This window comes from Podarcis erhardii (genome assembly GCF_964252035.2).
Source record: "Podarcis erhardii genome assembly, chromosome: 10".
NCBI classification, from domain to species: Eukaryota; Metazoa; Chordata; class Lepidosauria; order Squamata; family Lacertidae; genus Podarcis; species Podarcis erhardii.
This window is the reverse complement of record NC_138500.1, coordinates 56,374,820-56,663,177: the sequence shown is the minus strand read 5'-3', so window position 1 is coordinate 56,663,177 and position 288,358 is coordinate 56,374,820. Positions and strand designations below refer to the sequence as shown.

The window sequence follows — 288,358 nt, the reverse complement described above, 5'->3', positions numbered from 1 at the left end:
TGGGTGGCGCTGTGGGTTAAACCACAGAGCCTAGGGCTTGCCAATCAGAAGGTCAGCAGTTCAAATCCCTGCAATGGGGTGATCTCCCATTGCTCAGTCCGTGCTCCTGCCAACCTAGCAGTTCAAAAGCACGTCAAAGTGCAAGTAGATAAATAGGTACCGCTCCAGCGGGAAGGTAAACGGCGTTTCCGTGCACTGCTCTGGTTCACCAGAAGCGGCTTAGTCATGCTGGCCACATGACCCGGAAGCTGTATGCCGCCCCTCTCGGCCAATAAAGCGAGATGAGTGCCGCAACCCCAGAGTCGGCCATGACTGGACCTAATGGTCAGGGGTCCCTTTACCCTTTATCTTTAAGAAGGCAAGAAGAAAGGGGCTTGAAGGCAGAATGAGGTTGGTGGGGCAATGTCCTATTTGCCCTGATGGAACAACCTCCACACGATGTAGTTACATGCTAAGAAATAAGTGTCAGGGAACTGCCATCAGTGCCGGAGGGAGAGAGCGGGCTCCAGAGGGATTCCAGAGAGCGTCCCGGGATGGGGAGAGGCAGCCCATCTTCTGGGGAAGAGAATGGAGTGGAGAAGGGGGGCAGATGGGGGAATCAGCGAGGCGGTCCTATGACTCCTTGCCGGGGACTAGTGGGGAGAGTAAGGGTCCTCCGCTGCCTACACCCTCCTTGCGCAGAAGGCTTCCGCGCTGGGAGAGTAGGAGGAGACTAGGCGTCAAAGAGCTTCTTTGCTGGAAGAAGTTCAAGAAACGCCCACTGATGGATTCTGCCAGTGATTGAGACAGCCACGGGTGAGTGGCTGTCCGGACAGAAAAGGTTCATTCAGGCAACCCAGCCAGGTGTTGGCACCGGCTTACGCACGAGCAACCCCTAGAACCATTACAATAAGCATAAAACAAAACTTGATCCTAAGTAGGAAGACGAATTCTGGAACCCTGCATGGGTCACTTTTCGTCAAGGTAGGCTGGATGACTAGTGGGAAGTTGCTGGTTGACAACTCTGAGGTGAACAAAGCTTTCAATGTACAAGAGCTAGTTGGTGCCCTTTGACTGACTTTGTTTTATTTTACAGTTCCCATTTATTCGAAACTTTTGGTTCTCAAATGCTGCTTTTCATGTACAGCTATTCCATCTTCATTTTCTTTTGTCCAAATTAATCTCCCGCTGGCATCATGCTGTCTTTTGCTGTTAAGAAGCATGCTAATTGAAAAAAAATAAGCTCTGATTAAATTATCAAAGACCTCATTCTCCCCCTCTCTAACTGCTTTATAATTTCAATAAAACTTTTGGAAAAAAGTTAATTGAAATAGTAAAACATCCTAAACATTAAAAGCATAAATACATAACCATCATTCCCAAAAGGTGGTAGATTAGAAAATAGTTAGAGCAGTTTATGAAAACGCAGGATTATCTCTCAACAAGTGGATTAATATAAAATGTGAATTTGGGGAAACTGTTGATCAATCTTCATCTCAATTGCACTTCATTATTCTCTTTGTTATCTGGGGTAACAAAGAGAATATATATTTAAATTACAGTCCTATACACATGGAACATGTGTACTGAATGCAATTGAATTTACACCTGGGTATGGATCGCATAGCTATGGTTTTCCCAGTAGTGATGTATGGAAGTGAGAGCTGCACCATAAAGAAGGCTGATCGCCGAAGAATTGATGCTTTTGAATTATGGTGCTGGAGGAGATTCTTGAGAGTCCCATGGACTGAAAGAAGATCAGACCTATCCATTCTGTAGGAAATCAGCCCTGAGTGCTCACTGAAAGGACAGATCGTGAAGCTGAGGCTCCAATACTTTGGCCACCTCATGAGAAGAGAAGACTCCCTGGAAAAGACCCTGATGTTGGGAAAGATGGAGGGCGCAAGGAGAAGGGGACGACAGAGGACGAGATGGTTGAATAGTGTTCTCGAAGCTACCAGCATGAATTTGACCAAACTGCGGGAGGCAGTGGAAGACAGGAGTGCCTGGCATGCTCTGGTCCAGGGGGTCACGAAGAGTCAGACACGACTAAACGATTAAACAACAACAAATGGATCGCATGGCCTTCATTGAACATCCTCTTTCTGTTTGTTGAATTTCATATCATTTTAGGCTAGGTTTTCAAGGAGCTTAATTTACTTTAGTGTTTTCTCTGCTATACAGAAGCTTTTGATGTCTTCCTCACCTGCAGTTCCATTTTCTAGGGTGCTTTTGGAGCCCTTACTTAGCATGGTGGTGGGGGGTGTCATTGTAGAGGAAGACCGGTTTCTGGATTCTAGTTATACGACTTGTTAGATATCATTCCACCAGCAGGTGCCCACTTCAAACCTTGTGGGCGGTAATTAAATAGTTTTCTTTAACAGCAACAATCTCTTTGGCTCACTGCTCCAGAGGGGGGCAGAAAAACAGAGTTCTTCCTCCAGCTTCTGGGGCAATTCAGCTTTGAGAGTTCGTCACTGCTGTCTCAAATGATCACGTAGTGATTGGCGTTTGTGAAGGGGTGAGACCAGTTGCTACAGACATGACTTCCATGTTGCTATGCATCATCTCCATCGCAATACTTTTCAGCAGAATCAACTGGCATTCATATGTCAGCCAGGAAATTCTGAGCACTTGGTAAAGTCATTTATGTGAACCTAATTCATCTATATCTGTTATACTGCTCCCTTCTGCTCTAGTAGGGCTCTTTTCTTCCTGCTCAAGGTTTACCCCATTAATTTTTTCAAATTTGATTTTTGAGAATTCCGATATACAATCTCTAGATTTTGCAATGCAGTTCTCAGATCAAACAACTATCAAAGTGCATTTTTAAAACGTTTGATTTTAGATAAAACACACTTAGAAATCTCTATTTTGTGGTAAGTTGCATATGAATTTTCATGCAGATTTTTTAAAAAAAACCAACAGAGAAAAATGAGGAAAAAGCAGAACAACCTTATGAATGAACACATGACAGTGACACAGACCAGAAATAAACCTGCCCACCCATTCCTAATCATCCTTTAATTTGGAAATCATATCATTGCCGTGCTTTTTTGGCCCCAACGCTGTTCAATATCAGCTCAGGTTATTTGTTTTTGCTAGGAGAAAAATTGTTCTTCTGTTGCAACCCAGCCTGCAGGTAAACAATGGAAAGTATCCTCTGATAATAGGTCATGAGGTGACCATTTGGGCTATCCAATGATCGTTTACTAGGCAAACAGCTGGAAAAAAATGAGTTCTGAAATTGCACATCACACCAGCCTTCAGGCTAGGCATGGCAGACAGGAGATCCTTGCCACTTACCCTGACTCACCAGACCAAATCAAGCATCAAATCCATTTATGTTCACTTTCTCAAGAATGGTGCCTACAGGCTTTGACATGGGCACCTGCTGGTGGAGCGATGTCCAATATCTAATATAAATAGAAACCAAAGAGATGGAAACAATTTGATAATGTAGCTTATTCACCCAGGAATCTTTGGACAGTATTTTTCATCTGCCCTTCAGGAAGAATTGCAAAACACTCCTTACAATATTTTATCTCCAACTCTTTGTATCGGAGTTTGGGAACCTTGGTCCCAGGGACTGGATGTTTCTGGCCCTCTAGAATCTCACTAGATTCCATCTCAATGGCGCTGTTCCATACCTTTTTATCTTGTTAGAGTGTTTCCTTAACTCTGTTAATGCCTCTTGACTGCCTGGATGGACGATGGAGAGGCATGAGTCGGTGGGGTGTGTCAAACCTCTGACTTTTACATGCCTGGAATGTAACCTACTGTATAAATATAAAGGTCACATCCATTTATCTGCCCACTCTTGTCTCTTGTCCCATTCATCACTGCCAAGTGGCCCCTACAAGGCTGTCCACAAGGTACAGTGGTACCTCAGGTTACATACACTTCAGGTTACAGACGCTTCAGGTTACAGACTCCGCTAACCCAGAAATATTACCTCAGGTTAAGAACTTTGCTTCAGGATGAGAACAGAAATCGGGCTCCGGTGGCAGCGGGAGGCCCCATTAGCTACAGTGGTGCATCAGGTTAAGAACAGTTTCAGGTTAAGAACAGACCTCCAGAACGAATTAAGTTCTTAACCCAAGGTACCACTGTAATGTGACCCTTGGGCTGAAAATTATTTCCCATCCATTTTTTTAAATGTCCATTGCTACATTGTTTTTAATAACTTGTATAGATTTAGCCCTAAGTACGGGTGGCGCTGTGGGTAAAACCTCAGTGCCTAGGACTTGCTGATCATATGGTCGGCGGTTCGAATCCCCGCGGCAGGGTGAGCTCCCATCATTCGGTCCCAGCTCCTGCCCACCTAGCAGTTCAAAAGCACTCTTAAGTGCAAGTAGATAAATAGGGACCGCTTTATAGCGGGAAGGTAAACGGCATTTCAGTGTGCTGCACTGGTGCTGGCTCGCCAACTGCAGCTTCGTCACGCTGGCCACGTGACCCGGAAGTGTCCTCGGACGGCGCCGGCTCCCGGCCTCTAGAGCGAGACGACCATGCAACCCTAGATTCGGACACGACTGGCCCGTACGGGCAGGGGTACCTTTACCTTTACCTTACAAAGTGCTTTACCATTCTTAATTCCATTTATACTCATAACCAGGGCTTTTCCCCAGCCAGAATATGCTGGAACTCAGTCCCACACCATTACCATTCTAAGAGAATGAGGGAGGTATTAGTGGTGAGTTCCGGGTCCTCTCTTTCTAGAAAAATAGCACTGCTCACAACAACCCTGTGAGGTTGCGAAATCACGACTCCCCCCCCTCCCAAGACTTTTTGAATAAGTGTAAGGGCTGAGCGGAGATTTTTATGCAAGTTTCCCATAGTCAAACTGTTGCATTGCCCTGAATGTAGCAAGGCCCATAAAAGGTTTAAAATATTCTCAATGTTAAGTGCTATGATACAAGCTCTCCTGGGTAAGCTTATTGTCAATATCCACAGATGGTGGGCACTAAAGCAGCTGGTACTGAAAAATACTGCCTGCCTTTACTTTGGTGCAAATAGCAATGCAGGGACTAGAATATTTTAAATTCAAAGGCTAAGAAATATTGCTCCCCTTGTTCTTTCCTACCCCATGATAAAAACTTAATCCTAATTATCCACTTAAAAGTAATTGTAGTCTATAACGATCTCCCCCCCCCCCCCGGAGTCTCTCAAGCTCTTTATCCTGCTTACAACAATTGTATCACCTGATTTCTTAAGGATGGGAAATGGTCAAAATAACCAAGCAGTGTGACTTGTTTGTATGGGGGAAAGAGGTTCTTGGGTCAGGTTAGCCATATTGATTTATAAACTGTTGGGGGGGAATAGGCAGGGCATTCTGAGGGGGGGGGCGATCCGCCCCAGGTACCATTCAAAAGGGGGGTGACAAAATCCTGCCCCCTTTTGGCAGCAACCCCGGAGCACATGCCACGCCCCCAGGATATGTGCCACACACGCCACAGGTGGCACACCATGTCCCCCATGGGGGGCATAGTATGCCCCCCATGGGCAGAGCGCCACGCCCCCTGGGACACACACCACGCCCCCAGGGATGAGCACCGCTCTGGGTACCGGAGCAAGTTGCTTCGCCTCTGGGGATAGGTCATTGTCCTGTTGTGCTGCATATGTGATAAAGGGGAACCACACCAGGGTAAAGGCGTCCTCCTTTGCTTGTCCCCATGCTAGTTTAAGTGTGTTGGTTAACTTTTCAAATAGGGCTGTTTCCCATATATTTTGGTACCAGTGGTCTATGTTAACTCCTGCTAGGTCCTTCCAGTGTCTAATTGCTATATTTCTAGCTGTTGCAAATAATAATAATAATACTAATAATACTAATACTACTACTACTACTAATACTAATAATACTAATACTAATACTAATAATAATAATAATAATTTATTATTTGTACCCCGCCTATCTGGCTGGGTTTCCCCAGCCACTCTGGGCAGCTTCCACCAAAGATTAAAATGCATCAAAATGTCACACATTAAAAACTTCCCTCAGATGTTTTCTAAATGTCAGGTAGTTTTTTATCTCTTTGACATCTGATGGGAGGGAGTTCTACAGGGCGGGCGTCATGTGCTTGTGTGTTGCTCTCCTGGAAAATATTTAATAGGGCTAGTTCTAGAGTTGCTTCTATTACCTGTTTTGTTATTTTGCAACCAACTGAACACAACCAAGCAAGCTCTGGAACCCCTCTCTTGCAATACCTCTCTCTCTCTCTCTCAACTAAGGACCTACCCACATGATGCTGACACAAACCCCTACACTAACACTAGGCAACAGAACAAAAGAACAATTCCCCCACATCTGTCTCCTCTCTCTTCCCCCGACCACAAGATGTCTATGACAAGTCTCTCTCGCTAAATGAAACGAACTGTGAAAATGACTCTGATTTGAAAGCGGAGACAATAGATGTACCTTTCCCTGTTTATCTGTTTGTTTTGCACCACCCAAAAAAAGTTTCATATAAACTACTGTTTGAAAAGCAGGCCTGCCAAGGAGGATTGAGCTAATGAAATTCATCTAATTTGTCAATCAACTCTCAACTCCATCCTTGGCTATTGTCAGAGGTCGTTAGAAAGTTGGTTCAGCCGTTGAGACTCCAGTGAGTCCCAGAGCCTCATCTTGCACCTTAGGCTGAAACTCGGGACCAGAGACAAATCTTATCACACTTGCCCCATGTTGATGCTGATTTGTACATGATGGTTTTTAGAAACAATAATGGTTGCTCCAACAATCAGGGTTGCAAAGCAGTCTACACTGGTCAAACAGTGATTTGACCATACATTTGTGAAATTAACCCAGATATGGTCTCATGAAATTGCCCGCTCGATTTCTCCTCTCCCATCCAGAAGGCTGAAAGCCAGCCAGCCTTGGAACTTTAGATTGAGACTATGTCATTTCCGAGACCTAGTTTCTGAGTGCTAATATTAAAGGACTTGGGGGTTTCAGATCCAATCAATGTCAGATGACACAACAGCAACACTGGTGCCACATCTTGTTCTTCTGTGCACCTTACAGCCCTCCGTGAATAGCACTGCTGGAAATTTGGGGTGGGGTTCTTCATCAGAAAAAAAATACTATTAAAGTTAATAAAAAGTAGCACAACCTTTTCCAGACCCCAATACTACTATTTTTAATGTTAAAGATAGTGTCAAAGAGCAGCACTTTTTCCACTTTTGAGGTGACACTCTTTGGTTTTTTAAAAAATAATGCTCAGAGGTATCTGCCCACATGGACAATTGCTTCACAGAAAGAGTCAAGACACATGTATTCCTTTCCCATAAGTCCTTATATCTGCTCTGCCTTTCCCAAAAAAAATTCTGCATGAATAAAAAAGGTAAAAAGCTACACTAATGTTTCTGAGTGCAAAAATGCCTGATTGAAATGTACGTTTTCATTGCACAGTAATTATTTGAACAAATCAGTCTTTCATTGCGTTCTGCCATAGCAAACTTTGCATTGGGTGTATAGCAACATGTAAAAAGGGAATTGGAAGCAATGGCCACATTTATTACCAAAAGATAACTGCGGTGCCCAGAATTATTTGAAAATCATCTGAAGCATGATTTTCTCCGTCAACAAATTCTGGGCACTCTACTTTACCACTCACTGTGTTACAATTCCCAGCAATGCTTAACAAAGTGAAGCACCCAGAATTATTTGAGAAGGGAAGTGTACTTTGAATGTGCTTCAAAGGTATTGTTTGTACTCGGTATAAGAAACCTAGAGAAACTACGATTCTCAGATTTGTCTACCCCTACTCAGAAGCACTGCCAATGTCTTCAGTTGAACTTACCATTGCTTAGGACTGCAGCCTACATTATGACAATTCAGCTAAGTGTAATAGACTGGCTGGATACAGAGGAGTGGTGGGAGACACCAGCTGAGGAACCCCCAGGAGAACCCCTAAGGGAAGAAGGCTCAGAGCCAGGGGATTAGTGGTGGGATGACCATGAGCGGTCAGAGGGAGAAGACTGGGAGAAGATGGTGCCGGAAGCTGAAAAGGTAACAGTCTAGTGAGCAGGAAGAGTCTATGGCAGATAGCTGTCCAGAATCAGTGGCAGAAGTGAAGGCTGGAGAGTAGGGAGCAAGAGGCAGCGATGAGTCAGGCTGGGGAGGAATCCTGGCTGTCTCCCCCTCCTGCTGTGACAAGCTCCCTCCCCCTCCCCCAGTTTCCCAGAACCCAAAGAGGTATGCAGAGCGTGGAGCAAAGATAGGCAAGAAGAAGGCACCCCCGATTGCTTGGGAAAGGAACTAGGGTAGGGAGGAGACCTACGAGAGATGTGGGGACCATCAGTCCTTGCAACTGCCTCACTGGGGCAAGAGCGACCCAGAAGAGTTGCTGTGCTCTATAGCAGGCTTCCTCAACCTCGGCCCTCTAGCTGTTTTGAGACTACAATTCTCATCATCCCTGACCACTGGTCCTGCTAGCTAGGGATCATGGGGGTTGTAGGCCAAAAAAATCCAGAGGGCTGAGGTTGAGGAATCCTGCTCTATAGACTTAGCCTCCTGAGCTGTTTGCTGCTTTGAATAAAGAGTTAACTTCCCTAACGTGGTGTGACTTACTACTGGCCTGCTCCTGGCTCCCACCTCTGACACTAAGTTTGCTAAGGGGAAAGGAAGCAAGGGCAGCAAGAGACTCTTGAAGCAGCACTCTGCTAATGCATTGCACAATAAACTCTGCACCTCTGCGCCTCCATTGCTTATTCTGCATTGTAGAGGTGTCTTGTTGTATAAGTAGCACTTGACAACACTGCACTGCTTATTTCTTTTATTACATCGTGGGATAATTAATCACTTCTGCATATGAGAGTGTGTGGTATATTTCTCTAAGAGAACCTGCAGTTTTAGGCCAGCAGTAAAAATATTTTCTAATAACGGAGGTTAAATCACTAGTCTACAACTGGGGTTGTATGCTTTCTACTACCTTTTATTTTAAAGCCATATTTCTCCTATAAGTGGTTTTTATTCCAGTGGAACCACCTACATGGCCTTTTCTGTATGTTGCTTTGCCTCACCATCAGCATTAAGTGGATTTACATAATTCACTTGTAGCAGAAAGCGTGTGGTCAGCCACTCTTCACCCACGAACCCCCCCCCCCCAAAGAAAGGTGGTGTGACAAGTGACCCTGAATGTCTTCCAGAGCTGTCTGTAGGAAAGGGAACTGGCCCTAACCCAGCTGTCAGACTTTGATTCAGGGGGAAAGGCTTGCCAAGGCAGGAGTTATCTATCAAAAAGGCAGCCATAGGCTAGGGGAAATATATCTGATCTAAAGCTGATAGTGTGTGAAATCAAAGGTTGTGAATGGCTACTCAAGGGAGACCAAATACATTTCTATGGTGTTGCAGTACAAATGGTGTTTGTAATGGATTGTGGCAGGACAGAGGCCTAAAGAATTGAACACAAAGCTCCAATGCATGTTTGCAATATTGGAGGAACACCTTGTAAGATGGCAAACTTGGCAATGATAAACATGACCAAAACATATATGTGCTTAATCACTGATTAGCAATTCTTTGTACTCACTTATCAAGTTGCTTGATGAAAAATTGAATACATTCAAAACCGGCTTGCAAATTTTTGTTGTTTACCATCTAGAACAGCTTGGGAGGCTATTTTTTTGGGAGGCTATTTTCAGGCTCAGTTTTTGAACAGACATTTGACAACATCTAATAAGGTTTTGGGTGTTAGGACACCTTCCAAGACCAGGTTGGATCTGCCAGAGGTTCCAGGCAGCATTTCCTCTCCAAAATTTGCAGATGTTCCATTCAGGCAGAATTCTACAATCCAGATTGAAATATATTCTACTAAAGAGTATAATTCTATCATATCAAAGCATCTTTCAATCAAGAACAGCAATTGGTGGATCTAGAGGGCAAAATGCCCCCTCCAAGTCCAGTTCTCGCAATGAATTGATCTTAATGAGATCAACTGTGCTAACTTGTTAATCCTCATACCCAAAACCAAGTTTAACTATTTGTTTTGTAAGCATATTTATCATATTTGTTTCAGTCCAATCTTGTCTTTCCTTTGTTGCCTCCCCACATTATGAAGTTCAACTCCCAGGGGGCAGTGGTCCTTTCTACTGATGATTTATGAAACATGGTAAAATGCCATGTACACTGATGGTGCTGTGTAATGTTGTGAGTCAGGGCATCTTTAATTCCGTGAAGTGAGTGGCCTATCATTGTGACTTGCTTAATATCACATCTGTTGGGTTGTTAATGGCTCTCGCAGACTATGTGTGGGTTGTGGGGTTTCCCCTCTTTGAATAACAGACATTTTACCTTCTGTGCATGTGGAAACCACAGTTTATACAAAGAAAAGATTGAGCTTAGAGTTTAACTGCAGGTAGCTAAGCATGGATTCAGGATCTCTCTCTCTCTCTTTCTCTCTCAGCATTTTATTCAGAATTAGTGGGTATAATATCTGTACAGTGTATTTGCTTCCATTACAATCTGCTTGTACATTTGTAACAGCACTAAGAAATCCCAAGCTTCCAGTGATTTCTCATCCAAAGAAAACCGAATCCTCTAGCACAGTCCTTAGAGATCTGGGGATATATTGACAACCATATAATGACAACCAGGATGTTAACAGTGGCATGCAAATGGATTCTGGGAGTCATGTGAATTTCTTTCCTGGAAGTGTCAGCTTCCTGACTGGATTAGATTATGCAGAATACAATCCCCTGACCAGCTGCTAGAGTAGCACATGGAAAGAGCCAGTAGATATGAGGTTGAGATCCATGATATTTATACAACTATTAAAAAATAAGTAGTCACGCAGCAAGGATATTCTACATTCTCTTAATGATTTGATTTTATCAAGTTATAAAAATTGGGCCCAGAGTATCCACATAATAAATGGAAATGCTGTCCCCTGGCCTATTGTATATTGGTGCTATCTTTATTTCTAATTAGTGATTTGTCGTCTTACTAGATTCATCCCATCCAGCCATATTGACTATTAAAGGTAAGGGTACTCCTGACTGTCCAGTTGTGAACAACTCTGGGGTTGCAGCGCTCATCTCGCTCTATAAGCCAAGGGAGCTGGCGTTTGTCCGCAGATAGCTTCCAGGTCATGTGGCCAGCATGACTAAGCCACTTCTGGCGAACCAGAGCAGCACATGGAAATGCCATTTACCTTCCCGCTGGAGTGGTACCTATTTATCTACTTGCACTTTGACGTGCTTTCAAACTGCTAAGTGGGCAGGAGCTGGGACCAAACAATGGGAGCTCACCCCATCATGGGGATTTGAACAGCCGACCTTCTGATCGGCAAGCCCTAGGCTCTGTGGTTTAGACCACAGCGCCACCTGTGACCATAGTGATATTGACTATTATGGCAGTATAATTGACCATTATGACAGTATAAAACAACAGACGGTCAAATTTGGTTATGTGCTAATGTCACTGATGGAATATAAAGGGTGATGCTTATTGGACCTGATATAACCTAACCAATCAGAAATAATATAATATTACTAAAGGAAAATGAAGCCTTTTCCGGATAATGCTTCCTGAAAAGTCAGTTCCATTCCCTTGCACAACAACACACCAAAAAGTTTCATTCTAATGAAAACACTGATGAAAATTGCTCTCCCATTGACTCAACCTTGTTTATAAACTCCTGAAATTTGTGTGTTTTTTTTAAATAGCAAAGGTCATGGGTTAAATGGGATCTATATATTACGTTTATAATATCATGCTAGATCTTCAGGGTAAAGTGATTTCACGGAACAATTTTTCATAAACAGTGTTTGGAAATTAGATTCGAAATTACAGTTCAGATATTATGAACAGTTAATAATATTTACATGTGGGGGAAAAATGATTTTGCAATCCTCAAAGGCACTTGCTCATCTTGAAAAAAAGAACTGCAATTGGGTTTCATGTCATTCTTGGCCTCTAAACATATTCTGTATGAGCAATGCTTAAACAGTTATTGAACCATTTTATTCTCCAGCTTGATGGGAGAAATGAGTTGTGTTGGGCTAACAGCAAAACACATCAGGAGGAAACATGCCTCTCAAATGTAACTGCCCTTTATTGTCCTTTAATGCTACATAACAAGAATGGAAAGAGAAAGTAACTCTGGAGCTCTGCAGCATGCAAACTATAGGAGCTAAAGAGGTCCAAAAAGTACTACATTGAAGCATAGCGCCCCCTGAATACATAACACTCCTCCCCACTTAGTGAAGATAATCATTTAACCAACCGAGAGGTACCCATTCATGGTGTAGTCTGTGTATCACTGATGGGAGTAGAAACCCCAGGTGACTCTGCTTCAGCAGCTCCTGTGGACAGAGGGGTATTGTTACTTCTGTCACTTAGTGGCTCCAGTAAGTCCGCAGGAGTTGTAGCAGGAACATCTGCTCCAGATTGCTCTAGGTGATAAGCTTCTGATGGTTCTGCTGTTGTAGCATCACTTTAGGCAGAACGCCTTCTCAGCTGATCAACATGGTGAAGCTACACCAGCCCATCTGTGCTCTGGACCATATATGACACAGGTCCTGTGACTTCAATCACAGTTGCAAGAGCTCACTTGGGTCCAGATCCATAGTTCCTAGCAAGAACTAGGTCTTGTGGCGCAAATGAATAGTGATTAGGAGCTGAGAAAGCATCCTCAAAAGTACTTCCTTAACTATCTTGTAAAGTCCTCTGATAAGACTGGATGGAGATGGCTGGGGCAAGCCTTGAGCTGTTGCCCCATTAGTAATTAAGCAGGATTTGGCTCCTACTGTTGACCGTGGAGTAACATGTTGAGCAATGAGGAGCCTGGCAAGTCTTGTTGGCCAGTCACCCCCAATAATCTGCTTCAGGGCATCCTTTGTTGTCTGCATCATCCATTATGTTTGAACATTTGCTAGAGGATGATGGGGTGCAGCGGTGACTGCTCATATAAGGTTTCTGTGCACGAATTCCTTAAATTCAATTGATGCAAATGTGGACCCATTGTCAGAGACTATAGTGTCAGGCAATGCATGTGTTGCAACTGATTGTCATTGGGTATGAATGTTGTTTAAGTGCCTTATTCACAGTGTATTTGTAATCTCCATAAACTGGCCTTTCTCTGCGGTGGCTCCACAACTTTGGAAATGCTTGCTTTCTGAGGTGTGGCATGCTCCAACATTGCTTTCATGTTGACAACCAGCAAAGATACAATTCTTTGACCAAGCATTTAAAGTGGGATAGTGAACTGAGCATGCATTTTGCTTTCTACAGTCTGTGAAATTTCTCTTTGCGATTGTGACCGAGTTTTATTGTTCGTTCTTCTTTTGGTTTCCTTTATTGTTAATTACATTGCTTACTGTGTGCTAGCTTGGAGCCTTGGAGCGAAGACCAGATCACAAATATCTAAAGAAATAAAAGAAACAAGCCAATCATTGCAGCACAAATTAATGAAGCTAAAAGCAGCAGCAGAAAGCACCAACATGAAGATCAGCAGTGACATGCATCAGAGTGGGAAAGCTTGCATAAAAGGAACATTTTCAATTGCTGTCAGAAAGCAGATGAAATGGATGATGGCCTAACCTCTTTGGGCATGGAGTTCTGCATATATAGAGGGCCACTACAGAAAATGCCTTATTGCTGGTTGCTGCTGAGAAGCACACCAGCCAATGTAAGAGGGGCACACCAGCCAATCTTAACAGATAAGCAGATTCCCATACAAGGTAGCAGTTCTTCGAGTAGCTTGGTTTAGAGCTTTATAGATAATATCAAGCACCTTGATTTGCACTTGGAAATGGATGGGGGGTTTGTGTACCCGATAGAATGAATAAGTCACGCAATCCTAGCACCTTGTCTCAGTCAAGATTGAGCCAAACCTTTCTGCACAAACCTAAGAGAAGCGGACACGGAGCAATGGTTCCAAACTACAAGAAAGAAGATTCCACCTAAACATTAGGAAGAACTTCCTGACAGTAAGAGCTGTTCGACAGTGGAATTTGCTGCCAAGGAGTGTGGTGGAGTCTCCTTCTTTGGAGGTCTTTAAGCAGAGGCTTGACAACCATATGTCAGGAGTGCTCTGATGGTGTTTCCTGCTTGGCAGGGGGTTGGACTCGATGGCCCTTGTGGTCTCTTCCAACTCTATGATTCTATGATTCTAAGTAACTGAATTTATGGCTGAATTATATAAGGTTCAAAGTGAACTAGCTATGCATCCTGTCTGATTAAAATATCTGCATAAATTGAAGATTGGCGCACTCCATTATCAGCATACAGTAAACAATATCAGGTTATCAATCTTGTATGAATTATTGTTTGAGAGAAGCATCCATGGCCACATTCGGAATGTCATAACACAGTGAGGCATCTTCGTTAAGAAGCAGCAAAGTCTGAAGTCGGAGACTAATGCCCATTTTTTTGCATCTCTATGAAAAGTGCATTCCTTGTGCGATGTTGCATTATCATTCATGAACATATGGTTTCTGGAATGAATTATAATATTAGAAATTAGATTTTAGCCATCAAGACATTGATTTGCACTGCTCTGAAATAGGTTTCCAGGAACCATCACCTTCCAGATGCAGTAGTTCTGGGAATTAAGTCAGAAGACATTAGGTCAAGCAGGTAAATGTCGAAGGCGGAGGATTAAATGCTCAAGGGCAGCGGACATCCTTTACTGATTTTAGACTCTATTCCAAATGCATCATGTGCAGAAATGTTCCAAGTCCACTTACAAATGAACCCAGTCTGTGTGTCTTCAAACCAACTTGAAAAGTATAAGCTGTAATTTATTGGGGATCAGGAAGAGAAAACACGGTACTTTGGGTGGAGGATTTGCAAATGAATCTCTGAAAGCCTTATAAGCCACTGGCCCAAAGACACCAAGACACCAAGACCTCTCTTTCTAATCACTAATGTGTTCATCCATTTCCACAGGCATTTCCCTGTGCCATCCATTAACTGAGAAAATGAATTCAGAGCGTTCATGACTTGTGGAAAAACCTCTGGGGTTTAGCAGTTGTCAGCTAAAGCTGAGTACGTCAAAGGAACTTGGTTGCCATTCCTCCTGTTTCATTTCCCCTTACGTTTGCATCATTCTTTCTGCCCCCACCCATGGGATTAATAACCCGCTTTCTCAATTTTTGACAAATGGATTCCATTCTCCCCAATGTAATTGCATTCAATATTTAGTATTTTGCAAATATCCTTTTGAGTGTTCTTTGCACACAGCTTCTCCCTCACCCCACCCACCCCAATTTTTCATGCTATTATTTCTGGGTCGCTATAAGTGGTGTTGCAGCATTCCTGTATTTCTCCTCCTCGCTGTGCTGTATTCCAGAGGAAGGGGCACATCAGAAAAACGGTGCTCCATATTTTCCAGGGGCCCACAGCTGAGTATGGGAGAGATGAAGAATTATTTGATGTTATTCTATTGCCACAATTCACTTACTCCAGAGCCTTTCACTCTGAAGCAAATGGGCTTCCAGACTAAGGCTTCCAGGACACTGCTAAAATATGCTCCATAGGAGATTCTCTACAAGAGCATTTAACATGGAGTCATTATGCCTTACAAGATTTAACTACCTTCTCTCTCCTCCCCGCCTCCCGATAATCAGAGCAAAGTGAAAACGTGCCTCTTTTCCTGAAGGGTTTTGAGAAGCTGGATTTTAAACATGTGAGTAACTGTGAGGACAGGAACGCGGGTGGTGCTGTGGTCTAAACCAGAGAGCCTAGGGCTTGCCGATCAGAAAGTTGGTGGTTCGAATCCCCGCGAATCCCGTTGTTCGGTCCCTGCTCCTGCCAACCTAGCAATTCGAAAGCACGTCAAAGTGCAAGTAAATAAATAGGTCCCACTCCAGCGGGAAGGTAAATTGTGTTTCCATGCACTGCTCTGGTTCACCAGAAGTGGCTTAGTCATGCTGGCCACATGACCCAGCAGCTGTCTGTGGACAAACACTGGCTCCCTCGGCCAGTAAAGTGAGATGAGTGCCGCAACCCCAGAGTTGTCAGCGACTTGACTTAACGGTCAGGGGTCCCTTTACCTTTTAACTGTGAGGACACTACAGTTAATTAAACCAAATGACATTGATCAACATGGCTTTGTGTTGCTACTTCCCAGGAATAGCGAAAGAGTATCACAATATCGTATTTTAGTGGAACTATAAGAGGATAATGTTGACCCTAACCACCACCCCTCCCATAAAGCAGATTGCAATATACTTTTAAAATACAGAGTAATTAATAATCAAACCATAAAAACAATATCCATTATATGAACCATTCAAACAACAAATAAGTTAGCAGAGGAGATAAAGCCCCAGTTAAAAGCTCACTGCTCAAAAACTAACTAAACACAGGCTGGAGGGTTTTCTTTTTCTATTTTTAATCTTTAAAATCCTTCTAAAGGCTAGTAAAGAGTAAGACTTGCATACTTCTCAGGGGAGGTTGTTTCAAATGCACCATGGTGGAAACAGTAGGTTTCTACATCATGTAGGTTCAGGGTCCAGTTGTAATGTGAGACTTGCAGCGGCAGTTTCACCAACCGTAATTTGCAGCTGTATAGCTGAGTCCATAGACTACCTTCCTCGACTTCCAGATGAATGTTGCAGGAGATCTACATGGCACAATTGCATTACCATGATTTCATTTCTATAGCCAGGAAGAAATGATTCGGGTAATTATGCTTTTATAATGTGTAGTTAGATTAATTCAGATCAACTACAGTTGCATTCATGCATGCGAATGCACCAGGGAATATTAATTACAGCAGTAATAAAAGAGAAAGTATTCTGTTTTTAGATACTTGATTAAGTTTCAAATCAGCTGGGTCACTGCTGTAAATTCCACCCCAAGCCCTAAGCTGTGCTAATGGGGACAAGAGTGGCCAGTGTCCCCCAGTCTAGGGTTACTGGTTTTATGTTTAAAATGACCTAGCAATTAGTCTTTCTGTATGTGATAGACATCAGTCTGAATAGGAAGGAGAAAAGGCATTGAATGATCTGGGGATTTTATTTTATTTTATTTATGACATTGCTATCCCACTCTTTTCTCCAAGGAGCTCGAGGTAGCAAACATGATTCTCCCCCTCTTCATTCATTCCTCACAAACCACCTTGTGAGGTTGGCTAGGCTGAGAGACCCAAGGTCACCCAGTGAGTTTCATTGCTGAGTGAGGATTTCACCCCCAGTCTCCCAGGTCCTTTTTATGCAATCAAGTAAGGGCAAGAGGGAACAAGAGAGAAATCAAAAGTTAAGCTTTGTGAAGTCTGCTGCTTTTCTCAACTATCAGAATAGTTAGCCTCACTAATCTGTCAAGTGGCTGTTGGCTCTCGCAGGAGACTTCAGTCCGTGGAAAAACACATGCCCAGGCAGACTACTGAACCCAGTGCTTGGATTGCCAGTTGACTGACTTTGTTGAACTTTCCTTGTCATGAGGTAGCCAACAACCTGAACTGGCAGTGAACCACTCAGACTGACCCATCACCTACAGCAGCCTTTCTCAACCTGTGGGTCCCCAGATGTTGTTGAACTACAACTCCCATCACCCCTAGCTAGCAAGGCCAGAGCTCAGGGATGATGGGAGTTGTAGTCCAACAACATCTGGGGACCCACAGGTTGAGAACCGCTGCTACAGGAATCAACTTGGGTTCATTTCAGCTTGAATTCCACTTTGTTGCAAGTTGCAGACATTGACCCTTAATTTGATTGATTTATAATAAGGAAAATAGACCAAAGATGTTGACATTATTAATTGCATCACGTTTTGGATAGGCAATACTATAGAATTAAGGCTGCAATCTTCCCCTTGCTTTCTGAAATTCCATAAGACTTACTATTCAGTAGACATCAAGATTCCCCCAAACATGTTAAGGCACTAGTTCCAATTTAACAGGTGGGGAACAGAGGCTAGCAAGTAATACCTGTGATTGCCTAGTGATCATAGCCATGGTAAGACATGAGCACAGGCCTTTCAATTCTATGCACAACACTTCATTACTGAACTACACCTGTATTCCTGTAACTAGAATGTGATGCAACAAAATATGGTAACCTGCTAAGTATTTCCTTATTATTAGGTAAATTGCAGGTGGGGAGTGAGAGCTCCAATGACCCAAGGAGTCCCAGATGAAAGGAAGAGATAATGCCCTCCTTCTCTTTCCTTTAGCCAAAATGAGGAGGCGAGGAGTAGAAGAAGAAAGCAGAAGAGTCTGAGAGGTAGATTATGAGCTCTGACAGGCAGCAGCATCTTGGTGTGCTGGCTATGTCTCCGGAAATCAGATGCAAAGACAGTGGATTTTGGGTGCCGGTGGAGTGCTTAAGCTATACCTCCATCCATGTGTCATGGACTGTATGTATGGACACAGAGGAATGGTGGGAGGAACCAGCTGGGGAACCACTAAGGGAAGAAGGATCAGAGTCCGGGGAGTGGTAGTAGGACAATGATGAGTGGTCAGAAGGAAAACAGGGAGAAGACTGGAAAGAGGAGGTATTGGAAGCTGAAGAAGTAACAGGTCGAAATGAGCTGGGAGAGTCGATGGTAGAGGGAAGTCCAGAAGCTGAGGCAGAAGCTGAAGGAACAGAGTGGGATGTGGGAGATCAAGAAGCAGAGATGAGTCAGACTGATGAAGAGTCACGGGTGTCTCCCCCTCCTGCCTAGACAATCTTTCCTCCCCCTCTTGTTTCCCAGAACCAGAAGAGGCATGAAAAGGGCAGATAAGAGGTTGGCTGGACACAGGTACAGTCTCCAGTTGCTTGGGGAAAGCCTTGGAGAGCAGGGGACCTTCAGTCTCAGCAACTGATTTTCATGGAGGAAGACTGCCAGGAATGATCTGCTCTGCTCCTTAGGCCTGACACTCAACCAAGTCTGTGGAGATCTTGTTTTTGCTAATAAAGAGTTAATTCCATCTTGGAATTGTGTGAATACTGAATGGCATGCTCCCCGTGACACCCTGCTTAGATACTTGCAAATAAATGAAGTTGGCATGTCCTATCGGTCCCTTATATTGTCTACTTTGACAATATTCTCAGCCCAATCTGAAGATGCCAAGGATTGAATTTAGGACCAATTGAGCACAAAGCATGTGGCCTGCTACTGAGCCATGGCCCTCCCAACTCCCAACATCTCCAGCGATTGCCTTCCAAAAGCTGTCTAAGCACTCTACATCTAAGCCACATACTGCTTAGAGCAGCCTTTCTCAACCTTGGGCTCCCAGATGTTGTTGGACTACCACTCCAATCATCCCTGACTGCTGCCCCTCCTGTTTATGGAAGGTGAGATTTGTAGTTTAGCAACATCTGGGGACCCAAGGTTGAGAAAGCCTGGCTCAGAGAGTTGGGGAGAGGGTAGCAATATAATCAGAAGTCTTTGAGTCACATGGGTGTTCCAACTCAGGCCGACGTCATTGTTGCAAGGCATCAACAGAGGCAGTGACAGAATCTGATCTATCCTTTTCTTTGTTGAGAGTGACAAAATTAATTTTTGATGTTAGTAGCTTGCAATAGATTGCAACAAATATGCTGCAGCTGGCAAAATAACCAAGAGGGGGGAAAGCTGCTAATATATTAAATGTCATGCTGGTAATGAACTGTCAAAATTTTGTTACCGACAGCTGAAGTTTGCAGCTTGAGTCAAGAACAAAAATAATTTTAAAAATATTTCCGAGCTTCCCCTTTCTTTAGGCAAAATTATAATTGATTTTTTTTTTAAAGTCTGGGGTATAAACAAAAACAAATCTCATTGTGCGTGTTTTTCACATAGCTTGTTTAAAAAGGAATATACTTTCAAATAAGAAACCCTTGCTTATTCATTCAGCTTGCACCAAATGTATTAGTCATGCTTCAGTAGAATCTACATGTTTGATACTAATTATTTCCCTTGTAATACATCCAGTTCACTTTGGGATCTTAATGACATTTTCTTGGGATATAGCTTTTTCTTGGGGTTTGAATTCATTCTGAAATACAAATGGATTTCAGGCAATGCAGACATAATGGCTTTGCAAGCCATTAAATCATCAACTTTTAGCATTTTAAAATAGTCCCCAGATGGGACTGCTCATAATTTGGTGTAAAAAATGAAAAACCTAACTGTGGGCACATTCCACCAAGTAATCCTGCTTTAAAAAATCCTGATTTTATACTATTGGGAAGTAATTCCCAAATAGCGCAGTGTGGCAGTATGCCTTAAAAAAAATAAATTTTTTAAATGGACCTACAACTTTGTGTCTGTTGGAGTGGAGAGATCATGTGCAGCACTGAATCCCACATATCTTTGCCAGTATGTGGATAGTGACACCTAGAAGAAGCTGCAATATCTTCCTAGCTTCCCAGCAGATGGGTCATGGCTGTCTATCAAAAGGAACGGAGGAGGTAGGAGGGACGTCAGCATGGTGGAAATGCATCAGCAGGAGTGTTGATAGGCTCTGTCTGTGAGTTTGCACCATGATGACCTCCCTGCTATCTCCCCACTCTCCCTCCCGTTACGTAACAGTAACCTACCTACCAGGAAGTTAGCATAATGGCTTTGCTCCACCTGGTGACATAATTCAGAAGAACTATTTACTGGGCTTTAGTTGACAGTTGCATGGGACAATGAGAGGTATTTAGTACGACCTGCAACAAAACTGTCCAGTGTGGGCCATGGCTGTTCATGGCTCCAGCCACTCCACTCAATTCTTTCTGCTGCTAGTTTCCATCCCCACCTCCAACAGTCAGCCATTATTCTTCAGCCACTGAGCATGCTCATCCTCATAGGGCTGTTTCTTTGGGAAGGAGCCCCTAGAGTTGTTTTTTGGGGGGAACACTTCTGCAAACCTTGGGGTTTCCCCAAGTGAGATGATACACTCCTCCTTTTGTGTGTATGTGTGGTGCCATTTTGGCTATGTAATAGTAAAAAGGAGAAGCAATGCCCCATGAACACACGTATATTCTAGTGACCTGAGTGATTGCAGGAAGGAAGGAAATTGTGGCATGGCCTCTCCTCCTCCTGGAGGGGAGGGGTTGTGATCAGGAGCCATTCCCACGCTTTGCAGGGGGCGTTCCGGCCCCTGCTTGCCACCACTGCTGCCGCGCTGCGCTCCTGGGCAGCCTACCAATTGAGGGGAAGCTTGGGGGTGGGGTTTAGCCACTCAGATGTGGCCGCGGCAGCTCCTTCCCCTCATTGTGCTGCTGGGAAAAACCCAGGAAACTCTTAAATTGTTTGGTAGCGCATAAATTGCGTTATATGAATGGCCAGGTTATTCCGCATGCTGACATCCGGATCGGCAAGGAGACTTTGTTCCAGGATGACGGTGTTCATCTTTCGGATCTTGGCAATGATATGTGGCTGGCCGACATCATCCGAAGCCTTAGGGATTGCTTGCAGCTGTGAGGGTATTGGCGGCGAGCCTCTTTGGCTCTGGTGGTGGTTAGGCATTGGAATATGTTGTTGGTGTATGGAAGGGCAGGGTGTGGCCATCGCCTACCCCTTCACTTTATGGGTATTCCGTTAAAGGAATCCGGCGGTTGTGGATCCTGTCCAATGCCCTGCTGGTGTCTAGGGCCATGGCATGACCCCCGGTGACATCAGGGGTGAGCTTACAGTTGTATTTGCATCAACAGGCTCCTCCTACTGGTGGTTAACCCTTGTTAGACTCACCCCTTCCTGAGGGGATGGAGTCAAGCTCTGCTGACTAGGAATATGGTTCAGATAAATATTGTTTAGTTTTAAGTGTGGGATTTGCTTCCCATTCTAATTGAAAACTGTGTTGCAGGTATCAAAAGTTTAGGAAATACTGCTATAGGAATTGCCCAGAAATAACACTCCAGCCTTATCAATGGTGAATGGCATCTTGCTACGTATGGAATATGATGGCTCAAGTGAATGCAGATCAATCCATAAGAACAGCTCCTGTTAGCAAGTGAAATGGCAAATGAAACTCGTTGCATCCACCCGAAAGAAAGAAATGACGGAGCTTGTCTACCAGTCCAGGTGGGGCTGTAGAACACTTGTAGTTTTTTGACACAGTGTAAAACTTGTTCTGTTGATAAATAGCTGCCACGAAAAGGGAGCTGACCAGTTTTGGATTGCTATTATGTGTTGCTCCTATTTGTTGTTTCTTTTACAAAACAAACACATGTAAATCTGTACATACTTATAGGGCATGATGTTTCCCTGTACATGGACAGTAGAAATATCCCCGCAGAGTAGACAGGTTCAACTTATAGACACCAGGCAGCCCCAATTGCTGGGGATGATGGGAGTTGTAGTCTAACAGAATCTGGAGATGCCCCACTCCTGCCATAGAGCAGAACAAATTCCTCCTCGCCCTAGAGCATGAACATAGGCCCTGTACATAACAGAGGACAGTATGTCTGGGCCCATCTCCTGCATTCCCATTCAACCGTTTCTCTGCTTCATAAAGGAACACAAGCTAATGTTCCTTGACAAGGATAAGGGAAGTGAGCACAGGCCTCTTATTTGTGATAATCCTATTGCCCTATCTGGATATTTAAAGAACATGTGAGGGGTGGCAAAGTATATAGATAATGTGACCGTATGCACCAGACCTGTTCCAATATGTTTGATTTTAGTGTAGTGCAATTTTTTTTAATTTTAATCTTAATCTTAAACTTTTCTTATGAATGGCTAATATTTGTCCTTGTGAGTTGTGAACTGTGTTATACTACTTGTGGCTTGTACGAGTCCGCTGTTTTATTTGATTTGTTTTGTTGTGTTGTGTTTCATGATGGGCGTAAAGCCGAATAAACATTTTGATTTGTTCCAATATGTCCACATGCACCAGCCTTGTTGGTTCCAACTCTTCATCCTAAACCAAGGGGGAGCAGTTTACCACCCCCTGCACCTGATGTCTGAGGCAATTACCTCAGTTTGCTTTATTTAAGAGCCATCTCTGGCTCTCAGACTACAGCTAGCAGGATGGGAATGTTGTTGCCTGTTCAATATAGGTGACTCTGTTCCCCCCCTAACACCTTTTTCAGAAAAAAAATGTTAAATAAGGCTTAAGTGTTGTGTTGTGTGTGTAGCTAGGAGAATGAGGAGGGTGGGACCTGTTTTCTGTTGCATCTTTTGGAGCTCCAGCCCTACATAGGTCCTGTGCTGACTTGGGGAAGGATAGTACTCCTTATCTGTTACTGAAAATGTGACACACTACATTTATAGAACTCAACTGGCCATTACAGGAGCCTGCTATTAGGTTTATAGCTTGATGAGAAATAATGGTGACAGGGTGTCTATTTCTATATTTTCCTGCAGGCATTGTGTGCCAGTCTCCAGAACTGGGTGAAAGTAGGGGGGGGGGGCTATGCCGATATTCAGGGTGGGGGAGGGAAAGCTGGCTTTTCGAAGCAAAGAGCATCAATCATGATCAAAAGCAAACTTTTACACAGGTCCTATGGGTGACGGATAATTAGTGGATTCTAGTTCTGATTCCCCTTACTATCTTCCAGTAAAACCATAATTTTTTCCCACCTTGAAACCTATAACACTCCCATGCATGGGATCTGTTGTCTGTTCTGGAGACCCTACCCATTACATGCTTGGCCCATATTGGATATTATTTCTAGACCACACTTTCATAAAAATACAAAAAGGTGGTATGCAACATACAAAACGACAACAAAATTAATAAAGCCATCAATGAAATCTTGTTGGGAAAACAAATTTGGGTTTCAGAGGCCTACGTGAATCGAACAGTGTTTAGAAGACTGGGACAATTCATGCCCACTCTCTTCTGGCAGGGAGTTCCATAGGACAGGACCACCCCTGCATGCATGTTTCTAACCCTGTTAGGCTGGGAGACAGAGACAGCAACAGATCCATGATCTACTGGTGAACTTTGTGGCTGAGTGAAGATTTCACCTTGGATCTCCCTGGCCTAGTCTAAGCTTCACCTCACAACTCTGATCTCTTCATCACTCCCAGATGCATCCAATCTAAAAATGTGTTCAAATAACATGTGCTTAACGAAAGCGTTGGTTGCATTAGTGTCACGCCACATCATATCTTGGTGGGACAGACCCAGGGACAGCCTGACCTTGTCTTCCCACCCAGTGCCAGATTTACGTATAACTAAACAAGCTACAGTTTAGGGCCCCACTCTCTTGCCCCCCCCCCAAAAAAAAATTAAAGGAAACAAAAACCTGGATGTACATTTCCAAAATATAAGATAAAAAAATAAAACCCACACACAACAACAGTGTTTTGTGTTGTGTAGGCTCCTATGATGGGTCTAGCCTGCTCTGGATAAACAAGAAGAAAAAAGCCTCACTCCAGGATTGCCTTGTCCTCTAAGCTAATACTGCTGTGTGTTGCTGGCCACATGGGCAGAGGGCCTGATGCTTCTATTAAGAAGGTCAAAATGATCAGCTGAATTACTGTGGCATCACCTTGCCCTGGCTCTCTACAGTTCGCATGCCTGCACACAGCAAACCTTCCATTAGCCCCACCCACAGGTGGGCAGGAACATCACTGCCAGAGCATGCCAGTTTCTGATTTGAGTCATCCCAGCAGAATGTGCTGTGTCGTCTTAATAGAATAATAATAATAATAATAAATTTTATTTATATCCTGCCCTCCCCAGCCGAAGCCGGGCTCAGGGCAGCTAACAACAACAAAACAGTACAAAAGTACAGCACAAACAACACTCTAAAATCATTCATTATAAAATTAATTATATTCAAGCCACTGGCTACCATTGGGCCAGAGCTCCGCGAAGATTGCCGAAGGAGGGAGTCAGGCTGTGCCCTGGCCAAAGGCCTGGTGGAACAGCTCTGTCTTGCAGGCCCTGCGGAAAGATGTCAAGTCCCGCAGGGCCCTGGTCTCTTGTGAGAGAGTGTTCCACCAGGTTGGAGCCACAGCCGAAAAAGCCCTGGCTCTAGTTGAGGCCAGCCTAACTTGTTGAGATAACAATCTTTGGACCCCGATCTTTGAGCCGTGGCCTCTGATAGGTTTACGATCCCAATCAGTCTTTTACTGCGTCCGGCACACTTCCTTCCTAGCTGCGCAACAAATTCTGCTGTCTCTTTAGCCACGGCTTAGCAGAGTAGCATACAGCGGTGTAAAGCAGTCTTTTTCTCCTTTGCTCCATGCAAGCATACACAGACAGGTTTGTCTATTTACAGCTCTTTATTGAAACATTTCAGCCCATCGCTGCTTGCAGCCATCTCTCTCTCAAACACAGAGAGAAAAACAAGAAAGTACAGTCTCCTCCCAGACTCCTCCCAGCTTCCAAGCTGACGTCAGAAAGTGACGCACATCTCAGAACACTTAACCAGTTAAGTTCTGAACTCTCACACACCCCCTTGCGTTGCTTTCTGACAATACCTGTGTAACATCTTCAGCAACACCCTGTGAGATCAATCCCTTCCCCAATGCCTTGCGCCCTACCTTGGCGTACCTGTTAGGCATCTGTGGAATCACCTCACAACTCTCAGAAACGCACTGTGCGAAACTTACCCACGCACCTGTGGCCTGGTACCTCTCAGGTGGAATACCCTTGGTTGTGCGACTGGAACGCCTGGGCACAAACTCTGGTGTTCCCTCTGGCTCACTGTCACCAGCAGATGTGTCCTCTGCATCACAGGATTCCCCCTCTGACTTAAAGCGTCTTCGAATCCTTTCCATTACACTCACAGGAGAACTAGGCTCACTCTTGGGCTGTCCTTTTCTAACAACTCGTGGAGACGCCCCATCCTGCTCCTGACTCTGGTCAGTGACCTGATCGTCATCAGCAGACTCAGCCTCTCCTTCCTCCTCAACAGAACTGTCCTCTGGATCAGAGAGACATTCTGAAAGAACATCACGCTGTGCAGAAATCTTTGGCCTTTCATCCTGCTCAAAGAACTCAGCGTGTTTACTGATCAGCACCTTACTCTGATCACCTGACGGGTAAGCAAATCTCCATGCACGGGCATCTGGCTCATACCCACAGAAGATCATTTTCTGGACTTTGGCTCCATCTGGCCCTTGCAAAGCCTTAGGCACAGGGACAACCGCAGGAGATCCAAATTTGCGCAGAAAGTGAACCTGGGGTTTTCTGCCATTCAACAAAGAGTACGGTGTGTCACCTACCAGTGAGTTGTAGACACGATTCCAGGTGAAAGACACACATCGGACTGCCTCCAGCCAAAACTTCGGAGGTAACCTAGCTTCCGTTAGCATCACCTGCGCAGCCTTAACCAGAGCTTCACTCCTCAGCTCTGCCACCCCCCTCTTACTGGGTGAAGTAACTGTGTAACTTATCCCTCTTTTGTGAAAGAACTGGTGCAAAGCAGAACCAGTGTACCTAGCATTTCTGTCACTGACGATTGCTTTCACCTTGGTGGAGAACCTTAGTTCCACCCCCTCAATCCAGCTCTTGATCAGCTGTGCTGCATCCTCCCTGGATTTGAGACCGTGGGTCCAGGTGTTCTGCGAAAAATCATCCTGAAACGTTAGCAGATACCTGGCCCCCCCTAGACTCTGTTTCCTGACAGGATCGAACAGATCTATGTGTACCAGCTGAAAAGGTTTAGTGGTTACCCGTTCCACCTTTGGGTAACTGCACCCTTTCACCTTCGCCTGCTTGCAAGTGGCGCAATTAACGGCACGTCCACAATCTCTAATTTTACACCCTCTGGTAACCTCAGGAAGCACTTGCAGTTCTTCTAGAGAACCATGAAAAGTCCTCTGATGCCATACACAAGCACATCGAACATGAGTGGGAACTGTAGCACGCTGCGCCTGTGCTCTCTCAACCTTCCCCTCACCCCCAAGAGACGTTTTAAGAATGAAAAGATCATTCTGCCCCTTCTTAACCTTGGCAAGTACCCTCTCCCCTTTGGAGATTGTGCAGACATCATCCTGGAAACAAACCTGAAACCCTTTTTTCAACAAATAAGGCACAGATAACAAACAGTGATGCACCTCTGGGACAATACAAAACTCCATCCTTTCCTGCAAAACAGAAAGATAGGCATTAGCAAACTTATAAACTTTAGCTCTTTGTCCATTTGCAAACTTAACAGTCTGTCCCTGTCCTTTTGGAACTGCCGTGCAATTCCACATCTCGACTGCAGGGGTCTCTGGAACCATGTTGCGGTTAGCTGCAGAGTCGATGACAAAGCTAAGTTCGGAATTTTCCACACAGCTGTTCTCAAACAAGGCCATGCAGGCAGTTGTTTGAAAAGACTCTTCCTGTTGTTTACCACGACGCCCACCTGCACGTCTTCCTGCCTGGCCAGTCTTGTTGCCATGGAAACCCGCCTGATTCCCATGAGAAGTGTCCTTCACAACATCCTGCCTCGGCTCTGTGCTCCGGTGGGGGCAACTGCCACGCAGACGTTGAACTCCAGTGGAAAAACACTGCCCGGGGCCTTCCTTCTCCTGGCCTTCCTTCTCCTGGAACGGCGCCTCCCACCAGCCTCGCCCCTCCTGAAGCTGCCTCTGAAGCTCCTCTCCGCTCCAGCACTTCCTGTGGAAAGTTTCTTAAACTTGCCTTTGGAACTCTTCGCCCCCCCGATCTGCTCACCAGCGCTCCTTGAGGCCGATACATCGGGAAATGGGCCTGCCAGTCCAGCGTCTCCAGGGCTCTGGCCTTCCGCTGAAGCTTCACACAAGCCCTTCAGCACATCCCAGGCAGCCCTTGCTGACTGTACACCCTCCAAATGGGGCCTCAGCGATGCATGTACGCATGCTCTGAGCATATTCAGCTCTTGTTGCTTTTTCTGCTGGCCATCTTCCCAGCTGAGGGGTGGTGCTTTTGGCTCCCTCTGGCTTCCTTCCCAAAGCCCATGGACCAGGAACCAGCCCCTTATTCTTTTGCTCCAGGTTGCCCAACTTTTTAAAGTGAGCTTTTCCACCGGCATATCCTGGCTCTCTGCCATTTTCTCCCGTTCTCCCAAGGTGCCCCACAAGCTGTACTTACTCAGTACCAGCTGATTCCGGCTCCTGTACGTGGAGAAACGGCCCAGCTGCTCCGGCTCTCCCTTCCGTGGAGGAACGATTTCAGCTGCTCCCAGCGTTTAGCTCTGTCTCTCAGCAGCTCTCTTGCCTCTCAGAAGCAGGCAAAAACTTCCTCTGCTTTCCGGCATCAGGCTAGACTCACGGAATGCAGCTTCCAACCTCCGGCTAGCTTCAAAGCATTCCAGTAGCTCAAAGCCGACTGTTTTACGAGCGTTTACTGACCTTCCATAACCTGTCAGATAACGATCTTTGGACCCCGATCTTTGAGCCGTGGCCTCTGATAGGTTTACGATCCCAATCAGTCTTTTACTGCGTCCGGCACACTTCCTTCCTAGCTGCGCAACAAATTCTGCTGTCTCTTTAGCCACGGCTTAGCAGAGTAGCATACAGCGGTGTAAAGCAGTCTTTTTCTCCTTTGCTCCATGCAAGCATACACAGACAGGTTTGTCTATTTACAGCTCTTTATTGAAACATTTCAGCCCATCGCTGCTTGCAGCCATCTCTCTCTCAAACACAGAGAGAAAAACAAGAAAGTACAGTCTCCTCCCAGACTCCTCCCAGCTTCCAAGCTGACGTCAGAAAGTGACGCACATCTCAGAACACTTAACCAGTTAAGTTCTGAACTCTCACATAACTTCTCTGTGGCCTGGGACCTTCAAGATGTTTTTATTTGAAGGCCTGAGTTTCTGTGACCAGCCCGGAATAACAGCTAATTGAAATTGTGCAGAGTACTGCAGAAATGAGAATTCTGCTGAAGTGTCATCTGAAGCATATATCTCTCCTGTTGCTGTTCTGACCATTCCACTACTTTTCCCTAATGTGTTCTACCTCTGAATTTAAATCTGAATCCTCAATGGAAATCGTCAGCTGGGAAGCATTTCCCTTTAACAGTTTCTACTAATGTTTCTATTCTACTGATCCATATATAGTGGTACCTCAAGTTACAAACACCTCAGGTTACAAACACCTCAGGTTAAAAATTCCACTAACCTGGAAGAGTTACCTCTAGTTGAGAACTTTGTCCCAGGATGAGAACAGAAATTGTGTGGCGGCAACGCAGTGGCAGCAAGAGGCCCCATTAGCGAAAACACACCTCTAGTTAAGAACAGTTTCATGTTAAGAACGGACCTCCGGAACGAATTAAGTTCATAACTAGAGGTACCACTGTATTGGACAGTCATACTGGGGGCTGGCTGTGAGTAAACAGAAATGGTCTCATTTTTCAAAGAATGTTGCATATTCCATTCCTCTAGGCAACCAAATGATTACTTTTTGAATATGAAAAGAGACAGGAAAACGATTAATGTTTCCACACTTGGGCACTTTTGCTTGTCAATCTACTTTGTGTACAACTTCCCTTGAACTCATTTATTTTTTTCATTTTTTGGGGGGGGGTCTGTGTGGGTTTCAAATGCTCTCTGGTAGAGGTGCTCCTGATTCTACATGTTGGGTCAGGGCTGGATGAATTGATCTGACTGAACTGAAGGTGTCATGCGGGGCTTGCAAGGAGCCCCTGTATGATGCTTTGAAGCATTGTTGACCAGCAGGCTAGAAGTCACCACCTATCAGCTCAAGTAGAGTCCTGGTGCAATATAGAACCCTGTTCTTCTCAGGTTCATAATGATGTGGGTAGCTGAATGAGAGCAGGCTTTCTGCTGCAGAATTTCAGCCCCTCAACATGCATGAGCTTCAGGAATAGTAAGGATTGGCAAGATGGGTAGGGCCAATCATATTGAAATAATTGGGAGTAGGAGTGCATGAATAAGGCTATAGTTGTGGGTCAGCACCCTTGACCCACAGCCATACTGGAGGGGAAATGCACTCAGAAGAAACTAATATTCTATTTAGGCCAGCCTGAGAGGGAGATTGGCAGTGAAAGTAAACCATGATGTATTATGAGGGATGCACAAATCTGACTGGTTTTGATCCATGTCACTACTGCACATTTTAACCTTTAATTCTGTTCCATTCCAGATCTGTATTATTCTTTTCTTTTTTAAAAAAAACCTCAAACTATTTAAATATGTATTTTAAATACTTAAATGCATATTTTATCTCAAAATACATACTTAGCTGTGTGTATCCTTTCAACGGAGTGGAGGAAGTAGTTCCCTCAGTGGCATGAGATAAGAAACTACCGTACTTCAGGTCTCATTTGCAAAACCACACAGGCTTACATGATACCAACAAATATGGGGGTCACATCTACTTTTCTTCCTGGTGTGAAGGCAGATCCTAGCAGAAGATCAGTAGCTTCAGTTGATACAGTGCAGAATCAAAGTACTTTTCTGCTGAGGCTGATGTGGGAACAAAATGCTGCTTTTGAAAAGTTATGTGGCAGTAAATCATCAATAGAGCCACTTTTATGCTTCTTTCAAAGGAAGTTCAGAATTCAATATTGATGAGGTGGAGAACTAGCGAAAGGGATTTGGCACGAAAGGTAATCTCTTAGATGTCCAACTTGCTTTGCTAATCGTCTGGCAACCGCTTTACATTGCTGGCTTTCTGCTTAACTAATGGATAAACACTATATTTTAGTATATGCTGTTTTTAATATATTCCACTAAGGCCCCATACTGTTACCATTGTCAAAGGTTTAGCCTAGAAAGCCACGGAGCGTTGTGTTGCTATATAAGGTAGCTGTCAAAAAGTTGCATAAATGTGCGACTGATACAATAAATCAGGGTCTCTTAATGAACATTTTTGTACAATACAGACAAAGAAGAAGCAATGTTACTGTAAAATAGCCAGTGCATAGGCCTGCAAATGGATTGATAAATCTGTATTTCTCTGTTTTTTTCTACACGTGTTAGCTCCAAACTTAGTCATGCTTAGTCAGTGGGGTTCTTCTGCCTTCTCAAGGCTGGATATTACCCATAGCTCTATTCCTTTGGATTTCCATATTAATCTGGCTTTGTTAGCATTAAAATTGTCTTAAACATATCTGTTTTAGTATGCATTTAAATGCATATTGTATCTCAAAAGATATATATAAATAGTATTCTCTGAATAAGATAATCTATTTATTTAAATTTATTCAGTGCACATTTTGATGTGTTTAAATGGCCAAGAACAGTATCCAAACATCTGGAGAACTGTGAGATCTGTTTAGATAGCCAAATTTCGAACTGTATATTGGTCTGAGAGGTACGGATCACGACATTCCATATTGGAATTTGCAAAGATCAATTTCTCCCAAGTATGCCTAGACCTGTGGATCCCCTTTCAGGTATGTAGTTGTAAATGCCTGCCTGCTGTTATAACACTACTGAGATTGGTGATGCTCAGAAATGCAAGTATTGAGCTAACAATGTAGGGTATACCACTGCTACAGAATTCAATGAAGCTGTAAACTAAGCATTTTTTGGAAAGTCCATAGGGTCCCTCGAAAATGTGCCCTTCTTCACTACTATTATAATTGCTACCACTGCACCCCACCTTCATGACTCATCTTGTTTCGGTTCTCCTATTTTTGTAAAGACAGGCACAACTTCACTGAAATGAAGAGTTTGGTGCTGTTCAACTCCATTTCTGAACTAGGTAGAAAATGCATAATTCCCACTGCTAATGTAGTGGTTTGTCTTCCTCCCCAGAGGCGCACTCCGTTGTTTATCAAGACAGGTGGATGCGAACAACAACTGTATGTGGGGATCACATTGTTTTAGTGCTCAACCTATGAAAACAATGTCATTTTATGCTCTTTATATAGCAATTCATGGATATGTGATAAATGTTGCTCCTCTTATTGCTGTAGTTATGGTTTTACTCAAAATCCCACTCCCTTGGGCCACACCTTTTGGTCACAACCAGAAGGGAGGTGAGATACAGCAACACAACAGGCATGTGTTTGCCCATCCAGCTTGTCAGCATCCATTCTGAATTGTGGTGCCCATAACTGGACACTGTATTCCAGGTGTGGTCTGACCAAGGCAGAATAGTGTGATACTACTAATTCCCTTAATCTAGACACTATACTTCTGTTGAGGCAGCCTAGAATAGCATTAGCTTTTTTGCTGCTGCATCACACTGTTGACTCATGTTAAGCTTGTGGCCCACCAAGACCCCTAGATCCTTTTCACATGTACTGCTAGTAAGCCAGGTGTCCACCATCCTATATTTGTGCATCTGATTCTTCCTGCCTAAGTGCAGAACCTTACTTTTGTCCCTACTGAAATTCATTTTGTTAAGCTTGCGCCCAGTTCTCCAATCTGTTAAGGTCATTTTGAATTCTGATTCTGTCTTCTGTGGCACTAGCTACCCCTCCCAATTTGGTGTCATCTGGAAATTTGATGAGTACCCCCTCAATTCCTTCTTCCAAGACGCTGAACAATAACAGGCCTGATCTCTTTATTTCTGGGTCCTGTCACAATTCTTCAGGTGTTTCATCTAAGCAAGAAGATACATCAGTACAGATTTTGCATTACTTGCTCTTTTAATGGCAACACTAGACAGAATTCTATCTTGCTTGTGCATTATGCTCCTGATACAGATAACCATAGTTTTCCCGAGTTACACTGTTGCTGTGATTTTCTTAGCATTTTCTCATTGCCATTCCAAAGTGTCTGTCATAAAACCAAGTAAAACAAACTACTTAATCCTCTTTTGAGTTATTCATTATTGTAGCCATTCAGTGCATAGAAAACACCAATTTCTATAATGCGCGAGGCTTGGAGTTAGCAATGTTTTCCGTGAATAAAAAGCAAACAGTTGAGTGTTCGTTAATTATAATTTGGCTACACAAATCAATACCATTTCTAATTCAAGTGCTCTCCAGAGGCTATGTGCAGAGCGCTGAAGGAATGTCATGTTAAACAATATGAAACACTGCATGTTTACTGACACATGTGCTTTATGCAATTTTTAAATAACGTTCCCTGAGAATGAACATGTTTGTTCTGCAATTAGCCGTGACAGAAAACATGTTCTTTGCTAATCTGCATATATGCCTTCAGTCTTTGCATAAAGTATGGGAAATCAAGGTATGCTTTGAAATGCAACAAACCTCCAATAATATAATACATGCCCAGAGCAGTTTACCACTATAGCTGCTATAGAAATGTATATCCATAAAAACAACAGGTTCCCAGGAGATTTACATGGTGCTGCTTTCATATCCCATTTGTAAAATTTACCTAGTTATGCCCTGCTTCTGAGAGAGATTTGTTTAGTTGCATAGGAGAATAAATTTACATTAAAAAGTATCCAGGAGCCTGGGCACTCAAAACATCAAAAAAACAAATAATGTCTTTAAAAGGTTCATGAAAAAAAATTAAAATTCATTGAGGGGGGCGGCTACAATCTCTCTGGCAGCAATACCTGCTAGTCCTTCCCCTGTAGGAGGATGGAACAGTAAATTATGGGGCTCTCTCTAACCCACTATGATACTGTTTCTTATCTAATTGTATGGTGTTTTTTTCTTATAGTGAATCAGGCTGCTTACCAGTTTGATAGTGAAATAGACTGCCCAAAAATAACACTGTGGTTTCTACGTCCCCAGGGGAGGAGGGCCTATTACTTTAAGTGGGTTGTGGCAAAGTGAATCAGAGGAGACTGGAAGGGACATCTGGGGAGGAGAATGATTCAGCAACAGAGAAACCATAGCTTCCTTTAACAAGGTACTATTTGGTTAATAAGTTTATATCATGTTAGGGTTGGAGTCAGGCATAGGTCAGCAACAAAACAAAAATTCAACCAAGGCCAGTGAGTTCTTTATTCAAGGAAACAAACTGCAGCTCTGGCCTCAGCAACTCATTCTAGGAGGTCTTGCAGTTGCAAAGACTGGTGGTCTCCACCTTCCCAGTGACCCCTAGGATTGCTCCTCTCCAGGGTCTTTCTCGTGCAGTCTCTGTGCACAACTCCCCTCCCCTCCGCTCTGTTCATTTGATTTCTCTCTGTGTTCTAGGAGACCAGGGGAGAAGGGAACAAGTTGCAGCAACAGGGGGAGACCCCCTGGCTTCTTCAGTTGCCTACCTCTCTGTCTCATCGCTCCACCCCTTTCCTGCCTCCACTTCTGCAGGAGTCTGAACAATGCTCAGGCATAGCCCCTTCCTGTTCACTAAACCCTGTCCGCTTTTCTGCTTCTGACACCTCCCAGTTTGCTCCTTGTCCACTCCTTGTCATCCCACCACCACTCCCCTGGCTCTGAGCCTTCTTCCCCTGAGGGTTCTCCAGGGGGTGCCCTGTTTTTTGTGCCTCCCACCACTCCTTTGCACCCAGCCAGTCCATGACAATCTTACATTATGTTTATGGACATCCTGGATTCTGCAAATTATTAAGCTAAGAATAACACATGAAGTTTGTGAATTAAAAGGGGGGGGGGGAATCCATGTTAACTACCAAGGGCACCTCCCCTGGCCCTGCAAAATATGGCCTGAACTTCTAGGAATACACCATGTTGCCGTGTTGTTTTGGGATGCTGGTGGAGTTGAAACTGGAGGTGGTGGGAAATATAGGAGTGATGATTTGGGGAAATGGGAGCCATGAGGTAGTACTGTTCTTTGAGGAGGAACATCCACTCAGAGCGCGGGCCTGTCATCTGAAGGAACATTTTGATCAATACAATATAATTCAATGTCTGCAGTGACAAAGTGAGAGGGAAATTTTATATTCAGTTTCGTTTATAGACCTAGATGGTAGTCTTCTGTGATGTATGCATGTAAGATTGTATCTAATTGAGTAATGCTCGCAACTTAAGAGAAGACTCATTGGCGTCTATGGACTTGACCAGTGCTATTTTTCTATACAAAGAGGTGCTAGGGCTCACCATGAACACCTCTTAGAATGGCAATGGTGTCCACCTGAGAGATGCCAGAACTGAGTTCCAGCAAGTTAAGACTGAAAAAGAGCCCTGGACTTTACTTAGCTATTGCTACCTTAGGTCCATTGGTATCAAAAAGTCTTTTCTGAGTATGACTTAGTGAGATCATATATATATGCACACACCCAAGGGAGTGCCAGTTCTAAAGCATAGCTCAAAATAGCTTTGAACTAAGCAGTACAATTCTAAATCATAGTATATAGCCTTTTTGATACTTGTGTAATAATCAAAGCTATAGAACCTAGGTTCCAGTACAGCTGCATGTCCCAATAACCCAAAGTGTAGTTAGGAAACCTGTGTCCTAATCTGCATTGTGAATTCAATGAAAAGGTGTGCTCCATCTGCACTGTGCCTCATATCAAGGAGCCCATCCAGCAAGGGAAACATTGGGGAAAGGACCAGGAATTGAGTATGTGCTGCCCCAATACCTGTAGGCCATGAATGGAAGTAGGTAAGCAGGGGAGACAAATATGTACAAATGGAGAGGAAAGCTCTTTTACTGCCTCGGTAGTTCAGTGCCTGTGATTCCCCATATATATGTGAAAGAAAGAACTGTGGCAGAGAGAACCAGGGAATGTAACATACATAAAAAGTCAAAAGAGGACACAGCTTTCCATGAAAGTAGCATATGCTAACAGAGGAAAATCTAGAAATGATTACAGTGGTGCTCCACAAGACGAACGCCTCGGAAGACGAAAAACTTGCTAGACGAATGAGTTTTTTGTTTTCTTAGCCGCTTCGCAAGACGCATCTCCCTATGGGCTTGCTTCGCAAAACGAAGCTTGCCCCGCAAGCTCCGGGGATAGCGGGGAAGCACAACGTGTCTTCCCCGCTGTCCCCGGACCCCTTTTGAACCAAGGGGCAGCAACGGGGAGAAGCGATTCTCCCCGCTGCCCCTTCCCATGCTTTAAAACAGGTCCGGGGACAGAGGGGAAGGCGCGCGGCGCTTCCCCTCTGTCCCCGGACGGTCTCCATAGGAATGCATTGATTGATTTTCAATGCATTCCTATGGGAAACCGTGCTTCGCAAGACGAAAAACTTGCAAGAAGAAAAAACTTGCGGAACGAATTAATTTCGTCTTGCGAGGCACCACTGTACTGGAGGTTACAAGCACCTCACCATAGCAGGGAAGATTGGGGCCAGGTGATCTGTATGCCTGCTCAGTCCATAGCAGGGATGGGAGATAAATTTGTTTCAGTTTAGATTCAAAGTCGAACCTACCTACTCGTGATTTGTGCTTCCGGAAACAATACGTGAACCAACAAAAATCCATTCTTTGAAATTCTCAGTTCTCTGAATTTTGCAGCAGATTTCTTCAACTTACCAATGTGTGCAAAAAAGCATATGCTAGGGTAAAAGTGTGCATAAAAATGCATATATTAGTGAAAAGTAGCATGCAGAAATGTGTTAAATTGGGGAGGGATGGCTTTGCAAAAATTATACATAGATGTGCTCGCTAGGAAACGTGCACTAAAATCTTGGTGAATTTTCATGAGTACATTTTAGGGAAGGGGACGCAAACTGGTGTGGAAATGTGGAGACCTGAATTTAAGATTTGAAAAATGAGAAATGGAAGGAAACCAAAAATGACATAATCACCCATCCCTAGTCCCTACTCACAAGGAAGCACTGTGGGAATTTGTCTGGCCAGTGGTAGCACTGGTTCAAGACTCTTGAAAAGGTATATACCAGCACTTTGTTTCCTAATACAAGTGTAACCAAATGATTTTTATTCAAGCATTGTGTGTGTGTGTGTGTGTGTGTGTGTGTGTACTAAAGATGGAAACACATAATTAAATTTGCAGGGGAGGGTATCAAATAATACCTATAGTACCTGAGATATGGTTGAGGAGGTTGTAATACTTACAGTAATGAAGTTCATTCCAGTCTTTCAGAGTATATGTTCTGAGAAAAATACAGATGTGCCTAGCACTTCCACATTTCAATGTAAACAGATCTATATTGGAACATATCACCAAGTTGTCACATTTCGATGAGAATATTACTGACATTTCTGATGATTGCAGCATCTGTAGAACATAGATTTTCCCAGCTGAACCTGATAGAAGCCTACCTCTATTCATCCATGTCAGATGAACATCTGTCAGCATTAGCACTCTCCAGTTCAAGAGTAATGGTGCCAGTTTATCGGAGTACGTCTGTTTTATTGATGACTCAATTTCAGAAAGACACGTATGTTTGTTTGTGTTCTTATTTTGGGCAGAGACGTATCGTTCCACACTTTAGTTGTGTCAGATTTACAGAACAAAAGGACACTCCAGTGTTGCTTTCATTCAGCAATGTGAAATTACTACAATCTGTTTAAACTTCTGCATGTTGCTATTGCAGCTGTGATTTTAATTTTTCATCGAGGGTCTGCATATAAATTTTATTTTCTTGTTTCAAGGCTGGGTAACAAGCCCTGGCAATGAAAATGATTTGTGCAGTTCATGTTGATGCCCTTGTTTGCTGGTGACCATCCTACAAGGACACAATGAGCTGGAAATACTGAAAGAGGATCCTTGTCAGTAAACTGAGCTGCTTTCAATATTTAAGAAAAGGATATAAGCTTTTTTGAAAGCTGACCAAAACCTTTCATCCAGGTCTGAAAAGAACAATAACAACATTCACTGAAAACTGAAGTTTTGCATGTTGTTGAAAAACATTCTAACTTCTAAAATGTTAACCGAGGGGGCAAACCCCTGCCTATGAATTTGACACATATGATGTACTCTACACTTAGGAAATTTTTTTTTTTTTTTTTACCTTTTAAATTTTTATTTCATAGAAGTAAAGAATATGTACACACCCACACATATAAACATACAGAAGTAAAAGTGTTGCACAGACAAGTAGAAATAAAGAAAGAAATAAAAGTAAGAGAAATATATAGAAACTTAATTTTCACTTTGGTTACATTTCTTAATCTTCGTTTTCAAAACTTCCTTTAGCTTTCCCGAAAATCATTCGAAGTAACACTTTAAATTACACATTTCTTAGTATATATTGTCATTGTACCTTTTTATATACGTTTCTTAATGTATATTAACCTTACATATTATTTGGTCTCCTATTCTCTTTAAACAATAACTCACAATCTTTCACAGTGCGTCTCTAAATCCCTTTAGCGTTATGGAAAAAAAAAATATTTTTGAATGTTTATTCATTTCCTTTCATCTTACTAAATAGCTCACCTAGATTTTAAAATATTGAAATGAGTCCTTATATTAATCACTATGCAGCATCCGTGTTTACATATCGGCATTAAGGTTTAAACTCTTATATTTGAGAGCACTAAAATGATAAAATATTGCTGAACTTTTCATGCAAGCTCAGACACACTGGGATTTAATTTTGTAACTTGGAACCCTATTAATTCATTTTTGTTACCTCCAAAAATTGCCGCACTCTAGCTGTTTTTCCATTATTCCTGCTCCGTTCCCAACAGGATTATTTGACTACAAAGTAATTTACCCTAGCTCCATAACCTCAGAACCTGAACTAGCATGCATTTACCTCCCAAAGAAATAAACTAGATACACAGTTCTGCCTGCTTACGTGTTTGAAGCTTTCAACCACATTTTTCTGTCCTCCCTAAGGTATCAATTATATTGAAATTAAAACTATCCACCTGTCAGATTTGATGCTCGTTTGCAGTATGCTCAAATTCATCTTTCCAAAAACACACTCATAAATCTAGATTTTATTACTCAACATTGTGTTGACAATTACCTGTGTTACACTAACTTCACATAAAGCAAAATGAGAAGAACCTCACGGGTCAAATCCAAATCTAAACATGCTAGCCTCTAGGAGTCCTTGGATCAGAGGTGTTTGCTGTAATGTTCTCTGCTAAACCCCCAACATCACTGTTTCAATCAATGAGTTTCTGGCATGATTCCAAAGCACTCCTGCAGAATGATTTTGGTTAAGAAGATGGAAACAGCTTACAAACATTATAGCCTAAGGTTGAGAACACTTGCTGCATTATACCTGCAGGCCTTATGCCTCTAAACCTGAATACAGATTTTGCTATACATGGATAACTAAGGGGGTATAGTGGCAGCCATTTCTTTAGGGTGAATTCTGGCGTTACATTTTCAACAAGAGAATTACTCCTATCAGAGAATCTTACATGCATGAGAATCTTACATGCATATCTCTGATCCACTATGAGTCATGCACTCCATAAACAGCCTTGAGAAACTAGAGTTTGTGTGGCACATTCACATGTTTACATTGCTGTGATTATCCCAAGTTCAACTAATGAGAACACACATGAACTGAGAAGTTAATTAAGCTCTTACAGTCCAAGCTGAAAACCTATCTTACCCTTCAGCATCTTCTGAGAGCAGCAGAACATCATTCAGAAAGTTCATCAAGAGTATGCCAATACTGATTTTAAGAGAAATCCCCACAAATGAACATATGCATGTATATTTGAATTTGTGTGTGTTGTTTGCATAAATTGTTTTGGACCAAAATGTGTGATTTCTTATCACACGCACAAATCCTTTGTGTCATTGTTGCAGCTGTTTCACTAATGGTGCAATCCAATGTTTGTCTATTCAAAAGTATGTCTGACTGGGTAAAAAAAAGGCTTTACTCCCATGTAAGTTTGTATATGGTTGAGTCCTTAGTATATAGGTAATTCTGCTCATTACTGGGACAAAAACAGAACCATTTGTTCTAAGGAATGTGGACGGGCCAAATATAAATTTTCTTTTCACCTCTTTATTTCCTGCTGATACCTGCAGATTTTTTAAGATTTAGCCCCAAAGCAGAAAACCTTTTTGTAGTCCTTTTTTTAGGGCTGTGTGATTATTTGTTTAAAGAGCACCCTCTACCAATACTTAGTGGGTGTTTCTCTTTACGTTTTCAGAGGTGCTGGCATCAAATGTGAACAACAGAGGATGAAAGGTTTGTTTGAAATGTACTGATATGGCTCCTTCATTAATTAGAGCCGCCTATCAGTTCCTTAAAAAAGAAGAAGTTATGTTAACACTTTAACCATTTAGAAATATAATTCTGATTTCACAGATACCAATGCCTTGTTAAAAGATACAATTTACCCAAGGAACAGGAAAGGGGGAAATGAGAGAGCATGTGCATCTTTCCCCAAATCTCCATGTGCAGGCTAATATTTCAATGTACCTTGAAGTTATTAATAAGGAAAATTCATTAGTGCTTAAAAAAAAAAAAATCCCTCATCATTCCTGCTATAAATTTAGAAATGTAAGAGCTGCATGTTAATAATAATTTGCATGGCCATCTGCCTGGAAGTGAACTTAAGGAGGATGGAGAAAATGAGTGGTCTAGCATTTTACCTCATGGAACAGTAAATCCCTATTGACTTGCCTAGGCCTAACCCCAAGGAATAGTAGAAGCTAAGGTGAAATACGTAACCTCGGGTCCCTGGCTTAAAGAATATGATACCCTTAAACTAGGGCTACCATACATCCAGATTTTCCCAGACATTACTGGGATTTCAAAGGCGGAATTGACATCCGGGGGGAATTTCTGAAAGGCGCCACTTTCAGGGTGTCCTGGTTTTTACTTTTTGAAATACAGCAACCCTACTTTAACTTATGCTTGGTTGGTTTCAATTCCATGAGAAGAACCTAAGCCAAAGGTCTGATTTTAGCCACCAATCATTGATGTTGGTATCTAAAGTCTCCACTGTTGGGGCAAAAGTGATGGTCATCAACAGTTGTTAACACTAGTCCAATCTGGTGTTGTTGTTATTTTGCCTTGCCTTCACAGGAAGTATAGAAACCCCCTGAGTGAATAGTGGTAGGTCTGCTTGTCAATAAAAAATAAAGGGTGATGGCTGGTTCAGTGACTCTCTGCTAAATATAATGTTTGGCCTCAGGGATATGTTTCATCTCCAATTTCATGTATGGCAATCCACATCTACACCCACTCTAGGGATTCTGGGGTCTGAAGATCAAAAGATACTAGAGAATGGCATGATCTTGTTTTGAATCTTTCTTCACCACGTCAACATTCCCTAACGGGTATTCGCTAAACTATGGGAACAATGGGAGTTATTGTCTGAAAGGTACCACATTGGGTATCATTGTACTAAGATGTGACATTGCAAGGTATAGGGAAGGGTAGAATAGTATCTGCTTTGAATGGATCAGGTCCGATCCATGGTGTGTCCAAGCAGAGCAGCTTGGCTGGCACCATCATTACATGTCTTTAGAGGCCAGGCAAAAAGATTCTTCTTTACTGAGGCCTATGGCTATTAAATAATCTATGGCCTGTAAAAGTGTAGGGGAAATAACTGCTATTATTATGATTATTTTACTATTAGGCTGCCTGTCAGTATGCTTTTTACCATGTTTTTATCACTGATGTTTTGTAATGTGTTTTTAATGTTGTACACCACCCTGAGATCTTTTGATGAAGGGCTGTATATAAATTGAACAGATAATATAAGAATAATAAATAACAGGAGAGAACCTTTTCTCATATCCCAGAGTCAACATAGACAAGTCATGACAGGGCAATTTCCCAGATTCCTGTTTGCGACTTCACTGGGGCATCGAAAAGTTGACGTGTTAACAAAAAGATCATACTGAGACCAGGCCCTCCCCTGAAATAAATTGACAAGCTAATAATGCCGACTGATTTCAGTGGGTCTATTCTGAGAAATCGTGTCCTCCTCACAGAGAGCACGTGCTGCAGTAAGATCATCAGGACTGGCCTCACTGCTTGTGTGGGTGGGAGCGATTGGATAGCCACAACAACCCGATTGGTGGTCCCTTGGTTGCTGGGGTAATTCTGGCCATTGGGATTGTTCATCCATAACAGAGGGACCTATATATACCACTGCACATTGCGTTGAGCTTCCTCTTTTTGCCTCATGCCTCGGATCACCTTCTCTATATTTAGGGTCCATTATGACCTTGCTATGCCGCCGTGGGTCATCTGTTTTTGGGACAGGGGCCTGGTAGCCATTTTCCCATTTGGCGGATTGGCTGGTGCCACTTGGGTTTCACCTGCCCTGTAGCAAATTGTCACAACTTTGTAAGGTTTGGTGGTTAGGCATTGGTTCAACGTGGAGTTGAGGGGAGGTTGTCACACTTGCCCCTCCAATGTACAAAAGGGTATTCTGTTAAAGGAATCCAGGGGCTTGCCTTGCTTTTGTCCGATCCTCTTCCAGGGGTTAGGGCCACGCCAGAGTCCCTGGGAGCATTTGGGGTGAGCTTGAGACCTCTGCCACTGTCCAGTCGTCAGTGCTGCCTTGCCAAGGTCAGGTGCAGCTAGTCGGGAACCAATGCCTAAGCCAACCACTCACGATCTGTAATCAAGAACGTTGTGGCCAAAATTATGCCAATAATCTTAAAGTAAATTCTGTGTCAATTGTGTCTTTATTTATTGGGGGAGGTCTTGGGATCTTAACACGCAATAGCTTATTACATACAATCTGTACTAACCTGCAGGTCCAGCACCAGCATTCTTAAGCACCCAACAGAGCATGAACAACCTAGTTGGGTCCACTGGTATTGATATCTCCCTCAAGCCCTCTCGCTTGGCAGCCATGAGTCACTGTGCTAAAAACTCCCCACTATGTCCTGGAGCACTCAGCACAGCACCACTCTGTGGCACTAGGGGATTTTAAATGGCATTATAAAACTCATCAACACTGTTGTCAAGTAAGCCTGCAGTCAGGGAACTGAAGAACAAGGCATTCCGCCACCTCCACCCTACAGGCAGACCATGGCAGCCAAGAATGGAAATGCCTTGCTGAGGAAAGTTTGGCCTCTTCCTCCAGCCAAGTTGCTCGAGTGCTATTCATTTCCCTTTGGCCTATGAACATTAAAGCCGAGGGTGAGCTACACCTAGTTATTAAAAAGATGTGTCCAAGTGTGACTGAACAGCTGTATGCGATAATGCCCTTTTCTTGCTGTTGAAAAATAAATAAATAAGTGGCCGCCGTTCTGGGAACATAGCCTATCAGGGTGTGCTAAAATAGTTTACAGCTTAGCTGTTCATTGCTGGATTTGGATTGCCATGAAGCAGAGTGCTAAAAGCTCTCTGAGGAAAATGACTATACCTCCCTTATCATTTGCTCCCTGTCCAGCAGTACTGCCATGATACTAGGTAATATATATGTGAGTGTGTGTGCGCACACACTGTTTTACTCTTTAAAAACATTAAAGCTCCAAAGTGAAAGAAATGCCCATTATGTTTACTTCACAATGTAGTGTGAGAGTATGAAATAATGTAATCTAGCGTAGAAACACGGACACTAATAACAGAGAAAGTGAGTCACAGGATTGCTTCCTTCATTTCCCCATCTTAACATTTGCAACAGCCCATAAGGCAAACCATGAAAGCCTATTCTTCATTGGCTGAATGAGTCACTACAGAGCATTGGCTCTATCTGTGGGGAAATGGGTCTTCTGCAGCTTGTCTATATTGGGAGGGAAATGCCTCTGAATTCATGCAGGCCTCTTACCCTGTAGAGGAGCCAGGAGAGTATTTTGGGGTTTTTTTAAGTGGATGGTTTTTCAGAGCTGCTCTATGCTCAGGTGAGGTGCAATAGTCTCTCATTCCAAGCTTGTTATCTGCAATGTTAGGGTAAAAGCTATAGGGCAGTTGTAAACACTGTAGAATTATTTGAGGAATGCTGAATGGTTTTCTTGTTCAAATATATAAAAGGATGTCATATAGAGGAGGGAGAAAGGTTGTTTTCTGCTGCTCCAGAGAAGCGGACATGGAGCAATGGATCCAAACTACAAGAAAGAAGATTCCACCTAAACATTAGGAAGAACTTCCTGACAGTAAGAGCTGTTCGACAGCGGAATTTGCTGCCAAGGAGTGTGGTGGAGTCTCCTTCTTTGGAGGTCTTTAAGCAGAGGCTTGACAACCATATGTCAGGAGTGCTCTGATGGTGTTTCCTGCTTGGCAGGGGGTTGGACTCGATGGCCCTTGTCGTCTATTCCAACTCTATGATTCTATTCTATGATTCTATGATTCTTTCTACAATTCTAAAATGAATTTATGAGATTTGCTCATCCCAGACGAATGTATGGATCATGAGATCATTCCCTTTTAGATTTGACACTTCTCTAAATTATGTATTGCAGTTCTCAGCTTTTAAATGTTACTTTTTGTGGGGAAATATGCCTTTAATTAGCAGGTAAATGTGATTTTCATTTTGTTTTTATATTGTTCACAGATTAATGAGGAAACAGGATGAAATGAATTTACTAGTGAATGTATGCGAAAGTTACACCAAATGGAAACTGTCCATTACTATAAGGTAAAATACATATATAAGGTATATAATTTATAAAGTATATAAATTGCTTTGAACACCTGGAACACACTATATATGTACAGAGTAATACTATTTTGCTAATTTTAGTATTTTTCTGTGAAATATCTGCCCTATCTGTCAGAGATAGAACACTGAACAACAAATAATTTCTTGAACCAGTATGACAATTCCTTTGACATTTGACATTTCTGAAGTGTAACTGACTATGCCGGTTTGACAAATGACATTTAGTCATGTTAAAGTAACGAGGTAAAGAACATCTAATAATGTAAATGTAATCTGATGTGATTTCTCAAACTGAAGGCTGCAACCTTGTATCAGCTTCCTGATGCTAATGTTTATGAAGAATGAAAGCACTGAGAGACATTCTGTGCACTAGTTTTAGTGTGGAAATCCATAAATCAATAATGGGGTTCCATTTCCTTATTATTCTAATGTTTGCTACATTTAGAAGCGTGAGATACTGTTTAGCTGTAACACTCTTCGAAATAATAAGTACTGACAAAACAGATTGTTATCTGTGGACATGCATTAGAATGGTTCTGGCTGTAGTTAAATATAGGTTTTTAATTGTTTGATTATCTGTTTAGGAAACATTTGTATCAAGGCAATGGATCACAGGCCATCATGTGCAGCAGCAAAGTTCTTCACACAGCACATAGTTAAATTAGGAAATCGTTACCACAGAAGAAGTAGTGATGGCCCCTAACTTACATGGCTCTGAAGGGGAACAATGGAGTACACCTCTGGGGTGAAGTCAAGCTATTGGAGAATCACACAGACCAGTAATTCATAACTGCTACTGACCATTAGCAACAGCGAAGTGACCGCTCTGGAGTGCAAGGTCCTGGGCTAACCATACAACAAGACCCCTTCTCGGCTTTGCTGATGTGGTCCAAAGGAAAGCAGAGCAATACATTTGGCATCAACTTGGCTGCAGGAGTTACTGGAAAGAGGCGTACAAGACATCATCCTTTAAGGACTCCACTCCGGATTTGTGTAGGATTTAATGATTAGTCTTTTCTTCAACTGAAGATATCCCGCAAGGCAGTGAGTACAGATTTTTCCTTGGGGTTTTCTCTCAAAGCCTTTCTCATGAATGAGCATAGCCACAAGACAGCAGAGGTTTAGGATCAGAGGTTTCCATTTCCTAGATGGGCTGCCTTCCTAGGTTGATGAGCCGTGGTTGTCCCTGATTGCCCTCTACAGCACATGCAGAAACCGCCTTCTTGACCATTGAATCCACAATTAGTCTCATCCACTCAATCCGCCAGAGCCTGTCTTCACATTCAGGGGGAGCTCCTAACTCACTGAGGGTTGGAAACCCATCAACTACCCTCACTTAGTTAAGCCAGCCAGTGAAAGCCGTTCCCAGGCTGTGGTCCCTGTCTCAGTCTGGCAGCTTCTAGCAGCCACAGGTGATAGCTGAGTGCAGAGTGGGGACCAAAGGCAGGCAAACTACCCCAGAAGGTTAATGATGTGACCCCCTTCCCATACAGTATGCAAAGAGTAAAACAAAAATTAAATGTCAGGGATTGAAATATCAGAGCGGCATTTATGGTTCAAAGGCCTCCTGGAATAAAATACTTTCAACTAGGTGTCTACACCTTTGCAAGAACAGCCCCTGCCTGATTTCGACTGGGAGGGAGTTTTCCATAAAGGAATGCGGGTGGCGCTGTGGTCTAAACCACAGAGCCTAGGGCTTGCCGATCAGAAGGTTGGCAGTTCGAATCCCTGCAACGGGGTGAGCGCCCGTTGCTCAGTCCCAGCTCCTGCCAACCTAGCAGTTCAGAAGCACGTCAAAGTGCAAGTAGATAAACAGGTACTGCTCCAGCAGGAAGGTAAACAGCGTTTCAGTGCGCTGCTCTGGTTCGCCAGAAGCAGCTTAGTCATGCTGGCCACATGACCCGGAAGCTGTACGCCGGATCCTTCGGCCAGTAAAGCGAGATGAGCGCTGCAACCCCAGAGTTGTCCACGACTGGACCTAATGGTCAGGGGTCCCTTTACCTTTAGATGACTGCACCTTTGCAAGAACTGGGAGGGAGTTCCATAAAACTGGGCCTGCTAAACTGAAATCATGACTCCTCATTGACATAAGTTGTGCTTCTGGTCCATCAGGAACAGCTAACATTGCTTCCCCCGATGATCCCAGTAAATGGCTTTAAACACATGGGGATAAGGCAGCCCATAAGATGTACTTGGCTTAAGTTGTTCAGGGCTGGGCACACTAGTACAAGAACTTTGAACCTGGCCCAGAAGCCACTGCAAGTCTTTTAACACTGGCGCCATGCAGTGGTCTTCTCACACCACCAGTCTAGCTGCTGTGTTTGCTAGCTGAAGCTCTCAGACATAGCTGATCAGAATAGCCACTAAAACATAGCATGGAAAACCTCCCTAAGAGCTGCACATATATACTTTGATGGTTCTTATGTTTGTTGTGGTGCACAGCTATGTATCTCCAGAATAGGGTCCAGATGGTAGGGAGCACCATATAGAGAAAGCTAAGCCCCGATGCACACGTACAAAGTTGCTCTGTTCCAGGGATCAGAGGGAAATTGCTAATCTCACCCAAAGTACCTATGTCATCATGACAATCTTTCTTCACAGGCTACGCAAAATGGAGTTGTATTACTATAAGGAATGCATTCCATCATCCTCAATTATGGAAGGAGTTTCATATGGTAAGTGCCGTCATGAGTATGTTTTTCATTTAACACAATGTCTAAATGGTTTTAATTTTTACTGAGGACATCGCTAAGAATTTTTTTTAAAACATAGAAGAAGAATGCTAGAGCACGGACGTGCTGTGAGAAATAATGAGATAGCATCCCTGGGGTTGTGTCACGTTAATAGTTTGAAATATTTGGTGGTCCAATTTCAGATCCAAGCAACAGATCATCTGCTGTAATTAAAGAGAGGAAGTAATAGATAAAATAGAACAGAAGAGAAAGAAGCTGTCTGGATTTATAAGTTGAAATCAATGTCTCAGCTGGAACTAAGGAAGAAATTGATTTATATGCTTATTTGGAAAGGCGATGAAAAAAGCAATACTAAGCCAGAAGGCATGGCCACATCCAAGTAGATCTATTAGACATTTATTGTGTGTTTTTTAATTTTGAAAAAGTGTGAGACTTAATTGTATTTAATCTTTGCTAACATTTTGCTGAACCATTATTGAGCTATGCACACATGCAACCTTCCCCTCAAAATGGAAGGTTCAGAACTACTTTTTAGCAGGAAGAACTACAGAGGAATTTTCCATGTGCAAACTTGAATGAGATGCATATCCTCCCCCATCTATGGCAAGCTTTGCAAAGGGGAAAGGAAGAGGAAGTAGCTAAATATTGCACAGATGTGTGCCAAGCAGTTAATTAAACTCCACAGTAGTTCAAATAGGTCTAAACCAGCCCAACAAACCAAGGTTTTCAGTTTGGGTGGGAGGGAAATAAGATTTTGAGAAAGTATTTCTGTACAATGGAAGTAGAATAATAAGCTAGGTTTACCAATACTGAGCTAGATAACCAATGGTCTATTTAGCATAATAAACACACAAGACGTAACTGGCTGTAATTTTGAATAAATAAGGTATACTATTCATGGTATCAATTTGTAGATTTCAACAGAAGTCTCATACAGTTCAACAAAAAAGCAGAAGACCCAGTGGATCAGTTCATTCTCTAGTCAGTTCATGCATAAGGTCCATTCATGTATTCCACCTGTCTGTTCAAATGGTCCAATAATCCACATGAAAGGTTGTTACAGGGTTGTTACAATCCTTTCACAGTCTAAGACAAGGATTTCTGGAATATTAGCCTTGTTTCGCCATCCTAGGCTTCATCAGTAGAACAGGCTCTAAGTAATGCAAATAAATACAATATTGTAATCTCACACATTTTTACAGCAAAATTAATGTAAAAAAACCATAAACAACTGTACATACCATATGTAATATTACAGGATAGTGGGTCTTATAGCATAGTAGTGGTTGCAGTAAGCAGTGAGATGAGAAAGACATGAAAGAGTGTGGAAGAGTGGCTGGGGCAACCAGATGGGTGGTGGTGTTTGTTGTTGTTGTTAAAACTAAGAAAACGCCTTTTGAGAAATATTGTTGATCTTATAGAAACATTCTGGGCTTCTGTTGAAATCCTTTGTTGTTTTGGCTCAGGAAGAACCCACAAATTCACTTTTGGCAACGTTTAGTGGTAACTTGAATTGAAACAGTTGAGTAGTGTTCTTCAGTCTTGGGTCCCCAGGTGGTGTTGGGCTCCAACACCCATCATTCCTGACAATTGTCTAAGCTGGTGGAAATGATGGAAGTTGTAGTCTGTCGACATGTGGGGACCTAATTTTGAAGTTTGAACAGTGACTATAGGGAAGTGCAGCTTTCGAACTTTTTCATAGCAGGAGCAGTGATGTCATCTGCTGGAACGGCATTCGCCAGGTCAGTGGAGGAGAGGGTTGACCAGGCACATGGCCTCTTTGTAGGAATAGGCAAGGCTTCCTCAACCTCGGCCCCCCAGATGTTTTTGGCCTACAACTCCCATGATCCCTAGCTAGCAGGACCAGTGGTCAGGAATGATGGGAATCGTAGTATCAAAACATCTGGAGGGCCAAGGTTGACGAAGCCTGGAATAGGCTAATCATTCAGTTTCAGTATCTCTTTGTTTCTCATTTTTCCACTCTTAAATTCAGTTGTCCACATTTTTCAGTTCACTTATTTTTTTTCATCTACATTTTAGTGCAAATTTTCCTGAGCATACAAGTTTCCATGCAATTTTGCCTAATACAGTGGAATGTTGGTTTTTGAACTGCTCAGCTGCCGAATGTTTTGTTTTTAGTTTTTTTCCAAAAATTTTTTATTGATTTTTCACAAAATTATAAACACTCAAACAAATAAACAAACAAACAAAAATCATAACCTCATTAAAACTAATCTTATTAACATTGTTAAGTCACTTCCTCGTATCCCCCTAGTTGAATTTCAATACATATCATTTTAACGGTTTTCCAAATCAAAGTTCTTATAAACTTAACTTAATCACTTAACATCTTTCTTTCTTATCAATTCAGCTTTAAACATATTAATTCATCTCATTACATATTTAAATCCTAAGCCTATCTGATAATTGCTGCCGAACATTTTGGAAGCCAAACGCTGGAAACCTGGAAGTAACCACTTGCATTTTTGAACGTGCCTCAGAAGTCGAACAGCTTCGGAGGAGCGTTTCTATTTTTCCCCCATTGAACTTGCCGACAGCACTTTGCGCCTTGGTTGTCAAACAGTCTTCCAGAATGGATTACATTCGACAACCAAGGTTCCACTGTATACACATCTGTGCAAAATATTTTCCCTAAATATATTGCATTTATGTATGCTATTTTAATGAATATATGCATTTTAATGCACACTTTACCCTACTGCATGGGTAGGCAAACTAAGGCCCGGGGGCCGGATCTGGCCCAATTGCCTTCTAAATCTGGCCCTCAGATGGCCTGCGAATCAGCGTGTTTTTACATGAGTAGAATGTGTGCTTTTATTTAAAATGCATCTCTGGGTTATTTGTGGGGCACAGGAATTCATTCGTTTTTTTGTTACCCCCCCCCCTCAAAAAATATAGGATGGCCCCCCACAAGGTCTGAGGAACAGTAGACTGGCCCCTTGCTGAAAAAGCTTGCTGACCCCTGCCCTAGCATTTTTGTATACATGGCTTGGCTGAAAAACTGCACTGCAAAATTAGAAGGATGGTTGTGTTTTGGTTCATGTACTGTTTGGAAGGTGTGACTTTTAATCAAATTTCTCCCTGGCCCCTAGTCCTTTGTGAAGTTGGTTAGGCTAAGGCTCAGTCAGGGTAACCCAGGAAACAACATGGCTGATCAGAGATGTGAAACCTGCTCTTCCCACCCCAAGTCCAACATGCTAATCAATATTCTACTATTGCCAGCTCACTATTCTCTCACTGTCAGCTGGTCTTAATAAATTAGATTCTTCTTGGGGGGGTTGGCTGTGAGAATCTGTCATGATGAACTCCTGCACTAAACATTCACCAATACACTGATTAATTGGGCTTAAGTGAAAGATTGGACCCCTTTTAGAAGATGGAGCCATGAAATGGATAAAGGTGGAAGATAAATTTATGGTGCTTGTATACAATCCCTCTGCCCCAGTGTGGTTCAGAATATTACTCTGACTCCAGTTATTTAAACTTTGTAAGTTCTGGCCTCAAATGAGCAGCAACTAAAAAGCATTATCAGAGTTAAATGATGCCAGTTTGACAAATTGGATATGAAGAGCAATATCCTGCCAGTAACATTATTTGACTTTTAGGAAGGAGCATCTCCACCCCCGTTGTTCTGCCCAGACGCTGAGGTCCAGCACCGAGGGCCTTCTGGCGGTTCCCTCACTGTGAGAAGCCAAGTTACAGGGAAGCAGGCAGAGGGCCTTCTCGGTAGTGGCACTCGCCCTGTGGAACGCATAATAATAATTAATACCTGGCTCAGGGTGGCTAACACCAGATAAAAACAATTGATTAAAATACAACTTAAAAACAAGATTAAGTACAACATTAAAATGCAGCCTCATTTCAGTAGAAATGAGAACAACAACTACCAGACTTTTAGAAGACATCTGAAGGCAGCCCTGTTTAGGGAAGCTTTTAATGTTTGATGCATTACTGTATTTTAATATTTTGTTGGAAGCCGCCCAGAGTGGGCGAGGTATAATAATAATAATAATAATAATAATAATAATAATAATAATGTGTCTTTAACTGGATCTCATTCCTTTTTTCCAACAAATAATTGGACTGAAGTACACCGTATTTTTCGCTTTATAGGACGCACCGGACAATAGGACGCACCTTGTTTTAGAGGGGGGAAAACAAGGGGGGGGAATCTCCCCCTCTCTGCCCAGCACCCCTTCAGCAAAGCGGCAGGAGGCGCTGTGCAGAGAGGGGGAGAATTTCCCCCCCCTCTTGTTTCCCCCCTCTAAAACAAGGTGCCGCTTAAGGTGCGTTCAGTCGCCTTCAGGCGGCTACCTTGGAAGCCTGTAGAGCGAGAGGGGTCGGTGCACACCAACCCCTCTCGCTCTCCAGGCTTCAGGTTCCTTTCGACCTGCTCTTTGGGGCTGGCGGGGGGAAGCCCACCACCAGCCCAAAAGAGCAGGTCGGGGAACAGCGGAAAGGCACGCAGCGGAAAGGCTCCTGCCATAGCCGCACGTCACCTCTCCAGCCAGGAGAGGGTCGTGGGGCAATGGCTTTTTCGCTCCATAGGACGCACACACATTTCCCCTTCATTTTTGAAGGGGAAAAAGTGCGTCCTATAGAGCAAAAAATACGGTACAAGTTGTCCTTTCTCATTCAGACTACTGGCAATAGTCATGCAGCGGTGACAAAAAGAATCAGTTGAGATCACAGCTCTGTGGGATTTTAGAGGGAAATATTAATGAGTATGAAAATAATTGTGCTTAACAAGAGAGGGAAATACTTGTCAGGCACTCGTTCCTGCAAACCGCTACTTCCATCATAGAACTATAGAGTTGGAAGGAAACCCAAGGCTTCTCTCATCCAACTGCAATGCAGGAATCTCAGCTAAAGCATCTATGAGAGGCGGCCATTCAACCTCTGCTTAACAACCTCCAATTTCAGCTCTCATCTAATCAAATTTCAGTACTTTGCCCACTCAGTTCAAGGACCTTTTCATGGTTCACGTCCAGAAATTGTTGGGTGCAATGCACAAGACTCACAACTTGCATTGTGTGAATATATATATATATTCAAAAAATCATATCACATACTTTCCATAGCTGTCAACGTTTCCCTTTTTTTAAGGGAAATTCCCTTATTCCTAATAGGATTCCTTGCAAGAAAAGGAAAAAGTTGACAGCTATGCATACTTTCTTATCTTATACAATGTTTTAGACTTCCATCAACCATATTTGAAGATTTTTCAATCTTTATCACTTAATCTACATTTCTTAATTTCTCTCTTGCTTTTAATTATCCTTAGCTAATAACTCTCTTCATAATCTTCTCTGCAATACTTCGCGTAGTCCTCCTTACAAAACTTCTTGAAGTCCTACTAGCGTAATCTGTTTATTACAATTGCTTTTCAAATAGTTCAAATATTTACTCCAGTCCTCTGAGAATCTCCAGTCCTGCAGCTTTTGGATCCTTCCTGTCATCTTATCTAATTCTGCATAGTCCATTAATTTTTTCTGCCAACGACTTGCATTGCTAAGGGGTTTTGAAAAGCATGCACAGTAAATGGTACACAAATATATAAAATCCAGCAATATCTACATTGCACAGGAGTAGTCATAGGACTTCAGGAGCCATGTGAATGAATGCAATTTGCATTTAAGGGCATATGGCAAAGTGCCTGCCCATGTAGCCCTTACAAATTTCCATGAACATCTGTGTGCTTCAGGTTGTATCCAGCTAAGTTCTACCCATTGAAATTAATGACCCCAAGTTGGCCATGCCCATCATTTTTAATGTTTCTACTTTGACTAGGACTAATGCTGAATACAACCTACAGGTTGGCTTATCTGCATGTAGCTTCTTCCAGACTTTACTTATGTATATGAAATTTGAATGTCTCAATCTGCCTTGTTTCCTGTACACAGCAGAGTCTGGGCATGTTTCTACACATGGAACAGATGTTTTGTATGTGTAAGGTTTTAAATGCTCCAGGTGGATGTAGCACATAAGATCATTAGCATATATACTATGAAATGACACAATTATTCATATTTGTAATGTATAGGGGACTTGTGAACCACCACTGATTTTGATTCCTCCAGACTCTATGCAATACCACGGAGACGAATGTTCCCTGTGTCACCGTCAATTCCGTTCAGCAGGGGGGTTTTGAGTTTCTACCAGCCCCATTATGTGAGTGTTTCTCTGAATGGAACCTATTATATAATCACTGTTAGTTAGCTAAATAAATTTAGCTAACCAACTATGTCCATCTAGTGAAAGGGCAGATTGCCAAGGAATGGGTGAGATTCCTCTCTAGTGAGTGACATCTAAACAGGTCCTCTGCATATGTAAACGAATGGACTGTTTTTTATGGACACAGACCAATAAAGTTAGGTGCAAAATAAAACATACAATTCATTAAAACAATTAGAATAAATATACGTTTCTCCTCCCACCCTATTCTTAAGGCAACAGAAAATTTATCCTGATCTGCATGGAAATCAGAAATCTGTTTGCAACCCTTTCAGTAACATGTAAGGAAGCAGAGTGCCATACCCTCCAACATTTCTGCAATGAAACTAGGGAAGTCATTATTATTACTATTACTATTACTACTATTATTATTAATACCCCACCCATCTGACTGGGTTGCCCCAGCCACTCTTGACATAAAACATGATAAAACATTGAAAAAAACCCTTTCCTATACAGGGCTGCCTTCAGATATCTTGTACAGTTAGGTCGTATACTTACTTATCTCCTTGGCTCGGGGGTCGTATAACTCCATACCCTCCAGCATTTCTCCGATGAAAATTGGGAAGTTCTAAGGAAAAGCAGGACATTTCAGAATCAAATCAGAACCAGGATGGCTTCTATAAATCCAGAACTGTCCCTGGAAAATAGGGACACTTGGAAAGTCTGGAATGCTCTCAAATCTTTGGGAAATCTTCCCAGGAAAGTTCTTAGTAAAGGGAAAGTAAACTTTCTCTACATACACTACAGTGTAGAAGAACATGGTTAGCAGATTCCATTGCCCCATTTCCACCCAAACATAACTGTTCATTAACTGTCTTGTGGAGGCCCTTTCTGTGATTTCCCTTTAGTCTGTCAAACTACTATTCCTAAGCCAGCCTTCGCCAACTGGTGCTTTCCAGATGTTTTGGACCACAACACTCAACAGCCTCAGTCAGCACAGCTGTATGATGGGAGCGTGCTTATGCAGTTTGGGACTGTTAGGAGTTTAGTTCAAAAAAATGCAAATGAAGTACAGTGGTACCTCAGGTTACAGACACTTCAGGTTACAGACGCCACTAACCCAGAAATAATACCTCAGGTTAAGAACTTTGCTTCAGGATGAGTACAGAAATTGTGAGGAGGCGGTGCAGTGGCAGTGGGAGGCCCCATTAGCTAAAGTGGTACCTCAGGTTAAGAACAGTTTCAGGTTAAGAACGGACCTCCAGAATGAATTAAGTTCTTAACCTGAGGTACCACTGTATTGGAATTGCTGTGAAAGTAGCATGGCAACTCTTTAAAGGTAGCTTGGATATCTAGAGTCTCAAACACAAACCCAAGGCAATTCACTATATTTATACCACAGAGCAAGGATGTTTCATTCTTGGCTCTTTCTGTCACTGCCAGTGACACATTAGAATATCTGCCACTTTCTAGAAACCTAGTGTTACCTCATTAAGTCTGAGGAGCTAAAAATGGTTTGAAAAACCAAGGAGAAAAAAATAACCTCTCCTCCCCACGACCATATACTGATGCTCCTCCAGCAAAGTCAGGCTTCTCCATATAAACTGAACACACTGAAATATTTTATGGGGTACAATGTATTAATTAAACAAGGTTTTATGGATTTGACAACTTGCATTGGTTTATAAAGAAACTGAAATGTGATGCTTTCGCACTGTGGCCTGTAGTAGGACATGGGAAAGAATGTAGGGAGCTGCTCCATACTGAGTCAGACCATTGGTCAAAGTAGCTCAGCACTGTCTACACCAGTGGTTTTCAACCTAGCCAGCCAGTCCAACAGCACTTGTTGTTGGGAATGGTCAGACAAGTGGAATCTCCAGGCAGTGGCGTAGTGTGGGTTACCAGTGCCTGGGGCTGCTTGGAGGACAGTGGGTGTGAGGGAGGGAAACAGATGGAGTACGCATGCACATTCAATTGCCTAATGGCATCCACATCATCCAGGAGATTACAATTCCATTCTCTGGAGAGGTCACTTTCTGGTTTGCATGGAGAAGCTGTTTTTCAACTGATGAAAGTGTGCAGCTGTATTGAGGCAGCACCGGTTGTTGAATGTTTGCACCCCTAATAATTTTGCACCCGGGGCAACCGCCTCTGTGGCCCCCACTATGCCACTGTCTCCAGGTAGGGTTTGGAAAGAAACTGTCATTCAGTGTAGAAAATAGTGATGAACCAATTATTATTATTATTATTATTATTATTATTATTATTATTATTATTATTAATATTAATTATTATTATTCCCTAGCCACTCTGGGCGGCTTCCAAAAAAATATTAAAATACTATAATACATCAAACATTAAACGCTTCCCTAAACAGGGCTGCCTTCAGATGTCTTCTAAAAGTCTGGTAGTTGTTGTTCTCTTTGACATCTGGTGGGAGGGTGTTCCACAGGGAAGGCGCCACTACCGAGAAGGCCCTCTGCCTGGTTCCCTGTAACTTGGCTTCTCACAGTGAGGGAACCGCCAGAAGGCCCTCGGTGCTGCACCTCAGTGTCCGGGTAGAACGATGGGGGTGGAGACGCTTTATGGTCCCATAAAGCAGCTTTTTATTTCACTGTGCAACATGGAAGTAAAGTGAGGTGTCCATGGAGAAAGAGATCACTCTCTTCCACCAATGGCATTCTCTGAGTTTCTGCGTTGAGAAGTCCTAATAATCAAACCATCACTCTATTTCTCCTTCTTCATGTGTTTCCGTTCTTATCCCTTTCTCTTCCCTCAAAACTGGCTTTCTTGGCTATGGGTATACAAAGAGAAAACCCAATTACTTCCACCATTGATCTTGGTAGTTCAGTGTTAATTAGCTTCTGTAACCCCAGCCATTAACAAAATGATTCAGAGTTTCTTCTCTGCGTCACAGTGAATGAGGTCTGAAGGTCATACAGAAGATGGCTTGAGCTGTTTTCTTCCATAGCTCCCTTGGTTTCGCCTTCAGCACACACTGGAATGTGCCACAATGGCAGGGGAACAAACTTGAATCAGGAACAAAGGTCAAGGGCATTTTTTTTGCTGGCAGAAATGCGATTCGATTCTTCAATGCAGTTCTATCCTTCATAAAGACATGGGGTTTTTTTTATATCACCGTTTGTCTTTTGATAGCCCTCTGTCTTCAACAGCTTGGTAACTTTTATTTTCGTGGCTGGGAGAAATCCTTGAATTCCATGATGGGAGAAAGATGGCAGATAAATTGGCAGCTGGGGGAGTATGGGCAGGAATGCCTCAGCTCTTGTAAATCTCACTTATGCTTAAATCAACAGATCCATTTTCTTTGGGGATGTCCCAGTTATAACACAGAATATGGTTAGACTTTTAAGTGCCCCTTACCTCCCTTGCACATATTTACATAGAGTAGACCCCGTACTTCAGACCTTTCCCCTCCAAAGCATGGAGAACAATGGGGTCCAGATAACTGGGATGCTTTAGAGCAGTAGTTTTCAACCTGTGGGTCCCCAGATGTTGTTGGACTACAACTCCCATCACCCCTGAGCTCTGGCCTTGCTAGCTAGGGGTGATGGGAGTTGTAGTCCAACAACATCTGGGGACCCACAGGTTGAGAACCACTGCTTTAGAGGGAGTGGAGCCACTGAGTGTAGCTCCATTCTGCCCCTCAACTGTATTGCTCAGTGCTGGTGTGATGACTATTATGGCTCAGTGGTACAGCACCAGTGCAGTCCTGGGCATCTCTAGCACACAAAGCTCAGGCAGCTAGAAAGTGATGGGAGAAGCACTGGCTACAGAGCCACTTACTGAAGTAGGCAATACCTGATTAGAATAAACTATCTTCCTAGGTTCCCTTTTGAGTATTCACACTACGTATGCTGCTGAACAAAACAAAGCCACCAATGTACAGTGGTACCTCAGGTTAAGTACTTAATTCGTTCCAGAGGTCCGTTCTTGACCTGAAACTGTTCTTAACCTGAAGCACCACTTTAGCTAATGGGGCCTCCTGCTGCCGCCACACCGCCGGAGCACGATTTCTGTTCTCATCCTGAAGCAAAGTTCTTAACCCGAGGTACTATTTCTGGGTTAGCGGCATCTGTAACCTGAAGTGTCTGTAACCTGAAGCGTCTATAACCCGAGGTACCACTGTAAACTCCTTCAAAAAGACAGCACAGGCTAGTTGGCAATTATGACATCATCTGGCCACAAGAGACCTTCCTCCCTAAACCAATTTGTTAGCTGACTTTATGCTCCGAGGCACGTCTAATGTAGCGATGGATGTTCTCATTATTCCTTAAAAGCCGACTCTAATAGGTTGGAATTTTACTAAATTATTTGGCCTTAATGGTGTTTTGCGGTAATGAGTTCTCCAAGTTAATTAAGGGTTAATTAGTAATCTAGTAATTAATAATTCAGGGCTACCTAAGCTGTGCTTACCAATAGTTTTGACTTTCCTGTCATTTGCACATCGAGGAGGCTAATTCGGCGCCCGATTCTTCTTTTGCCTTTTTTGTTTTTGATGTTAAAGGTGTGTTTCTTTTCGATTTGAAGACACTTACAAAACATCTTACTTCCAAAGCATCACACGATATAAATTACCAATATTATCACCCCATTATAATTAATACATTTGGCAGAATGTTTAAGAAACTCATATGCACTTTTGCACAAAGGGGATTCAATGCAGTAAGAACTAGTTTATAATCTAATACTCTAAGCACACTTATTAGGGAAGAGGTCAGATCTGCACCATCCATTTAAAGCACTCTTATACCACTTTTACAGCCATGGCTTCCATGAAAGAATCCTAGGAACTGTAGGATGATCTGAAGAGCTAAAAGTTTTTTAATTAGTTCAGGATGATGACACTGGGTTGCAGCTGCTAAGATTGCTGTGATCCTTTGGTTGGTGAAATGAAATCATGTATAATCTGGAAATGTTTAAGAAACATTGTGTTTGACGCAGTTCTTTGCAGCCTCCTTATTTCTGAGGCTGTTCCTATGTACATTTGCATTTCAATAAAGGGAATTTCTTGCATTTATTTTCCCTGGGAGCCTGCATCCTTTTCTTTTGGTTTTCTGGGCAGAATAACTCCAGTCTAGGAGCCCCATTTAAATTTAACAGACTGGCATTGGTTTTGCACACGAATCATAGTTGATGCAAGTCATTGCGAACTGCTTGTTTTCCAAACACTTGTTTAATTAACTTTGCTAATGTCTTTACAATCACAGGGTTGCAATGAAACAGGCTGTTGTTGTTGTTTAGTCATTTAGTTGTGTCCGACTCTTCATGACCCCATGGACCAGAGCACGCCAGGCACTCTTGTCTTCCACTGCCTCCTGCAGTTTGGTCAAACTCATGCTGGTAGCTTCGAGAACACTGTCCAACCTTCTCGTCCTCTGTCGTCCTCTTCTCCTTGTGCCCTCCATCTTTCCCAACATCAGGGTCTTTTCCAGGGAGTCTTCTCTTCTCATGAGGTGGCCAATGTATTGGAACCTCAGCTTCAGGATCTGTCCTTCCAGTGAGCACTCAGGGCTGATGTCCTTAGGAATGGATAGGTTTGATTTTCTTGCAGTCCATGGGACTCTCAAAGTCTCCTCCAGCACCAGAATTCAAAAGCATCAATTCTTCGGCGATCAGCCTTTATGGTCCAGCTCTCACTTCCATACATCATTACTGGGAAAACCATAGCTTTAACTATATGGACCTTTGTCGGCAAGGTGATGTCTCTGCTTTTTAAGATGCTGTCTAGGTTTGTCATTGCTCTTCTCCCAAGAAGCAGACATCTTTTAATTTCGTGACTTGCAGTGATCATGGAGCCCAAGAAAGTAAAATCTCTCACTGCCTCCATTTCTTCCGAATTAAACAGGTAGGTAGCAGCAAAGAAAACTAAGCTCACTGGCCACAAAACTGTGGTTACACAGTGACAACTGCATTCCAGTTAGGGAAACAGAGTGTGCAATCTGCCATTCTAGGAGGAGCAGAAAGCGTCAAAGCCCAGCAAGATTGAAACAGACAATACCAGTTGCTGCTCAAGAAACGTTGGAGTCCCACAAATTTGTTGCAACCCTCATGCCTTTTCTGGAACTGAAGCGGGGGAAAAGGTCAGTTTGCAAAGGCATCAGTAGTGAACTTTAAGTATTGAATGGAGAAAATTGCAAAGGAGTTGTGGGACACATAACTGCCATCAGGTTGTGATTTAATGGCCGCCGACACACTTTTATCATCTGAAATGCCTTGCAATGTTCTAGAGAGTTGCCAGCCCCAAGGCCAGGCTTTGAGAAAAGGAGCATAGGGAAAGCATGTTCCGTGTCTTCGCTTTTGTGCCCTCCCAAAGGCAGGCAGAATGGCACTAACATTGTACTCTTTTTGGCTAAGACATTTTTTATTTGCTCAAGCTGTTAAAATTGATGTGCATTATGTTGTTTTATTGCAGAGTAGGGAACTTTCTTCAGCCCGTCTTGCATGGTCTTAATCATACACTCCCCTCCCCCTATTTAACATGTTAAAATAATCATACATGTTTATTATAGGATATTATTTGGCTCTTAATTTTACTATGCATTAAATGTAATGGGTTGTTGGGACCTGAATGGTAAATGGTGAACCTGTGAAGTAATTATTAAAAAGCAATGCATTATACTGAATGAATCAACAATTTAGTAATTCAGCAAACTTCAGCATCGTTTTCCTTAATCAATGACTCTATAATGTGGCAGAGTTGGGTTACCTTCTCTGTTCCCAGAGCTCACGTGAACTTTTTTACCAAGTGGAACACTTGCACGGCGTAGATTTAAACCAATCGGTTGTGAGTAGCTAAGTACACATCAGGTTAAAAACATCCCACTCATTTGGAATTCTGTATTGCAGTTAATTAGAGCCAAAGAAAGACCAAAAGCAGAATCTTAAATTGGTCTCTGTTGCATTCTACTGTGAGAAGGATGGCAATGAATCCTTGGACCTGCTCAGACTCCTCCAGGGCACAATGTGTACAAAAATAAATAAATAAATAAATAAATAAATCCCATAAGAACAAATCTTGAGAGTCTAAACCCACTGAACCCTCACTAATTAAATCTTCAGGCTACATTCTCGACCAAACCAAATCGCCACTCAAATGCACTTTTTCAACCATTTTTTTTTTTAAAGTACAAAGTCAATGTTTAGTGAAAATCTAAGAATGCTGTGATCCCAACAAGGCAAAAAAAGCTGTCTCCCTGTTTCCATAAACTGCTAAGCTAAGCAAAAAAAAAAAAAAAAAAAAAAAACGCCAGAAATTAAAATGCATGTCTATTAATTTACAGACAGGAAAGCAAGCCACACAGAAAGTGATATAATGATGGAAAGGAACCTGCATAGGAAATCAAGATGCCTGTTTCAAGAGTCATCTCGCTGATCCTGCTTGAAAGAGAATGCTGGACTATACAGTCTCGGTGTACCGTAATTATTATTTTCTTAACATGAACATTTGATAAAGCAGAAACTACAAAATGGAATCGAGTTCTACAGTCTGCTGGCTATAATTGCAGTGTGTATGACCAAATACATAATTACTAATTTCAATAGGAGGTGAGCGTGATCAGTTTTTCATTTAGAAAACTTCACTGTGAAGGTATGGTTTCTACAGACTTATCCCGCAACCACTGCATATGTCAATATTTTCACTAAGTACTACATTTCCAATATTCCATGCTGGTAGCAGCGTTGACACTCTTGTCAACTGCAGTAATCTTAAGATATCCTAGTAGGATAAGTCAAGATACTGAAATGTCTTCCCACATGCTTGAGTTTTAGGTGTGAGTCCATAAAACTGAGGTGCAAAACTTGCAGTCCTAATTTCACGAGCCCTCAAGTCACTTTCCGCTCCAGGCCTACCTGCCATTGGAATGTGGCCTCTCATAGATTACCTTCAAGGAAATGTGGCTCCATAACCGAAAACAGATTCTCCAGTGCTCCCATAACAGCTTGAAATAAGATTCTTTCCAAATGGCAAAAATTTAATGTCCATAATAATGGGGACCTTGCCCTGAAGCACATGTCCCATAAAACTAGCGGTCTTCACTGGATAGGACTTGTTGCAGACCACCGTAGTTTGGTTGGTTGGTTATTTGTTTGTTTGTTTCCCACCCTTCTCCTGGAAGGAGCCCAGGGTGGCAAATGGACCCATAATTTCAAAACAAAAGCAAGATATATACAGTGGTACCTTAGGTTAAGTACTTAATTCGTTCTGGAGGTCCGTTCTTAACATGAAACTGTTCTTAACCTAAAGCACCACTTTAGCTAATGGGGCCTCCTGCTGCTGCTGTGCTGCGGCCACGCAATTTCTGTTCTCATCCTGAAGCAAAGTTCTTAACCTGAGGTACTATTTCTGGGTTAGCGGAGTCTGTAACCTGAAGCATCCGTAACCTGAAGCGTCTGTAACGTGAGGTACCACTGTATTCTAAAAAAGAACTTCCAGTTCAAAACATTATTCCATCCAGTGATCTCAGGGTTGCCAGGAACAGCAATTTTCGGCCGCCTGAGTAAACAGGGATGTTTTCAAATTCCTCCTAAAAGTTAATATTGATGAAAAAAGGTGTACCTCACTAGGGAAAGCATTTCATAACCACCACTGGAAATGACCTGTCACAAGGGAACGCCAACTGTTCTCTGAGCAAATATACATATTCCTATCACAATCAATTGTATTATAACTAGTGCCATGAAGAATTAGGGTCTTCATCTGCTTCAAGGTATAATCACTGGTTTCAAGCAGACCTGCTTAGAAGTTGGGGGCAGCTGTGTACACTTGCCCTGGGCCTTGGAGGGCTAAGCCAGTCAGGGGGTCCCGCTAGGGACCAGCTGCCTTTTTGTTTGAGTTTATAACTTTTTTCTAACAAGACTCCTACCCTGAGCATCAGACAAGCTCTGCAAGGGCTGGGTTTCAAGGCACTTCCACCTGCAAAACCCTGCCTACAGATCTCCCATGAATGGTTAGGTGATTCCTAACCATTTTCTCATTCCACACACTGAAAATCTGGGCCAGAACCAGACGTAGTTTCAAGAACATGTACTTTCAGTGAGGGTGTTTCAGAATCTCTTGCACTTCCAGAAATGTCTTTGAAGATTCCGAACAGCTGAAAAGACTCTTGAGAGCCTGAAATGAATTTTTAAAAAGCACCAAATGGCATAGTGCAAATGGCTTTTAAAGGGAAACAATCCACAAGGCACACACTTTGCAGCAGTGTTGTGTCATATTTCTACCTCCAGATCAAAACACAGGAGAGATTGCCATACTTGCGTCTGCCATTCATATTCCTAAGCGCCGCCAATAAGCCCTTAAGACAAGCAACTCACTTGTAATGTACCAATTTCTATGCTTGTGGAACACAAACTGTTTCTTGGTGATAACATTTTATTTAATTATGTCTGCGAGCATCATAACTTATATTGATGAACATGGATTGGTGTAGTTGTTTAAGCCTATAATGAACTAAATGTTACACAGAATACAATTTTCCTCTTCATTTACTTTAATTTATTCTGGTTGTAAATGCTGTCGCTTCCATGATTATGGAATAAATCTCACTGTAGGATCAATTACTACAGTTTAAAAATTAGACTTAAGAGGTGTTTAGTAATTATGGACTGGTTTTGTGCCATTAGATTTCAGCATTATTCTTCATAAACTATTTTTTAGCCCTAATGACACACATCATTAAAGTTAACACTTTTAATGTGGAATCTTGTCAGAATACAAGTAGTGTCTAAATTTGTTGTTATTATTATTTTTCAAATGTACATGTTAAATCATATTCATTTGGCCACTTCAAAGAAAAAGAACCATGTTTAAGACTAATTGAAGTCCAAGCATAGTGAAACAGGTTCATTTTGTTACTTAAGTGCATCTAACTTTGGTCATAAGCTACTGAATCTAGCCAATGCTAAGAGCTTTTAAGGTCCAGTGATTTCAAGCAGAATTTTAAGCATGTCCTCAAATTACCAATTGAAAATAACAGGACTTCAACTCTTGTAGTAATGCACCAGTTGTGTGGGATGTTTATTTACTTAGAAGATTTATAGCCCACCTTTTATCAGTACTAATATCAGGGTATTATAACAAACTCTGTTTTTTTTAAAAAAAAACAGTTTTGGGAGGTAAAACAACCAGTCAAGAATGAAATGATTTCTCATTAAAAACTCCAAAAGCCCAAGGAAACAGAAAAAGTGGCTTAAGCATGGAATCTTTTGTGTTTCTGTACAAATAATTTAGAACGATTTACCACTTTTACTCCTTGTGTTTTCTTACTACTGTATGGGAAAGCCCATTAATCTGACCTTTGAACAGTTTGTAAGTAAACCATTTTTAATTTACCAAATGTGTAGTCTCTTTCCATGATAAGGAAAGTGGGGAACTTTGGAAGCAACTTAGAAAGGGATATTTTAAAGATCTAACAGCCTATATTTCCATTCGTTGAATATTTTGTGATTTTAAATCTCTGCCAGGGTTCTCTCACCAAATAATACTTGTCCCAAACCTTGATCTTAATCATCCAGGGTATTCTCCTTCTTATATACCTACTATATTTATATTTAACCTAATCAAATTATCCATCAGAATCCATACACATTCCTTTCATTCATACCTTCCCTTCTCAGATACACACTTTTCCTCACATTGCTGTCCATATGCTGTGGTTAATAATGTCATTAAATATATTAACTGCTGAAAACATGCCATGTCCTTTTGTTGCAAATGTACACTGAACATTAATACACATTTGAATAAACTTGCTGTCATATTTAATATAAATAAGCCTGCCCTCTTGAAACTTCACAGCTCTACAGAAGAAATAAAATAAAATTATGCCCCATATATTAAATTTATAGTACCCAACCTTTCAGCATTCCAAGAAAAATGATTTAAATGTCCCTGAAACCAGCTGACAAAGGCAAATCTTTAATTCCTGCTGATGTCTACTTGATTTTTCAGTAAAGTTCTCCGACTTTAAAAGCTAAGATCCACTTGTAAAGAACTTGATGTTTGTCAAATGGATAGTTTCTACCAAAAAGCCAAAGGACAACTGTGACCTTTCACTAACAGCTCAAATCCCAAATAAAATACACAGGAGAAAATGAACTGAGGGAACTACCTAATCTATGTCTAAATTGCCCTACACCAAGTTAGACCATTCCTAAGTACTGTCTACACTAAAGACCACACACAATTTGATGACTGTATGGTACATGGTTATTCTATACACAGGAAAGCACAGTGTTGCCATTAAGACACTTAATGGATAAAATCAACTCTAAACTATTGTACAAAACTGCTTAATGTTGACTGTATCATTTACATTGTATATACATGAGATGTTTCTTCCAGATTGGGGGTATATAAGGCTTGTTTGTTATAAGGGTTTTCAGAAGCTGAAAAAGAAGGGTTTTTGTTTTTTTAAAAAAGTATTGTCTACCATGACAGGCAGAATCTCTACAGATTTTCAGGCAGGATTTTCTCCTAGCCTGGGATTGAACCTGGCGCCTTGTGAGAGGTTTATCACCCATATGAATTTGAATATGATGTAATATGACATCAAAACCACTTCCAGAGCCAACAGAAAACTAATAGTACTACATCCTCCTGGCTCAACTGGAAAGCCTATATAGGCCGGTCTCAAGCTGGTTCCCTCCAGACACTTTGGACTACAACTCCCATGAGGCCCAGCCAGCGTAGCTGTCATGGCTGCACCTGATAGGAGTTATAGTCCAAAACATTTGAATGGAATCATCTGTAAAATCCAAGGCAGGGCGAAAAGCCTGTTAAACAACAACAACAACAACAACAACAACAACAACAACAACACCACTGTGAATACAATTATTTTTAGCTGTATGTGTATATGGCATCACTATCATTTGAAGTTGTTCTCTTTTCAGCCGGTATAGTGCTAATGAGTGAACAGTTTATATCTACTCCATTTAATTGCACTCCTTCCTTTTCTTTCTTTTTTCTCTTTCGACGGGGGGATGTCAACTAAGGATAATTGAAAAAAGTAGCAAAGAAGGGAGCTGAAGCTAAAAGGCACAGCAAGGGAGAAGAGTTGAGGAGAAAAGCAGTAAGTGGTTGTAGAAGGGGGAAAGCCAAACTCCTGAATTCAACAGTTCTCATTCACGAGCTAGTGAGTTCAGAATCATTCCCTAGATGTTTAAGCCACAAGATCTATGCAAAGCAATGAATGCACCTCATTGTCTTCAGAAGACATGCTTTTCGATGAGGCTGCTCTCAAGAAGGGGAAAGAAATCTGTAAAATGGCCTGATTGTGATGCAGAAAGAGAACTGCTACTTAAAATGCACCTCAGCACCTTATATTGGTCATTCAGAAAAATGTGGCTTCTTGCTCCCTTTATTTATAGCTGTGGTGCAATCTGAAGGAGAGCAATAATTTAGCTACAGGAGGCAACCAGTTTGGAGCTCCTGCAATTTATTCTGTGGAAGGGCAGCTTTTTCCGGTGTAGGAAGCTGTTGGTGCAACGCTAAAAGCTACCAGGAAAGGGCTTCTGACTATTATCCAAATCAAATCGGGAAGTTCCCTGATTTCTCTTAAGTGACTGGAGTGGCCAGAAGATATTATCGCAAATTGATTTCCCCTTATTCTAGAATATTGCATCCCAAATCATTATCATCATCAGCAACATCATAATCCTTCTCCTCCTCATTCATTCATTCATTCATTCCTATTATTTGCCTACCTTGTGTGATTTCTTTTCCAATTCAGAAATAAAGCTCTTTGTTGAGATTAATCCATAGAATCTCACCATGTCACAGAATATAATGGATGTCTCTCATTGCACACCCTACACAGCTATACTGGAATGCAGGGCCAGTGAGGGTCAAGACTATAGTTTCAAACATAGCCACAACTTCCTGGTTGACACAGCATGGATCCATCTAATGAACAACAATGGGTACTGGCCAATATAAGCCAGCCCATCTGCTGGGTAACCAGAAGGAGTTGCAAACAGGTAGGACCCACCATAATGAAGGTTGCTTCTGGAGGTCCTACTGACAACCAGGTGTGTATGGTAACAAATCCTGGTCTCCTAAGCTATCTTTACAGTAAATCAGCTCTGCCCCTTATGACGATCTCCATGTAAACTACAGGTCCTGCCAAGGGACGTCATGACAAATTTGCTGCAACATCCAAACCAATGCACACACAGTCTTGCTTAGGGGATGGCAAGCCCACCAGGCCAACTATGACAATGAGTAAAATTATTTCCCAATCTCTTTGACCCAACCTTTGTCCACAGCAAGGGTGATTCTCTCCAAGGGAGGATGAGTGAGAAGCTTACTGCCAGAAACCACCCTGCTGTGGCCAAAGCCTGGACAGGTAGAGTCAGTCCAGTCTATGCTTGCAGTCCCCACCCTCAGGGAGCCAGCCATGGCTGCTGATTGGCTCCCATGACAATAACAACAGCCAACTAGGGAGCCAGCCAGCTCCCACCTGCCATTCCAGAAGCACAATGCTGGTCTGAAGTGGAAAAGTGGCTAGCCAAGCATTCCTGTACTCACCCATTTCTTTGTTGAAAGCTAAGAAAGCTAAGAATGGGGTGTCCAGGGGACAGCATCTAGATCTTGAGGTGGCCCTACTGCCATCAGCTTGACTGGCCTGGACGTGACTCACACTCAGTTGCTACACCAACCTTTGCCTGCTGTCTTGCTTCCCATCCTGGTCAGCATGAGCGATGGGGCTGTAGATGCAGAACTGACTCTGCGGCTCCATCATGCTCTGCCACTGCCGAGCTGCCACTGGGATTGCTCTGCCAAAGCATCAAACAGGTTTGGCTAGGTCAACTATTTCTAGGCATTGAAGTATCTGCAATGATTTAGAAGGGAAACTTGCACAGATAACCAATCCAGAGCTTCTCCTATTTCCCAGAATGGAATTACACATACACACACACACACACCCCCGCAGTTAATCATTCTTACAATATGAATTTTGAAAATGAAATTGGTGTGGGGTGTTTGTTTCTCTTTGTTCTAAAACTACCCCATGAATTCTCTGCTTTTACTTCTTGCAGGGCTGACAGCAGTAGCTAGGGCTGTTGTTTTGCAGTGCTGCGAAGGATTAATGTATCTCCATCTGACAGGATTCCTCCAGTGCAACATATATTTGAACAACAAGACAGGCCACTTCATATAGAGATTTTTCTTTTCCAGAAATGTGAGTTGCTGACAAGATCAGGGATTTTGGCCTCTTCCAAGCAGAAGTTTCGAAGCAGCACCAAATCAGAAAAGAAAGGAACGTTGGACTTCCCTTTGTTAATCAGATAGAAGCACATTGTTCTTTTGCTGCACAAAAGTTACATGCCCTCTAGTGCAGGTAGTGACAAAAATCTTGAATTAATTAGCTGAAAAACCATACAGAGGGTGAATAATTCTAGACTGTTTATGCTCCAGTGAGATGCTATCAGGAACTACGATGAACACCAGCCTTGGCCTTTCAGAAAGGAAGTGCTGCCTGTCAGTTTGAATGGTCTCTCTAAAAATAGAGATGGAGTGAGTCACAGAATAATATAAATCTGTTAAAGGTATTCCATTTTGGAATATCATCATAGGATAGAGGTGACAGGCATCAAATGGTATCAATGAGGAGCAAGAGAGCAGCTATCTACCTAGTGCTTGTTAAAAAATATATCACTAGTGATATTTATTTCCTGGGCATTTCATCACAACAGAACAGAACCATTTCATTTTCATGGTATTCTGACCTAGTTCCAAGCCACACACACAAAAATCTGTGCATTTTATAGGATCTGGGGATATAGACCTCCTGAACCAAAGATGACTGCTGCTGTCAGTTTTGACAGTGCTGGCCACAGGAACTAGATGAGTTTGTTTCGTAAAGGCATGAACATGAACTGGAATTAGTTCCTTTTGGGACATGCTGAACCGTTGAACTAGAACTAGCTCCTTTTAAAAATGAACTTTTCCGTGCTCTGATTTACACTTTAAGATACACCAGAGGACATCCTTAGAATACCTCACTGTTCAAGTTTAGTGCAAAGGAACTTGGTGGCGTTGCCCTCACATTTGTGGCAAGCTAAAAACTCTGCCCAACTTCTGTAAACTTCTACCCTTCAGAACACTTGCCCTATGTTTCTTGTGCATGACGGCTTCTACCTACTGGAAGTTGGAATCTAGTGATATTGATGAAAATCTGCTGGTTGGGTCTGTGTAGTCAGTTTAGTTATTCCACAATAGTTTTTTTAAAACTGCTTATTGATTTTATTAAATTTTGTATTTTTGTGTGTGTGTATTGTTGTAAACTGCTGCAAGGATCTTTTGGTCTAATCAGCAGAATATTCCACTGTAAAAATGAATGGATTAGCATAGATTACCACACATAGATCCCCAGGTGCCTGATATATTGCTTTTATACCATACTGCACCATTATGTATACATGGCTGGAGATAATCTGCACAGAGAATCCTGCTTTCGCATGCAGATTAGCTGGGACACTTGAATACAATTATTTGTAGTTTCACACTGGAAGCTACATAAGGTACTTTGCAAAAACACAAAATCCGTCTACCAGTTCAGGCAAATCTTATGCAGAATTACATACAAAATGGATGGCAGCCTTCTGACTCATAACAATGTTGCCTTATAGCTAAAATGAGATGGTTATTTCTGAAATTGAAGCTGCAGTTCCAATATATTCAAATCTGGAGCAGAAATGGGAAATGTGGACAATCAGCAGCATTAAAAGATATGCTATAAAAGGCTGATTAAGAATCATATCTGCAGCGACATCTTGTGCACTGGTTTATTTATTCTGCCAATGGGAAATCAAACACTTCAGAAAGTAAGAGTCTGGCTGGTGTTGTGCATAAGGCCCAGACTTAAACAACAGCAAAAAAAAATTATAGTGGGGGATGAGGCAAAATCCTGTACTTACTGATACAATTGGTACAGCGGGGGAGGGGGGGAGAGAAAAATAGCCAAGAGCAACCATCCACATGCATCTTAATGCATACACACCTTAGCAGAGGTGCACACACCTTTACAAACACATACACATTTGCACACTAACAAATGCAGGAGGATAGTTACTAGGGATAAGGACTTAAACTGGTAGATGGCCAGTCTGGGGCTGAATCTACACATATATTTAAAAATGCTGTGAAAATGCCTTAAAAACAACCCAACGATTTAAAATATATATAGAATCTGCCATTAGCTCACCAGTGCCATCTCCTGTCACATTTCTATAATGCACTTAATGCACACATAAAATGTCATATTTGCAGCTGTATAGCTGAGTCCTGGGTCAGCTAGAGGGAGGAGGAAGAAAGAGGACTAGAGATGAGGCTGGGGTATCAGAGTTTTTTGCTCCCAGTCTTACCACCACCACCAAACCCTGATGCTCCGGGGATCAGCTGCTTAAGTTGCCTTCTTTGTTACCTTGATTATAGGCTGTCAGTGTGTGATCAGAGAGGTATAACAGTAATCAGGTATGTGCTGTTCTAGTATTATACTAATACTTGTTACAAAACTATCATCATGGCCCTGGAAAAAGAGACGCAAGGGCTCTGGGAGAGTCCAAGGGCCTTGTACAAGCAAAGGACTGCTTATGGGCCACTGGGAAAGAGGCGTAAAGACTCATGAGACCTTCCTAGAGCCCCGGAAGTGAAGCAGAGGCAAGGCCCACTCGCGGCAGGTAGGGGTGGTCATGGGACAGGCGGTTCTGGGGGTTCCTGGCTTTAGAAGATTTTGCTTTGTGCATGGACCCCTGGAACTGAAGACTTGCTGTCAGAGCTGCCTCTAGGTCCCAGCTCACAGAGGACCAACGCTAGGCTGTCTTAATGTACAAAAGTCTTTATTGAAGTTCAGTTTCCATTTCAAAGCCACAGCGTGCAGCCCTACGTCTTAAACCCTAGATCGGCGAAGTCCCGTCTGAGTCTCCTCCCCTCTGACACCAGTTTAAGATCCTAGCCCTGCTCCACCTTTTCCTCTGCTCTCTCCTCCTCTGGGTCCTCCTGCCCACTGGGGCATTGCCCTTTCTGGACTCTTCCGACGCTGAGTCGCTTAGCTCCTCCCCCTGCCTCCGGCGGGCTTTAGGACCCGGTTCCCAATCCTCATTCTCTGCTGTCCCGCGCTCCTGTACATTTGAACTTGCCTCTTGCGCCAACCCAGTGACCTTTCTCCTAACCGTTACACTACTTCTGTCACTGCTTCCCTCTTCCGGGATACTGGCCGGATCTGACCTCCCCTCCGTTGTCCGACTCTCCGATGGAGGCGTGGTCAGCTCTGCCTCGTCTTCTCTCCCTGGTGGGGAATGCACTGGCCCCGATACTTGGGGCTCTTCCCCCCCACTCTGCTCTGGTGGGGAAGCTGGTCCTGATTTCCAACTACTGCTCTGGGAGTCCCTGCTGCCCCCTTGCTCCTGGGGCGTTCCCCTTGGGAACCCCCTACCCCTGGCCACTGGCGCCCCCTTCTGTGAATCTTCCGATTCGCTGGAGAGGCTCATGGAATCCCTCGGGCCACTGTCATCTCCTACGCTCCCCTCGGATTCCTCCCCCTCGCTCTCCATTTCCTCCCCCTCCTGTGCCTCTGCTCCTGAGCCCCTGACACTTGTGTAAGTGGCATTTTCATTAAACTATCCACCATGACCCCCAAAACCTCTTTCACCAGCTCAGATGCCATTAACGAATAAGTGAAGCTTTAGATTTATTTGCCAATGTGCACTAGCATTCTTTGTGGTTATTTGATGATTCCTAACCAATACTGTTCAGAAATGTTGGTTCACATTTAGAATGGCTAGTGTTTAGAGGAGAACTGTGTGACTCTTTGCATGCACCCCAATCTCTGAGCAGTGGGAGACTCCAGAGATGCCTGTTCTTACCTAGGATTCAGTTTCCATGGAGTAAAGGTCAGTGGCGAATCTGCTCTCTTTGGAATATATAGTTTTATGTGCACATATATCCCCTTCATGGATCACTGCCTTGTCGTGGCGAAGGGGCTTGAATAACTCAGAGAAGCTATGAGCTATGCCTTGTAAGGCCACCCAAGATGGACAGGTCATAGCCAAGAGTTTATACTAAATGTGATCTACCTGGAGAAGGAACTGGCAAACCACTCCAGTATTCTGCCAAGAAAACTCCATGGACATAAAAAAGGAGAAGCTTTGAGAAGAAAGAGAGAGTTTCCAAGGCATGCTCTGGTTCATGGGGTCACGGAGAGTCGAACACGACTAAGACGACTAAACAAAACAAACAAGTGCACATATATATTACCTGAGCACAGGGTGGAAGGGCTCACAGCATTAACACTCCAACAGATATTGCTTTCCCATTAGGTTTCCAGAGGAAGGCTCCAAAGTCATAGTTTGGAGCTCAGAAAAAGTGAAGCTTCTCTCTCTTGTTTCTAGTCCAGCTAAATGCATACACACCCTAGCCAACCTGGTCTAATGTTCTCCTTCCCAGGATAAAATGGTACCCAGCCAGGTGAAGGCACACCCACCTGCCTCTGTTGCAGCAAACTCTTCAGTTGGTGGTACTTAACAGGGCCATCATATTGACAAAGAAACTGGTTTGATCAGTAAAGAAGATTCCCTCTTCTACCGGCCATCAAAGGCTTTGTTTGGACCTATGGGCATAATCTAAACCAAACTCCAATCCTACAACAGCATGAGCAGCAGCAGCAACAACAACAACAACAGCAACAACAACAACAACAGCAACATAGATTTTTCAACATGGCCCAAAGAAATTTAAGAACACAACGCTGGTATGCTAGATTTAAGGATTCCCATTTTCTTCACTTCATTCTGTTAAGTACTTACCAATAAGGCTGTGAATTATTCCTCTCCCACACTATTTAGCAGCTTATGCAATAGTTTTAGATTCATCACCTTGGGGATTTTGAACAGCAAACACACAATGATCAGCATTATGTTTCAGTGCTATGAAAATAAAATACTAACTACCACCGCAAACCAACCCCCCACCTTTATTGACTTTTAACTTTTAGAAGTTTCTGAGCCAAGAACTACAGTGGTACCTTGGGTTAAGAACTTAATTCGTTCTGCAGGTCTGTTGGTAACCTGAAACTGTTCTTAACCTGAGGTACCACTTTAGCTAATGGAGCCTCCTGCTGCTGCCACACAATTTCTGTTCTCATCCTGAAGCAAAGTTCTTAACCCAAGGTACTATTTCTGGGTTAGCGGAGTCTGTAACCTGAAGCGTCTGTAACCTGAAGCGTATGTAACCCGAGGTACCACTGTATATGCCAGTTATTCTATTAAGTATTGTTAAGAAACCAGGATGGCTTTTTGGTTAAAATTATAATAAGCACTTTACCAAAGAAGGTTACTTCCCAGCCTTGGTTTCTTCTGTATTTGTTGTAATAATAATAATAATAATAATAATAATAATAATAATATATTTCTACCCTGCACATCTGGCTGGGTTTTTATTATGCAATATATATTTAGACTGTAATAAGGAATATAATTTTTTGAAAATTTATATTAGTAGCTAGTACAGAATAAGTTTTCTTATTTTTTTTGGCAGGTAATTAAATTTCTCTGTTCTGCTACTTAATATTGCTTCAATATTAAGTGTTGGATTTTATATACTTCTTTTATTTAAAATACTTTCAACCTACTTTTCATCACAGGGTGATACCATGTCTGTAGTGCAATAAAATAAACTTAACTGGGCATGTGTCATTAAAAACATATGCTTAAAAAATCCACTTCTTTGTGTTACTTCATTCTCTATGACAATAATACATCAAAACCTGGCAGTTTTTGTTTTTTGTTTTTAGAAAACGGTGTTTATCCAAAAGCAAAAAGCGTGTATTCTATTTTTAGATTTATTTTACCATCAGAACTTCACAGACGGGGCCAGGAAATGCTGCTTCAGCGTAGACATGTCATAGTTAGCACAATATGAATGCCACAATGCGATGCAGATTTGTGAAACAAATTCCTTGCGGGGATTGCACAGTGAGTAACCTCTAACGTGTTTCAAATTGTAAGGGAAGGGGCTTGTAATTGAGGCAACAAGCTTCATCTTGTCCCTCCCTTGTGCCTCTTTGTCTTCCAGGCTGTTGATGAATTTTGGAGGAAGGAAGGAGGACGGAAGAAATGGGTTGTTTATTGGAACCAAAGAACAGATGTGTATGATGAGCATCTGGGGTGAAATAGAAATGTGTGCACCGATATATTACACAAGAATTTCTACCCCTATCACTCTCAATTAGCTTTTGGAAAGCACTGACTACAATGTCACCAGCTGCTCTCCCAAGCAACTGGGTACTGTCTGCAGAGGGAAATAGACCTTGCATAATGGCTGCTGCCTGACATTTCATTCTTGCACCTTCAGATGAAGGGCTATTAATCCTGCCTCCCTTTGAAAGCAGTGGCAATGGCCGTGCACTTCCCAGCTCCTTGTCTACATTATCCTGATTCATGTCAAACCCAAAAAGTGGCATCAGCTTACACCTTACAGCTCTGCCTTGTTCACGAGTAGGTGGACGAGATGCCAGAGTTCCTGTACCTTTTAAGGAATTTTCAGCGGTGTGTGCAAATCAGGGATGAGAAGTCTGTACCCCTCCAGTTGCTAAGAAACTACAACTCCCATCATCCTTGATCATTGACCCTGCTGACTTGGACTGATGGGAGCTGAAATCCAATATCTGGATGGCTGCAGGTTCCCCATCCCTCATGTATATTCAGTGCCGGATTTACATATAAGCTAAACAACCTATAGCTCCACTCTCTTGGGGGCCCCCCAACAAATTTCACTATTAATATACTTCTTAATTGTATTTCAGTTCAACAATTACTTTGATAAAATACATATTTTGTTATGTGCAAATGGCTTTAGATACCTATTGGGTCCATAAATTACCATATAACATATATTCAAGACAAAGAAAACAGTGATAATTTGTTGTTGACAAAGGACAGCTGGGCATATAAAGGGCCCCTTTACCTTCAGTAGCTTAGAGCCTCATCAAACCTAAATCCGGCCCTGTGTATATTGCTGCATGCCTCCGAATCTCTGGTGATAGACTCCTGGGGTTTCACTGGAAGAAGAGTCACTGTAGACTACAGTAGTGCCCCGCAAGACGAATGCCTCGCAAGACAAAAAACTCGCTAGACGAAAGGTTTTTTCGTCCGCGATTTGCCTCGCAAGACGAATTCCCCTATGGGCTTGCTTCGCAAAACGAAAACGTCTCGCGACTTTGTTTCCTTTGTGTAAAAACCGTTAAAACCAAGGGTGCTTAGCTTGATCAGCTGCAGTTGCGACTTGACTTCGAGGAGCAACTGTTAGCGCGTGGTTTGGTAGCCTTTTCTCAGACTTTGCTCACTTTTGAAGATTTTCCAAAACTTTTCCAGAACTTTTCCAGAACTTCTCTTTCATCCATTTGGTAAGTTAAACTTTTAAAACTTTTTTGGGGGGGTTTGGATTTTGGGTTGGGGTGTTTGGGATTCAAGGACTTGGTGTTGGGAAGGGGTTTGCGATAATCTGGGGTCTTGTGGGCCTTTTTTGGGAATTTTTATGATTTTCTGTGACCACTGGGCCAGGTTGGTTTTTTTTTGAAAATTTTTCTGAGTTTGAATTTCTGAGTGCTGGCTGGCTAGGGGAACAGTTGGGGAGGTTTCTGCAGAAATCTGGGACCATGTGGGGTTTTTTGGGGAATTTTTATGATTTTCTGTGACCACTAGGCATGGTTGTTTATTTTCAATTTTTTTTTTCTGAGTTTGAATTTCTGAGTGCTGGCTGGCTAGGGGAACAGTTGGGGAGGTTTCTGCAGAAATCTGGGACCATGTGGGGTTTTTGGGGGAATTTTTATGATTTTCTGTGACCACGAGGCATGGTTGTTTATTTTCAAATTTTTTTTTTCTGAGTTTGAATTTCTGAGTGCTGGCTGGCTAGGGGAACAGTTGGGGAGGTTTCTGCAGAAATCTGGGACCATGTGGGGTTTTGGGGGGAATTTTTATGATTTTCTGTGACCACGAGGCATGGTTGTTTATTTTCAATTTTTTTTTTCTGAGTTTGAATTTCTGAGTGCTGGCTGGCTAGGGGAACAGTTGGGGAGGTTTCTGCAGAAATCTGGGACCATGTGGGGTTTTTTGGGGAATTTTTATGATTTTCTGTGACCACGAGGCATGGTTGTTTATTTTCAATTTTTTTTTTCTGAGTTTGAATTTCTGAGTGCTGGCTGGCTAGGGGAACAGTTGGGGAGGTTTCTGCAGAAATCTGGGACCATGTGGGGTTTTTTGGGGAATTTTTATGATTTTCTGTGACCACTGGGCCAGGTTGTTTTTTTTTGAAAAATTTTCTGAGTTTGAATTTCTGAGTGCTGGCCATTGTTATGTACTGAGTCGAATAGGATCCAAACTGCAGCAGTCTGATTGGTCCTAGAACAATAGGATCCAAAAGGCAGCAGTCTGATTGGTCCTAGAACAATAGGATTCAGAATGCAGCAGTCTGATTGGTCCTAGAACAATGCAGCAGTATGATTGGTTGGCAGGAACCACCCAATCATGCTCCAGATTGAAGTGAATCCACAACCTGATTGGTTTACAGTACAATTCCGGAATTAGCCAATCATGTGCAGCCCATTGTGTAAATAATGTATATAAGGCAGATACTTTGAGGGGACTTTCATTCATTCCTCCTCACCACTATGAGCTGAATAAAGAGCATGAAATCACTTTGCGACTCCGAGTATATTTCACTAGCGACGAAGGTGGGATCCCGCTGAGCTGACTGCCACACACAGCACCGCAGCACCGCCACCTGCCGCACCGCTGCCTCGCACCGTGTATCCAGGCTTCAGCTCCGGGACACAAGGAACTCAGAATGGCAACTGACAGCAACTTCTCGCCGTTCAACCCAGCATCTGGAGACTGGGAAGCGTACGCCTCCCGTTTCACCTTCCTCCTAGAAGCCAAAGGGGTCACCGATGATGAAGACGCCAAGAAGAGGGCAATATTCTTCAGCGTCTGCGGAGAGGAGACATTTGAAATCGCCCGGGCTCTCCTTGCGCCTGAAGACGTTGCTACTGTTCCATACAAAACAATAATGGAACAGCTGAAGGGGCACTTTTCGCCACAGCCCTCAGTGGTGGCTCGTCGAAATGCCTTCTACGCAAAGCGGCAAGCCCCTGGGGAAACCATAACTGGGTTTGTGACCTCTCTCCGCCAAGCCGCCCGGTTCTGCAACTTCTCAGAGCTGGAGAACATGCTTCGTGACCGCCTCGTCGGTGGCCTGAGGGATGAGAAGCTGCAACGACGCCTCTACGCTAAGAAGAACCTAACGTTCCAGGTCGCTCTGGAGGAGGCCCTGGCAACGGAAGCTGCCGAGAGGTCGACACAAGAGGCACGGCCGAGCCAGCCGTCCCAACCGAGGGTCCACCATGAAGACCTCACCGACGACTCAGGATCTGACAGGGAGGAGGTGCACCGAGTACAGCAGCGCACTCAAGCAGCCCACATACCACAGCTGCCTCGACGAGAAGGAGGGAACTGCGCAAGCTGTGGAGAAAGTCATGAGAGGAGGACCTGCCGTTTCCGCAATGCAGAGTGCAGACAGTGCAGAAAATCGGGACACATCGCCCGGGTGTGTCGGGCTCGGCCCACCCGACACCAGGCATCAGACGACCAATCCAAGAACCCCAGGTCCCGGGGCCCAACGCACCAAGGCAACTCGACAGAGCTCACGGACTTCCAGGTATACCAGTTGCCCCACCCCAACATAGAGAAAATTTATGTAGAGGTACAGATAGAGGGGGCCCCATGCCGCATGGAGCTTGACACGGGTTCAACTCTATCCATAATCTCGGCAAGGACCTTAAGGAAACTGTGTCCTACTGGGGGTCCCAAACTCAGGCCGGCCCCATTCACCCTCCGGGACTTCCAGAAACGTAAGGTCCCCACAATGGGGGTGGGGACCTTCAGGGTGCAATACCGAGGGCGGACGCGGCAACTGGACTTGCTTGTGGTCAAGGGCCCCTACATTAGCTTACTGGGATTGGCATGGTTTGGACCACTGGGGCTAGCTGTCACCGGGGTGAACCACACTAGCTTACAAGTGGACGTGGACGCCATATGCAAGGAATTTCCGGGGGTTTTCGATGGGAAATTGGGACAGTATACGGGCCCCCCCATTGCTCTACAGCTTGACCCCGCAGTACGACCAGTCAGGCTCAAGGCCCGCCGGGTCCCGTTCGCTCTGAAACCCCGTATAGACGAGGAATTGGACCGGCTCGTGGAGCAAGGAGTGCTGGAACCGGTACCTAATGCCCCCTGGGAAACCCCAATCGTCACACCTGTCAAGCCTAATGGCTCAGTCCGCATCTGCGCAGACTACAAATGTACCATAAACAAGGCCCTCACGGCCCATGCATACCCAGTGCCAGTGGTCAGCCATGTCCTTGCCACCCTGGCTGGGTCGAAAATTTTTGGCAAGCTGGACTTGGCCCAAGCATATCAACAGCTGCCAGTAGATGAGGCAACAGCAGAGGCACAGACGATTGTGACGCACAGAGGAGCATTCAGGGTAAAGCGGCTGCAATTCGGTGTCAGCGTGGCACCAGGCATATTCCAGAATCTAATGGACTCTCTCCTTAAAGGGATTCCTGGCGTCACCCCCTTCTTCGATGATGTGTTGATTGCCGGGCCCACACCAGAGGAGTTTGAGGACCGCCTCCGCACCGTTCTGCACCGTTTCCAGACAGCGGGTCTCAAGGTAAAGCGGGAAAAATGTCTACTAGGAGTGCCCCAGGTGGACTTTCTGGGATTCATGGTGGACGCAGAAGGGGTCCACCCGACTGGGGACAAGGTACGGGCCATTTGTGATGCCCCAGCGCCCAGGAACAAGACTGAACTTCAGGCCTTCTTGGGACTATTGAACTTTTACCATTCCTTCCTTCCCCACAAGCCGGCGGTAGCGGAGCCCCTACACAGACTCCTGGACAAGCGGGCCCCTTGGGTGTGGGGCCATTGCCAGGAGGCCGCATTCCAGGCAGTCAAGGACTTGCTTGTCTCAAACTCGGTCTTGGCACACTTCGACGAGAGGCTGCCGGTGGTGCTAGCATGCGACGCCTCACCCTATGGCATTGGCGCTGTCCTGGGACACCAACTCCCAGATGGAAGAGAGGTACCGGTGGCATACTTTTCCCAGACACTCAACGCAACCGAGCGGAACTACTCACAAATCGACAAGGAGGGCCTGGCAATCGTGAAGGGAGTAAAAAAATTCCATGATTTCTTGTATGGGCGGCCCTTCACCGTGGTGACTGACCACAAACCGTTGCTTGGCTTGTTTGCCCCCGAAAAGCAGACCCCCCAAGTGCTGTCTCCTCGTGTCCTCAGGTGGTCAATTTTCCTTGCCAGCTACCAGTATGCACTGATTCACCGCCCTGGGAAGGCGATGGGCCATGCGGACGCCCTCAGCAGGCTACCACTACCAGAAACAGGCCCCGACCCGGCACCTGCACAAGAGGTTATGAGCCTGGAGCTGCTTCCCGACCGCCCCATTCAGGCACAAGAAGTTGCACACCATTCCAAGAAAGATAGGGTCATCTCCCGGGTCCTGGACTGGGTGTGGAGGGGATGGCCCAGCAGCAGCCCCGGGCCAGAATTCGCCAGCTACACAACCCGCAAACATGAACTGTCGGCCCACAAGGGGTGCCTGTTATGGGGAAGCAGGGTCGTTGTTCCCCAGCCCCTCCGCAAAAGGGTCCTCACAGCCCTACACGAGACACACCCAGGGGTAGTAAGAATGAAGGCCCTTGCCAGGAGTTATGTGTGGTGGCCGGGGATCGACGGAGAGATAGAGGCCTGGGTCAAACACTGCCAGGCCTGCCAAGAATCCCGCCCAGATCCCCCAAGGGCCCCAGTCCAGTCCTGGGAGTCTGCCCGAGCACCATGGTCACGCCTGCATGTGGACTTCGCTGGCCCCTTTCAGGGGAAAACATTCTTCATAGTGGTGGACTCCTACACCAAATGGCTGGAAGTCGCACTGGTACCATCCACTTCTACATCCGCAGCCATCCGGGTACTACGCAGGCTGTTTGCAACGCACGGGCTCCCTGACACTCTCGTCTCAGACAACGGGACTGCATTTACGTCAGGAGAATTCCAAACCTTCACAGCGCAGAACGCCATCCGCCACATCCGTTCGGCGCCATTCCACCCTGCCACCAATGGCCAAGCAGAACGCATGGTGCGGACCACCAAGGACACCCTTCGCCGCATGACGCAAGGGGATTGGGAGTACCGCCTTGCCACATTCCTTCTAGCACAGCACAGCACCCCCAGCTCAACGACTGGCCGGAGCCCCGCTGAACTACTAATGGGTCGGCGCCTTGCAATCAGATTGGACCGCCTTCACCCCGATAGAGCTCAGGATGAGGTAGGGGTGGGGGAAGGCAGGAACCCCCGGACCTTCGAGGCCCAGGACCCAGTGTACGCAAAGAATTTTGGGGCAGGCCCTGCATGGGTACCCGCCACAGTCACCAGGGTCACTGGCCCCGTGTCGTACGAGGTGCTAACGGATGGGGGGCAATGCTGGCGCCGCCACTGTGACCAGATACGGCGACGATTCCCGGGAGAAAACCAGGAGGAGGAGGACAGGTCAGAGGAGTCCCAGGGGAACAGTGGGGCAGTGAGGCCCATAGAGCAGCAGGGGCCAGCAGGAGAGGCAGAACCAGTAAATACAGAGAGGTCCCGGGAGGCCGAAAGGACACCGGAACCAGAACCACGACTGAGCGAGCCGGTTGCGCCAGACCAAACAGCCCCATCACAGCCAGCATCCTTGGAACACGAGCCAGAACCAGAACCCCGGACCAGGGAACACCCCAGGCCGCAACGCACACGTAGGCCGCCAGCGTACCTTGAGGACTATGAATGCGACCTCCCGGGCAGGACTGGAACTTAGAGGGGAGGGGTGTTATGTACTGAGTCGAATAGGATCCAAACTGCAGCAGTCTGATTGGTCCTAGAACAATAGGATCCAAAAGGCAGCAGTCTGATTGGTCCTAGAACAATAGGATTCAGAATGCAGCAGTCTGATTGGTCCTAGAACAATGCAGCAGTATGATTGGTTGGCAGGAACCACCCAATCATGCTCCAGATTGAAGTGAATCCACAACCTGATTGGTTTACAGTACAATTCCGGAATTAGCCAATCATGTGCAGCCCATTGTGTAAATAATGTATATAAGGCAGATACTTTGAGGGGACTTTCATTCATTCCTCCTCACCACTATGAGCTGAATAAAGAGCATGAAATCACTTTGCGACTCCGAGTATATTTCAGCCATGTTGTTATTTTTTGAAATTTTTTTTTGTCTGGGTGGGGAAGCAGTTGGGGAGGGGTTTGCAGCAGTTGGGGAGGGGCTGGGGGAGCAGTTGGGGAGGGGTTTGCAATTTCTGTGTTGTGGGTGGGTTGGTGCGTGTCTGTGGGAGCAGTTGAGGTTTTTGAAGACATTGGTGATTTTTGAAGCTTTTCCTAAACTTATTTTGCAGCCATTTGAGGTTTCTGAGGACTTCGGTGGTTGATTGTTGAAGCTTTTCCAGAACTTCTCTTTCATCCATTTGGTAAGCTAAACTTTTAAAACTTTTTTGGGGGTTTTTGGATTTTGGATTTGGGGTTGGGGTGCTTGGGATTCAAGGCCTTGGTTCTGGGTTTTAATTTCTGTGTGGTGGGTGGCTGGCTGCTTTTGTATTTTTTGGGTTTGAAGCACATCACTGATTTTTTTTTTCTTTCTGAGTTTACGAAGGTAGGAGCTGTGCTGCCATGGGACCCAAGAAGACTGCTGCTGCGGTGGCCGGCGAGAGGAAGAAGGAGAAGGTGACGCTGGAAATGAAGAAGGAGATCATCTGGAAGCACGACGGCGGAATGCGTGTGACGGACATCGCCAGGGAGTACGGCAGGAACCCATCGACCATCGGGACCATCCTGAAGATGAGGGAGAAGATCCTGGCGACTGATGCAGCCAAGAGAGTCACCAGGATCGTGAAGAACCGCCCAGCTGTCCTGGAGGAGGTCGAGAAGTTGCTGCTCATCTGGATAGAAGAGAAGCAGCGTGCAGGGGACACAGTGTCTGAGGCCGTCATTTGTGAGAAGGCCAAGGCCTTGCACGCTGACCTCATCCGGGAACAGCCAGGAACCTCAGCCGAGCCAGAAGTCTTCAAGGCTAGCAGAGGTTGGTTTGACCGGTTCAAGACAAGATCTGGCATCCACAGCGTGGTCAGGCATGGAGAGGCTGCCAGTTCTGATGTTCCTGCGGCTGAAGACTTTGCAGCGGAGTTCCTGGAGGTTGTGACGACGGAGGGCTACGTTCCGCAGCAGGTCTTCAACTGCGACGAGACCGGGCTGTTTTGGAAGAGGATGCCCAAAAGGACTTTCATCACTCAGGAGGAGTCCAGGCTGCCTGGCCACAAGCCCATGAAGGACCGCCTGACCCTGCTCTTCTGTGCCAACGCAAGCGGCGACCTGAAGATCAAGCCCCTGCTGGTGTACCACTCGGAGAACCCACGGGCCTTCAAGAGACACAAGATCGACAAGGAGCGGCTGAGTGTCATGTGGCAATCCAACAGCAAGGCTTGGGTCACACGTGTGCTGTTTGTGGACTGGGTCAATCTTGCTTTTGGCCCTGCTGTCAAGCAGTACCTGCTGGACAACGACCTGCCGCTGAAGGCTTTGCTTCTGATGGACAATGCTCCTGCCCATCCTAAAGGCCTTGAGGTGGACTTGTTGGAGGAGTTCAGCTTCATCAACATCATGTTCCTGCCGCCTAACACCACGCCACTGCTCCAGCCGATGGATCAGCAGGTCATCGCCAATTTCAAAAAACTCTACACCAAGGAGCTTTTCAGGCGATGCTTCGAGGTGACTGACTGCACCACCATCACCCTGCGGGAATTCTGGAAGGACCACTTCGACATCGTCACCTGCTTGAAGATGGTCAACACGGCCTGGAAAGGGATCAGCCAGAGAAATTTGAATTGCGCTTGGCGCAGCCTGTGGCCGGACTGTGTGGCACCAAGTGACTCTGATGCACCAGAGTCAACAGTGGTGCAGGACATTGTTGCCTTGGGGAGGACCATGGGCCTGGAGGTCACGGAGGAGGACGTCTGCGAGCTGGTGGAGGGGCACGACGACGAGCTGACCACCGTGGAGCTGGTCGAACTGCAGGCAGAGGCTGCGCAGGAGCAGGCCTCACTGGAAGAGGAGGAAGCAACTGAGGAACGGCTGTCCTCTGAAAGACTGAGGGACATTTGCCAGAAGTGGAAGGAGGTGCAGACTTTTGCAGATCTACACCACCATGAGAAGCACGTGGCACATGACGCTGGGAACTTTTATGATACGAGGGTCATGTCGTCTTTCAGGGAGCTACTGAAAAGGCGGATAAAGCAGCAGACTATGGACAGGTTCTTGACCAAGAAGCAAAGAGTGGAAGAGGAGCCTTCTTCGAGTGGTCCCCCAGAGTCTTAGAAAATGTACTGTACACTTTGTTGATTTTTAAATGTTTTTCTGTCATGTTTATAAAGTTAATTTATTTTCCCTTCAATTTTTGAACTGCTCTTTACAGTATGTGTGACTTTAAAGAGCAGTTAATAAACTGTTGTTGTACCAAATTTGGCTTTGTTTGGACTTTTTTTGACCATAGGAACGCATTAATTGATTTTCAATGCATTCCTATGGGATTTCGTGCTTCGCAAGACGAAAAATTCGCTAGACGACAAAAATTGCGGAACGAATTAATTTCGTCTTGCGGGGCACCACTGTATATAGGTATAGTTTTCTTTTCACATACATACAATTTGAGCATAAGATGGTAGGGCTTCCAGCATTAACATTCCAGCAGAACTTGCTTCTTCATTAGGTTCTTAGGGAGGCTGTCCCCCAAAGCCATAGCTTTGGATTCAGCACAGACACAAGTCAAGTCTCTGTGTCTCTTTTCCAGTACCCTACACCAGACCAGACTACTGCAGGACTAGCTCTCAAACCTATAGTTGACCAGTTCAACAGTTACTTCTACTTATAAGTGGTAGCCATGTTGGTCTGCCGTAGTTGAAACAATTAAAAAAAATCCTTCCAGTAGCACTTTAGAGACCAACAAAGTTTGTTATTGGTATGAGCTTTCGTGTGCAATGAATTTTTTTTTATTTTGTTTCAGTTTCAGTTACTTCTGCTGTTGACAACAGTCTTACAGATATAAAAAAGAGGCATGGTTGAAACCACCAACCCTGCAGTGCTATAACAATACAATGGTAGAGCTTTTTTGCAGCTGTGGGCAGTGGCTGTGTCATTAACTGTAGTATTGTGTACAGGACTTTGTTTTAAAGATCTGCCAAACTTTTGCCACAAGAGGTGGTCTTGACCACTAGAAGGAGGAAGCTGCATATTCCCACTGCTCCATTCCTATCTTGATCTTCCACTTCTTAGGGCCCAGATGCCCTACCCGATACTTTTCTGGACCTATTTCTTCTGTTGCTTCTATACTCCCTGTTGCCTTCGTGGTGTAGTGATTAAGAGCGGTGGACTCGTAATCTGGTGAACCGGGTTCACTTCCCCGCTCCTCCACATGCAGCTGCTGGGTGACCTTGGGCTAGTCACACTTCTCTGAAGTCTCTCAGCCTCACAGAGTGTTTGCTGTGGGGGAGGAAGGGAAAAGGAGACTGTGAGCTGCTTTGAGACTCCTTAGGGTAGTGATAAAGCAGGTTATCAAATCCAAACTACTCCTCCTCTTCTTCTTCTTCTTCTTCTTCTTCTTCTTCTTCTTCTTCTTCTTCTTCTTCTTCTAACTAGCTGCAGTCTGGGACCCAGGCAGACTTTACAGCAAGAAGCCCAACTGTTTCTGCAGTGTTACTGTTGGTTTAAGGTTTGAGGCCTGCCTCTGAAGTTCCCTCCCTCCTTGCTCTATGGGACTCTATCCCCTTGGACTACATGACCCACCAGGTCCCAACTGCTTCCCAGACCTGTACAGCTAGAAGACTGTCAACTAGACATCCTTGCAGGTAGTTGCAAAGGCATAGGAGAGGTTTGGGGGTATTTCAAGGAAGTTATGCAAAGCCCAGTTTCTTTTTTTAAGCTGCTTCAAATGTATTAATCAACATAGGTCTAATAGATCTCACAGTATGAAATGGATGTTGGGAGGGGATACAGCTTAGAGAAGAGCACATGTCTTGCATGAGTTATCCTAGATGTAATTGCTGACGTCTCTATTTAAAGGATCACAGGCTTGCAAAGCTCGGAAAGCCTTTTGCTCAAAACTCTAGAGACAGGCGTGTCAGTCAAAAGAGGCAGACCTTGCTAAATGAGTTATTGATTTGAATCAGTATAGGGAAGTAGTTCTTCATATTATGTTATCCATAAGATCCTCTGCTTTTACGGAATGCCTAACAGTATCTCACATGAGGTGACCACTTGATTATGGTGGGTAGCATTGGAAGCCCCCCAAATGTTCCTCCTGAACTCACCAGCCATTCCACTCTGTGGGGGGAGCAGAGCTGTGTGTGTCACATGACCTGTCTTGCACCTGCTAAACTAGCCTGCTTCCCTGAGGTGTCATGGAGGACACTTTTCTATTGCCAATGTTGAAGCTAGATACAATTGTCCTCTGTGCATTTATTTTGCCCCAGGAGGCAAAATGTCTTGAGCGAGTCATGTTTGTGTGATCTGCAGATTTCCATTTTGGGTGATACAGTATGAGATGAATAGGTCAAATCATGTGTGTTTCTGCTTTCTCTGCTTGTTATGCACATCCAAATCAGTTCTGACAGGATATTTCATATTTCATTTTCTTCCAAAGAGCAACGTGACAAATCCTTTGATAGGGCCAGCTTTTGTGGCAGCACATTAATAGTCAATTACTTGCCATTTTTAGAAGTGTCTTCTGTGATGTGATCAATAGATTTCCCCCTCATCCCAATCCTATGTTAAGGTGCCATCTGTGTGATGAAAATCTGTCTTTGATATGGACACAACTTGCCCACAGGTCACCCAACATAATGAGTGTTTTTCACTAAATTAGCATTTCATTACTCATCCCTAACTCATTGAATATACAGGGCAGCAAAAACCATGGCAGAAGTGAGAGCGTGTGCTTATTTCACCTACAGCTAAAACTTTAATTCTATTAAAGACATGGTTGGTTAAATTTCTGTACTCCATTATTGCTACATTTAATGTGATGCATTATTAAAGTTTAATTCTTCTAAATATTACAGACCACCTAACTCTCCAGGATCAGAATGACAAAGTGAAGGAACTCTGCCAGAAGTTGGGTAAACTTGAGTGGGTTGGGGAGGGTGGAGAGAGAAACATATAAACTAAGCACATCTTCCTTTGCCATATTCTGAAATGCAAGGAAGAGTACTAGCAATCTGATTATGGGCATTGGGTTCTGTATATTTCAATAGTAAATTATTCACTTCGAACTACAGACCATTTTCTGCTTCAACCAAAATTTAATGAAACTTAACAGCAGTAGCAACACTGCTGTTAAGGTAAAATGAATGGCTTTGTTTCACATTACTGTGTTTGGGAAACCGTGTAAGTAGGCTTCGAAGCTGGACTCATTAATACTGCAGAGTTTTCATTTAACACAGGTCTAACACTTTTTAAGTTTGGGCCTAAGGTTTCAACTGTTGGTTGCACCAAAGGAATATAATGATAGATGATAGATAGATAGATAGATAGATAGATAGATAGATAGATAGATAGATGACAGATAGAGATCTATCTATCTATCTATCTATCTATCTATCTATCTATCTATCATCTATCTATCTATCTATCTATCTATCTATCTATCTATCTATCATCTATCTATCTATCATCTATCTATCTATCTATCTATCTATCTATCTATCTATCTATCTATCATCTATCCAATCTATCTATCATCTACCATCTACCATCTACCATCTACCATATTCCTTTGGTGTAACCAACAGTTGAAACCTTAGGCCCATACTCTGTCATCTGTCTATCATCTATCTATCTATCTATCTATCTATCTATCTATCTATCTATCTATCATCTATATTTCCTGCCTGCCTTTCTTCTACCAGGAACCCAAAGTGGCACACTTGTGGCTCCCAGAAAATCTCGAGTCCAAATGCTGGAACAGACCTAGACCTGATTAGCTTCAACCAGGTGATGGCCTCTAGTAACAACAACAACAACAACAACAACAACAACAACAACAACAACAACAACAACATAACAACAACAATAACAATAATAATTTATAATTTATATGCTGCCCCAAAAATAGTAAAAGCAAAATACAACATCATACACTAAAAACTTCCCTGAACAGGACTGCCTTCAGATGTCTTTTAAAAATTGGATAGCTGTCTTATCTTTTTGACACATACTGGGAGGGCATTCCACAGGGCCAGCAGCATTGCGTGAGCCCATAGCGCCTGGGGCGGGCAGGTGAGAGCACCAGGGGGTGTGGTGTGCTGGATGCAGGGCACAGTGGGAAAAGAAGCCGAGGGAGAAACAACCTTCCTTAGCCACAGCACCTTGCAGGGTCGGGGCTGATGGAGCTCGTCCCTCTGCACTCTGGGTGCCAGCTACACACACGCACAGGGCGGATGTGTCTTCCAAAAAGGACCTCTGCTTGGTTCCCTGTTAACCTCACCTCTCGCAATGAGGGAACCGTCAGGAGGCCCTCGGAGCTGGATCTCAGTGTATACAGGGCCGGAGCTGTTTAGGGCTTTAAAGATCAGCACAAACACTTGGATTTGCGCTTGGAAACATACTGGGAGCCAATGCAGTTCTTTCAGGACCAGCGTTATATGGTCTCGGTGGCCACTCCCAGTCACCAGTCTAGCTACTGCATTCTGGATTAGTTGTAGTTTCTGAGTAACCTTCAAAGGTAGCCCCACACAGAGCGCATTGCAGTAATCCAAGCGGCAGGTAACCAGAACATGTACCACCCTGGCGAGAGGTAGGGTCTCAGCCTGCATACCAGATGGAGCTGGTAGACAGCTGCCCTGGACATAGAACTGACCTGTGCCTCCATGGACAGCTGTGAGTCCAGAGTGACACCTGGTCTTCCAGGCACACAGTTACCCCATTCAGAACCAGGGAGTCCTCCACACCTGCCCTCTCCCTGTCCCCCAGAAACAATTCTTCTGTTTTGTCAGGATTCAGCCTCAACCATCCATCTTCCAACCACCTCCAGACACCCACACAGGACGTTCACTGCCTCCACCGGCTCCTAGAGCTGGGTATCATCTGCATACTAGTGAACACCCAGCCCAAACCTCCTGTGGCATTTGTCAAATTTCATGTGGTTCCTAGTTTATGAGTCTTAATTATTTTACTTTATCATTCCTGCATGAAACATTTTTAATTTCCCCTTCCCTTCACAATGGATGAAACTGAAGGTTTGAAATTCTTTGTAAAATGTGTTATTGAAAACTGCATGGTGGAACTGTTTGAGCATTCCAGTAAGGCCTAAGGAATGAAATTATTTCCTGATCTCTCTTTAGGGGAAGGGAGCTCAAGTTATTTTTATGATAAATTTTACATTCAGTGGTTTGAAAAGTCCTGTTATTAATCCTTTCCATGTAGGCCAGCCACTCCAGATTGCCTTTCTAGGAAGTACATCTCGGCCTCTTAATTAATATGAATCTGTTTGACTTACACAAAGCGGATCGTCTACCTATTGAGAATCACCTCAGCACACACTTCGGGTTCCTTATGTGGCATTAACAACCAGCAATTTTTTAAATTAAATTTTAAACACCTAATCTCATAAGAGTTCGCTACAGGGACAGATATAACTACAGAAAAATTGGCAGTCCTTTTCAAAGGCTGGTATAGGGACAGTTTATTTACCTAGATGCTCTGAGAAGACTAGCTTCCTTCAGACCCCCTTTGATCATGTGACTTGTAAACATGTCCCTTATACTGAATGCATTGTAAATTTATGCTCACTGGAAGGACAGATCGTGAAGCTGAGGCTTCAATACTTTGGCCACCTCATGAGAAGAGAAGGCTCCCTTGAAAAGACCCTGATGTTGGGAAAGATTGAGGGCACAAGGAGAAGGGGATGACAGAGGACAAGATGGTTGGACAGTGTTCTCGAAGCTACCAACATGAGTTTGACCAAACTGCGGGAGGCAGTGGAAGACAGGAGTGCCTGGTGTGCTCTGGTCCATGGGGTCACGAAGAGGCGGTCACGACTAAACAACTAAACGCTAAACAACAACAACATTATCAGAATTGTAGAGACTGATGCTGTATTATATTTGAAGAACTTTGAGCTATTAGGAAACTGCTGCAAAATGCTGCATTTGAGTGCCTTTCGACTGTGGCTGTTTTGTGAGAAGGATTAAAACACATGCTGGAAATGTACTGCTAGGAGTTTGAGGTTGGGGGAGGTAAGCAGTGGTGGCAGCTGCCCAGAGGACTCCCAAGAAGAAGGGAAGAGGAGAGGAGGCCAAGGGAACACTCCCCCAAGGGAGGGTGTTTGAAAAGGAGTGAGGGGCTGCCAGCTCTGCTTGCAAGGGCTGGCATAACTGAGCTTCTGAGGCTTGGAGCACATCTCCCTACAGGGGAGCCGCAGAAAGAATGTAGTTGGTCAAGGGAGCCATGGACTCAAAAAGGTTGAAAACCTCTGGCTTAGACCCTTCTAATCATTGCATCCAGCAAGTGTCAAAATATGAGCCAGGCTAGCTTTCTGATGAAGTGATTCCTCACATGATGAGCCATTAAGGGAAACAAAGGAAAGAGGCTCTGTGTGAGATGGCAAATGGGTGGGGGACTCCAGCTCGCGATTAGTTAGAAGGAGAAAGCCAGAGTTTAGATGAAAGTTTCAGTAATGGAAAACCAGCAAGCTGGAGAGAGAGTCAGAGCAACTTGAATCTAAGTCTTGCAGCTTTCTTGGAGTGTCAATTGGAGTGTCTCCATTGTAGACTCAGGTTGTATATATGTGTAAATAAACCATGTATCATGTAAACACTGCAGTCTCTGCTGTGCCTCATTCCCGAAAGGAAACACAAATTCTGGGTAAACGCCTCAAACCCCTGGAATCTCACACTACTCAGAAATTCGGATGGTGTGCAACAGTATGCTTGTGTGATTAAAGTGTTCTTTTGCCCTAGAACAACAAATCCACCTTTTTTTTAAAAAAAGGACTTGTGAGTTAAGGAAAGTTAAAGCCCTAAATGGCCTCGGTCCAGTATACCTGAAGGAGGGACTCCGCCCCCATCGTTCTGCCCAGACACGGAGGTCCAGCGCTGAGGGCCTTCTGGTGGTTTCCTCACTGCAATAAGCCAAGTTACAGGGAACCAGGCAGAGGGTCTTCTTGGTAGTGGTGCCCGCCCTGTGGAATGCCCTCCCACCAGATGTCAAAGAGAAAAATAACTACCAAACTTTTAGAAGACATCTAAAGGCAGACCTGTTTAGAGAAGTGTTTAATGTTTGATGTTTTATCGTGTTTTTAATATGCTGTTGGGAGCTGCCCAGAGTGGCTGGGGAAATCCAGCCAGATGGGCGGGGTATAAATAAATTATTATTATTATTATTATTATTATTATTATTATTATTATTATGTGAGTGTACGGAAAAGTGAGGGGTTGAAAAGTGAATGATTAATGGGAAGATGTGCAAACACCCTGCAAGCAAACTGGAATGAATGCTCAGCTTGGTGTGACCACCCCGTAAACAAATCAGAATGAATACTCAGTGAAGCCCAGACATAATCTCACCACCATGTAAACTTTGTGCAAACAAGTGAGGAGGAATCTTGAATGAACAGGCTATTTGGAGGAGTTCTTTAATCATTACTACTACAATGGGGAAGAGCAAACATTGCAATAATTGGTGCATGGAGGAGGGGTACACCCACGAAATTTGTTTCCAAGAAATGTTGAATTGCAGATGATAAATCCTTTATTCTGACTACAGTCAAGTTTATTCAAGCGGCCAAGGTAAATCAATTTAGATTGCTTTTAGCAAATGGATTTTTATGTTCATCTACTTCATGATGTATTCTCATTGCTCTCAGTGTCAAAGTATCTAATGTAGCCATCAGAAAAGTGAATGTCTGCCATGCTGCGTTATCTACTAATCTTTGCCCTAATCTGGACAGCTGCAAAGTCCAGGAAACTCCTCCACCAACATGGAAATCTCCATTCTTTTAACTGGGTAGAGCTCAGTGCAAGTAAAAGGAATATGCGTATACAACCTGTTCTCCACTGAAATTAATGGGGAAGAAGGACCCGTGTGCCTCAAAATTCCTGTAGACACAAGCGATTGCTTCACGGGTTGCTATCCTTTTTGAACCAATGGGCAATTCAAATTTTGAGAGTGCTAAGGGTCACAATCACAAAATAACTGCAGTGGGCAAGGGGATGGCGTAACAGAGAGGGCATGGTGCAAAACCAAATTAGTCAGCCACCTCCGGCAACCTTCTGCTTAGCATGGTAAGTCAGCTATGTCCTGCTGGTCCTGACTGCGTGTCGAGGTCCCCAAGCCACCCCAATAAAACACAATTCACACAGAATTTTTGTTTAAGGTTTTTGGCAGAGTTTGGGCCACAACTTTATTAAAATACAGTGGCGTAGCGTGGGGGGTGCAGGGGGGGCCGGCCGCACCGGGTGCAACACCCGGGGTTAGGGGGCGCAAATCCACGGGTTAGGGGGCACAAATCCATGGGTTAGGGGGCGCAAATTACTTGCCTTGCCCCGGGTGCTGACAACCCACGCTACGCCACTGTTAAAATACAAAAAATGTGAGTGGTTGCTTAGGCATTGGTTGCAACTATCTGTCCCAGCCTGGGGACAGACTGACATTCGCACGCCCACGAAAGTCAGAAAGGGAAAACACTTTGGGGAGAAAGATGGAGCTGGGTACCATGCCCTCACATCTCCCCAAATGCTCTCAGGGGCTCTTGTGTGGCCCTAGCCCCTTGACAGGGGTTAGGGCAAAAGCATGGCGAGCCCCTGGATTCCTTTAACGGAGTTCCCTTGCAGCAGCAACATTGGAGGGGCAGGCACAGCCAATCCATACCACTCCACCAACCAATTCATAAAACCAATGCCTAACCTCAACCTTGCAAGTTGTGACGATTTGCTACGCAGTAGGCAAAAACCAAATGGCACCAGCCAATCAGCCAAATGGACAAAATTCCTACAGGCCCCTGCCCCAAATGCAGATGACCCCAGGACAGGCATAGCAAGGTCAAAGTGAACAAATCTAACTATAGGAAGGGTGGGCGGGTAATCTGATGCACACAGCGAAAAGAGGAAGCTCAAGGTTGAGTGCAGGGAATATAAAACTTCTTGGCTGTCAATCAAAAAATGGCAACATCAAATTCTGCCCAACGACAAACAGAGCCCAATCGCAATGGTGGCCAACTACCTTTCCCGCCCAGCAACAGTTGGATGTCTTGTCCATGAAGGAGAACACGCTTTGTGGAGATCATGCAATATTCTCTCTCTCTCTCTCTCTCTCTCTCTCTCTCTCTCTCTCACACACACACACACACACACACACACACAATCTTACAGCAACAGGGAGCATTCCTTAGTGCTGTTCCAGAAAAAATACACAAGGTGTTCACATCACACTCACTCTCATTTTACAGAAATCCCATAGCTTCCTTTCTAGGAGGGCAATTGACTTACTTTATTGAAAAAACAATTGTCTATTTCAAATGCCAGAAAGAGATCATATAGGTTGGTGTGAGGGAAGTGTGCTTGTCCAAGTACTGTTCCCAGAACTGGTTTGTGTCCATAAATCCACCAAAGGGGTTGGGGTGGTTTAGGATTTGGCGAAAGACCATCACTCAGTTAGTCCAGGTTTGGACAAAACAGCAAGCTGGAGTTTGTCAGAAATGGAAGTCTGCAAACACTACTTTGTGTCCACACTGTTGTACTGTTTTATTGTTGTTAGCCGCCCTGAGCCCGGCTTTGGCTGGGGAGGGCGGGATATAAATAAAATTTATTATTATTATTATTCGCACTAGAGAAAGAGGCAGGGTCACTCTCACATCACTAAACCAGCATTACATCTGTACCAGCCTCTTATAAGACAGTCTTCAGTGTCCCTATTAGCAGCCTCGGTGCAGAAGTGGAGCCATATCTGTAGAGTTAATGGCAGCAGTGAGGTATCTCATCCCAAAAGGATTTAGAAGGGATTCACGTAATGCATATCCAACTTTTCTGCTATACTGCAGATTTGTCAAATTTGATGGATTTTTGTTTAGAACAGCATCGACAAGGATGATTAAATGATTATACTCTTCAGAGGATGATGATATATTTTCCTGGGGGTGAGAGGGGAATAATGCTCTTTTCTGTTTAATATTCTGTCAGGTCTATTGAAAGAAGCTTTTGCCTTTAAGTATTCAAGCAGTTCTGAGAAAAAGTGTCATCTTCTTGATAATTATGTTTTCAAATAAATTCAACACACTAATTTTCTTGCAGGTGGCATTGACCAATTTGCCAATCAGGAAACACCTGAAAGCAACTCATTTATGCATTCTGAGACATTATATCTTCCCTTAATGTACCTACAGCAACATAGATATTGCGACAAAAGAAAGTAAGTTATTCACACAGCACAAAGTTGAACTCTGGAATTCATCCACAGACGACATATTGATAGCTTTATCCTCTAAACCTCTTTTAAAGTCACTTCTAATATTGGATAGCTTTAGCAAACTCAGGAATCAAAAGTTTTGTGTCTCTTTTGTAGTAAATGTATACTTTTTTGTGCATTCTGAATTGTGTATATTGGCCACATTCTTCCCCCACTGTTAGAATTCCAACTGATGGGAATCACAACTGGGGAGAGTTCTGTTGTACTCAGGCTCTGCCTTTTGAACTACCCATAAGCCACTGGTTGACCACTGTGACAACAGAATGCTTGACTGGTTGGGCCTTATCAAGCTGGTGTTCTTACATGCTCCCTGGTTTCCCAAGCACTGAGAGGTTCCAGGGGCAGGACTACCAGGCGTAACTACCAATAGATGAGAGGGTGTTACAGCCTTATTGTCAGGCTTCAGGGAATTGGCTTCCTCCCCACTCCCACCCCCATCCCCAGTAGTAGGCAGTAGATAAGAGATCAGACAAAAGGAAAGCATTACCAGTTAGAATCTTTAACAATCACAGTGAGAGAACAAAGGACACATCTCCTAGAAATGGTGGTGCTCCCAATTAAGGGACACTCCCCCCCCCCGTCCCTATTAATCTACGTCACTCCTACATTTTGTAATCTGAGTTTGTACCTTCTGTGCTTTCTGTTCTGACACTTTCTGAGCTCTTCATGACTTTGGAAAAGGGGGGTGGATGCTATCCAGAGACTGTGAATCTGTTAATTCTCTCTCTCCTAGTGTTTCTTCTCTTAGCCATTCCCTAGCCAGTATTTCCCAGCTTCTGCCTTCTGAACTATGCCCCTCTGCAAACCGCTGTTCCAAATCTATGCTGTCCTCCTGCTCCTGGGAAGATTCAGGATCAGGATCCGGGGGAGGGGGTGGCTCCCACCATTCTTCCTCAGTGCAGCCCTCACCAGCACAGTCCTTGACACTTATCATGCCATTTTTGTCACCTTTCCTTTAAACACAAATATTCAAGCAGAGCTTAAGTGGAAGCTAAGGCTCGCCTGCCGAATCTGCTACACATCAGATGCCCAGAAATACAACCTGCATCTCTAAGGTGACCTCACCCAACTTGCAGTTCTCTCTGGGCTGATTCTAACATCAGCCATGCTCAGAGTTGGAGCAACTGAACTTAATGGACATGACTAGCTCAGGGTTTATTAATTTCAGTTGGTTGGTTGGTTGGGAGTAAAACGGAGTGATTTCCCAAGATTTGAATTTGGGAAACAGACAGGGACATGGGGTTGTAGCCAACTATTTATTGCATGCAAGAAATCATTGATGGCCCCAGTGCTACAAGTGAATTGCTGATTTCAAAGGCTATTCGCATTTCTAAATGCCGTGGACATTCTCTTGTCAAATCTCGGGCAGCATTTTAAGATGAAAATCATCATGATCAGGCAGCAAGTTCACAGCAAGATATGTGTATATATGTGTTTATATACTGTACAAACTCAGAAGTAACCAAACAGCACTGCAAAAAAGTAGACCTTCTCGATCATAGATAACTGTTAGTCCTCTTCAAGAGTTGTAATTAGTAAAGCAGGGATGAATGCAATAACTCTGTCAACTGGGTCGCTATTCTTGACACCTTCCAACTCATGGAAGAACAACTTCTGCAGTGGGGAACCTTTGTCCATCCCTAGAGGCTCCCCATTTGTTTTAGAAACATGGAAAGGCATGGCCTTCTCAGTGGTGGCTCCATAGTTCTGGAACTCTGGATTGGAGGGCCTTTTCAGAGGGCTTTGAAAATATATTGATTTGAAGAGGCCTTTTCCTAAGAATGAAAGTGGCTTAAGTGGTTTAGAGCAGGTTTTGTACAGTAATGGATATATTTTTCATGTATCCAGCATAAATCCATATCATTCTTTTTATGTAAATTATTGTGTGAGGGCATGGCCCTGAAAAAATGGCTCATAAAGCCTTGGAATAAATAAATGATTCTCCACCCCATTAAGACCCATGCTTTTTTAGTGATGCAAATTTATACATCCTGAGCGCAGACTCAAAAACCCCAGAAAGCTCACATTGTTAAAACACATGATTGCTTATGCACATAGAGAAGGGAGGAAAAAAACAAATGGAGGCAAGCAGTCCATGTACCAAACCCAGACTCAAGTAGACATCCTTAATATGAAATGGAGACAAGGACAATAGGAGGCAGAACCAAGCTGTGGAAGAACAAAAAATGGGGAGAAGTGTTTGCCCCTCATCTCATCTCATATTGGGTAGGTGATTTGCTTTCCTGTTTCCCATGCATGATAAATCTGCACTGTTTTCCTCTTGGCTTTCAGATTAAATGTGCTTTCCTTAATGCTTATTCTCTTCAGCATTTATTATCTCCTCCCTTTCTTCAGTCCTCTGAATCATCGCAATGGGAAGCGATATTAAGTGGGTCTTACTGAAAGTTAATGGATTTAGGAGCTCAGTGAGATGCGCACACACAAAGATTTTAAGTTCTATGAAAAGCCTGGATTCAGATGTGACCTACATATGCTAAAACAGCTCAGCTTATTAACATAACATATCAAGGAATAGGTCTTCATTCCAGTAGTCATTTCAGGAAACTGGGCTTCTTACAGCAACTATTCAAGGGGGAAGGATTGGGGTGTTACTCCCACCCAGGAGGACCCTCTCATTACTCTGATATTATAAAGAAGCAGAGAGGGAAATCGTGCTGTTACTGTCATAAGTGTATCTATTTGGGGTATTTATACTGCAGAAAGGATCAAACAGAGCTTTCCTGATACATAAACAACATTCATTATAAAACTATATAAAGCAGCATAAACTGAAGCACAACCTCCTTTTCCTGCAAATGGAATAAATCCCAGATTTGGCTCATTTCCCATGGGTGGCAAGCTCTCCACTCCCTTCTTCCCCTGTATTAAAGGCTCATTTGAGCCAATTCTTCTTCTGGAATAGCCTCATCAGTCTCATTTCCACTGATACGGTCAACTAGTATCTAATCTGGGCCGTGCCAATTCAGACAACAGCATGGAAGTCACCTGAGGAAATCCTCCACTACAGTGGGTAGTTACGCTTCAGGTTACATACCCTTCAGGTTATACACTCCGCTAATAAAGAAATAGTGCTTCAGGTTAAGAACTTTGCTTCAGGATAAGAACAGAAATCGGGCTCCAGCAGCGTGGCGGCAGCAGTTTCAGGTTAAGAACGGACCTCCAGAACGAATTAAGTACTTAACCTGAGGTACCACTGTATATCCAAATAAAACAAATCCCTGCACAAAGAAAGCTAGACCTCAGGAAAGCTCTAGGCTAAACATCTCGTTCCTGACACCTAGCTTTCTACATGGGAGGGGGGTCCATGTTTGCCTTTGAATTGACCAAAAGCACAGGTGAAGAGGCCATGGACAGCTCTTGTGCAGAGCTCAGGCTGAATATTGCAATGAAAGCAGAACTCAGATGTTGCCTCAGCAGTAGGGTCAGTCCAAGCCCTATATAGGAGCTGCAGCTCCGCCACAGAGCTGTCGTCACTGAGAGGTGCCTCTTAGAATGGCCCAGTCTTCTCCTGCAAACTTTACTCTGATTGAATGGAGGAGACTTTTGAAGATGAGTTCTCTAAATCAGAGAAGGACAACACAATGTCTTCATGGCTTCCTGGGCACTTGCAGGTTAGTTGTTTCTGCTGTCAGCAGGTTAGTTGTTTCTGCTGTCAGTACTGAGGGAAATTCCATCCGCCACACTGAATCCTAAGCCTCACTTTCTGAAGAAGTGGAGTCAGGCCCCACGATCATAACACGGAGGAGGAGTTTTATTGCAAGAAATGCAATCTGCAATCAGAAGTCATATAGTCCAGATTAGGGATAGAGTAGAAATTTGACCCAGTTCTCCTTTCAAGGTGAATCCGTCTAACCTTCCAAAAACAAATGCAAGAACTGACACACAACCACCCTTCAAAATCCACACGTCTCTGAATGCAGTTCTGCAGCACATACACAGTGGGAGAAAATGTAGGGAATAGGGTTGATTGTGCATAAAAGTAACAGAATCATAGAATTTTAAAGCTGGAAGGGACCATAAGGGTAATCTAGTCCAGTTCCCTGAGTGCAAGAATTTTAACTAAATCCTTCATTCTTCCCACATGCCAAAGGTGGTATGAAGTTTAAAGACAAGAGGAAAATAAATTTCAAACTTGGGATTTAAAACTCCTCTGGCAGAAATTTATAACAAAGCATGTGTGAACAAAGTAAAACTGCAATCTGCAGAAAAAATAGAGTCAAATGCTTCTACTGCCTTTAACCTTGACACTGAATGCGCCTATATAGGGGTAATGTAAAGGTAAATGGACCCCTGACCATTAGGTCCAGTCGTGGCCGACTCTGGGGTTGCGGCGCTCATCTCGCTTTACTGGCCGAGGGAGCCGGCGTACAGCTTCCGGGTCATGTGGCCAGCATGACTAAGCCGCTTCTGGCGAACCAGAGCAGCGCACGGAAATGCCGTTTACCTTCCTGCCGGAGCGGTACATATTTATCTACTTTGACGTGCTTTTGAACTGCTAGGTTGGCAGGAACAGGGACCAAGCAATGGGCGCTCACACCATCACAGGGATTCGAACCACCCAAGTCCTAGGCTCTACAGTTTAACCCACAGCGCCACCCGCATCCCCTCTATATAGGGGTAGACTCACATTAAACAGTTGTGCTTAGCTCCCATTGAAATAAATGGGAAATGATCAAGTGATGAATTTCTGTTTAAATTTATTTCAATGAGCCCTAAGCACTTATTTTCTTCATCTACATCATCTTATAGTTATTGGTATATGTAAACCTGCAAATAAAAAATATCTACACAGTGGGAGCTGGGGGAGTATACGACAGTGGTAGGCAAAATGATCACTGATGAATTTAAACAAAAAACAAATATCGGATGTGGAACTGAACTTAAGACTGAAAAAGAAAAAAGAAAAAAACCCAGAGAGAAATGGACAGAAACTGAAATAGACAAACTCATTTGTCCCCAATGCAGACACAGATTTATCAGCTCACTGAGAACGAGGCATTTTCCCTCAGGGTTGAGGAACCTGTGGCTCTCCAGATGTTGTTGGATTTCAGTTCCCATCAGCCTTTGCCAACACGGTCAAAGGTCAATGGTGACTGGAGTTGGAGTCCAAAAACATCAGAAGAAGCAGTGGTTGCCCATCTCCATGGTAGCTAAGAGGCAGGTTACACTGACTGACCAGCCACTGAGGATTGGGGCAAATGTTCTCAACTAATTCCACCACACAAGCTGAAAGACAACATGAGATAAATTTGGCATACCATTGCTAACCAACTGATCACACATTTTCTACAACCATTGCATTTTATTTAAAAAAGCATCTCACTTGTTTTTTCCTTCAGAAACCAAGACCTTTTCCTAAAATGCAGTTTTGTCCTGCCATTTTAGACACATTATGGAGTACGATATGTAAAATGATAATGCTTTCTCTCTCTTTGAAGGCAATCAATTTATTTTATTTTTCCTTCCAGAGCCTTTCTGTGCTGACAGTTATCAGACAGTAGCACATGCTTCTCTTGGAGTCTTAGTTCTTACATGAATGAACGGTTTTGTGAAGGGAATCGGGGGCAAATCCATTTATTGTTTGCCTTTCTTAAGACAAAAAAAAACCCAAAAAGCTCTCTAGAATTTACTTCTGTTTTTTCTCCTCTACTTCAAAATTACTTGCTATGCTATGGATGAGCTTGAATGTAAATGTATTGCGGAACACCCAAGACACGCGTCTATCCTGGGAGTGACACAGTGAATTGGGAGTCCCGCAGGCTCTGCGCTGCCCCAAACGGTCCGTCTGCTGCCTCCCCCACAACTGTAGGGCGGCTGAGTGGGAGGAGGCAGGCAGACTCCTCGGAGGCCCCGCGGAGCATCCTGCCCTGGCTCGCCCTGCCCCAATGGGTGGCTTCCCCCTCCCCTGCGGGTGGCTGGCCCCTGGGCGCAGGCCACGCACACCGCCCCAGGAGCCCAATCGGCTTTCTCTGCTGCTGCTATTATTGATATGTCAATAGCTTCAGGCTACATAAAGGTTGGCAGGAACAGGGACCGAGCAACGGGAGCTCACCCTGTCGCGGGGATTCGAACCGCCGACCTTCCGATCAGCAAGCCCTAGGCTCTGTGGTTTAACCCACAGCACCATCCGTGTCCCTCAGGCTACATGGTAAGTCCAATATTACCCAACTCCCTAGTTGCAATGAGTTGTAATAAATAGTGTGTAATGCATGGGACACCATGTAGCTAAAGACCACTGACGGTTCTAGTGAAATGTCTCCATCATATTCCTGTCACTAGGGATGGGGAAGCAATTTGACTCTGTTCACATTTAAAGACGAATCTACCTAATTTACACTTTCTGAAACAATTTGTACATCAAAATGCTGATTTTTTGGGATGCTGTTCTCCAGCCAGGTAATATGCACAAAAAGGTGCGTAAGAATAACATAATATAAATTTTATATAAACGTTTGGGAAATATGCAAAAATGTGTATATTGTGCAAAATTGCATACAAAAATGTCTGTATTACAGGATAATTTCTCTCTAAAATGCCACTTCCAGAAATACAGTGGAACATATATATAACAGAAGTTTATTGCTCATTTCCATATTATTTGCAAACAGATTTTTTTTCCTGGATGCAAACAGCATGGGAATGAGCAGTAAACTTGAGTTACATTCCACTATATTTCTGAAAGGGGGGTGCACTATGTTTTGTGAAAGCTCAAATATAATGAGGAAACTAACAGGGAAAGCAGTAGTTGGGATTACACTGTAAAGTTGTAGTCCTACAGATGCCTTCTGAGAAATAAGTTTAACTCAATTTGACTGGTTTACTCCCAGGTAGGCATGTATAAGCAGGACTTTTTTTCCAGCCAGAGCTTACTTGAGTTCACCTCTGGCACCTCTCAGGTGGGCACCATGGCCATTCTAAGAGAACAAGGGAGAAGTTCATGGTGAGCTCTGGCACCTCTTTTTTCTAGAAAAATAGCACTGTGTATAAGATTGCTTAGATTGAAATCCTAAACATACATAACCTGAGAAATCATCCCCACTGAACTCAAAACAACTTATTTCCAAGTAGCTATGCATAAGATTTAGCAGTTAATCTCGACTGGGTTGGGCACCAAGAAGGCAGAGAACACAAGTCTTTTGGAGTTGTTTTGTAACTGAGTTTCGAAAGTGGTCCATTTCATCATTATTCACTTTTCTCCAACCTGAATATTTCATCTGTACCTTTTATTCAGCCTTTTCTTTCTAGATGCTTTGAATTTATATTACACTAATTTAATAAGATGTTCCAAAGATATTAACTTCTTTCACTTACGTTTGACAGTAGACTGGTTTGATTTGTCCCACACAGTGGCAAAAAAATAAAAATAAAATAAAAAATGACTGGCATATCAATTTTATCTAGCTTCCACTTATTTCTGTAACAGGAACCAAATATTATCCGAAATCTCCAATTAGAGTTACTATTATTTTTACAGAAATCCATTGAAGCTGTCGAAGGCATCATGGTCTTATATAGTTTGATTCATTATGTCCTAGCCATGATGACTATATACTTTATTCATTTCCAGTAATGTTTTTGCATTTTGTTAGCATATCTAAAGGCATGCTCCTAGACTATGTTCCAGGAAGAGTGACTAAAGCTAAATAAAATATTTATGGTTTATCTAAAATGTGGTGTCAGCTATTCAATTTCTATAATGATTGGCATAAACTTTTATTACTTCTGATTTCCACACATTTCCATAAGTATAAGTTAATGAAGATCCCGTTACCGTAATCTAAAATGGCCAAAGAGAAAAGACCAAGAGGGTCATTTAACAATAAATTCTGAAATTATGCAAATGCACTGCAAAATATTTTACTCAACATTCGGAAAGCATGTCAGGACTAAATCTATAGTGGCTGTTAAAACAGATGAATGAAACATGTCACAATGTATACATCCCGTTGCCTCCATTGCAAATGAGAATCTCTCCAGAGAAAAGCTCCTGAGTCCAAGAGTACAGAATTATAGTAACTTCCTACATTTTGAGATATTATCATTATGATTATCTAGTGCTCCATCTTACACACCACAAGGTCCCAGGGAAGATTGCAACAGGATAAAAACACTATATTAAAATCAGTTAAAAGAATTTACAATCAGAAGGAAAGAGTGGGCCCTAAAAACAACAACAAAAACCTCCACCAAAAGCCCATAATCAGTTCCAGGAAGAAGAGGAATAATAACAATAATTTACAACCATCAACCAGGAACATACAACCAGCTGATGACACACCCACACTGTAAGAAAATGTACATCAGGGCCCTACCATTGGGCAGAATGAGGTGAGAAATGCTACGAGGTGGGTAGGAGTGTTGAGATGTTGACAGACAGACCTGTGTGTGCCACGTGGTCTGGCCTGCCATGCACCTAGGGATAGGGACGCGGGTGGTGCTGTGGTCTAAACCACTGAGCCCCTTGGGCTTGCCGATTGGAAGGTCGGCAGTTCGAATCTGCGTAACCAAGTGAGCTCCCGTTGCTCTGTCCCAGCTCCTGCCAATCTAGCAGTTTGAAAGCATGCCAGTACAAGTAGATAAATAGGTATCGCTGTGGCGGAAAGGTAAATGGCATTTCCATGTGCTCTGGCTTCTGTCATGGTGTCCCATTGCACCAGAAGCAGTTTAGTCATGCTGGCCACGTGACCCAAAAAGCTGTCTGTGGACAAATGCAAGCTCCATCGGCCTGAAAGCGAGATGAGCGCCTCACATTATAGTCTCCTTTGACTGGACTTAACCGTCCAGGGGTCCTTTACCTTTACCTTTACAGAGGTACCTCTGGTTATGAACTTAATTTGTTCCAGAGGTCTGTTCTTAACCTGAAAGTGTTCTTAACCTGAGGTACCGCTTTAGCTAATGGGGCCTCCCACTGCCGCTGCACCACCACTGCCGCACAATTTCTGTTCTCACCCTGAGGTAAAGTTCTTAACTCGAGGTACTACTTCCAGGTTAGTGGAGTCTGTAACCTGAAGTACCACTGTACTTTTTGCACCTAGGAATGTCTGGACTCATTAAAGTCCATCCTAACCCATTTCCATCAATGGAAAATCCTGAAGACCTGCCTGGAAACACATAATTAAAATCACGACGTGGTCCAAGGGTTGTGTGCTGTCTCCGTCCCCGCCACCTACTTCCCCTACTTGAAAACTTGTTAAATCATGCATCCAGCCACTCGTTTATGCTTTCCCCATACAATTCCCCTTGAACATCATCTGATCCTGTCCCTTCTAGGGTGGCTTGCTCCAAGAGGGAGGCTACTCCCAGGAGCTAGTCCCACATGCTAGAGAGCAATAGTGGTTGCTTCTTTCAGACTGCTGTCATCCCAGAAAGGCATAATGTCATGATTCATGGCCTATAGTGCTCCAATTACCCACCTCTAGTATGTTCACCCTGTGATGCATGATTAGTCCCACAGCTATAGATTGATTGAAATTTGAATCCATATACAGTGGTGCCTTGCAAGACGAAATTAATCCGTTCCGCGAGTCTCTTCGTCTTGCAGTTTTTTCGTCTTGCGAAGCACAGCTATTAGCGGCTTAGTGGCTTAGCGGCTATTAGCAGCTTAGCGGCTTAGCGGCTTTAAGAAAAAGGAAAAGAACTCGCAAGACGTTTCATCTTGCGAAGCAAGCCCATAAGGAAATTTGTCTTGCGAAGCACCTCAAAAAACGGAAAACTCTTTCGTGTAGCGAGTTTTTCGTCTTGCGAGGCATTCATCTTGCGGGGCACCACTGTACTGTACATAAGATGCCTTCTGACGATGACTAAAACATAACAAAACCAAATCCTTTTCTTCTCATGGCTTCAAAATTCTTCCCTTATGTCTTATTATTTCAGACAAAAACACTTCCAGTTTTCTTTGTTCTCTTACAATAAGGCTGTATTGAAAACACTGTTGCAGAAAGAAGAGGTTGAGAAATGTAAGACTTTGCTTCATAAGATGACTCTAGAAAAGTAGGGCATGGATTTATATTGTCAGTGAGTATAAAGACCAGTATTAGAGATTTGTCTCTTGCATAGAAAGGTGTTATCTCTATTCATAGTTCTTATGAGATGCTTTTAATTTTTGAATATGCAATTTCATCTAATATAAAACTTCTGCACCTATAATAGTACTAATGGTCAATTAAGTGAGGAAGAGTGGAACTTCTAATAAAACATTTTTTAAAATCTCATTAAAAGATAGAGATAAAAGTTGGAGAGAAGAAACTTAAAAAGTGAACTATCTCCCTCAAGGTAGTCTAGTTATTTTTTAACAGTAGAAAATCTGTTGGTGAAATCTAACCACCAGATAATGTATTAGTGGTCTCCTAGAATTAAAAAGAAAATTAAAATTAAAAAGATAGATGGCTAAGAAAGCATGTGGATGAAATCAAGAACACTGCAAAATATTAGAAAGTTGTTAAATGATGATTTTGTTTTGAAAAAATACATGGCTTAGAATCAAGGGCACTTTGAAGACTGTTGTGCTGTGCCACCCTGCATTCTCAAGTTCATGTTAGAATAAGGGTAGCCCTATTGACACCCTCAATATGTTGTTGCACTCCAGACTCTCATCAGCTCCAGCCAGCATGGCTAATGAGCAGGGATCATGGGAGTTGTAGTCCACTAACACCATGAAGCTGGACCATAAAGAAGGCTGATTGCCGAAGAATTGATGCTTTTGAATTATGGTGCTGGAGGAGACTCTTGAGAGTCCCATGGACTGCAAGAAGATCAAACCTATCCATTCTTAAGGAAATTAGCCCTGAGTACTCACTAGAAGGACAGATCGTGAAGCTGAGGCTCCAGTACTTTGGCCACCTCGTGAGAAGAGAAGACTCCCTGGAAAAGACCCTGATGCTGGGAAAGATTGAGGGCGCAAGGAGAAGGGGATGACAGAGGATGAGATGGCTGGACAGTGTTCTCGAAGTTACCAACATGAGTTTGACCAAACTGCAGGAGGCAGTGGAAGATAGGAGTACCTGGCATGCTCTGGTCCATGAGGTCATGAAGAGTCGGACACGACTGAATGACTAAAGAACCACCAAAACCATGAACGAACTGTTACGATATGGATGCAATAGAGCTGCAACGTGCTAGCTTGAAAAGTAAACATGTTGGGACTGTCCGTGGGAATCAGAGGGGCAGTCAATTCACAGTGCGTAGCACCGGAATTAGCTCAGAGTGTAATATAAGCTCTTCCATTTATTCCTATCCAGGAAGTGTTTGTTTCTTCACTGCTGGAGCTTGAAAAGAGCAGTCATGTTTTTTGTAACGCTGCAAAGACAGAAATAAAGGCATGTAAATACGTTTCTGTCTATCTCTTTCCCCTGCCCGGGGGGGCAGGAAAGAGGGGTGTGTTCTTCTCACGTTTGAGAAGAATTGCCGATCGAGACCTTGCCTGCACCTGCTGGGGAATGCAGCCAGGGAGGTCAACAGGGAATCAAGCCGGGTGCCTAGGATTGTTGCCAGTTCCTCTGATAAAGGGCTTGATATCCCGACACGAACATCATGTTGGCTGCCCCTGTATTTATGACTGCAGTTTCCAGACACAACTGTGAACACAATGTATGTTGGGTTGGGAACCTGTTCAGCACAAACAGACATCTTCAAAAGGCAAACAACAAATTCACATATCTTTCTCTCCACTTCTGATGGCAAAAGGTGAGTGTGGGTGCTTATATAGTAGCGCTGCCATATGTCCGGACATTACTGGGATTTCAAAGGCAGCATTGACGTCCACAGGGAATTTCCGAAAGCTGGCGCTTTGTTCTGGATCTTAGGCAAGCCAATAATAATAAAAAAAACCCACAGGTTTTGGGGTATTTTTGTAAAACAAAACTTGGGGTTTCTCTAAAAAAATATAAACAACTTTGGGGGTTGTCTTAAAAAACAACAACATGAGATGAGGGAAACTACAAATTGTAAAGGTCATGCCCTGATCTATTCATCCCTACTGGTGAATTCACACTTTATATTCTCTTCAACTAGAACAGGATTTGAAGATGCAAATTACTGATTTCTGGTTACATATTATTTTTATTAGCGTAGAAAAAAATGGCATGCAGAATCTCTAGAGCTGTAGCCTCTCTCACCTGGCAGCGACTCTAGAAGGTCTCAGACAGAGTCTTTCCTGGCCCTAACTGGAAATGCCAGTGAGTTAATCTGGCAAACTTCAATTTTCCAGTCTCCTCTTCCTGCATGCACCCCACTCCGCTGTGAGTACATCACTTTTTAAAAAAATATCTCCAGGTGGGAAAATATTGCACTAGCAAGGGAGGGAAAAAAGACTTTGAAAGATGAACCACTTCTTCATGCCTGCTTCTCAGTGCAAAGAATATTGGCTTGCTGCAAGGTTAACTCAAGCTCACGAGGTGATTTAAAAGGGGTGACCATGTCACTATGGGATCAACTCATGAATAAGTGTGCTTGCTAACATGTCCTTTAAGTCTTCTTGACCGTGGTAACGGTGAATTGGGTTTGCTGAGTGATATTGGTGGTACTGATGACTGCAAATAGGTATGATGAGATCCCAGGCTCTTTATTTGAGAACATTTTAGGAACGATGGTGTATGTATTAATGACAGAGGTTCCTTTCTTTTTCTTTTCTTTTTTTTTAAAGTGTGTTGTGTGCCAAACACAACTGCTTCAGGTAATGGGATAAGTTAAGATAAAATATTAAGATAATTATAAATGGTGGGGGGTTTTCAATTAGACCAATTCATGGAGGATAAGGTTTTCAGCAGCAAATTGAGTCCTCCTCACAGAGGGAACGAGTTGCGGGGAGATCATCAGGACTGACCTCACTGTTTGTGTGGGTGGGAGCGATTGGATAGTCACAACAACCCTGATTGGTGGTCCATTGGTTGCTGGGCAAATCTGGCCAATGGGGAATTTTATGTACAGTGGTACCTCGCAAGACGAATGCCTCGTAAAACGAAACTCGCAAAACGAAAGAGTTTTTCATTTTTTGAGTTGCTTCGCAAGACGGATTTCCCTATGGGCTTGCTTCGCAAGACGAAAACGTCTTGCAAGTTTGTTTCCTTTTTCTTAAAACCGTGCATTCACTTCGAGGAGCAACTCATAGCATGCGGTGTGGTAGCCTTTTTTGAGGTTTTTGAAGACTTTGGTGATTTTTGAAGCTTTTCCAAAGTCCGTGATTTGCAAGACAAAAAAATCGCAAGACGAAAAAACTCGCAAACAAATTAATTTCGTCTTGCGAGGCACCACTGTATTAACCGAGGGACCTTTATATACCGCTGCACATTGCATAGAGCTTCCTCATTTCGCTTCGTGCACCAGATCACCCACCCACCCTAAATTTAGGGTCTTGCTATGACCTTGCTATGCCGTCGTGGGTCGTCTGCTTTGGGGGCAGGGGCCCGGTAGGAATTTCCCCATTTGGCTGATTGGCTGGTGCCACTTGGGTTTCGCCTGCCGCGTAGCAAATTGTCACAACTTTGTAAGGTTTGGTGGTTAGGCATTAGTTCAAGGTGGTCTGGAGGGGGGGTTGGAGCACCTGTCCCCTCCAACGCACAAAGGTGTTCCATTAAAGGAATCCATGGATTCGCCATGCTTTCGTTGACCCCTTTCGGGGGGTAGGGCCACGCAAGAGTCCCTGGATGCATTTGGAGTGAGCTGGACCATTGCTCCCCCACAATGTTCCAGTCGTCCATGCTGCCTTGCCAAGGTCAGGTGCAGCTAGTCGGGAACCAATGCCTAAACAAGCCACTCACTATCTGTAGTCAATAAAGCTGCGGCCAAAATTATGCCAATAATCTAAAAACTAAATTCCATGTCAATTATGTCTTTATTTATTGGGAAGTTCCAGGGGATCTTATCACGCAACTAGCTACAGTGGCTATGTTGAGCCTCCACAGTCGGCAGCAGTATACAGTGGTACCTCAGGTTACATATGCTTCAGGTTACACATGCTTCAGGTTACAGACTCCGCTAACCCAGGAATAGTGCTTCAGGTTAAGAACTTTGCTTCAGGATGAGAACAGAAATTGTGCTCCGGTGGTGCGGTGGCAGTGGGAGGCCCCATTAGCTAAAGTGGTGCTTCAGGTTAAGAACAGTTTCAGGTTAAGTACGGACCTCCGGAACGAATTAAGTACTTAACCCGAGGTACCACTGTACCTCTGAATACCAGCTGTTGGGACCCACACGTGGGAAGAACGCTGCTGCACTTGGTTCCTGCTTATGGGATTCCCAAAGATCCCTGTCTTTGGGATGCTAGACTAGATGGGCCTTTGGCCTGATTCAGTACAGGCCTTCTTACATTCTTATCATCTGTTCTTACCCTCCAACATTTCTGTGATGAAAATAGGGACACACTATTCCATAATAATAATAACAACAACAACAGTAATTGTTAAATTTATACCCCTCCCATCTGACTGGGTTGCTCCAGCCACTCTGGGCAGCTTCCAACATATATAAAAACATAACAAAGCATTAAACTTTTTTTAAAAAAACTTCCATATACAGGGCTGCCTTCAGATGTCTTGGCTTGGAGGTCACTTAACTCCAATAGTTCTCCCATTAAAAAATAAGGATGTCCTAAGGAAAAGAGAAACATTCTGAGATCAAATCAAAAACTGGGATGGCTTCTGTAAATCTGGGACTGTCCTGGAAAATAAGGACAGTCTGTCTGCATTGCTGCACTCTGCAAAGAACTACTGAACAAGCACAAAGAATATATATATATATATATATATATATATATATATATATATATATGCAGGTTTTGGTGTCCTCGGGTGTCTTCCCGTGTAAAAGTTGGGGTGTCTAGGCGACGTTTCGACGAGGTCTCACTCGTCATCTTCAGGCTGGTGCTTTCGGCTTCTTGTTACTGGAACAGAGCAGGATCTCAGTGTTTGAGTTCCTATAAATACTGTAGAGGGGGTGTGGTGTATAGCCTCCAATGTTCTGGGCAGAGAGGAAGTTCCCAGGTTAGTGTGCCTTTTCTTCTTTTGTTCCTTAATTACTTGAGAGATATCTTGAGTGATTTCTTGAGTGATATCCTGAGTACCACTTAGGTGGGTCATTAGGTGTGGATTAGTTGTTAAAGTCTTTGTGTCTTGACCTCTTGAACTTTGTGAAGAGTTTTCCTGAGAAGATGGCTGTACTGTACTTAGTTGTGCTCTGGCTTGGCTTCGTGTATAGGGGCGAGCTGTGGTTTTGTGGCTTGTGTCAGCCAGATCTGTGTAGGGATTGCAGGGGGGTGCAGCATCCGGAGGTGCCACCATGGATTGGCTACTGGATGGTGTCTGTAATTCATCTGTGGAGAGGGTCTGGGTTTGGGTCTGGTGTGGTTGATTGGTGTTGGCGTTCTGTGTGCCTCTGGATCTGGTGTCAGTTTTTGTGGGGAGGGCTAATTTCCAGATGTCTGGCAAGCGGGATGTGTCGTCACGCTTGTTCATGTTGTGAGGGTGTTTCTCTATCTCGATGGCTTCCATGATTATTCTCTTGTGGTGATGTTCCGTGTTAAAGAGCAATTTGGAATCTGCAAAATTAATTTCGTGTCCTGTTTCTTTCATGTGTTGGAAAAGAGAGGAAGTTTTTTCTTCTTTTTTGACGGCATTCTTGTGTTCTGCGATACGTGCATTTATTCGTCTGTTTGTTTGTCTTTAGACAAGTCAGAACACAAACCCAAACTTTGGCTCAGATATGTTGACGACACCTTTGTAATTTGGCCACACGGGAAGGAAAAACTGGATAGCTTCCTCACACATCTCAACAACTTACACCCCAAAATACAATTCACTATGGAAATAGAAGCCAACAACCAACTTCCCTTCCTTGACGTCCTAATCTACAAAAAACCTGATGGCTCCCTAGGACACACTATCTACCGGAAAAAAAACACACACCAACCGCTACTTACATGCACAATCACACCACCACCCTGCACAAATAAACTCCGTAGCCAAGACTCTCATCTCCAGAACCAAACGCCTGGCTGACAAAGACCACTTGACAACTGAGTTACAGAATCTCTCAAACGTGTTAATTGCCAATGGATACCAGCAAAACAGGATTACGAAGCTAATCCAAAAGGAAACACCCCCCAAAAACCAAGACACAGAAGAAAACAATGGCATGGCCCTCCTTCCTTATATCAAGGGCACTACAGATAAAATTAGCAAAATCCTCCATAAACACAATATCAAAACAGCCTTTTGCACCAACCAAAAAATAGCCAATATCCTCAGAAACCCCAAGGATAAAATCCAGTTGGAAAACCAAGGGATCTATGAAATACCCTGCAAAGTCTGCCCAGCCACGTACATTGGACAAACAAACAGACGAATAAATGCACGTATCGCAGAACACAAGAATGCCGTCAAAAAAGAAGAAAAAACTTCCTCTCTTTTCCAACACATGAAAGAAACAGGACACGAAATTAATTTTGCAGATTCCAAATTGCTCTTTAACACGGAACATCACCACAAGAGAATAATCATGGAAGCCATCGAGATAGAGAAACACCCTCACAACATGAACAAGCGTGACGACACATCCCGCTTGCCAGACATCTGGAAATTAGCCCTCCCCACAAAAACTGACACCAGATCCAGAGGCACACAGAACGCCAACACCAATCAACCACACCAGACCCAAACCCAGACCCTCTCCACAGATGAATTACAGACACCATCCAGTAGCCAATCCATGGTGGCACCTCCGGATGCTGCACCCCCCTGCAATCCCTACACAGATCTGGCTGACACAAGCCACAAAACCACAGCTCGCCCCTATACACGAAGCCAAGCCAGAGCACAACTAAGTACAGTACAGCCATCTTCTCAGGAAAACTCTTCACAAAGTTCAAGAGGTCAAGACACAAAGACTTTAACAACTAATCCACACCTAATGACCCACCTAAGTGGTACTCAGGATATCACTCAAGAAATCACTCAAGATATCTCTCAAGTAATTAAGGAACAAAAGAAGAAAAGGCACACTAACCTGGGAACTTCCTCTCTGCCCAGAACATTGGAGGCTATACACCACACCCCCTCTACAGTATTTATAGGAACTCAAACACTGAGATCCTGCTCTGTTCCAGTAACAAGAAGCCGAAAGCACCAGCCTGAAGATGACGAGTGAGACCTCGTCGAAACGTCGCCTAGACACCCCAACTTTTACACGGGAAGACACCCGAGGACACCAAAACCTGCATTCCTGTACCCGTGAAAATCTACGAAAGCATATATATATATATATATATCCCTGCCAAAAAAGAGAAAACAATTACAGAGATACAGATTGTCTGAACAATTTCTAGAGAACAAAATGATAGCGAACCATTTGTTAATTTAACGTACTTTGTTTTCTTACAAATGTTTCTCCAAATGGCTGTCAGACAATGTAGTAGCTGTGAAATGTCTTGGGCTATTTCGTTTTTATATATTTACTGCCATAATATACAATGGAAATGGTAGGAGGGCTATGAAACTGGTTTCTGTATATTTGATTTATAGAATGCTTATAAACAAGAGTCCTTTTAGCAAATTACTGAGTATATCTGCAATGTCTTTGCTGCAATAATTTATATGTATTCTCAAGTGGATGTTTTTTATATGAATCTGGCACCCATTCCTGAAAACATTTAGCTCATCATCAATAATGGTGGTATGCTAATTTATCAATGCTTCTTTTTCTTTCTTTACTTTATTTGCAAAATGTAATCTAAAAAGTTAACACACCACTCAAAATCTGAACAGCTAAGCAGAAGTAGTTCAAACAGTCCCTTAAAAAAATCTCCATTTTCTTATTAGCACCCACTATGAGAGTGACAAAGTAGGAGCTCAGAAATGTCAACCCTGCTTATCAAATATTATTAGAGGTGAATTGTAAAGTCTGCATTAAACTGGATGCTGGTGTTAAACACATGGTTGGAAGTAAAATGCAAGTTCCCAAAGGTTAATAAAAATGGCAACAAGAAAACACTTTTCCCGTGGAGGAAAATAATTTCTTTCTCTATTCTTCTACGATATCAAAATTGTTGTCAGGACAACATTGTGTAGTACAGAATTGCTTAATCTGGCAATTACTTGCAGGCCTGAGTGCTTCTAGGTAAAAGAAAGGGATCTGCAACAGTACACAATTCATTGGGGAAGACAGGACAAATTTAACTCCCTAGCTATACTTAGTCCATTCCCTCCATGAGGTGTCTTCCCCGGAATGATACAGTTGTACCTCGGAAGTTGAACGCCTTGCGAGTGAAACGTTGCAAACCCGGATGTGAGAGTTCCAGTTTGCGAAAGTTCTTTGGAACCTGAATGTCTGACGTGGCTTCCAATTGGAAGCCGCGCCTTGGTTTCCAAACGTTTTGGAATTCAGTTTGACTTTTCGGGTATGACTGTACATCCTTCACGCACATGACATTGCTGCTCTGAAAACACACCCCATAGTTTCCTTTGCTATTTTCTAAAGCCAAACCATTATACAGGCTCGATTCTTTCACACATAGGCATGCACACATTACCGGGTTAAAACACAAGTAGGTCATTCTTTTTCTCAGCTGGTTTGGTGGGAAATCCATCAAAATGCAGTATTTCATTAAAAAAAAAAAACTATGGGAGAAATACAGGAGAAGTTGGGATTGGGCACATTGCTTCTCAACCAACAGGTAGAGCGCTATGAATGCAGGTGAACGCATGGGTGTAAACAGCCAAAGTTCCTCTTCACACATTACAACCTTTTACAGGCAGTGCATTGGGGGGGGGGTCAAGGAGGGCTGTGGACCTGGGCACAGAATTCTGAGGGGGTGCAATCCAGTGCCCCCATGACAGGCTCACTCGCTGCGGGGAGGCAAGCTGCAGTGTCGCCTTCTTCTCTTTGCAGCCAGTGAAGGGGCGCTTGCCCCGGACAGAACTTCTGCTGACCAGAGCCCAGATTCTTCCTGGTCCACACCAGTCGTTCCCCAGGGCCTCCCTCCTGACATGTGCCCTTGGGTGAGGCACACGCCCCACAGAGGGGGCATGGAGAGAAGGGATGCATGCTTGCTGGGATCTGCCAGCCCCCGCCTTGACATTGCATGGCCAGGGAGAGGTGGCCAAGGAAGTGAGAGAGCTATCTCCACAAAGCCGCTTTCAGATATTGATAAAAATCCATTTCTGGAGTGCAATATAAAAACATTTTAAATACCCTCTTTATACCCATGCCTAAAGCCAGCGCAGAAAAAAACACACAATAAATTCAGCTAGGTCACACATACAGTCCCACTTTATAAACCCACAAAGCTAAGCCTACCCAGAAGCCTTTGAGCTATAGTAGGTATGGGGAACTTTTGGTGCTCCCAGATGTTGGTGGACTACAATTCCCATCATCCATGGCCATTGGCCATGCTTCCTGAGGCTGATTGGCATTGCAGTTCAGTAGCAACCAGAGAGTAAAAGGTCCCCCACAGCTGAGCTATAGGATGTGGCGGTGAGAACACTGCTTTCTTATCAGTATATTCAGGTACATGTTGATGTCATTTAACACATCTCTAAAGCCCCTGATTGGGACACGGGTGGCATTGTGGGTTAAACCACAAAGCCTTGCAGTTGCCGATCAGAAGGTTGGTGGTTCGAATCCCTGCGATGGGGTGAGCTCCCGTTGTTCAGTCCCAGCTCCTGCCAGCCTAGCAGTCCGAAAGCACAAAGTGCAAGTAGATAAATAGGTACCGCTCTAGCGGGAAGGTAAACGGTGTTTCCGTGTGCTGCTCTGGTTCGCCAGAAGCAGCTTAGTCATGCTGGCCACATGACCCGGAAGCTGTCTGTGGACAAACGCTGGCTCCCTCGGCCAATAAAGCGAGATGAGTGCCGCAACCCCAGAGTTGGCCACGACTGGACCTAATGGTCAGGGGTCCCTTTACGTTTACCTTTAAAGCCCCTGATTGCACATACCCATGTTCAATCCACTAACTTCTTTTCCCCCTTCCACCTAGAACATTCACTGGAGGTGTAAAGTTGATGGTTCCTAAATCACATAGGTGGGTGGTGTTTTTTTAAAATCCAAAATAAAAGACACCAGAAGCGTTCTCAGGAAAACTGAATGTGCAAGGTGTTTGATTTATTACAGGGTATAAAAACAAAATAAGGTTTTGTTTTTAATGCGGAAAAGTACCTATATTATGTTCCCTGCTGTTATGAATTATGCAGCTTTTACTCCTTCTGAATTGTCATGGAAATTTCATAGACCCGGTGCTGAATTTAGTGAGCATTGCTGCAGACATTAGCTCTGAAGAGCTGTGGATTCCTGCCACTCTGACGAGAGCCTGGATGTAAATGTAATATACGTTTCTATTGCCCCAGCTGTTTTGCTTAACCACCTGGTATTATGTAAGTTAATGAAAATCAGATTTCAAATGAGAATGCTCATCACAGGCAAAGAAGTGTGATGAGAAATCTCAGCACAAGCACACCAGATATTTTAAAAAACAGGACCTTATTCTGCATTGAATATGTTCTGTATTCTCCCACAATTTTCTTCTAATGTATGACATCTTTTTAGGGGGGTGGCAGCTTTATTTCTTTGCCATCTTTCTATAGGCATTGGGTGCAAGGCAGCTCAGAAAAAGAAATTTAATAAAAACACCAATGATTGATTACTATAGAAATAAACAAAGCAATATTATAACAAAGCAACAGCAACAATGCAACAGATCTATTAAATCCACATAGCGCATATTGACTACATTTTGTATATTCTTTGACCATTAGGCATAACCCCCCCATCAACATACATAACGGCTGGGGATTTTGGTTGAATGTATATTCCTCAAGGCCTGCTGGAGATTATGCATATCGGAGAGAGAATGCACAGAATTCAGCCAGGATATGTACATTCCCCTAGGGCTTGTTGGCAGCTATGAATAATGATCAGAAAATGTACTAAATTCCATTGATAGATGAGTGACAGCTGGTAACCCCTGGACCTGGTGAGTAGCCAAGGAGGTCATGCAGGGATGGCCAGTAAACTCACATGGTTGGGACCAAGGAGGTGACATGGACATGGTCAACTTGTTCTGCTTTTCTTCCCCTCCTCCATTGCAATGTTGTGGACAGAAAAACATCGCAGTTGTGTATTACTCAGTGCCTAACTAAACTGAAGAGTGACTGGCCTTGATTTAGAAGCAGCCCCTGCTATCACAATTTCAAGTGTGGATTAATGTGACATTAACTGTACATTATTCAGATGTAAGCCCCACTAAATTTCACGGGGAAAGCTCCTAGATAGGACTGGGTCTTGAATGTGTTAGTCTTAAAGGTGCCACACGGAGCTGTTAACAAGACACACAACCCCGAAAAAAAGGCTTAGCTCCCACCCCAGTTTATTTATTTCTATGGGGTCATCCGGAGTTTTGTAGTATGTTGTCAGCAATATGCTGATGACACAAAGCTCTACTTCTCCTTTATATCTGCAGGAGAGGCAGTGGGTGGGCTGGACTGTCGTCTTGCCTTGGTAATGGACTAGACCAAGCACGTCCAACAGGTAGATCATGATCTACTGGTAGATGACAGGACATCTGTGGTAGATCATTGGTAGATCACTGGCTCAACAACTTTGACCCCAAACCCTAAAAAATGGGCCTTCCTCCTCCATACAGAAAGCTCAACAACTTTGACCTGAACCCCCAAAAAGGGGGTAGATCACTGCCAGTTTTTAACTCTGTGAGTAGATTGCAGTCTCTTGGGAATTGGCCACCCCTGAGGAGAGCCAAAAAGACTGAAGCTCAACCCAGAAAAGACTGAGACATTGTTGGTGGACAGTTTCCCAGACTGAATAGATGGGAGGTTGTGTGCTTTTGATGGGGTTACACTCCCTCTGAAGGAGCAGGTACACAGGTTGAGGGTACTCCTGATCCTTGCTGTCACTTGAAGCTCAGGTCGCCTCAGTGATGCGGAGTGCCTTCCATCAGCTTCAGCTGGTGGCCCATCTGAGCCCCTATCTGGACAGTGACAGCCTAACTACTGTTGTCTATGCTCTGGTTACCTCCAGGTTATATTACTGCAACAAGTTATATGTGGAGCTGCCTCTGAAGACAGTGTCGGAAGTTCAGCTGGTGCAGAATTTAGCGGCCAGGTTGCTCACCGGGGCAAGCCAGTTTGAGCATACAATGCCAATCCTGTACTGGCAGCCAACCAGTTTCCTGGCCCAATTTAAAGTGCTAGTTTTGACCCATAAAGCCTTAAATGGCTCAGGACTGCAGTATCTCAGTGACAGGGACTGGGCAGAGAAGGAATGGTGAAGACCAGGACCCAGGGAGGAGGAAGAGAAAGACAGTATAGATTTACAACAGGAGTTTGAGGGAGGAAGCAGGTCAGAAGAAGATGAGGGAGGAAACTGGGAAATCACGGGAAAGCCAGAACAACACCCGGCTGACATGTTGTCATTAGAAAGCCTTCCAGATCCTCCATCTCTCAGAACCCGGCAAGCCTTAAAAGTAGGAGAGCAAAGAGATCAAAGACAGATGACAGGTAGCAGCACCCACAGAGGAGCTGATGAGAAAGATGAATGAGGAAGTGGGAGAGACACGGATGGAGATTCACTTGGGACAACGCCGTTATCCAAGAGGCTGGGTTCTATAGCCTTTCTCAATCTCTGTAAAGATTGAAATAAAAAAGGATGGTAAGAAACTTTTCCTTGTCTTTATACTTTCCTGGGCAACCAGCCGGGAGCCGCTGACAGCATCCTGACACTCAAAGACTGCCTCTCCTCATATGAATCAACCCAATTGTTATCCGAGGCCCTTCTACGAGTGGCTCCTCCATGAGAGGTCTGGAAAGCGGCAACACAAGAGCGGGCCTTTTCTGTGATGGCTCCCCACTTATGGAATGCTCACCATCATTACATATCTTTAGACACCAGGGAAAATCATTCCTATTCTCCCAGGCCTTTGGCTAATTAAACAATCTATGACCTTTTAAACTATGGAGGTATTGGGTCCCGCCCCCCATTGTATGTTATTTTTGTGTTTTTACATTGTAAAGTATGCTATGGATGCTATGTTCTTTGGATGAAAGGGGGTACAAAAATAATAATAATAGTAATATTATTAATAATAATAATAACATAGATTTTTTTCTAAAATGTGGAGGGATATACAGTCCTACCAGGGTATAGGAGACCAGGGTTAAAATCACCACTTATCTATGATGCTCCTTTGCTGACCTTGGGCTATTCACTGCCATCCTACAGCTGAGCTGGTATTTCAGTCTAGGTCCAAGTTTTTCTGTTTGCTAGACCACCTGATTTACATTCTCAGCTATGGTCATGTTTTGGTATTGATCTTCTTTCTGGCCTTGAATCAATCCCATAGTATCCTGCTTCTTCCTGCCTGGCTCCTGATACCTCCAAGTATATATAGCAAGAAAATATTTGCAAAAAAATAAAAAATAAAAAAAAATGCTTCTTTCTCATTATGTATTTCTTAGGCTTCTCCATTATAGTTGAAGCCTAGCCACACCAGGCATTTGGGCCCTTAAGCTAGCAGCACACAAAAGTATGTGATTAATTTTAAGCATGAGAGTTGTTCCATTGAAATCAATGACATTATTAATTTGCCTATTAGATGTTTCCAATGAAAAATAAAGCCCGCAAAGAGGCAGAAAGACTCCAGGCTATGAGAAAAGCACAAAAATTTGCTCTCAGTCAGAACAATCAAAGATTAGATAACTAGAAAATAAGATTAGATAACTAGAAAATTTTGCGCAGGGAACATTCTCTATTACTTTGCACATCATTATTTAAACAAAGCACATTTCTTGTAGCTAAAAGGAAGAATGAATTATTTAGAAAGCTCTCATTTTACAAATAATGTAGTTGTTTGACTTCCGCACCAGAATCACATTAATACACAATAAGTTGGCGCATGTTAATCATGATGGAAACTTTGCATGTTCCAGAGCTTGCATTGAGATTTTCAGCATAAAAGGGGCCATTGTCCACATTTACATGCAACACCAGTGCTATTTTTCTAGAAAAAGAGGTGCCTGAACTCACCACGAATGCCTCCCTTGTTCTCTTATAATGGCAATGGTGCCCACCTGAGAGGTGCTGCAAAGGAGTTCGGGCGAGTTCACATCACTCTGCTTACCAGGAGGGAGACAGAGAGAAGCAAGGGCTAAGTGTGAGCAAAAAAGCACCAGGAGCACTGGATTGGCTCCACCCCGTGCTTCTCCCACTACTTAATCCCTACTTGGACTACTGCAATGCGCTCTACGTGGGGCTACCTGTGATGGTGACCCGGAAACTACAACTAATCCAGAATGCGGCAGCTAGGCTGGTGACTGGGAGTGGCCGCCGAGACCATATAACACCGGTTCTGAAAGACCTACATTGGCTCCCAGTATGTTTCTGAGTACAATTCAAAGTGTTGGTGCTGACCTTGAAAGCCCTAAACGGCCTTGGCTCAGTATACCTGAAGGAGCGTCTCCACCCCCATCGTTCAGACTGGACACTGAGGTCCAGCTCCAAGGGCCTACTGGTGGTTCCCTCACTGTGAGAAGTGAGGTTACAGGGAACCAGGCAGAGGGCCTTCTCGGTATTGGCGCCCACTCTGTGGAACACATCCCATCAGATGTCAAGGAGATAAACGACTATCTGACTTTTAGAAGACATCTGAAGGCAGCCCTGTTTAGGGAAGTTTTTAATGTTTTATCTTTTATTGTGTTTTTAATATCTAATTGGAAGTCGCCCAGAGTGGCTGGGGAGGGAGGGCCAGATGGGTGGAGTATAAGTAATAAATTTGTAGTAGCAGTAGCAGTAGTAGTGAGCAAAGCAACAGAGCTGGCAGGAACAGACTCTCCAAGTGTCCCTATTTTTCAGGGGTAGTCTCAGATTTACAGAGGCCATCCCAGTTTCTGATTTGATTCCAGAATCTCCCACTTTTCCTTAGGATTTTCATCAGATAAATGTTGGAGGGGATGCAGGAGGTCAGGTGTACAGTGTTTCCTTTTTCCAGCTGCATGGCAATTGTGTTGAGCTCATCAGTGCTAGAGTTATTGAGTACAGTGGTACCTCGGGGTAAGTACTTAATTCATTCCGTAGGTCAGTACTTAACCTGAAACTGTTCTTAACCTGAAGCATCACTTTAGCTAATGGGGCCTCCTGCTGCTACCCCGCTGCCGGAGCATGATTTCTGTTCTCATCCTGAAGCAAAGTTCTTAACCCGAGGTACTATTTCTGGGTTAGCGGAGTCTGTAACCTGAAGTGTCTGTAACCTGAAGTGTATGTAACCCGAGGTACCAATGTACACAATTTCTCTACCCCCCCCCCCAAAAAGTTCAATCCTACCTTTCCACCAAAACTGACCTTCGTGGCATATTATAATTTCCTTTCAACTGTCCTATTTCTGCACATTTAAGAACACTACAATCTAAACTCCCACATTTGCAGAGAAGCAGCACTAAACAGAAACTGAAATGTTTGTTTATTTATCGTACTTGTACCCCACCTTTTTCTTCAAGGTGCTCAAGGTGGTTCTCCCCCTTCTCATTTAATCCCCACAACAGCCCTGTGGGGAAGGTTAGGCTGAGAGGCAAGGTCACCCGGCGAGCTTCTAATATTATTTCTCATAAAAAGCTTGGAGGGAAAGTTTCAGAATGCAACCGAAGAGACAACTGTGATGTCAGCATAAGAGCAATTGCCTGAGGAGGCAGTTCCACAATGGGAACACGATTATAAAATGAGTTTTACCACAGTTGATAAAACTGATTTAGGGATGTGTCTATCTGGTTCTTACATCCTGTGCTAAAATACTCTTAAAGTCTGTGCACTGGATTCCCACAGCCACAAAAGACAAATTCTGCAACCTATAGAAATTATGCAGATTGGGCAAATGCACACCTCTTTCTCAAGTAGTCATGGGATTGTCTAAGTCAGGGGTCAGCAAACTTTTTCAGCAGGGGGCCGGTCCACTGTCCCTCAGACCATGTGGTGGGCCAGACTATATTTTGAAAAAAAAAAAATGAACGAATTCCTGTGCCCCACAAATAACCCAGAGATCCATTTTAAATAAACGCACACATTCTACTCTTGTAAAAACATGCTGATTCCAAGACCGTCCATGCGGCGGATTTAGAAGGCGATTGGGCTGGCCCCAGCCCTGGCCCCTGGGCCTTAATTTGCCTACCCATGGTCTAAGTAATTGCTGGAAGTGCAGCAGCAGTGATCATTCAGTTTGTAACTCAAGAGTTAATTATGTAAAAGTCAGTCAACTAGCCAAGGGGAAGATGGGTGGAGGTGTTGCCTAGCAACCAGAGTGATATTCTATTCATTTTGGTAGCAAGTGCTCTGTGGAATTCAGTATGCTTAGTTGAATGTCTCTGTGCTATGTACAAGGCCTGACAAAAAAAAGATGAAATATCTCTGCTCTTTTCTCCTCAAATTATGCACTGCTTTTGTTCTGTTTCCTCAGTAAAGTGTTATCCGGATTTATTTTCTATCTGGAACCCACATACATTATTTAAGTGACTTCCTAGCAGCATCATGCAAGGCCTATTCAAAACCTGCTGGGCACTGAAATCTTCAATAGAGGCATTTCTCAGGTACCCTTTTTGGGGGGTTACAGGACTCCATTGATGGCATGCTCTCTCTGGAGAAAGCTTTTATAGTTTGACAGCATTTTTAGAGTAAAAAATGAGCTTGGGTTTCTCTGATGAGAACATTTTTGCATGGATCATTTTTTAGTCTCTTATCTGCTGTTTTACCACTTTTATCTCTGGTCCTGCGATTAGTCATCTGACCTGCTGCTCTGCAAATAAATTATATTTGCCGTTACATCCCCAATGGAATTCTGTTTTGCATTGCTCGCTGATTTGGGAATTTGGTTATACGTTTGAAAGCCAGGTCAATTCTAAGCAGGGTCAGGTCCATTTTAAGGGAGCCTTCAGCACAGAGCCCTGCAAAGAGTCGCTTCCTAAGCTCTCATGAACCTTGGTGAGTTTACCCTGGCAGGCAGAAGAAATAGCCCCGTGAGTGACATGTGGCCTGAACTATATTCAGGATGCTGAATTCCAGGGCTAAATTCTTCCTTGTGTGATGAAATCACAAAGTTGCAAAAGAATACCTATGTATCACTACCCCTGTCTATTGGTTGCACACACAAACAAACAAACAAACAAACAAACACACAAACAAACAAACACAGAGAGACAGAGAGAGAGAGAGCCTTTAGAAGGTGTTATTTCATTGGATTAAACTGCAGTGTCTTCTGAAAGGAGTTGACAAATACCATGGGGGGGGGGGAAATGTGTTTCCCTTCCTTCAACTTAAAAACAGGGCAAAAACCCCATCCCTTCTCTTTACCTGGTAGCCTATGAAGCACTTTACCTGCCTTCCAAAGGATGTCACTGGAAATAAAAAGCATTTCTGAATCTGATGGTTTGTATATGTATTTTGAATTTGTTCTTTTTTACTTGTAATTCTGGAGGATTTTAGGATATACTCAGTGGAATAAGATCGCATTGTATTAGATCTTTATCTTCCTTTATATATTGAGCCAGCTTTTTCAGTGGTTTGTTTTTTTTTTGAAATAATTTTTATTAATTTTCATAAAACAAAAAACACAAAATTAAACAAACAAACAAACAATACATGACTTCCCCATGCCTCCCCTTCCCTGCACCCCTGTGTCCAAAATTTTTAGCAATCCTTCATTCCTTTTCAAAATTTGATTTCCTTCATGATTTTCTTAACTTAAATATTTCCAACTATAATTCTCTAATTCTTAACCCTTGACATTTTATCAGTCCGAAATTTTGCAACAGTTCTTAAGATATGATTTAAATTTTTTCCAGTCCTCTTCCACCGTCTCCTTCCTCTGATCACGGATTCTGCCGGTCATCTCTGCCAGTCCCATAAATTCAGTCACCTTCGTCTGCCATTCTTCCAGAGTAGGTAGTTCTTGCATCCAGTGGCGTAGCGTGGGGGGTGCAGGGGGGGCCGGCCGCACCGGGCGCAACATCTGGGGGTTAGGGAAATCCACGGGTTAGGGGGCGCAAATCCACGGGTTAGGGGGCGCAAATCCATGGGTTAGGGGGCGCAAATTACTTGCCTTGCCCCGGGTGCTGATAACCCACGCTACGCCACTGCTTGCATCTTCCAATACTTTGCTAGGAGTATTCTTGCTGCTGTAGTTGCATACATAAAAAAGATCTTATCTTTTTTTGGTACCAATTGGCCGACCATGCCCAAGAGAAAAGCCTCCGGTTTTTTTACAAATGTCCACTTAAGGACTTTCTTAATTTCATTATAGATCATTTCCCAGTAGGCTTTAACCCTTGGGCAGGTCCACCAAAGGTGATAAAAAGTTCCTTCACATTCATTACATTTCCAGCATTTGTTACTGGGCAAATGATATATCTTTGCAAGCTTGACTGGAGTCATGTACCATCTATAGATCATTTTCATTATGTTTTCTTTCAAGGCACTACATGCCGTAAATTTAAGTCCTGTGGTCCATAACTGTTCCCAGTCAGCAAACATAATATCATGACCTAAGTCTTGTGCCCATTTAATCATTGCTGATTTAACTGTTTCATCCTGTGTATTCCATTTCAGCAACAAGTTATACATTTTAGACAAATTCTTAGTATTGGTCTCTAACAGTTCTGTTTCCAATTTTGACCTCTCTTTCTGAAATCCTAGTTTCTTGTCCTGCTTAAAAGTTTCATTTATCTGATAGTAATGTAACCAGTCTCGAACTTTGGATTTTAATTTCTCAAAGCTCTGTAATTTAACTTTTTCGCCATCATATTCTATAATTTCACTATATTTTGGCCAATTAGAGTCCATGTTAAGTTTTTTTACCGCTCTAGCTTCCATTGGTGACAACCATCTGGGTGTTTTATTTTCCAACAAATCCTTATATCGATTCCAAACATTATATAAAGCTTTCCTGACAATATGATTTTTAAAACCTTTGTATATCTTTGCCTTGTCATACCATAGATATGCATGCCAGCCAAAATTGTTATCATACCCTTCCAAGTCTAAAATATCTGTGTCTTCAAGAAGTAGCCATTGCTTCAACCAGCAAAAAGCTGCTGCTTCATAATAAAGTCTTAAGTCCGGCAGCGCAAAACCCCCCCTTTCTTTTGCATCAGTTAAAATCTTAAATTTTATTCTGGGTTTTTTGCCCTGCCAGACAAATTTAGATATATCTTTCTGCCACTTCTTGAAACAATCCATCTTGTCTATAATTTGCAATGTCTGGAACAGAAACAACAATCTCGGCAATACATTCATCTTAATAACAGCAATTCGGCCTAACAAGGATAATCTCAATCTAGACCATGTGTCAAGATCTTTCTTCACTTCTAACCAACATTTCTCATAATTGTCTTTAAACAGGTTCATATTTTTGGATGTTAAATTCACCCCCAGATATTTCACCTTTTTTGTTATCTCCAAACCAGTTTCCCTTTGAAAGCTATCTTTTTCCCCCATCGTTAGATTTTTTTCCAGTACTTTTGTCTTTTGCTTATTTAGTTTAAAACCAGCCACTTGACCAAATATTTCAATTAATTCTAAAACTCTTTTTGTACTGACTTCTGGCTGTTGTAATGTCAGAACTAGGTCGTCTGCAAATGCTCTTAACTTATATTGTTTAGCTCCGAGGTGTATTCCTTCAACCAGCAGCTTTTTCAGTGGTTTGGTCAGTGCCAGATTTATGTATAGGCTAAGTAGGGCCTCTAAATCTAGGGGGCCTCGCCAGCCTGCCTGCTCCCCAGTGCCGCAGTCTTCCCGCTCCCAAAACTGTATACCGAAGACTTCATGCAAGGGCAGGGCAACTCAGACCCAGCAACTATGAGATTCAGGGCTTGCCAGTGGAGCCCAATTTGAAGCTTGAAAATTTTATTGTAGGGCTCCAGTTCACAGCCAAAGTCTACAAAATCTTATAGATATAAATAAAATCCACCTAGATTGCCCTGGTACGGGGGGCCCCTTAGGAGTGGCCCATGGGGCCCAATTTCACCCAATTGCTCCAGTTGCCTTAAGGTCAGCCCTGATGAGACTGTGCAGGGGTTGGATTGACAAGCCCTACACCTTTTAGGTCCCTGGTGTCTCTATTCAGAGTACAGAGTCAAGGACTTGTTATGGAAATAAAGGAGGGGGCACTTATTGGAAATCAGTTTTGTCACCTCTTCCCAACCCTGAGACAATGAGCTCAGTCACCTTTTATTCACAGTCGCATAAGCACTACATTACAGCATGGCCATAAACCTGTATGTTCAACCACTGAAATATACACCCAATATGTAGCAATGGAGATTTATGTTACTGCTTTATGAATGAACACTGTGTTTTATGAATGGACTCTGTATTTTGTGAATTACCTAAGAGCCACCAAAGGGAGCTCTAGAATCTGACAGCTAACCAATTGGGTACTACCAAACAGTGACCCCTATTGCTGAAAGCAGGTAACCAGCAGGAAACGCTTCAGCTCAGCCTTTGCACTGTTGACTAAACACCCCCTGCTGTGCAGATAATGGAGAAAGCTCATTAATTGTATCCCTTCTGGCATCCTGGCCAACTCTATTATGCTGGTGTAAACCCTGGTGCACCAGAAGCCCAGAATAGCAGCAAATAAAATCTGTTCATACGTCAGCGACTGATAAGACTTGTCAACCAGTTCTTCCAAAGTCTTCCTAAATTATAAAGTTCCAAAATACAGGCCAAAAGAGAGCAGGTCTGGGAAGAGCAAGCCATACAGTGGGCACCACCAGTGAAAAGGCGCTGCTCCGTGTAGCTCCGGCACTGTCATTTCATAGGGTGCCTGCTTGCTATCCTTCTTGACCTGGAATGCTCTCTATTGGAGTCTCCAGATCCAGTACAAATACCATAAGAACGGAGAGTAGGGACCTTGAAGTTCCCAACTGCTGTTAATCAAGCAAGCAAGCAAGCAAGCAAGCACACAGGTCACCTTTGTCACAGTCAGGATGCCTATGTCCTGGCCAGGCCTGCACCCAATCTTGTTTTTCTACAAACTTGTTGTCCTCAATAACCAAAATGATATTATCAACATATACAAGCAGAAAACTTGTTTTCCTTCATTTGAAGGAATCGTACAAAACAAAGTGGCACTAATAAAGAAAAGTTCCAGGGTGGCAGAAGAAAGCAATCTGAAAATGCTTTTGCAGCTCATTAAAACTGTCCAGCAATATCAAGTTATAGGGAAACTGGTGCTATTAACAGTAATCCTTCTAGGTGGTTAATTGGTTCAGCAACTTCCATGCACATGACGTGTGATGCTAATTATTTCCCCCAAGATTTAAATGATAACTATTCAGTGGCAGCTACAGTTGCAAATGACAACAAAATATCTGTGAAAGGAAGAGCAGATTTGCTCAAGTGTGTTGCAGATAGAAACACTGTTTGTAATGAAGTGAGAGCAGTAGTTTACTTGCTCAAATTAACAAATAATAAAGTTTTGAGAATTTAAATTCTAGATTAAAATTTATTACTTAATTGAGAAGGGGATTGTAACAAAAACACTGGGGCCTAATTTGAATAGTAGAGTGCCTGGTATCAGGTGGGCAATCTCATCCTTTATTTCCACACTGTGGCGGCAGACCAAGGCACTCGTCAGGAGAGCTATGAGATCAGGTGAGGATCAGATGCCTTGTCAATCCCAGCAAGTATATACAGTGGTACCTCTGGAGGCAAATGGGATCCGTTCCAGAGCCCCGTTCGCATCCTGAAGCAAACGCAACCCGCGTCTGCGCGTCTTGCAATTCGCTGCTTCCATGCATGCATGTGACATCATTTTGAGTGTCTGCATGTGCAAGCAGCAAAACCCGGAAGTAACGCACTCTGTTACTTCTGGGTCGCGGCAGAGCGCAAACCAAAAAGGCTTAACCTGAAGCGACTTCAACAGGAATGACTGTAACAGGAAGACCCGGTCTCCCCAACATATACAAGCAGAAAAGTTGTGTTCCTTCATTTGCAAAGAATTGTACAAAACAAAGTGGCACTGCGGCCTGCCCACAAAAGGCCACAGGCCACAAAAGGTCACAGGCAACACAAAGTTTACAAAGTTTAGTTATTGCAAAAGTTTTTCAGTGTTAATTTTATGCATTTTTAAAAATCACCATGGTTTTTAACAATAATATCTTACGTTCTTTAAAGGAGAATTGTGAATTGCAGAATTTTAAATATCCCATCATCGCTTCCATTTTCTTCTAGTTGTGAGGGGGGGGGGACCTCACAAGTGGAGTAGCCTAGGGCTTCTCTTCATCTAAATCCAGCCCTGGTTTTGGTGTTTTCAATTCTCTTTCCTAAGGGGCTAAACTCTGTTCCGTAGCCATTACAGCTGAGTATTGATTGGAGTTTGTGTAATTTCAAGGACTATCTATCTAACTTGGACTTTTGGATCTATGTTCTCCCTACTCTTGCAGTGGGTTTTGCCTAAGCACTACTACATTACAGAAAAAGGGAAATGTGCAGCTTCTGGATTTGGGTGGAAAATCTGATTCAGTTAATATTTAAAGCCCAGTCTAAACAAATCACACTTTCTGAAATAATGAGAACCCAAACATACTGTAGCTATCCTTCTAAATTCACACCAGGCCTTCTCGGCAGTGACGTCCTCCCTGTGGAACATCCCCCCATTGGATGTCAAGGAGATAAAGAACTACACAACTTTTAGAAGACAGCCCTGTATCAAGAGGTTTTTTAATGCTTGATGTTTTTATTGTGTTTTTAGATATGCTGTAAGCTGCCCAGAGTGACTGGGGAAACCCAGCCATATGTGTGGGATATAATAAAGTTGTTGTTGTTGTTAGATAGATAGTTTCTGCGGTTTTAAAAATTGATCTGAGTAAATTTAAATTGTCAGGTCTTGTCATGGACTGACACAGAGGAATCATTAATATTGCAGTTGTTGTATAAGGTATTGTTATTTTGACTGCAGTGTAATTGAGATAAATAAAATAGTGGAACATGGAAAATAATAATAATCAAACCATCAATTATAGCACACGGGCGGCCACCTAAATTATAGAATGTGGCATCTGAATGATTGGAATAAATAACTGTGTTATAATTTGGCATTGTTATAATGAGGCTATTATTGCATTGTAACTGAAAACTAATAAAAACTATTATCATAAAAAAGACACAGAGGTGTGCCACCCAGGGGGAAAGGCTCAGAGCCTGGGGAGTGGTGGTAGGACAACAATGAGTGGTCAGAGGGAGAAGAGACTGGGAAGAGGATGTGTTGAAAGGTATAGCAAGGCTCAGTGTGCTGGGAGAGTCGGTGGCAGAGAGAAGTCAAGATTAAGAGGCAGAAGCTGAAGCAGGTGAGTATGAGGAGGGAGGTCAAGAGGCAGAGAGAAGTCAGGCTAGTGAAGAGTCACAGGTGTCTCTTCCCCTCTTGCTGTGACAACCTCCCATTTCCCCATACTCTCAGAACCAAGAGAGGTATGAAACGGGTGGAGCAAAGGCAGGCTTTACACAGGCACAGACTCTGATTGCTGACAAGCAGCCCTGCTGAAGAGGAGACATAGATGGCTGCAGGAAAATACTGACTTTTAGTGTTGGCAACTGATTTCATTGAGTAAGACCTACAGGGCATGAGCTGCTGTGCTCATTGGGCCTGAAATCCAGCTAAGTCTGTGTAGATCATGTTTCGCTAATAAAGAGTTAAGTCCAGCTTTGAATGGTGTAATTTACTGACCGGCTTGCTCTGCGACAAGTCTTTCCATCCTTAGCAGATTCATAAGCTACAGTGACATAGCTTGTTAAAGAGTGCTTTAACAATCAAGCCTGCTACCTAAGGAACTCTGAGAATGGCAGCTCTGCGAGGGAAACAGGGGTCTTTTAACAACTGCCAGAACCCTTCACAAACTACAGTTCCCAATATTCTTTGGGAGATGGCATGACTGTTTAAAGTGGTGTGTTGTTGCTTTAATTCCTCAACAGGTAGCTGAAAATTAAGGATTTGATATTATCTCCCCACCTCCAGTGATTGGGACAACCATTTGTCTTTGCTTACCCAATGTGGCTAGACTGCACTAAAAGTTAAACTAGACATGACATTGAATATGTTTTTTGTATTTAACATTGCTTTAAAAATATAGAGATAGACAGCATTTTGTAGGGAGGAGCTAAACAGGATTGAAAACCCAACATCTGAACAGGATTGAAACCATCCTGCCACTCTTCCAATGACTGGGAGACTTCCACCCAATCTTTCAGGGGAGGGGTAGGTTCAGTTGAATCACAGCAGGAGGGAAGTCTTAAAAGTCTCCCACCTGAATGCTGTGATTCCATTCCGGCTGCTGCTCAAGGATTATAGAGGTGGCTCTTACCATTTTTAGAATATGCATGTCCAATGCAATAATGTCTGACGAAGTGCAGCCCTGATTGGCAAGTCACTTTTGAATCTGGGAGAAGCCTCTGAAGCAATTTGTGATATTGCTCAAAAATCGAAGTCCGGGATGCCAGTGGGCCTGTGCAACCCTTGAGCAGCCCTAAAGTAGCTCTCTGGAACCCAGCCATTGCAAATATTGCAAGCATCCCTCAATTAAAATTATGTGTAATATGCTTTAATCATCACCTCCTGAGAGGGAATTGAAAAAACTGTCCACATTAATTCTCTTTGTGATGTGCGTTAAGCCAGCTAGAGTCTGGACTTGCCCAAGTAAATAAATACAGCTAAATAGAGCTACCCAGAGAACTGAATAAATTGTTTTTGAGATATATACCTCAAAAACTAATATATATATATATATATATATATATATATATATATATATATGCCTAGACACCCCAACTTTTACACGGGAAGACACCCGAGGACACCAAAACCTGCATTCCTGTACCCGTGAAAATCTACGAAAGCATATATATATATATATATATATATGAAATGTTGATTTAGATTTTAAATCATCAATGCTTTCTCACATTTGAATACATTAATTAAATCTACTAAGCTATAAATTTTTACTGTCTTAAATAGCCTTCTCAATTTTATGGATTTTACAATTACAGAAACAGTTTCCAATAGCAACAGATCCCATTTAAATCCATAACAAGCATCTTAGAAGCATTTAGAATCTGAACTCAATTGAAACTCTAGCCAAAAATAAGATTTGGCTTTCTAATACTGCCTTCCAGAGTAGTACTTCCTAAATCTCTTTGCAGCACACAGTTTTTAATCATTTGGTTTAGAAAAAAAGGTGGTTGCGTTTACATAATAAATGGCATAAGTACTCAAAAGCAATCCTCATCTGTGAAGTAAAGGAATAATATTTATGACATATACAACAAGAAGGAAAATTCACCATAATTTCAAAGTTTGGATGCGTAAGGATAAGGCTTGTTCAACCTTTGGAAGCACACAGAACCATTAACAAGAGTAGTTCTGCACATGCAGATCTACTAAAATAATAATAATGTTGACCTATGCTTTTAAAAAACCAGACCTGTGGTCAGTCCTTTCTCAAAGCTTGAGCCCTCTTTTACTTCTCAGCTATTATGTATGCAGGTACATTGTACAGTCAACAGCTGAAGAACCACCTAAAATGACTCCCAATTTCTTCTGGTGATGCTGATGGAGGAGCTTTTTTTCACATCTGGTAATCTGACCGAACTCAAGAACTTTCCAGGATTTTACTAAAATCGGGAAATCACAATTTCAAAGGCGGATGACATGACATGTGCCATGAATGGAAAGCTTCAAACCATATTCAGAGGTAACTACTCAGAGAAAGCTGGGAAAACACTTGTTTTCAATAACATAAACCTGAAAGCCGCTGGCAAGATGCCCAGAATGAACTAATCTCAATTTCTACAAGCCATTGTGGGTGATATGAGGGCAGGACTGCTCACCAGTGCTACAAATAAAGCCAATTGAAATGCAAATAAGTAAACAGCACTGCAAAAAAGGGGGGAACCATTTATGTAGCAGAACTCAACGGAAAGCTAAATCATGGCTGGGAGACCTGGAAAGCCCATGCTTTTGAGAGGAGGATTAGTTTATGAATCCTGGCAACTTAATTCAAAAGTGATCAGCAGGAAGCTCTTCTACGTTTCTCTGGAATGCAGGATTTGCTTTGGAAGAGTCTATAATAGCCTGAAGAGTCTATTTACTTCTGAGTAGACATGGTTAGAATTGAACTGTGACTCTGGAAAGAAGACAAAGTCCCTACCAGAGAGGAATGGCAAACCAAGTTGATGGACTATGCCAAAATGGCAAAACTGACTGGAAAACTCAGGACCCAAGAGGACAAAAGCTTTATTAAAAAATGGGAGAAAATTATAAGTTATTTAGGAGACCACTGTAAGCAGATGGAAACATTGGCAGAATTTTGATTTCACTTGTAGTGTAACAAATACCATGGACAATATGGACTGATAAGAGTATGGAAGAATATGCAGTTGTAAATGTTTAAAATGGGACCCCGTGGAGGGGGTAGAACGAAGTCGTGAGATTCGGAGTAATCTCTGTCTATGGATATATATTTGGATTTTTATAACTTTGTATTTGTAAAATCAAATAAAAATGATTTTCAAAAAAGGATTTCACTGTATCGCACTGTGCTTAATCTAAAATACCATATGTAGTTTGCACTGCATATCACTGGATATACCAAGAATTAATTACAGGGGACAGTGATTATTAAATGATTAAAGGAATCGTAGATTTAAATGAGTGAAATACGGCCTCAGTGTAGAGTGTACAGATACACATCACCCCTCCCCCCCAAAAGAGGACAAAACAAGGTGCCAATTTACATAAATGTTGCATATGCTGATATACATGATTAAATATACTACGCGACGTCTCACCATATCGGTGAAGACTGTGGCTGGATGGTGTCTTCTCAGTCTGCACTTCATGTGCTGAACTGCTGATGGGCAACTTCAAGGGCACTCCTCTTAATTCTTATGGTTCTTTATCTTTATATTGACCTGGGCTGGACAGCCTTTCAAAAAGAGGACTCACTAGGCAGCCATTCAGATAGAGGACACAATGACCCTCTGCTGTAGTGGTACAAAGCCATTCAATAAAGAAAATGGTGCGGCTCTGTCCCTCATTAGCTCATAAAATAACAGACATATTTTGGTCCCTCTCGTCAGAAAAAGAAAATCAGCTATGTTCAACAATTTTTATTTATTTATTTATTGTTACATGGATGCATTGTCCCCCATCCATACCTGCACATAGGAATTGTTTCATTGCTTCATTACTGTTGAGAAAGAGCAAGAGATATTTCAGCCCAAGTAATGAATGAATTTTGCATGAAATGAGATTTCCATTTCTAAAATCTTTATATAGTCTTTCTGTGCCATTAAGCTTTCTGAAATGTCTTTAAATGGCTACAAATCATGTTGGTCATTTTGGAAAGTCACCTGGTGGATTAATGCTAGCGATTCAATCACCTAATGGTTCTTAAGAACAAAATATTACATGAAGATCAACTTTTTTAGATAGGGAAGAATTTGTTTCTGAAAATTATTCCATCTAAGAAATTTGGAGTTGACCTTCTAAAACAGTGAATAACTCTCCCTAAAATATTGATGGCTTTCCCAACTCCCTGTTGGCTGACAAGCAATACCACTATATAGTACTCAAGACATGAGCTATACCATTTCTTAGACATAGATTAAGTTTCCACTGTCACTGAAGTTATTTGGATTCTCTTTGGGGACCAGCAAATGAAGATTCAGTAATCAGTTAAATGCTAACTGGTTTAGTTATAGGTTCATGAGGTAAGAATTCTAACGTAGATTTGTGAGTGCGATAAGATATTTATATTTTGATAAACTGTTATGCCAATGTCTTTTTAATGTTTACCCTTACTGGTATTTTTAAGGCATATTTTAGATTGTTCTTTGGAAATCATGGTAAGCAAGAATCCTCTGCACACGTTCCAGCTTGTCAACATCCTTCTTAAATCGTGGTGCCCAGAATTGGACACAGTATTCCAAGTGTGGTCTGACTAAGGCAGAATAGAATGATATTACTACTTCCCTTGATCTAGACACTATACTTCTGTTGAGGCAGCCTAGAATAGCATTAGCTTTCTTTTTGCTGCTGCATCACACTGTTGATTCATCTTAAGTTTGTGGTCCACCAAGACCCATAGATCCTTTTCACATGTACCACTAGTAAGCCAGGTATCCCCCATCCTATATTTGTGCATCTGGTTCTTCCTGCCTAAGTGCAGAACCTTACTTTTGTCCCTACTGAAATTCATTTTCTTAACTTGTGCCCAGTTCTCCAATTTGTTAAGGTCATTTTGAATTCTGATTCTGTCTTCTGAGGCATTAGCTACCCCTCCCAATTTGGTGTCATCTGCAAATTTGATGAGCATCCCCTCAATTCCTTCTTCCAAGTCATTTATAAAGATGTTAAACAACAACGGACCCAGGACAGAACCCTGTGGTTCCACTTGTCACTTTTTTCCAGGATGACGAGGAACCATTAATGAGTACTCTTTGGGTTCGGTCAGTCAACCAGCTACAAATCCATCTAACAGTTACCTCATTCAACCCACATTTTATCAGCTTCCTGTTGCTGGTTTAAAATTGAGGGTGCGATTTTATTCTTTATTTGTGAATGAGATTTTATTCTGCTGATTTGACCTTTTAGATTATTTTTTAAAACCTTACGATATTTTAATTGAATCTGCCATTCATCACCCTGCATTCTCAATATTTTGATTAAAATATGTTATTGATTATGAAGGTGTCCTTGATTAAACACTGCAAACCCTTTTGCAAGTTTTCAAAGTAACACAGCAGTGTTCCTCGGCAGGTTAATTCTTTTACCTAAAAAAACCACTAAGGCTTATTGCAGGGAGCTGATTAGCTTGCAAAGAAATTGAGCTATGTTGCACTGTTCACTGTGTTACAAAAGGCCATTCTGTCCCAGGATAGACCTGAGGACTCCAGGGAAGGCAAGCTGCATGGTGTTGCAATTTGGTACATATCAGATGCACACAGAAAACCAGTACAGGCACCTGGAATAAAGTACTATATTAGAAAATCAATACAGTTGCACAGTATATGGTGTTGGGTCAATAATACTGTCTCTACGGGAGGCAAGTCCAGGAAAAGTCACACTTATAAGTGTTGATGTAGCAGTTTTGCCATAGGAAATTCAAGCCAGGATCCCAACTTCTAACATGATGATGACTGTGCAATACTTCACTTTCTGGCCAACAACCAGGATACTAAAGTTTACCACTTCATTTCTAAGTCTGGAAAACTGCTGGTGAATGCAGATGGTTCTGGCCCATTGCATTTGTAATGCAACTGCTAAAGACTGCCTCCTTATGAGCTGAAATTACAGCTTATTGACAGCAGTGCAGCTATATAAGTTTTTATTCATTAAAAATAATAATACAAGTACAAATTGAATGGAAGTGAGCTGGAACAAGGAGACAACAGACAAAGTACTTTTGCATCGGGGGAAAGTATGGAGAGATCCAATTTTTAAAGCTAAACTAATGTACAGCTTCTCTGTGGCAAGTGATCCTTGTCCCAGTGGTCATGTTATCTAATGTTGGCTATGGAGCTTCCGTTCATGTTGTGAATCTCCAGTCTAAATGTAACGATACCATTTAGGGCACCTGCCGCTTCTATTTAGGAGTTGAGGCCCACGTAGGAGGCAGAGTGAGGAAGTAGCGAAGACCTCTTGTATATAGTTCTCTAAACTCTTTTTCGTTCAACTCCTCTGACCTGCTCATCATTAAGCAGAGAACATTACACGGTACCAGGAGAGGGATCAGCAAGAGGGCAGAAAATTGAGGTTGAAAGATGGAATGGCTTCAAGGCCCAGGGGTGTTGAAACTGTGTGGCAATGCAGCAGATTCCTGGAAAAGGCTTAAGGAAGAAGACTGCAGGCAAGCTATAGGAGTGGTTGAAACAGAAAATCTGCAAAGGTGGCCATATTTTGTATATAGCAGGGCATGGGGTGGTAGACACATGATAACTTCCAGTACGTTTCCGAGCACAATTCAAAGTGTTGGTCTGACCTTTAAAGCCCTAAATGGCCTTGGCCCAGTATACCTGAAGGAGCGTCTCCACCCCTATTGTTCAGCCCGGACACTGAGGTCCAGCACTGAGGGCCTTCTGGCAGTTCCCTCACTGCGAGAAGCGAAGTTACAGGGAACGAAGCAGAGGGCCTTCTTGGTGGTGTTGCCCACCCTGTGGAACGCCCTCCCATCAGATGTCAAGGCAATAAGCAACTATCTTACTTTTAAAAGACACCTGAAGGCGGCCCTGTTTAGGGAAGTTTTTAATGTTTAATGCTGTATTGTGTTTTTAATATTCGGTTGGGAGCTGCCCAGAGTGGCTGGGGAAACCCAGCCAGATGGGAGGGGTATAAGTAATAAATTATTATTATTATTATTATTATTATTATTATTATTATTATTATTATTAGACTAGTTTTTCAGTAGTCCATACCCAAATTCAATAAGACTTATGACAGATGTAAGTTTTGCCTCAGAGTGCAGCAGAAAGGGTTCTTGACTGGCCTTAAACTGATGAGTTAGACATACAACTTGGGGACCCTAACAGAGTCAGTATTTAGTGATCAGATAGTGTTGAGAGTTAGAGACTGCAAACTGAAAGAAGAAAAAGACTCATGTGATCTGACTCTAGAAAGGGCAGTCAAGACTGCACAAGTGGCTGCTGCAACGAAGGTAGAATGCAGATCTTAAGAGAGAAAAATACCAAATATTTCCATTAAAACAGAGGAGACAGAAACCCTAGGAATCCAGGATGCTGTAGGAGTTGGTTTTCACAGAAGGGACAGCTCCAGGGGGAAAGTCAGAGAAACAAGGAAATCACAGGTTTATTGGCATGCAACATGCACACACCTCTGAATTAATGTCTCACCAAGAGAAGCATGTGCATTTGTGAAGGCAATCAAAGACACAACACTCTTGCAATGGGGAATCACTTCATTGGTTGCCAAAAAATATGCAACCGCTTCACAAAAGTATATTACTAACTAAAGCAAGCTGAACAGAAAATATAGTGAGTGCAAGCAGGCACTTCATCCCAGGACAGTGCAGAGGATGACTTCTACATCAGTGCTGTAATAAGAACAGGGCAGTTGTCAGAGATATGGACCATTGCCTTAGAAACCAACAAAACTGTGCTGGAATACAAGTTGGACAAATGTGACCACTGACCATACAATCTTTCAGAATCTTAAAAAACAAAACAAGAAAAACCTGTCCTGTCTGAAAGCCAAATGTAAGACTGAAGGTTTACACTGAGGAAATGAGTGCATATAGAAGTGTCTGTGAACTGGAGATCAGGTTCCAGTATCAGATAGGGGCCCTCCGGGTGGCGCTGTGGGTTAAACCACAGAGCCTAGGACTTGCCGATCAGAAGGTCAGCGGTTTGAATCCCCACAACGGGATGAGCTCCCATTGCTCAGTCCCTGCTCCTGCCAACCTAGCAGTTTGAAAGCACGCCAGTGCAAGTAGATAAATAGGTACCGCTCCGGCAGGAAGGTAAACGGCGTTTCCGTGCGCTGCTCTGGTTCGCCAGAAGCGGCTTAGTCATGCTGGCCACATGACCCGGAAGCTGTACACCGGCTCCCTTGGCCAGTAAAGCGAGATGAGCGCCGCAACCCCAGAGTCGGCCATGACTGGACCTAATGGTCAGGGGTCCCTTTACCTTTACCTTTAGGAGGAACACAGCAGGAAAAACATCAAGATGAAAACACTGAGCTAGTCATGTCGTTGGCATACATCTGCATGGAGAGACAATGGAGGAGTGCACCTTTGGGGGTGAAGTCAAACCACTGGAAGGTTGCAGTACATGTAGTGGCTGTAGAGACTGATACAGGACAGACATGTTTATTGCAGCTGGGGCAGATGGAGGCATACATTTTCGCTGTTACAGATGTTTCTTCTTTCTGCACCCTTCCCAGGAGTCATTTCTCCTCTGGTCACTTTGGTAGATACACAGCCTAACTGTCTCAAGGCACTGCAGTCATCTGCAAGGGATTCCCACATGGTGGAGTTCATGTTTCCAGACTTCTTGTCATGTCTGCTGACATCTTTATAACACAGGATTGGTCATACATCAGAAAATTAAGAATCTTCAGAAATGAGCCTGAGGGGGGTCCAGTTGAAACCAGAAGGATTCACAGAAACTTATGCACACACACACACACACACACACACACACACACGTGGCCAAAATTGTGGAAACTTTTGGATAAAGTGTATTTCTGAGGTTTGATGGCTCATAACACCAATTTTCTTTGGAGTAATACCATAAAATTATATAATCAATGGATAAATAATTTAATGAAGAATGTAATGCAACAAAGTTTGTTCAATTATCTGTATCCTATCAACAGCTATAGCCAAATAACCAGAAAAAGGAAGGGCAACTTGCTTAGGTTGACTTGCAGTAGCTTTCCTTCATTTGAATGTAGCCAATGAGCATGAGTGTTTAGAGGAAACATGTGACTGTACCTTTTAGGGCACCTCCCATATCAAGCTTAGGAAGTTTAGAAGCAGAATACGAAAGTAGCTAAAGGAGAAAAGACCTGTTGTACATAGTTCTTTAATGAAACTATTTATTCTTCAACTCCTCAGGGCTTGCTCATTCTGAAACAGAGAACATTATAGACCCCAAACCACAACTTCCAGGAAAGTGGAACGTAAAGCCTCCATCACAATGTGTGCAGGGAATACAATGCAAAATTCCCTGTAGGGACTTTGACTGCTTGCCATGGTAGGGATGGGAGGGAAAGCAACGACGTAGTTCCATTAGCGCAAATATTTCCATTTGAGCAATGAGGATTCCCATCCCTCTTCCCTTGCCCTCCCCAAATCTGCCAAGGAGTGTTGGTGGGGAACAAACTGTGTATGGACCATATTTTTAAAGCATAACTTTCCAGCATAAATCCTGGGAAAGCCTCTTACAGAGGGGAGGAGTTGTGAGCAGGAGCCGTTTCCCGTGTTGGCAGGGGGTGTTCCAGCCCCTGCCCAGATGGCCTGGCTGCCGTGCCACGCCCCCAGGTAGCCAACCAATCAGGTGGAGGCTTGGGGGCGGGGTTTAGCCACTGAAATGCGGCCATGGCAGCACTTCCCTTTCATTCCGCTGCTGGTTTTCGTCAGATCAATCACTTTAGTTCATTCCTTGGTTCTTGACATTGCTATGGACCTGTGGTTGGTCGCCTTGGTTGTCCAAGGGGCGTGGTAGGAATTTTTATCCAACTGGCAAATTGGCACTGGCCACTTGGTTTTCCACCTACCTCATAGCAAATTGTCACACCTTTTAGGTATTGGTGGTTAGGCATTGGAATATGTTTGTATATTGGAGGGCAGGGTGTGGCCATCGCCTACCCCTCCATTTTATGGGTATTCTGGTAAAGGAATCCGGCGGTCGTGGATCCTGTCCGACGCCCTAACTGGTGGCTAGGGCCATGGCACGACCCCGGTGACATCAGGGGGAGCTTTCAGTGGTTTTTCCATCAACAGGCTCCTCCCACTGGTGGTTAACCCTTGTGAGACTCACCCTCCCTGAGGGGGTGGAGTCACGCTCTGTTGTTTTATCCAGTGCCTAAGCCAATACCTCTCACATGCTGTAATCAATAAAGTTGTGGCCTTTTTCAGCCCATTAACCTAATATACAGTGGTACCTCGGGTTACATATGCTTCAGGTTACATACGCTTCCGGTTACAGACTTCGCTAACCCAGAAATAGTACCTCGGGTTAAGAACTTTGCTTCAGAAATCATGCTCGGGCGGCGCAGCTACAGCAGGAGGCCCCATTAGCTAAAGTGGTGCTTCAGGTTAAGAACAGTTTCAGGTTAAGTACAGACCTCCAGAACGAATTAAGTACTTAACCCGAGGTACCACTGTACTGTGTCCATGTGTCTTTCTTATCCCCAAGCAGGTGGCAGGTCCTTGAATCACAACTGTAATTTACTGCTCACAGAGCTGCAATTCCCAGTACCCTTAAGAAACTATGCATGTGCTGCAAATTATGGTGTGTACGCAACATCAGAGCAGGGAGAGGAGGGGAAGATCCACTGCGCAGCCGGGAAGTTGCAGTAATTGAACTATTTTGCTGGATGTTCTACTTAGTTTTATACTAACCCAAAAGTATTGGTTTCTCCTTAGACATACTGAAAGATTCCTGTCTCAGGTTGTTTTCAGTCGACGATGAATCACAGGGTGAGCTGTAAAGGCTCGGACTAGGCAGTATAGCGAAGAGATTAATTAAAGTCATGCACATAAAATATTATGGAACCATCAACCCAAACGCCTATTATCAGCAAAATCCTGACAATGAGAGGGCAAAGGGGACAAAGCAGAATTTGAAAGTGGAGGGGACCAAAAGAAACAAGTTCTGAACAGATGTCAAGAAGTCTTTTTTCATGTAGAGAATTATAGAACTGTGAAGCTGCCTCTGAGGCAAAACTATTGAGGCAAAACTCCAGGGTCATTAAAGAAACAATTACGTACCATCATGTGGGAAGTAGTATACTAAAGAAAATTAGCTTTAATAAGTCAATTGGTTTTTTTGCTAATTTGCTGGAAGACTTTTCTCTCCTTAAATCATATTTATTTGTTTAGGCTTGGGGATATAGTGTTTGCTTACACTGTCAGTGGGGGAAATGCAATGAGATCTTGAGTGAAGATGCATGAAATAAATATACATATATAGCAGAAACTCAGCTGATAATAGATTCTCCCCGGCTAAACATATGGGCTATGCTCCGTGTACTCAGTGTTGAAATAAAGGCTGATGATGTAGACAGAATTATGATAACATCATTTGCAAACCTTGTCTACACCATTGCCTTGGTTATCTAAACTTTTCATTGTGCCAGACTTAACTTCTCCATGGCGCTCTCTCTCTCTCTTCCCTACAGCAGAGGCATCTGTTGCCAGACAGTTAAACACCAAATGAGACAAACTGACACTTCCCAGAAACCTTTCAAATCCTGTATCCTATGAGGCTCAGTTTAATGCATCCTCACTCAGCCCAGAGCCAGTATCAAGAGATGGTTATGCTGGGCACCTGCTAAGACCCACAGGCCACTGGTGGGGCTCTGCTGCCAACCCCCGCAACTGCCGTTTCTGCCTGTTCAACTTGACCTCTCTGAGCACTGAGAGGAGCAAAGAGAAAGATCAGTAACAACCTCATGCCATATTCTCTCTAGTTCACATGTTACTCACTTGTAGGGCACAAGTGTGTGCAGAGAAAAGCACAACCATGCTTTCATCCTCACCCTAGATGCACCGGTGGTATTTGACTCCTAGTAAGTTAGCGGGACACAGGTGGCGCTGTGGGTTAAACCACAAAGCCTAGGGCTTGCTGATCAGAAGGTCGGCGGTTCGAATCCCCATGATGGGGTGAGCTCCCATTGCTCAGTCCCAGGTCCTGCCAACCTAGCAGTTCAAAAGCACGTCAAAGTGCAAGTAGATAAATAGGTACCGCTCCAGTGGGAAGGTAAACGTTGTTTCCGTGTGCTGCTCTGGTTCGCCAGAAGTGGCTTAGTCATGCTGGCCACATGACCCGGAAGCTGTATGCCGGCTCCCTCAGCCAATAAAGTGAGATGAGTGCCGCAACCCCAGAGTCATCTGCAACTTGACCTAATGGTCAGGGGTCTCTTTACCTTTACCTTTTAAGTTGGCAAACATGTATAAGACAAGTACAAATACCTCTTAGAAACGTAAAGAAAAAGAAGACACCTTCTACCATATGTGGTGAACATGTAAGGTAACAAAAGCGTTCTGGGAAATGATAATGAATTGAAAAAAATGCTTACAATAACTTTTGTTTAAAAACCAGAAGCTTTTTTATTAGGAATTGTAGGTACTGAGATCCCAAAGGAGCAGAAAAGACTTTTCATGTATGCAATGACAGCCGCACAGACACTGCTAGCCCAGAGATGGAAAGAAGATGAAGTCCCTACCAGAGAGGAATGGCAAACTAAGCTGTTGGACTATGTCGAAATGGCAAAAACTGATCGGAAAGCTCAGGAACCAAGAAGACCAAATCTTCAATAAAGAAGGGGGGAAATTTATAATTTACTTGAGAGACCACTGTAAGCAAATGGAAACATTAGCAGGATTACAATAACACCTGCAATGTAAAAGATATTATGGACAAAATGGAGAGACATAAAATTTGGATATGAAATAATATGCTGTTGAAAAGGTTTACAACAGGACCCATGGAGGGGAAGGTGGGAAGTCTAGAGATTTGGAGAAATCTCTAAATATGGAAAGGCATTTTGTATTGTTGTAACTTTACACTTGTAAAATCATATATATATATATATATATATATATATATATATTTGCTTTCGTAGATTTTCACGGGTACAGGAATGCAGGTTTTGGTGTCCTCGGGTGTCTTCCCGTGTAAAAGTTGGTGTGTCTAGGCGACGTTTCGACGAGGTCTCACTCGTCATCTTCAGGCTGGTGCTTTCGGCTTCTTGTTACTGGAACAGAGCAGGATCTCAGTGTTTGAGTTCCTATAAATACTGTAGAGGGGGTGTGGTGTATAGCCTCCAATGTTCTGGGCAGAGAGGAAGTTCCCAGGCTAGTGTGCCTTTTCTTCTTTTGTTCCTTAATTACTTGAGAGATATCTTGAGTGATTTCTTGAGTGATATCCTGAGTACCACTTAGGTGGGTCATTAGGTGTGGATTAGTTGTTAAAGTCTTTGTGTCTTGACCTCTTGAACTTTGTGAAGAGTTTTCCTGAGAAGATGGCTGTACTGTACTTAGTTGTGCTCTGGCTTGGCTTCGTGTATAGGGGCGAGCTGTGGTTTTGTGGCTTGTGTCAGCCAGATCTGTGTAGGGATTGCAGGGGGGTGCAGCATCCGGAGGTGCCACCATGGATTGGCTACTGGATGGTGTCTGTAATTCATCTGTGGAGAGGGTCTGGGTTTGGGTCTGGTGTGGTTGATTGGTGTTGGCGTTCTGTGTGCCTCTGGATCTGGTGTCAGTTTTTGTGGGGAGGGCTAATTTCCAGATGTCTGGCAAGCGGGATGTGTCGTCACGCTTGTTCATGTTGTGAGGGTGTTTCTCTATCTCGATGGCTTCCATGATTATTCTCTTGTGGTGATGTTCCGTGTTAAAGAGCAATTTGGAATCTGCAAAATTAATTTCGTGTCCTGTTTCTTTCATGTGTTGGAAAAGAGAGGAAGTTTTTTCTTCTTTTTTGACGGCATTCTTGTGTTCTGCGATACGTGCATTTATTCGTCTGTTTGTTTGTCCAATGTACGTGGCTGGGCAGACTTTGCAGGGTATTTCATAGATCCCTTGGTTTTCCAACTGGATTTTATCCTTGGGGTTTCTGAGGATATTGGCTATTTTTTGGTTGGTGCAAAAGGCTGTTTTGATATTGTGTTTATGGAGGATTTTGCTAATTTTATCTGTAGTGCCCTTGATATAAGGGAGGAGGGCCATGCCATTGTTTTCTTCTGTGTCTTGGTTTTTGGGGGGTGTTTCCTTTTGGATTAGCTCCGTAATCCTGTTTTGCTGGTATCCATTGGCAATTAACACGTTTGAGAGATTCTGTAACTCAGTTGTCAAGTGGTCTTTGTCAGCCAGGCGTTTGGTTCTGGAGATGAGAGTCTTGGCTACGGAGTTTATTTGTGCAGGGTGGTGGTGTGATTGTGCATGTAAGTAGCGGTTGGTGTGTGTTTTTTTCCGGTAGATAGTGTGTCCTAGGGAGCCATCAGGTTTTTTGTAGATTAGGACGTCAAGGAAGGGAAGTTGGTTGTTGGCTTCTATTTCCATAGTGAATTGTATTTTGGGGTGTAAGTTGTTGAGATGTGTGAGGAAGCTATCCAGTTTTTCTTTCCCGTGTGGCCAAATTACAAAGGTGTCGTCAACATATCTGAGCCAAAGTTTGGGTTTGTGTTCTGACTTGTCTAAAGCATTGGTTTCAAAGTTTCAACTAATCCACACCTAATGACCCACCTAAGTGGTACTCAGGATATCACTCAAGAAATCACTCAAGATATCTCTCAAGTAATTAAGGAACAAAAGAAGAAAAGGCACACTAGCCTGGGAACTTCCTCTCTGCCCAGAACATTGGAGGCTATACACCACACCCCCTCTACAGTATTTATAGGAACTCAAACACTGAGATCCTGCTCTGTTCCAGTAACAAGAAGCCGAAAGCACCAGCCTGAAGATGACGAGTGAGACCTCGTCGAAACGTCGCCTAGACACCCCAACTTTTACACGGGAAGACACCCGAGGACACCAAAACCTGCATATATATATATATATATATATATATATATATATATATCCCCACATTGATCCTGATTGTCAATGCTGTAAACAAGTTCAGGACTATTAAAAGAAACTTCAGTGTATGGAATGTAGGGTTGCTACCTGGTGCTGAAATGATTTCAAAGCACTATCTGTTGCAGCCTAAAAGGATGGCCCCTCTAGAATTTGTCATGCACGCACACACATACAAATGAATTTGTAAATCTATCTGTGCTTGGCTACCCAGAGCTTAAATACATGACCTTTCATAGACCATTTCAAACACATGCATTTTTTTTTTTTTATAAATATATTTATTAAAAGTTTTTAATTACAATACAAATAAATAAAACACAGTAATACATCTCATAACACATTTTCTTATCATCTTTGGACTTCCTCGCATCTCCCACTCCTGCGTTCTTAATTTAAAAATTTAATCCAGCAATTTATCACCCTGTTTCTATTCTTTAATAGCTAATCTCCAGATGTTATTTCACACATTTTATCTACACTTGTTTGAAATCTTAAACAATTTTAAATTTAACCTAATCATTGTCAAATTTGAACTTCTCTTCATAAATCACATCATCTATTTTAATGGTGCCAAGTTGTTTATGATCTAGCCTCCAGCTTAACATTCATACAGTTTATAATGTTTTTGCAAGTAAGTCTTGAATTTCTTCCAGTCCTCCTCTACCGTCTCCTCTCCCCAGTCTCGGATTCTGCCAGTCATCTCAGCCAGTTCCATGTAGCCTATCAGTTGCGTCTGCCATTCTTCCAGTGTGGGTAAATCTTGGGTTTTCCAATGCTTAGCAACGAGTATCCTTGCTGCTGTTGTTGCGTACATAAAAAAAGTTCGATCCTTCTTTAGCACCCTCTGGCCGACTATGCCCAAAAGGAAGGCCTCTGGTTTCTTAGTGAAGGTATACTTAAATACCTTTTTCAGCTCATTATATATCATTTCCCAGAAAGCCTTCACTCTGGGGCAGGTCCACCAGAGGTGAAAGAATGTTCCTTCATTTCCTTTACATTTCCAACATTTGTTATCAGACAAATGGTATATTTTTGCAAGTTTAACTGGGGTCATGTACCATCTATATATCATTTTCATAACATTTTCTTTCAAAGCATTGCATGCAGTGAAATTCAACCCAGAGGTCCACAACCTTTCCCAGTCCTCAAACATAATATTGTACCCAATGTCTTGTGCCCACTTTATCATAGCTGATTTTACCATTTCATCTTGTGTATTCCATTTTAACAGCAAGTTGTACATTCTTGAAAGTACTTTGGTTTTAGGCTCTAACAATTCTTGAAAGTACTTTGGTTTTAGGCTCTAACAGCTTCGATTTTTCCACCTGGAATCCTAACTTTTTGTCTAGTTTAAACACTTCTTTAATCTGAGCATAGTGTAGCCAATCTCGCATTTTATCTTTCATTTTCTCCAAACTCTGCAATTTCCAGTTATCTCCATCTTTCTCTAATATTTCCCAATACTTCGGCCAATTGGCCTCCGTATTGAGTCTTTTCCGGGCCTTAGCTTCCAATGGAAAACACATGAAAGAAACAGGACACGAAATTAATTTTGCAGATTCCAAATTGCTCTTTAACACGGAACATCACCACAAGAGAATAATCATGGAAGCCATCGAGATAGAGAAACACCCTCACAACATGAACAAGCGTGACGACACATCCCGCTTGCCAGACATCTGGAAATTAGCCCTCCCCACAAAAACTGACACCAGATCCAGAGGCACACAGAACGCCAACACCAATCAACCACACCAGACCCAAACCCAGACCCTCTCCACAGATGAATTACAGACACCATCCAGTAGCCAATCCATGGTGGCACCTCCGGATGCTGCACCCCCCTGCAATCCCTACACAGATCTGGCTGACACAAGCCACAAAACCACAGCTCGCCCCTATACACGAAGCCAAGCCAGAGCACAACTAAGTACAGTACAGCCATCTTCTCAGGAAAACTCTTCACAAAGTTCAAGAGGTCAAGACACAAAGACTTTAACAACTAATCCACACCTAATGACCCACCTAAGTGGTACTCAGGATATCACTCAAGAAATCACTCAAGATATCTCTCAAGTAATTAAGGAACAAAAGAAGAAAAGGCACACTAGCCTGGGAACTTCCTCTCTGCCCAGAACATTGGAGGCTATACACCACACCCCCTCTACAGTATTTATAGGAACTCAAACACTGAGATCCTGCTCTGTTCCAGTAACAAGAAGCCGAAAGCACCAGCCTGAAGATGACGAGTGAGACCTCGTCGAAACGTCGCCTAGACACACCAACTTTTACACGGGAAGACACCCGAGGACACCAAAACCTGCATATATATATATATATATATATATATATAATCCTCACCCCAGATGCCGCATTGTTTGATTCCCACAACCACATGTTGCTGTGGTTGTGTGTGGAGTAAGTTTCTGCGAATGCACAAGCACCTATTTGCTTGGCAGATCAGGATACTTGATCGCGCAAGTCCCTTCATCACACACAGCCCCTACTCATGGACTGGCCTTTGTTCTCATAACAAAATGCACAATATTTAGTTGTGGGGAGGGATACATTGTTGGGTGCTGTGAAAGTGCCCATGTTTCTCTGTACTGTATGCATACATCAATTTCAACAGGGCTCATTCCCAGGTAAATGGGCACAGCCTAAAGATATACACAGTGCTATTTTTCTAGCAAAAGAGGTGCCAGGACTCACTATGAATGCCTCCCTTGTTCTCTTGGAATGGCAATGGCGCCCACCTGAGAGGTGCCGGAACTGAGTTCTGGTGAGTTCCAGCTGGGGGGGGGGAAAGCCCTGCATAGAAGGAACTCATGAAAAGGGCTTCTGTGTCTCTCAGAGGTGGTGTGGTGTAGATTGGGTCCAGAGAGAGAGAGAGAGTCAAGTAAATGATCAATGGTAGCAGTAGTGAAGAAGGAAAGAACACTGGGAGGTGCTGATAGTATATTGCCCAAAGATCCTCTGAATTACGATGCTAATGAATACCTGAACTTGCTTTATTCATCGTAGGGCAAACAATTTCTTCTGCAGGGGGAAAGGGGCTCCATGCATTATTTTCTTTTATCTGTTGTAACTGGAATTATATGGGGGAAGCATTTTGCCTTTATTCACACTATGATAAGGCTAGCATGCTGCGGTAAGGCTTTAAATCATTGTGGCAGAACATGTCAGTCACACATCATCAACTGTACATCTGCTACAAATGAAAAGATTTAGTGGGGAGGGGGAAGCGATTGTGTTCTGGCTGAACATGCTCCATTCTCCCTTTCTCTGTCCCTGAACAGGAAGCCAAATGTTTTCTGTACAATAATCCATTCAGAATTTGAGTTTGTTTGTTCACAAATTAACTGAATATGCAGAGATATGTTCGCTATTCAAAACGGTTTGAAAGGCCTTTTGATGCAAACAAATTGCAGAACAGCAAGTGTCTGTTTGCTTTCCCCAAAAAAAAGGGGGGGGGAGAGTGTGAAAACAGCCAATACTAAGCAGCAGGGCTGGTCCTGACAACTGAAGTCTTGCTTTTTGTCTGCCAGATCCCTGCCCCTGACATAAACAAGGCCAGTTTAACTGCAAAAATGTTATTTTTGGGGGGAGGGGGAAAATTATCTGTCGATCAATATGCCTAAGGACCCTTCCTCTCACTTCACATCCTGGCTCATATCCACCTTTGTGACATTTGACCGGCTATGAAGCAAATGTACATTTGGGCAAATGAGGCGAAGCACTAGTGCGACTTGCAATGTTAAAGATTTTCTGTTTGCTTCATTCATTGTTTGCAAATATAGATGAAGACAATTTTGTGGAGATTCACATGCCCTATTTGTTATTAATTTAAATTGTGGGGGTAGGGTGGTCGTGGAGGATGAGAGTATCTAATGGTTCGCGGGAGTATTAAATTTCTCGGTTATTTTGCACCCAGCTAGGATAAAATAAAATCACTCTTGGGTGATTTTAAAATGAACAAGTGAGGAAGAGAATATACACTACCAGTCTTGAAATTGCCAACATATAGATAAATGCATTTGGCTCATTTGTAATCTTGTTAAATGACAGGCCAGGTGTGGCTGTTGAGCCAACAAAAGAAAAGAGCTATTCAGCACAAGATTTTAATTAACTTTGTGTCAATCTTCGTTCCCGCAACCGAAATTAAATGCATTTATTTGCTCCAAAAATATTGCTTAACCATTTACTAATCTTACCTGCAATCCTCTTGCAAATTCCTTAACAGATCTGCCCATTTTTACAATTCATTAATCAGAGATACTATAGCATCATCCCAGCATTCTTATAAGATGCATTATAAGATCCTACCTAGGCAGTTATCTTTCCACAAGGGCTGACATTGATGCCGAAATCCAGCACCGCCTGAGCTCTGCGAGTGCAGCTTTCTTCCGATTGAAGTGCAGACTGTTTGAGGACCAGGACATTTGCAGGGAAACCAAAATGCTTGTTTACAAAGCTATTGTACTACCAACCTTACTATATGCTTGTGAAACATAGACCACTTATAAACGCCATCTCCTACTCCTCGAAAGATTCCATCAACGGTGTCTCCAAAAAAAATTACACATCACTTGGGAAGACAGGCGAACTAGTATCAGTGTACTGGAAGAAGCAAAGATATCCAGAGTTGAAGCAATGATTCTTCAACATCAACTTCGTTGGACTGGTCATGTTGTGCAGATGCCTAACGATCATCTTCCAAAGCAACTACTCTATTCCAAACTTTAAAATGGAAAGCGTAATGCTGGTGGTCAACAAAAGAGGTTCAAAGACTGTCTCAAAGCAAATCTAAAAAAAATGTAGTATAAACATTGGCAACTGGGAAACACTGGCTTGCGAGCGCTCCAGTTGGAGAACAGCCTTTACCAAAGGTCTCATGTGCTTTGAAGACACTAGAACTCAGGACACAAGGGAGAAATGTGCTAAGAGGAAGGCACGCTTGGCAAATCCACACCGTGATCAACTCCTGCCCGGAAACCAATGTCCCCACTGTGGAAGGACGTGTGGATCCAGAATTGGCCTCCACAGTCACTTACGGACTCATTGTTAAAATCGCGTTTATGGAAGACAATCTTACTCAGCTACGAGTGATCGCCAAAGAAGAAGAAGAAGATAAGATGCATTCCTGCATAAAGAGTAATGTTGTAACAGCTTTGTTATTCAGAGTCTTGATCTAATGACTATATTTAAGGAACAATGGCGTGTCCTTTTCATTTCAGAATGTTCTTTGGACCAGTGCCAGGGTGTTTGGGTCTTACAGATTCAGGTGATATGGGGAATGCAGAGGAGTTAAGGAATCATTGAAAACTATATCCATCTCCATTCCAATACAGTGGTACCTCAGGTTACATACGCTTCAGGTTACATACGCTTCAGGTTACAGACTCCGCTAACCCAGAAATAGTGCTTCAGGTTAAGAACTTTGCTTCAGGATGAGAACAGAAATCGTGCTCCGGCAGCACGGCGGCAGCAGGAGGCCCCATTAACTAAAGTGGTGCTTCAGGTTAAGAACAGTTTCAGGTTAAGTACTGACCTACGGAATGAATTAAGTACTTATCCCGAGGTACCACTGTAATGGATGTCTTCCATCCCCATGATAACACTATCACACACCACTTATTTGTGTGCGTTTTCATGGTTTTTATAATAAATTAATTCCACCGCACTGAGACCAGCTCATAGTTCTTCTGAGTCCTCAGTCCTGCCAGTCGGGAGGATTTTACAGCCACAAACAGCCTGTGTTTATAACCGGCAGGCCATGGTTCTTTAAAAAAACAGCCAGCCAGCCCACATTCTGATGGAATAAATGGCAGAATTGTCAAAATGATAGAACTGTGTCTGTTGTGGTGGAGGCAGGAGGAGTGTTTGGTGAGGGCTGCTCAGCCTATGACAAAACAGCCGGGCAGACTCACTGCCAAAACATCCATCTTGAATATCTATCAGCTCCTTCAGAAACCATTTCACAGTCTCAGATATGTTTCCATAGTGGAGATAAGGCAATGAACATATTCATTTCATGTTAAAGATCATTTTGATAGTTTTGTGTGTGTGTGTGTATGTGTCTTGACCATTCTTCAAATGCCTGTATATTTTGAGAGTGTCTCGGAGAGAGATTGGAGTAACAAGTAAAGTTAGAGGAAACCACAAGCAGCCTTCCTGTCAAATGTCCAAAGCTGAGGCTCACACCTATTCCCCAAAGGCACATTTGTGGGTTCTTCCAGTGTATGGAAACCATACATGTCTACTTGGGAAACTGAAGAACTGATGTTGCGTTTGGTCTCCCTTGCAAGGTTATGGCTTCAACCCAAGTCAGAGGAGGTCATGGATAGCGCAAGAACTTTGACTTCCTGACAATTTTCAGTGAATGATCTGCAGAATCATAAAACTGTAAAGTTGGAAGTGACCTCTTGCAATGCAGGAATCTCAGCTCAATCATACACCACAGCTGGCCACCCAAACTCTGCTTAAAAACCTTCAAGGAAGGATAAAAATTCATGAGTGTTTCATTCTGTTTAAGGACAGTGCAAGAAACAAGTAATAATAATAATAATAATAATTTATTATTTATACCCCGCCCATCTGGCTGGGCCTCCCCAGCCACTCTGGGCGGCTTCCAAAAGAATATTAAAATACTATGATACATCAAACATTAAAAGCATCCCTAAACAGGGCTGCCTTCAGATGTCTTCTAAAAGTCTGGTAACTGTTGTTCTCTTTGACATCTGGTGGGAGGGCATTCCACAGGGAGGGCGCCACTACCGAGAAGGCCCTCTGCCTGGTTCCCTGTAACTTGACTTCTCGCAGTGAGGGAACCGCCAGAAGGCCCTCGGTGCTGGACCTCAGTGTCCGGGTAGAACGATGGGGGTGGAGACGCTCCTTCAGGTATACTGGACCGAGGCCGTTTAGGGCTTTAAAGGTCAGCACCAACACTTTGAATTGTGCTCGGAAACGTACTGGGAGCCAATGTAGGTCTTTCAAGACCGGTGTTATATGGTCTCGGCAGCCGCTCCCTGTCACCAGTCTGGCTGCTGCGTTCTGGATTAGTTGTAGTTTCCGGGTCACCTTCAAAGGTAGCCCCACGTAGAGTGCATTGCAGTAGTCCAAGCGGGAGATAACCAGAGCATGCACCACTCTGGCGAGGCAGTCCACAGGCAGATAGGGTCTCAGCCTGCGTACCAGATGGAGCTGGTACACAGCTGCCCTGGACACGGATTTAACCTGTGCCTCCATGGACAGCTGTGAGTCCAAAATGACTCCCAGGCTGCACACCTGGTCCTTCAGGGGCACAGGTACCCCATTCAGGACCAGGGAGTCCTCCACACCTGCCTGCCTCCTGTCCCCCAGAAACAGTACTTCTGTCTTGTCAGGATTCAATCTCAATCTGTTAGCCGCCATCCATCCTCCAACCGCCTCCAGACACTCACACAGGACCGTCACCGCCTTCACTGGTTCTGATTTAAAAGAGAGGTAGAGCTGGGTATCATCCGCATACTGATGAACACCCAGCCCAAACCTCCTGATGATCTCTCCCAGCGGCTGCATGTAGATGTTGAAAAGCATGGGGGAGAGGACAGAACCCTGAGGCACCCCACAAGTGAGAGCCCAGGGGTCTGAACACTCATCCCCCACCACCACTTTCTGAACACGGCCCAGGAGGAAGGAGCGGAACCACTGTATGACAGTGCCCCCAGCTCCCAGCCCCTCAAGACGGTCCAGAAGGATGTTATGGTCGATGGTATCAAACGCCGCTGAGAGATCCAGCAGAACCAGGAAACAGCTCTCACCTTTGTCCCTGGCCCGCCGGAGATCATCAACCAGTGCGACCAAGGCAGTTTCAGTCCCGTGATGAGGCCTGAATCCCGACTGGAAGGGATCCAAATGGTCCGCTTCTTCCAGGCGTGCCTGGAGTTGTTCAGCAACCACTCGCTCAATCACCTTGCCCAAGAATGGAAGATTTGAGACTGGGCGATAGTTGGCCATCATGGCCGCATCTAAAGATGGTTTTTTAAGAAGTGGTTTGATAACCGCCTCTTTCAGCGGGTCTGGGAAGGCTCCCTCACGGAGGGAAGCATTCACCACCCCACGAAGCCCATCACCCAGTCCTTCCCGGCTAGCTTTTATAAGCCAGGATGGGCAAGGATCAAGGAGACAGGTGGTTGGTTTCACTCGTCCAAGCAGCCTGTCCACATCCTCGGTGGTAACAGATTGGAATTGATCCCATGCAATTTGACTAGACAGGACTCTAGCACTCTCCCGCCCCGGCCCTGCTCCCACGGTGGCGTCTACCTCTTCCCGAATCTGAGCGACTTTATCTGCAAAAAACTTTGCAAAATCATTGCAGGAGATCATGTGGCCCGTACTGGGCCCCGATGTAGCAGGTGGTTCCGCTAAATTGCGGACCACCTGAAAAAGTCTCCTGCTGCTGTTTTCTGCAGATGCAATAGAGGCGGCGAAGAAAGTTTTCTTCGCCGTCGCTACCGCCACTTGGTAGGCTCGACATTGAGCTCTAACCTGTGTCCGGTCAGCTTCAGAATGAGTTATCCGCCACCGGCGCTCTAGCCGTCTCAACGATTGTTTCATTGCCCTCAGATCCGTGGAAAACCACGGGGCTCTCCGGGCTCCATGCAATCGGAGAGGGCGCTTCGGAGCCAAACAGTCAATAGCCCTGGTTAACTCCACATTCCAGCGGGCCACCAGGGAATCAGCTGAAAGGCCATCAACATGGGATAAAGCATCCCCTACCACTCTCTGGAAACCATTTGGATCCATTAAGTGGCGGGGGCGGACCATCTGAATCGGTCCCACCTCCCTGCAGAGGGGAAGGGTCGCGGAGAAGTCCAGTTGCACCAGGAAGTGATCTGACCATGGCACTTCTTTTGTTTCACTTTTAGTTAGTGTCAGATCACCAACATCCGTAGAGGTAAACACCAGGTCCAAGGCATGTCCGCGGCTATGGGTTGGGCCAAACTTATTCAGGGACAGCCCCATGGAGGCCATGCTTTCCACGAAGTCCCGAGCGGCCCCTTGTAAGGTCGTGTCGGCATGGATATTAAAATCCCCTAGGACAACCAAACTAGGCGTCTCCAGGAGAACATCCGCCACGACCTGAAGCAGCTCGGGCAGGGAATCCTTGGTGCAGCGGGGAGGTCGGTACACCAAAAGGAATCCTGTACTGCCCCTATTGCCCAACTTCCAGAACATGCACTCAGAAAACTGGGTCTTCCCAATAGGACGCCTTGTGCAAACTAATGACTTCCTAAAAATCACTGCAACCCCCCCTCCCCGCCCACAAGGCCTGGGTTGCTGTGCGTAAGAGAAACCTGGTGGACAAGCAGCGGCAAGAACAGGCCCATCTGCTTCATTCAACCAAGTCTCTGTTACACATGCCAGGTCAAATCCTCCATCCATGATCAGGTCATGGATGGCAGTGGTCTTATGAATCATTGACCTGGCATTGCACAGCAGCACCTTCAGGTCATGTGGGTATCCCTTGCTGATTCTAGTATCCATCTGGTCAGGACCAGACCTGGAGGCAGGGATAGTCCTCAGACAACGACTAAACCTGCCTTCTCTGTAATGACATGGTCTGGTCTTAGCGTAACTCCTCCTCCTACCCGAGATCACTGAGATCGGTTGTCCCAACGCATCCCCCCCTGTGGAACATGCCGCAGCCATTTTGTTGGCTGGGACCCACTCCCCGGCAGCCCTGACCCCTCCCCTTAAAAACAAAATAAGGCATTAAAACAATGAAAACAAAACAAAAAAGAAACCCCAACAAACAATACAAATAAAAAACTGTAAAAATTACAATCCATCAAAATCAAACAAATTCCCAACTAAACATCCATCCCACCCCTGCATATACAATAATAATAATCACAATAATAATAATAATAATAAAGAAATAAAAAGGAAAAGGAAAATTTTAAAACATTTTAAAAAGAACTCTGCACCCCTCCGGATCCCCCTGGGCCGCAGCAGCAGTGACAGCAATCGTCCCTGTGAGGCCTGTCAGGCCCCGCCCCGGGCCAGATGGTGCGTGGCAGGAGGAGCAGGGCCCTCAGACACCCAACAGGAGAGTCCTCCTGGGCAGCAGAGCACAGCAGTCCTTATGGGCCTTCAGGCCCCGCCCCGGGCCAGATGGTGAGTGGCAGGAGGAGCAGGGCCCTCAGACACCCAACAGGAGAGTCCTCCTGGGCAGCAGAGCACAGCAGTCCTTATGGGCCTTCAGGCCCCGCCCCGGGCCAGATGGTGCGTGGCAGGAGGAGCAGGGCCCTCAGACACCCAACAGGAGAGTCCTCCTGGGCAGCAGAGCACAGCAGTCCTTATGGGCCTTCAGGCCCCGCCCCGGGCCAGATGGTGAGTGGCAGGAGGAGCAGGGCCCTCAGACACCCAGCAGGAGAGTCCTCCTGGGCAGCAGAGTCCAGCAGTCCTTATGGGCCTTCAGGCCCCGCCCCGGGCCAGATGGTGCGTGGCAGGAGGAGCAGGGCCCTCAGACACCCAGCAGGAGAGTCCTCCTGGGCAGCAGAGTCCAGCAGTCCTTATGGGCCTGTCAGGCCCCACCCCGGGCCAGATGGTGAGTGGCAGGAGGAGCAGGGCCCTCAGACACCCAACAGGAGAGTCCTCCTGGGCAGCAGAGCACAGCAGTCCTTATGGGCCTTCAGGCCCCGCCCCGGGCCAGATGGTGAGTGGCAGGAGGAGCAGGGCCCTCAGACACCCAGCAGGAGAGTCCTCCTGGGCAGCAGAGTCCAGCAGTCCTTATGGGCCTGTCAGGCCCCGCCCCGGGCCAGATGGTGAGTGGCAGGAGGAGCAGGGCCCTCAGACACCCAACAGGAGAGTCCTCCTGGGCAGCAGAGCACAGCAGTCCTTATGGGCCTTCAGGCCCCGCCCCGGGCCAGATGGTGAGTGGCAGGAGGAGCAGGGCCCTCAGACACCCAACAGGAGAGTCCTCCTGGGCAGCAGAGCACAGCAGTCCTTATGGGCCTTCAGGCCCCGCCCCGGGCCAGATGGTGCGTGGCAGGAGGAGCAGGGCCCTCAGACACCCAACAGGAGAGTCCTCCTGGGCAGCAGAGCACAGCAGTCCTTATGGGCCTTCAGGCCCCGCCCCGGGCCAGATGGTGAGTGGCAGGAGGAGCAGGGCCCTCAGACACCCAACAGGAGAGTCCTCCTGGGCAGCAGAGCACAGCAGTCCTTATGGGCCTTCAGGCCCCGCCCCGGGCCAGATGGTGAGTGGCAGGAGGAGCAGGGCCCTCAGACACCCAGCAGGAGAGTCCTCCTGGGCAGCAGAGTCCAGCAGTCCTTATGGGCCTGTCAGGCCCCGCCCCGGGCCAGATGGTGAGTGGCAGGAGGAGCAGGGCCCTCAGACACCCAACAGGAGAGTCCTCCTGGGCAGCAGAGCACAGCAGTCCTTATGGGCCTTCAGGCCCCGCCCCGGGCCAGATGGTGAGTGGCAGGAGGAGCAGGGCCCTCAGACACCCAGCAGGAGAGTCCTCCTGGGCAGCAGAGTCCAGCAGTCCTTATGGGCCTTCAGGCCCCGCCCCGGGCCAGATGGTGCGTGGCAGGAGGAGCAGGGCCCTCAGACACCCAGCAGGAGAGTCCTCCTGGGCAGCAGAGTCCAGCAGTCCTTATGGGCCTGTCAGGCCCCGCCCCGGGCCAGATGGTGAGTGGCAGGAGGAGCAGGGCCCTCAGACACCCAACAGGAGAGTCCTCCTGGGCAGCAGAGCACAGCAGTCCTTATGGGCCTTCAGGCCCCGCCCCGGGCCAGATGGTGCGTGGCAGGAGGAGCAGGGCCCTCAGACACCCAGCAGGAGAGTCCTCCTGGGCAGCAGAGTCCAGCAGTCCTTATGGGCCTTCAGGCCCCGCCCCGGGCCAGATGGTGCGTGGCAGGAGGAGCAGGGCCCTCAGACACCCAACAGGAGAGTCCTCCTGGGCAGCAGAGCACAGCAGTCCTTATGGGCCTTTTTTGAAGATACGGAAACATTTGCTTGTCTGTATTCTGCAGGGACCTTGCCTGTTCTCCAAAATATCTCAAAGATCATAGACAGAGGCTCTGAGTTTACATCTGCAAGCTCCTTGCAACAGGCCCTCGAGATCTGAATTCTAGCTAGGTGTTCCCTTACTACCTCTTTTCCCATTTTGGGCAGCAGCTCCCTCCTTGCATCACTGATTCTGTTATCACCAGGTTGGGCACTGCTTTCCTTTGAGAGTGAAGACAGAGGCATAGATCTCCAATCCTTTGATCACAAAGGAGGGAATTCACAGTTTGCTGATAATTCAAGGCTTGGCAGTTCAAGCTGGCACAATTTCTTAAGATGGTTGTGGGCCTTTGGAATTGTAATTGACCCCCACACACTCTCATTCATGAAATGAAGGTGAATGACAAAATGTTCAAACAGTAATTAATAATTTAAATTGCTGCATTCACACAAACCATTACCTTCATTAATATTAAATGGCATTGTTCACTTGGCAAAGGCAATTCTTCTGTAAATATAGAAACTAGGTAATTATCACTTTGGATTATTTGTTTGCAAGGTCAACAATTCCTAATGTACAGTAAACGTAAGCCACAGAATAGAAAATGAAAATCCCCTTTGCAGTAAAGAGAAGAGTTGTAGGGAACAATTCTTTTAAAAAACTCAAAGAAACCCATCAAATTAGAAACATATGGAACTTGTTTGGTATATGCTCTAAATCAATGGTTTCACACTGTGTTCCCAGAATCTGTAGGAAGCTTAGCAGGGGTTCCTCAAAGAGAAGATTAGTAATGACTGATAAACTTCTCTGAAAGACAGCTTGCTTCTGTCTCCTGATCCTCTAATGCGATGGGAAGGAGTGTGGCACAGGAAACCACTGGATGAATTCCAAGGTATAATCACATCTAGTTGGGTGACTGACAGTGACACCCAATTGGTTTGGACAGGTTTCCACGTGAACTGAATTTGCACCCTCCAGAATCTTCCACAGCACACAGGGGGTTCCTTCATAGACAAGGCAACATTGGGAGGTTTCCTTAGAGGTAGAAAGTTAGAAAAGGAATGTTCTAAATAAATAAATACTGATATGGCTATTGCAAGATGGGAAGAAAACCTTTATAAACTAGTCAACTAAATCACTGTATGTGACTCAGGTAGCAAGTCCTCAAAATTCATGGAATGCTTCTTGCTTTGGAGAAGCTGATTTGCAGCAGAGAAGGGTGGAAGAGAAAATTATGCATGCAAACATGAGCTTAAGGCATGTATGGAAAAAACTATTTGTTTTCATCTTTAGAATTTATTAGTTTTTTTTTCTTATTTATTTGAATTGCATTAGTTCATTTGGTTCTGTCATGGTTTTCAATGGAAGACCCAGTCAGCCTTCCACTGCCTGTAATGTTGATGTTTTCCATTCATGTGACTTGAAATTTGCAGGAATTCTGCTTCATTTCATAGAAAGAGAACAAATACCGGTAATCTCATTTTATAGGTGGTTTGTAAAAATACACACACTCTAATTGTGATTTCAAACCAAGCAGAGATTTCCTCCACTCTGTCCGTTTCACTACTCTCTCATTCTTCTCTTTTCCTGTGACTTTTCCATAAAGTAAGTATTGGTGTTCCAGCTTATTTCTCCAGTGCAAAGCAATGGGTGCTATCCAACTAACAAGCCGCATCAGTGCAAACCTTTCCACTTGCACAATGAAAGTTTCCTCTTTTCTCCCACATGTGAGCTCCGTGCTCCCCCTAAATCTGCTCTGGAGAGTTGGGGAAATCCTTAGAACAGATTTAGGAGTATGTGGGGGAAGGAGAGAGGGCATCCGATTGTACAAGTGGACATCATTGTGCTGACGGGATGTGTCTAACAATGCAAACAAGTCAGAATGAGTGAACTTATGCATGAACAAATTTTCATTTATATTTATTTGATCAAATTAGAAACAAATAAACAAATGAGCAAATCATTTGTTTCATTTTTTCATTCATTTTTTAAAAAATTCTGAAGCCAGAGGAGGAAGTTGATGGTGGTTTCAGGGTAAAATAGGTGGCAGAAAAACCGTCCCGTCTTCACCTTCGACTATTCAAGTGCCAGGGACTGGCAGAGGAGGAATAGTGGAGACTGCCTCTCCAGCCTGACCCTTCCAGAGAAGAAGGAGACAGTTCAGAATTATAACAGGGAGTTTGAGGGAGCTCAGAGGCAGATGAGGGGAAAAGCTGGGAAGTAATGGGAGAGGAGGAGGAGGAAGAGGAAGAAGCACCAGGGGAGAGACAGCTGATGGACTCAGTGTCTTTAGAAAGCATTCCAGACCCTGCTTCTCCCAGAACCTGGAGGGCCTTGAAAGTAGGAGAGCAAAGAGCTCAAGGGCAAAAGGAGGTGGGAGAGACAGGGGTGTGTGGTTTCACTCAGAGCAACACAATTACTAATTTCTAAGCCTCTCTCTGTGAATATTGAGTAAATAGCATTGGTAAGAACTTTCCTTGTCTTATCTGTTCCTGGCAACCTACCATTGGGGGTTGGATCCTCTGACACCTGACATCAAGGGAGAAGCACTTACTAACTTCCCCCTGCTTTGTCTCTTTATTTGACTTTTCCAGTTCCACAATACACAAAGACATTTAGAAGTCCAATCAATTAAGTCATATTGAATACATCCACAACTACCGCTTCATTTGATTTGTGTTGAGTCCAACACAACAAAAATGATAAACACACACCCCCACTGCCACCCCGCTCCCACATATCTGGGTACCTTTATACACAATTGCATTATAATGTCTAGTTTGTCCCTGATGTGTGGCAGTTGGCTGGTGAGGATGCAGATCCCTACATCCTGGAAATCAGGACTGAGCCTGATGTGGCAAATTACAGGCTTCCCATTCGTTGCCTTAGGCAAAGGCATTCAAAGGACTGGCCACTACACCGAAACAATCATTCTATATTCCTTCACAATGTCAGCCACCACTAGGAATGAGCAGAAGCTGCTTGCTCAGATTATTAATTAATCTCATTATAGTAATTAATTACAAAGTGATGTGTCCATGCTGACTGAGCGGGTTTGGGGCCTGGAATTTTGACTTTTTGTGCTCTGTTGCTCAAGGCCATCACAAGGTGGGAAACTGTCATGAGGATACTCCTTGACAGGAATTAAAACTGAACTAGTTAAGTTCCGCGTCTTCTTTTTACAGACTGTTACCTGTATATGGCATTAATATTCCCATAACGACTGCATCATTTTACCTCATACTCCATAGACAGTTGTGCTTCTAAATAATGCATTCCAAACATACCTCAGAATTCCTTTCTTTGTAGAAGTTTTTAAAAGGATAAAATAAAACAGTTCTTTGTGAGCTATTCTAACCCAGAGATGGGGAACCTGTGGCCTTCCAGCAGACCCTTTTTCCAGGGACAGTCCGAGATTTACAGAAGCCATCCCAGTTTCTGATTTGATCCCAGAATGTCCTGCTTTTCTTTAGGACGTCCCTATTTTCACCAGAGAAATGTTGGAGTGCATGGAGTTATGCGACCCCTGAGCCAAGGAGATAAGTAACTATACAACTTAAAAAAACATCTGAAGGCAGCCTTGTATAGGGAAGTTTTTTAATGTTTAATTTGTTATTATGTTTTTATATACCGTATGTTGGAAGCTGCCCAGAGTGGCTGGGGAAATCCAATTGGATGGGTGGGGTATAATTATTGGTATTATTATTGTCCCTATTTTCATTGGGGAAATGTTGGAGGGCATGTTTCCAGATGTTGCTTGATGCCAACTCCCACCATGCCCAACCAGCATGGCCAACTGTGAAGGAAGATGGGAGCTGTAGTCAAGCAACATCTGGAAGGGCACAGATTCCCCACCCCTGCTCTAATCTCATATCCCATTCCCAAATGCACTTGCTCAGAAGTAAGTCCTGGTGCATTCAATGGGATTTATTCACAAGTAATTGCATATTATGGATTTTTGCCATTGACCATACACAAGGCAGCTATAGTGGTTTGTGGACTTACTTCCAAGTAAACATAAATAGAGTTAGGCTGTACAAATCAGGCAATGTCCATTCCTTATGCTTATGTCCACAGCTTCTAACCATTTTGCTGGCATTCACTCAAATATTGACTCTAATTTTAATTTTGTTAGTTTGAGTGTTGTCTTGCGGTTTGGGCTGGGGGTTTTTTGGTGCTGCTTTGGATTCTTCTGGTGGTTCTTGTTGGCTTTCCGTGCTTTTTACACATCTTTTATTTGCCATTTTAGGCACTTCTAGATAAATCTCTTTAAAATTAAATAAAACTGTCTTTATTGTTTCTGGATCCGAGCATACAAAAAAAACCCCAAGGAGAAATAGATCTATCTATCTTATTCCGCTCTTCAACAGTTAGAACAGTTCAGATGCTCCAGGGTAAGAAAAAGTTGACCCCCAGACCGTAACAAAGAGCAAATCTTTATTGCAAGGAGCTTTATCATTTTATTTGGCCAGAGGGCTTAGATGAGCCCTTATCTGTCCTGATAGAAGGAACATTCAACTCTACTTGTAATATATGTATTATTTATATCAGTAGCTGATCCAATTTGTCACTGGAATTTACCTGCCACTCCTTCCCATACTGGGATCGTTGCCTGAGCTCTATTCAACATATTAGGAGATTTGTTGCGGCAACAAGGGTATGGTCTAGCTAGGGGGAAGCCCATAAATCACTAGATTTACAGATTCTAAATGTACAGCGTTTCTTAAATCTACCTTTGATATATGAGTCTCTCTGTCTCTCCCCCCCCCCTTCCTGCTTATGGCTATACTTAAGCACAACACCTGCATGGTGTCTTCTGTCCAATGGCCATTTCTCCAGAGCACGGTTTTTTCTGAACCACCATTAATCTAAGGTCCTTGAAAATCTAATTCCAGTGCCAAGTTGTGGAACATGTTAAGCAAGCACACAACAGAGACACTTTGGAGATGTGCAGAGACTATTGGCATCCTTTTGCACAACTGTCCAGTTACTTCTGAAGACTGTGCTGCGCAGGTTTATTCAAGTGGAGTATGTTCAGCTAAGTCCCTCCATTGATGTCAACATTACCATAATAACATAGTTAATATTAGTACCAACTTTCCATGCAGGTTCAATTCCTGGCTCCTCTAGGTAGAGCAGGGAAAGATTCCTGTCTGCTGCCAGTCAGTGAAGACCACGGACGGGGGAATCTCTGGCCCAAAAGCCTGATGCATACCCTCCAAATGTCCTGATTTTCCGGGGACAGTCCCGGAATTATGAAAGCCATCCTAGCTTCTGATTTGATCCTGGAATGTACCTATTTCCCCTGCCAGTGCTGCCGCCACTCAGCTCAGGAAAGAAGATGAGCCAGTTGTCCCGAGTGGCAGTTGTGTGGGGGCTGTTAGGATATAGTTCCATTCCACCTTAAAAGGGAACAGGCATGACTGTTGTGTGTCACATGCCTGTTTACTTCCAGCACAGGCTTTCTGGGAACTTCTGTTTCTATATTGGTTTTTTATTTTGCTGTGTGCTTGGACACGAAAGGAAGCAGACATGTTTTTTCCTTTGTTCCTGAACTATGCTGAATAAACGCCTGTAAATAATGCTTGCACATGTCTCTGTCCGCCACTTCCGTTGTGAGAAGTTACTCAATCTGCTGACAAGAGCATGCCAAGTCTCTAAAGGTATCTGAGGCTTGTGTCGCTGTTTGATGCTGTTCCGAGAACCAGAGATCACGCGGCTGCCGGCCGGAAGTGGCTGGAGCCAGCTGGGGGGCCTGCCAAATGCCCCCGTCTCCCGGCAGCATCCCAACAGGGGCATCCTCCCTTGGGCAGCTTGTAGCAGACAGCAGCTGAGGAAGAAGAGAGGCTGCCACTGCGAGGCCCTGTCCCATGGGATGCACTGACTCTGACAGGCAATAGAAATTACAGATATGGAAAAATCATGGATGGAGAGTTGGAAATTTACGATAAAGGACAATTTGATAAAGACTCTCCTCCCTGGAAGAGAGGGGAGTGGTTGTGGGCGGGAGCCCGAGCTCCGCCTCCTGGCCGGGGGCCTTAGCCCCCGCCCCTCCTCACTTGGCTGGCACCCATGCCCACCGGAGGCAGCCAACCAGGTGTCTCCGGGGGGCGTGTTTAGCAGCTTAATGCTGCGAGGCCAGCTCCACCTCCTTCTCAGTCATCGTCGTCCCGCAGCGAGTCGCCCACCCTCCACTCCCATTAGCTCAGGGTCTAGGTTTTTGGCCTTGCTATGGACCTTAGGTTGGTCGCCCCGGTTGTCTGGGGGGGGGCTGGTAGGAATTTTTCCATTTGGCTTTAGGCTTTTGGGTTTTTTTGCCTACCTCGTAGCAATCGTCACAACTTTTTGTGGTATTGGTGGGTAGGTTAGGCATTGGATTCATGTGTGTCAAGGGCTAGGTGTGGCCATCGCCTATGCTATCTACCGTGGGTTATTCCGTTAAAGGAATCTGGCGGTCGTGTATTCCGTCCGATGCCTGCTTGGCGGGAGGCCATGGCACGACCCTCGGTGACATCAGGGGTGAGCCTATAGTTGGATTAGCATCAACAGGCTCCACCTACTGTTGAATAAACCCACCTCCTATAGCCATCCAATGCCTAAGCCAATACCTTTTCCACTGCTGTAATCAATAAAGTTGTGACCTTTGTACCATATCCCAAAAGCCTTTACTTTTTATCACAATACTTTTTATCATATATAGGAGTGTCCCCTCTACTTGGTTACACGTCCAACATAAATTTGATTTTGTTTTATACATTTTACATATTTGGGTTGGTGTTAAATACCATCCGTAAAACATCCTTGTGGATCGAGGGCCCGACCCCCGCTATGTGAAATAAACACACTATTTATGTTGGACGTGTAACCAAGTAGAGGGGACACTCCTATATATGATAAAAAGTATTGTGATAAAAAGTAAAGGCTTTTGGGATATGGTACAAAGGTCAAGTCCAGTTGCGGACGACTCTGGGGTTGCGGCGCTCATCTCGTTTTACTGGCAGAGGGAGCCGGCATTTGTCTGCAGACAGTTTTTCTGGGTCGTGTGACCACCATGACTAAGCCGCTTCTGGTGAAACCAGAGCAGCGCGCAGAAACGCAGTTTACCTTCCTGCCGGAGCGGTACCTGTTTATCTACTTGCACTTTGACATGCTTTCAAACTGCTAGTTTGGCATGATGGGATATGGTATACGAAGAGCTAAAGAAAATGTTTAAACAAAGCTTTGTTAAGAAAACAGAAGCTTTTTTTACTGGGGATATTAGATATGGATATAGCCAGAGAAAATAAGAAAATATTTCTTTAGGTTACAGTGGCTGCGAGAACCCTAATTGGAGGTCTCTCCCCCCCCCTCCCGGTGCAAATTAAAGTAGCGGGGAGAACAGGTAGGGGCACTAGGAGGAAAGGAAACTATGCACAGACGAGGGGCACCTGCTTTCTCCCCTTTCATGTGGCGGCTTGGATCCAAGCCACTGTATCTCTTCTATCCATGCATGCAGCACAAATAACACTATATCTTCATATATTTGAGACTCGGAGGGGTAGGGGAAAATGTTCGGTGACAAAATATCCAAGTTTCTGGAAAACCTTAAAAGCACAGCAGTGTTCTTTTTAGAAATTAAACCGTTCACTGCAACAGAAGGTTTATCATGACTGTTTATGGAGTAGGCCAAGACAACAATAATGTAGAAGTTACAGAGTTTTAGTAAGGTCAGTAATCAAAAAGTAATTATTCTATGTAGTGTTGTGTTAACACAGGCCATGGAGGGAGCCCATTTTTTATTGGCTACCAATAATTTTAGCCTCGAGATACAAAGTATTCTATATAAGTGGCAGACTAATAGCAAGACTTGACTAAGTAAGCTCATTGCAACATGCTAATAAACAATGCATGCTGGCAGAATTCCAAAAAGGCTTTTATTTGCTAATCATAAACCACTGTCTTACAATTTCAGCTGCTTGCAGAATATATATATATACTGTATATATGTGTGTAGTGTGATTCATTGAACAAGCTGGTTGCAATAATACTGGGGCAAAGTTCACGTTGACCTTCAAGGAAAGCTGAATGCTCCCACTTTATATTGATTGTGGTTTGATCCTGAAAGCACTTACACTCCCAGGCTTCAAATTGAAATAGGGCAGGACTTGTGCTGCCAGAGGTTTTTTTTATATATATTATGAACATTTTTGCTAGTGCAAGAGGCAAATAACTTCTATATATCAAATCACAACCTATATATTTTTAGTTTGGGATCCAGTTATTTGAATAATTGAAGACTAGTACTTGATTTTGATCTTCAGACATCATACTTGTCAAAATGCAGAAGACATCGTTATTTTAAGAAGCAGTTCTGAGGATTGCCCTTCCTTGCTTTTTCTTTTCTCTTTTTGGAACAGATTTCTGGTACAATGTGTCACATTTCTGGTACAATGGGCCACTTTTCAAGTCAACTTCTTTCCTTCCCACTTTTTGTCACAGAAACATAAATTTGTCCAGGTGTTCTGTGTTTGAGACTAAAACCTGACCTCCATCTCAAAGCTGCTCCTTTTCAGTCTTAGCTTGCTGAAATGTCAGTGTTATTATTCTTGCACCTCAGTTGTTGAATTGATAAAGAAGGGGTTTGGATAGTTCTCCCACCTACCTCGAGCTTTCTGTTTCTTAGAACAGAACCCACTCTGGCGGTCTGCGGCACCATTCACATAACAAGAAATACCATATAGAGATATCAATATTTTCAAAAGTAGGAGGTCTGTGGTTTGGCTTTTGACAAAACATGGGGAACCACTGGTCTACGGTCTGGAGGGCTGGAGAATGTCATCTCTGAATGAGACGGCCATGTTTTGCACAGGTTATTTTAGACAGATACACAGTATTTATTGTTCTCTTCCTGGCATGGGCGTAGCCAAGGGGGGCAGGGAGGGGCAACCGCCCCCTTAAATCAATAAATAATACATAGTGGACTGAGGTTCTGCCCCCCCCCCAACAAAAGGCCTGTCCCTCTAACAAAAATCCCAGCTATGCCCATGCTTCCTGGTCATACTGTACGACCATCTGGACTTGCTCACTTTCCCAGTTTTGAGCTGACAAACCTAACAAGTTGTTTCAAGAGAAAAGGTTATTGTGAATGTAGTATACAAACCATAAAGATGTGTTGGGTGTGTGTGTGCGTGTTGGTATTGTTTTGGTTTTGGTTTATTATGTATTCTGTGTTGTCATTTTCTGCTTTTATGTTGTGGACCACCCTGTGCTCTTTGGATGAAGGGCAGTATACAAATTTAAGAAGTACAGTGGTACCTCAGGTTACATACGCTTCAGGTTACATACGCTTCAGGTTACAGACTCCGCTAACCCAGAAATAGTGCTTCAGGTTAAGAACTTTGCTTCAGGATGAGAACAGAAATCGTGGTCCGGCGGTGCGGCAGCAGCAGGAAGCCCCATTAGCTAAAGTGGTGCTTCAGGTTAAGAACAGTTTCAGGTTAAGTACGGACCTCCGGAACGAATTACCGTATTTTTCCCTCTATAACACGCAGATTTTTTCTCCTAAAAAGGAAGGGGAAATGTCTGTGCGTATTATAGAGCGAATGTGTGGTCCCTGGAGCCGAAAAATCAGGCAAAAATCACATCGCGGCGCTGCACGGAGAAGCGAAACCTGAAAAGAGGAAGTGGCTGCTTTCCTGCATTCTGCCTCAGGGTCTTACTGCCCACCCTCCTCTGTTTCGTTGCTGTGTTTGCTGAAACGGAACAAAGAGCAGGGAAAGCCCCTCCCCTCCAGGCAAGCAGAGGGGAATTCCTCTCTGTGCTGCTGGGGGAGAGGGAGAGAGAGGGGGGAAGGGAGAGAGAGGGAGGGAGGGGGAGGGAGGGAGGGAGAGAGAGAGATGGCTGGCTTGGGTGGGGGGAAACTTTTGCCTTTCTTTCCTCCCTCCCATTAAATCCCTCTCCTGCATTCTTAGCCAGCTGCTTCTCTGCACACCCCTCTCATGTCCCTTCTTTGTTTTTCCTTCGCTCCCCACTTAAAATGTGGTTACAAAGCATAGATCCACATGGATCCTCAGGATCTTTGCATTGGGTCACCCCAAATTCACCATCAGATCACATAGCATGTCCATGGCTACAGCCTGCACCAAAAAAAATCACGCACCCACTGTTGCCTGGGGCTGCAATGGTGCAAAAATGTGGTTACAAAGCATGGATCCACAGGGATTCTCAGGATCTTTGCATTGGGTCACCCCAAATTCACCATCAGATCACATAGCATGTCCATGGCTACAGCCTGCACCAAAAAAACCACGCACCCACTGTTGCCTGGGGCTGCAATGGTGCAAAAACGTGGTTACAAAGCATGGATCCACAGGGATTCTCAGGATCTTTGCATTGGGTCACCCCAAATTCACCATCAGATCACATAGCATGTCCATGGCTACAGCCTGCACCAAAAAAACCACGCACCCACTGTTGCCTGGGGCTGCAATGGTGCAAAAACGTGGTTACAAAGCATGGATCCACAGGGATTCTCAGGATTTTTGCATTGGGTCACCCCAAATTCACCATCAGATCACATGTCTGTGGCCACAGCATGAAGCCCAAAAATGATACATCCACTGTTTCATTCAGAATGTTTTTTCCCTTGTTTTCCTCCTCTAAAAACGATGTGCGTGTTATGGTCAGGTGCGTGTTATAGAGCGAAAAATACGGTAAGTACTTAACCCAAGGTACCACTGTAATAATAATAAAGATTTCCTTAAATTTGAGACCTCCCCTTCCTAACTGCTAATGGAGAGTTCCAATGATGTGAAATATACGGCACATGCTCATTCACTGCACTTGAGATGTTTCCATCTGACTTAGCCCAAGATTTTTAAACATTCTTGTAAATCAAAGCCAAAGGAGGAGCAGTTGATTTGATTTGTATTTTAATATTATGAAATAGCTGCCATTTGAAAAACATTCTGCAACAATGTGCCTGAGATTAATTTGCAAAAAGTACACATTTTTGAATATCTAAAAATAGTGTTGCCAAGCAACAAGGCAGAAATATGAAAGTATCTCACTCAGAGGAAGTAAACCACTTGTACCTTCTAAAAGCATATGCAGATGAATTCTGTCCTATAAAGCTGAGAGTCATTTCTGAGGTCTCTCTCCCCCCCCCCACCCCAGCATGTAATTTTCAACTAGGATTCATGGTTTAGGCCCTTGAAAGCCTTTTCATTTGTGAAATACTTGTTATATCTGTCATGAATATGATTTGGAGATATTGGGAAAATGTTTGAAACAATGCCAATTTGCTTTTTATTATTCATTACACTACTGAGTTGGTATTAGTATTCTGCCGGGCTCCAGAGTAATATTGAACAGTAGTTTTAGAGATGTTTCCAGATCCAGTTTATTCTCTGAAGCTTATGCCTTTGTAGACACACTATCTCCGGAGGGACAGAGTGATATTGACAGGCCAGCAGAAATGGTAATTGTGTCGAAGAAACACAGCAAATGATGAGGTGCTCTGGTGGGAAGCTAAAAGAAAGTGCAAGGTTTAATTACAGTCTGCCGATCCACAAACTGTGAAGAAGGAGAAGCCTGTACTATGTATTTGGCATTGATTTGTGAGTCATTATTAACTTTCCAGCAGCCTCTTCAGCATTACAGTAGATAAAGCTTTGCGTAACAAAAGTGGCGCCTTTTCTTTCTTTGTACTGTTAAATGCCCCCAACAAGTCAGAAGCTAATATGAGTATTTTTCACTATTTTTCTACAACTGCACACACAATGGAGAGAAAGAGTTCCTAATCCATCTCAGAATGAACCCAGAAAGTTGCCAAGTTCTAACCTTACTGTGTTCTTAATAAAGGTTGAGCCATAACTTCTGACACCATGGAAATGCAACCTCCTTAGGTAGATGAGCATATGTGATCTGGTATCACATTTTTCACAGGCTACCTAATCACACAGAAAGAACTTATATGCAGATACGGCTTGCATGCTCAGACCCAGAGCCCATCATTGTGTGAAGATCAGTGGCAAGGTCTATTGCCCTCCCGCAACCTCTGCTCACAAGTTGATTTAAACAAGGCCCTTCAGCTAGCTATACAAACAAATCCTTGGGATTTTGTAATCAACATAGCAAAACCTATCCCCGTCTTAATTTGCACAAATTGTTGTAAACCGCTGTGATATATTTCCATGATACAGTGGTACAGAAATATTTCCATAAATAAACAGAGGTAAAAAAAAAAACTTTATGTTTGCTTGCCTATTTGTGTGGATTTATTTGAAATATGAATGGTCAGCCTACAAGCCAAAGTTCTCAAAGTAGTTTACAATTCATTTAAAGCACACTTAAGTTGTCCATTATAGGACGTGGCTTCCTCCTATAGGCCGCTGCAGATGTCACTCATACTTTCTGGCTCTTGACAACAGATTCAAGAGGCTTAGATGCAACAGAGGCAAAAGCACCCAACTAGTGCCCAGATATTCCAACTGTCTACAATGAATGGCGACATAATGCTGTTTCAGAAGTAATTTCCCATGTGTTTGTGTCCGTTCCAACCACACCATTCACAACTCTTCTTTTTGGAGTGTTTGTGCTGACATCATTCATTCTTTGTTAGCTTGAAAATATTTGATTCCCACCTTTCTATCTGATAATAGCCAGAGGTGGCATACCATTAAATAACTAACATACACAATATACTTAAGTTTTTAAAATTCTGTTAAGACTGCTGCAGACTGGAAAGGGTGGTTGCATCCCTAAATGTCTCCCCTTTTCCCGCACACAGCAAACTACCACGTTGAACTAGATGCAGTTGCTAATGCGAGATTGCTGGACTAATTGAGTCCAGCTCTCTGAAAGCCCAGTTACTTTGATAGGCCTTGCGTGCAGACTCATGAAACAACTTTTCATATCCTCCAGGGAAAATGGGTGGATAAAGCCTGCCTTTCAATTATACGTTCTAAAAACGGTTTGTTTTCTGTCTGTGTGTTTTTTCTCAAGACAGTCATCCCTGGCCTAAAAACACTGGCGCTTTTATATCAAATGGCTGTTGGGTTCCTCGTTTCCTTGATATCAGACCAAGGTCTACAGGTTAACTCTTCTCTCTGAGGAAAGACCTTTGGAAAGGCATCAAATGAGGCTCCATTTCCCATGGAAAACATTTTTTTTCATATATAAGCAACAATATATCTGCAAAGATACACATAAAAAAATATCCCTGGGTGGCAAATTCACACAGCTGAGCTAGAAACCCACTTACTTGTTTATATGGATGTGGCATTCTTGTGTGGACATGAAAGCATGCCTTTATAGTTGCTCTTTCTGCTGGTCGGCAGGTCTCTCTCCCCGTCTCTTCCTTGCCAGGGTTATTTCTCTAGTTTAAAGGTTCATCTGCCTTTGAGAGAACAAATACACTGCTGGAAATTAGCCAGGAGGAAACTGAACCTCAATGGAGCTCTATGTTAAAAGAGACAGACAGAGAGAGGGAGAGAAAATCTCATCCAGTGTTTCCTCCTCTGTTTCTGCCTTTTTGGAAGCAGAACTCAGGACCCAGGTGGCCTAATTCTTCCTTACACTGAGGCCCTTTTAAAACAGCTACAACTTTAAAGCTTCTTTACGTTTCCAGTTCAAACAGAGGTTTCAGTGTAAATCAGAAATGATGCTTGTTTTATTCAGAATTTCCCCCTTCTCTTTTCTCATCTTATTATGTTCATTTTTAATACCATAACTAATTGCAAACTCAGTGCTTCTTTCTATTTAATTTCTGTTAATCTAGGATATTTCCATATATGTGGTGATAAAAACAACCAATACCCAACACAGTATTGATGGAGATCGCTCTCATAAAAGATACAGCAGCAGCTGAGTGATGCTAGGCTTAGAGAATGTAAAAGCCCAGACCAGTGTGTGTTGGATCCATTATAAGAATCTCACTGGTGGCACAAATGAACCATTCACCTCATTTATCCAGCACAGAGATACTACCCTACCTACAAACACATAAGCTTGGCACCCTTTTGGGGCAAAATCTCTGTACTTTCTTCTTCTTCTTGCAAAGAGTAATGTAAGTACACAAAAACACTATAAAATAGAACTATGTAACAAGATTTTACATGTCAATAAAACTTAACCATAAATTAAAACTAGGGATCATAACCGTGTTCTTTATTAACTGTCTGTAATTTTAATTATTATTCATCATGAAGTCTAAAAATTAGCTGTTGCATTCATGCAACCTTCCATTCCCTGTCCTGGAATAATGTGCAGACCAGAATGTAATCATGCTTTGAGTTTTGAACTTCTCCAGATTTGCAATGCAGTTGCTAGCACAAACAAATGTACAAAAATGTATTTAAGAATGCATAGTTTGATTTTTAAATGTACCATTTAAGACAGAATCTGTTCAGAAATGCACATTTTGTGAAAAATACATTTGAAAGCACATCATAAATAACAATTTAATGTACATTTTCATGCAGCTTTCACTTTGAAAAATTGCAAAAATCATGTTTTTAAAAATGCAAACAAGAAATGGGTGATATGTGCTCAGTAGTAGACCACTGGCTCAATCACTAGCATCTCCAGAAGTGGCTTGAGAGATGTTGTGCCTAAAACTCTGGAGTCAGTGTAGACTGTGATATGTTTATGTGCCTCTTTCTGCACCTATTTATGTGATTGCACACCTCCTTGTTAACCACGTACCATGGACTCCTGGAAAGTAGCTGAACAGTTGACTTTAAGCAGGCAACAAACAGAATTGGCTCTGAGGTCTGCATACACAGAAATGGAGGGAGAGGAAATACAACATCCACTGAATGAATCATAGGAGCAAAATGCATGCAGTCTATTGCAAACCTTCCTATTTCCAAGGGACAGTTACAGATTTACAGAAGCCATCCCATTCTCTGATTTGATCCCAGAATGTCCTGCTTTCCCTATTTTTATCAGAGAAATTTTGGAGGATATGGAGTTATGTGACTCCTGAGTCAAGGAGATAAGTAACTACACAACTTTTAGAAGACATATGAAGGCAGCCCTGTGCAGGGAAGTTTTTTAATGTTTAAAATTTTATCATGTTTTTATATATGTTGGAAGCCACCTAGAGTGGCTTGGACAACCCAGTCAGATGGGTGGAGTATGATGATGATGAGGAAATAGGACATCCCTATTTTCATCGGAGAAATTTTAGAGGGTATGCCATCTCCTTTTACACACCTTATACTGAACTAGAAGGATCAATGGACTGACTCAATAGAAGGCAGGTTCCTATGATCCAGATTTACATGGAAACAAGATGGAAAATCCATTGGGTTTTATAGACTAGGTAAAGGGACCCCTGACCATTAGGTCCAGTCATGGCCCACTCTGGGGTTGCAGCACTCATCTCGCTTTATTGGACGAGGGAGCCGGTGTACAGCTTCCGGGTCATGTGGCCAGCATGACTAAGCCGCTTCTGGCGAACCAGAGCAGCGCACGGAAACGCCGTTTACCTTCCCGTTGGAGCAGTACCTATTTATCTACTTGCACTTTGACGTGCTTTCAAATTGCTGGGTTGGCAGGAGCAGGGACCGAGCAACAGGAGCTCACCCCGTCGTGGGGATTCGAACTGCCAACCTTCTGATCAGCAAGTCCTATGCTCTGTGGTTTAACCCACAGCGCCACCCGCATCCCTTTATGAAATAGGCTTTGGCTAAACAATGGAAACTTTGCCTGGACCTGCTTTTTCTGGTTCTAAGTATAAGAGACAAAGCACAGAGTGATCAGTGATATGCTGAACTTAGAATAAAAATAAAAAATAGATCTACAATCTGGAAGAAAATTAGAGGCCTTCAAAGAAGACAGGCCCTGCTAAACTAAACAATGAATAGAAGGGGTGGGGGGGAATCTCAAGCACAATATCCTAGCATTTCTTACAAGAATCTGATTATTAGTGTTAAGGACTCAACATTCAGAGTTATAATTAAACAGTAAGCCTCTTTTAGCAAAGGCTCTAAGATAAGCCCCGGCTTCAAATAAGAAAATGTGAGCCTGAGTAAACATCAATCAGTTTTTCCTTCGGTGCAGAGATCTGCGTTATTATTATTAACCCCAATGAATCTTTCCCTTTTGTCAAACATGGTCAGGTGGGAATGAAGGAGGCAAAATGTTAAGACTGGGACCTTAATTCTGCAATCACGTCTTCCTCTATCTGCGCCTTGCTTTCTTTACAAAAATCATGCTATATTCGAAATGACAGGCGTAGCATAGGCTAAAGGTAACAGCTAACCAAAAATGAAACAAAACTATCTCTCTGATAAATCACTGTTGTTTCTAAGAGAATTTCTAATATTACTTTAGGGTGTTTAAAACTATATCTGACTTTTATTTTCAGAAAAAGCAGTCCTTCTTTTCAGGCATTCAGCTGTGGTAGTGGAATAAAACTAGGGAACTTTTAAAAGGCACAATCTTGCATATATTTAGCCATGCATGGGTACTTTATGTTTGGGATGCTTGAAATTATATTGAAAGAGATCTAAATTGCAAACTATCCTGGGCTTTTGTAACATGTCATTGGACCAGTGCTATTTTTCTAGCCAGGACCCACCATTAATGCCTCCCTTATTCTCTTATAATGGCAATGGTGCCCATCTGAGAGGTGCCATAACTGAATCCTGGCTGAAAAAAAGCCCTGCCTGGGACCATTTAGTGTAGGTTGGCTATAATTAATCATTAATAAAGGAAACACATAAAAAACCATTGGGACAAATGCAGGTTGGGAACTGGCTGAAGCTTATGGTATAGGGCGGTATATAAATTCTAACAACAACAACAACAACAACAACAACAACATGACTCAACATAACCTGGCATGACCATGTTATCTTGGGCCTCGTTGCAGCAATAGTAACAGTCTGGCAAATTGACAACCACTCCTGTTAACATGCCAGTTACAGTCTCATACTCCCAGAATTTGGACTGCTAATTTGGGACAGTTTCAAACCATTCCCAGTGTGGTATCATATCTGGAACACAGCTAACTAAATTTGTCCATTCCTGCTATTCATGCTCTAGAACAGGGGCCACCAACCATTCTGAAACATTAGGCAGATACAGGCTTTTGAGAAAGTGTTGTGGGTGCCAGTCACAAAATGGGTATAAGGTGGCCACTCCATACTCACTGTCATCATACTCGCCGCACACATGCATACATACATGATTTTATTTGTATGCCACCTTTCCACAGTTCAAACCATGCTCAACGTGAAAAACATACTTAACTCCAACATAATGAAAGCAGTCACAAATCATCAGCAAAACATTAAAAATACAGAACCAAGACGAGCAATTTCCATATAAATCACAAGTTCTAAAACAAAGACACAAAAATCCAACAGCAACATCCCCCCCCCAACAACACCGCAGCCCAAGAGTCTGTTCAGCAGCCTCAGCTTTTGTAGCTGGAGTCAGTCAGAGCCCTTGTTATGTACACAGTGGTCTGTGTTTGCCTGAGCTTGAGTCTGGACTAAGGCTTCTGAGCACCTGTGTTCTGATTTGATACATGACATCCAATCACAGAACATTTCAGGATTTGGGCCTCTACCATTGGACCTAAAACTCTGGGGTATGATTCGCAGCTTGGAAGTTTAGACAGCCAATCACGTTGAGAGTGGGAGTGGCCCAGGCCTCCAGAAATGTATATAAGCAGTTGCTTTGCACCTGTTGTCCAGTTCTCTTAGTTTAATAAAGGTTCTTGCTGTTATCATCGTGTTTTCCCTCGTGGCAACTCACCTACAGCCCTGCCCTCTCAGGCCAAGTGGGAAAAGGCCTGCAAGGTGGGGGACAAGTCTTCCAGGACTCACAAGCACACATTCATATTTCTTTCTCTCACACATACTCGTATACTTCACAAATACACAACTCCACATACATCTCCCCCTCACTCACACAGAACACAACCTCCCTCACTGCCTTTCTCACATACACACCACATACTTCTCTAGGTGCACACCTTGCCTTTTCTCTCACAGACACAGGCCCTAAATAAATATCTCCCACTCTTTCTGCCCAAGTGTCTCTCTCCCTTTCTCACACAGACCACTTGGGTACACAGAGGACATGTCCATATCCCCAAAGTACATCACTCTCAATCACACACTCATAGAGAGCATATTTGATAGCTCCTTCGTGGACTTTTCTGTCCTTTAAACAAAAAATACGTGAGGGCCACTAGTCAGGTTGGCGATCCTTGCTCTAGAAAGAATGAGACTCATATAGGCAGTGAGATGACCTTCCAGTACATTTTATCTTACATAATCTAATTGAACAGAGACACAACACAAATTGGTATATTAATAAAGATGCTCCAGTACAGAAGTCATGGGAAATCCTGAGTTCAGACCTAATGGTTAAAAGTGCATCTCAGCCCAACCCCCAATCAATAATCAATAGCAACAGTACAACAATAAAGCACTAAATAAAAATCAACAAAATTAATTTCCAGCTATTTAAAATGCCTGGGCAAACAAAAATGTTCTGTTTCCTGGCATGAAAAAGAATGCTTGGTTGCGATAACTTTTCCATATCTACATTTCTGTGGAACCATATGAACGCTTCGCCTAATCAACAATATATAAATACCATAAATTACAATCAACCTTAATGTTTTCCTAACATAATTTTCCCTAGGCATAGAAGATTCACTATCGCTCAGGAAAAAAAACACCAAATTGTAAATAAGGTTTCTAGGGCTACGAGAGATACTGGGCCCTGAGTTATTTATTTTAATAACTAATTCATAGCTCGGTGAGTGTACTTTACTAGTCTCGCATTAACAGTTGATATGCCCCAAGTTACTTTCTTCATTTAGAAATTCCCTTAGAAAGCAGTAGCATAATATTATCGAGGGAACAATTTCTCCTGTTTCTCTGTATAAATCAGATGACACTGAATGATAGTCATTTGTAGGAGCTCCATAGATCTTCACTGTCTTTAATGGTTTTTTCATACATCCTGTCTCCTTTCGGATTCACTTTAATGGTCTATTCACAAAGTGTAAATTAGTCCTCAAAGCAACCAAGAGAGATATGTAAGGGAGGGAGGAAATGTATGCAAAATAGAAGGAGGACGGATAAATTGCTGGAGTGTAGTGTCACTCTCCCTTGTTAAATCCAAGCAGTTCCTAGGCAAATTTGAGAAATCCTCTATGTGTTACTCTTCTGGCCATCATCATCTACATGTTGTAACTAGTAATCCACATGTTGCAATTGTTGAGAACTAGCGATGGCAGGGAAATTTGATTCAATTGACATTTAAAGGCAAATCTACGTAATTTGCACTTTCTGAAATAATGCAAGAACTGCAATTTGCAAGTATAGGGAGAGTTCTTTGTGCCCCTCACAATCCCTGTTTTGGAGGATAACACACAAAGGAGACCCCACACACCATTACAGAAGAGGCGGGTTTAGGGCAGCATGCTGCACTGGGCGCTGAGCCTAGGGGGCGCTGCAGGGCGGCGCAACTATGACATTGTGAATTGGGCAGAATGGAAGGGAAGGGGTGATGGGGCACCGAATTTTGGGCTCATACAGGGCGCCCCTGAAATTTGAAAGACCAAAGTCCGCCCCTGATTACAACACCCACTTATGTTCCTTGGCAGATCGCACAAAAGAGGCAACACACAGTATTAGGAGCCATGTGAAATTACTGTGAATGAAAGTTGTAAAAGCAATTGGAGAAGGAATAGATATTTGGGGATATTTACCAACCCTTGGAGGGACGCAGGTGGCACTGTGGGTTAAACCACAGAGCCTAGGACTTGCTGATCATAAGGTCTGCGGTTCGAATCCCCGCGACGGGGTGAGCTCCCGTTGCTCAGTCCCTGCTCCTGCCAACCTAGCAGTTCGAAAGCACGTCAAAGTGCAAGTACATAAATAGGTACCACTCTGGCGGGAAGGTAAACGGCGTTTCCGTGCGCTGCTCTGGTTTGCCAGAAGCGGTTTAGTCATGCTGGCCACATGACCTGGAAGCTGTACGCCGGCTCCCTCGGCCAATAAAGCGAGATGAGCGCCACAACCCCAGAATCGGCCATGACTGGACCTAATAGTCAGGGGTCCCTTTACCTTTTACCAATCCTTGGAGTCCTCCCTGATACAAATGAATATAAAACATACTTCCTAATCTACAGTATTTGCACGAGAAAAATGACTGCGGACAACATTTCCTTTGTATACATTTGTTGGGGGATTATTTGAATATTGGGCTTGGAGAATGAGACTACCTGCCTTAACAGTTGATGTGCTAACTAACCACTAAAGATTGGGTAACTAAATAAATATATCTATGCTACCATATTGAAGCTCAGAAGGCAGAATAGCAAAAGAACACGAGAGGTCTCAGCAGGGTTGTGTCTGTGCAGGTGGACTTACTACAGAAGCATTTGCCTGAAGCAATGTGATACTTTGGCCAGAGCATCAATCAGGTGCCTTGTGCGATCTAGTCAATGGATCCCTCCAGATGATCTGGTTTTTTATGCATTCATCCACATTTGCTTGCACAAGTAGTCCAGTCTTCCTTGAACCTTTGTTCTGATTGGTTAACTGGGAGGTTATATGACAAAGCCTTTCCTCCTCCCAGGAGGAGAGGGGATGTGATCGGGAGATGATTCCCGCGTCATGCAGGGGGCGCTCCACCCCCTGCTTCAACTCCAGGGCTGGCGCCACGCCCCTCCCCACTTGAGCACCCAATAGGGAAGCTCGACGGGGGTGTGGCTTGCTGCTCAAACGCAGTCGCGCCAGCGATCCCCCACCATTGCACACACATTTTCTTCGAGTCACCCACCCTCCACTCCCTTTAGATTAGCTGTTCCTGAGACTTTGCTATGGACCTCTGGTTGGTCGCCCTGTTTAACCAGGGGGCCTGGTAGGAGTTTTTTCCAATTGGCTAAATGGGCCCGGCCTCTTGGTTTTTTTCGCCTACCTCATAGCAACCGTCACAACTTTCGTGGTATTTGGCGGTTAGGCATTGGAATGTGTTGTTGGTGTTTCGGGGGGCTAGGTGTGGCCATCGCCTACCCCGACAATTTTGGGTATTCCACTAAAGGAATCCGGCGGTCGTGGATCCTGTCCGATGCCTGTGTGGCGGGGGGCCATAGCACGACCCTCGGTGACATCAGGAAGAGAGCCTGTAGTTGGATTAGCATCAACAGGCTCCCCCTGCTGGTGGTTAACCCCTCCTCAGACTCACCCCTCTACGAGTGGGTGGAGTCTAATGTTCCGTGGTCCAATGCCTAAGCCAATACCTTCTCACATGCTGTAATCAATAAAGTTGTGGCCTTTTCCTTACCCATTAACCTTACATTCTGTGTCCACGTGTCTTTATTCCCCAAGCGGGGATCAGGTCCTCGAATCACAGCCAGCATTCGTCCTGACTTGCTCACAGGGTGTGCATGTCTTCCCATTAATCATTTGCTCATTCCACGCTTTTCAATCTGCAAAAGTCCTTTCTTAAATAAGGAGTGGATTTGTAGTACCAGGCTGACAAAGCACTTTAATCCACTTTAATTGCACAAACTTAAATTCCGGTGTATGCTTGAATCCCTCCTGCAAAACACTTGCAGTCTGGCGGGACTCGCTATCTTTGACACAGTGTGACTTCCAAAGTATACTAGAAAATGCTGAACTGATATATAAAGAGAATATTGGTTATTATCACAACTGTTTCCATTTCCTATTCACTGTTTTGTCTTTGATCTTCTCAAAGCCCTTTCATCTCTCTCCGTAGGATATGCCCCCCCCCAAGTGCTTTCATTTGAATCTGGCCTACAAACACCAGAGTCCACTTGAATTCTTCAGAAACCTTGAATCCTTTACCACCAATGCTCAAGTTAAGGAAAAAGTATCTTGAGGGGCAGAAAAGCAGACTACAGGGCTTTCCACAAAAGTCTTCCACCGCACTCGCTTCAGTTTTTATTCATTTCTTCTCAGCTCTACAAGAAACAACTGCATAGTGTCAACTATAATAAGATCCACTGTGTCTCAGAGTAACAGGCTCCCTCTGTTGTTTAAAGAGGGTAAGATCTGTCCTTTCAAGTCCATGAAATGTGGAGATAGAGGGGTTGGGTAGATATAGGAATAGAGAAGAGAACCATTATAAACTGATTCATACACAGTGTTTGGTGGTTCTGACCTGGTTGAGCTTTGCTCCCACCAAACTACCTCTTTTATTGAGCACCAACTGATGTCCAAGCTGCTCATGCAGTTAATCTTCTTTTTATTTCTTAACTCCATCAGAAAAGCTTCATTCATTTCTTGAAATTAAGAAGTGAGATGGGAATTATTTAAAATAAAAAAACCACACACATGCAGATGTAAATACTTTACTCAATACCGAGATTTATTTATTTTTTAACTCCATTCCTAGGCAGATACAGTGCACTTCAAAACCATCCATAGCTGAATTTCACAAAGAAATGGATCCTCTGGAGAACTCATATCCCGCTCCTAGGCAACCCTGCCCCTGACTTCTGAGCATTTGGTTGAAAACTTTCCACAATATTCTCAATTGCGTATACAATCCCAGGACTTCAGGATTGCCAAAGTCTTTTTTCCCAATTGCCTGTCCCCTTTTCATCTTTATTTTTATTTTTTTTGCCAAGTGCATAAAGCTGAATGTGCACAAGTTAAACGTGTGTAAGTTGCGAGTTACCTGTATGATAACTTCCAAAGGGCATGCATGTGGAATAAACTTGCCACAAGTTTCCACAGATTCTGCCTTGTCTTTTATTTTCAGCCTCTCTGTCTTTGAATGCCTTCTTGCCCTTTTATGAGCTCTTACATCTTTGCTGGCCTCTGTGCACCTTCTGTAAGGTGATATTTTCCAGCTGACCTTAGGTGCACTTTCCTTCTTGAATCTTCTACAATGGTTAGGAAAGAGACATCAGGCAGGAGATGGCTTAAGCCACTATCCTCAGAGGAGTATATTTAAATCATGAGAAAGTTAAGAGTGAAATAAAGGTAAAGGTAAAGGGACCCCTGACCGTTAGGTCCAGTTGTGGACGACTCTGGGGTTGTGGCACTCATCTTGCTCTATAGGCCGAGGGAGCCAGCGTTTGTCCACAGACAGCTTCTGGGTCATGTGGTCAGCATGACAAAGCCGCTTCTGGTGAACCAGAGCAGCGCACGGAAACGCCGTTTACCTTCCCACCTGAGTGGTACCTATTTATCTAATTGCACTTGATGTGCTTTCGTACTGCTAGGTTGGCAGGAGCAGGGACCGAACAACAGGAGCTCACCCTGTCGCAGGGATTTGAACTTCCGACCTTCTGATTGGAAGCCCTAGACTCTGTGGTTTAGACCACAGCGCCACCCGCGTTCCTAAGAGTGAAATAGCTTTGTTCAAATTGGCTGAAGCTGTATGCGGGAGATTGATCAAGTCATCAAAAAGTTGAAGGAACAGAGACTATCCACCTGGAACAGGGAGCTAGGAAAACTGCAATTCTGCGCTTGCAAAGGTCAACTCTTTTCTGAGTCCTTAAACAGGAAGACCCCAGGCTAGGACTCATTGTCCTTCTGTTGGAGAAACTCTTAAATGGGCAGCATACATACTGCCAGTTATGCACTCCAACGGAGGCTGACTTGCACCAAACCTATCGCTGGGCTCTTCAGGAAACAGAGAGCTGGTTGGAGTGCAATGAAGAAATGGACCAATTTGGAAAGCCTAGTCTGCTTTTTGTTTCATGGGTGCAAGAGTGGCTTGTTTCAAAGACCCCCGCCCCAGCTGTAAATGTGATCAGAATTGTCGTGAGCATCACTCAGGGTCCATTAGTGCATCAAGGTTTAACCCCTTCAGTAAGTTGCTTCCATCCCACCTATTGCTTAGTATCTGTTCGTCAAAGAACGTTATTTGGACCTGGACGCTGCATAAACTTTGCAATTTTTATGTGGCTGGCCTTCTCTGTCTTTTAGACTTTGACCTGAAAAAGCATACTGTAGGACTTCTTAACCTGATTCTACAAGGCTGGTTCGTGATCCACTGAAGAGGTTTTTACCAATGGATTGCAAGAGTCCTGTGGATGCCACTTAGGCTTCCGGTAATGGACGGGTGATTTTAGTGCATTATGGATGAGTGCTGTGCAGGATAAAGTGCACTTTACACCAAGGAAGGAGGGGAAGGCCCCCACACAAGAGAAAACAAAAACTAAGCCTCCTTGCTGTCCAGTACAAGTGAACAAAACCCAGCACAGTGTGAACATACTGTAAATATGCTTGAATATATTCAAAGCTGTAATGCAAAGCAATTTTAAGCTGGGAACTGCATTTAATTGTTCAAAATAAATATTCTGCAGTGTTTCACCTGCCACTTTCTGCATTCTGCTGCTCTCTGATAATTACACTCACACGCGAATCCTGCATTCCTTTGCAATGTTCCTTTCGTTTTAATTTTGTAAGTCGCATGTAATATATTATTCTTCCAGCAACAGAGCACTTCTGTCAGGTTTTAGACAACCTATTTGCCACAGAGCACAGCTCATGCAGATAGACTGATAATTTTCTTGTTGCTTTTGGAAATCTAGATGCAAATGGAGAGAACTGTCAACATCTTTCTTATAGTTCATTACTTTATTGAGAGAATCCATGTATAAATAAAGGATATCTCTTAATAGACTCTATCCAATTCATATGCAAGGAAGTTGCCATTTCATCCCAGGCATAAGTGACTAACCATTCTTTTTTTGTGTCTGGTCTCAACCCCAGGAAGAAACCTTGGAAGGCATCCAGTAACTAAATATGTGAGTGCCTTTATGCCACATTTATCTCTTAGTCCTTAAGACTCATTCCCATTAATGAAAAACTCTGTCTCAATACCCTTGGAGGAAATCGCTATCACTTAAAGAAGCCAAGTGTCACCAATTTTCCATAGTATTGGTTATGTCTGTGCAATCAACCAGAAATCAGAACCAAGACCTCTTAGATCACATTCTGAATTTTATGTAAAATTAGGAGCCCTCTACAACTCAGCAGTATAAACTATCTGGGAAAGTTCCAAGATCCATTTGCTGGCACCTGGAAGAAACACGTGGAAAACGCCCAGACTCTGATTAAATGAGGTTTGAGATTACTTAACCTGATTGTTGTTAATTTTTCTTAAATCGTTAATGAATTCCAACACTTAACACAAGTTACTAATTTTGTGCCACAGTCCTGAGTATCTAATTATCTGCTTCCTTGTCTCTTAAAGTTGATCAGTCATTCTCTTGAATCTGAACCAGAGGCTAGTGTGGTAATGTGAATTTAAATGAACCAGCATAGCCACGGCAAAATCTGAAGCTTTCTTTCAGCCAAAAAGAGAGAGGAAAATATCATTGTTTTTAGATGATTCACTAACGTTGTATTCCCTGTTGAAGAAAAATTAGTTGTAGGGGTTGTTTTAATTACACCCCCCCCCCCTTACATTTGCTGTTAAATACTAATATTCCTTATTCTTCTTTAGAACTTCAGAAACTGATTGGCTTGGGAGATATCTGGGAAAATCACCTCCAGAAGACATTCACACCCAGCCCCAAAGAATCAGCAAATAATATGTGCTCAGTCCTTAGCACTAAATATAGGAAGCTGAATCACTAACTCTTTATTCCTTTGAAAGAAATTACTAGTCAAGTTTCCATTTCTTAATCCTATATAATTTTATTTTCTGACTAAAAGTCTTCTGCCTTGAGCTAAAATGCTGCCACCTTTGTTTTCTAGGGTTGGTGGAGAAGATTTAGGGGCAGGAGTGGAGGAGGGAGAGGAGACTCTTTCCAGATGTGTTAAAGCACAGATTAAAATTGCAGTATTACTATAATAACCCTTCCTTCAACTTCAGCTTCAGGCATGGAGCATACATTACCAATGGTAATAGGATGTAGAGGAAGTTGAGCCATTAGAACACTGCATCACCAACCTCAGTCTCCCCATAGCTGATCCCCACTTGTCTACACCATGTTTACAACCAGCCCAGGGGGCTGCCCTGGCTGTTAGCTTTCTCTTCCTTGGTCTCAGTTTTGCCCTTGTAGGACTCAACAGGGAGAAGGATGGGGACAAAGCTCTGCCTGCCATTGGCTCTTGCTCCATCTACTTTTGGGTTCTCTGCCTTACGCCCCGCAAGAACCAATGGGCATCAACCAACACAGACAGGATGGCTGTTTGTGTAAGTTACTGCTGCATTGGGATTCAGAGCAGAAGATAATGAGAAGATGATAGATGATAGCTTTATTGAAACAGACGGTGAGAGAATAAAAAAGGTGATAGTTTGTGTGCACAGAAGAAAAGCTGTAATGGTAGTTTCTTCATAACTGCCATCAAAAACAAGGTTTGCATGGAGCAAGTATAGCAAAACTCTATTATGAAGGAAGAGTGGCAGATAATCTCCATACTCCCATACTCACCCATAGCATGCTCATGCAGCAAATGGTTCTATTTATTATTATTTTTAAAATTTATATACTGCTCTATACCTGCAGATCAGAGCAGTTCACAACATAAAATCACAATATAAAACCACAAAACACATAATAAAAATGAAAAGCAAGAACAACCCAATAATCCCACCTCCACAATTTCAAAAGGGCACCAGATGTTTATCTATCTCATTACGCCCCCAAAATAAATATAGGAGCTTTGATGGAAGCAGCTGAACCTTAACACCTTGACTATGGGGATAGGGGGAATCAATATTGTGTGATCTACACAGCCAGGACTCCACCAGCAGGACATAGCTGAAGTATGAAGCTGTCCAGTGGTGAAGGGGGAGCAGCATGACTGCACCATCTCAAATGTTGTGTTATGCCACACCTCACAGGAGCCATGTTGTGTTACGTCACAACCCAATGGCAGCTGTTTTCTGATGAGGACCCAAAACACTTCCTCAGAATTTTAAATGTGCCCACTGGTCCAAAAAAGTTGGTGAGGCCTGATTTATATAGAAAAGACTAAAGGTGGATCTGTTTCCTACGAATTTTTTAAATGATCCCCACTCCCGACTTATGACAGATGTTCATGATGGTCTCCGTGTTTTTTTAAAAAATAACTCTTCCCTGATTTCTGTTCTGGAGCAAATTTTGTTGTTGTTGTTCTTATCCCCTAAAGGACCAGTCCTAGTAATCCCCATATTGCGTGTAGGATCTGGCTCCAAAGTCCTAGGGCTGCCATAATACAACTGTTGAATAGTGGAAGAGATGGACAAAGGACACAGCTCTGTTGGATTCACAGCTCTTTACTGCAGCAGTTAGACCTGCTCCTGGAATCAGACTGACTGCAGCCTAGGTGGCTGCTTTATATAATACTAAGTAACGTGAAACAGTAACAACTCACAACTAGCTAACCAATCAGGAGTGACAGTTTTCAATCCTTCATTTACATACTGGTGGCCCTGAGTGAGAACTGCAACTTAATCTTAATACATAACAACAACAACTTCCTTTTTTGTGCCAGAACTAGAAAGGAAGGCCCACTGCTGCCTTTGGTTCTGTCGTGCCACTACTTCTCTTCCAAGCACGGCATGATACCACTGCCTTCAAAGAAACTGCAGCTTCCTCCTGGGAGCAGAATGTAAGAAACAGAGAAGAATGTGAGAGAGCTCCCTTTATCCTTCTTGTATGACTTTCTCTGGGATTCTTTTGGCAAAAGTACCGTAAATGAGATGGCATTTTATGGCAAGTGATGAAGTGCTGCTTCCTTAAAAGAAGTACTGGGACAAGATTTATTAGAAAAGAATTATCTGATAAATTTCCTGAGATATTTGTGTGTGTTTTTGGAGGGGAGGTGCTCTGCCTTGAGAATTTCAGCCCACATATAGAATATTTGGCAAAATACCCCCTTTTTGACAGCCACAAATAAGATAAAGATTTTTGAGTGCACCTAGTTAAATATTATTTTAATGTTCAGGAAGAAGGCAATGGGCTTAACTCCTTCTAGTTCTCAATTCATAGTCCACTGCTGCTTTCATCCACCAGTTTCATTCAGCATTAACTGAGCCAAAGTATAAAATATTAAAAGAGAATGTTCTCAAGAGATTATCCAAGAAATTTATCTCCTTCCCACCCACCCTAAATTCCACCCACCCTAAAATAACATTCACTGAGAGCTACACACAAACACACATACACACACACACACAATCTCTGTCTGTCTGTCTCTGTCTCTGTTTCTCTCTCTCTCTCTCTCTCTCTCTCTCTCTCTCTCTCTCTCACACACACACACACACACACACTCCTGCAGCACACAAATATGGTGGAGAATTTTTGGAGCCCATTTTTGCTTAGACCTAATTCACACCCTGCACTATTTCCACTTCAACCAATCCATGGGATTTACCAGTAAGAAACTTAAGTGACAATGCTTTGAGCAAAAGGTAAGTAAAGAAGAAGAATCATGATGTTATCACAGCATGAGGAGAAATGTATGCCAGTTCTCAAACTCATGTTCTTTGAGTTGCTGGAATTAAATAATTACCATAAGAAAGAGGCAGCTTACATTCCTGCATTGAGCATTAAATCTTTTATGTTTCAAATGCTCGGCTAATAGTAGAGCTTTGTTCCAGACACTATGAAGGGTGTAGATCATCACTTATATTCCAAGGGGGACTTCAGTAGTATTGCAAAGCCTCTCCTCTTGAAAAGATTAAATAATTAGAACTATTATTCACAAGAACAAACCCACTGAGCTGTAAATGACAGCCCTAAGTGTAATATATGATCTGATCCCCAAACATTTCACATTCAGCATAAAAAGTAAAGCTGAACAGAAACAGTCTTCTTTAATCTTTGTTTTCACTCTGGAAAGAGTTTACTTCTGTTTGTTGGTGAGCTTTTAAATTGCCCCTTCAAAACTTCGCCTGTTCTTTGTTCAAGATCTGGATGGCTAGAAGGATATGTGGACTACATGCCCGCCACTGACACACACTCTCTCTCTCTCTCTCTCTCTCTCTCTCTCTCTCTCTCTCGCACACACACACACACACACACACACAAACTGTTCAGGGAACAGTAGCTATGACGTCTCAAGCCGTGGTGGTTGGTGCTGATTGTGAGTGGCAGGGCCGGAAGTCCAAAGAGCAGATGGAGGCAGTGCCATTGAGAGGCAGAGCCCATTCATTTTAGTTCTGTCCCCATCTTCTTTGCTGAAGACTTCTGCAAGCGTAACACTAAGGAGGAGGAAACTAACAACCAGTGCCATCCTTGTTAAGTAGACTGGTTTTTAAGTAGGGAGGCAAGTGCAGGCTGGCTAGGGGCAGACTGAGGATGGTGAAACAACATCCCATTTGCTCTAATAATCAGCATCTACTGATAACACTGAGCCTATTTGGGCATTCTTTGCTCCTATGTTGAAAAACACAGGAGAGCAAGGAGTGGGGCTACACTGAGTAGCCTGTTCCTGACACTACATGCTCCCCAATGGATGTTCTCGCATAATGCACAAACATCTGTAGCAAAAAAGCCTTGCATGCATTAAGGCTTCCCCAATCATTCACCCACTCTTTTGCATAGGCCGGGCGCTTCCCCTCACCCATGTCTGACTCCTGGGAAATGGACAAAACAACATTATTTGGGGGTCAAACCAGCTGACAACTTTATTGTTTACAGATGTAGAGGTTTGGCATAGGTGTTGGGTATAACCATTGAACCACCAACCCGCTTGTTGATGTATAACTGTTAGGAGTCAACCTGAAGAGGTCCTATGACACACATCAAGTAAGAACCTCTTGCTGGGTTACTGCCTTGGGAAGTGCTATGGATCTAGCTCCCCACCTGGGGTTCTGGACAGAAGCAACTCCTTCAGGATCCCTTTATCAGGATACCCCTGGAGACTAGAGTTGTTGGCAAAGACTACAACCTCCCCTTTACCAAAGACTAAGGCTTAACCAATGCCTAACCTACCAAAGTTGTGAGTGAAGCCCTCCTTGCCACATACATTTGTGGTGTTATGGAAAAGGAATCAAATTGGGTGGAAAGCGAAATGTGGGGATTAGTAGTCTTGGGGATACTGATGTTTGGTGAAATTCTGTGCATGACTGGAATCTTTTTCATAAAGCATCTACAATGGGATATTTGTTTGTATGGATGGGGGTTGGTGAGATGGGCAATGGAAACCTGTGTCCATATTTTTTGGGGGAAATCAATAAACTGTTAACACACCGTAAGACCACCAATCTCCGAAGAACACCACGTACAACATAGACCAGGGTCACCAAGAAGATAAAAATGTCACCAACTGAGGGGAAGACAAAAGACAAAGAGACCACAACACACACACTCCATGATGACAATGATCCAACAACAAAACAGGAGCTGAGGGAAACGGAACTGAGACTAACAGAAATCATGAATAAATTGCCAACTGCTCTACAGCCACGTCATCAGTTGGTGTTGGTCCACTGTGCTTCATTAAGTCCAGGGTCAACACAGCCGTCTACCAGGAGATTTTGGAGCACTTCATGCTTCCTTCCGCAGACGAGCTTTATGGGGATGCTGACTTCATTTTCCAGCAGGACTTTGGCATCTGCCCACACTGCCAAAAGTACCAAAACCTGGTTCAGTGTCCATGGGATTTCTGTGCTTGATTGGCCAGCAAACTCACCTGACCTGAACCCCATAGAGAATCTATGGGGCATTGCCAAGAGACAGATGAGAGACATGAGACCGAGCAATGCAGAAGAGCTGAAGGCTGCTATTGAAACATCCTGGTCTTCCATAACACCTCAGCAGTGCCACAAGCTGATAGCATCCATGCCACGCTGCATTGAGGCAGTAATTGATGCAAAAGGGGCCCAAACCAAGTACTGAGTACATATGCATGCTTCTACTTCTCAGAGGTCCAATATTGCTCTATTTGCAGTCCTTGTTTTGCCGATTTCATTTAATATTCTAATTTTCTGAGATTGTTAATTTGGGGTTTTCATCAGCTGAACGCCATAAACATCACAATTATAACAAATAAAGGCTTGCCATATCTCGCTTTGCATGTCATGAGTCTATCTCATATATTAGTTTCACCTGTTAAGTTGAACTACTGAAATAAATGAATTTTTCCACGATATTCTAATTCTCCGAGTTTCACCTGTAGAGACAAAGATGAACGACCTGGCTTCCAAAGTGGAAACCCTCACTGGCACAATCTCCACTCTATAAAAGAAGACCCAGATGCAAGAGATGCAAATAGATCAGCTCCAAGAGGAGCTGTATCTTATTGAGCAAGTATCCTATATCTATCAAGAATGTTTCATTCACAAACAATTGTCACCAGCATTTATCTTCCTTTATCAGCTTCACACACTGATAAAATCTGCAGAATAATTTCAACTTGGGTATTGGACCTGACTGCCAAGTCCCGTTGGGAAACTTCAGAGGTTACACAGCAGAGGCTGGCATAGAAATCTAGGACGCTATCCAGCACAAAACCTGCAGGGTCTCTATGGGAACCTTCCCCACTCCCAGCCCTCCACTTCCCCGCAAGTCTCATCAGCGCTTGACAGACTGGGAAACCTAATATTGAAGGCAGACATAACACCGAGTGTGGTGAAAATGATTTTGAAAGCACATTTTATGAATTCTTGAAGCATTATTATTACTATTGCAGGGCAGTGAAAAGCGGATCCACTATGCTTAAGCAAATGTTATGTCCAACCCCAAAACAGGTGTGATGGACAACTGATTCAGAGCAGCAGCTTGTTTATATCTCCACCACTATTGAAACTTCCAATCCCCACCCCCAAGCTCAACATTTGTTTCCTTATAAATCTCCCTTTTCCTTGAGAAATGGTCACTTGCTATATTATACAGCGTTGCCACCATTTTTGCCATTACCAGTACACCTCTTTGCTCTCCTCTCCTGGAAATGTCCACAAACCTTTTAATATTTTTCTCAAGGTTAGCTTACTGTTATTCCCTAATGGTATTTATGCCTGGGAGGCTTTTAGGCATGCCACCCAATTCCAGCAGTCTAAGCAGCGTGGTGCTTTGCAGATGTTTGCTGTGTCTTTTTCTGCGCTCCTTAAGAGCGTACCAAGTGTGCTGCATGATATCTGCTAGAGGTCTGTGTGCAGGCACAGATATCCTCAGGCAGAGACTTTAGTGAGACTGCTACATAATCAAAACTGCACTCTGAAGAAACAGGCATCATCGGATTGCAATAGAAAGCCAGTGATTCCTCTTACTTTGGCCTCGTCTCAAAATCCTCTTTGATTATTTGCCCAGGTTGTACAAGATCAGGAGGGCTGGTAATTTAGCTCAGCTCTCCAAACCCAAGGTCAGTATCTTGCCATTGGACTTAGTCCTATTTAACTTTGCTACACTGGTCTTCTGCTTTTTTTTTTTCCTTTTAAGCAGCATAGGAATATAATACTATTTGTGCAATTTTCTCTTTCCTAAAGGGCAAAGCAATTACCATGCACAGTGGTAACTGGAATGCAGTTTTGCTACCAACTGTTTACTTCCTCTCCTCTCACTGCTGCTCTTCAGAAAATTCTCTGGTCCCTTTTCTCATATGCTCTTGCATTGGTGCCAGTCAAGTGGTGTACTTGGCTGTTACCTGATCCATATGTCAAAGCCTGGAACGGGTTCTTTTCCCTACCTCTCTGCTGAGCAATGATCTGTGTCTAGCTACCTGCAGTATCTAATGCCCAACCTTTGTTTTGCCTGACTTGAAAGGAAGCAAAGTAAACAACTACTAGAGGCAACATGGTGCCCGCCTACTAATGGCTGCTTCTTTCCCCGCATATATCTTTGGAATGTGTTTACGAGCCGATTTTGCACAATTGTGTGCTTTGAAAATCAAGCCAGTGCCTAATGAGATCCATATGCAAGCTCATCAAAGGGTTGTGTCCCCACAGCCACATAGCGCTGAAAACACACACGGGCCAAAGAGCCGTTCACAGAGCATTAATCAGGAATCATGCATCAATGTGAGCCACTTCGCCACACAAAGGCAATGAATTTTTATTGGCTGCCATTCAGCTAATGGAAGGATTATATTACTCGTGATAGAAATTGCCTATCCAGCTGGCTCTAGGCATCTTTCTTGTGCAGTGAGAACTCTGATTACAGTTGTGCTCTTTTTCCTTGCGTGTTCAAAGAATTCTGTGCAGTTTTATTTAATGCTACCTAAGGAGTGCCAGAGGCATTTCCGTGCACTGCTCTGATTCGCCAGAAGCGGCTTAGTCATGCTGGGCACATGACCCAGAAGCTGTACGCCAGCTCCCTTGGCCAATAAAGCGAGACCTAATGGTCAGGGGTCCCTTTACCTTTACCTTTAAGGTGAGCCAGAATTCTGAAGCACCTTAGAGATGAGTATGATGAGCTTTCTTGGCAAGGCCATATAGCCCTATTCAGACACTCCTCCCCACATGCAATTCATAAGTGAAGGAGAGGAGAGGAGTGCAAGTGTGCTCCCTGGTCCTTCTCTCTCTGTCGTTTCTCCATCACCTGCCCTGCAGCCTTCTATGCTGGAAGATCAGGGTTCTAAATCACACAAGGTGCCTTCATGGGTCCCCACTGCAGAAGTTCAGCCTGGAGGATGGTGCCAAAGAGTGCACCCTTGCTCTACCTCCTCACACGATTGGGATTGCCTGAGCACTTTACCCAGAAATAGCCTGCGGCCTATGAAATGTGACTTCACAGCAGATTTATCCGTCTTTAATATGCTACAGGACTCTTTGTGAAACTCTGCAAAGACTTTTCTTCTAAGGGAAACGTTGCATTGCTGCAGATCTTTGACATTCGTTTGCTACAAAATGCAGAGACACGCCCTTTCTTAGTTCTGCTGCCTCTGCGCCCACAGCACAAACACTGCAGTGCTTACATTGAATATTATCTGTCTATTCAGATAAAAGGCGAAATAGGTCTATGTGGGGGTGGAGAACCCTACTAAAACCTGCTCTCTGAATTTCATTTGTACCTTTATATTTTCACAGTCTAGTATCATAGAAGAGATTAAACTGAGGTAAATTGCCAACATGTTTATGCTGTCCATTTATTGTGAGTGGCTTGGCCACTAAAAATGAATGTTAATTAGTAGGCGAGCATGAAAGGGGGAAAAGTGGGTCGATTCACATGCCCTGGACAGAGTCTGCCTTCTGGCGCTACCATGTACCTGGACCAAAGAAGAGCCTTACCATTTATTTGCAGATGTGTACACACTCACATACCCTCCAAGTTTCCCAGGGGCAATTCCGGAGTTACGGAAGCCATCCTGGTTTCTGATTTGATCCCGGACTGTCACAATTTCCCTTTGGATGTCCCTGTTTTCATTGGAGAAATGCTGAAAGGGATGGAATAGGATGTCCCACTCTTCACCTGAGAAATGTTGGGGGGGGGTGCCCTCCACCATCTTGGGAAAACCCTTTTCACCCAGAAGCTGGTCCAGGAGCATCATTATTTTTGCACACCCACCCTGGGCCTGCTCTCTTGGAGGGAGCCAGCTTAGCCAGCCGCTAGGTATGCCCCAAGGGGGGAGTGGAGAATCATTAAACAATGTGTTTAGTGGGGGGGGGGGGTTGCTTTAAGAAATGGCTGCCTCATAAAGCACCCAGGGTGGAATGCAGTAAATTAAATAGGGCACACTCCATGCCTGGGAACACTTAAGACTGACCTTTTCATCAATCATTGGGACTTAAAATGCCTTAATCATCAGCTGTATAATACTTAATTTACATGTTAACTCATCAATTGAACTTACACTCAGAATTATAGAACTGGGCTGTCTTCAGGTCAGAGGAATCGCTCAGCATAATGTGGTAGTGTCCAATTTTGGAATACCCTCTCCAGCAAGGTCTGACTGATGCTGACACGACAGTCTTTTCCAGAGTCACATTTTTCTTTCCCAGGCATTTTGAAATTGGTTTTATGGCCTCTGTCTGCTTAATAGTTCTGCTGGTTGGTTGCCTCTCAGTGTTTATGTTTATATGAAGAATGTGGGGTGGGTGTTTTTTGTTTTGTTTTAGTGTATTGCATTTTAATTATTGTACACTGCCCTGGAATCGACTTAGATGATTGGCAGTTTAAGCATTTCTAACATAAATAGCAGAATAATCTATGTGGGATTTTTTTTATGTCTGGTCCCCCACTCCATTGAGCTATAGGAAGCTTACCTGGTGGTGGCAGACTTCGACAGGTGTTAGTTGTAGCTTCTGCTAGGGTTCTGTCTCGCCAGAGTGGTGCATTCTCTAGTTATCTCCCACTTGGACTACTGCAATGCGCTCTACGTGGGGCTACCTTTGAAGGTGACCCGGAAACTGCAATTAATCCAGAATGCGGCAGCTAGACTGGTGACTGGGAGCGGCCGCCGGGATCACATAACACCGATCCTGAAAGATCTGCATTGGCTCCCAGTACGTTTCCGAGCACAATTCAAAGTGTTGGTGCTGAACTTTAAAGCCCTAACAGCCTCAGTCCTGTATACCTGAAGGAGAGTCTCCATCCCCATCGTTCAGCCCGGACACTGAAATCCAGCGCCGAGGGCCTTCTGGTGGTTCCCTCATTGCAAGAAGTGAGGTTACAGGGAACCAGGCAGAGGGCCTTCTCAGTAGTGGCGCCCACCCAGTGGAACACCCTCCCTTCAGATGTGAAGGAAATAAGCAGCTAACCTATCTTTAAGACATCTGAAGGCAGCCCTGTTCAGGGAAGTTTTTAATATTTAATGCTGTACTGTTTTTAACACTTGATTGGGAGCCAGCCAGAGTGGCTGGGGAAACTCAGCCAGATGGGTGGGGTATAAATAATAAATTTATATTATATTATATTATATTATATTATATTATATTATATTATATTATATTATATTATATTATATTATATTATATTATATTATATTATATTATATTATATTATATTATATTATATTATATTATATTATTATTTCTGGGCCTCTGCATATTACTCTAAAATGCCAAGTGCACCTTGCTGTAGAGCTATATTGAAACTTAACTACCAATTGAAACTCTGACTCCCAAGTTCATCCGTCCACCCAAAACTTATGTACGTTTGTTCCTATGGCTTTATCCAATTCCCTTGAGGTAACCTGCACCTCACTGGTGGAATATATGTTCTTCATCCAGAAGGTCCCAGCTCCAATCCCTAGCATACCACTTTCTGTGATACCTCAGTGAGTCACTCCTACCCACAGTAGACCACACTGAGGTGGGTGCTTCATATATACATTGCTAACTAAGTACAGTATGAGAAAAGTTGGCCAAACTTCAGATATTAAGCTCCTTGTTAAAATGTCATGAATTTATAGTGGTTCTTGCAAGTGTTCACATTTTATCCCAAAGCATATTGTTAATGCTTCCCCCCCTCCCCCGAATTACAAATTACATTTTCACTTTGACCAGGGTTCCCGCTACCTTATGTATTTGTTAATACATTTTCTTTTGGAATTTGGGTGAATGTGCATATGTCAATATGGATATGTACATTCGTGGATTCCTCTTAAAAGCCCAGCAGCAGAAATTGACTTTGTAGCAGTCTATTTATAGCATGATGATATCCACACTAGCTATAGTTCCAAGACTTTTTCAAATATCCTCTCTCCCCAATGCATTGCATGAAAGTGATGCTTTGTTTTTCCTTTCCTTTTTTTTTTAAAAAAAAGACCAATATTTGGTGTTTGGTTTCCTGATAAAATTTAACACATGGTTATGAGCTTGTGGGTGCCAGGCTCCCTTAAATTCCTGGGCCCAGTAGGTGTTTAAAGGGAAGTTTTCCTTCTGCACATATGCTTTCCCTCTGCACATAACTGTTGCATTATGGGGAAGCATTGCTTCTTCTCTCTTGCATTCTGGGAAGTCTTGCTTATAATCTTTTCTCTGTTTCTGCACACACTGTACGAACCTGTTCCAAACACCAAGACATTCTCTCATCGCTCAGTTCACTTTAAGTTCATGGTGACTTGTTCTCCATGCATAGCTGACCACATCTATAGAACTTGATTATTGTATTCTTTCATGTTATGATCAATCATTAGTAATTGTTTTATGCCATATTAATCTTTAGTTATTATTAATTAGGAGGTTTCATGCCTGTCTAGTCCCAACCTCGTTTCCCAGCCTTTAATCTACCGGTGATTAATGTTCACATGTAATTCCCACCCCTCACATGTAATTCCCGCCTTGTATGTATGTTAACCAATCAGCATTAAGTTTCTTTGTGTTTGTATCAACCAATCAGCCACAAGCACACCTGTGGCAATGTTTGTAATATTCAATAAAAGAGAGTTCCCGGGACTTTCCCGGCAGACGCCTCTCGTGACACCCACTGCTCGTCTCCCGTGATTTTCATTCCTACATCTGGTGACCCCCGACGTGCCAGATCCCTTACGCAGCCTAGCCCCTGTACTTCACTCGACTGGAAAAGTCTCAGCGCGCTATTTCGTGAGTATGGGGGGCGATTTAACTAAATTGCAGAAAGAACATGCTAGGGAATTGTTTTCTTTAGTTAGACAACGGGTTGTGGGTGCTCATGTTTCTTTAAAAGAAATTGAACAACTACTTGGTGAAATTAATTGCCAATGTCCTTCCTATCCTGAGACTGGCTCTCTCGACGTGGAGACTTGGCAGAAGATCGGAAAGACCCTCTTTACTGAACCGAGGGCTCCAATTCATTGTCTGCTTACCTGGCAGAAATGTGCAGAGGCCGTTGCAAAATTTGGACCCCAGGTCCCCCAGGCGTCTCCTTCGGCCCCTGCTCTCCTGCCTGCAGCAGACAATCCCCCCCCTTACCCCACTTCTCCACAGCTTCTGCCTCCTTCTCCTTTGCAGCCCGGCAAACCCCCCCTGCTTCTCATCCATCTCAACCTGCTTCCACCCCCCCCATCCCCCTTTCCCCCCTCCTTCTTTGCCTGCTCCTACTGGAGCCGTGCGTGCTGCACTTTCTCAGGCAAGACAGAAGGGGCTTTTGTCCTTGCAGGAAGAATCTGAGTGGGCGGGGGAAATGCCATCTGTCTTCCCTATCACCTATGCAAACGCAGGAAATGCTCAACAACAGGTGTTTTATGAAACCCTTCCTTATTCTGTATTGAGAGAATTGAGGAGGGCCATCGCTGATTCTGGCTTAAAATCCTCCTATGTCACAGGGATGCTGGAGGGGATTGCGTCTGGTTATACCATGCTGCCCCAAGATTGGAAAGATTTAATGCGCATGTTGCTCTCACCAGCCCAGTATGTTGTCTTTGATAGTGAATTTCGGCTTAGTGCTTCAGCCCTGTCTGATGCCCAGCATACAGCTAATGAACTTTATGGTGCCGGTCCTTTTGACGATATAACAGCCCAGGCGACGCTGACGCCTGCACATTTTAGCCGCACCGCGACTTGTGTACAGCGCGCCTTTCGGAAAGTCCCTGTCTCAGGGCAGCCGCTGAGCTCTTTTGTTAATATTAAACAACAACATTCGGAACCCTACCACCAATTTATAGATAGATTGAAAGAAGCAGTGACCAGGCAGGTTGATAACACTACAGCCCAGAATGAGCTGATGAAAAAAATGGCTTTTGAACATGCGAACACCGACTGTAAGAAGGCTTTGCAGTCGATCATTAATCGTCCTAAATATGATCTGGCACAGATGATTCAAGCCTGTGCGGACATTGGAAGCCAGAGCCATGCCATGTCCTTGCTTGCCGGTGCCATCCAGGCTGGCAATAAACCAACTGGTAACTGTTTTAATTGCAAGCGCCCTGGTCATTTTGCAAAAGAATGCAGGGCACCTGGCGGTGGGGCGCACAGGGATGGTACTGCCAATAAGGCTAAACCCTCCAAGAAATGCCCAAAGTGCGGTAAAGGCTATCATTGGGCTAATCAGTGCAGGAGTTCGGGAAACTCCATGCTGGCCCCGCCCTCGGGCCACGAGAATTAGAGGGCCCATTGCCATCAGCTACCACCATGGATGCTTTTCCTAAGGAGACACCTTCAGATTTCACCATTGATTTAATTAATCAGGAATCCAAAGATTCTGTTTTACCTGGTGAAATCGTGCTCATGCCCACCCAATTGGCAGGCCCACTACCTCCCAAGGTCGCGGGCTTGATTTTGCCGAAATCTTCTGCAGCCAAAGAAGGAATCATGGTTATTCCTGCAGCCTTGGATCCTGACTATGTGGGCACAATAATGCTTCAACTTTGGAGCCATATGCCCATGCAGTTAAAAAAGGGTGACTCCTGGGCACATTTGGTAGTGCTTCCTACCCCTCCTACTGCTTCTATTATGGATAATAATTTGCACCAGCTCTGTCCCCTCTCTCCGCAGCTATTAGCTGTAATCCAGAGGATCGGTGAACAGAAACTTCTTCGTAAGTATAAAATCAATGGCAAAGTTCTGGAAGGCTTGAGTGATACAGGCGCAGACGTTTCTGTGATTTCCAGTAATTGTTGGGACCCCACGTGGCCCCTTGAGTCTGCCTCTGCAGTTTGGGGTGTAGGTGGACCTCAAACCTCTTCCAAAAGCGTACAATGGCTGCCTGTTTCTCTGCCTGATAGCTCTGAAACCATTGCATATATTCAGCCTTGTGTACTGAAAATTCACCTCAATCTGTGGGGCAGAGACCTACTACAACAATTACAAGCTACCATTCAATTTAATGAGTAAGCTTGCATTCCCCCTCAACTGGAAATCCACCATCTTTGTATGAGTGGAACAATGGACCAGTGACAAAAAGCATCATTTGTCCCACTCTAGATATCGCCACTCTGTGGAATTGATTAATGATTGTAACGATTTTGTTTTTTCCCCTAGCAGATCTGAATATATTTTTTTAGCTGTCTCTTTTTTAGGAGTCCCTGGATTGGCTGTCCGGAATAGCAGAAATATTAACTCTTTAGCTTGCTCCGCAGCAAAAGCCTTGAATTCTACTTCACAAGCTCTTCACCTTTTGAATAAAGAACAGAGGGAATTGCGTTATGGACTCTTACCGCGCTGCTATCGATTACCTATTGATGCTCCATCATTACGGATGCGAACAAGTGGAAAACATGTGCTGCTTTAATATCACTGACAATTCTAAGGCTATCCAAAAACAAATCTCTCATTTGCAAAATCTCACACATCACATCAAACAGGATGTTGGTTTTCTGCTTACTGCTTGGTTACCAAACTTTACTTGGCTTCGTAGTCTTTTTCAATATGCCATTGTTATTATATGTATATTAATTTTGTTTTGCTGCTTCCTCCAATGCATTCCTGGCCTCATAAGTCTTTTCTCTCGGCTTCTCTCTCCCCCTCAGCCACCCAATAAAATCCTTGCTGCTTATCTTGCGAAATGGCAACATCAACAGTAAACCAAAGGGGAGAAATGGGCAGATTTATTTCGAGCATGCGCTGGCAAACCACGTATCTCGTAGTATCTTCTGTCTCATCCTCCCTGGCGAACTTAGTTTGGGCATTTGCTGGCACACCACTAATCCCGAAATATTTTTGCCTTACCCAGTACGCCTCGCAAAAAAAAAAAGAAAGGGGGAGATAAAGGGAAGTTTTCCTTCTGCACATATGCTTTCCCTCTGCACATAACTGTTGCATTATGGGGAAGCATTGCTTCTTCTCTCTTGCATTCTGGGAAGTCTTGCTTATAATCTTTTCTCTGTTTCTGCACACACTGTACGAACCTGTTCCAAACACCAAGACATTCTCTCATCGCTCAGTTCACCTTAAGTTCATGGTGACTTGTTCTCCATGCATAGCTGACCACATCTATAGAACTTGATTATTGTATTCTTTCATGTTATGATCAATCATTAGTAATTGTTTTATGCCATATTAATCTTTAGTTATTATTAATTAGGAGGTTTCATGCCTGTCTAGTCCCAACCTCGTTTCCCAGCCTTTAATCTACCGGTGATTAATGTTCACATGTAATTCCCACCCCTCACATGTAATTCCCGCCTTGTATGTATGTTAACCAATCAGCATTAAGTTTCTTTGTGTTTGTATCAACCAATCAGCCACAAGCACACCTGTGGCAATGTTTGTAATATTCAATAAAAGAGAGTTCCTGGGACTTTCCCGGCAGACGCCTCTCGTGACACCCACTGCTCGTCTCCCGTGATTTTCATTCCTACAGGTGTTGGAATTTAATCAAGGCCTGGGGGGTTAAATTGGATTCCAAACTGCTAATCCCTGGACCCAGCTTCCAGTGTTCAGTAGATTGCCTGGGAGATGGACCATTCAGAGAACAAGGAGGCCATTGAGGCAGCCAATGAGAATGGGCTTTCTGCCAGATGGCAAAAGGGTGGGGCCCCAACTCTGAGACAAAGCCAGAGACTGAAGGAGGGCAAGAGCTGGCTGTGATGTCACCAGGAGGGGAAATGGTTTCAGGCTGGTAGGGCAACAAGCTGGAGACATGGTTAGAGCATGATGGCTGATTTATATTTGAAGGGTATGGGAGGCTATGGGGAAATTAATGTGAACCCCAAGCATCTAGATCAAGGGAAGTAATAGTGCCACTGTATTCTGCTCTGGTCAGACCTCACCTGGAGTACTGTGTCCAGTTCTGGGCACCACAGTTCAAGAAGGACACTGACAAACTGGAACGTGTCCAGAGGAGGGCAACCAAAATGGTCAAAGGCCTGGAAACGATGCCTTATGAGGAACGGCTAAGGGAGCTGGGCATGTTTAGCCTGGAGAAGAGGAGGTTAAGGGGTGATATGATAGCCATGTTCAAATATATAAAAGGATGTCACATAGAGGAGGGAGAAAGGTTGTTTTCTGCTGCTCCAGAGAAGCGGACACGGAGCAATGGATCCAAACTACAAGAAAAAAGATTCCACCTAAACATTAGGAAGAACTTCCTGACAGTAAGAGCTGTTTGACAGTGGAATTTGCTGCCAAGGAGTGTGGTGGAGTCTCCTTCTTTGGAGGTCTTTAAGCAGAGGCTTGACAACCATATGTCAGGAGTGCTCTGATGGTGTTTCCTGCTTGGCAGGGGGTTGGACTCAATGGCCCTTGTGGTCTCTTCCAACTCTATGATTCTATGATTCTATGATCATAGGCTCAGGTTGCATATATGTGAAAACAAACCATATATCATAAGTATCATTTTGGGAATGAGGCACAGTATCCGCTGTGCCTCATTCTCAAAAAGGAAACACAAACCCTGGGTGAGCGCCTAGAATCTTGCATCACTCAGAGATCCAGGTGGAATGCAACAATATACATTCTCAAATTTTGCAGAGCTTGATAACCATAATTGTTGGGGGTCAAGACAATCAACTGAATTTGTAAAGGAACAACTTTTGACCTATTAACAGAAAGATGAAAAAACAGAATGCCATACAAGGCTCTCTGTAAAGCTTTTTTGCTGGGTAAATACAAAGGGAAACACAGTTTAAAGTGCACAGTGGTGATGAATTATTTTTTTAAATCTGAGGACATGTGAAAGCAAATAATGGTAAGCAAATTGTATTGTGTTTTTATCTGCTGTAAGCAAACTGGGCACCTCGTAGCGGGTAAGAATTAGTTGTTGCTGCGTTAATCTCACTTCTTCCTTATTCTGCAAATCATTTTTGCAACTGATTCTCCATTATAAAGCTGCCAACAGTCTAGATATTTATTTATTAAAAAAAGCTGCTCAAGGCTTATTCTTTGGTCTTTAATTACAGGCTGATTTACAGAAATAGGCATGTGGATTTGTGTGTGCGTATGTCTGTGTGGAGATAACCTTCATCATCAGCTACTACTGTCAGTAGATCAAGCAGTTGTTAAACGCAGTTATACAAGCCTGTTACTTACCCAAGTCCCTATAACAATAATGCAGTAGCACTCATAGATATTCACCCTTCTGAGAGGTTATCTATGCCCCAGAAGTGGGCTCATCCTGTGGGGTAAAGCAGCAATCGTCTCCCACCAATTGAGTTCCTGACCCTTTCTGGAAGTGAGGAGGAGGCAGTGAGGTGTGAATGCACATGCAGAGCCAATCTGGAGCTCCCAATCTTGTGTCAATGCAACAATAACCTCACCACTACCACATACCGTCTTCTCTCCTTTCCACTGACTTTGCTGTCAGGAGGCTGTTGCTGCAGCTCCACCCCTCCAGGCGAGCTTCTCCCGTTAAGCTCAGGTATGTGCTAAACCCCAGTCTTGCAGCTGTTTACTGAACAGTATAAACTTTAAACATAAAATGGAAGTGGTGTATATTAATGCGAAATTCAAATTGCAAAGCAAGGCATCCAAAGTCTTGTGTTGCCCTGATGACTTGCTCACCAAGAATTTCTACAGACTTTCTTTTACTTTTTGGTGTAAGTGAAGCAAAGCTGATTATGTGAGAAATACCCCATTGCCGCTTCTGTGGGAAGGAGAGGGGCGGGAGAGCATTTGAACAGGGGGAACTATTTCACAAGGAGTCTCCCATCACAGAGCTTTAGAGAATGTTTAACATTCTTATAGCTCTTCTACAATTTTTGTCTCTCTGGAGCTGGACGTTTAAAAGAGTTCTGGTGGATCAGGCCAAATCCGTTTTCCTAGCCCCTTCCTCTTTTTCCAAACTGCTTTCTACTCCAATTTCAGTGGTACCTTGGGTTAAGTACTTAATTCGTTCTGGAGGTCCGTTCTTAACCTGAAACTGTTCTTAACCTGAAGCACCACTTTAGCTAATGGGGCTTCCTGCTGCCGCTGCGCCGCCGGAGCACGATTTCTGTTCTTATCCTGAAGCAAAGTTCTTAACCCGAGGTACTATTTCTGGGTTAGCAGAGTCTGTAACTTGAAGGGTATGTAACCTGAAGCGTACCACTGTACTGACAATGCACCCTATCTCTTTTTTTTTCATACCATTTTTCTTGTTTTTTTTTTCATTTGACGTTTGTGGAAATGTTGCCCTTGGATAAGTTGTACACGTTAGAGTATAGTGCTATCTCTTGACAATCCTTCATTATTTTATTTTCCTATTGTTTTAAAGGGTTCCTCGCACAAAAACCTCTTTCTCTGTGATTTGGCTGGTTTCTTACCCAGGGGCACCTCTCTCATGTCAGCAGTTTTCAGACTGATTGCCCACAGAACTAAAGGAGATAAAATGATTCCTAATTTACTCATCCCAAATGGTAAAGGCTTCCGCAGCTGTCATTCTGAAATTTGGCAGGCTTCATCCCCTTTGAAGGTATGACTGTGGCTGCATTTTTAAAAATTCTATCCCAAAACAATAAAAAAAAGTTATAGACATTTCCTTCTGGGGGGGTGGGGGACTTAAAAGTAAACAATTTTACCCACCCTGAAATGGTAAGATCTGCCTTTGTGGAAGACCAACCATAGATACCTTTCAGGAGGTAAAACTGTGTGGGCAAAAGGCATCGGATTCTACCAGAAAATTTAAAAATATATGTTTTTTTTTTCTAAATTAAAATTTAAAGGTGCCCAGTACAAAACGAAAAACCCAAGATGCATCTGCCTGTTAATTTGGCAAGTTTAATCCTCTCAGAAGGGGTCACTGTGCCTGCAGATTTCATCCACTTTCATTAAAGACGGGGCGGTTATAGTCATTTATTGATTCACTATAATAGTGAATGGTGGGAAACACCAGCTTGTTTTTAATTAAGCTGAGTTAGACCAGAATCATGATACAAATTGGACAAACCACAGATCAGATGGGGCTGTAACCCAGAAACAGAAACAGAAACAGATCCCTACCAAATCATGAAGCTAGTGCATATCCCTAACAAGTACACATTACGATAATTCTAAATACACATATGGTGCACACTTTCATCCAATTTTAGTGTATGGCCTAAATAAAGCAGCAGTTTAGGAAGCTTGTAAACAAATCTATTAATATTTGCAACTGAGAATGAACTAAAGCCCTGCAATTTTTGAACTTTAATGGCTTGGGAAAATATGACATTTTTATCCACCCTTCTAAACATCATGCTGAATTGTTTTTTATCTGCTGCCATTATTTAATGTGTTTGTGTGAGAGAGAGAGAATATAAAAGTGTCATTGTTCTACCATTCCACTGCTCAAAATTCAACATTGTTTAACGCAGCTGCTTCCACCTCTTTGATTTCACACCCTCCATTCCATACGAGGAACAAAGAGCTCCATCTCAGACTCACTATCACAATCACTGGTTGATGTCGCAGCACTCACGTGTGGTATAAAAGTACTCTACAAAGACCCATCAGAGCTACAATGGAATAACAAGCTAAGATAGGAACAAGAGGCTCCCCAAAAAAAGAGTTTGCTTGAGACAAGTGCTCTGCCAACTTCTTCAATCACAAGATGGTGTTACTGGGCACCATGACATCTTCATAAGAAGGCATCATCTCAAACAGATAGTTGGTGGAGACATAATGCTTATAATGCCTCTTTGGGTCATATGACATGGGCATGTTCAGTGATGTTTTCTTTTTTTGGTCTGAAGTTAATGTCAGCATTAATTTTGTATTGGGGGAAAATCATTGATATCTGCAGAGGTCTGTGTACTTTAAAATTATACCCCTGTGATATGGGGACTAATGGCAGGACAACAAAAGTGGGTTTTGTGAACCCTTTTGGTCACCTGGAGCCTGAAAGGACAAGCACCCACCATCCCTTATGTAATGGTCCGAAGTCCTGACTGACTGTCAGGGACTGCGCTGAGGAGGGCTGCACCGAGGAGGAATGGTGGGAGCCTCCCCCTCCATCTGCTCCTGATCAGGATCCTGAATCTTCCCAGGAGCAGGAGGACAGTATAGATTTGGAATGGTGGTTTGCAGAGGGGCATAGTTCAGAAGGCAGAAGCTGGGAAATAATGGATAGGGAACAGCTAGGAGAAGAAGCACTGGGGGAGAGAGAGAGAGTTAACAGATTCACTGTCTCTGGAAGAAGAGCTGATAAGGTGGTAGAACAGAAAACAGAGATTATGAGCTCAGGTTACAAGACAAAGTAGTGATGTGGGTGACTAGGGAGGAAGTTGGTGGAACCATTAATTGGGAGCACTGCCATTCCTAGGAAATGGATTCTTTGTTCTCTCGCTGTGATCATTAAAGTTTCTAACTGGTAAGAAGACTCCTTTTCCTTTGTTCTGCCAAGGCAGGGAGAAAGCCGGTTCCCTGAAGCCTGACACTGACCTTGTGGCATTTGTACGTATTTCTTATAAACGTCAATTTCATTCAGATATCTATCATAATATTTGAATAGCATATATCAACTTACATGTTTAAAATAAGCTGGATGTATTGCTAGGTATTGTATTTCTAATGTGTGCCTTTTTGCCCTTTCTTGGTTAAACTTGCTATAATTTTTATTTATTTTTTTAAGAATATACTAGTATTGTTTTGTGGCAGGACAAGTCACTACTTCTATTCGTCCAGCTTCATTGGATTATTGGGCTAGTGCTGCCACAACCAAATTACTCCATCTTTCTCGTTTGTCGAATTCCACAAATACCTGCAGTGTTTTTTGTCAAAACAGCTCAACATTGTCAGTCAAGGCAGCTGAAACTAAGGAAAATAGCTTCACACCTGCATTGGATATTCAGTGTGCGTAATTGAATTTTTGCACTCATTTTACAAGCAGGTTTTACATAATGTAAACCCATGCTTTGCTAACCCACCTCCTCTGAGGAAGCTCTTAAAAATCTGGTTTCAGAATCATGGTGCACTGACTCTGCCCTATGCCTCGTAAAACAATAGTCACGAGAGAAAGGAGGCAGACTGCACATTGGAGTTCAGATAGCAGTTAATTTCCTATCTGTCAAGAAATCTAGTCATTGAGCATCAGGATAATTGGAAATAATGGCTGGTGGCTGCAGTAATTCTGAATAATCTAAATTTATACAGTGTGAGATGTTATGACAGACATGAAGCAAAATTATGGCACTATTGTACTAGGAGCACAACACTGATGTACTCATGGTGTTTTGAAAGAACTGAAACTAATCTCTCAAAATTTCCTGCAGATCTCTGATATTTAAATGGAATACATTGGTACTAGGGCTTGGCTATATGTATTCGTAGAACTGCAGAGTTGGAAGGAACCCTAAGGATCATCTAATCCCGTGATGCAGGAACATGCAGCTTTCCCATATGGGGAATCAAACCTGCAACCTTGGCATTATCAGTACCACGCTCTACCCAGCTGAGCTATCCAGGCCCCAAACTTTCTCTCACACTGATGTCTAAGGGGCAACTCCGTTGCTACAAAGGGAACAAATATTTACCTTTACCTTACTAGGTACCGCTCCAGCGGGAAGGTAAACAGCATTTTCGTGCGCTGCTCTGGTTCACCAGAAGCGGCTTAGTCATGCTGGCCACATGACCCAGAAGCTGTCTGAGGACAAACGCCAGCTCCCTCGGCCTAAAAAGCGAGATGAGTCGTCTGCGACTGGACCTAACGGTCAAGGGTACCTTTACCTTTTTCCTTGCATATGAGTGCATGAACATGACAATAATTATATATCTAGCAATTTTACTAAGTTTCAGTTCAACCCAAATTCTGCTGGCAAATTTGGGGTTCCACCTCAATGGAATTGCAAGCAAAATGGCAACAGGAATTCAAGTATCCGTTTCCACTTCCGGCAATTACACAACCTTGTCACCGATAGACTTCAGCATACTGCGCATATAGATGACATCATCATTCTGTCTCCTTACATAGCAGAGCCATTAATCAGGCTGTTTTGATGGATTTGGGATATGAGAGTCCAGATCTGAATGGAAATAATGTGCTTGACTTTCATGAGAAGGGATAACAGTCTGTCTACTAGAAATTAGATCAGGATTTAACTGGGGTTGTGTGCAGTTGTACCCAAATCTAGACCTGGTTGGTTTGAGGTGGAAACTGAAAGCGGAAAAAAGAATGCTAAAAAATAAAAAATGCTGGGTATGTTAACTATTGGAAAGCAAAAGTGTATATACCAGGCTTGGCCTATCCTTCTAATTACAAGGCATACGTCACAACACCAGTAGGGCGTCTTCTGCCCATCTAGACACCAAGATGGCTACAAGCAGACTTGGGAAATATATTTTGCCCATGGACTTCTGCTATTTAAACTGGTACTATTTCTGACATTATAGCAAGGATGGTGCACAGAGTCCTTCTCTATGCATAGCTATGAATAACCTGATATGTAAATCAAATCATTTTTACCTTGATCCTATGGAATGCTTTCAAGAAGCCTTAAATTCATTTACCAAGGAAAAGAATAAATGCATTTTCTCTAGATGCTGCCATAATAATAAATCCATACAAAACACCAGGGAAGATCAGAATGCTAGAATAATTATTTATTAAACACATTTGACAGCCAAGACAGAGACAAAGCAAGTGCAAAAGCTAGAAGAGCAAGCTAGCCTTGATCTAAAACTCGGGTTTGCTTGGGGAAAAGGTAAATTAAATTATCTATCTTCTTGATGAAAGCCATTCTTGTTTACTTAGGAAGTGGATATTCACATTACAAGAATTTATTCTTTCACTTAATCTAATAACCTAGCCTTCAAGAGATTTTGCCCTATGATTGAGCCGTCAGAAGTACACTAACAGCACCACCGCTATTAGTTCCACTAATCAAACCTTAAATGTTAGTGATGTACTCTATCTAGCAGGGTGAGCTGGAGAGCACATTCTAAAAATAGGTTGGTGTGTGGTGGACAGAAAACAAAACTTTTGCTTTCACATATCACTGTAGCTTTTTGCAACTGGTTTCAAGGAGAGTGTCCAATCCAATTAACTTTATGCTGTGAAAAGAGCTTCATGCTCAGGTTTCCCAGCTGAGAAGCTAAAAGGAAGGACAATGGTTCACCTTAAATGAAAACAGCAAGGCCTCAGCGACCCCCCTCTCCCACCAGAAGCAAACCAGGAATGCTCCAAGAAAATGCATGTGGCAAAAAGGAGCGCTAGGCTGCTCCTTGGTGGGCCGCCCACTTACCCACTTGTGATTGGCCAAGCAGATAGCCAGCCAGTCAGGATTCTTTTTATTGAAAAAATTATATATATATATATTTTCGCTTCTCACTTCCCTCTGTGGCCCCATAGCCTCGCGCTGTGGTCCCCCGTTTACGCAGTTTTCACCTGGGTCCCCCATCAGAATATCCTGGGGTGTCCCAGGGGGTCATAAGGCCCCCAATTGGGAAACACTGCTCTATGGCAGTAAGAGAGATGTGATACGACTGGGAATGAGACGCCACTGTCACATCCCTGAAGGCCTTGCTCACCAACCTTTCTCATAGAATCATAGAGTTGGAAGAGACCACAAGGGCCATCGAGTCCAACCCCCTGCCAAGCAGGAAACACCATCAGAGCACTCCTGATATATGGTTGTCAAGCCTCTGCTTAAAGACCTCCAAAGAAGGAGACTCCACCACACTCCTTGGCAGCAAATTCCACTGTCAAACAGCTCTTACTGTCAGGAAGTTCTTCCTAATGTTTAGGTGGAATCTTCTTTCTTGTAGTTTTGAGCCATTGCTCCGTGTCCGCTTCTCTGGAGCAGCAGAAAACAACCTTTCTCCCTCCTCTATGTGACATCCTTTTATATATTTGAACATGGCTATCATATCACCCCTTAACCTCCTCTTCTCCAGGCTAAACATGCCCAGCTCCCTTAGCCGTTCCTCATAAGGCATCGTTTCCAGGCCTTTGACCATTTTGGTTGCCCTCCTCTGGACACATTCCATCTTCTTGGTCACCTGCCTTAGCCTCAAGGGAATGAATATATTCCCTGAGAGTCAGGAGCTCATTGTACCAAGCACCCAACCACGTCAACTGCCCGGTAGGAAGAGAGCGATACATGTGGCTTTCTGTACAGTGCATTGAATAAAGCCCATTCCCCTGCTGGCTTTCTACATGCATACCTGTTATTGTTGTTTATGGAGCTTCCTTACTTTAGTGCTTGTGATTTGTTAGGTAAATAATAAATAATAATAAATATTTATTTATACCCCGCCCTTCCCAGTTCAGAAAACCGGGCTCAGGGCGGCTAACAACAAATTTAAAACATTTAATTAATGCAACAAAAAACAGCAAAAAATACAATATAAAATGTGAATAACAATAAATTCAGAATTAAAAATCAGTTTAGGGGGGGAAATCCATCCAATAAACATTAGATGATCACTAGGGCTAGCTGGCTAAATTAGTCCTATTTGGGCCAGTGAGGAGACCAGGGGAGAATTAGCTGTGGGATCCCAGAGTGGGTAATCTTCAAAAAAAAGGGGAGAGGGAAGGAAGGAAGGGGAATAAAAGATCAGGCTAAGTTCTAAAAGGAATGCCAAGCAGAATAGCTCTGTCTTACAGGCCCTGTGGAAGGAAGTTAAATCCTGCAGGGCCCTGGTCTCATGGGACAGAGCATTCTACCAGGTTGGAGCCATCACTGAGAAGGCTCTGGCCCTGCTGGAGGATAATCTGACTTCATTAGGGCCCGGGACCTCTAAACTATGATTATTCATGGACCTTAAGGTCCTCTGCGGGGCATACCAGGAGAGGTGGTCCCGTAAAAAGTAGGGGAGGGCATAATCTTCCCTGATGTGCACACCTTGCTACCAAAGTCACAGAGTTGCCTAACTCGATTGCTACCTTGACATTTTCTCCCTTTGGGCTAAGGCACTTAATCAGTTGGAGTCCTCTCTTGTTCACAGCTGCTCTTTTGGGCAGGCGAGAGGCCTTCAAATCCTTTCCTTTCCACTAGTGGTCTAGAAGCAGCTTATTGCCATCTTCTCTGTTTGTTGTTTTCTGTCAGGGTCTGAAATAATGGCAGGCCACTCTTTTACAACAAGCTGAACACACTCATCCTTTAGTAATGTTACTGGAAATGGGCTGCATGGTTTCTGGAAGAATCATGCTACTTTAAGCCCAGTCAATTTTTATTCACTTTGTGTTGGTCACTTACATTTTAATATTAAATGAATAGTATTACTGTCCCTTTCCTACTCAATGAACATTAATTATCATCGTATCTTGAATTCACTGTGGGTTCCAGTAGATGGCAATTTCTGATCGAATATATAAATGCACTTGCAGTTTGTTTAATTATGCAAATTAATCAGAAGGTCTTTTGTCTTCAGAGTTTGTAATTGCTCACCTAAATCCCTGAGAAGCAACATTAAAACATGTTGAATCAATTTTCTGCAGTTAAATACTTGACTTCAGGACCCAATTGTATGTGTCAAAGACTAAGTCAATAGCAAGAGTGCAATACTGCTGGTGCAGGAATAAACAATAAAAAGTATGTTTGAAATGGGACCATTATCCGCTGTGGCACATGTGCCAATTTGATATATATTGACATTTTTCAGGCATGTAAATTGGCTTCTAATATATTATCCTGCTTCATTCTCTAATATTTTAAATACAAGCTCTCAATAGGAACAAAGCCATACAAATGACTTTACTGTATTTTGCAGTACCTTGTTCATAATGACAGTGAAGGATCTCATTATTCATCTCATTTAGAAAACTATTGCAAACTGAAGTGTGTGTGTGTTTTAGCTAGTCTCCAGTATTGCTGTAATTTAAAACCATTGAGTTCCTTCACTTTTGTTTTGAAGAAACTGAATATTGCCCTGGGCTAATTCTGCCATACTATCTCCAAATATGCTTCTCTAGCATATATTTTATTTGTTGCCTCAGTTATAAAAATTGACAGAACTCAGCTGTTTATTGAAGCAAAGAACTATCACTACAGCAATAAAGGGATAAAAAGAAGCAGAAAGGTCACTGCCAGTATGTTGCGTGCCTTAATAAAACCTCATATTTGAAAACCACGTTTATTTGACAATCCAGGCTTCGCTTTCCCAGTTGAAAGCAGTACAAAAGTTAAGCGTACAACAGTTTGACCCAGTTCCCGGGGAGAGAGAGAGAGAGAGGCACCACAACAGACTCCCTTGTGATTCAGACCACTGGGCAAGCCTGACTAGGAAGCTTTTATAGGGATAGACAATGCTATATGACCAATTCTAGACAGTTGCTTCTGAAACTTATTTGCTAGTCTGTTAAGCTTTTCATCTTTGTGAAGAGGTTTGTGCTGTTTGGACCCGAGCCTGACTCTCTTCATATGCAAAACCAGCTGTGGGACTGAGTTCTGATAGTTTTTGTGAGACGCTGTGGTGCTGTGGGTTAAACCACAGAGCCTAGGACTTGCCAACCTGAAGGTCGGTGGTTCGAATCCCCACGACGGGATGAGCTCCCGTTGTTCAGTCCCAGCTCCTGCCCACCTAACAGTTCGAAAGCACGTCAAAGTGCAAGTAGAGAAATAGGTACTGCTCCGGCAGGAAGGTAAACAGCATTTCCGTCCACTGCTCTGGTTCGCCAGAAGCGGCTTAGTCATGCTGGCTGCATGACCCGGAAGCTGTACACCGGCTTCCTTGGCCAATAAAGCGAGATGAGCGCCGCAACCCCAAAGTCGGCCACGACTGGACCTAATGGTCAGGGGTCCCTTTACCTTTATATACCTGCATGGTGTCTATACTTTTATTTGCAATTCTGCTCCAAAGGAAGTCCTCCTTTCCTCTTGATAACCACTCTTTCTCAAACTCTTAATATCTATCTAATACTTACTCCCAGCTCAAGAAGAAAGGAAGAAGGGAAAAGTGTGGAAGATGGAGCAACCATCTTCCTACCTTGTTCCCTTTCAATGGAGTTGAACAGAGCGAAATTATTTATGCCAGGTCCTGTCCTGGCATAAACGTCCGGCATGCTTGTGGGTGGCTCTGAGAAATGGGGAGGTTAGGACTTGTACTTGTTGACTAGAAGGGAAACCAAAATGCTTGTTTACAAAGCTATTGTACTACCAACCTTACTGCATGCTTGTGAAACACAGACCACTTTCAAACACCATCTCCAACTCCTTGAAAGATTTCATCAACGGTGTCTCCGAAAAATTTTACACATCACTTGGGAAGACAAGCGAACTAATGCCAGTGTACTGGAAGAAGAAAAGTTCACCAGTGTCAAAGCAATGATTCTTCAACATCAACTTTGTTGGACTGGTCATGTTGTGCAGATGCCTAATTATCATCTCCCAAAGCAACTACTCTATTCCAAACTTAAAAATGGAAAGCATAATGCTGGCGGTCAACAAAAGAGCTTTAAAGACTCTCTCAAGGCAAATCTTTAAAAATGTAGTATGAACACTGACAACTGGGAAACACTGGCCTGCAAGCGCTCCAATTGGTGAACAGCCTTTACCAAAGGTGTCAAGGGCTTTGAAGATGCTCAAACTCAGGCTGAAAGGGAGAAACGTGCTAAGAGGAAGGCATGCTTGGCAAACCCTTGCCATGATCAACTCCCACCCAGAAACCCAGTGCTTTTTTTCTAAAAAAATGTTTAGGGGTACTCTCATTTTCCTACTCATATTGAAATACTGCCTCTCAATGAAGCCAAACTTAGATTCACAAAATGTTTAGGGGTATACGTACCCCCACGTACCCCCAGAAAAAAGCACTGAGGAAACCTATGTCTCCTCTGTGGAAGGACATGTGGATCCAGAATTGGCCTCCACAGTCACTTACGGTCTCACTGTTAAGACCGTGTTCATGGAAGACAATCTTACTCATGTATGAGTGATCTCCAAAGAAGAAGATGAGGCAATATATGGTTTTGTTTTCTCTTCAACTCCAACCTGTGCGGACTGCATCATTAGTGCAGAGCCAAGACATTCTGCTGCCAGAGAAGAGACAGTGCTGATAATAATCAGATTATGCTTGCAGAAACACTCCCCATAGACATCTGGCTGGCCAGGATAAGAAGCGAAGAGGCCTATGATCTGATCACCAGGGATCCTCTTAGGTCCTATCTAAACAACAGGCACATATCAATACCTCACAAACAATATCTTAACCGCTCCCAGCTGAAGGTAAAACAAAATGGTTACATTTTTCTGAAAAGAGAAGAAAAATGGGAGAAAAGTTTTGCAGTGATAGCTGACGACTTGCTGTGCCATCTCAGTGGGCGGAGGGCAGTTTCTGCTATATCCATGGCAAAAATCATAGTGCTGCAACAATATTGTTATAATAAAGTGTCAAGCAGATATGCTAGTCACTCGTGGAAATATTTAGATTTGATGTGCCAATTTGTCACATTTTACATTCTACACCTCATTCATCCTTCTAAAACAGCTAGAGAACACATGTGAAATAATTTGTCAGCACAAATCCCTCAAAGCACAAGTGTCCCAATATGCTCAGATATCTCAGCGTTTGTTAACAAATGTATGGTGACTCTCTTGTTAAGAACTGTATTAATGCCTTTTCCTGAAGAATACTATAAAATAGCTAAACGTTAGAACTATCTTTCCATTTCAAATTTAATCCTTCAATGGGAAAATGAGGAAAATGTGTGCATGCTAACAAGAAGCGTGATACCCTCTGTTCTAAGCACAGGAGTCTTGAACTCAGTTCACAATACTTTATTCCTTTAATAACAGGTCCAGGAACTGGCTTCAGTTACAGGATTTCTGCCCATGCTAATCAAAACGGATGCATGCAACATGTCTACGAGCATGACTGCATTTACACCCATCTGTCAAGATGGCATCCTGCCTGTTCACAAAATATAATGCCAATTTTAGTGATTCGTAGGTGCAAATCAAAGGACGAGTGCAGAAAGTGGTAGACATAAAAAATGTAGGATGTTAAAAACCTTTTTAAAAATTCAGTATATCCCTAGAGACTGTCATAACACAACTGCTGGAGAAGAATACAACGAAAATGGATTTTATGAGGTAAACATTTAACCTTTCCCCACAACTACAAAAGGAAGCTGACCAAAAAAACCCCAAACATTTTGGCATAGATAAAACACTTGAAAACTGTATCTCTCTCTCTCTCTCTCTCTCTCTCCATTCACATATACATGCATTCTATATATTCAGTTGCATAGTTTCACACAAACTGGTGTTAGCACTCCAAATGTATGTTTGTATATTCTTGAAGGATGTTTTTAAATTCAAACCTGACCAATGAATTACAATTCATTGCTTATCTGTCCAGTAACTTTGTTTCAAAATTCTGTGCAAGTTTATCTGAATGGCACAATGGAATATAAATTACCCCCTAACAGCAAGCAACAAGGTGAACCAATTACTTGCCGGCCTCCATGGGAAGAACCAGGCAAGTTAAAGCCAGTTAAAAATAATAAAAAGAAAATGTTTCAGACGAGATTAACACTGAAAAGTGAAGCCACGTCCACACAAAAAAAGATGGGGACAAAGAACAATGCACAGAAATGGAAAAGTGTAATGAATTGTGGTAAGACGATCGTGGGAAGATGAACGAACCTTGGAGAACAGAGTCAGAAAATCTATATGTGCCGAGGCGAGGAAAGGAGAAGAGAATGATCCATTGTGTCAAAAGCAGCAGATAAGTCAAGTGGAATAAGAAAGGAAGGGAGCCTTCTGGATGTAGCCGCAAGCAAATCATTAATAACTCCAGTGGGCCTGTCTCAGTCGAATGGCCAAAGAAAAAGGCGAATGATAAAAGTTCAAAGACAGAATGGAATGCAGAAGAAGACTCAGAGGACAAACCAACTGCTGCAAGAATCATTCTAGGGACAGATCAGCTAGTAGCTGATTCTTGAAACGCACATAAACAGGGACTTATTTTGAGTTGTTTGGGAAACTGGATAACATGAGCCTACCAGTAGTCACTGAACTGCCTTATTTGTTTACTCAGCAGTGTAATTCCAGAAACTATGTTATTACGGTAGCAAAAAGTCTAGTGAGATGCACAAATATCAGCAACCAAATGCCACTTCTCAGCATTGGAAAATCTCCAAATGAATATCTTGATGCGCTGCCTGTCATTCAAGATTGGGACGTGCCAGGGAAGAAAGACAAAAGTATAAAATACATTTGTTTTGAAGACTGATTGATATATAAATTGCAAGGATCTGTCCATAAAATGGAGAACCCTATAGTTCTAAAGATGCTATTCTGTTTTAACAATTTCTAAGTAGGGCCGTCATTCTTACAAAGTAGAATACATTTCTGCAATAACTAATCGGGCAACTTTAGATAAAGTAGTGTGAGAACTGCAATCTGTATCATTAGAATAAAGTTTTCATGCTCTACAGTATTGAAAGAGGTTGTGATAAAGCTGTTTTTAAAAGCAATAAAACATTTGAATGAAATAATTCTGCTAATATGCATGTAAAATGAAAAGGGTATGAAGATAGAAACAATGTACAAGACAACGATTTTCTTTTCAAAGCAAAAGCTAAAACTTTAGTATATGTTTTATTAATTTTCAGAATCAATGGCCATCTGTTCAAATGATATATTCTCTCAATTAATGAATTAAAAATAAACTCTCCCAGGCTTTGCTCTGTTTGTTTGCGAATCCCCAAGCATATGCATTATAACACTTATTTTTCTAAATTACAGTGTGAATAAATACTTGCACTCATGCTTACTTCCTCACTTTTCTCATGAGACCAATGCATTCTAAAAACCCTTCTTTGCTGAATTAGATTCAAATTGAACAACTTGTTTTATTTTCCACAAAGTTAACTTTTCAGACACCTGTATAGTTGTCTATTCACATTCTCTGAAACCTCAGTGTCTTCTCTCACACACACCACAAAGCACTGGAAGAGTTATTTTGGAGACTTGTTAGGAACATAAGGAGATCTCTGCTGGACAGACTAAAGTCTAGGCTAGGAAAATCATTGGCTAAGCTAGGCGTTAAGACTGGGTCTCTCACACCTCTGGAATTATATCATAGGCATTTCATTTCCATGAAAGTGAATAGGGAGAGGCACTTAAAATAGGTAAAAGTAAAGGTAAAGGACCCCTGGATGGTTAGGGATTTAGGAATCCCTACTTCACTGTCTTGCATGAAGCTGAAATTTGCACTCCTCTTGTCTCAAGAATTGGTAAAGTATAAGCGACTTGTTGCCACAGTGGCTAATGGCTTGTAGCAGGAACCCCCCCCCCAATCATTCAGTTTGTACAAACTTCACACACACTCACACACTACATACGCTACGTTTCTGTTATAAATTCATAGAAAATCAACCATACATCGCATTTGCACTGTTCCACTTTTATTTTACTCCATGAAGGAAAGACCACAAAATGGGGAAGGTTTGATACAGGGCACCATAATCCCTTCACCATCCCAGCACATCCACAGGAGCCCTGCCCAGTTGCTATGCCAACCCTGATGGTCCTAGACAGAAGACAATCAAGATCACAAAGAACTTCCATATGGGAGTGGATTCAGCATGGACTGGAACAAAGGACAATGATCAGATCTTCCCTTAGGGGGCAGGAAACTGCGACTACCTTTTGTCTTCAGAAAATGACTCATGGGGAGGGGGAGAAGGGAACCAGCCAGGTGACAGGACACTCAGGTTACCACCGCAACTCCTCCCTCAACCCCTCCTTTCTGTAATGTATGCATGATGTTTCTGGGGGTGGGCTTGACCTACAGGATGGGAATTTCAAAAGTTTTTATAAGGTCTTGCACACCATTTTTCTGTGTCTTTCCTCTCTCCTGCAAGTGAGGGGAACACCCTGTTGCAACAGTTCAGTAAAGGCCAAGCCTGCAGGCTGCTGTTTTGCTCGAAGTTATCCTGGTTGGTGTCTTTGTTTTTGTCCAAGGGAGCCCTCGGATCTTTCCGGTAACAGGCTAGAGATGTCATTTGGAAGTGGTCATATCAGCATAAACATACATGGAGGCTGATACTTTTGTACTTGTGGACACCCTTAAAAAAAAAAGAAACAAACAAAAAAACCAGCAACACATGGAGTGTTATTATGGTGCCCCTATGAGGCTGAGACTCATAAATCCTCCTTTAAAAAATAATAATGCATCGACTCCATTCAGACCTGAAGAATTTAAGTCTGCAGAACATGAAGATTGCAAAAAATGTGCAAACTTGTTTTTCTTTCCTTAAGTAGATAGCCTTGCAGATTCCCCTTTGTCAAGAGAATGACCTTTGTATAACAAAAGACTGATTAAGGATCAGTGATTTGTTGCCATAGTAGCTAATGGTCAGAGATGCTGTCCAGAAGTACAAACATCAGCATAACACACTACATTATCATATTAAGAATAATAAATCCTTTTTTTTTTTTTTTGCAGTGTCTGAAGCCACTCAATAATTTGCCACAAAAATCACTGAGCAAATAAAATGGGGGTGGGGGTTAGTTCCTAGGCAGATTTGGGGTATTAGAACACACAAAACCTGTATAAAAATGCAAGTTTGGAAAATTTCTCTGTTATCCTTAACGCTGAATACACTAGACTTTCTTTAAAGCCCTCTATTACTAAGAAATTGCATTGTACACAATGGCAGATTTGCGATTTTTCAATGTTGGAAGTATTCTGTTAATCTTTCGAAGCTGCTGGTTAAATGCAGTCTCTTTCCTAAGCCATCCTCTTAAGGCAACAATCTTACCTGTTCCTTAAACCAGCTTTATGACTGATATTTCCATCTGCAGCAAGCCCTTCAAAACAGCAGGTTTCTGATAACAAAGCAGAGAGCCCTTCTTTCTATACTGATATGTGTTCTATGAATGACTGTTGCAAGAGCCTAAGACTAAGTGCTTAATAGGTCTGGGGATAGCGCACGAAAATGCTCCATAAGATGCCAAGTGAAATAGGACTTTTGAAAAGTTTTACATGGGAAAAACAAGCCCCCCATGAGGAAAACAAACAGAACTCTGCTACAGTAATTGCAACCATTTATTTATTTGTAGGAGTATTTCTAAATACCTAAATCTATAGATAGATAGATGATAGATAGATAGATAGATGATAGATAGATAGATAGATGATATAGATAGATATGGTAAAAAGTTAAAAGACCCATGGATGGTTAAGTCCAGTCAAAGGCGACTACAGGGTTGCAGCACTCATCTCGCTTTCAGGCTGAGGGAGCCAGCGTTTGTCCAGTGTGGTGTAGTGGTTAAGAGCGATAGACTCGTAATCTGGGGAACCGGGTTCGCGTCTCCGCTCCTCCACATGCAACTGCTGGGTGACCTTCGGGCAGTCACACTTCTCTGAAGTCTCTCAGCCCCACTCACCTCACAGAGTCTTTGTTGTGGGGGAGGAAGGGAAAGGAGAATGTTAGCCGCTTTGAGACGTCCTAGGGTAGTGATAAAGCGGGATATCAAATCCAAACTCTTCTTTGTCCACAGACAACTTTCCGGGTCATGTGGCCAGCATGACTAAACTGCTTCTGGTGCAACAGAACACCGTAATGGAAACCAGAGAGCACGGAAATGCCGTTTACCTTCCCACCACAGCGGTACCTATTTATCTACTTGCATTGGTGTGCTTTGGAACTGCTAGGTTGGCAGGAGCTGGGACCGAACAAAGGGAGCTCACCCCATCGCGGGGATTTGAACCGCCAACGTTCTGATCAGCAAGCCCAAGAGGCTCAGTGGTTTAGACCACAGCGCCACCTACTCACCTACACACACACACATTGTAAAATAGAATCTTCAGTGAGACTTACTTCCACGGAAATATACGTAAGATGGGGTTTCACATTTGGTTGATTCATCGATCAATTGCCAAGATGGTTTCTAAGTGTTTTATAAGTATATATCAAGACAAAGAGAGAACTCAACCAGATGCTCCTACTACCCCTGTTGCAGCTTTTTTCATTTCTCTTTAAGCAGAACTACATGGCCATTTAACGTGCCATCCGATGAATCTCCACATTCGCTTCATGTAGGGTTTGAAGTTCCATCCAAGAACAAGCTCCTTTAATTAGTTCAGCATATGCCATTCTGTCACTGATCAAGTGCCAAGAACTTCAAGATTTTGGAGGCTTTTGAGTGTGCTCTGGAGATAAAGTCATGCTGAGAGCCACATCATCAGTACGGTAAGAAGACGTGTCATATGAAAAAAGGGTTTCATCCGGTGTGGCACGTGGAGTTCTGTTCACACAACAGGACTGCCCCCATGTGCTCCCAAAGTATGTTCTGGAAGGTCCCCCAGCCCTCTAGAGCAGATTTTGACTTTGACTTTCCCCACAGAATCTTGGGAACTGTAGTTTGTTAAGAGAGTTGTTAGGAGACCCCCCCCCATCCCACCCCCAGCAAATTTAGGGAATCATAGTTCTGTGAGGGGACTAGCAATTTCCTAACCTCTCTCAGCACCCTTAACAAGCCACAGTTCCCAGGATTCCTTGGGAGATATGATACTGCTTTAAATGTATAGTGCAGACAGGGCCCGAAAGCCGTTTAATGACTTAGTTTCAGTTTAATTACTTAGGTTTTGTCTTTAGATGATAGATTTGAGGTTATCTCCATACCCCCTACTCTTACCCCATACCCTCCAACATTTGTCTAATGAAATTAGGGATGTCCTGTTCCATAATAATTTTATTATTTATACCCCACCCATCTGACTGGATTGCTCCATAATAAAACATTAATGTTCTGCCTTCAGAAGTCTTTTAAAGGTTGAATAGTTACTTATCTCCCTTGCTCGGAGGTCACATATCTCCATACCCTCCAATATTTCTACAATGAAAATAAGGATATCCTAAGGAAAAGTGGGACATTCTGAGATCAAATCAGAAACAGAGACGGCTTCTGCAAATATGGTACTCTAAATCCAGGAGGGTCTGCTAAGCCTTTCCTAGGATTGCCATATTTTGCAAAGTTAAAACCAGGACACCCCAAAAGTTGTTGAGCTACAAAGATGCCCCCCCCCAAATTCAATTGACTTGCCTAAGATCCAAGAGAAACCACCAGAAAATCCCCTCAGACGTCACTTCCACCTTTGAAATCCCAGTAACGTCAGGGAAAATCTGGGCATATCGTAGCCCTACCTTTCCTACATTCCTACATTGCTTGAATAAAAAGTATAACTTTTATTTTAGCAAAGATCACAAATAATTTTTTAAAAGATTGCTCCCCTCCCCTTTGCTGGTATCCCATTTATAGCAACTGACAGAGCTGTATACAAGAAGCCACTGACAGGTCTTCAAAGATGTATGGAGAACAAGCTAGTCCAGGAGTGTTTAAAAGCTACTGTGAGAAGGCTAATGGTCACTTTATTTTCCGCACCCATAGTAAATCAGTGGCAAAAAAAAGAAAAAAGTTTAAAGTCAATACCCTAAGGCTGACATAAAGTAAGTAAAGACAGCATTTCACAAAGGTAAATGCCAGTGAACCTTCCAAATGCTTTAAGGAAGGGATTGAGGGTGAAAGATAAATTGGTTGCTGCAGATGTCAAAGAAGGATCACTGCTAAAAGCAGTCAGTCAAGGACTGCCAGTCTTCCCTGACAGGCAAAACTGAGAGAAATCTTCTGGCATGACAAGTTTCCCATTAACATTAAAAATCGCCTAAGAACTCATCTGGAATATGCAGACGCAATATGGATATGAAAGCAGCTTCTTAAAGAAATGAAGCTTCTTGATATATTACATGAGTTTCCCTGCTCCCCCTGCAATGCAATTGTGTTCCCATGCCTGAAATTTATTTGCTTAAAAACTTAATATCCTTCCTTCCAAACTATGCATTTGAGGCACCTGAGGTTGCACGTACATATTCACGCATCGCCAATATGTGCTGCATTTTGTGGAACTGGCAAAGCTGACCGGGAGAATCCAGAACCAGGGTGACCAAGCTTTCCAGAGAGATTGGAGTAAATTTATACTATGTAGAGAGAATCATTGTACACATATAAAGGCACTAGAAGGATTCTGATAAAACTCACAACATTTTAAAAAAGGAACATTCTATTTGTGAATAAAGTGGTTAATAATATAATATAGATATAGGATGGAGCTGTAAAAATGTGTGGAAATAAAATAGAGATATAAGAAAACCAGAAGACGGAGGGAGGGAAGTCGAGAGCTCAGCAGAGCAAATGATAGTATGGTGTTATATTGTGATGTTATAAAAATTGTCAAAATTGGAAAATTAATTTAAAAATTATATATATTAAAAATATGTTGCATTTTATTGAGAAATAAACAAAAATGCATTTTCCTGCTGCATGGGACTAAGAGTTACCGAGGCCAAGCTGTGTATAATGCTAAACACATCACTTGAGGGCTAGGGTTTGTTATTAATAATAATAATAGGTACAGGTTGTCGAGTTTTCATCAGTGTGCAGAGAGGGGAGGTTTAATTCTTCCCCACTCCCCCAGCCACCATCTTGCTGAATATTTTCCCTGCTCTACTGCTAAGATTTCAAAAATAAGAGATAGTTGAATTGTCAGCAATGGGTCTCATCCACCACCCCATAGCAGCACAGAGGATTTTTGCTGTTGCCAAAGGGAGCTTTTTATTTTTTTTTAATATATTTATTTGTTTTAACAAAAAAAGAAAAGACATCAGAAAAATACAGAACAACAGTCACAGATATACATCAGAGAAGAGCAAAGGGAGATTTTTAATAAGACCAATGGAATTTCCATTGGTGGCAATGGGAGCTTTTTCTCTGAAACTAACAGACATACTAGAGACATTGAGAATCAGGATCACAGCAGGGGAGGGAATGGTTAAGCCTCCGTTCCCCATGCAGTGGTGTCCAAATGAAAATCTCCCCCCCCACACACACACGCACACAAAGTGATGCCTACTAATAACAATGTTTTAAACTCTGATGTCCCCTCAAGTGCACCAGAGGTGGTTTGGCCCACCTAATCAACAAGATGCGAAAAAAGGGAGAGAGGGGAATAAAAGAGAAGGGTCACATATTCAGAGTTTAGTTGCACCTCCGGTATATTGCAAGACTTCTAGGAAAGGCAGGGTGCGTAATCTATAAATAGAATCTCCAGCAACAGAGTTCTGAATGGAGGTGAGTCTAAAAGCTGGAATGAGACAAGTCCCAAGAGGAGAAGGTTAAACGTGACAGTGAAATCAGGGTTTTCACTGAGGGGACAGAGAATTAGGACTGCATTTTGGCAGTTTTTGCGCAGGAAATGAGGTAACCTGGCAAGAGACTGGATATGGGGATGCAAAGCAGAGGGAAAGAATAAAGAATAGGCTTTGTGCCTGCTCCACAAGTTGTAATTGACACGGAGAGTCTATGAGGAGGAGAAGGTTTCGGAGAAAGGATGAGAAGTTCCATTTTCGACATACTGAATTTGAGACAGTGATGAAACATCCAATTACCTATGTTATTCTTGTGTTTTCTCAGACGAAGGCTGAGGTGCTACATGCTGGGAGCAGGAACAGATACAGTATGTGTGCCACTGCCATCTCGCTAGTTTCCTTTATTCCAACGGTGATGAAGAATTTTTCCTGCCAAAATATTATTGGCAATGTTGATATCCAGGTGGGAACCTCAGACAGGTGGTGTGCAGTGTGGAATCGGATGAAAGGGGAGTGTTCTGTGCAATCAGATTACAGGTGGCACTAAAACCCATAAGATTTGATGAGGGCTAGAGTGTAGCGGTACTGTGGTCTAAACCCCTGAGCCTAGGGCTTGCCAATCAGAAGGTCGGCGGTTTGAATCCCTGCGATGCAGTGAGCTCCCGTTACTCGGTCCCTGCTCCTGCCAACCTAGCAGTTTGAAAGAATGTCAAAGTGCAAGTAGATAAATAGGTACCGCTCCGGCAGGAAGGTAAACGGCGTTTCCGTGCGCTGCTCTGGTTCTCCAGAAGCGGCTTTGTCATGCTGGCCACATGACCTGGAAGCTGTACGCTGACTCCCTCGGCCAGTAAAGCGAGATGAGCGCCGCAACCCCAGAGTCGTCCGCGACTGGACCTAACGGTCAGGGGTCCCTTTACCTTTACTAGCGTGTAGAGTGAGAATAGCAGAAGGCTGAGAATACATAACTGAGGGATCGTGACTGGGGGGGGGGGTTAAAAAAATGCATCCTCGGTGTACTAAGTACCACTATGCATTAACTTGCCTTACGTTTTTAGATATGGGAGATGACTTGTGGGAGTACCTTCTGTTTCCCTTACTGTAGATTCATGTCAGGGGACTGAGGAGGAATGGTGGAAACCACACACACACACACAACACACACACACACACACACACACACACACAATTTCTGCAGCTTCCTGAAAGGAGGACAGCATAGATTTAGAACAGTGGTTTGCAGAAAGGCACAGTTCAGAGGCTGCAGAGGGGAGAAGCTGGAAAATATTGGGTGAGCAGCAGGAAGAAGAAGCAGCACCAGGGGAGAGACAGCTAACAGACTTGGTGTCTCTTGAAAGCTTTCCTGACCCCCTCCCGTCTCCCAGGCATGCCTTGAGAGTAGTAGAACAGAAAACTCAAAGGCAGAAAGCACAGATCAGCCGGTGCAGGGGTGATGTGGAATAAGAGGGACTGAGGGGGTGGGACTTTACTTGGAGCTATCTAGGGGAGACCACATTCTTTTCTCTCTCTCTGTGAATATTGAATAAACTACTTGGTAAGAACTTTTCTTGGGTTTTTTTTTGGGGGGGTGGGATTTGGTTTTGGTTTTGTTTCTTGGCATCTTACCCTGAGAGGGATAGGATTCCCTGAATCCTTAACAATTCATAGTGGATGACAAGAGACAAGAGAGAGAGAGCGAGAACAAACTGAACATTTCACCAATATTCCAAGAGAGTTCTACAAAGGAGACAAGCTCAGTGACAACTCTAGGGTATGAAAATGCCTGTTGCTGTATGATTATTGTGCTCACATGACTCTGCCCTTTCTTGTAATCTCTATGAATGCAGGAAGGCGAGAGGAGGAGGTCTTTTGTGAGTCGTTGTTTAGAAGGCCAGAGATGAAGAAATTCTACCCTGGAAGTAGTGTGTGGAAGACTATGATATGAGATGGAGAGTCCTAACAGCTTGCAAAGAGGGATGAAAAGAGGGAAGGCAATGTCATCAATGAAATATCCCAAGACATTCTGAACTGAATCTTTTTTGTGTCTTCACTGACATGACAGAAATAATATTTAGAAGATGATTTTGAAATGTGATCTGTCTCATACAGCAGTGTCGACAAATAAAAGGTTATGTGGGACTGTGCTCAAGGGTCCAGAAAATGATATTGTTGTGAGTTTGGAGGGTGGGTGGGCTGTATGCCTGAGTACCTTCTAATTCCTGGATCTAACAAGGATCCAAATGCTGGAATGGGCAGACAAGTTTCTTGGTAATGGCCCCCTAAGTGTGGGTCATTCAAGGTGTTGAAGGGAGTGCCTCTGTGCCAGAGATCAAGTGGGTGGTTCAACTGTCCCCTCAACTGTCAGTAAGACAATAGCTAGAGTTCAGGTGTGTGAGTTAGAGTAGAGTTAGAAGCAGGCGGCTACAGGCTGGGCAGCTGAGAGACAGAGCCATGCCTGATTTCTGCTGGGATCCAAGGCTGTAGTTATGGGAGAAGCAAGAACCTCTTGGGGTGCTAATGCTGTGAACCTCTGCTTTTTTTTTTCTCCCAAGAAGCAGGCGTCTTTTAATTTCACGACTGCTGTCACCATCCGCAGTGATCATGGAGCCCAAGAAAGTAAAATCTCTCACTGCCTCCATTTCATCCCCTTCTATTTGCCAGGAGGTGATGGGACCAGTGGCCATGATCTTTGTTTTTTTTGATGTTGAGCTTCAGACCATATTTTGCACTCTCCTCTTTCACCCTCATTAAAAGGTTCTTTAATTCCTCCCTACTTTGAACTTATTTCCACTATTCTTATGTACCACCTCATTTTTCAACCTCATGTTTAGTAAATCAAGATAATAAATAAATAAATAAATAAATAAATAAAATTTATTATTTACACCCCACCCACCTGGCTGGGTTTCCCCAGCCACTCTGGGTGGCTCCCAATCAAATATTAAAACACAATACAGCATTAGATATAGGCAATGGTGGGGCAGGTCCATCCCATACATTTAAAGTGCACCCAATACACAATGAAAGCACATTACTCCCCCCCCCAAAAAAAAAAACCTTCAATTCCCAGTACCCTTAACAAACTAGTTACCAAAATTCTTTGGGGCAAGTCATTTGCTTCAAATGTGTGCGGTGTGAATCTGCCCTGATTGTGTGATGCATTCCATTGTAAAGAGATATTTATAACCCAAGGACTGCTTTGATATACCGGTAATTGCAATATATACTAAAGATTGGAATTGGAGAGGTATTTTCTCCCCTTTGAAGTATGCCTTTCTTTTGAATTTTCAAGAAAAGGGGGTCATTATGTAAAAAAATATATATGGAGCGTTTGAACTGTCAGTGGCTTTCCACGTCTCTCTATTTTCCACATTTAAGCAAACCAACATTCCAATGTTGGGTTATTTTATATCTGATACCAGATCTATGCCTGTGCATTCCCTTATATTTGTTGGGAATAGATCATAAAATGATTAGTATTATTCTATATTTGCCTTTGTCAATGGGTAGCCCCATTGGTTCCAGACTGTCCACTTTGAGCAGGTTTGCTATTTTAGTGTCTTGAATGGAAAAATGATTCATGGGTGTGAAATTGAAATTACTTGGCAGTTCTTACATCCTCGTGGTCTACTTTACAGGCACAAAATGTGACAGATTTTGCTTTTCACTAAGAGAAGAGAAAGTTAATACCAAAAACCAGAGACATATTTATTTCTGGCATAGGTTCGTCTAAGGAACATCCTGTTTGTCATGGTAATAATTGCAAAAGTAGGCATGGGATTCATTTCAGCATCTTGGTTTGGAATATAAGTGTGGGTATTAAAAATATATAGAGTGATGGGTAAAAAATGCCCAATATTTAGGTCATCATCAATGTTGGGGTGAGGTGGGGAAGCAGTCCAGTGCTGTACATGTGCAGCTGTCGGCTTAATTTTCATTTGCCATAATAAATGATGGCTTCTTTAATATTGCAGGAAAATGAGGCTGGAGCAAGTTTCAACCTTTTCTCACAGTACTGAGAACTGCACTGAGACTCAGATGCATTCTGCGTTCATGTGAATCAGGGCTGACTTCAAGTTTTCTTTTATAACAGGGATGAAGAATCTCAGGCCTGGATCTCAAATGGGGTTTTCCAGGCCTCTCTTTCTAGCCTCAAGTTTCTCCCTGGGCACAGTCTCTCCAGAGCCACATGCCTCACCAGACTTGCTTCTCCCCCTTGTGTGTTTTTGCTTACCTAACTGCAATGGCATAATAAATAACAAGATGTGCTCTTGAACTCTGATAATGCTCCTTGCTTATCAGAATGGAGGCTAGAGAAAGATAAGTGTGTGTGTGTGTGTGTGTGTGTGTGTGTGTGTGTGTGTGTGTGTAAACGAGCCTACTGTACAAAATGATAATACATACAGTGGTCCAGTTAGGTAATTTTAGTTACATAAATGTTGGTCTTATGGGGTTGGGTTCTTTAAATGGTAATGGTCGCCCACTGCTTCCACGGGGGCACAGAAGGTTGCAGCCCCTTGTGCTTCACCTTCTTCCCCGCCAGTCACGGCACACTTGCTTGCCAACAACTGTTGGGGAATTACCCTCGGCCAGTGGTATTAAGGGGCTGCCTTCCCACCAAAGAACGCAACTTTGTTTGGGCCAATCAGAGGCCCTGCTTAGAGGGCAGTGCCTCGATAGTCAGCCGGGCAATGGCTGCTGCCCCGCCCAGCCTGGCATCGAGGTTTAAAAGGCCAGTTAACGTAATTAATACTCTTACGGGGTTGGGGGTTCTTTAAATGGCAATGTGAATAACATCACTTCAGAAAGTGGCAAGCAGGGGTAGAGGAAGGGGGGTCGTTGAGTGCGGGCAGCCTTGGATGTCATCACTGAGGGGGGTGACAAAATGCCGGGCGGCACTCACCACAGGGCCTGCAGCGCATCCAAGCCGCACTGTAGGGTGGCTGAGTGGGAGGAGGCAAGCAGACTCCAGAGGCCCTGAAGTTTGCCCCGTCCCTATGGGCGGCTCGCCCTGCCCCTGGGTGTGCCACCCCTGGAGCCCGAGCCGCCCCAGGCACTGGTGGCAAGCCATGTTAGAATTCCTGCTGTATGATTACAGTCATGGGATTGTTGTCTATCACATGACGGTATATATTTTGACTCCACAGAGTGGGAAGTGACGGAGACAGGATCTTTGTGTTACTGTGTTCCGTGAAGTGGGGCTATTGTCCTTTGTCCATTTTCTCTTTGTTGTCTGATGCTAGAGAGAGAGGGAGCCATGTTGCAGTGCTCCATGTGTGTTTATATGTAAATAAAGTAGATTAGCCAAAATGCTGAGTTGCTGAGGTCTGTCACGCAAGTTGCGCAAACTCTGTGGATCCCTAAGTGTGCCGGTGTCTGTTGGCATCGGTCGCTGTGATGTTCGGGCAGAAGAAAGGTATTGAAGCTCTCAGACGATTGACCAGGAAGGAGAGAACATGCCAGTCGGGCATGTGTCTCTGCCCGGGTCCTACTCAAGTGTAGGCGCAACTCCTGACAAGCCAATCCTGCTGTATTTGGAGGGCTTCCTGCTCATTCTGCTGAATAGGACCACAAGCTTCTGCCCCAAAATCCTGCACTGATGGCACCACTGAACATTTTCCAACGCTAGCTGCCAGATGAATATATGGGCCTCCATTACCTGTAGTCCCCAAGCCCAGAGAGTTAAATAGAAAGTGCTGGGATCCTTCACAGAGCATAATCGCTGCTGCTTTGTGACACTAGAGTGCTGTGCTTCACTGCACATTCTCTGCACAGGTAAAGAACCTGTATGTCACAAGAAGCTTTTGCCGACTAAAGACCAGCGTTCTCTTTCCATGGCAGGATCCCTAAGTGCAGAGTAAACCATACTCCCATCTCCTGTCAGTGAGTTCTCATTCAGCTTGTCACCTACAGAACACCTGCTCAAATGAAGATTCTGAGAATGAATGAATAAAGAAATGATCTGCTTCCCGGGCTGTGCTAATGCTTCTGAATTAAACATAACATTGAACTGTAGCTGTCCCATCCATAACAAAAGCAGACTACACTTTGCTGAAACCTTTCAAAGAGGTTACGCTATGCTGAACTCTGTCATAAAGCTCGGTGGAAGCGTGCCAGTGGAATAAAGCCGAGTATTTGCTGTGAAAAATCAGGATCAGACTCCATTATCATTAACAGATTAGGAGAATCACTAAATGGGTTGTCACTCGGCAAATTATTTTTCTCCACAGAAGATTGGATACACTTAAAAGGAAGAGTATCTCATTGTACACCTTGTTTGGTTTTCTTAATCAAAAAATTAAAAGAAGACCGTAGACCCTTCATGTCATCTTTCCTCAAATAAGTGTAGCTGCAAATATCTGGCAGGTATTTTCTATGGCTTAGCTATGGCTTAATAAAAGCTTTCACACAAGAGGAACGTACTGCATGCAAGCAGCCCATTTATTTCCGCTCCCATTGGAGGTCCTGAGGGATTAAACATGGGACCCAGAGCCAGCCATACCATTATGCAGAGTGTGACAGCTTTCTCAGGATGCAGATATTGGAAAGTGAGGAGCAGCAGTGAGAGGTTGGAAGACAAAATTGTGTGCCCGTTCAGCCTGCCATGCACTTACTAAGATAGCCTTAAGGTACAGTGGAGGATGGGACGTGGGTGGTGCTGTGGGTTAAACCACAGAGCCTAGGACTTGCCGATCAGAAGGTTGGTGGTTCGAATCCCCGCAGCGGGGTGAGCTCCCATTGCTCGGTCCCTGCCCCTGCCAACCTAGCAGTTCGAAAGCACATCAAAGTGCAAGTAGATAAATAGGTACCACTCCGGCGGGAAGGTAAACGGCTTTTCCGTGTGCTGCTCTGGTTCACCAGAAGGCTTAGTCATGTTGGCCACATGACCCGGAAGCTGAATGCTGGCTCCCTCGGCCAATAAAGCAAGATGAGCACCGCAACCCCAGAGTCGGTCACGACTGGACCTAATGGTCAGGGGTCCCTTTACCTTTACCTTACAATGGAGGATGCTGAAGTGAGGATGCGTTAAAGAAAGATACAACTACCGGTCCAGTCAGCTTCTGTACATGCATCCTGACCTTTTCCTCAGGCAGCAAAATGTACAGTGGTACCTCAGGTTACAGATGCTTCAGGTTACAGACGCTTCAGGTTACAGACTCCACTAACCCAGAAATACTGCTTCAGGTTAAGAACTTTGCTTCAGGATGAGAACAGAAATTGTGCAGCGGCGAAGCAGCAGCAGCAGGAAGCCCCCTTTAGCTAAAGTGGTACCTCAGGTTAAGAACAGTTTCAGGTTAAGAACGGACCTGCAGAATGAGTTAAGTTCTTAACCCAAGGTACCACTTTATTGGGTTGACACTGCTCTGCATGAAAACACATGCTTTTCCATGAAGCTATGGTTCTTCCCTAGAAAGCAATTGTGATCTACTCTCTTCATGCATGAAGGAGGAAGGGAAACTTACTCTGATAGGAAGAACCCATGGCCTATACCTGAACCATTTTTTCTTCCATAAATGTTTGTGGGGACTATTAAAAGTCAGGACATGCTGTTCTGAAGCAATGTACAAGCCAAAGTCAAAAGTTCAGAGTAAACTTCTGTAATCCTTAGTCAGGGAAAGCTCTCGCTGAAGTCAATTTGACCCTATACATTTCCATTAGATGGGTATGTAAATTAAGCATCAACAGGGACACAATTGGTTTAGAACAGTGAAAAAAGGTCAATCTATTCTGAGGGGTTGAGTGAGGCTTTCTGCCCACCACCAAGCTCAGTAATTCAAGCCATGTAAACAGAATATTGATAGATCACCACTTGAAGGATGAGAAGATGTAAAAAGTCACAGCAAATTACCATCTGACTTAATATGAGGAATAATTGAGACTGAGTGGTTTTCCATGCCCCACATTTTCAGCTTTCCTTTGGTTATTCAGTCCCCTCTTGTGTTCAGGGAAGTTTTTAAAGTTTGATGTCGTATTGTGTTTTTACTTGTTGGAAGCCACCCAGAGTTGCTGGGGGATCCCAGTCAGATGGGCAGCATATACATCATCATCATCATCATCATCATCATCATTATTTGATCATTGCTGAACAGTTGAACCATCTTTTTTAAAAAATTTGCAATGCTTTTTGTTGTTTAATCGTTTAGTTGTGTCCGACTCTTCGTGACCCCATGGACCAGAGCACGCCAGGCACTCCTGTCTTCCACTGCCTCCCGCAGTTTGGTCAAACTCATGTTAGTAGCTTTGAGAACACTGTCCAACCATCTCATCCTCTGTCGTCCCCTTCTTCTTGTGCCCACAATCTTTCCCAACATCAGGGTCTTTTCCAGGGAGTCGTCTCTTCTCATGAGGTGGCCAAAGTATTGGAGCCTCAGCTTCAGGATCTGTCCTTCCAGTGAGCACTCAGGGCTGATTTCCTTAAGAATGGATAGGTTTGATCTTCTTGCAGTCCACGGGACTCTCAAGAGCCTTCTTTATGGTCCAGCTCTCACTTCCATACATCACTACTGGGGAAACCATAGCTTTAACTACACGGACCTTTGTCGGCAAGGTGATGTGTCTGCTTTTTAAGATGCTGTCTAGGTTTGTCATTGCTTTTCTCCCAAGAAGCAGGCGTCTTTTAATTTCGTGACTGTTGTCACCATCTGCAGTGATCATGGAACCCAAGAAAGTAAAATCTCTCACTGCCTCCATTTCTTCCCCTTCTATTTGCCAGGAGGTGATGGGACCAGTGGCCATGATCTTCGTTGTTGTTTTTTGATATTGAGCTTCAGACCATATTTTGTGCTCTCCTCTTTCACCCTCATTAAAAGGTTCTTTAATTCCTCCTCACTTTCTGCCATCAAGATTGTGTCATCTGCATATCTGAGGTTGTTGATATTCCTTCCAGCAATCTTAATTCCGGCTTGGGATTCATCCAGCCCAGCCTTTCGCATGATGAATTCTGCATATAAGTTAAATAAACAGGGAGACAATATACAGCCTTGTCGTATTCCTTTCCCAATTTTGAACCAATCTGTTGTTCCATATCCAGTTCTAACTGTAGCTTCTTGTCCCACATAGAGATTTCTCAGAAGACAGATGAAGTGATCAGGCACTCCCATTTCTTTAAGAACTTGCCATAGTTTGCTGTGGTCGACACAGTCAAAGGCTTTTGCATAGTCAATGAAGCAGAAGTAGACTTTTTTCTGGAACTCTCTTGCTTTCTCCATAATCCAGCGCATGTTTGCAATTTGGTCTCTGGTTCCTCTGACCCTTCAAAATCCAGCTTGCACTTCTGGGAGTTCTCAGTCCACATACTGCTTAAGCCTGCCTTGTAGAATTTTAAGCATAACCTTGCTAGCGTGTGAAATGAGTGCAATTGTGCAGTAGTTGGAGCATTCTTTGGCACTGCCCTTCTTTGGGACTAGTAAGCAAAATATTATTGTCATATAACCAACAGGTATTTGACAGTACTCTTATTTCTTCTTCAGGAATCCTACTGTATCCTATTATCCATCTTGGCTGAGAAACACAAGTACTGATATGCAGCTAATAAGGTGTTACTTACCGGTACTTTGAAATGTGAGATTAAAATTCTCTCTCAGGGGGACAGAGACAAATTGCAATTTCTGTTCTAGACAATCTTCTGCACTTGGGGTAGCAAAAATGGTACCCTTCAGATGTTGCTGGACTCCAACTTCCATCACAACCTACCACTGGCTATACCAGCTGAGGTTGTTGGGAGCTGAAGTCCAAAGAGTCTGGAGGGTCTCATGCTGGCTACACTATTCCATCCTTCATGAATCACTGTCTATATAGTTATGATATCATGATACTGGGCAAATTCAGAACTCTGAGAGTCAATTTGTTGCGCTTAGCAGAGGTATTACCGTATTTTTCGCCCTATAGGACGCACTTTTCCCCCTCCAAAAATGAAGGGGAAATCTGTGTGCGTCCTATGGGGCGAATGCAGGCTTTCGCTGTGGCAGGGCTCCCTAGGCTGCGGATAGCAGCCTGCTGCCCGGAGCGTGGGGCGCGCTGAAGCCGCAGCTGGGGGGGGGAATATCCCCCCCAAAAAAACTAGGTGCGTCCTATGGGCCGGTGCGTCTTATAGGGCGAAAAATACGGTATATAACAAATGCAAGCAATTCCAAATCCACCAGCTCTTTAGAATGTCGATTTATCCAAAAGATAATAAAATCTTAAAATTGTAGAGTTGAAATGGACCCTAACAATCATCTAAGTCCAACCCCCCCCCCCCCCCCAGCAATGCAGGAATATGCAGTTCTCCCATATGGGGCTTGAACCTGCAACCTTGGCATTATCAGCACGACACTCTAACCAACTGAGCTAGCCAGGCTGTCAGAAATGTAGATATATCATAACAACTATATGAAATCCTGTCTGGTCTCAACTAACTGAACCACTATGGTCAAAGAAAAATGCTGGAACCAGTGCTGTGCCAAAACCTAAGTTTTCTTCCCCGTCAAAAGAGGCTTCGATTTTTCTGCCTCATTCATAGGGCACTTTAGACTTTGCAAATATAATTTTGGTAGGTGTTTAGTCTTAGAACACATACAGTTTGAGATGCAACACACCGCCCAAGCAAACATATCAGAGAGGTAGTTGGAGCTGAACTCTCCCATAATGCTAAACATAAAGCAAACGTGAAAGCAAAGGGGCCACTTTCAGCACACAATTCTCTCCTTTCCACCCCTTCTGCTTCCAGTTTTATGTTCTGGATTCCTCCATCCGTGTCCATGAGCTCTGTGCATACGTGACTGTGGTCTGAAAGCACATCATGCACTGCAGAAACATTGCAGGCGTGTCCATGTCTGGTTAGTTCTATTGAATAAAGGAGGGATTCACGTGTAATAAATTCATTAATGCATCCCTTTGCACGCAGGAACTCTGGGAGTGCATCGAAATCTTCTACCTGCAAGTGATCACTGGACTGAACATAAATATGAAATATATTGCAGGGTCCTAATATTTTTTGAGTCCGATGATCACTATAAGATAGGTTCTAAATACCTTGCAGCCACATTAAAGACTTGTCGCACATTGACAGTCGAGAATGTCTGAAAGATATTTTAAAACAAAAATTAATGCTCAAGTTTCTGTCTTACTTGCCCAGATGAAACTTTCATCTGTCTCACAACGCCTAATCAGCCAAGTGCCTGCGTTTCCACACACTTGAAAAAAAATGAAATCACTTGTACCTAATGAAATTACTTTACTTTCTGTCTGCTGGCTTATCAATGCAAGTTCCATTTCCACAGACGAGGACGGTTGGTTAACGAGGGACCTCAGTGCAGGTCCACTGAGTGACATAATTTTGCGCTGCTGATTATACATTGCTGGGTAAACTGTGGCCTACAAACTTGAAATGTATGCAAGCTTCCTAGATTCTTAGCCCTGCCCTGTGTGTGTGATTTGGGAAGAACAGATGAATCAACCTGGTGCAATCAGTGATGAAGCCAAGCCCTTTGGACTGCAATATCTCATTTCTAATTCTGCAGCTCACCTGTCAATGAAGGAGTGATCTCTAACCTAATTATATTAGTCCATGTTCTTTCAGTTTGAGATTGCTCTAGGGATCCCAGACAATTTGAAATACAGTACAAGGTTCTGAGATAATATGTCTAAGCAACTGTCATCCTCTTGCCCTAATAGATTTTGCTAGTTCCCAAGCACAGACTCTTTATCTTTCCCTTATGGGTGTACTTCAGTATTTGAATTATGCAAGGCCCATGTCACACAAGCAGTGACAGGAAGTCAATATTCTATTTACCTTTTTTATCAAAGCACTTGTAATTTGGAATAATTCTACTTCATGGTATTAGACTGGAAATTGCTAACAATAATTTTTAACTATCTTTTTTTACCTTTAAAGGCAATGATAAAGCCATGTTTTATTCATCATAGTGCTCTTTTTTCCTTATCGAAAAACAAATAAGCTTCCCTATATGAAAGACTGCTGCCAATTAAAATTATCTGAAAATAAAAACAAACATTTAAAAATGACTCTCAGGTGAGTACTGATGTCAGAGCTGATTAAACTATTGGCTCATTAAGTGAGGAAAAAGGGTAGGAAGTTCAATAAGCTACATCAGAAATTAAAACCACATCAGAAATTGTGCTTGATTTCTACATTAGGCATTTTATGAATATAACACTGAATTCTGAGACATCTGTGAATCTATAGACTCCATGTCCAGGTTGCCATGTTCATTTTAATGAATGGATCCAAGGAACAGACAAGACAGGAAAATGTCTAGGCTAGGTCCTCCACTGAGAAACTGCCATGGGTGTTCATTGGTTGTGATGGGATGGATCTTTCCCACAAGCAAGATTCAGAACTGGCACACTCACATTTCTGAGAGGTAGGTGGGTCTGACTGCTTGAAAAAACATGTAAACATAACAGGTTGTATAACAACAATTGTAAATTTATTTACCAGAAACCACCTGGCCATGCAAAATTGTGATCTCGTTCGTAGAGAGAAAATTTAGGGTATATTTTATTTTGCATAATTGGCAACTTATACCTTGAATACAGTGGTACCTCGGGTTAAGTACTTAACTCGTTCCAGAGGTCCGTACTTAACCTGAAACTGTTCTTAACCTGAAGCACCACTTTAGCTAATGGGGCCTCCTGCTGCTGCCACGCCGCCAGAGCACGATTTCTGTTCTCATCCTGAAGCAAAGTTCTTAACCTGAGGTACTATTTCTGGGTTAGCGGAGTCTGTAACCTGAAGCGTCTGTAACCTGAAGCGTATGTAACCTGAAGCGTATGTAACCCGAGGTTTAACAGGGTTGCCATATCTTGAAGAGCAAAAAAGAAGACAGCCCAAGCCGCTGCCAGTTTGAGCGGGGGAAAGAGGCACACGGGGTCGCCACCGCCATGCCTGCCTTTCCCCCAGGTCGGGCTGGCAGTGGCCGCAGTGTGCAGAGCACCCGCATCCATGAGCCTCTTTCCTTGGCTCAGGCTGGCAGCATCTGAGGCATGCAGAGGAGCCCAAGCCCAAGCCCAAGCCATCCACCCACACCCAGACATTTCCTTTAAAATGTAAAAAAACTAAACAAAAAAACAACAACGTCTGGATGGGCAGGTTGGTCCCCCAAAAGAGGACATGTCCAGGTTTTCTCAGAAATATGGCAACCCAGGTTTAACTTCACTTCTTTTTTTAAAAATGGGTTGTTTGTTTCTGTTTTAGAAATGCATTATTCTGGACTCGAGTCATAGCGGGCAGAGAAGCAAGCGGAACAGCACCATGGCCCCCATCACCTGGTCAGTGGTGTTACTGCCACATAGCGGGACAGTGAGACAGCAAAGCAGAGCAATGGCAAGATCGGCATGGTTCTGGTGCCAAGAAGCCAGATCTGGTTTGTGCCCTTCCATACCCGCTGTTCCTGCATTAGGTGAAATATTGTGGCATGTCTGAGGAGAATGCTTTTCTCATCTAAGCTGCCTCTCCAATCTATTCAATCTCTTTATTGGTTGATCAATTATCTTAAATGGATTGTTTGAGTCTAGAGATGTACATCTAGATTGGTGCTGATAGCAACCTTCTTATCAGCAAACGCATTTTTTTCAGTAAACAAGGGACAGCTCCAATTAAAACTCCACGCGAAACCCATCTTTTTAAATCAGAGATTAATGAAGGAATAGAGATGCCGTGGCGCTGTGAGAAACCCGAGATTTAAACATACGCAGCCCAGTTATTCAGAAAGAAGAAAGCCAGGCCATGTGTGACAAGAAAGATGAGAAGGTAGGACTAGTTTTTAGTCTGACATTTCTCCCCAGGTTGATTCATATGAGACCTGACATTTCTCACAATTGTCTATTCTTTGCTAGTTGTCTCCAGCCTCTTATTGATTTGGTCTTACGCCTTTAGCAATCCCCCCCACACACACACCCCCAAAAGATAAAAAGAAATGAGTTGCATTTGGAAAGGAGATGACCATCATCAGGGTTTCTTAGATCCTTGCAGAATTGCTGAACTAGTTCCACAAGAAAGTTTGGATGCCTCCACATACTGAGCAATCATGCTAGCTATATATTAACTGCAGAAGAGGAGGCTGTGCACCTCTGAACATCAGTTGCTGGTAAACACAAGCAGCGGAGGAGCTCTGTATTCATGTTTGCTTGTGGGCTTCCCATAGACAGCTGAGTGGCCACTAAGGAAACAGAATGCTGAACTTAGATGGGCCTTTGGTCTGATGGAGCAACATTCTTCTTGGGTTCTTAATCTCCTGCATAACAGCAAATCTAGTCCAGACAAGTAAAAGAACTACTTGATGCTGTGAAGCTATTGTTTTAAATTTTAAATGCTGAGTCTTTAATGTTATCTCTAGCTCTTTGCTCATACCTTCCAACATTTCTCCGATGAAAATAGGCATGTCCCATTTCATAATGATATTATTGCCTCACCCATTTGGCTGGGTTGCCCGAGCCATTCTGGGCAGCTTGCAACAGATGTAAAAACACAACGAAACATTAAACAAAACCACACACTTCCCTATACAGGGCTGCCTTCAGATGTCTTCTAAAGGTTGTAGAGTTAATTATCTCCTTGGCTTGGGGGTGACGTAACTCCATACTCTCCAACGTTTCTCCAATGAAGATAGGGAAGCCCTAAGGAAAAGCAGGTCATTCTTGGATCAAATCAGAAACTGGAACAGCTTCTGTAAATCTAGGACTGTCCCTGGAAAATAGAGACACTCAGAGGGTCTGTTTTTTTTTTAAAAAAAAATAATTTTTATTAATTTTCATAAAACCAAAAAACACACAAATAAACAACACATGACTTCCCCACGCCTCCCCTTCACTGCACCCCTGTTTCAGAAATTTTTAGCAATCCTTCATTCCTTTTCAATATTTCGTTTCCCTCAAAATTTTCTTAACTTAACTATTTACAGCTATAGTTCTTTATTTCTTGACCCTTAACATTTTATCAGTCCGAAATTTTGCAACAGTTCTTAAGATATAGTTTAAATTTTTTCCAGTCTTCTTCCACCGTCTCTCTCCTTTGATCACGGATTCTGCCGGTCATCTCTGCCAGTCCCATAAATTCAGTCACCTTCGTCTGCCATTCTTCCAGAGTAGGTAATTATTGCATCTTCCAATACTTTGCCAGGAGAATTCTTGCTGCTGTGGTTGCGTACATAAAAAAGGTTTTATCTTTCTTTGGTACCAATTGGCCGACCTGCCCAAGAGAAAAGCCTCCGGTTTCTTTGCAAATGTCCACTTAAGGACTTTCTTAATTTCATTATAGATCATTTCCCAGTAGGCTTTAACCTTTGGGCAGGTCCACCAAAGATGATAGAAAGTTCCTTCGCATTCATTACATTTCCAGCATTTATTATTGGGCAAATGATATATCTTTGCAAGCTTGACTGGAGTCATGTACCACCTATAGATCATTTTCATTATGTTTTCTTTCAAGGCACTACATGCCGTAAATTTAAGGCCTGTGGTCCATAACTGCTCCCAGTCAGCAAACATAATATCATGACCAACATCTTGTGCCCACTTAATCATAGCTGATTTAACTGTTTCATCCTGTGTATTCCATTTCAGCAACAAGTTATACATTTTAGACAAATTCTTAATATTGGTCTCTAACAGTTCTGTTTCCAATTTTGACCTCTCTTTCTGAAATCCTAATTTCTTGTCCTGCTTAAAAGTCTCATTTATCTGATAATAATGTAACCAGTCTCGAACTTTGGATTTTAATTTCTCAAAGCTCTGTAATTTGACTTTTTCACCATCATACTCTATAATTTCACTATATTTTGGCCAATTTGAATCCATATTAAGTTTTTTAACTGCTCTAGCTTCCATTGGTGACCACTCAGAGGGTCTGTTTGCTGCATCTTAACACCTTGTTCTGATCCAATGCTGCACAGACACTCCATGTGAACTGCTTTACTCACTTCGCAAGTGAGGAGAATTCAGCACACACATCCCTTTGAGTGAACAGAAGAAGAAGAAGAAGGGGAGGAGGAGTTTGGATTTGATATCCCGCTTTATCACTACCCGAAGGAGTCTCAAAGAGGCTAACAATCTCCTTTCCCTTCCTCCCCCACAACAAACACTCTGTGAGGTGAGTGGGGCTGAGAGACTTCAGAGAAGTGTGACTAGCCCCAGGTCACCCAGCAGCTGCATGTGGAGGAGCGGGGAAGCGAACCCGGTTCCCCAGATTACGAGTCCACTGCTCCCAACCACTACACCACACTGACTCTCCCTACTGATTTGAAAGGGAAGCAAAGCAACTGATAACAGAAACAATCCATCAGACATCTTCACAATCATAGTAAATCATTAATAGTGACTGTGCAGGCTGTCTAAGTCTTTAACATATAGCAGATGAAATCAATGGCAATTCTCTACCAATATTATGAAAAACACTGATTAGCAGTTTACTGCAGACATTTGAGTCCTAGTTTTCAGAGAGTCTAGTACTATTTCTAAAGGATGAATATCAATATCGAGGATCAATGACCTATCTGGAAGGCACAATTCAAGTTTCAGCAAATAGGTTCAGTGCTTAAGATCTAAGTTTGACGGTCTGACCTCAGATTGTTCTTTGACAGATATGGGAAGGAGTATTGAATTTTAAGATAGTTTCAGGCCTGCTGAACCCTCAAATGGATTTACACAGAGAAGCCTAGAGGAGCCACAGAAGGAAGGGAATATAAAATATAATAGAAAAGACAACAGGAAAGCAGTAAGAAGCAAAGATGAAAAGCTGGCAAGAGAACAGAAAACAAAGAAGAACACTATCTCGAGAACAGAAGTAGGAAACCTCCATTTTTAAAAGGAATAAATGAGAAAACAGATAAAAATGCCTTTGAGGCAAGGGAAGAAATGAGCATTAGGATTCACGACAGAGATCTTGAAACAAGGCTAATTCAAATTCCTGCCTGTCCAGAAGAAATGTTACCCAGAATATGTAAGCGCAAGCTTAAATATTGATGCATTAAATCACCACATAGATCAGCCATATATTTCTTGAGACCAGGGCGGGAAGCAAATTTTACATAAGGGATGTTATCAAAGACTTATTTTGCATGCACTCCAGCAAATGAACAAACCGGGAACCTCAGAAAGTAAGATTTCAATTCCGTTGTTGAAAGGGGCTTTCATTCTGGAGAGTGTCAAATATTTTCTCTCCAATCCGTTGAGATGAAGAAACATGCGCAGGGTAACCAAATCTGTTTTTCAAGCAAATGTCTAAATGGTTCAATATGTTTGTTGGCCTGAGCAGCAAAGATCAGGAGCATCTGCCTAGATCTGTTGTTGTTGTTAGTGCTTTCCTTACTTTGCTCACACAGAGCCCTGGGATCGATTAGGACAGGCGTGGGAAATCTTTGGCCCTCCAGGTGTTGCTGAACTACAGCTCCCATCATTCCTGGTCACTGGTCATGCTTTCTGGGCTGCTGGGAGCTGTGGTTCTTCAGCATCTGGATTGCCAAATTTTCTGCACACCTGGAACAGATGGAGGGATGTCTTTCTGATTTAGTGTAGTATTATTTTCCACAGTGCTTTTTTTCATTAAAAAAAGTGTTTAGGGGTACTCTCATTTTACTACTCATATTGAAATACTGCCCCTCAATGAGGCCAAATTTAGATTCACAAAATGTTTAGGGGTATGCGTACCCCCCAGAAAAAAAGCACGGATTGTCCATAATTTAGGACAGAACTAGTGTGGATGTGGATCAAAAAGCAGGGCTTAATTTGTGAGAATCCAGAAGCATTTCCCTTAGAAATTATCAGAATAAAAGAATAAAAGAAAATTATTAGAAATTAGTTTGGTATTTAACACCAGTCAGATTAAATCAAATAAACAAGGAATATTCAGTGTTATGTTGGAGGGGCTGCCAGGAAACAGGGAATTATGTTCACATGTGGTGGGAGTGTAAATGTGTACAATTTGGGGGGCAAAGGGTGCTTAAGGAGATAACAGAAATCACTGGGTTAAAGCTGACCAAAAATCCAGAGGTAGCATTATTATCAATTTACAATGGGGTGGAAGGTTCACGGGCTATGAAGGACTTGCTCACAATTTTATGGACAGCTGCACAAATTATGATAGCCAGGAACTAGAAGGAGCAAGCAGAATATAAAATGGAAGAATAGTATAAAGAGGTGTGGGATATAGCTATTAATGATAAATTAACATGTGTCATTAAGGTAAGACGGGGAGTATGCAGCAGAAATCATTTTGAGGAAATATGGAGGGTGTGTGTAGAATTTGTACTGTTAAAACGGAAAAGGGGCCAAACCATCGCAAGAGGTGTTGAAATTTTGGGAGGTTGGATAGTTACAATGTAATGGTATCGGTGGTGGGGTGCACATTTTTATTCTTATTTTTTATGATTATTACTTTGTCAAAAAAAAAAAAATTATCAGCATTTCCCCGCAGTGCCCAGCCATGAGGCTTGAATAACATGAAAATGTCTGTAATGACTGCCGTCATCAAGTAATATGATATGAATGCATGTGGGAACCAGCCTTTGTATGAGGGGTGGTGAACCACTAACCCCTGGGTGCATGTAGCCCTCAGCCAGATTTCAATGGGTCTTCTAGGTCTCCTCTCAACAACCAGCTGTTCAGCAGGTAAGGAAAAAGGTTTAGGTGATGTGAAAAGCGTGCAATTACTGCTCTTCCCTCTGCAAACAAATTATTAAGTCATTATTAAGTTTTCTTCTTGTGAATTGTTTAGGTCTGAACCTCAAAATCTTTTCAAAAGTACAGCAAAATTGAGGGAGTATGCTTTTTTCATTCACTGCCAATACCTAAAGGACCATCTCCACCCACATCGTTCAGCCAGGACACTGAGGTCCTACTCCAAGGGTCTTCTGCTGGTTCCCTCATCGCAAGAAGCAAAGTTAGAAGGAACCAGGCAGGGGGCCTTCTCAGCAGTGATATCCTCCCTGTGGAACGCCCTACCATTGGATGTCAAAGAGATAAAGAACTACACAACTATTAGAAGACATCTGAAGGCAGCCCAGTTTCGGGAGGTTTTTAATGCTTGATGTTTTTATTATGTTTTTAGATATGCTGTAAACTGGCTCGGGAAACCCAGCCAGATGAGCTGGACATAAATATAACAACAACAACAACAACAACAACAACAACAATTACATCAGGTAGGCTGTAGTTTAAAGCAGGACAGGAACCTGTAGCCCTCTAGAAGTTACAGGATTCTAACTTCCTGTCTCGCCAAAGTGGTGCATGCTCTGGTTATCTCCTACTTGGACTACTGCAATGCGCTCTATGTGGGGCTACCCTTGAAGGTGACCCGGAAACTACAACTAATACAGAATGCGGCAGCTAGACTGGTGACTGGGAGCGGCCGCCGAGACCATATAACACCGGTCTTGAAAGACCTACATTGGCTCCCAGTACATTTCCGAGCACAATTCAAAGTGTTGATGCTGACCTTTAAAGCCCTAAATTGCCTTAGTCCAGTATATCTGAAGGAACGTCTCCACCCCCATCGTTCTACCCGGACACTGAGGTCCAGCGCCGAGTGCCTACTGGTGGTTCCCTCACTGCGAGAAGCCAAGTTTATAGGGAACCAGGCAGAGGGCCTTCAATGTTTAATGCATTATTGTATTTTAATATTGTGTTGGAAGCTGCCCAGAGTGGCTGGAGAAACCCAGCCAGATGGGCGGGGTATAAATAATAAATTATTATTATTATTATTATTATTATTATTATTATTATTATTATTACTACTACTACTGACTATTTGTTAAAATAGCTGGGGCTGTTGGGTGTTAGGGTGCAAATACAACATTTGAAAAGTTCCCTGCCCCTGGTTTAAATATATTCTCTCTTACAGGGAGAGTTGGGGAGAGATCACTTACAACAGAACAACACTAGGCAAGAATCTAAGGGAAGGGGGAGGGGAAACCTGTTGAAAATTCAGTATTTCTTCAACAAAGCCCTACTTTTAAGAGTGTTCCACTGTATCGATTTGTTCTCCAGATAAACAATTTTTTAAATATATTAGAAATGAGTCCAACACTTTTGGCAGGTTAAAAGGCATTGTGATTTCAGGCTCCTTTCAGAATGCTAAAACCATTTCAGAGTGTTGTGCTAGGTAGGGAGTATATAAAGCAGGTATTTTGTGGCAATGCTTTCAGGTATTTTAAATCATAGTCATTAGACTGCTGCAAATAAAGACGCAAACGGGTTTGTGTTGGTTATTCAAAGATGCTTAAAATACTTAAAGCTATGCAATTTAGTGAAATGCAAGGTCACATCCTATTGCAGAGTTTTACAGTCTAATCCTGATGCCATCGCAGATGTACTATATGCAACAATATTTTTGTAAAACTTTCTTATGTATATTTCTTATTTATATTAAGTTTGTAATGATATTGCAAACAACATTATAGCAACAATGTTGCAATATTGCAAACAATATTATTGTAAAACGTTCTTATTTATATTTCTTGTAGTCTGATCAGAGGTTTTATTACACTTGAGCAATATATAAATGAAAGTTTAGTAGGGTTACAAGAGGGCATCTCAGGTTCCCTGGTAAAGATAAAAGACCCCTGGATGGTTAAGTCCAGTCAAAGGCGACTATGGGGTGTGGTGCTCATCTTGCTTTCAGGCCGAGGGAGCCGGCGTTTGTCCACAAACAGCTTTCCGGATCATGTGGCCAGCAGGACTAAACTGCTACTGGCACAACGGAACACCGTGATGGAAACCAGAGCGCATAGAAATGCTGTATATCTTCCTGCCACAGCGATACCTATTTATCTACTTGCACTGGTGTGCTTTCGAACCTCTAGATTGGCAGGAGCTGGGACAGAGCAACAGGAGCTCACCCTGCCATGTAGATTTGAACCGCCAACCTTCCGATCAGCAAGTCCAAGTTGCTCAGGGGTTTAGACCACAGCACCACCTGCTCCCTTTCCCTTCCTGTAAAAGCACCCAATCAAGGGAGAACTTCTGTAGCCAAGATATGTTCCAAGCATCTCCACAGATTCCATGGCTAGCAATTCTGAATGTGCTTTGAGGAGCAGAGAATGTCTTCCTGCTACAGGATCCTTTCGCTCTCTGGAACGCTGTACACATGTATGCAGTTATCTTGTAGCACTCTTCCCTTCACCAGTGAATCTGCCCCATAGTTTGAGAATACCCGCTGTCCAGAGTATGTGAAGTATTATGATATTTTTAATGGTTTTATTGCCCCATTATCTATGCACACAGCTTTGAAATTTTGAATAATTAAGTGGTACAGAAATGTCTTAAATACAAATTTTAAAAATGAGTAAAATATTATGCAAACTCATTTATGTCACCAATATTTAAAGGGGAAGGAAGAAGCAGAGTTTGGATTTGATATCCCGCTTTATCACTACCCGAAGGAGTCTCAAAACGGCTAACATTCTCCTTTCCCTTCCTCCCCCACAACAAACACTCTGTGAGGTGAGTGGGGCTGAGAGACTTCAGAGAAGTGTGACTAGCCCAAGGTCACCCAGCAGCTGCATGTGGAGGAACGGGGAAGCGAACCCGGTTCACCAGATTACAAGTCCACCGCCCTTAACCACTACACCACACTGGAAAGTGTTTAGCTATTCTGTGTTTCTGAAGCGCTTAACGGTGGCCCCTGTATCTAGTTGGCAACGGCAGGAGTGAAGGAGAGTCCCAAGTCTTCAGAAACAGCCGTCTCCCATAGCCAGCTCTGAAAACTCTGTGCACACTGAAGGCTTGTAATCATGAACCACTGTTTGGAAACACAATACCTCCATAGGTTTTGGTGTGGGCTTTTCCAGGCTCTACGACTAGGGCTAAATGTTCATTTGATCTACATCTATACACACTTCCTTCTCACTGTAGCTTGTTTCAGTGTTATCTTCCCTACCGAGTGCCCTGACTGTCAGTTTTGCTACGACCCCATCTTAATGTGAGTCCTGGGACCATTTCTTCTACTGCTCTGCTCCAAACAGAACTGACCATTTCTGTTACTGCAAGTGGAAAGATTAGTATTTAATCTTCTCTTTATAAGTATAAAGTTTTCTCAGAAGAAATATGTGCCTCAAATGTTGATCCTCTTTTTTTATTTTTTTTAGTCAACTGATTCTCTTGTATTGCACTTCTCTTAGAGGCGAGTCTTATCTATCATTGTGTGCCCCTCCCCCTGCTGTAATTCCCCCCTCCCCATCAATCTAGTAAGCCCTTGAAAGATCTGGTCCTTCCATCTTTTCTTATCTCCTCCCTCTTCTGAATCACTTCTGGTCAGAAAAGGAATACCAGCCCACAGATACATTATCTGCAGGAAGCAATAAACAATCTTTTTTGCCACTGTCCTAAAGTGACCGCTCTCTTTTAAATAGCTTAGTTCCTTGGAACACAGAGACATTAAGATTTCCTCTGAAGATCTGAACCACATGTGCTTCTCTTGTTCAGTTTATGAAATAATTAAGGAACTTTCATGGTTACTATATGCCTAGTCCACCTCCTGTCAGTCAAAGGATCACAGTTTGTTGGAGGTTACATAAATAAAACAATTTGTTTTCTTGTAAACGTGTGTGGCATTTATTCGCTCTAATGTCAAGTGAACCTAGTGCTGGAAACGTGCCTAATTTTTCAGAAGAGAAATGACGTTTTCTGGCTGAAAAGTCATGTGGCTTTTCAGATTTGTAAGAGGAACATACAAGCAACTCTCTGAGTCAAGATGGAGTCTCTTATATACCAGTTCTTGTAACTGAAATAAAAAATGTATACTTTGAAAAGAGAAACCCAAACCTAATTCTAAAGATGCTTTTAATTTGGTGAAGTTGGAACGAAGTGGATTTACTTTCATGTGATTGAGAAATGTACTCATTCTGAATATGCTCTCAGCTGGCGAGAGCTGTTATTATACCCATGTGAATCCTACTTTCCCCTCTCTGTGGTAAATGCCAACTCTTGCCACATGGGGGCACATTCAAATGACATATTTGTGACACATTCCTAGCATCTTTTAAAAAAAACAAAACCCTTTCCACATTAAAAAGTAATGAAAACTGATCCACACCAAATGTAGTTCAGACGTGAGATTATTTCCCATTTCCCTTTTACTAGCCCCTATAGAAAAGAACTAAAAACGCATCACACCCAAAACTCAAGAGAGCAGAACAATTTAAATTAGCACTGAGGTTGATGGCAAATCACACTTTTTCACTCTTTATATATACATATATAAAATCCCCTTAAGCAACTGCAGTTATAGATTATTGTGTTTTGCGACAACTGAGCACTGTAATGAAATAGAGAGAACTTAATAATATGTAATACAAAAGCTGCAAATGGTGCTCTTTTCCCTATAATTGTTTGGGAAACATGCTCAGGGCTCTATTTAAATTCATGATAACTTCTATCTAAGGCTGCCTGTTTGTATTCAGGACAATAGATATCATTATTTGAAAAGGGAAATGATATATCCTGAAAATTAAATTGCATTGAGAGAGCATCAACGGTGAGGTAAATGATCAAGGTAGAGCGCATACCATTAATAGGAATTACATGTTCAATTTGCATTTCCAGGATATCTTGCTTTGCTTTTTAAAAAGCTATTGCAGTACAGTCCTATGCATATCTACTCAGAAATAAACCCTATTCTGTTCAATGCGACATGTGCCCAGGTAAGTAAGTACAGTGGTACCTCGGGTTAAGAACTTAATTCGTTCTGGAGGTCCGTTCTTAACATGAAACTGTTCTTAACCTGAGGTACTACTTTAGCTAATGGGGCCTCCCATTGTCACCGTGCGATTTCTGTTCTCATCCTGAAGCAAAGTTCTTAACCTGAGGTACTATTTCTGGGTTAGCGGAGTCTGTAACCTGTAACCTGAAGTGTCTGTAACCCAAGGTACCACTGTATAGAAATGCAGCCAACATGAGAATCTGCCAATAGACATAAAATTTAATGCTGTTCTTGTCTGTTAGTATGTATAAAACTTCCTATACCTCTATAGTTAAAGATATATCTGGCCTGATATATCATAAATTATATGGACCAATGGCACAACATATAGCCATAATTTATTCATGTGAAACAGAAAAGTCAATCAGATATGAAAACCTGGTCCTTCCATAGCCTTCCTTTCAGAAGTAAATGGGATAAATTTATAGCTTAGAAGTGTGCAGTATTTATTTAATCCAACTATTAAACCAGGCTTCACCAAATGGCAATCCCAGGGTGGTTTGCAATATGCTGTAAAACAGAAATTAAAACGTCACGACACTATAATATAATTATAAAAACCAATAAGAAAGCAACCACTTACAAGAAGTTATTGCACACTATAGATACAACAGTAGCTCGTGATAACATTAAGACCTTGAGCAATCTAGTGAAATTCCTGCAAAAGTTAGGGTGAACAAGTGTGTCTTAATCGGATGTCGGAAGCCCAATAATTTCTTGGTCACCCTCGCCTCCCCTGGGCTGGGAGAAACACTGTTGCATACCTGTTTAATAAAATAACACCAGTCTGGAAGCCTAAAAGAGGAAACTGGGTTCAAGAGAAAACACAACACCTAAAATGCACACCCCAGTGAGATTTTATATATCTATTTATGACTGCTGCATGTAGTACCAGTTTGTGAACACCTCTTCCAGGACATCCTCATACAGTGGTACCTCAGGTTGTGGATCGAGGACCCAACCCCCGCAATGTGAAATGAATACACAAGGACACGTGATATAAGGTTAATGGGCAAGGAAAGGCCACAACTTTAGTGAAAAGGTATTGGCTTAGGCATTGGATCTCTAAAACAAGTGGGTTTATTCACCAGTAGGTGGAGCCTGTTGATGCTAATCCAACTATAGGCTCTCCCCTGATGTCACCAAGGGTCGTGCCATGGCCCCCCACCATATAGGCATTGGACAGAATACACGACCGTCGGATTCCTTTAACGGAATACCCAAAAATTGAAGGCATAGGCGATGGCCACACCTAGCACTTCGACACACCACAAAACATTATTCCAATGCCTAACCTACCCACCAATACCACAAAAGTTGTGACGATTGCTACGAAGTAGGTGAAAAAACCAAAAAGCCTAATGCCAAATGGAAAAACTCCTACCAGGCCCCCTGGACAACCAGGGCGACCAACCTAAGGTCCATAGCAAGGCCAATGACCTAAGCCCTAACTCAAAGGGAGTGGAGGGTGGGTGACTCGCGACGAGACGACGGCGAAGAATGAGGCGGGGGAGAGGCTGGCGCCGCAGCAAAAGGCTGCTGAACACGCCCCCTCCGTGGCACCTGGTTGGATGGCCACGGGGGGGGGGCGTGAGCGCCAGCCAGGTGAGCTGGAGGCAGGGGGCAAATGCCCCCTGCTGGGCGGTGCTCGGGCTCCCGCCCACAACCACTCCCCTCTCTTCCAGGGAGGAGAGACTTTACAAAACACCTTGGGTTACAAACACTTCGGGTTACAGACTAATCTGGAAGTAGTAGTACCTCGGGTTAAGAACTTTGCCCAAGGATGAGAATAGAAATCGTGCGGTGGCAGCGCAGTGGCAGCGGGATGCCCCATTAGCTAAAGTGGTACCTCAGGTTAAGAAGGGGCCTCCGGAACGAATTAAGTTCATAACCAGAGGTACCACTGTATATGGAATACCAGTCCCTAAGCAGACCACCCTGTGCGATTTCTTTTCCATTCTTCTATAGAAGATGAAGCAGAATTTCATCCCCATTGTCTAGTGATAACTAAACTCCTGTGGACTAAACAGATATTTAAGATGGGGGGATATATATCATTTGAATTTGAAAGATGTAAAATGAGCCTGAGTAGTTAGCCTGACCTACCAAAGCTGTTTTATGAGAATTTTGCGGCACATCCAGGAGATAAAAATCAAATCACACACATTCGATCCCAGTTCCTCGCTCGGAACACTAGTAAACATTTCCTGGAGATTGCTTCTCATTATAACCAAACAGAATGTTAATAGAACGCCTTCTTACGAGCATGATGGTGATGCAATTTTTAAAGGGGTTTTATCATTCTGTATATAAAACATTAATAAGAGCAAGGAAAAAGCCAGGAGAAAAATGAAGTAATTATCTCAAAAAGTAAACAGTTAACCCAAAAAGGATCGCTACATAAATCTCTTTAGCAAAATGTCTAATGATACGAGGAAAGCTGGCATTGTAGAAAGCTTTACATTTTGTTGTCCGATTAATTTCTGTTTTCTGTATTTTATGAGTTTGTTTATATTTAAATATTTTATTGTAAGCCTCCCAGTGCACTTTGGCTACAGTAGGGTGTCTGTCTGTGTGTGTGTGTGTGTGTGTGCGCACACACATAATGAATTGTGCATGCTCATGCTGTTCTATTTGTTCCTGCAATAGATAATCATAGGTATATCTATCATTCAGCACAGTTTTAATGATCGCAGACGGCATCACTCACCAGCATGTGCAATGTTTTTAACACCATAAAGACTTCTGCAAAATACTTAGAAGAAAACAAATGATATCTACTTCTTGTTTGAAACTGACAATGCAATACTGGGGAAACCCAGCCAGATGGGCGGGGTATAAATAATAATAAATTATTATTATTATTATTATTATTATTATTATTATTATTATTATTATGACTTGTTTCTGCACAAGGTGCATAAATATTTTTAGCCTACTATTCACGACAAAACACCTTCATATGATGGTTTAAATTAAAACAAAAGTTATAAAACGCAGTTTTACTGTAAAATACCACAACTTCAGACAGTAGTTAACAACTTCTTTAAAAAGTCCAACGAAGCAATACCTAACCCAGGTCTTAATAGCATATTCAAAACCAGAACACATTAACCATCAACAGTACAGACTATTTCATATATTAGGAGTTGGAAGATGTGACCCTCCCCCAGACGTTATAGGACCCCAACTCCCATCAGCCCCAGCCACCATGGCCAATGGCTAGAGATGATGAGAGCCGTGGTCCGGTTTTGCCTTCCTCATAGCAAAATGTCACAACTTTGGCAGTTAGGGCCCTGGGTGGAATCCTAGTCACCAGAAGTTTGGGGTGACTTGGTGTATCACCCTTAGCAGAACCTGCGGCATATTTAAGGTACCCTGTTAAAGGGGTCTCGGTATCCAGAAGCCATGCGTGGGGAAGATGGGTCATAGAGCTTCCAGTGGCAGCCTGAGGGTGGTCTTCACAGTAGATGAGCATCTTGTGCAGGTCATAATCCCTGGTCCGACCTTGAAATGTCTCTGCCGTCCCGCAGGAGACTGAGGCAAATATACACCTGAGCCAAAATCCATCTACATCTGTAATCAATAAAGCTGTGGCCTATTCTATTCATCACCCACTTGCTATAGTCACTGCACGTTGGGGTGTGTGTGTGTTGCATTGTGGCTGGGGCCGCAACTGGGTCACAGAACACTCTTGACAGGTGTGACGAACCGTCTTGTGCTCTTCCAGAGGTTGGACTACCATTCCAGCTGAATTTTGATCATACTGATTGGGGTAATAGTAGCACCCACTATTCGTACAGGAGTAGCTCCTCTTCTTTCCTGACATCCTTCTACTGGCAACAGTTTCCACCGTAGTCCCATATTTTAGGTTTCACTTTGGTGTCCTTAACATCTAGCTGGGCAAAAACTAAAAATTTGTGGGATGTAATCCACTGAGAGCAGTCAAGTAGAACATTCCTTGTTTTCCTAGAGTGGACATGCAAGGGAATGTTTGGTCCAGCTAGTTGAAACTTCCTGTTCCTCCTGGCCTGGAGCATCCTTTCTGGCAATTGACTGGTGGGTGGGCGTGACCTTTCCAGACCTGGTAAAAGGAGAAGGCATGCTGCCACTCACTCTCTTTTCCATCTTCTTTTTGTCCTGCGAACTTCCTGGAATGAACTGCTGGCTGCCAACCAAGCAGTCCCCCAGGTCATCTTCCTTGTGGGATAAACCTGTTAGTATAAGTTTGTAACTTTAAGCCTTAAGTCTGTATTCAGGGATCACACTGTGCTCTGCCTGATCGCGAGTAAACTTTCTTTTTACTGCTAATGAATAAGACTATGGTGTCTTTATTCTTTTAGGAGGGATTCAAGGGGTCTTACCAGGAAAATATTAGAACACATTTTAATTTTGACAAACCAGATTGAATTGTGTATTATCTTAAGAAACTCACACAAATTTGCAACTAGTTTTCTGCTGTGTAAAGGGGAATGCACACTGCTAAGTACAGGAACCATAGCTGTCAAGTGTCCCTTATTTGAAGGGACAGTCCCTTATTCCAGCGCCATGTCCCGCTGCTGTCCCTTATTGATGGATGTCCCTTAAATGTCCCTTAAATGATGTCCCTTAAATTTCAAAGGACGCAGCTCCTCTCCCTCCCTCCCTACCGGCCAGGGAAGAAGGAAGCTCCAGCTGTGTTGCTTGGCTGTGTTGCTCACCCAATAAGAAGTCTAAGAACGACTGGGGGGGTGGAGCTTGCATGCCTTGTGCTGATCAAATCGGCTGCGTTCCCTGGGGACTCGCCTTTGCTCAGCGCTTCCCAGCGGAGAGGTGACGGTGGTTTTCCTTGAGGCTTCATTTGGCTGCTGGCTGGGCTTTCTGCCTTTGGCTCAGAGGGGCTCAGAAGTTGAACATACCTATGCTGAGTGCTTGGATCAGAATCAGATGGATACGTCATCGAAGGCCCACTCACCCTTGCTGGTGAAAAGGTTTGTCTGGAGCGGGGGCACATGGTGGGGGGAAAGGAAAGGAGATCTCGTGGGAGGGGGGAGGCTGTGTGTGTGTGGCTAGTTAATGTAAGCTGAGGGGGTTTTTGAATGCTGGACGCCATTTTGTTGCACGTGCTGCTGCAAACTTTGCAGTGCAAAGCCAGGCCGGGGAGCCATCTTAAGTTGAGGCTGCATAGGCCTTGTGGTGCATGTGATTCAGATTGTTTTCAGTTGAACCTCTGGTTACAAAGTTGGTTGGACAGTGTTCTCGAAGCTACCAGCATGAGTTTGACCAGACTGCAGGAGGACAGGAAGCCTGAAGTGCCTGGAACAGGTGAGGCTGCAGGTCCCTTATTTTGTCTGCTGGTCCCTTATTTTCAAATCTGTAAGTTAACAGCTATGACAGGAACTTGCTAGCACAAGTTAAAGGTAAAGGTAAAGGGACCCCTGACCATTAGGTCCAGTTGTGGCCAACTCTGGGGTTGCGGCGCTCATCTCGCTTTATTGGCCGAGGGAGCCGGCGTACAGCTTCCGGGTCATGTGGCCAGCATGACTAAGCCACTTCTGGTGAACCAGAGCAGCGCACGGAAACGCCGTTTACCTTCCCGCTGGTACCTATTTATCTACTTGCACTTTGACGTCCTTTCGAACTGCTAGGTTGGCAGGAGCAGGAACCAAGCAACGGGAGCTCACCCTGTCATAGGGATTCGAACCGCCGACCTTCTGATCAGCAAGTCCTAGGCTCTGTGGTTTAACCCACAGCACCACATATTAATAAGCAATATATATTCTCCTGACACCCTGAACATTCCCACTAAATTATATTTTCTTCTTCATGGCAGACACCAATCACTTAAAAAATATTATCCACACAAGGAGCTACCGAAAAATTATTTCCCCCTAACACCATATTTTTCCTACTTGAAAATTGTTCAAAGAAATCTGCACACACAGTTACTCTCTGAGCATCTTTCTGCCTTCTTCCTCTTCCATCCCCTGGGCTAAATATAACCCAAGTTCATTCAATGCTCTCTCACAAAGGAGTGTCTTCCCTCTCATAAGCTCTCTTCCAAATCCTTTCCAAACCTGCCAATGAAGTTTATAAACGCTCATGTCCCAAGCTGAACAAAGTATTTCAATGGTAAGCAGAATAGGGTAACCTCCCCAGTACAGAAATGTATAGTTATTGAATTTGGCTCAACCCTGGATTTTGGATCCAATTAAAAAAAATCTCCAAATCTATATTCAACATAGACATAACATTTCCTAAAAGATGTAAAAGACCAAAATCTTTTTTCCCCCTTCTGTTTCTGTACACACACTATCCTCTGTGATAGTAGTTTCCCATTTTGGTTTTGCTGACAGACACAGAACCCTAAGAGAGTCAAGATTCAGTGCATGATGAATGTTGTATTTTGGAATGGGTAGGTGACTATGAAGTGCTCCTGAGTGCTTTCCTGGCTGTCTGCCATGGTTTGATTAATGGCTAATAAAAAAAATTACAGCACAAAGCATAGAGAAGCAAAACAGTGAAAGAAAGTTAAGAGGAGTGAAAATTCTGAGCATTCACAATAATTCACATACACCTAGTTTAGCCTAGCGTTCAGCTGTCAATCATCATTCCCTCTATTTCCTAAGCTCAGACTGTGCGTGCCATTATTTACGTCTGCAGAATGGCACTATTCGTGGAGAAACAGGAGGAATCAGGAAGCTTGGAGGAACCCAACATATGAAGAAGTTAAAAACAAATCTTTTTTTGGTGGGGGAGGAGAAGAGAAACCCCCCAACAATACAATGAGGAGCAACCATGCTCAGTGATCACAAAATGCTGAAGGACTTACTGGGAGGAGGGAAGAAAAATGGAACAGAGTGGCTGAAATACTAAACAGCAGCGCTCCACACTGCAACATTGTGTTACAGGTCCCGCTGGCTGTTTACTCATAATGAATAGATGTCGTGACCCTACTGAAATATGCTTCATTTAGATGAGAAGTTAAGAGAAAATTGGGATGAGGAATGCACTAGGGAAGCATTGGTTGTGTTTTGAGTAACTACTCGGGAGTGGCTCAGAATGACTCTTGATTACTGCCATTATATGAATATGCCCCAGTGATAAACCTCACAGATACTGTAATTAATGAGACCACTGAACATTTTATTGCAGAAGCCCATTTGGCTCAGCCGAAATAGAACCAGGGTGCATTTGATATACACTCTCTTGATTGCATTTACATGTCTGGCTCAAAACAAATGCTTTTAGATAGGAAAAGGGCATTTCCCCTTCCAAGTCCGTTAGAGATAATATGCAATCATTTTTGTCGCATGTACCCCTTTCAGGCTCTAGGGCAACCTCATCCAAGCTTCTGCTAGAAAGGCATTGTATCATCTTACACTACAGATAAGAAGAACCGTAAGCCGTGACCCTCATATAAAACAAATTCAAAAATCACGCTGTGTATTTATACAGTTGGCTATTTTAGGATAGCAGGTTAGGCTCAGATATGATTTCAGTAGAAAAACATGAGATTACGAAAAATGTAATCAAGTGTCTTTCCCCATCTTCCTTGTGGTATATCATTTCAGGACATGGGGCAGATAGGCAGTAAATAATGCAGCTTGATCTCTTCTAATTGCACCTTGACTGATATTAAGCTGGAATTTTTGATTTCTGGAGTCACAATCTAAGAAAGTATAACCACATTAGTCAGATGGCTGCTAGTTTCTTCTAGATGGCTAACATTTTAATGGACCGTGCTCTGATCAATAAAGCTGAAAGTCAATTGATTGCATTCTTAGCAGACAAAAATATTTTTCTTGTTGTTGTGGAGTGACTAGTAATGATTTTTTTAAGTTGACCAAATGTTTTCTCCAATAAGTATTTAATAAACAAAACTGGCAAGAGTCCAGCATATTTAGGTATGTTTCAATCAATTGACATCAATGGGGTCAATCGGGCTCACTTGAACTGTGCATTAATCTAGTCAACCGAGGGAGACAACGATAAAACTACTGTACAAAAAAACCTGTCCTAAACATGTGGATAGGATGGTATTAATAATAGTAGTAGTAGTTTCTGAAACATGAAGCTGCAGGTCTTAAACACAGTACATTCACAGAGTCACCTCCCCCAACCTGGTGCCCTCCAGATGTTTTTTGAACTACAACACACATCATCCCTGACCAGAGGCCGTACTGCATAGGGCAGATGTGAGCTGTATTCCAAACATCTGGAAGGCTAGGCTGGAGAAAGCTGCATTGCAGTGAGTGTAGATTCAAGACTTTCAATACATCCATATAGTGATGGGAGAGACTCCATCAGGCAAGGCTTCTTTCTACCTGCCTTGCCCCACCCTCTGGCCCTAGGAGTCCTCATAAGGGAGCTGCTGGTCCTGGAGGAAGAACTATGAGGGGAGAGATTTCATCATGCAAGGCCTCCTTCCACCTGCCTTGCCCCACCCTCTAGCCTCTGCTTCTCAATTTGTATTGTATAATTTTATGTACAGTGATACCTCTGGATACAAACAGGATCCATTCCGGAGCCCTGTTCTCATCCTGAAGTGAATGCAACCCGCGTCTGCGCGTGCGCGGGTCGTGATTCGCCGCATCTGCACATGCGCGTGACATCATCTTGACTGTCTGCACATGCGCGAGCGGCTAAACCCGGAAGTAACGTGTTCCATTACTTCCGGGTGGCTGCGGAGCACAACCCGGAAATGCTCAACCTGAAGCAACTTCAACCCGAGGTATGACTGTACTGTGGCTTGCAGTTGTTTTATAGATTATAGTTTAGAAATTATTTATTGTAACTCTTGAGTGGATTTCTGTTTAACTTTTATATGTTGATATTATTATTTTATACTGTCCTAACGATTGTTGAATGTTACTTTTTTGATGTAGGTTGCTTATTTTAAAGTTCTGTTTTATCATCACATTTTTGTATTACATTAAATAGATTGCTATAAGATGCACATTTTTTGTTTCTTCAGCTTGTAAACCGCCTTGAATATTTTAAGACAGAAAGACGGTATACAATTTTAAAAAAATAAATGATGAAGACTTTCTAGTCAACTAATCACTGTGAGTGATACAGTTTAAGTATTTGCCAATGCTCAATGAATCAACATGTACAGGTGGTTAAATTCATATTTCAAATTTTCTCTGGGGATGGAGAGCCACAATGGGGCACCTGCTTTCTTGGTAGCCACTGGCAAAATGCACATGGCCTATGTGGTAGGGATGATAAACTGTTTTTCCACAGGTGTGACTTTTGAGAGTTGGTTTTTGTCTCACTGCCCTTCTGTGGGGCATGAAAGTGTTTTCAGCTGATTCCAAATATGTGAGACAGCAGTAGATCATTGCCTCTTTTTTTAAATGGAATTTCTTAGGGAAAGAGTCTTATGTATTCATTTGTCTAAATGTCATTGACGTTCTATGGATTGTGTAGTCGGCTGCTTCAGGGAGAGAAAGAAGATTGCCTCCTTAGATTGCAACCTTGGCCATTCCTCCAAACATCCACACTAAAAGGAATGAAATGAATGAAATTATTGCCTATGGACTGTAGTAGAAACAAAGCATTTTTCAATAGCATCCTAAATCGTTCTCTGGGTTTCTACAGTATAACATCAATTAGCATGGTGTCTCAAAACTGTTCCTCTTCTGTTTTTTTCAGCAGAAATGTGAACACAATAACAGGAATTGCTGGTGCTGTTGCTGGTGCTGTTATCCTATCTGCTACTACTACTACTATTATTAATTCAATTTTTTGAAACAATGATACCATCTGCATTGAAGCCATGCCTCCTTGTTGTTCGCCCTTTTGACTAATTTCAGATTTGGCTTTTCTGGTGGTGAGACAGCTTGGGATCCTGTATTCTGGTGGGTGATGACTGCAGTTTTCTTCCACATTACTAGGTGACAGCACCGTTGTCAAACCTGCAACAGCTTATTCCTGCTGATTGTTGTTAAGTCACTTCAGATGCATTTGCAATTAAAGGTGGGCTTAAGAATAACCTTTAAAAGGCCCCTCAAACAAATACAGTGGTACCTCGGTTTACGAACTTAATCCGTTCTGGAAGTCTGTTCTTAAACCAAAACTGTTCTTAAACCTAGGTGCGCTTTCCCTAATGAGGCCTCCCGCTGCCAGTGCCCTTCCACAGTTCAGCTTCCATTCTTAGACCGAGGTGAAGTTCGCAAACCAGGACACTACTTCCAGTTTTGTGGAGTTCGTAAACCAAATAGTTCATAAACAGGGCTGTTCTTAAACCAAGGTACCACTGTACATAAATACAGGTTTAGTGATTGTGGCTGCTGTTTGCACAAAGGTCAGTAAATCTGAATGAACCTGGAATTATTCCAGTGCTTGAATAGGCAGAGAATAGGCCTGTTCAGGTATTCACACACACCGGGGTTGGAATTGCAGGAGGGAAAGACTGAAGGCACACTAATCCTCTTATGACTACAGTACTGTTTGTATGCCTCTGAGTCCAAGTGAGGGTTTGACTCTTTATGGCTCAGGTCCCCACTATCTTTTAGAACACCTCTCCCAATATGACCCTATTTGGACCACTAGAGCTGAGGCCCTTCACTAGGTTCCCCCCCCCTCTGACAGAAGTTTGGAGGGTGGTAACAAGATAGGGCTTTTTCAGTTTGGGCACCCTGTCTGCGGAATGTTCTCCTCAGTTCTCCATCACTGACTTTTCCTGACACCAGGTAAAGACTTGGACCGAGATGATATTTTTGTTGTAAGTGTGCTGCCAATGGCTGTTATGAGGATTGTTGTTTCATTGCTTTGTTGCTGTGGTATATTCATATTTATCTCATTTTTTTCAACGTATTGGAGACCTTTGGGTAACAAAGCAACTAACGAATTCTCCTCCACCAACTTCTTCATAGGTTTCCATCTTTTCCATCACATCCCTGCACTGCTTCCCACAACTTCTGCTCTAGCCTGCTCTGCTTAATGCAGGCTCTCTGTGTCATGTGTGCTTCCAAATTGCATGGGGATCTTACATGGAAAGGGAAAGCTCCCTGCTGCAGATGTTGCCCCTGCACCATACAGAGGGCGACGAAGCTGAGTGACAGGAATGTAATAGAGGCGGAGGAGCCAAGAAATCTGTCCTTGCTCTTACACTCATGCAATTCCAAAACATTGCAGGGGCTTCCTAATATTCTCTTCTTGCCCCTTTCCTCGCAGGTCTTAACAGTGTTTGCCTAGTTCCAAAGTAGTGCAGTCTACAGCTGCAATTACAGAGAACATTGCTCTCACCCACAGACTAGAAACTGATATTGAATAGACAGGGTGACAATTAATTGTTTGTAACTGTCTATACAAACCACAGTGCCTAGGACTTGCTGATCGTAAGGTCGGCGGTTCGAATCCCTGCGGTGGGGTGAGCTCCCGTCTTTCGGTCCCAGCTCCTGCCCACTTAGCAGTTCGAAAGCACCCCTAAGTGCAAGTAGATAAATAGGTACCGCTTTATAGCGGGAAGGTAAACGGCGTTTCCGTGTGCTGCACTGGTGCTGGCTCGCCAGCTGCAGCTTCGTCATGCTGGCCACGTGACCCAGAAGTGTCTTCGGACGGCACCGGCTCATGGCCTCTTGAGCGAGATGAGCGCGCAACCCCAGAGTCGGACACGACTGGCCCGTATGGGCAGGGGTACCTTTACCTTTACTTTTTAACTGTCTATATATCTGCAAAGCACTGTTAGGCCTCATGTCTTTTAATTTCCCAAAACTGGCAGGAATCTTTAGATCATTGCCCGGGATGCTATTAGATTCAATCAAGAGCGATCTTCTAAGAATCATGACCGCCCAAGAGCCAGTTTTCATTCTTGCCAGAGAAGGAGTTAATTTGCATTTAATGAACATATGTTTCTTTTCAGTGTTCTAAGGGAGGCAAATGAATATATCTAAAACATTTACATATTAAAAAAAGTTTCTCTTATGATTTTCAATCTTTATGGCAAAGGACCATCTTTTTTGTATTGGTAATGCCTTGCTGCTATTATTATTATTATTATTATTATTATTATTATTATTATTATTATTGCTTGTTTCATTTGTATGATTGCAATTATCACTATTTTATTATTGTCTATTGTTTTTGTCTTTTATTGTAAGCAGTCCTGAATATTTTTGCTTATTCATTCATTCATTTATTGCATTTATATCCTAGCTTTTTTATCCAAGGAACTCAAGGTTATCCCCCTTCTTACTTTTTTTTTACCAACAACCAAAACACAGACAGTGAAAACAAACAGTGAAAACCCCCAGGCGGCTGTTACATTGGGTATACATAATAATAACATATTCAAATCAACCATATGTACAATTCTATATACCTTAACACTCCTCCCTCCACAAGGTTTATTTAACTTTTAACATTTTAATTGCCCCAAATTGTTCAAACCTGCCCAAATAATTCACTATCTTCTCAAACCAATCCTCCTTCTCACTGACCTTAAACCCTTACATTTTATGTATTTTTCAGTTTTTCCCTCCATTGGTTCACCGGTAGCTCTTCTTCATTTTTCCAATTACTTGCTATATCCCCCTTCTTACTTAATCCCGACAATAACCGTAGGAGGTAGGTTACAGCTGAGATGCAGTGGTTTGCCCAAGGTCACCCAGTGAGCTTAATGGCTAAATGGAGATTTGCACTCTAGTTCCCCAGTTCCTAGTCTGACACTTTTAATCATTACATCACATTGGCTCTCTTTTAGGACAGTAGGGTATATGCAAATAGAAACAACCTTGGACTACCTAAGAAGGTGGTGGACTCTCTTTCAATGGAGGTTTTTAAAGAGAGGGTGGATGGTCATCTGTCAGGGATTCCTTAGCTGTGGTTCCTGCATTGCAGGGGTTTGGACCAGATGGCATTCTGGGTCCCTTCCTACAAATCTATTACTCCACAAATCTATTATTCTAACGGTAACAACAACAACACTTTTACCTTTCTACTTGCATAAGGATTCACACTGAATAACAGAAAATAGAAGGAATTGTAAATTGGTTGCTAGACTGTTCTCAGAAGAAGGGTTTCCCAGGAAATGTTGATTACCCCTCCCCCTTTGTCTACTTTGATCAAAGATCTCATGATGCCTTCCAGGTGATGCAAAGGGTTTTGTGTTGAAACGCATTCTGGCTTTGCACCTGAAAACCTGAGCTTTATTTGCATTCGGAGCCTCTCTATCAGATTTTCAGCCTCAAAACCTGAGCTTTATTTGCATTCGGAGCCTCTCTATCAGATTTTCAGCCTCTTTCATAAAGCTATTTTATTTTATTTATTTATTTTGTATGCTACCCTATACCCGCAGGTATAGGGTTTTAGGAACAAGCTTTGCTGATGCTACAAAGGAATATACCTAATCAACTAAAGGGATTCCCCCCGCCCCAAGTCTAATTATTCTGCATAGTCAAAAACCAAAGTCTGGGACCTCTTCCCAGACACAAGATTGCCACCCAAAGCTGTCTGTTCTTAGGACCCATGTGAGGTTTAATCCCAGTGAAACTGAATTCTCTTTCCTTTGTTGAAAGTGGGCTGCACACATTCCAGCAGCTTTGTTTCTTTAACAAATGGGATGTTTGCAAACATGCCATCCTAACATGCATGCTTCTACTGGAGGCTTCACTCTACCAGCACAATACTAGGTAGGACTAGAGGGATGAGAATTATATAATTTTATATCCAGCAATATCTAGTGGTACCTGGGGTTACATACGCTTCAGGCTACATACGCTTCAGGTTACAGACTCCACTAACCCAGAAATAGTACCTCGGGTTAAGAACTTTGCTTCAGGATGAGAACAGAAGTCGTGCTCCGGCGGCACGGCGTCAGCAGGACGCCCCATTAGCTAAAGTGGTGCTTCAGGTTAAGAACAGTTTCAGGTTAAGAACGGACCTCCGGAACGAATTACGTACTTAACCCAAGGTACCACTATATATTTTTTCCGCCATCCTATATTATTTGTGTGTCCCAGCATGATGTTGTTGTTAGAGTGTTAGGAATGGGAGTGGGAAAACCCGGATTCAAATCAGCCATGAAGTTCATTGGGTGATTTGGGGCCTGTCACATATTAGCTATGTTTCAGAGCTGTTGTGAGGATAAAATGAGTGGGAAGAGAACCACATTCCACTTTGAGCTCCTCAGATTAGGGTGGGAATGGGAGGTTTAGATCTAGATGGCTATCGCTATGTTCACCAAGGCCTTGTTTATTTTAACAATAAAGGGTACTCGTCAGATACCCAAGAATTCAGATGAAGCACATCTCCCAGTACAGCCAAAGCAATTCAAAAGCAAGGTTTAGGGAAGAGGTGCAGTCATAGTGAAATAACTGCCGCAAGACTTAAACCTCTGGGATTGTTCACTGAATCCAGCTTAAATTTAGAAGAAGAAAATCTAATTATAAGGCTGTTAACACTCATAACTGAAAGCTGAGCTACGTTCTCAACCAAGAGAAGTGAAGTGCCTTCAGTGCCTTGTCACTAATTGGTCATTTGGAACCTAGGGAGCTGAGAAGATTGACACAGTGAAAATGAAAAGCTATTGTCGAGCCACTGATAATTAAATAGAGGCGGACCACAGGCAGTTCGGTTTTTATCTCAGGATTGAAGGTCTCTGGATGTTTGAAATGGCCCAGCGGAAATCAACCTCTCAGACTGTCTAAGCGATGCTTGCTTTGTTTTGCTTTAATCATCCCATTGCCTCCTGGTCCTCTACTAAAGTTAAATAGTCAAGGGTCATAGACATGGGTAGGGTTGAAGACATATTAAAACGGGGATCTTCTACTGTGGTGCAAAAGCTGGATTTTGCAATGGGGCTGACAGGTGCCCAGTAGCCTTCCCCCAAGTTAGAGAATGAAGAGACAATGGCCATGAGCACAAGAGAGCATCTTAGCAGCAACAACTATGATGGCTCCATTTTGAAGGCAAGCAGGCAGCACTGTAAGCTTGCACTGACTCCTGGGAAGCAATAACATTTACTCTAATGCAGTGGGATTCTTCTTATAATTGTCTAACATACTGATCCATGCAAATATTTTGTCTGCTTAACAAAAAGCATGGTGCCAACATGTCATCATTTTGCAAGAGGAGTTTCATTTCACAACCAAGAGCCAAAATGTGTCTTTGTAAAGGATGCCATTTTAGGATGGCAACAGTTTGAGTTATCTTTGTCACTGACTTTAAAATTAGTATTGTGTTGAAACCTGTCCTCTAATTTCTTGAAAGTTGTGTCCCTCCTTCATTTGTCTGCCTCATTCACAGGGTGCTTTTTAATTTTTTTATATTCTGTTGGGAACGGGGGTTAAGCCTTCCTTATTGTCGGAAGAAGGGTGATGTGTGCCCTCACCCCCATAAAAGCATTTCTTTAATACTCTGCTGCCTCCCCAACTATCTGCACTTCCTGATCTGAAAAAGCCCATGGGAGGAGTTACCCTGTGACATCATTGGAACACAGGAAGTCAGGCAGGCTGGCTACTAAGGTCAGTGGAGTCACTGATTTTGTTTCTAGGAGAAGTTCTTCCTTTTACTTAAAAAAAATAACTCCATGGTGATTTCTTTAAAAGTAGGAGGGAATCACTAAAAAACAACAAGCAATAGCAGTCAGGTGTATGGTAGCCAGTTTCTTCAACCTTTCACACTTACAGTGGTACCTCAGGTTAAGAACTTAATTCGTTCGGGAGGTCCGTTCTGGAGGTCCGTTCTTAACCTGAAACTGTTTTTAACCTGAGGTACCACTTTAGCTAATGGGGCCTCCTGCTGCCGCCACTGCGCGATTTCTGTTCTCATCCTGAAGCAAAGTTCTTAACCCGAGGTAATATTTCTGGGTTAGCAGAGTCTGTAACCTGAAGTGTATGTAACCCGAGGTAACACTGCATAGGAAAGCCTAGTCAATGGTATTATGGTGTTTTCAGAAAATGTAGACTTCAGTGTGGTGTAGTGGTTCAGAGCGGTGGACTCGTAACCTGGTGAACCGGGTTCGCTTCCCCGCTCCTCCACATGCAGCTGCTGGGTGACCTTGGGCTAGTCACACTTCTCTGAAGTCTCTCAGCCTCACTCACCTCACAGAGTGTTTGTTATGGGGGAGGAAGGGAAAGGAGAATGTTAGCCGCTTTGAGACTCCTTCGGGTAGTGATAAAGCGGGATATCAAATCCAAACTCTTCTTCTTCACTTCTTCAAGTGGAATTTTTTAAAAATGCACCCATGCAAAATTCACTATTCCCACCCACCCCTTCAAATGCCATTTTTCTTGTTGCTTGGTAGAAGAAAACAGAATAATTTTTTGGCACAGCACTTGTAAGAACTCTGTGCTTGGTATCTCTTCTATTAGTTTCGTACTACTTAAATTACTTCCCAGTCTATGAGCATGGTGTAGCAGAACTGAGAAAAAATTGTTAGAAGGTGGTGCTTCTGATAATATAAGAACAAACTAGCCTTATTTACTATAAGGCTCTTTTCCCTGAGCAATTTCTGCGAGCCGTCAAACATCGCCCAACATGACAGGCCTTTTGCTTGGTTTTGGGATACTATCCACAGTGTGAACTGTTTGCCTGCAGTTCTGCAGATAATGGAGATGGAGCAAACACTGCAGTAAATGAACCTGTCTGTCTCACAGGGTGACATCAAACTGGCTCTTCACACACACAGCACCCAAAATAGAAGTATTATTATGGAAATTGTGTCTTGACACTTTGCTATAACAAACATTTCAGGAACGCCTAGAGTATGTTATCTAAAGCAATTTATATTTCTGCCGACGGAAACAAAACACTGACTGTCCATAATAATATCTCAGCAGCTAACAAGGAGGGTGCAGCAAACCCATTCGCCTCCCCCCACCCACAAAAGAGCTTGATCAAAACAACAAAACTGCATTGCCTTGGTGCTTAATTTTTGAATTAAGCAATGCAAGACTCAAGCCTTTCTTTCTCTTCCACTACCTGTCATTACATACTTGTGGGAATCTAATCATGCATTCTATTTCCATATTCTAAGGCTAAGGCTTTACATTGGTAAGATGACAGAATTCCCAGGAGTAAGGTATTCAGGAAGGTCCTGGGTTCCCTTGACATGGGAGACGGCTGCCATTTTGTAAGCCGATATTCCATTTTGAGGAGTTTGCATGGAGTAAGTCTTAAGAGGGCTGTGTGAACATTTCTCTGCCTGTCACCTAGCAACCGGGCCCCAATTCTACCCATTTCTCTACCTGCCTAATAATGGCTCCCAACTCACCGATGTAGCAATTTATACTTAAAATCAGTGCTTAGTGTGAATCAACCATCAATAGCATGCAGAATAGAAACTTGCTATAGAAAGGTTAAACAGCAGTAGTACAGTGGTACCTCAGGTTACAGACGCTTCAGGTTACCTGCGCTTCAGATTACAGACTCCGCTAACCCAGAAATAGTACCTCAGGTTAAGAACTTTACCTCAGGATGAGAACAGAAATTACCCGGTGGCTGCGCAATGGCAGTGGGAGGCCCCATTTGCTAAAGTAGTACCTCAGGTTAAGAATGGACCTCCAGAAAAAATTAAGTTCTTAACCCGAGGTACCACTGTATCATGTTGTGTGCTGTCTACATCCCGTTGAATTCACTGACAATCCTTCCAATGAGTTCAATGTCTCTTACTTTTACCTATTGTTGAACCATGTATTAAATCAGTGCCATCGCCTCTCATCAATGTTAAATTGAGACCTCAGTTCGAATGTTACATAGCGGCTGCTGCCCACTACCCAAACAAAAGACTACCATGAAAATCAATGCAAAAAGGCACTTCGCAGCGGAAAAACTGACATCTTGTTAGAGAAGTTTGTTTTGGAAACTCAGTTTTGCATTATTGTTCTTGCCAAGTCAATGAACCCAGTCCAGCACTCCTTGAGTACAACATGGAACACTCTGCTCTGTTCATCAAGCTCTTGCCCAATAATGTTACTCCAGTTGGGAACAGGAACAATGTTTGTATACGTCCCCTTCCATGCAAAGAGAGAAATGAATGATGAAGGCAGACAGATGGAGACTGAATGCAGTTTGGAGATCAGATCATGGCGACTGAATATTAAGAACTGGGAAGAAATGAACATCCCAAAAGCACATTTTTAATATGATCAGAGAAAGATCTCATTGAAACCCTTAAGTTTGTGTTTTTGAACTGTGATAGCTGTTTTAGTGATTTCATCTGAACTGCAGCCCTCCTTGCTCTTACATAATTCAAAAAAAAAAAAAAAAAGGATTTCTGATGCAAAGAAGAAATGCAAATAGAAACAAATTTCCATAAAGGCTTGAAAATGTGAACTTCAAAGTTTAATAATGAAGGGAAAATGAATCCTAGCATTTCACTTTGTCACATATACTGTCAAAAACATGACAATAACATATTACCTCATTTCTATGCAGACACTATTCTAAATGTGGCAGGAACGGACTTAAGAGAATTAGAACATCTTGGCAATGCAACGGAATGCTAAACAACAAAATGGATAGTGATCTGAGCTAACAGCAAAAGGCCTAATCCTGCATGAGGAGGACATCCTCTGACTCTCCCACTTTTCTTTTGTTTTCATTTATAAATGCATGCATGTTCACAGCTCGAAAATTATCTGCTACCCTCAAATTTTGTTTCCAATATACATGGAGGTTTCCTTAGCAGACTAGGTACAGGAAAGATTATATGAATACATTTATGGAATGTGCATTTGAAAATGTCAAGAACAGCTTAGAAAAATGTGGCAAAGAAAGCAGCTGAACATCCTTTCTGCACACATAATGCATCCATAATAACAATGTCCTACAGCCACTAGGCTTCGCGCTGCTTCCAGGATAAGCCGGTTTTGATTCTTGATTGTTTCTACACCAAATCTATGAGTTCACCCACACAATCCGAACCCAGTGGTTTTTATCAAATGAGAAAGTGACCATTGCCAGCATGAATGGAAGCCTAAGCGTGTGCAAATATGTATCCATGTGTAATAATAATAATAATAATAATAATAATAATAATAATAATAATAAGCTCACTTATGGCTTATGTGTGTGGTACGGAAGCTGTACTACCCAGGACAGGATGGGGTTGTGCAGAGTTGTTAAGGCAGCAGAGAGCATTGTTGGCTGCCCACTCTCCACCTTAGAGCAGATTTATGCCACAAGGTGCCATAGGAAGGCACTGGACATAGTAAAAGATCCATCGCATCCTGGTCACTGTCTCTTCGAGCTCCTGCCGTCTGGACGGAGATACAGGACGATGAAGACAAGAACAAGCCGTCTCAAGAACAGCTTCTTCTCCAGAGCGATCTCGGCCCTGAATGGGAAACCTGGACTTTGAAAGTCATCTAATCTTCCTTGCTGTATTATATTGCATTGTTTTAATTAGTGTTTTTATAGTTGTTCTGATTTTGTGTGGAGTGCCCTACCTGGGTGGATGGAGCAGCCAAGTAAATTTCGTTGTCCCTGAGAGGGGGCAATGACAATAAAGATATTCTTATTATTATTATTAGTAGTAGTAGTAGTAGTAGTAGTAGTAGTAATAATAATAATAAACAGGTGTTGTCGTTTTTAAAAAATTTGCTTTCAGGTTTTTTCTTACAATCAAGCAGTATATCAAATTGTATGAAATAAGTAAAAAATAAATAACTAGACCCCATTCACACCATCTGCAGTCATACCTTGGTTTTCAAACAGCTTAGTTCTCAAACATTTTGGCTCCCAAATGCCGCAAACCTGGAAGTGACTGTTCCGGTTTTCAAATGTTCTTTTGGAAGCCGAATGTCTGACGCAGCTTCCACGGCTTCTGATTGGCTGCAGGACCTTCCTACAGCCAATCAGAAGCTGCGCTTTGGTTTCTGAACATCTTGGAAGTCAAACAGACTTCCAGAACGGATTTCGTTCGACTTCCAAGGTAAGACTTATTCCTGTTTTGTAGTAAATGGAATGAATGAGGGAGCCGGCTAACAGACCCAGCTCCAGCTTTTGTGGGCTCACGGCAGGCTGCCCTCAGTGGGCCCTGCTTGCGTTGACAACCCCGCAGCAGCCCCTGTCACTTGGGTCCCCTGGTGGCAGCTGCAACAGCCAGCCTATTCTTGCTAGTGTGTACGTATCATCCTGGTTTGTGTGTGGAAGGGTGAGCTGGAGGGTGTCTGTCTTATGCTACTTTGCTCTGGCCAACTTAGTTGCGTGGTGAGTTCCCACCTCCCACCAGTAGGACTAAAGACACATGACACCAAAGTTTAGGTTAATGGGCTAAAATTGGCCACAACTTTATTGGTTAAAGGTAAAGAGCGGTATTGGCTTAGGCATTGATCCTATTGACTATCTGGCTTCAGCCTGTTTGCTTGAAGACCGGGAAGGGTTAACACTAGCAGGGGGAGCCCTGCTGATGCACATCAAGTAGGGACTCCCCCAGGGTCACCGCTCGGGGGTGCGTTTTAAGCCAGCCTCCGCAGGTGTGTTGAGGGCGTGAAGCCCGCAACACCACCTCTTCCCGAGGTCGGAAGTGGCTTTGTCAGTTTGCGAGCTCATTTTTGTTACATGGCAGATTGAGCTGATGGAACCGAGTCACTGCGCCTGTCAGCAATCGTTAGCTGCAGACGAAATTTCATCACAATAACCAGGTACACCATAGCTCAGTAGATGCCTAGTTCCTCTTCTAATCTGCTGTACTCTCACAAGATTAGAACTCTGGAATGCTAAGCATTAAATGACCATTTTGAAAGCCAAAAGGGGCTATCCCTTGTTTACAAGCTCATTACTCTTGATATTTAAAGGTTTGAGGGACACAAAGGGTACACAAGTGTACATGAGAAAACTATACAACCTTTAGAAGGCAGCCCTGAAGGCAGCCCCATACAGGGAAGTTTTAAAAATGTTTATTATATTTTTATAAACGGTTGTACCTTGGATTCCGAACAACTTGAGTGTCAAACATTTTGGTTCCTGAACGCCGCAAACCCAGAAGTTACTGTTCTGGTTTGCAAACATTCTTTGGAACCCAAACGCCTGACACAGCTTACATCGCTTCTGATTGGCTGCAGGAGCTTCTCCTTAGTTTCCGAACGTTTTGGAAGTCGAACAGATTCCAGAACGGATTCCATTTGACTTCCAAGGTACCACTATATGTTGGAAGCTGCCCACAGGGGTTGGGGCAACCCAGTCTGATTGGGGGGGGGTATAAATCATAAATAATTACTATAGTTTTTCATGTATAAGACAAGTTTTTTTCCCTTTAAAATGTCAAAAATTAGGGGGCGTCTTATACTCTCGACCATCTCCCCCCATTTTCTTAAATCTGTCCCCCAAAATAGGGGGTGTCTTATACATGGGGGCATCTTATAGATGGAAAAATGTGGTGTGTATACACACACACTGTCCCTATTTTCATTGGAGAAATGTTGAAGGGTATGGAATGGCTGCTGTTTTGTTGGAGCCCAGGCATTTTTTAAGTCATTATACCCGAAGCACAGTAGTTGTAGGACTGAGGTGCTTCTGCACAGAGTAAAATCTGAGTTCAAATGCATACTTAAATAAAAGCTAACCCAAACATAGCAGACTTACACTCATGTATAATCAAAATCAGCACCAATTTTTCAGCTTACAAATTGGTTTCATCTTTAAATTTGAGCAAACAGGGAAAACCACAGGAGCAATTGTGCAACAGAAATTGATTGCCCCAACCCCACTCCCTTCCCAGGCACTGCTATTTTTCTTGTTTGCATCCATCACTGATCTAATCTGTCCAAATAATGTGATTTTACAGCTTGTTTCTGTCCACTTGCTTGGGTATTGCTATCCTTTCAGTTTCGCTATCAGCTGCATAGTTGATCATTGTCTAATTTATAGCCAAGGAACATTGGCTAAAGTAACAGATGGAGCAGCTGCATAGACTGAATATGAGCAACTGAAATTCAGACTCAAGCTACAGAAAAACATATGGAATCCTTTTTATAAAAAAGAACCACCATCTAAATCTAAATTTTGCACTTAGAAAATGCACAACATATGACCACCTATAGTGTTCAGCAGCTCCGCGTGGTCGTCTGTAGGAGCTCAAAGGGCAGCTTCCTTTATTTAAATAACTTTCACCTCACTCTTCAACAACAACAAAAGGCTTCTAAATGACTACCAGTGATATAGGACAATCCCTGGCCATGGACTGAGAAACTAAAAGACGCAACAGAAAAATATGGTAAAGGGCATGCAACAGTATTGGGAGATCGAAGAGTTAATAACTGGAGAAAGAAGCATGGAAAAATAACCCTGGTTGTGGTTTGTCTTACTGATAAGACGGCTGGTAGTTTTTATCACCTCTGGGCCCCTCTCAATTGTATTTTACATCAAAAGTAACAGCTAAATTCCAAAAGTAAGTAGCAGTGTCTGTTCTTACTAGAAGCTTGAGAACATCTCTAACTCTCTATTAACAGCAAAAGAAAGGGCACAACTGGGTACATCTGAATGTATGAACTGGGCCGTACAAGCTATACCTGATGCTGATGCTGCAAATTAATCATAACAGCTCTAGGCCACATGTGCAGTCCAGGTTTTTCACTGCTTGCTAAGATTGATATTATTTATATACCACCCATGTAACTAAGTCCCGTAAGCCAGCGATTCCCAATTAGTTTAGTACTGCAGATCCCCTGTTTTTCAAAAGCCAAGCCATGGACCCCCTGCTTTTGAAAATTTTGATGTCTCTTGCTATGGTGAATAGTGCCATGGCTATGGTGAATGGTGCCAATAATCCCATGGCTGGGTTATGTGGATCCCCTAGGCAATTTGTGGCTTTTTAAAGAAAGTACAAAACACAACCTAAGTAAGTTATTCTTAAAACAACAACAACACAAGAGCAGAAGAGAAGCCAGTCGTATGGTGAAACTGGAACGCTAGAGCGGCAAAGCTCGAATCTTGTTTCACTTCGGGCGCCCCACTCTCTTGGGGGAGCGGGGAGGGAGATGCAGAACAAGGGAGAAAACCCAAAATTTTAATGCAGCTGTTGCTGTGCTATTAATACCCTCCCACCCACTCTAAATGAAAAGTAGCAAAGTCAGGAGTTGCAGCCCTGATGTCTTACCACCTGTAATTATTATTACAGTACTGTGATCATTGTTATTCTGCCTTTTCTCTAGCAGGGACTCAAGACGGCTTACAGATAAAATAGAAACAGCTAAAAGCACTGGGGAATGCGCTTTGAATTTTTAAATGTTTAAGAACGGGAGTCCAGTGGAGCACCGTGTCTTCTGCTAAAAGCTGGATCTGGAATGAACGGAAGTCCGAGGGGACGATTTAAGGAGATTGCTGCAACCACGGAAAGGGTTGTGGTTTTTCTACAGGGACAGAGCACAGGGGGTCCTTGGGTTTTAACTTTTATTTCATAAAAATATATACACCACTTATTTGTAGAACAACTGCAAAGCGGTTTACAAAACACAAAACAGTAGAAGCCAGTTGTAAACACAGCAGCATAAAATCGGTTTTAAACCACCATAAAATCAGTAAGGGAAAAGAATTTGGTGCAAATTTGTAAAAACATAAGAAATATGTAGGGCTACCTTTGAAGGTGACCCAGAAACTACAACTAATCCAGAATCCAGCAGCTAGACTGGTGACTGGGAGTGGCCGCCGAAACCACATAACACCGGTCCTGAAAGACCTACATGGCAAAAAGGGATGAAGGATTGCTAAAAAATTTTAAAATAAGGATGCAGTGAAGGGGAGGTTTGGGGAAGTCGTGTTATGTTTGTCTGTTTTTTGTTTATGTTGTAAAATTAATAAAAATTATTTTTTTTAAAAAAAGAAAGACCTACATGGCTTCCAGTACGTTTCCGAGCACAATTCAAAGTGTTGGTGTTGACCTTTGAAGCCCTAAACGGCCTCGGCCCAGTATATCTGAAGGAGTGTCTCCACCCCCATCGTTCAGCCCAGACACTGAGGTCCAATGCCGAGGGCCTTCTGGTGGTTCCCTCACTGCAAGAAGTGAGGTTGCAGGGAACCAGGCAGAGGGCCTTTTCAGTACTGGTACCTGCCCTGTGGAACACCCTCCAATCAGATGTCAAGGAAATAAACAACTATCTGTCTTTTAGAAGACATCTGAAGGCAACCCTGTTTATGGAAGTTTTTTACTGTTTGATATTTTATTGCTTTTTTTTATTAATAATATTCTGTTGGTTGCTGCCCAGAGTGGCAGGGGAAACCCAGCCAGATGGGCAGGGTATAAATAAAAAAATATTATTATTATTACTAAATCAAATAACCTGATCTCAATGCAGAAGAAGAAGAGGAGGAGTTTGGATTTGATATCCCACTTTATCACTACCCGAAGGAGTCTCAAAGTGGCTAACATTCTCCTTTCCCTTCCTCCCCCACAACAAACACTCTGTGAGGTGAGTGGGGCTGAGAGACTTCAAAGAAATGTGACTGGCCCAAGGTCACCCAGCAGCTGCATGTGGAGGAGCAGAGATGCGAACTCGGTTCCCCAGATTACGAATCTACTGCTCCTAACCACTACACCACACAGATACAATGTTTCTTGCAATCAGATCCTTCACATAAATATAGTACAGTATAATGCAGAGATCACTTTGGATTTTAGACAATACAGGAGGTCTGCAGATACAAATTTATGCCAACATGCACTCTGGGTGAATCAGAAAAACCTAACTGCTTTTGAGAGTAAATGTTTAATAACCAAGTAGAGTCTCTGCTGTAGAACTGGGAAGCTGGGAGTACCAAACTGTATTTTTTCCTTTACTGTCTTTGTTATTGTAAAATGTTAATTCATCCTCCTTATATTGAATTTAGTAACTGTAAAGATAAAATAGCCGGGATTGAGTATCAATTTGCATTGCTGCCAGGAACACTGTCATAAAGTATTTCAGATGATTTGTTGTTGCCTGTGTGTTGGAGCTAAAAAGACATCCTTAATAATCATTGAATCATTTTTCAAAAAGACATATGACAAGTTCTAAAAAAAAACATGTTGCCTCTATACAATACAAGCAGATGCATGGCAACAGAAAACAATGAAAAGGGGTGGTAGTGGGGAAGAGAATCCTAAATATCAGCCACAGCAGAGATAAACTGGAATGAACAAAAAGAAGGTGGAAATAATGTTCACAAATATTGTGCTACAATGAGATGAGTTTATTTTCCTGGAGTGTTTTTCCTCACTTTAATTCAGACAGGAAAATTTATACATCTTCCTTTGGTTCCATACATGATGTAAATCATAACCAAAGGAAAGGGAACACACTTTAACCTATAACATTAGGTCACTGAATAGATTATTTGTTTATTTAGCCTAATACAATGAGGTACTCCTGGATTTTTCATGCAGCTCTCCTGCTTCAAGGAGAAAAGTCAACATTTGTATTGTATTGCTATGACAATCCATAGCTGAACTATGAAAATTGATGCAGTTGCTGCTGCGGTTGTGAAGTCCGAGTCCAAAATGTGTCACAAATTGTGCTGGCCTAGGGTCACTGTTCTTGACTGAAGATAGATTATCTGTCGATCACCACCACCATCATCTGCTATGGCAAGCTTGTTGTGAAATTTGCTCCTCTGGAAAGTCTGTCCAGGGACTCGCCATGTATTCTTTCAGAAGACAGGTTTTTTTAATCCAAGCTGACAGTTGGCTATATTTGATCTTCACGAAATTTCTTTGAGCTGGATTAACTGATGTTATATTTAACGGTTTGATAATGATGATAGTCACTCATAATTTTAGTGTTCTGAGCAGGGCTTTTTTTTCCCCCAGCCGGAGCTCAGTTCTGGCACCTCTCATAACTGGATAAGAAAAGAAGGGAGAAGTTCACGGTGAACTCCAGCACCTCTTTTTCTAGAAAAATAGCACTGGTCTGATGGTATTAGCTGTGTTCAATCTTCATCAGATAAGAAAAAAGGGCATGAACTGGAAAAAAATAAATGTGGGAAATGCAACAAAATGTTGCAGCATACAGTGGTTTTGTTCAGGATCCCAGCTCCTCCTGACCATTCCCCTCTGCCATATATATGTTCATTGTGCTCTGAACATGCTGCTATATCTGTTACGTATGTGGGTGGTGCCATAAGCAATGGCACTCAGAGATTTCAGACAGTTGTTAGTATGTATGATTTCTACAGGACCTAAACATACTAGGATCCTTGTGGGACCTGGACAACCGACTCCCTGTGTTGGGGGTGGGTATGATAGGTCAGCCACAACACCCGATTGGTAGGTCCCTCGTAGCTGGGTGCAATCTGGCCAATGGGATGCAGTTTAAATGGTTTGAGAGACCAGTATATACCCGTGGATGTGACCCAGAGCTTCATCTTTCGGCGCGTGCATTCGGAACACCCGCCCACCTCTCCCTACTTTTAGGGCATTTTGCAATATGCCGTCATGTGTCGTCTTTTGTTGGGACAGGGGCATGGCAGGAATTTTCCCCACTAGGCTGATTGGCTGTTGCCATTTGGGTTTCGCCTGCCGCGTAGGAAATAGTCACAACTTGTAAGGTTGCGGATAGGCTCTGGTTCAGGTGATAAGGATGGGAGAAGGCTCTCGCCATCCCTATGTGAAGGATATTCCGTTAAAGGAATCCAGGGACTCGATGGTTTGGTCAACCCCAGAGAGGGAGTTGTGCCTGTGCCTGAGTCCAGGGGGACATTTGGGTGACAGAGTTAGCCCGTTCCCAGCTTTCTACTTATCCAGGTGTTCACCCTTGGCTGACCTATGCTGGAACCCTGGGTCAGCGCTACCTGCATGGCAGGGAGCAAGTCGAACCAGAGCCTATGCAACAAGTCACTTTCTGTAATCGATAAAGTTTTGGCCTAAATTCTGCCAAAAACTAAAACAAAATTTGAGTCATGTGTGAATTTATTTAGGGGGGAGGTTTCTGGGTCTGAACATGCAAATAGAGACAAAACATTTCATTTAGTGGCTGCTGTCAGCAACCCATGTTGTCTCTCCATAAACCTTTCTAGCAATGATGTAATTGAATAATGTAATTTTGTGCCATCATGTTCAATATTTCAGCACCTACCCCAAAGAGCAGTTGGTGAACTGGAGCAAGGTTATTGCAGGATATGACAGGATATGACATCACACCACATGGGAGGGATGTGAGCTACTGGTACTCACTTGATTCCCTCCCCAGCATAGGCTTAGGTCCTTACACACACTATAAACTTTGAGCGCAGTAGGGTTGTTTTTTGGTTTATCTTTTTTTCCAAAATTACCCAGTTCTGCTGCACTGCAGTGTGTCCTTTATGTAAGCAGGATCTAATCCCGTAACCAAATGCTCTTTTATGCTTGTCACTGTTTTGTGGATGGGAGACAAAAGATGAGATCTTTCTCTTTGAACGTTTCTCAGTGTGTTTTCCACAGCATATTCCGCAAGCCCTTCATTTGAAACGTAGCTTGTCTCACCCGATTTTCCTCTATTATAGCTGTGCTTTTTCTCATTTATTTTGTAGTTATTTCACTCCTTATCTCAAACAGTTTCTCAAGACGGCACTATCTCATTAAAACAAAAATTGGAATTGTTAACCTCCCTATTCTCAGTAGTTTCTCAAGGCATTCTAAGGACACAAGAGATATAATCAAATACCCTTTCAGCTTTCAGAAGTATTCTTAACAGTGAAAACTGTTTAAAGATGGACAATAAGGTTGTTCCAGTCAAACTCCCATAATGCTCAAGAGTGAGCCAGAAAATGTAATCACATTGTCCTATGTTGAGACTTTTAAAGTTGCTAATCAAGGACAGCTTTGAATATAAGCAATAGTTAGATGTACTACAAGTTTGCCAATCAAGTTATTAAACACTGATAAACTTAAAACACACACAAACCAGCAAACCTGTAATGTTAGCTGCCGGGGCCAAAGTCTTCTTGGCCTGAGTATCTGGACTAAAGTAGCCCCGCAACTGGGAATTTCCTTGTTCATTTCTGCTCTTTGAATGGTCCACCAAGGCATTGACCACATATCCTGAATTGGTAGATATGGCTAATTTTGTCTCTGGTGTCTCTTCTTTCAAAGCAGCTAGCAAAGCCCTGGCTTAGATTTACAGGCCTTAACAGCATGGGTAGGAAGATAACATGAATTCCATATGCATAAAGTGACTGAACCAATACCAGACCACAGCAGGACTTAGGCTTGTCCAAGTTCATCCAGTCCTGACCTATCCACCTTCTAGACTTCCCTGTGAGCTTCAGTTCCCAGGTAGAAGGTAGAAATGTTCTAGGAAGCAATGTACATGATGCTATTTCCATATTGAGTACCATCAAAGAAAAGTGCTTTTTGGTGGTAGTCTGCCCTCAATGTATAGGTCCTGTTATCTACATGCTTACTGTCTGAAAAGTCACTTATCCACATGTAAAGAATTATGCCCAAAACCTCGCTATTGCTCCACAGATTCAGATATCCAAGAAGCTGGCTTCCTTACTTCCTTGTTTGTTTGTGTTTTGCTGGTTGGTGGCAGCCATTTTCAGGCAGAAACCACAGAGCAAGGGAGCAAGTTCAGATATATCGGAGAGCAGGCAAATCAGAACAGGAGAAATCAGACAAATCAATTCCCCGCCCCCCGCACTCCATCTCTATTTTGCTGAGTAGCTGCCACCATTTCAGGAAGAAACCATGGATATGGGATAATCAGCCTCATATAACCAACATGCTTAAGTCTAATTAATGCACGAAGGGGTTAATACTATAGAGTAAGGTGTCCTGCCAGGCTTAGCTAGGTCAACTTCCTTTACCATAGGAGGAAATAGGTAATAAAACCCCTGTTCCTCCTGTTAAGCTACCTGAAAAGTTCAGAGTATGAAGAGGTTTGATCTGGTTGCTCCTGCTCAACTGCATGGCTATCATCAGCCATTCTTGACTTCCTATAGCAATAATTTAGGAACTTCCACCACTTTGTAACTAAGCCAAGTTTTACTGCCTGTGCAATTTTCTGAAAGGCGAGAAACTGGCCGTAGGAGGGTTTATAAGTAAACCATTGTTTAACTTGCCAAACATGGCCTTTTCCTATGCGCTGTGGGTAAAACCTCAGCGCCTAGGGCTTGCCGATCGCATGGTCGGCAGCTCGAATCCCCACGATGGGGTGAGCTCCCGTCTTTCGGTCCCAGCTCCTGCCCACCTAGCAGTTCAAAAGTACATCAAAGTGCAAGATGGCGAGATGGGCACACAACCCTAGAGTCGGACATGACTGGCCCGTATGGGCAGGGGTACCTTTACATACATATATATATATATATATATATATATATATTTGCTTTCGTAGATTTTCACGGGTACAGGAATGCAGGTTTTGGTGTCCTCGGGTGTCTTCCCGTGTAAAAGTTGGGGTGTCTAGGCGACGTTTCGACGAGGTGAGACCTCGTCGAAACGTCGCCTAGACACCCCAACTTTTACACGGGAAGACACCCGAGGACACCAAAACCTGCATATATATATATATATATATATATATATATATATATATCCAAAGGAAATCATGGACTTCTTAGGTGTATGCTTGCTTAATGAACAATTTCCAGGAGCAGTGCACGCGCCCTCGCTCGCTCGGCGCAGGCCCACTCACTCAGTGTGCTGCCTGCCGTGGCCACCGTGGCACGAAGCGGCCAGCTGAGCCTGGAGGTGCCGCGTCCAGCCTCCAGCTCTTCCCCACCGGAGGAGCCACCCTCTATCCGCTGCCTGCCTCTTCCAGCCCTAAAAAAAGGTCAACAACTCTGACAAAAGGGGTGGTGGCGCTGGTGGGATCTTTGCACCACAGCGCCGGATATGCTTAAGATGGCCCTGATTGTGTTCAGTAAATGGGACCTGCATGCGCTTAAAATGCCCGTCAAGACATAGGCACAAAACAGTAGCCTTTCCAAACACTCAGAAGAGTCACTAATACTTTGCAATACATTTCTTTTAAGAACTCTCGAATTGGCTCCAAATGTAATGCATGAATTGACGTCAAAACCAGGAGCGTGAAAATGGGATAATGAAGTGTTAGCAATGTAACAGAGTACCTGACTACTGGCCTGATCAGTGACATTTCACTGTGAGATCACTAATGTGGCTAATAGAGTCAGACCAATATAGTTTCTGTTGCTTGCTTTAAAAATTATGCAGTCAAATTGAACAATAAATTTGTAGGACTCTAAGGTCATCTAAGAAGGGTTGCACTGCACTGAAGCAATTCCTTTGTATGGGCACACAATCTGACAGTTTATGGCATACAATAAAATAATACTGTTATCATCTGATCAACTACATTAATGTCTGTCGTAAAGAAAGTGGAAGGGGATCAAGGTGAGCCATGTAAGAAGCAGGTTCAGGATGAGCAATAAGTTTGGCAAGACAAATCCAGATGGGAAGGATGCTAGCTTAGCGTAAGAGCTGTGCAAAATATCTCAGGTTCATTCTCCAGGTAGGACAGGGAAAAACTCCTGCCTGAAACCTTGGAAAGCTTCCACCAGCTTTCCTGTAGCCCTTCAGATGTTGTTGGGCTTCCTTCCCCATAAGTCCCAGCTAGCTAACATCTCTGGAGGAGCACAGTTCAGCTACCCTTGATGTAGACAGTTCTGAGAAAGATGGAGCAATGGTCCGACACAGAATAAAGTATCCTCTTAACAGTTTAGTAGGCAAGCCATATAGCTTGCTTGCTGTGATGATACTTAGCATTTATGTGGTTTCACGCAGTAGTTCCTGAAGCAGTTTTGTAAGGTTGGCTGATACTTTTACAGCTATCCAGGGACCTCTCAGCTCACAGCTATTACTATAGTATGTGGCACAAAACCTTTACCAATGACAAGCAACACATATCACGTGTGAAAACAGGTCCACAGATTTTCTTCGGTGACAACACAGCCTAAAATGGTAATTCTGGATTGGTAGGGTGGGGGGATATTGCAAGCATCGTGTTACATGTCCCAGCATCTGTACTGGCTTCCCATAACCATCATGGCACAGTAAAAAGGTGATGCTTTTAGGCTATAAGGGAAGTCATTTCTTGTGTCCCACTGTGACTGATTTGGCCAGCTGATGGTGTTATTCCATGGCAACCACATAAGGCAAGTGTAGGCAAGCATTTTATGTTTCAGTCCCCTTTTGTCCTTGCCTTTAGAGTCCTTGCCTTTAGAGGCTCATTAAAGATGTGAGATTTAAATTATATTATTGTTTCAATGTAATGTTTTCACCTGTTTTGCACCTTTGGGCCCAAGATGAGTTCGCATTCTCATGATTCATATATGCTTATAGCATATGCATTCAGTTTAGCTTTAGCACATCATGTGGTTCACACATAAGCTTCCTTTTTAGTTCTAACAGTGATCCCAGTGTACTGATTGGACCACACTTCAGCTGCCACCATTCCTCACATCAAATGCAATTTGCAAACCTCTGTAGTAACAGGCTGCCAGTTCCAATTACTGATGCATCCCTTCTCGAAATTTTAAATAAATAAATAAAACTTCTGCCACTTCTATTTCTCCTGCCAAATCCATAACAGCAAGCTCCCCTGTTAGCAACAGAACAGTTTTGTGACCGTGTTTATTGTCTGATATGTTTACCAGTTAATCTGCACTATTTTTGACTGCATTGTGAGGCAAACTGAAATTTTCACTAGGCATGTTGTATAGACAAATTGCAGGAGCAAATCCCAAATATTGTCATTTTGGGTGAAAGGTTAGCTTACACCAGGCCCGCTTAACCTGTCATTGACCAAGTCTAACACAGTTCCTCTTCAACAGCCAAGTTAAGCAATCTTTCATGTGCCTTACAAACCCCTCCTCTTCTTTTACCTATTTTTGCGGTCCAAGGCACAAAAGCTCCCCCACCAAAAAGAAGGTTAACAGAACCCTAGTGACATACCTTTCAAGTGTCCTGATTTTCCAGAGACAGTCCCGGAATTACAAAAGTCATCCCAGCTTTTGATTTGACTGGAATGTTCCTATTCCCCTGCCAGTGCTGCCAAGGTTGAGAAGGAGAATGAGCCGGTACTTGTCCCAAGTCGTGGTGGAGGCAGTGAGGAAGCATCCTGTGGCTTTGCGGTGGCTGCTGTTGACCTCCTCCCTTGGCTGTTGGAGAGCAGGTGAAGAGGAGGAGAGGCTGCCACCACCAAGGCTCAACCCCGTGCTGGCTCTGAGGGGCAGGCAGAAGGCAGGGCCAACCTGGGCGAGAAGAAAGATAGAGATGCAAAATTCAGTGGCCAGCTTGCTCAATGGGGCAAGATGCTTTGAGCATGTAACACCCATTAGTTTCCGGACCCAATTCAAAGTGTTTGTTTTGACCCATAAAGCCTTAAATGGCTCAGGACCACAATACCTCTGTAGAGATAACACTCCACTTTGCGAAGGCAAACCTCGCACAAGACGTGCCACAGCATGTCAAGGAGCGTTACGCTTGCTTTCCCTGACCTTTTTCCTTCTTGGCTAGAAAACAGGGTTTTCCCCCTGACCTTTTGTCCTTTCGCAAACTGTTTGCTTAGACATATTGCTTGGCTGGAGCATGGCGGGGAAAGCAGACGTTATCAAGTATCGGGGGGGGCATTTGAGGGAAACACCTGCTGACATGTGTATTTGCTAATGCTGGAAATGTGCTTAGATGGAATTATGTTAATAAAGTTCAGAGTGGTTTAACTACTGCTTTCCAACTGTTGATTTTTGCCAATAAAAAGAGGCTCTGCCAGTGTGGTGTGAGAGCCAGTGTGGTGTAGTGGTTAAGCGGTAGGCTCGTAATCTGGTGAACCGGGTTCGCTTCCCTGCTCCTCCACATGCAGCTGCTGGGTGACCTTGGGCTAGTCACACTTCTCTGAAGTCTCTCAGCCTCACTCACCTCACAGAGTGTTTGTTGTGGGGGAGGAAGGGAAAGGAGAATGTTAGCCGCTTTGAGACTCCTTCGGGTAGTGATAAATCAGGATATCAAATCCAAACTCTTCTTCTGCCAAGCTAGCCGATTAGCTTGCTTCTGCACAGCTCACTTGCATTACCAACTCCTGTCTCATGTCTGTCACTTCAACCTCAAGGACCATCTCTCTCCTTATGAACGAACCCAGACCCTGTGACCATCATCCAAGACCCTTCTTTGTGTGCTTCCTCCATGAGAGGTCTGGAGAGTGGCAACATGAGAGTGGGCCTTTTCTGCAGTGACTCACCACTTGTGGAATCCTCTCGCCAGAGGCCCACCTGCCATATTCATTAGATATTTTTTAAGCACCAGGCAAAAACTTTCCTCTTTTTCCAGTCCCTTGACTAGTTAAAATCTATAGCCTTTTAAACTGTGCAGGTCATGTTTTTGTTTGTTACTATGTGGTATATTTTTGTGTTTTTATATTGCAAACCAACCTGTGATCCTCAGATCAAGGGCAGTATAGAAATTTAACACTATTTATCTATATTAGTCAGAAATTAATAGATCTAATTATTTTTAACGTGTCTACTTTGAGTAGAATCAACATTGAATACAGTCCTAAAAATTCAATCCAGTTTATAATACAGACTTCTTTTCTTGACCCACAAACTGTGGGATTCTTCATTAAATATAAGTTTTCACAGTGTTCCAGAAGTCAATAAAATCTCAAGCTGTGTGTGGAAACGACGGGGAAATTTTAAAACATCAGCTTTTGGTAGAGGCCCCCCCTCTTTATTTTTACTTTTGTAAAGCACTAAGATTCTATATGCTCTCAAAAGTAAGTTGGTGCTTGAAATTATAATTATACATGGAGCACTAACTTTAGGAGCACTAACTTTAGCTTCAAGTGGATTTTTATTTGAATTTAAATGGTTTTCAACATGAAAATTGCCAAGAAGACCAGAGAAGTTCAACAACTTTTAAGGGGGATGCACTAGTTTAGCAGATCCTAATCTTCTAATCAAGTTTAAAATAAACCTTATCAGTTCCTCTGCAGATGGCATAATTACTTTAAGGAAGTGGTAAGAAGCAAGGTATAAAACATACAAGACTGTAGCTTAAAAAACCCAGATGGTATTCCCTGGTTACACTATCAAGTTGTGTAGTAAGCTTTTAATGGAGCAAATATTGATGTTTGTTTGGATGACATCCAGCTCCCTGGAGCTCTAGTTACGGAGTCCATAGCTCTACTAGATAAGATTTTGCAAGATGAGGTTAAAGAGGCAATTGCCTCTTAAATTATCAATGATCCCCTGGGAAGGGTGGCTCATGGCAGTCTGTTATGAAAATGTAATGAGATCTGACGAAATGCTTACCAGCATGTAATTGTATGTAATGTGATATTTTAAGCATGTACATGGTGCCTGTAACAAAAAGTACAAATGCTGGGAGAGACATATGGGGGCAGTTAAGCGCATCTAGTTGCTGAATAAACGTAGCAAAAATGTTGTAGTTGAAGGTGGTAGGGAACCAGTTGTAAATCACATAGCCACAACCCTGTGCATTAGAGCAGAAATATACGTCTCAGTTAATTAGCATGGCTCAAAAATAATGTGGACAGGAAATTCTTTTTCATGGTACATTTCTGCTCAGAAGAAAAATGTTTTTAGCTATTGAGAATAGTTAAAAGAGTCTTAGCATTTCTAAGGGGACCACATAGAGATACGCCTAAATCCAACAGAAACAAGCTTGTTGAAATCCTAACTTGGAGTTAAATCCTAGCTCTGTTGTATATAAACCCTTGTGTACATCTGTGTTTTTCTCAGAATTCTTTGAATACAGGAAGTTTGTTGGTCCAACAAGTCAAACACTGCCTACACTGGTCCGCAGTAGCTCTCCAGAGTTTCCCAGAGAGGTTGCATCCATTATCTGTCACCTGTTCTTTTTCAGGTGTAGGTGCAAGGGACTGAAATCTACCTTGGATCTGATCCATTATATTTCTACGGTGCTTTTCATTCAAATGAACAGCACCCTAGAAATATAGTAAATCAAGTCAAATGGTGTGTGAACATTCTAGTCGGAAGCAGCTTGCCAGTTAGGATGGAGCGGCTACTTTAGCTTCCCAGCAGAGGCTCATTTAAGCAAGTCAACATCTCCCAGTGGGGTTCACAGTTAGGAGGCTATAAAGGGCTGAGGCTCCATTTGTTCCCTGCTGAAACAACATATGAGCTTTGTGGTTGTACAGCACAGCCTGAGCCCTCCTATACCCCCAGTGTCTTGCCTCAGTCTGCCTGAACCTTAGCACCATAGCACAGCAACATATTTATTATCCCCCTGATTAACTGATCAGGACTATGGCTGTCCATCATACTGAACGCAATATATTCACTCTATCAGTGGTATTCCTGGCACTTTTGTCAATAGTTCGGTTTTTGTTTGCACTTCCTCTTCAATACAACAGGCATTCCATAAATCAATGCACATCTTGCATTGCATAAATCCTATGAAAGATTGACCCAAGTTAGATAATCAGAAAACACTCCACTGTTTACCCTGCCTACATCATCTCACTACTCGTTTCTTTATTGTCCCACTTTATCTATTGCAGCTATGTGTTTTGAGGATAGCATTGCAGCCCAATATAGCAGATGGCCATTCTGCAAATTTTGTCTTCCTCCATCTATTACAAATCCATGGTTGTATTTCTCACCTCCTCAGGCGAGTGATTGTTTTCCCTTCTATTACCCCTTTCCAAATCTACAGTCATAGCCTAAGGAAGTGTGATATTTTTACCCTCTACTGTTTGAAAGTTGTGCAACATGTATTAAGGAATGACAATAGCATGAAGGTAGGTTGGCCACTTGCTCATAACACATCACCAGAAAGGAGGACATAGATGCCAATTTAGAAGTGCTTACTGTAATTTATGATGAACCATAGGACATCTGCCCTTACTAGGGAAGGCTGTGGCCAAGTGGCCCATGTGTCAGATAAGTATTTGGTTCCATCTGCTAAATAATCAAATGTGCAAGATAGTGCTGATATGGATTACATGTGTCCTCTAGTTCAGAACTTTGCCTCAGGGCAGGAAAGCTGGGAAGTGTTAGAATTCCTGCTCCATGATTGCAGTCATAGGATTGTTGTCTATCACATGACAGTATATGTTTTGACTTCACAGAGTGGGAAGTGACGGAGACAGGATGTTTGTGTTACTGTGTTCTGTGAAGTGGGATTATTGTCCTTTTCTCTTTTTCTCTTTGCTGTCTGATGCTAGAGAGAGAGGGAGCCATGTTGTAGTGCTCTGTGTGTGTTTATATGTAAATAAAGTAGATTAGCCAAAATGCTGAGTTGCTGAGGTCTGTTACTCACGATACACAAACTTTGCAAATCCCTAAGTGTGCCAGTGTCAGTTGGCATCGGTCGCTGTGATGTTCGGGCTGAAGAAAGCTTTTGAAGCTCCCAAACGATTGATCAGGAGGGAGAGAACATGCCAGTCGGGCATGTGTCTCTACCAGGGTCCTACTCGAGTGTAGGATGAGCTCCTGACAGAAGATCCTTACCTAGCAGTAAGTCCAGACTCTTGAAGCACACTGCCTAGAGGCATCTGAAGCCTATTTCACATTGTTCCACATGGAATGTAATAAAGAAAAGGACAAGCCTTGCAAATATAGCTTGCCTCAATATAAAAATAGTGTAATGAGGTAGAGATTGTTCCCTTCCACTCAAAAACAAATGGTTGATATTGGGTTAGAAATCTGTAATAGCTTTAAGAGACGGATTTAGTAGGTCTTAATTAAGGAACTTTTGTAAGCCTCAGTGATTTACTTTCACCTACATCTTATAAAATGAAAATATTTTATAGATTTACTGAAAGTTTTCAAGCTTTTCTCTGTTCATGAGCTTTGGGGGTGAAGGAATTCATTTTTATAGCTATATTAGTGACTATAATTAAATATTAACTTCAAGGTTTGGACTGTGAATAACTATGAAAGCAATAATTTCCTGGAGTTAACAACAACCATTACTTAATAAATTTAGAGCGGTGCCTTTCCAGCTTTTGCTGCTCTCAGAACAGGATATTTACATATTGTCTTTGTAATAGGAATTGCTTCATGGCATTTTGCCTCACATACCACTTAATCTGAATATAAAAGTAAGAAAGGCATGTCTTGAAGATTTCTTATTGTGAAAAACCTGGGGTTAAATTGAAAGTGATAGATTCAGAATGAACTGAATTTATACCAGGTCAGAATTATTCCTTGCTGCAGCCAACCAATTTCAACCCAGCTGAAGTTCAGCATTCCTCAAAAACATGGTCATAGGATACTTACTTATAAGCAAGACATAGTGGACTGCAACCAGGAAGGCGGTTTAGTGGGGTGTGTCATTTTAGGGGGTTAAACTTATTTTTTGCAAATTTCTCCTGTAAGGGGGTTGGTCTTAAAAATATGTTTTTGGGTGTGAGGAATTATAATTACTATTATTTTTGTGACTGGACAACATTTAGCTTGGTAAGTCTATGTTTAATGAAGAAACATATAAGCTGCTTCCAGAAAACCAAAGAATTTAAAGTTTACTTTTGACAGTGTTGCTGTTATTACCTATTAAGCATTACCTGACAAAAACAACAACAATATATAACTGCAAGTACCGGACAATCATTTTTAATTATTTCTGTGCAATTTTACACACATTCTACTTACCAAGCAAAACTAAATTATATTAGATTCAAGTAGGTAGCTGTGTTGGTCTGCCATAGTCAAAATAAATTAAAACAATTATTTAAAAAGATAGTGAAAAAGACTCTTAAAAATGTAAAAACTCCCTTAAAAGAATCAAGTCCTCAAAACAGTTACCGGTATATGATCTAAGAAAGTATTTAAAAGGTATAAGATACCTGAAGAAGTGTGCATGCACACAAAAGCTTATACCTAAAACTACTCAGCTGGTCTCTAAGGTGCCACGGTATAATTTTTAAATTCTTTTGGAAGAATTCTTTTAAAGACTTTCTTGGATCATATAACTCTTTTGAAGACTCGATTCTTTTAAGGGAGTTTTTAGGTTTTTAAGAAGAGTCTTTTAAACTATCTTTTTAAAAAATTGTTTTAATTAAATTATATTAATTTAACCAAAATATACTTTGAATTCCCAAGTCATGTTACAACTTTTAGCTCCCCTTGTTTTTGAAAGTTGAAAAATGCAATGTGTCCTAATGGTGCAATGAAACCGCCCCTTCTCACACAACTGCAACTGAGAGCAATAACAAACAAGGAAGTCTCTGTTCACAAGCTTATAATCTGAAAGACAGACAGACGGACAGACAGATACATAAGGGGGTAAATGCACCAGTTCTTAAAGGTTCTAATTTCTGATAATTATCAGCTGGAATAGAAGCTAGTCAGGGGAAAGAGGAGCTTTGCAGAAGCACCGGAGAAAGCCTTGCTTTCCACCTCCACACCTTCCACAGCAACCAAGAGGAATGGCCGATAATATTTGACAGTTAAGGGAGAAGAAGAGCCAGATGGAGCTTGTCTCTCAGCAGAACTGACAGAATGGGCAAATTATGTGCCTGTTGTTACAGCTGTGAAATTATTGACAATCTAGCCTTTGGTTCTCAATCTTGCAAGATAAGGAAGAAGATAAAAGGGACACTAGCAATGGGATGGAGGGAGTGTGGGAGGAAGTTTGAGCGGTATTCTAGTGTTTGGAGATAAGGAAAGAATGATTGGAAGTGAGAAGGAAGGAGCGCAAGCCTCTTGGACAGAAATAAAAAATTCTTAACCCAAGGTACCACTGTATATCCTTTAAGAAATCATGCTTATGTATACTGTGACTAGGGATTTTTTTCTGGCCAGAACTCACTGGAACAAAGTTCTGTTACCTCTCAGGTGGGCACCATTGCCATTATAAGAAAACAAGGGAGGTGCTCTTAGTGAGTTCCGGCAACCTCTTTTTCTAGAAAAATAAGCTGGAACTCCAATATTAAACCTTCAGGTTTATAAAATGCCTGTTTGGGCAGCATGGTTTAATGAGTCAAACTACTCCTTTGCTATCTCCCTCTGCAGATGCAGGTGATACAATAATACGTCAGGTTGGTTGACCTTACTTTTTTTTAAAGAGCAGCTAATTACAAATTTTATAACCGAACCAGCTCTAAACTAGAGTAAGGCAAACATAGGTGGAAAAGGTCAAGATTACAGATTGCCACAGGAAACAAGGCAACATCAGTTTAGGAAGAAAGGTTGCAATCAAGATCATTTGAAGCAGTACATAGGGTTTCCACTAATTTACTCATTCGTTTGGGTAGCTTCATCAATCACTTCTCAAGCTAGGCCAGGCAAAGGTCACTCCCTGCCATAGAGCCTACCTTGTTCCTTCCTGCTGCAAAGCTTAGAGTTACACACCTCATTAGCAGTCCAATAAATCACAAGTTTCTGGGCCCATAACCATTTCTTGGGAGATAATGCCAAGGCCTTGTGCTTTCCCCCAATGGAGCGTTGCCCGGGATTCTTCACTCCGGTCTCCCATCATGCTGATGCAACCCATTCCCTCCTGGGGCATGAGCACATGACCAGCAGAGTCCAAAATAGAAGCGTTAGCCTTGAGGTGTAACATCTAATCCTTATTTAGGGAAGCTTTTAATGTTTAATAGACTACAGTGGTACCTCAGGTGAAGTACTTAATTCTTTCCGGAGGTCTGTTCTTAACCTGAAACTGTTCTTAACCTGAAGCATCATTTTAGCTAATGGGGCCTCCTGCTGCCACTGCGCTGCCGGAGCACGATTTCTGTTCTCATCCTGAGGCAAAGTTCTTAACCCGAGGTACTATTTCTGGGTTAGCGGAGTCTGTAACCTAAAGCGTATGTAACCTGAAGCGTATGTAACCCGAGGTACCACTGTATTGTATTTTAATATTCTGCTGGAAGCCACCCAGAGTGGCTGGGGAAACCCAGCCAGATGGGCGGGGTATAAATATTATTATTATTATTATTTATTATTATTATTTATTGCAACGAAATCAAACATAACAGTACAAAGTAAACATGCCTCCTTTTTCTCTCTCTTCCTTGGAGAGAACGCTGAAACAGAACATCACTATGAGAGAGCAGTAGGAGAAGGGAACAAACAGCGTATCTCCCTTTCCGCTTATATAGCTCTAACAATCAGCAGCTGAAATGCATTACATACAGACACATGATCCAACAATCCTATATGTGCAGCGTAGGAAGGGGTAAAATCCTAACAGACATCACCAATAATACGCTCTTCTTACTGAGGAGCTTGCCTTCTTCCTACTTCTTCAATATCTTCCATAAAAAAAACAGGTGAATTTGTAGAAGCAAGAGTTATTCTACTGGATATTATGCTGTGAAGGAGAAAGGTTCACATTGCATCATTGTGTTGAGCGCCTGGAATGCCCACCCATTTTAGCAAAATCATGGCCCCACAACTTTCTACAAACAGTAGTGAAAGTGATGGTGTTGGCACAAAAGGTGAGGGGATTGGTCTACCTTGCTACTTCCCCTGGGAATTTTAGCACTGATCTCATTAGGCTGCTATTTATTGTCTTATTCCATTATGGAATCCCACTGCGTAAAATGATCCGTTCTTAATGCCATCTAACAAACACATTTGTCCCAAAGCATCCTTATAAATATAGTTCACAAACCTGAAAAGCCCGTGATAGCCTATGGCCAAAGCCTTTTCTTACTAGAAACTGAAATCTGCTGGATGATGTTTGACATTTCTGCTTGTGAGAGTTAGACATAATGGTACTGAAATGGATCTCTCCAAGTAATGCAGTATGTCCGCTGTTTCCCACAGGATACTAAAAATGACTGGTTACAACTGTGTGTTTCTGTCAAAGTGGAAGCAGTTTATAGTCCCTTGAGCAATGTGGAATCTGCTAGGTGACAGAGACAACTGACAAAGAAAAAAAATTGCTTTGTCCCAAGCCAGGGGCAACGTAATTGAAAATCACACCTAGCTACAAAGCCAACTGGTTAGTATTGACCATAAAATAAAGTTTGTTTATTATTTATTTAAAAAACTTAGACTTTTATTTCATTAAAAATATAATCAAGAGGCTTCCAACAAAAATACATGAAACCATACAGTAAAAACCATATAAAGAAGTGAGAAACAGACATCAAATAAGCATTGTGAAAAGATGTATTCTTGATTGCCTGCACACTCCTGGCAGAACAGAGAAATTTTCAGCAGGCATTTAAAAGTTGAAACGGAAGGCACCTCCTGAATCTCTGTTTGCAGAGTATTGCACAATACTGGGCTGATAGCACTTAAGATTGTGTATCTTGTTGTTTATCAAGTGAGCTTTGCCAACTCTGAGAACAACCAACGTTGCTCCCAAAGATTATCTTAATCTAGATAATATCAAGCTAGATATAAGGCAGGCATAGGCAAACTCGGCCCTCCAGATGTTTTGGGACTACAACTCCCATCATCCCTAGCTAATAGGACCAGTGGTCAGGGATGATGGGAGTTGTAGTCCCAAAACGTCTGGAGGCCCGAGTTTGCCTATGCCTGATATAAGGGTTTGATCAGTGCTGGTTAGGATGTTGGGTGGCTGAATTGTTCTTGTTGTGTGACCAAAAATCACATTAGTGTTTGTTAGTTGGATCCCTGAAGTGAGGATTCCCAGGTAAGATCTTCGCTCTGTTGTGTGGGCAGGTAATCCCTCCCCTACCTGGCCTGATCTCCTTGGCAACGCTTCCCCCCAGGTGGGATTGGACAACTGACTGAGGTAGGCGGAGACCTCCAGGTATCCCACCTGAGGGAAGGCAAAGCCAAGCCTATGCTGTTGGAGCCGCTCCAGATCTAGGGGCTGCACGCATCCACGCAAAGGGCGCACCCCGTTTTAGGCGGGGAGCGGTCATTGTTAGTTGGATCCCTGAAATATTTCCTTCACCAGGACTTTCCCATAATGCAGAAATTGTTACAATGACACTGGATGTTCTAGCATTCTCAGTTGGCATAAAATTTCTAACTCTCCTTTACCAGTGGTACCTCGGGTTACATACGCTTCAGGTTACATATGCTTTAGGTTACAGACTCCACTAACCCAGAAATAGTACCTCGGGTTAAGAACTTTGCTTCAGGATGAGAACAGAAATTGTGCTCCGGCGGCGTGGCGGCAGCAGGAGGCCCCATTAGCCAAAGTGGTGCTTCAGGTTAAGAACAGTTTCAGGTTAAGAACGGACCTCCAGAGCGAATTAAGTACTTAACCCGAGGTACCACTGTATTCCTGACTATTTGTAGCCCACTAGAGCACAATTAGGGGGTGTGGGTATACGGGGACTATTGTATTTATTTTTAGAAACTGAAAATAAGATAAGGATAAATAAGAATGAATGAATGAATGAAGAAAAAACCCACCTATCAGTCCCTCTTTCCCCTTCTTGCAACTGAAACCTAAAACAATGCTATTGTTTAATCTTTGGAAAATTCAGCCTATTAATTCTGAAAACTTGGGGGGGGGGGGAATGTGCTTTCCAAACTCCAGCTATTATATTATTTTGCATTCTACTAATGTGGCTACTCTACCCGAAACAATTGTACAATTACTGCATTGCAAGGCAATTAGCATTAATTCTGGCCTCCCAAGTCAGGAGAGCCGAAAACTACCAAGATCATCAGTGTGTGTACATATATATATGGAAATACAAAGCTCATAAATGCATCTAGTAATTAAAACTAAAATTACGATTCAACAGATGTAATGAGATGTAATTATTAATAACCTCATTAAAGGAGATGATGGATGCAGAAGCTTGCCTGTAATAATTACTTCCTAAAGAAAAGAGGTGCTGTTAATGGGCTAAGCAGTTGATGACACAGAAAATTATAAATAATAGAAATAGCGCACAAATTAATTCTAGATTAGAGAGCTAGAATAGCTTGTGTGTAATAATAGGACAGTCATTTTTCAGCCCTGGATAGGTATCATCATCTATTAGAGATTGCTTTAATTACTCCTTGCCTCCTTTTAGTTTTGTTTTTAATTCTCTCTCAAAAGTAGTCATGCTGAATTAAGCTTGTATCTGGGTATCAGTCATGACAAAAAGCCCACCAAAACCATACCAAAGGGTTCTGTGAAGGAGGACTTAATTTTTAGGAAAGTGTGCTCTCCTTTTTTGGGGGGGGGGAGCCTAGATTTCTAAGACAACAGCATGGTTGAATTTACTTACTTGTTTGCAGAGTTTTACCATTATGCTTCTACAAATTCACACAGCTCTGCTGCAGATAATTAGTACTTATTGCTAAGCTACTTTTGGCAGCAGGGGAACAAGTTTCTTGTTAGAGTGGAACCTCGGGTTAAGAACTTAATTCTGGAGGTCCATTCTTAACCTGAAACTGTTCTTAACCTGAGGTACCACTTTAGCTAATGGGGCCTCCCGCTGCCGCTGCACAATTTCTGTTCTCATCCTGAAGCAAAGTTCTTAACCCAAGGCACTATTTCTGGATTAGCGGAGTCTGTAACCTGAAACGTCTGTAATCTGAAGTCTCTGTAACCCAAGGTACCAGTGTATGTCCAGTGCTCCTTTAGGGGGCTGGAAGAACAATTTGTCATCACCTCTTATGAAAAAAGATTCCTCACCACTGCATGAAATGGTCCTGGCATTTCTTTTGGCATTCAGTTTTTGGGTTTTTTTAGTATGTTACATCCAGTCCTGTTTACTTATACACATTTACAAAAAAGACATTTGTGCTCAAAGCAGTTTATTCAAAGGGAACCCTGCCTAAATACAATAGTAAAACAACCATAACATGAAATAAAAATGATCACTACAACATAAGTAAACGTAAAGGGACCCCTGACCATTAGGTCCAGTCGTGGCCAACTCTGGGTTTGCAGCGCTCATCTTGCTTTATTGGCCGAGGGAGCTGGCGTACAGCTTCTGGGTCATGTGACCAGCATGACTAAGCCGCTTCTGGCAAACCAGAGCAGTGCACAGAAACGCCGTTTGCCTTCCCGCTGGAGCAGTACCTATTTATCTACTTGCACTTTGACGTGCTTTTGAACTGCTAGGTTGGCAGGAGCAGGGACCGAGCAACGGGAGCTCACCCAGTCATGGGGATTCAAACCGCCAACCTTCTGATCGGCAAGTCCTAGGCTCTGTGGTTTAGACCACAGTGCCACCACCTGATCACTACAATATACTGCCACAGAATTGTAGAGTTGGAAGTGACCACAAGGTTCATCTAGTTCAACAACCTGTAGTGCAAGAATATTTTGTCCAACATGGGTTTTGAACCCATGATCCTGAGATTAAGAGCCTCATGCTCTACCAACTGAGCTATCTGGGTCCCTCCTAATGCTAACAATTCAACAAGGAAGGGTTGAAATGGGGCATTTTAGGAGTGGGGCACCAGGCAACAGCAGCTTTGGCTCCACCAAATCCCAGACTTGTGGAACCCCACCCCAAAGGTCTCCAGCATAGCAATAATGTAAGAGGGGGAACCTGTCGACTTTCTGTCCTGACCATTGACTAGCATCTAAGCTTGAAATGCAGTGATGGATCCTATAAACAAAAATAGAAAGTGTTATGTACTGAAGATCTCACCCTGGGCCAGCAGAGGGATACTGTAGATACTGTAGTTTTCACTCAGGTCCACATATGCAAATAAGGAATTGAAAGTGACGTTCAGAGATTGGATAGTTACAGGAAGTTGTTACTGTTGCTTTTTAGTTGAGCTCTATATAAGCAGATTGGCTGAACCCTTCAGCCCAGTTCTGTTCTGGGCCTGTGAATAAACAAGAGCTGTTTGAAGAATCGCTGTGTCGTCTGATATGTTCACGCACAACTTAACAGAAAGTAGTAGTTTGCACCAAAGAAGAATGGATAAGTAAAGAGATGGACAATGCGGAATCAGCAAAACTAACAGCTAAAACAAGAAAAACTAATGATTGTTTTGTAGACGGAAGGAAGCCTTTTTTGGACTATTTAAAGAAATATTATAGTATGATTAATTCTCGAACAGAATTTGAACTATGAGCAGCAGAATGAATTAGAGATTATTGCATTATTGTTATGGTATAAGAGAGAGAAGATGGGGTGCAGCAAGAGGGAGAAATAATTAACAAAAAATCATGGAAACTGGGATGGGAAGTCAAAAAAACAAAACAAAACATTATGTATTGTAATGTATATGTGAAATTTTTGAAAAAATTAATAAGATATAACTAAAAAAGGAGAAATGCACTGCTCCTCCTTGATTCCATTTAGGACTATCCTGTAAGAATATGTAATATCTTCCCATCTCAAAGTAGTCCCAAAGCTGATGGCATTAGTTCCACTTCCTACCAAGCTCTATTTAGGTTGGTAAACCCATTTAGGTTGTGTATCTAGAGCTAAAAGTCCTCACATTTTTTTGTAGTATCATCTCCCTTATAAGGGCTCCTAGTTTTAGGACTGAGCAGCAGAGCAAGGTTGATAGAATTAGCCACCTGATAATGGAAACCACAATGTCTCTCTATCTGGGTATTTAATCCACACATGCAGCCCCACCCAGTATTTGTAACTAAGGAGTACCTTGCACAGGTATAAAGTGTTTTCTGAAAAATGAAAAATAAAAGGAATTGGGTTTTCAGTCTTACAGGCTGCAAGTAAATTCCGGCTTCCATTAAAATGGTCAATTTTAAGCTTGAAGGCTTAAATGAAAGATAGCTGCTTCTATTAATCATAGACATAAATGCTAAGGAGAATAAATCCTTACTCATCAGTTTTGTTGTGTGTGACAGTTACATTTAATTGACAATCAATCCACAATTTTAATGGATGGCTCTAGTTTATAAAACATATTGGTCCGGGTGGGTTATAACCATGTAGCATCGACAGAAATAAATAAATAAATTTGGTGATTCAAGCACTTAAATAATAATGGCTGAAAAGCTGAATGTTTATCGTTGCTTTTATATACCCCATAAACGAAGTGATACGGGCGAGACTGTGAAGTTGCAGCGTTTTGAAAGGACCAGATTTCAATTAATGTCATCTTTCACTATCAAAACTGCTGTTATGCAGCTATTCATAATTTCTAAGACCCATAATCAAGAGCTTAATGTACCTGATGGAAGCTGAAATCAGGTCATTAAAAAGTGTTGCATCCTCCACAGGGTAGGCCATGTACAACTGTAATAAAAGTCTATATGCTCCTAATGGTTATAGCAGAACAGTACTACTCAAATCAATTTTCAAGACTCGTTTTAAAGAAAGGATGAGGGTAGCAGTATCTCCCTTGGGAAGGAATTCCACAAATAGGTCCCTCCCTCCTGAAAGGCCTAGTCTGTAGCAGCCCTGCTAATGTCACTAGAAAGAGTAACAATAAACACCTCTAATGTCTAGACCCCTGCGGGTTTTTTTTGGAGTTGTTGGTCCCTTGGAATTTAAATTTACCATATTTTTTCATGTCTAAGACACCCCCTATTTTGGAGGACGTGGGTGGCACTGTAGGTTAAACCACAGAGCCTAGAGCTTGCCAATCAGAAGGTCAGCGGTTTGAATCCCCGCGATGGGGTGAGCTCCCGTTGCTTGGCCTCTGCTCCTGCCAACCTAGCAGTTTGAAAGCACATCAAAGTGCAAGTAGATAAATAGGTACCGCTCCGGTGGGAAGGTAAACGGCGTTTCTGTGCGCTGCTCTTTACCTTTATTTTGGAGGACTCCAAATTAAGAAAACACTCCTCAGCACTACCCATGTATAAGACGAGCCCCAATTTTAAACCTAATTTTTTGGTTAAAAACACTCTAGTCTTATACATGAAAAATACGGTTAAGTGACTTAGCATCAAAGGTTGTTTTTTTTTTATAAATATTTATTAGAGTTTCCAAATTAGTACAAAGAAGAAAAAGATACAAAATTAAAAAACAGTTAAAACAAATATAGTTTCCATTACTTATTTCCATTAACTTGTTTCCCAGACCTCCTCTCACTTCCCCCTTTTGTATTCCAGTTCAAATTCTTAACTCAGCAAATCCTTATTATAACTTATTATAACTTATTGCTCAACCTTTACATTACAGCTGGTAACCACTTAATTTCTGTCCAACATCCCTCTAATGTCCATTAATTTTGCAATGCCTCTGCAAATAGTCTTTAAATTTCTTCCAGTCTTCTTCCGCCGACTCTTTTCCCTGGTCTCGGATTCTGCCGGTCTATTCTGCTAGTCCCATGTAGTCTATCACCTTCATCTGCCATTCTTCTAGAGTGGGTAAATCTTGTGTCTTCCAATACTTCGCGATGAGTATTCTTGCTGCTGTTGTTGCATACATAAAAAAAGTTCTATCTTTCTTTGACACCAATTGACCGACCATGACCAGAAGAAAGGCCTCTGGTTTCTTAAGGAAGGTATATTTAAATACCTTTTTCAGTTCATTATAAATCATTTCCCAGAAAGCCTTAATCTTTGGGCACGTCCACCAAAGGTGAAAGAATGTACCTTCAGTCTCTTTACATTTCCAACATTTGTTATCGGGCAAGTGATAAATTTTTGCAAGCTTGACTGGGGTTATGTACCACCTATATATCATTTTCATTATATTCTCTCAGCATCAAAGGTTATCAGCCCTGACCAAGCCTATTTTTCCTATTGTCTATTCAATGGATTGTTTCTTTGATGTGTCTAGATCCAGCCTTGATGTCTTATTCTTGCTCTCAAATGGTAATTTTATTATTATTCTTCTTATTATTATTATCATCATCATCATTATTATTATTTTTTATATCCCGCCCATCTGGGTGGGTTTCCCCAGCCATTCTGGGCGACTCCAAACAGAATATTAAAAACACGATAAAATACCAAACATTAAAAAACTTCCCTAAACAGGGCTGTCTTCAGATGTCTTCTAAAAGTCAGATAGTTGTTTATTTCGTTGACATTTGATGGGAGGGCGTTCCACAGGGCAGGCGCCACTACCGAGAAGGCCCTCTGCTTGGTTCCCTGTAACCTCACTTCTCACAGGGAGGGAACCGCCAAAAGGCCCTTGGCGCTGGACCTCAGTGTCCGGGTTGAACGATGGGGGTGGAGACGCTCCTTCAGGTATACTGGGCCAAGGCCATTTAGGGCTTTAAAGGCCAACACCAACACTCTGAACTGTACTATTTGAATGGTCTAGCAGCTCATTAAGAAGGAAGGCTAACATATACGTTGTTACACGTGTGCATCTCCTTATAGACAGAGTTCCTTGGGTGCTACCCTGCCCATGTCTACTCAAAATTACATCCTGGTGAGTTCAGTGGATTGCAGCCTCATTCTGCTAGTGATCTGGCAGAAATTCAAGAGGGGGGGAATAGCCCTGGATGCAATTGACATTTTTAGATTGTGAGTAATGTTAATAAAAATCACGGCTGCACCACTGATAATTCTCCACTGTAATACACACTGACATGAATTGTCTCTTTGGTGACCTCTGATAACGCGATTCTGACAGAGCACTCTGGACCAAGGTGCTGACGCAAGCGAGAAACATGCAGAAATAGCAACCAAACAAGGTTCCAGCTTGGAGCTCGAGGACAAAAATAAATAAATGCTCGAAGAGCAAACAATAACTTTTTTTCTATCTAAACACAAGAGCAGCATTCTTCTTTCCCTCTGGGTGACAGGGATCATGAGAGCATATCACCAAGGGAGTCATCATCCAATAAATCAATGTCTTTTCTTTTGTACTGTGCAAAGGTATTTTATCCACAAGAGTGGGAGAGAATGCTGAACGCATAAAATGATTGCAAAGGTGCTGCATAGAGGTGCTATATACCTGAGCACATATAAATAATTTGTGGGTAGGTACTGGTTGGGCTTTGCGTAACAAGCCGACATATGAAAACGTAACTTGGGTATTCGCAAGACATAAAATAAATACAGAGGAGGAACATTCTCAATTCCCCCCCCCCCCACATTTGGAAATACCATTTCACTGCAGGCCTCCCTGCTGCCCCTTCTTACCAGTACCACTTCAGAACCTAGGCTAAGAGAAACCATACAGAGTAATTTGTTAGAGTAACCATATTGTAAGAACATAAACTGCCAACAAAGGTCCATATAGTAAAAGCTATGGTTTTCCCAGTAGTGATGTATGGAAGTGAAAGCTGGACCATAAAGAAGGCTGATCGCCGAAGAATTGATGCTTTTGAATTATGGTGCTGGAGGAGACTCTTGAGAGTCCATGGACTGCAAGAAGATCAAACCTATCCATTCTGAAGGAAATCAGCCCTGAGTGCTCACTGGAAGGACAGATCCTGAAGCTGAGGCTCTAATACTTTGGCCACCTCATGAGAAGAGAAGACTCCCTAGAAAAGACCCTGATGTTGGGAAAGATGGAGGGCACAAGGAGAAGGGGACGGCAGAGGACGAGATGGTTGGACAGTGTTCTCGAAGCTACCAATATG

The 288,358-nt window shown here is 43.0% G+C and overlaps 1 long non-coding RNA gene across 1 annotated transcript; it reads right to left on the bottom strand.

Annotated features, from left to right (window-relative positions):
• Positions 1–47,098: 47,098 nt before the first annotated feature.
• On the bottom strand, positions 47,099–271,171 carry LOC309350910. The gene is made up of 4 exons (XR_014160589.1): positions 270,978–271,171; positions 166,075–166,209; positions 53,442–53,511; positions 47,099–47,838 (listed from the first exon to the last, which is right to left on the bottom strand). It is a non-coding gene; the product is annotated as an uncharacterized lncRNA (long non-coding RNA).
• Positions 271,172–288,358: the final 17,187 nt, after the last annotated feature.